This window comes from Anastrepha obliqua, chromosome 5 (genome assembly GCF_027943255.1).
Source record: "Anastrepha obliqua isolate idAnaObli1 chromosome 5, idAnaObli1_1.0, whole genome shotgun sequence".
Taxonomy (NCBI): domain Eukaryota; kingdom Metazoa; phylum Arthropoda; class Insecta; order Diptera; family Tephritidae; genus Anastrepha; species Anastrepha obliqua.
Genome location: NC_072896.1, coordinates 36,424,696 through 36,713,053, shown reverse-complemented (window position 1 = coordinate 36,713,053; position 288,358 = coordinate 36,424,696). Strand labels below are relative to the sequence as shown.

General features: G+C 34.2%; 50 protein-coding genes across 50 annotated transcripts; 29 read left to right on the top strand and 21 right to left on the bottom strand.

Annotated features, from left to right (window-relative positions):
• Positions 1-59,187: 59,187 nt before the first annotated feature.
• Positions 59,188-59,562, top strand: LOC129248404 (histone H2A). Its single transcript, XM_054887940.1, has one exon. The coding sequence runs from the start codon at positions 59,188-59,190 to the stop codon at positions 59,560-59,562; it is 375 nt and encodes a 124-aa protein (XP_054743915.1).
• Positions 59,563-65,030: 5,468 nt separating this feature from the next.
• Positions 65,031-65,405, top strand: LOC129247595 (histone H2A). The gene has a single exon (XM_054886774.1). The coding sequence runs from the start codon at positions 65,031-65,033 to the stop codon at positions 65,403-65,405; it is 375 nt and encodes a 124-aa protein (XP_054742749.1).
• Positions 65,406-70,688: 5,283 nt separating this feature from the next.
• LOC129247502 (histone H2A) lies at positions 70,689-71,063 on the top strand. Its single transcript, XM_054886655.1, has one exon. The coding sequence runs from the start codon at positions 70,689-70,691 to the stop codon at positions 71,061-71,063; it is 375 nt and encodes a 124-aa protein (XP_054742630.1).
• A 5,284-nt stretch (positions 71,064-76,347) lies between these two features.
• LOC129247454 (histone H2A) lies at positions 76,348-76,722 on the top strand. The gene has a single exon (XM_054886585.1). The coding sequence runs from the start codon at positions 76,348-76,350 to the stop codon at positions 76,720-76,722; it is 375 nt and encodes a 124-aa protein (XP_054742560.1).
• A 5,257-nt stretch (positions 76,723-81,979) lies between these two features.
• Positions 81,980-82,381, top strand: LOC129247656 (histone H2A-like). Its single transcript, XM_054886881.1, has one exon. It carries the CDS (start codon positions 82,007-82,009, stop codon positions 82,379-82,381), a length of 375 nt encoding a protein of 124 aa, XP_054742856.1. The 5' UTR covers positions 81,980-82,006.
• A 5,257-nt stretch (positions 82,382-87,638) lies between these two features.
• On the top strand, positions 87,639-88,073 carry LOC129247439 (histone H2A). The gene has a single exon (XM_054886569.1). It carries the CDS (start codon positions 87,666-87,668, stop codon positions 88,038-88,040), a length of 375 nt encoding a protein of 124 aa, XP_054742544.1. The 5' UTR covers positions 87,639-87,665; the 3' UTR covers positions 88,041-88,073.
• A 5,214-nt stretch (positions 88,074-93,287) lies between these two features.
• LOC129247438 (histone H2A) lies at positions 93,288-93,722 on the top strand. Its single transcript, XM_054886568.1, has one exon. The coding sequence runs from the start codon at positions 93,315-93,317 to the stop codon at positions 93,687-93,689; it is 375 nt and encodes a 124-aa protein (XP_054742543.1). The 5' UTR covers positions 93,288-93,314; the 3' UTR covers positions 93,690-93,722.
• A 5,223-nt stretch (positions 93,723-98,945) lies between these two features.
• On the top strand, positions 98,946-99,380 carry LOC129247435 (histone H2A). Its single transcript, XM_054886565.1, has one exon. The coding sequence runs from the start codon at positions 98,973-98,975 to the stop codon at positions 99,345-99,347; it is 375 nt and encodes a 124-aa protein (XP_054742540.1). The 5' UTR covers positions 98,946-98,972; the 3' UTR covers positions 99,348-99,380.
• Positions 99,381-103,894: 4,514 nt separating this feature from the next.
• Positions 103,895-104,322, bottom strand: LOC129248244 (histone H2B). The gene has a single exon (XM_054887720.1). The coding sequence runs from the start codon at positions 104,320-104,322 to the stop codon at positions 103,951-103,953; it is 372 nt and encodes a 123-aa protein (XP_054743695.1). The 3' UTR covers positions 103,895-103,950.
• A 327-nt stretch (positions 104,323-104,649) lies between these two features.
• LOC129249368 (histone H2A-like) lies at positions 104,650-105,030 on the top strand (the record flags this gene model as incomplete). The annotated part of the gene is made up of 1 exon (XM_054889158.1): positions 104,650-105,030. A coding segment is annotated over one exon (348 nt), but the record flags the coding sequence as incomplete, so codon positions are not given.
• Positions 105,031-110,246: 5,216 nt separating this feature from the next.
• LOC129247436 (histone H2A) lies at positions 110,247-110,681 on the top strand. The gene has a single exon (XM_054886566.1). It carries the CDS (start codon positions 110,274-110,276, stop codon positions 110,646-110,648), a length of 375 nt encoding a protein of 124 aa, XP_054742541.1. The 5' UTR covers positions 110,247-110,273; the 3' UTR covers positions 110,649-110,681.
• A 4,523-nt stretch (positions 110,682-115,204) lies between these two features.
• On the bottom strand, positions 115,205-115,632 carry LOC129248260 (histone H2B). The gene has a single exon (XM_054887742.1). It carries the CDS (start codon positions 115,630-115,632, stop codon positions 115,261-115,263), a length of 372 nt encoding a protein of 123 aa, XP_054743717.1. The 3' UTR covers positions 115,205-115,260.
• A 282-nt stretch (positions 115,633-115,914) lies between these two features.
• Positions 115,915-116,349, top strand: LOC129247431 (histone H2A). Its single transcript, XM_054886561.1, has one exon. It carries the CDS (start codon positions 115,942-115,944, stop codon positions 116,314-116,316), a length of 375 nt encoding a protein of 124 aa, XP_054742536.1. The 5' UTR covers positions 115,915-115,941; the 3' UTR covers positions 116,317-116,349.
• Positions 116,350-120,858: 4,509 nt separating this feature from the next.
• LOC129248258 (histone H2B) lies at positions 120,859-121,286 on the bottom strand. Its single transcript, XM_054887739.1, has one exon. It carries the CDS (start codon positions 121,284-121,286, stop codon positions 120,915-120,917), a length of 372 nt encoding a protein of 123 aa, XP_054743714.1. The 3' UTR covers positions 120,859-120,914.
• A 282-nt stretch (positions 121,287-121,568) lies between these two features.
• Positions 121,569-122,003, top strand: LOC129247434 (histone H2A). The gene has a single exon (XM_054886563.1). The coding sequence runs from the start codon at positions 121,596-121,598 to the stop codon at positions 121,968-121,970; it is 375 nt and encodes a 124-aa protein (XP_054742538.1). The 5' UTR covers positions 121,569-121,595; the 3' UTR covers positions 121,971-122,003.
• A 4,509-nt stretch (positions 122,004-126,512) lies between these two features.
• Positions 126,513-126,940, bottom strand: LOC129248259 (histone H2B). Its single transcript, XM_054887741.1, has one exon. It carries the CDS (start codon positions 126,938-126,940, stop codon positions 126,569-126,571), a length of 372 nt encoding a protein of 123 aa, XP_054743716.1. The 3' UTR covers positions 126,513-126,568.
• A 282-nt stretch (positions 126,941-127,222) lies between these two features.
• On the top strand, positions 127,223-127,657 carry LOC129247433 (histone H2A). Its single transcript, XM_054886562.1, has one exon. The coding sequence runs from the start codon at positions 127,250-127,252 to the stop codon at positions 127,622-127,624; it is 375 nt and encodes a 124-aa protein (XP_054742537.1). The 5' UTR covers positions 127,223-127,249; the 3' UTR covers positions 127,625-127,657.
• Positions 127,658-132,180: 4,523 nt separating this feature from the next.
• Positions 132,181-132,608, bottom strand: LOC129248264 (histone H2B). The gene has a single exon (XM_054887749.1). The coding sequence runs from the start codon at positions 132,606-132,608 to the stop codon at positions 132,237-132,239; it is 372 nt and encodes a 123-aa protein (XP_054743724.1). The 3' UTR covers positions 132,181-132,236.
• A 282-nt stretch (positions 132,609-132,890) lies between these two features.
• Positions 132,891-133,325, top strand: LOC129247437 (histone H2A). The gene has a single exon (XM_054886567.1). It carries the CDS (start codon positions 132,918-132,920, stop codon positions 133,290-133,292), a length of 375 nt encoding a protein of 124 aa, XP_054742542.1. The 5' UTR covers positions 132,891-132,917; the 3' UTR covers positions 133,293-133,325.
• Positions 133,326-137,839: 4,514 nt separating this feature from the next.
• On the bottom strand, positions 137,840-138,267 carry LOC129248246 (histone H2B). The gene has a single exon (XM_054887723.1). It carries the CDS (start codon positions 138,265-138,267, stop codon positions 137,896-137,898), a length of 372 nt encoding a protein of 123 aa, XP_054743698.1. The 3' UTR covers positions 137,840-137,895.
• Positions 138,268-138,594: 327 nt separating this feature from the next.
• Positions 138,595-138,975, top strand: LOC129249369 (histone H2A-like; the record flags this gene model as incomplete). The annotated part of the gene is made up of 1 exon (XM_054889159.1): positions 138,595-138,975. A coding segment is annotated over one exon (348 nt), but the record flags the coding sequence as incomplete, so codon positions are not given.
• Positions 138,976-143,543: 4,568 nt separating this feature from the next.
• LOC129248285 (histone H2B) lies at positions 143,544-143,915 on the bottom strand. The gene has a single exon (XM_054887772.1). The coding sequence runs from the start codon at positions 143,913-143,915 to the stop codon at positions 143,544-143,546; it is 372 nt and encodes a 123-aa protein (XP_054743747.1).
• Positions 143,916-144,174: 259 nt separating this feature from the next.
• On the top strand, positions 144,175-144,630 carry LOC129247423 (histone H2A). The gene has a single exon (XM_054886550.1). It carries the CDS (start codon positions 144,223-144,225, stop codon positions 144,595-144,597), a length of 375 nt encoding a protein of 124 aa, XP_054742525.1. The 5' UTR covers positions 144,175-144,222; the 3' UTR covers positions 144,598-144,630.
• A 4,566-nt stretch (positions 144,631-149,196) lies between these two features.
• LOC129248282 (histone H2B) lies at positions 149,197-149,568 on the bottom strand. Its single transcript, XM_054887769.1, has one exon. It carries the CDS (start codon positions 149,566-149,568, stop codon positions 149,197-149,199), a length of 372 nt encoding a protein of 123 aa, XP_054743744.1.
• A 259-nt stretch (positions 149,569-149,827) lies between these two features.
• On the top strand, positions 149,828-150,283 carry LOC129247418 (histone H2A). Its single transcript, XM_054886537.1, has one exon. It carries the CDS (start codon positions 149,876-149,878, stop codon positions 150,248-150,250), a length of 375 nt encoding a protein of 124 aa, XP_054742512.1. The 5' UTR covers positions 149,828-149,875; the 3' UTR covers positions 150,251-150,283.
• Positions 150,284-154,849: 4,566 nt separating this feature from the next.
• On the bottom strand, positions 154,850-155,221 carry LOC129248087 (histone H2B). Its single transcript, XM_054887522.1, has one exon. The coding sequence runs from the start codon at positions 155,219-155,221 to the stop codon at positions 154,850-154,852; it is 372 nt and encodes a 123-aa protein (XP_054743497.1).
• A 259-nt stretch (positions 155,222-155,480) lies between these two features.
• LOC129247417 (histone H2A) lies at positions 155,481-155,936 on the top strand. The gene has a single exon (XM_054886536.1). The coding sequence runs from the start codon at positions 155,529-155,531 to the stop codon at positions 155,901-155,903; it is 375 nt and encodes a 124-aa protein (XP_054742511.1). The 5' UTR covers positions 155,481-155,528; the 3' UTR covers positions 155,904-155,936.
• Positions 155,937-160,502: 4,566 nt separating this feature from the next.
• LOC129248286 (histone H2B) lies at positions 160,503-160,874 on the bottom strand. The gene has a single exon (XM_054887773.1). It carries the CDS (start codon positions 160,872-160,874, stop codon positions 160,503-160,505), a length of 372 nt encoding a protein of 123 aa, XP_054743748.1.
• A 259-nt stretch (positions 160,875-161,133) lies between these two features.
• LOC129247421 (histone H2A) lies at positions 161,134-161,589 on the top strand. The gene has a single exon (XM_054886548.1). The coding sequence runs from the start codon at positions 161,182-161,184 to the stop codon at positions 161,554-161,556; it is 375 nt and encodes a 124-aa protein (XP_054742523.1). The 5' UTR covers positions 161,134-161,181; the 3' UTR covers positions 161,557-161,589.
• Positions 161,590-166,155: 4,566 nt separating this feature from the next.
• LOC129248274 (histone H2B) lies at positions 166,156-166,527 on the bottom strand. Its single transcript, XM_054887760.1, has one exon. It carries the CDS (start codon positions 166,525-166,527, stop codon positions 166,156-166,158), a length of 372 nt encoding a protein of 123 aa, XP_054743735.1.
• A 259-nt stretch (positions 166,528-166,786) lies between these two features.
• Positions 166,787-167,242, top strand: LOC129247424 (histone H2A). The gene has a single exon (XM_054886551.1). It carries the CDS (start codon positions 166,835-166,837, stop codon positions 167,207-167,209), a length of 375 nt encoding a protein of 124 aa, XP_054742526.1. The 5' UTR covers positions 166,787-166,834; the 3' UTR covers positions 167,210-167,242.
• A 4,566-nt stretch (positions 167,243-171,808) lies between these two features.
• On the bottom strand, positions 171,809-172,180 carry LOC129248279 (histone H2B). The gene has a single exon (XM_054887765.1). The coding sequence runs from the start codon at positions 172,178-172,180 to the stop codon at positions 171,809-171,811; it is 372 nt and encodes a 123-aa protein (XP_054743740.1).
• A 255-nt stretch (positions 172,181-172,435) lies between these two features.
• On the top strand, positions 172,436-172,895 carry LOC129247407 (histone H2A). The gene has a single exon (XM_054886527.1). It carries the CDS (start codon positions 172,488-172,490, stop codon positions 172,860-172,862), a length of 375 nt encoding a protein of 124 aa, XP_054742502.1. The 5' UTR covers positions 172,436-172,487; the 3' UTR covers positions 172,863-172,895.
• Positions 172,896-177,463: 4,568 nt separating this feature from the next.
• LOC129248309 (histone H2B) lies at positions 177,464-177,835 on the bottom strand. The gene has a single exon (XM_054887807.1). The coding sequence runs from the start codon at positions 177,833-177,835 to the stop codon at positions 177,464-177,466; it is 372 nt and encodes a 123-aa protein (XP_054743782.1).
• Positions 177,836-178,104: 269 nt separating this feature from the next.
• Positions 178,105-178,549, top strand: LOC129247415 (histone H2A). Its single transcript, XM_054886533.1, has one exon. The coding sequence runs from the start codon at positions 178,142-178,144 to the stop codon at positions 178,514-178,516; it is 375 nt and encodes a 124-aa protein (XP_054742508.1). The 5' UTR covers positions 178,105-178,141; the 3' UTR covers positions 178,517-178,549.
• Positions 178,550-183,109: 4,560 nt separating this feature from the next.
• On the bottom strand, positions 183,110-183,481 carry LOC129248278 (histone H2B). The gene has a single exon (XM_054887764.1). The coding sequence runs from the start codon at positions 183,479-183,481 to the stop codon at positions 183,110-183,112; it is 372 nt and encodes a 123-aa protein (XP_054743739.1).
• Positions 183,482-183,740: 259 nt separating this feature from the next.
• Positions 183,741-184,196, top strand: LOC129247422 (histone H2A). The gene has a single exon (XM_054886549.1). It carries the CDS (start codon positions 183,789-183,791, stop codon positions 184,161-184,163), a length of 375 nt encoding a protein of 124 aa, XP_054742524.1. The 5' UTR covers positions 183,741-183,788; the 3' UTR covers positions 184,164-184,196.
• A 4,565-nt stretch (positions 184,197-188,761) lies between these two features.
• LOC129248283 (histone H2B) lies at positions 188,762-189,133 on the bottom strand. Its single transcript, XM_054887770.1, has one exon. The coding sequence runs from the start codon at positions 189,131-189,133 to the stop codon at positions 188,762-188,764; it is 372 nt and encodes a 123-aa protein (XP_054743745.1).
• A 255-nt stretch (positions 189,134-189,388) lies between these two features.
• On the top strand, positions 189,389-189,848 carry LOC129247406 (histone H2A). Its single transcript, XM_054886526.1, has one exon. The coding sequence runs from the start codon at positions 189,441-189,443 to the stop codon at positions 189,813-189,815; it is 375 nt and encodes a 124-aa protein (XP_054742501.1). The 5' UTR covers positions 189,389-189,440; the 3' UTR covers positions 189,816-189,848.
• Positions 189,849-194,416: 4,568 nt separating this feature from the next.
• Positions 194,417-194,788, bottom strand: LOC129248310 (histone H2B). Its single transcript, XM_054887808.1, has one exon. The coding sequence runs from the start codon at positions 194,786-194,788 to the stop codon at positions 194,417-194,419; it is 372 nt and encodes a 123-aa protein (XP_054743783.1).
• A 269-nt stretch (positions 194,789-195,057) lies between these two features.
• On the top strand, positions 195,058-195,502 carry LOC129247413 (histone H2A). Its single transcript, XM_054886531.1, has one exon. It carries the CDS (start codon positions 195,095-195,097, stop codon positions 195,467-195,469), a length of 375 nt encoding a protein of 124 aa, XP_054742506.1. The 5' UTR covers positions 195,058-195,094; the 3' UTR covers positions 195,470-195,502.
• A 4,563-nt stretch (positions 195,503-200,065) lies between these two features.
• On the bottom strand, positions 200,066-200,437 carry LOC129248311 (histone H2B). The gene has a single exon (XM_054887809.1). The coding sequence runs from the start codon at positions 200,435-200,437 to the stop codon at positions 200,066-200,068; it is 372 nt and encodes a 123-aa protein (XP_054743784.1).
• A 270-nt stretch (positions 200,438-200,707) lies between these two features.
• LOC129247427 (histone H2A) lies at positions 200,708-201,151 on the top strand. Its single transcript, XM_054886556.1, has one exon. It carries the CDS (start codon positions 200,744-200,746, stop codon positions 201,116-201,118), a length of 375 nt encoding a protein of 124 aa, XP_054742531.1. The 5' UTR covers positions 200,708-200,743; the 3' UTR covers positions 201,119-201,151.
• Positions 201,152-205,683: 4,532 nt separating this feature from the next.
• Positions 205,684-206,055, bottom strand: LOC129248280 (histone H2B). The gene has a single exon (XM_054887766.1). It carries the CDS (start codon positions 206,053-206,055, stop codon positions 205,684-205,686), a length of 372 nt encoding a protein of 123 aa, XP_054743741.1.
• Positions 206,056-206,314: 259 nt separating this feature from the next.
• LOC129249051 (histone H2A) lies at positions 206,315-206,798 on the top strand. Its single transcript, XM_054888675.1, has one exon. The coding sequence runs from the start codon at positions 206,363-206,365 to the stop codon at positions 206,735-206,737; it is 375 nt and encodes a 124-aa protein (XP_054744650.1). The 5' UTR covers positions 206,315-206,362; the 3' UTR covers positions 206,738-206,798.
• A 4,892-nt stretch (positions 206,799-211,690) lies between these two features.
• On the bottom strand, positions 211,691-212,062 carry LOC129248093 (histone H2B). The gene has a single exon (XM_054887527.1). It carries the CDS (start codon positions 212,060-212,062, stop codon positions 211,691-211,693), a length of 372 nt encoding a protein of 123 aa, XP_054743502.1.
• A 259-nt stretch (positions 212,063-212,321) lies between these two features.
• LOC129249052 (histone H2A) lies at positions 212,322-212,805 on the top strand. The gene has a single exon (XM_054888676.1). It carries the CDS (start codon positions 212,370-212,372, stop codon positions 212,742-212,744), a length of 375 nt encoding a protein of 124 aa, XP_054744651.1. The 5' UTR covers positions 212,322-212,369; the 3' UTR covers positions 212,745-212,805.
• A 4,730-nt stretch (positions 212,806-217,535) lies between these two features.
• On the bottom strand, positions 217,536-217,963 carry LOC129248190 (histone H2B). The gene has a single exon (XM_054887652.1). It carries the CDS (start codon positions 217,961-217,963, stop codon positions 217,592-217,594), a length of 372 nt encoding a protein of 123 aa, XP_054743627.1. The 3' UTR covers positions 217,536-217,591.
• Positions 217,964-224,963: 7,000 nt separating this feature from the next.
• On the top strand, positions 224,964-228,249 carry LOC129248318 (histone H2A-like). Its single transcript, XM_054887816.1, has 2 exons — positions 224,964-225,302; positions 228,135-228,249. The coding sequence occupies exon 1, from the start codon at positions 225,076-225,078 to the stop codon at positions 225,286-225,288; it is 213 nt and encodes a 70-aa protein (XP_054743791.1). The 5' UTR covers positions 224,964-225,075; the 3' UTR covers positions 225,289-225,302; positions 228,135-228,249.
• Positions 225,709-227,957, bottom strand: LOC129248698 (E3 SUMO-protein ligase ZBED1-like). Its single transcript, XM_054888326.1, has 3 exons — positions 227,631-227,957; positions 226,498-227,551; positions 225,709-225,719 (listed from the first exon to the last, which is right to left on the bottom strand). Exons 1-3 carry the CDS (start codon positions 227,805-227,807, stop codon positions 225,709-225,711), a joined length of 1,242 nt encoding a protein of 413 aa, XP_054744301.1. The 5' UTR covers positions 227,808-227,957.
• Positions 228,250-288,358: the final 60,109 nt, after the last annotated feature.

Genomic DNA, 288,358 nt, shown 5'->3' with positions numbered 1-288,358 from the left:
GTGTGTAGAAAACATTAAAAAAATAAAAACCAAGTAGTTCAACAAAATCATATTTAATAGACTAATGAAACCATATGAATATATTCTTCAATATTAAGGAATTTTTAAATTAATTTCAATGTGCATACATATGTACATATGTAGAGATATTAATCAACAATTTTTTATCCTCTTTGTTAATTTATATTTTATGGCCCTGAAAAGGGCCTTGTTTTGTTAATATATTTATATACCATTAGTTCAGTTGGAAAAATTATTTGGAACTGGTATATTTGGTAACAGCTTTGGTACCTTCACTGACGGCATGTTTGGCCAATTCACCGGGCAAGAGTAAACGTACAGCAGTTTGAATTTCGCGACTGGTGATGGTTGAACGTTTGTTATAGTGAGCTAAACGCGACGCTTCCGCAGCAATGCGCTCAAAGATGTCATTCACAAAACTATTCATAATGCTCATGGCCTTGGATGAAATACCGGTATCAGGATGTACTTGTTTCAACACTTTATAGATGTAGATGGCATAACTTTCCTTCCTCTTACGCTTCTTTTTCTTATCATTTTTAGTAATATTCTTTTGAGCCTTACCGGCTTTCTTCGCTGCTTTTCCACTAGTTTTTGGCGGCATTTTAATTTCTTCACAACTTTGACGATTTTATGATTTTATTTTCACTCGCACTGTCACTTATTATACCTACCATTTGTCGTGTGCATGCTTAAGTGTATATTTGCCGACCAACTCTTCGGCGAGATAATACGAAGTAGTAGTATACGCACGATGCTCAACAGCACAGTACAGGGGTTGGTGCTCAGCATAGCGAAAAAGTATATAAGCAGCGCACATTTTGTGTATCAGTGATTAGTGTGCTTATACATTGAGTATAATACATTACATTGCTTTTTAGTGTAGTGAAGTGAACAATCTATAGCAGTGAAAATGTCAGGCCGTGGTAAAGGTGGTAAAGTTAAGGGAAAGGCAAAGTCCCGTTCAAATCGTGCTGGTCTTCAATTTCCAGTTGGTCGTATTCATCGTTTGTTGCGCAAAGGCAATTATGCTGAGCGTGTTGGTGCCGGTGCTCCAGTTTATCTAGCTGCAGTTATGGAATATTTAGCAGCTGAAGTTCTTGAATTGGCTGGTAATGCTGCTCGTGATAACAAAAAGACAAGAATCATCCCACGTCATTTACAATTGGCCATCCGCAACGATGAAGAATTGAATAAATTGTTGTCTGGTGTAACTATTGCTCAAGGTGGTGTTTTGCCTAATATTCAAGCTGTACTTTTGCCAAAGAAGACCGAAAAGAAAGCATAAAGTGAAAAATATAGGCGAATTATAATTATAAATACCGACGCAAACAAACCGTCCTTTTCAGGACGACAAAATACATTTACAAAGAGATTTAAATAATTTTCCTAATAAATGTGTTATTTTTTCATACACTTAGACGCATGTATATTTGCGCCAAAACTGCGGCATATAAACTGGTTATGTATACATATTCATTCATACATGTGTATACATGCCTACAGGCTGTACTAAAAAACGCTCGTGTATAAATGATGTGGAGTAGACAAAGAAATGTATATGTATGTTTGTATGTGTGTACTACGTACATTAACGAAAACACAAAAATATCTACACATATATGTATACGCATAAATATTCCAATAACATTGTTGATCTTTTTCGTTTAACAAATTGTGGTCCTGAAAAGGACCATTTTTTAAAATATATTAGTTTTCTTATTCATTTAATATTCTTAATAAAGAACGTGGCATCCCATTATGTGTATTATATTTTTGTACATATTACCGAATTGCGCCAAAATTGCTGCTTTGCTGCTTATTAACTGGTTATGTGCGCATATACATACGTACATAAACGTGTATACATGCATGCCGACTATACTTAAAAGCACACGAGTATAAACGATGTGGAGTAGATAAAGAACTGTACATGTACTACATACATTTACGAAAACACAAAAATACCTACACATATAGGTATGTATATGCATAAATATTTCAATAAAATTTTTGATCTTTTTTGTTTAACAAATTGTGGTCCTGAAAAGGACCGTTTTTTTATATGTTTTCTTATTGATTTAAGCACGTTCACCACGAATACGTCTAGCCAATTGAATATCTTTTGGCATAATTGTAACACGCTTAGCATGGATGGCACACAAATTGGTATCTTCAAAAAGACCAACCAAGTATGCTTCACTTGCTTCTTGTAGAGCCATAACAGCAGAACTTTGGAAACGTAGATCTGTTTTGAAATCTTGCGCTATTTCACGAACCAAGCGCTGGAATGGCAATTTGCGTATCAATAATTCGGTACTCTTTTGATAGCGACGAATTTCACGCAACGCCACTGTACCTGGACGATAACGATGTGGCTTTTTAACTCCACCAGTTGCTGGTGCACTTTTGCGTGCTGCTTTTGTCGCCAATTGTTTACGTGGTGCCTTTCCACCAGTCGATTTTCGGGCTGTTTGCTTTGTACGAGCCATTTTTCACTACTCACTTTTTTTATTATTTGTCACACTGATTTGAACACTATAGAACACTATACACTGTACACTGTACCTATAACAAATTGTATAACGTTCACAACCTAAGTAGCAATTCCAACTAATATGTTTCACAAGTCCATGTATTATGAGGTATGTGTTGAAGCGAGATAGATGTATGGCGTACCTTTTGTCTTGTGTATAGCAGTTGTGAGATTTTGGTATAAATAGATGTGCTCTCGCTTCTGTTATTTCATTGGTGGTGAAGTGTCACAGTGTTAAAGTGTTAAATTCTTACTTGTGCAAATAGTAAATACTACAATAAAAAATGACTGGTCGCGGCAAAGGTGGTAAAGGTTTGGGAAAAGGTGGCGCCAAACGTCATCGCAAAGTTTTACGTGATAATATCCAAGGTATCACTAAACCAGCTATTCGACGTTTAGCTCGTCGTGGTGGTGTAAAACGTATATCTGGTTTGATATATGAAGAAACTCGTGGTGTTTTAAAAGTATTTTTGGAGAATGTTATCCGTGATGCAGTTACCTATACTGAACATGCCAAAAGGAAAACAGTTACAGCTATGGATGTTGTGTACGCTTTAAAGAGACAAGGCCGTACTTTATACGGTTTCGGCGGTTAAATAATTTCTTGGGTACATATTTGAAAAACAAAAAACGGTCCTTTTCAGGACCACAATATTCTTTTAACAAAGATTCAAAATTTTGTTCAATTAAAATTTTAAACGAACGCACAATTCTGTTGTGATTCTATATTGCATGAGCACGAGTACATACATATGTACATACTCATTATACAATTAACACGTTCGCGGACGTGAATGCTATAGCATTTATTTTTATAGTGATGCAAAATGACGTGATGCTACAGCATTCAAATTTTAAAGCCAAGTTTTGTTCATTTAAATTTCATGTAACTTTAAGTTTTTGTAATTAATATACATTTTAAAGTAATGACCACTTGATTCATTAAGTACTTTCATATAACAGTTAAAATACGATGTTCTGACTACACTTATAATATATGTGTAATCAGATTTAGGATTTTGCAACTAGTTTCAAAAATAATTGCCTGTCTATTTTTGCAGCTTCCAGAAATTTTTAGTGTCCGCGATCGTGTTAAATAGATTATGACTGTATTTTAACACCCAGGCCTCTAACCTGATATATTTAATTTTTAAATAATTTTTTTCGCTACATACATAAATACAACTTTTTAAAAATATATTTGTAGTTAAAATTATATTTTTATATTTATATTTATTTCTTTAACGTTGGAATACAATCATACTCTTACTACCTTTGCCTTTTGCCTTCGTCAAGCATACAAGTAGTATACTTGTATGTAAACACTAAAGTGGTGCACAAATGACTTGCTTATTACAAAGCAACAAGTCACACATTGCATGTGACACTGTTTGTGAAGACAAAAAGCAATGTAGGCACACAACTTGAACAGCAACGAAGAAAAACTGTCTTCAACAAGCAATACTACTTCGGCTCTATCGACAGTGCACGAATTGCACGACGCTGCTTATATGCTTGTATGGCAATGGTAGAAAAACATTCTCATACAAGCTTTGCCGAAAGACATCAAGTACAATGTGTGAATTGGTGTCATATGTATGTATGTACGTAGTGTATATTAGCAGGCAAAGCGTAAGTTACATTCAAATATTAATCAGAATTTAATTTTTATTCTACAAAACCATCATACCAAACATTAACTGCCTATTTGATTTTAAAATATCAGGAATTCATGTAAGTAAATAATCCACATTTGACACAATTCACTTGTTTGAATTGAATTGTTTTTCATTGCCTTTCAGTGTCATTGCTTTTCTTGCTATCTTGCCGAAATATGTGTGTTGTGATAATGCTGAGAGAGAAACAAGTCATACAAAAGCATGATTTGGTTTTCTCTCTAGCTGCTATTGCCTGTTACTGTTAGTTGAGAACAAAACACTGCATTGTTGTGTGAATTTAGCAAATGACTTGAAAGCACATATATATCGACTTGTGCACCACTTTAGTAAACACGTATGTACATATGGGAATTTTGTATCTTGCTTTGACATATATTGCAAATTTTTAAAGAAAAAGTTACATTTTTTTATTAATAACAATAATATTTAATTAATTAAATAAAAAATTTTGTATGCACACATATGTATATATATAATATATATATATATTTATTGATCAGTGAATATTTGAATTAATATCAAAAAATTAAGTAATATATTAAAATAAAATTTACATAATCCACATTAGTCAAATTTAATTATTTCATTACCATCATTCATTTCAACCAAAATTAAAGTTTTCAATATTCATCAAAATACTGGATTATTTCATGCATCCAACTAACGCCACTGAGAATTGCTCTGGTGATACCATTGAGATATTTAATTTTATTTTTTCAAACATATTATTTTAAGTAATATATAAAATAACCTGTTTAGATGATTGATAATTTGATATATTTTATATTTTCAATAGTTATAATTGATTTATATTAAGGAGTTTTAAGAAAATCTACTAAAACTAGCGAAAATTTAATATTTTGAGTACAAAGTTTCGACTAAAACACTCGTTACAAGAAAAATATTGATTTTATTCCAATTTAAGTATATTGATATGAAAGTGACTCATGCATACTATCGTTTTACATATAAATTTGTTGAATTAGTAAATTCAATGAATTTTAGTGAATTAAATAAATCTTAAAGTTTGTCATATAGAAGCACTAAATAGCACTGGAACGTGAAAATTTGATTATCATCTTTTCGCTCTGCTTCTCAAATTTTGAAGGGAGTTAAACTACATATTGGATTCCAGAAATTCTCTTAATTTACCAGTGCTCTATTAGTGTAGTGCATAAAGTGAGTGAAGTGTATAAAGTGTATAATACATACGTGGAATTTGAATTGAGGTTTTAATCTACAATATATAAATAAAGATGTCTGATTCAGTTGCTGTTGTGAATGTAAGCTCCCCAGTAGCTACTGCTGCTACTATTGCTGAAAAGAAAGTTGTTGCCAAAAAGGTTAAGGCAGCTAAACCCAAAAAGCCGTCGGTTGCCCCTACCCATCCACCAACACAACAAATGGTCGACGCATCAATTAAGAATTTAAAGGAACGTGGCGGTTCATCACTCTTGGCGATTAAGAAATATATTAGTGCGACATACAAATGTGATGTCCAAAAATTGGCACCATTCATTAAACGTTATTTGAAATCGGCTGTTACAAGTGGAAAACTAATTCAAACCAAAGGAAAAGGTGCGTCCGGTTCATTCAAACTATCAGTTGCAGCCAGTAAATCAAGCGAGGGAAAATTGAAATCAAAAGCCGTAAAATCAGCAGAGAAGGTTAAGGCTAAAAAGAAGGCAGCAGATAGTGGTGCATCAAAGAAAAAATCGTTGAGTAAAGTCAAAAAGGCGGCAAGTGGTGAGAAAAAGGTAAAAAAAGCTGTTGCCAGTAAGAAAACAGCTGAAAAGAAGAAAACTGAAAAGGCTAAGGCGAAAGATGCAAAAAAGGGTGGCGCATTAAAAGTGAAACCAACTAAAGCCAAATCTGCAACTGCTAAACCAAAAGCAGCTAAAGCAAAAGCAACTGCTGCTAAATCCAAGAAGTCTGCATCGAATAAAAAGCCAGCCGCAAAAAAACCTACAGCAGCAGGTAAAAAGTAAATAATTTACGGTGTTTGTAAGTGAGTTATAAACGGAACCTTCATGGTAAATTAATAATAAGCCCTTTTCAGGGCTACAAAATCTCTTAACAAAAAGATCAAAAGTGAATTTATTCCTTACAGTGTGTAGAAAACATTAAAAAAATAAAAACCAAGTAGTTCAACAAAATCATATTTAATAGACTAATGAAACCATATGAATATATTCTTCAATATTAAGGAATTTTTAAATTAATTTCAATGTGCATACATATGTACATATGTAGAGATATTAATCAACAATTTTTTATCCTCTTTGTTAATTTATATTTTATGGCCCTGAAAAGGGCCTTGTTTTGTTAATATATTTATATACCATTAGTTCAGTTGGAAAAATTATTTGGAACTGGTATATTTGGTAACAGCTTTGGTACCTTCACTGACGGCATGTTTGGCCAATTCACCGGGCAAGAGTAAACGTACAGCAGTTTGAATTTCGCGACTGGTGATGGTTGAACGTTTGTTATAGTGAGCTAAACGCGACGCTTCCGCAGCAATGCGCTCAAAGATGTCATTCACAAAACTATTCATAATGCTCATGGCCTTGGATGAAATACCGGTATCAGGATGTACTTGTTTCAACACTTTATAGATGTAGATGGCATAACTTTCCTTCCTCTTACGCTTCTTTTTCTTATCATTTTTAGTAATATTCTTTTGAGCCTTACCGGCTTTCTTCGCTGCTTTTCCACTAGTTTTTGGCGGCATTTTAATTTCTTCACAACTTTGACGATTTTATGATTTTATTTTCACTCGCACTGTCACTTATTATACCTACCATTTGTCGTGTGCATGCTTAAGTGTATATTTGCCGACCAACTCTTCGGCGAGATAATACGAAGTAGTAGTATACGCACGATGCTCAACAGCACAGTACAGGGGTTGGTGCTCAGCATAGCGAAAAAGTATATAAGCAGCGCACATTTTGTGTATCAGTGATTAGTGTGCTTATACATTGAGTATAATACATTACATTGCTTTTTAGTGTAGTGAAGTGAACAATCTATAGCAGTGAAAATGTCAGGCCGTGGTAAAGGTGGTAAAGTTAAGGGAAAGGCAAAGTCCCGTTCAAATCGTGCTGGTCTTCAATTTCCAGTTGGTCGTATTCATCGTTTGTTGCGCAAAGGCAATTATGCTGAGCGTGTTGGTGCCGGTGCTCCAGTTTATCTAGCTGCAGTTATGGAATATTTAGCAGCTGAAGTTCTTGAATTGGCTGGTAATGCTGCTCGTGATAACAAAAAGACAAGAATCATCCCACGTCATTTACAATTGGCCATCCGCAACGATGAAGAATTGAATAAATTGTTGTCTGGTGTAACTATTGCTCAAGGTGGTGTTTTGCCTAATATTCAAGCTGTACTTTTGCCAAAGAAGACCGAAAAGAAAGCATAAAGTGAAAAATATAGGCGAATTATAATTATAAATACCGACGCAAACAAACCGTCCTTTTCAGGACGACAAAATACATTTACAAAGAGATTTAAATAATTTTCCTAATAAATGTGTTATTTTTTCATACACTTAGACGCATGTATATTTGCGCCAAAACTGCGGCATATAAACTGGTTATGTATACATATTCATTCATACATGTGTATACATGCCTACAGGCTGTACTAAAAAACGCTCGTGTATAAATGATGTGGAGTAGACAAAGAAATGTATATGTATGTTTGTATGTGTGTACTACGTACATTAACGAAAACACAAAAATATCTACACATATATGTATACGCATAAATATTCCAATAACATTGTTGATCTTTTTCGTTTAACAAATTGTGGTCCTGAAAAGGACCATTTTTTAAAATATATTAGTTTTCTTATTCATTTAATATTCTTAATAAAGAACGTGGCATCCCATTATGTGTATTATATTTTTGTACATATTACCGAATTGCGCCAAAATTGCTGCTTTGCTGCTTATTAACTGGTTATGTGCGCATATACATACGTACATAAACGTGTATACATGCATGCCGACTATACTTAAAAGCACACGAGTATAAACGATGTGGAGTAGATAAAGAACTGTACATGTACTACATACATTTACGAAAACACAAAAATACCTACACATATAGGTATGTATATGCATAAATATTTCAATAAAATTTTTGATCTTTTTTGTTTAACAAATTGTGGTCCTGAAAAGGACCGTTTTTTTATATGTTTTCTTATTGATTTAAGCACGTTCACCACGAATACGTCTAGCCAATTGAATATCTTTTGGCATAATTGTAACACGCTTAGCATGGATGGCACACAAATTGGTATCTTCAAAAAGACCAACCAAGTATGCTTCACTTGCTTCTTGTAGAGCCATAACAGCAGAACTTTGGAAACGTAGATCTGTTTTGAAATCTTGCGCTATTTCACGAACCAAGCGCTGGAATGGCAATTTGCGTATCAATAATTCGGTACTCTTTTGATAGCGACGAATTTCACGCAACGCCACTGTACCTGGACGATAACGATGTGGCTTTTTAACTCCACCAGTTGCTGGTGCACTTTTGCGTGCTGCTTTTGTCGCCAATTGTTTACGTGGTGCCTTTCCACCAGTCGATTTTCGGGCTGTTTGCTTTGTACGAGCCATTTTTCACTACTCACTTTTTTTATTATTTGTCACACTGATTTGAACACTATAGAACACTATACACTGTACACTGTACCTATAACAAATTGTATAACGTTCACAACCTAAGTAGCAATTCCAACTAATATGTTTCACAAGTCCATGTATTATGAGGTATGTGTTGAAGCGAGATAGATGTATGGCGTACCTTTTGTCTTGTGTATAGCAGTTGTGAGATTTTGGTATAAATAGATGTGCTCTCGCTTCTGTTATTTCATTGGTGGTGAAGTGTCACAGTGTTAAAGTGTTAAATTCTTACTTGTGCAAATAGTAAATACTACAATAAAAAATGACTGGTCGCGGCAAAGGTGGTAAAGGTTTGGGAAAAGGTGGCGCCAAACGTCATCGCAAAGTTTTACGTGATAACATCCAAGGTATCACTAAACCAGCTATTCGACGTTTAGCTCGTCGTGGTGGTGTAAAACGTATATCTGGTTTGATATATGAAGAAACTCGTGGTGTTTTAAAAGTATTTTTGGAGAATGTTATCCGTGATGCAGTTACCTATACTGAACATGCCAAAAGGAAAACAGTTACAGCTATGGATGTTGTGTACGCTTTAAAGAGACAAGGCCGTACTTTATACGGTTTCGGCGGTTAAATAATTTCTTGGGTACATATTTGAAAAACATAAAAAACGGTCCTTTTCAGGACCACAATATTCTTTTAACAAAGATTCAAAATTTTGTTCAATTAAAATTTTAAACGAACGCACAATTCTGTTGTGATTCTATATTGCATGAGCACGAGTACATACATATGTACATACTCATTATACAATTAACACGTTCGCGGACGTGAATGCTATAGCATTTATTTTTATAGTGATGCAAAATGACGTGATGCTACAGCATTCAAATTTTAAAGCCAAGTTTTGTTCATTTAAATTTCATGTAACTTTAAGTTTTTGTAATTAATATACATTTTAAAGTAATGACCACTTGATTCATTAAGTACTTTCATATAACAGTTAAAATACGATGTTCTGACTACACTTATAATATATGTGTAATCAGATTTAGGATTTTGCAACTAGTTTCAAAAATAATTGCCTGTCTATTTTTGCAGCTTCCAGAAATTTTTAGTGTCCGCGATCGTGTTAAATAGATTATGACTGTATTTTAACACCCAGGCCTCTAACCTGATATATTTAATTTTTAAATAATTTTTTTCGCTACATACATAAATACAACTTTTTAAAAATATATTTGTAGTTAAAATTATATTTTTATATTTATATTTATTTCTTTAACGTTGGAATACAATCATACTCTTACTACCTTTGCCTTTTGCCTTCGTCAAGCATACAAGTAGTATACTTGTATGTAAACACGTATGTACATATGGGAATTTTGTATCTTGCTTTGACATATATTGCAAATTTTTAAAGAAAAAGTTACATTTTTTTATTAATAACAATAATATTTAATTAATTAAATAAAAAATTTTGTATGCACACATATGTATATATATAATATATATATATATTTATTGATCAGTGAATATTTGAATTAATATCAAAAAATTAAGTAATATATTAAAATAAAATTTACATAATCCACATTAGTCAAATTTAATTATTTCATTACCATCATTCATTTCAACCAAAATTAAAGTTTTCAATATTCATCAAAATACTGGATTATTTCATGCATCCAACTAACGCCACTGAGAATTGCTCTGGTGATACCATTGAGATATTTAATTTTATTTTTTCAAACATATTATTTTAAGTAATATATAAAATAACCTGTTTAGATGATTGATAATTTGATATATTTTATATTTTCAATAGTTATAATTGATTTATATTAAGGAGTTTTAAGAAAATCTACTAAAACTAGCGAAAATTTAATATTTTGAGTACAAAGTTTCGACTAAAACACTCGTTACAAGAAAAATATTGATTTTATTCCAATTTAAGTATATTGATATGAAAGTGACTCATGCATACTATCGTTTTACATATAAATTTGTTGAATTAGTAAATTCAATGAATTTTAGTGAATTAAATAAATCTTAAAGTTTGTCATATAGAAGCACTAAATAGCACTGGAACGTGAAAATTTGATTATCATCTTTTCGCTCTGCTTCTCAAATTTTGAAGGGAGTTAAACTACATATTGGATTCCAGAAATTCTCTTAATTTACCAGTGCTCTATTAGTGTAGTGCATAAAGTGAGTGAAGTGTATAAAGTGTATAATACATACGTGGAATTTGAATTGAGGTTTTAATCTACAATATATAAATAAAGATGTCTGATTCAGTTGCTGTTGTGAATGTAAGCTCCCCAGTAGCTACTGCTGCTACTATTGCTGAAAAGAAAGTTGTTGCCAAAAAGGTTAAGGCAGCTAAACCCAAAAAGCCGTCGGTTGCCCCTACCCATCCACCAACACAACAAATGGTCGACGCATCAATTAAGAATTTAAAGGAACGTGGCGGTTCATCACTCTTGGCGATTAAGAAATATATTAGTGCGACATACAAATGTGATGTCCAAAAATTGGCACCATTCATTAAACGTTATTTGAAATCGGCTGTTACAAGTGGAAAACTAATTCAAACCAAAGGAAAAGGTGCGTCCGGTTCATTCAAACTATCAGTTGCAGCCAGTAAATCAAGCGAGGGAAAATTGAAATCAAAAGCCGTAAAATCAGCAGAGAAGGTTAAGGCTAAAAAGAAGGCAGCAGATAGTGGTGCATCAAAGAAAAAATCGTTGAGTAAAGTCAAAAAGGCGGCAAGTGGTGAGAAAAAGGTAAAAAAAGCTGTTGCCAGTAAGAAAACAGCTGAAAAGAAGAAAACTGAAAAGGCTAAGGCGAAAGATGCAAAAAAGGGTGGCGCATTAAAAGTGAAACCAACTAAAGCCAAATCTGCAACTGCTAAACCAAAAGCAGCTAAAGCAAAAGCAACTGCTGCTAAATCCAAGAAGTCTGCATCGAATAAAAAGCCAGCCGCAAAAAAACCTACAGCAGCAGGTAAAAAGTAAATAATTTACGGTGTTTGTAAGTGAGTTATAAACGGAACCTTCATGGTAAATTAATAATAAGCCCTTTTCAGGGCTACAAAATCTCTTAACAAAAAGATCAAAAGTGAATTTATTCCTTACAGTGTGTAGAAAACATTAAAAAAATAAAAACCAAGTAGTTCAACAAAATCATATTTAATAGACTAATGAAACCATATGAATATATTCTTCAATATTAAGGAATTTTTAAATTAATTTCAATGTGCATACATATGTACATATGTAGAGATATTAATCAACAATTTTTTATCCTCTTTGTTAATTTATATTTTATGGCCCTGAAAAGGGCCTTGTTTTGTTAATATATTTATATACCATTAGTTCAGTTGGAAAAATTATTTGGAACTGGTATATTTGGTAACAGCTTTGGTACCTTCACTGACGGCATGTTTGGCCAATTCACCGGGCAAGAGTAAACGTACAGCAGTTTGAATTTCGCGACTGGTGATGGTTGAACGTTTGTTATAGTGAGCTAAACGCGACGCTTCCGCAGCAATGCGCTCAAAGATGTCATTCACAAAACTATTCATAATGCTCATGGCCTTGGATGAAATACCGGTATCAGGATGTACTTGTTTCAACACTTTATAGATGTAGATGGCATAACTTTCCTTCCTCTTACGCTTCTTTTTCTTATCATTTTTAGTAATATTCTTTTGAGCCTTACCGGCTTTCTTTGCTGCTTTTCCACTAGTTTTTGGCGGCATTTTAATTTCTTCACAACGTTGATGATATTTTATTTTCACTCGCACTATTTGTCACTTATTATACATACCATGTGTCTGGTGCAAGCTTAAGTGTACATTTGCCGACCAACTCTTCGGTGAGACAATACGAAGTAGTAGTATACGCACGATGCTCAACAGCACAGTACAGGGGTTGGTGCTCAGCATAGCGAAAAAGTATATAAGCAGCGCACATTTTGTGTATCAGTGATTAGTGTGCTTATACATTGAGTATAATACATTACATTGCTTTTTAGTGTAGTGAAGTGAACAATCTATAGCAGTGAAAATGTCAGGCCGTGGTAAAGGTGGTAAAGTTAAGGGAAAGGCAAAGTCCCGTTCAAATCGTGCTGGTCTTCAATTTCCAGTTGGTCGTATTCATCGTTTGTTGCGCAAAGGCAATTATGCTGAGCGTGTTGGTGCCGGTGCTCCAGTTTATCTAGCTGCAGTTATGGAATATTTAGCAGCTGAAGTTCTTGAATTGGCTGGTAATGCTGCTCGTGATAACAAAAAGACAAGAATCATCCCACGTCATTTACAATTGGCCATCCGCAACGATGAAGAATTGAATAAATTGTTGTCTGGTGTAACTATTGCTCAAGGTGGTGTTTTGCCTAATATTCAAGCTGTACTTTTGCCAAAGAAGACCGAAAAGAAAGCATAAAGTGAAAAATATAGGCGAATTATAATTATAAATACCGACGCAAACAAACCGTCCTTTTCAGGACGACAAAATACATTTACAAAGAGATTTAAATAATTTTCCTAATAAATGTGTTATTTTTTCATACACTTAGACGCATGTATATTTGCGCCAAAACTGCGGCATATAAACTGGTTATGTATACATATTCATTCATACATGTGTATACATGCCTACAGGCTGTACTAAAAAACGCTCGTGTATAAATGATGTGGAGTAGACAAAGAAATGTATATGTATGTTTGTATGTGTGTACTACGTACATTAACGAAAACACAAAAATATCTACACATATATGTATACGCATAAATATTCCAATAACATTGTTGATCTTTTTCGTTTAACAAATTGTGGTCCTGAAAAGGACCATTTTTTAAAATATATTAGTTTTCTTATTCATTTAATATTCTTAATAAAGAACGTGGCATTATGTGTATTATATTTTTGTACATATTACCGAATTGCGCCAAAATTGCTGCTTTGCTGCTTATTAACTGGTTATGTGCGCATATACATACGTACATAAACGTGTATACATGCATGCCGACTATACTTAAAAGCACACGAGTATAAACGATGTGGAGTAGATAAAGAACTGTACATGTACTCATACATTTACGAAAACACAAAAATACCTACACATATAGGTATGTATATGCATAAATATTTCAATAAAATTTTTGATCTTTTTTGTTTAACAAATTGTGGTCCTGAAAAGGACCGTTTTTTTATATGTTTTCTTATTGATTTAAGCACGTTCACCACGAATACGTCTAGCCAATTGAATATCTTTTGGCATAATTGTAACACGCTTAGCATGGATGGCACACAAATTGGTATCTTCAAAAAGACCAACCAAGTATGCTTCACTTGCTTCTTGTAGAGCCATAACAGCAGAACTTTGGAAACGTAGATCTGTTTTGAAATCTTGCGCTATTTCACGAACCAAGCGCTGGAATGGCAATTTGCGTATCAATAATTCGGTACTCTTTTGATAGCGACGAATTTCACGCAACGCCACTGTACCTGGACGATAACGATGTGGCTTTTTAACTCCACCAGTTGCTGGTGCACTTTTGCGTGCTGCTTTTGTCGCCAATTGTTTACGTGGTGCCTTTCCACCAGTCGATTTTCGGGCTGTTTGCTTTGTACGAGCCATTTTTCACTACTCACTTTTTTTATTATTTGTCACACTGATTTGAACACTATAGAACACTATACACTGTACACTGTACCTATAACAAATTGTATAACGTTCACAACCTAAGTAGCAATTCCAACTAATATGTTTCACAAGTCCATGTATTATGAGGTATGTGTTGAAGCGAGATAGATGTATGGCGTACCTTTTGTCTTGTGTATAGCAGTTGTGAGATTTTGGTATAAATAGATGTGCTCTCGCTTCTGTTATTTCATTGGTGGTGAAGTGTCACAGTGTTAAAGTGTTAAATTCTTACTTGTGCAAATAGTAAATACTACAATAAAAAATGACTGGTCGCGGCAAAGGTGGTAAAGGTTTGGGAAAAGGTGGCGCCAAACGTCATCGCAAAGTTTTACGTGATAACATCCAAGGTATCACTAAACCAGCTATTCGACGTTTAGCTCGTCGTGGTGGTGTAAAACGTATATCTGGTTTGATATATGAAGAAACTCGTGGTGTTTTAAAAGTATTTTTGGAGAATGTTATCCGTGATGCAGTTACCTATACTGAACATGCCAAAAGGAAAACAGTTACAGCTATGGATGTTGTGTACGCTTTAAAGAGACAAGGCCGTACTTTATACGGTTTCGGCGGTTAAATAATTTCTTGGGTACATATTTGAAAAACATAAAAAACGGTCCTTTTCAGGACCACAATATTCTTTTAACAAAGATTCAAAATTTTGTTCAATTAAAATTTTAAACGAACGCACAATTCTGTTGTGATTCTATATTGCATGAGCACGAGTACATACATATGTACATACTCATTATACAATTAACACGTTCGCGGACGTGAATGCTATAGCATTTATTTTTATAGTGATGCAAAATGACGTGATGCTACAGCATTCAAATTTTAAAGCCAAGTTTTGTTCATTTAAATTTCATGTAACTTTAAGTTTTTGTAATTAATATACATTTTAAAGTAATGACCACTTGATTCATTAAGTACTTTCATATAACAGTTAAAATACGATGTTCTGACTACACTTATAATATATGTGTAATCAGATTTAGGATTTTGCAACTAGTTTCAAAAATAATTGCCTGTCTATTTTTGCAGCTTCCAGAAATTTTTAGTGTCCGCGATCGTGTTAAATAGATTATGACTGTATTTTAACACCCAGGCCTCTAACCTGATATATTTAATTTTTAAATAATTTTTTTCGCTACATACATAAATACAACTTTTTAAAAATATATTTGTAGTTAAAATTATATTTTTATATTTATATTTATTTCTTTAACGTTGGAATACAATCATACTCTTACTACCTTTGCCTTTTGCCTTCGTCAAGCATACAAGTAGTATACTTGTATGTAAACACGTATGTACATATGGGAATTTTGTATCTTGCTTTGACATATATTGCAAATTTTTAAAGAAAAAGTTACATTTTTTTATTAATAACAATAATATTTAATTAATTAAATAAAAAATTTTGTATGCACACATATGTATATATATAATATATATATATATTTATTGATCAGTGAATATTTGAATTAATATCAAAAAATTAAGTAATATATTAAAATAAAATTTACATAATCCACATTAGTCAAATTTAATTATTTCATTACCATCATTCATTTCAACCAAAATTAAAGTTTTCAATATTCATCAAAATACTGGATTATTTCATGCATCCAACTAACGCCACTGAGAATTGCTCTGGTGATACCATTGAGATATTTAATTTTATTTTTTCAAACATATTATTTTAAGTAATATATAAAATAACCTGTTTAGATGATTGATAATTTGATATATTTTATATTTTCAATAGTTATAATTGATTTATATTAAGGAGTTTTAAGAAAATCTACTAAAACTAGCGAAAATTTAATATTTTGAGTACAAAGTTTCGACTAAAACACTCGTTACAAGAAAAATATTGATTTTATTCCAATTTAAGTATATTGATATGAAAGTGACTCATGCATACTATCGTTTTACATATAAATTTGTTGAATTAGTAAATTCAATGAATTTTAGTGAATTAAATAAATCTTAAAGTTTGTCATATAGAAGCACTAAATAGCACTGGAACGTGAAAATTTGATTATCATCTTTTCGCTCTGCTTCTCAAATTTTGAAGGGAGTTAAACTACATATTGGATTCCAGAAATTCTCTTAATTTACCAGTGCTCTATTAGTGTAGTGCATAAAGTGAGTGAAGTGTATAAAGTGTATAATACATACGTGGAATTTGAATTGAGGTTTTAATCTACAATATATAAATAAAGATGTCTGATTCAGTTGCTGTTGTGAATGTAAGCTCCCCAGTAGCTACTGCTGCTACTATTGCTGAAAAGAAAGTTGTTGCCAAAAAGGTTAAGGCAGCTAAACCCAAAAAGCCGTCGGTTGCCCCTACCCATCCACCAACACAACAAATGGTCGACGCATCAATTAAGAATTTAAAGGAACGTGGCGGTTCATCACTCTTGGCGATTAAGAAATATATTAGTGCGACATACAAATGTGATGTCCAAAAATTGGCACCATTCATTAAACGTTATTTGAAATCGGCTGTTACAAGTGGAAAACTAATTCAAACCAAAGGAAAAGGTGCGTCCGGTTCATTCAAACTATCAGTTGCAGCCAGTAAATCAAGCGAGGGAAAATTGAAATCAAAAGCCGTAAAATCAGCAGAGAAGGTTAAGGCTAAAAAGAAGGCAGCAGATAGTGGTGCATCAAAGAAAAAATCGTTGAGTAAAGTCAAAAAGGCGGCAAGTGGTGAGAAAAAGGTAAAAAAAGCTGTTGCCAGTAAGAAAACAGCTGAAAAGAAGAAAACTGAAAAGGCTAAGGCGAAAGATGCAAAAAAGGGTGGCGCATTAAAAGTGAAACCAACTAAAGCCAAATCTGCAACTGCTAAACCAAAAGCAGCTAAAGCAAAAGCAACTGCTGCTAAATCCAAGAAGTCTGCATCGAATAAAAAGCCAGCCGCAAAAAAACCTACAGCAGCAGGTAAAAAGTAAATAATTTACGGTGTTTGTAAGTGAGTTATAAACGGAACCTTCATGGTAAATTAATAATAAGCCCTTTTCAGGGCTACAAAATCTCTTAACAAAAAGATCAAAAGTGAATTTATTCCTTACAGTGTGTAGAAAACATTAAAAAAATAAAAACCAAGTAGTTCAACAAAATCATATTTAATAGACTAATGAAACCATATGAATATATTCTTCAATATTAAGGAATTTTTAAATTAATTTCAATGTGCATACATATGTACATATGTAGAGATATTAATCAACAATTTTTTATCCTCTTTGTTAATTTATATTTTATGGCCCTGAAAAGGGCCTTGTTTTGTTAATATATTTATATACCATTAGTTCAGTTGGAAAAATTATTTGGAACTGGTATATTTGGTAACAGCTTTGGTACCTTCACTGACGGCATGTTTGGCCAATTCACCGGGCAAGAGTAAACGTACAGCAGTTTGAATTTCGCGACTGGTGATGGTTGAACGTTTGTTATAGTGAGCTAAACGCGACGCTTCCGCAGCAATGCGCTCAAAGATGTCATTCACAAAACTATTCATAATGCTCATGGCCTTGGATGAAATACCGGTATCAGGATGTACTTGTTTCAACACTTTATAGATGTAGATGGCATAACTTTCCTTCCTCTTACGCTTCTTTTTCTTATCATTTTTAGTAATATTCTTTTGAGCCTTACCGGCTTTCTTCGCTGCTTTTCCACTAGTTTTTGGCGGCATTTTAATTTCTTCACAACTTTGACGATTTTATGATTTTATTTTCACTCGCACTGTCACTTATTATACCTACCATTTGTCGTGTGCATGCTTAAGTGTATATTTGCCGACCAACTCTTCGGCGAGATAATACGAAGTAGTAGTATACGCACGATGCTCAACAGCACAGTACAGGGGTTGGTGCTCAGCATAGCGAAAAAGTATATAAGCAGCGCACATTTTGTGTATCAGTGATTAGTGTGCTTATACATTGAGTATAATACATTACATTGCTTTTTAGTGTAGTGAAGTGAACAATCTATAGCAGTGAAAATGTCAGGCCGTGGTAAAGGTGGTAAAGTTAAGGGAAAGGCAAAGTCCCGTTCAAATCGTGCTGGTCTTCAATTTCCAGTTGGTCGTATTCATCGTTTGTTGCGCAAAGGCAATTATGCTGAGCGTGTTGGTGCCGGTGCTCCAGTTTATCTAGCTGCAGTTATGGAATATTTAGCAGCTGAAGTTCTTGAATTGGCTGGTAATGCTGCTCGTGATAACAAAAAGACAAGAATCATCCCACGTCATTTACAATTGGCCATCCGCAACGATGAAGAATTGAATAAATTGTTGTCTGGTGTAACTATTGCTCAAGGTGGTGTTTTGCCTAATATTCAAGCTGTACTTTTGCCAAAGAAGACCGAAAAGAAAGCATAAAGTGAAAAATATAGGCGAATTATAATTATAAATACCGACGCAAACAAACCGTCCTTTTCAGGACGACAAAATACATTTACAAAGAGATTTAAATAATTTTCCTAATAAATGTGTTATTTTTTCATACACTTAGACGCATGTATATTTGCGCCAAAACTGCGGCATATAAACTGGTTATGTATACATATTCATTCATACATGTGTATACATGCCTACAGGCTGTACTAAAAAACGCTCGTGTATAAATGATGTGGAGTAGACAAAGAAATGTATATGTATGTTTGTATGTGTGTACTACGTACATTAACGAAAACACAAAAATATCTACACATATATGTATACGCATAAATATTCCAATAACATTGTTGATCTTTTTCGTTTAACAAATTGTGGTCCTGAAAAGGACCATTTTTTAAAATATATTAGTTTTCTTATTCATTTAATATTCTTAATAAAGAACGTGGCATTATGTGTATTATATTTTTGTACATATTACCGAATTGCGCCAAAATTGCTGCTTTGCTGCTTATTAACTGGTTATGTGCGCATATACATACGTACATAAACGTGTATACATGCATGCCGACTATACTTAAAAGCACACGAGTATAAACGATGTGGAGTAGATAAAGAACTGTACATGTACTCATACATTTACGAAAACACAAAAATACCTACACATATAGGTATGTATATGCATAAATATTTCAATAAAATTTTTGATCTTTTTTGTTTAACAAATTGTGGTCCTGAAAAGGACCGTTTTTTTATATGTTTTCTTATTGATTTAAGCACGTTCACCACGAATACGTCTAGCCAATTGAATATCTTTTGGCATAATTGTAACACGCTTAGCATGGATGGCACACAAATTGGTATCTTCAAAAAGACCAACCAAGTATGCTTCACTTGCTTCTTGTAGAGCCATAACAGCAGAACTTTGGAAACGTAGATCTGTTTTGAAATCTTGCGCTATTTCACGAACCAAGCGCTGGAATGGCAATTTGCGTATCAATAATTCGGTACTCTTTTGATAGCGACGAATTTCACGCAACGCCACTGTACCTGGACGATAACGATGTGGCTTTTTAACTCCACCAGTTGCTGGTGCACTTTTGCGTGCTGCTTTTGTCGCCAATTGTTTACGTGGTGCCTTTCCACCAGTCGATTTTCGGGCTGTTTGCTTTGTACGAGCCATTTTTCACTACTCACTTTTTTTATTATTTGTCACACTGATTTGAACACTATAGAACACTATACACTGTACACTGTACCTATAACAAATTGTATAACGTTCACAACCTAAGTAGCAATTCCAACTAATATGTTTCACAAGTCCATGTATTATGAGGTATGTGTTGAAGCGAGATAGATGTATGGCGTACCTTTTGTCTTGTGTATAGCAGTTGTGAGATTTTGGTATAAATAGATGTGCTCTCGCTTCTGTTATTTCATTGGTGGTGAAGTGTCACAGTGTTAAAGTGTTAAATTCTTACTTGTGCAAATAGTAAATACTACAATAAAAAATGACTGGTCGCGGCAAAGGTGGTAAAGGTTTGGGAAAAGGTGGCGCCAAACGTCATCGCAAAGTTTTACGTGATAACATCCAAGGTATCACTAAACCAGCTATTCGACGTTTAGCTCGTCGTGGTGGTGTAAAACGTATATCTGGTTTGATATATGAAGAAACTCGTGGTGTTTTAAAAGTATTTTTGGAGAATGTTATCCGTGATGCAGTTACCTATACTGAACATGCCAAAAGGAAAACAGTTACAGCTATGGATGTTGTGTACGCTTTAAAGAGACAAGGCCGTACTTTATACGGTTTCGGCGGTTAAATAATTTCTTGGGTACATATTTGAAAAACATAAAAAACGGTCCTTTTCAGGACCACAATATTCTTTTAACAAAGATTCAAAATTTTGTTCAATTAAAATTTTAAACGAACGCACAATTCTGTTGTGATTCTATATTGCATGAGCACGAGTACATACATATGTACATACTCATTATACAATTAACACGTTCGCGGACGTGAATGCTATAGCATTTATTTTTATAGTGATGCAAAATGACGTGATGCTACAGCATTCAAATTTTAAAGCCAAGTTTTGTTCATTTAATTTCATGTAACTTTAAGTTTTTGTAATTAATATACATTTTAAAGTAATGACCACTTGATTCATTAAGTACTTTCATATAACAGTTAAAATACGATGTTCTGACTACACTTATAATATATGTGTAATCAGATTTAGGATTTTGCAACTAGTTTCAAAAATAATTGCCTGTCTATTTTTGCAGCTTCCAGAAATTTTTAGTGTCCGCGATCGTGTTAAATAGATTATGACTGTATTTTAACACCCAGGCCTCTAACCTGATATATTTAATTTTTAAATAATTTTTCTCGCTACATACATAAATACAACTTTTTAAAAATATATTTGTAGTTAAAATTATATTTTTATATTTATATTTATTTCTTTAACGTTGGAATACAATCATACTCTTACTACCTTTGCCTTTTGCCTTCGTCAAGCATACAAGTAGTATACTTGTATGTAAACACGTATGTACATATGGGAATTTTGTATCTTGCTTTGACATATATTGCAAATTTTTAAAGAAAAAGTTACATTTTTTTATTAATAACAATAATATTTAATTAATTAAATAAAAAATTTTGTATGCACACATATGTATATATATAATATATATATATATTTATTGATCAGTGAATATTTGAATTAATATCAAAAAATTAAGTAATATATTAAAATAAAATTTACATAATCCACATTAGTCAAATTTAATTATTTCATTACCATCATTCATTTCAACCAAAATTAAAGTTTTCAATATTCATCAAAATACTGGATTATTTCATGCATCCAACTAACGCCACTGAGAATTGCTCTGGTGATACCATTGAGATATTTAATTTTATTTTTTCAAACATATTATTTTAAGTAATATATAAAATAACCTGTTTAGATGATTGATAATTTGATATATTTTATATTTTCAATAGTTATAATTGATTTATATTAAGGAGTTTTAAGAAAATCTACTAAAACTAGCGAAAATTTAATATTTTGAGTACAAAGTTTCGACTAAAACACTCGTTACAAGAAAAATATTGATTTTATTCCAATTTAAGTATATTGATATGAAAGTGACTCATGCATACTATCGTTTTACATATAAATTTGTTGAATTAGTAAATTCAATGAATTTTAGTGAATTAAATAAATCTTAAAGTTTGTCATATAGAAGCACTAAATAGCACTGGAACGTGAAAATTTGATTATCATCTTTTCGCTCTGCTTCTCAAATTTTGAAGGGAGTTAAACTACATATTGGACTCCAGAAATTCTCTTAATTTACCAGTGCTCTATTAGTGTAGTGCATAAAGTGAGTGAAGTGTATAAAGTGTATAATACATACGTGGAATTTGAATTGAGGTTTTAATCTACAATATATAAATAAAGATGTCTGATTCAGTTGCTGTTGTGAATGTAAGCTCCCCAGTAGCTACTGCTGCTACTATTGCTGAAAAGAAAGTTGTTGCCAAAAAGGTTAAGGCAGCTAAACCCAAAAAGCCGTCGGTTGCCCCTACCCATCCACCAACACAACAAATGGTCGACGCATCAATTAAGAATTTAAAGGAACGTGGCGGTTCATCACTTTTGGCGATTAAGAAATATATTAGTGCGACATACAAATGTGATGTCCAAAAATTGGCACCATTCATTAAACGTTATTTGAAATCGGCTGTTACAAGTGGAAAACTAATTCAAACCAAAGGAAAAGGTGCGTCCGGTTCATTCAAACTATCAGTTGCAGCCAGTAAATCAAGCGAGGGAAAATTGAAATCAAAAGCCGTAAAATCAGCAGAGAAGGTTAAGGCTAAAAAGAAGGCAGCAGATAGTGGTGCATCAAAGAAAAAATCGTTGAGTAAAGTCAAAAAGGCGGCAAGTGGTGAGAAAAAGGTAAAAAAAGCTGTTGCCAGTAAGAAAACAGCTGAAAAGAAGAAAACTGAAAAGGCTAAGGCGAAAGATGCAAAAAAGGGTGGCGCATTAAAAGTGAAACCAACTAAAGCCAAATCTGCAACTGCTAAACCAAAAGCAGCTAAAGCAAAAGCAACTGCTGCTAAATCCAAGAAGTCTGCATCGAATAAAAAGCCAGCCGCAAAAAACCTACAGCAGCAGGTAAAAAGTAAATAATTTACGGTGTTTGTAAGTGAGTTATAAACGGAACCTTCATGGTAAATTAATAATAAGCCCTTTTCAGGGCTACAAAATCTCTTAACAAAAAGATCAAAAGTGAATTTATTCCTTACAGTGTGTAGAAAACATTAAAAAAATAAAAACCAAGTAGTTCAACAAAATCATATTTAATAGACTAATGAAACCATATGAATATATTCTTCAATATTAAGGAATTTTTAAATTAATTTCAATGTGCATACATATGTACATATGTAGAGATATTAATCAACAATTTTTTATCCTCTTTGTTAATTTATATTTTATGGCCCTGAAAAGGGCCTTGTTTTGTTAATATATTTATATACCATTAGTTCAGTTGGAAAAATTATTTGGAACTGGTATATTTGGTAACAGCTTTGGTACCTTCACTGACGGCATGTTTGGCCAATTCACCGGGCAAGAGTAAACGTACAGCAGTTTGAATTTCGCGACTGGTGATGGTTGAACGTTTGTTATAGTGAGCTAAACGCGACGCTTCCGCAGCAATGCGCTCAAAGATGTCATTCACAAAACTATTCATAATGCTCATGGCCTTGGATGAAATACCGGTATCAGGATGTACTTGTTTCAACACTTTATAGATGTAGATGGCATAACTTTCCTTCCTCTTACGCTTCTTTTTCTTATCATTTTTAGTAATATTCTTTTGAGCCTTACCGGCTTTCTTCGCTGCTTTTCCACTAGTTTTTGGCGGCATTTTAATTTCTTCACAACTTTGACGATTTTATGATTTTATTTTCACTCGCACTGTCACTTATTATACCTACCATTTGTCGTGTGCATGCTTAAGTGTATATTTGCCGACCAACTCTTCGGCGAGATAATACGAAGTAGTAGTATACGCACGATGCTCAACAGCACAGTACAGGGGTTGGTGCTCAGCATAGCGAAAAAGTATATAAGCAGCGCACATTTTGTGTATCAGTGATTAGTGTGCTTATACATTGAGTATAATACATTACATTGCTTTTTAGTGTAGTGAAGTGAACAATCTATAGCAGTGAAAATGTCAGGCCGTGGTAAAGGTGGTAAAGTTAAGGGAAAGGCAAAGTCCCGTTCAAATCGTGCTGGTCTTCAATTTCCAGTTGGTCGTATTCATCGTTTGTTGCGCAAAGGCAATTATGCTGAGCGTGTTGGTGCCGGTGCTCCAGTTTATCTAGCTGCAGTTATGGAATATTTAGCAGCTGAAGTTCTTGAATTGGCTGGTAATGCTGCTCGTGATAACAAAAAGACAAGAATCATCCCACGTCATTTACAATTGGCCATCCGCAACGATGAAGAATTGAATAAATTGTTGTCTGGTATAACTATTGCTCAAGGTGGTGTTTTGCCTAATATTCAAGCTGTACTTTTGCCAAAGAAGACCGAAAAGAAAGCATAAAGTGAAAAATATAGGCGAATTATAATTATAAATACCGACGCAAACAAACCGTCCTTTTCAGGACGACAAAATACATTTACAAAGAGATTTAAATAATTTTCCTAATAAATGTGTTATTTTTTCATACACTTAGACGCATGTATATTTGCGCCAAAACTGCGGCATATAAACTGGTTATGTATACATATTCATTCATACATGTGTATACATGCCTACAGGCTGTACTAAAAAACGCTCGTGTATAAATGATGTGGAGTAGACAAAGAAATGTATATGTATGTTTGTATGTGTGTACTACGTACATTAACGAAAACACAAAAATATCTACACATATATGTAAATTAATTAATTTTAATGTTGAGAGGCGAACTGAGCCTCTTAAAAAGAAACAAATTATTTTAACGGCCAAGTGCCGGAGTGGATGTTTATTTAGGCGACTTATCGAAGGTGCGCTGTATATCCCAACTGATTTCTTAAAACATAGAATATTTTACTTAACCTAAGCCAAAACTCGCATCACGCCACAATGTCATAGTATCAAGCCGACCCAGCGAAATGTTTGGCGATAGCGGAAACTCTTGCAGCAAAACAAAAGTGTCCGGTTACTGTCGCTGACCCTTGCAGCTATAGCGCGCTGAAAATGTTTGGCGATAGCGGAAACTCTTGCAGCAAAACAAAAGTGTCCGGTTACTGTCGCTGACCCTTGCAGCTATAGCGCGCTGATACAACTTATGTTATATCGCAATTGCGAGGGCTGTTTCTTAACTTATGAAGCTATAAACTTATGAAACTTACAAATGTCTCTTACAAGTAAAATATCCTATATTAGGTGTCATTTGTTAACTACTCCCCCTTCAAGTATAAGGCCGTCCTCGGCCGACCCAATCCCGGCGACGACTTCTCGTAACTGCTTTGCACCGATGATTCGACAAAGAGTGAGGCCAATGCAGATTAAAGCACAGCATATGGCTCCAATGATGAATGCCACACGATAAGCTTGATCAGTTCCGGCGTTTTTCTTGAATTGCTGTATCACCTCCAGATTACGTTCATTCAAACGATGAAGGTAAGGGAGGCTGAGGACATCTTGGGTGGCAGTGATGTTCAGCAAGGGAGAATTGGCAATACCCGGGACTCTATTGCGTACGTTGTTGTGATTGTAAAAAAGAGTCCCGTTAATTGCGACTCGGTCTCCGAACGTGATGAGATGCGTGCCTTGTACCTGGATCTCAGTGCCGTTGTCCACCTGAATCCTTGCGGACCCGTCGTTGAGGATGATGATTCCGTCATCTACATGGGTGATTATTTCCAGGTTGCTCGGCTGGATCTCGCAGTGTGCCGTGCCACCTGCATGGAGCTCTTTGGCACATGAACTTTCCAAAGCCAGACGACAAAATGTGGCTCCAGGTGAAGCGGCGCAACTCTGCAGTGTGTGGGTTTCTCCATCGCATTCGGCTATGACGTTGTCAAGCAATCGCACTATCGTGATCTTTCTGCAAGCTCTTTTAATCTTGGGGAATTTAATTAACACTAAAACTTATGAGCTAATCGTATTTCTCAAACGTAGTTGTTGGTTGGCTTAAAAGTTAAGTGATTTTGTTTCTTGCTTACGTAAATTTTATAAAGTGTATGGTGTTATTGGGTTGAAGAACTTTTACGGACATTACAAACTAGCATTTACATAATTATGCTTCACTTTACTGATTAATACAATTCTGTTTTTATCTTATAACATAATTTTTTTTTTTAAATTAAAGACCTAAAAGTAAAGTATGTAAAAGATCTTGACTTTAAGTCACTTATTGTACAAAGTAAGAATTCTAAGTTGAATAGTTACCGAAGGCAACGTTTAACTAAAGCCGCAATTTCTGTCACAACTCAGTGTGCTTAAAACTTTTCGACGGATAAACATAAGATCTCCTATGGGAGTGTTGGTGGGTTCCTCTAGCCAAATTGATTTCAAATCTGAGTGGTCCAAAATGTTTGGGCTAACAATGTTAACCTTTGCAAGAGTAATAGCAAGCATTAAATTTTGCAACTCCATCATTAGCATTCTGTTTCTAGACAGTAGTGTTTCAAATAAATGGCTAGTGTCAACTTGTGAGTTTTTGGCTATCTTGAGAATTCTGTTGACAGTGATTGTTAACTGGTTAAGCTGGTCCTGAACTCTAGTGTTTATTTCTATTCGTCTATTATTGGCATTTATTAATTGCATTTCAGTAAACCTAGTAAAAACTATGCCAAGTGGCTAAAAGTAAGTTGAACAACTATATCTAACTTATACGAGTTTGCCTAGTGGCTTAAAAAAAAAGGTGTACAAAAAAACAAGGGAGTCACCTTAGGTTGTCCTTGTGGACCACCCTCCCTTTAATGAGGACCTCGGTCCCCAGGTCTGCTTCCACGGCCTTCTCATCACATAAGGGTGTGAGTTTGTTTCCGAGTCGTCGGTTGGACTTGACCAAAACTTTGTCATCAACGTCGAAGATCCTATTTTGCCGATTTGCGTTCTCCCTAGCTCTGAGCATCGTCTGAGCGTTTCTGATCTTTTCTTGTATTTTTTCATGTGGCTCATCTGGGTGCGCCTGAACCACATCAACTGGTCTCTGGTCGATGACCGAATGGATCGACTTATTGTACTCAGTTGTAGCCAGTAAAATGACTTCTACGGTGTCATTTATGCCTTTATCGATCTTTAGGCATCTGGCTAGCTCTAACAGAGTGCTGTGAAAGCGCTCAACCTGTCCATTCGAGATGCTATGCAATGGTGGTGCATTTGAAATGCTGACCCCATAGTTGTTTGCGAGCATAGTCACTATGGTCTCTGAATTCAATGACGGTTCATTGTCACAGTAAATGGATTCGGCTTTAGGAAAAAAATTCATTAGTTGCATTAAAGCTGGCTTCAGATCCACAATGGTTCTTGAGGGGATCGGTTGGACAATAGCAAACTTAGAGAACTTGTCGATGCAAGTTAGAAAGTATTTCCTGTCAGTGGAGAAAATGTCTATGTGTAACATCTCACCTACATGTGAGGGGATCGGTGTATCCCCAAGCTCTTGTTTTTTAGGGTGTCTATCATATTTAGCCCTGGCACATGTTTTGCAATTTTGTACTATTTCATTGGCCATTCTTGCCATCTTTGGAAAGTAGTACTCCGAGAGTACTTGCTTGATATTTTCCTGTGCAGACCTATGGGCCCTATTATGCTCGGCTGTGAGGATTTCCCTTCTATCTCCCACCGCAAATACGTCCACTACGCGATTTTTGCAATGCCAGAACTTTGTGGCCGGGTATCTACGAACCAATGAATCTTGTATCATTGCAAGCGTGTGTAAATCACAGTGGAGAGCATTTACGCATTTGGGTGAAACTACATCTTCGAGCTCGTCTAGCAGCGATTCGATGCAAGTATAGCTGATCAAGTAGCGTTTCTTATTTCCAAAGAGAATAAAACTTCGTTTTAAGGGTAAACGCGCCTCTTCTAGCACTATTTGGTTTTGAAAACAATTCAAGGGTTTGTCTGTTGTCTCAATGGTGTTGGTGAGAGATACCTCACTGTGGATCGTTGCAGCGCAGGACTCAATTTCTTGTTCATTCACAGCGTTGAGCTGCTGTCTTGACAAGGCATCCGCAACCAGATTGTCCTTGCCGGGTTTATAGAAGATACGTGCATTAGACTCGTCAATGCGCGCTTTCCACCTTTTGATCTTCGCATTTGGATTGGATTCCGAAACTGCGAAGGTCAAGGGTTGATGGTCAGTGAAGATATTAATGTCTTTCACCCCATACAAATAGTGCCTTAACTTGGCAAGTGACCATACGATTGCCAATAACTCTCTCTCATTTGTTGCATAATTTACCTCGCTGTCCTTCAATGTTCTTGAAATCATTGTTATAGGACGACCCTCTTGAGACAAAACTGCACCTATGCCGTGAGCCGAAGCATCGGTCGTTAGATCGAATGGCTTCTTAAAATCGGGGTACCGGAGCATTACATTCTCAGATGACAAAATGTCGCGCAACTTCTGAAACGCCCTTTGCTGCACTTCAGAGAATTGAACCTTTATATTTCTGGACCTATGCTTACTGACTGTTCCATTTTCACCCTTCAAAATATTGGAGATGGGTCTTGCTATTGCGGCGAAGTCCCTAATGAAACATCTGTAATAACTTGCGAGACCTAGAAATGATCTGACCTCGAACAGTGTTTTAGGTTCTGGATACTCCTGTATTGCCTTAACCTTTTCAGGATCCGTCGTGGCGCCAGTGCTGGTGACTATGAAACCAAGAAAGTTCACGCTTTTCTTAAAAAATCGTGACTTTTCGACGGAGACCCTCATGTTTGCTTCGTGTAAGCTTTTTAGGACCCAATCCACGTGTTTAATGTGGGAGTCCTCATCTTCTGAAAAGATGATTACGTCATCGACATAAACATAGCAAAATTTGCCAATCTGCTCTCGCAGTATGTCGTCAATGGTTCTTTGGAAGATGCTTGCTGCATTCTTCAATCCAAAGGGGAGCCTTTTGAACTCGTATTTCCCCCCGTTTACAGAGAAAGAGGTTTTTTCACGGTCGCGTTCTGCGAGTATGATCTGGTGATAACCAGACTTGAGGTCTAATGTTGAGAAGAATTTGGCTCTCCCCAAATTCCCCAATATCATTGATATATTTGGCATAGGGTATTTGTCAGGCACGGTTCTTTCGTTAAGTTTACGAAAGTCCATTACCAACCTCATTTTCTTATTGCCCGCTTCATCAGTGCCCTTCTTGTCTACTACCCATATTGGGTTATTGTAGGGAGAGACTGACTTTTGAATTATATCATTTTTTAGCAGGTCTTTGATTTCTTTATTAACGAAATCAGCTGCTCCCATTGGATATGGGTAAAGCTTGGCATAGATCGGTTGCTCATCTGTGGTCCTAATGGTAGCTACGACTGATGTGTTATACGGCAACGCCTCGTCTGGGTCTGCAAAGGCCTTTTGTCTGGTCTTTAGCATTTTCAAAAAGGAACTTCTAGCTAATGGGGATGCCTCTGCACAGTCTACATTTGTGAAATTTACATTTTTGCACGTGTGGAAGGTGATTTGTTCGACCTCCGTGCCCCATTTAAGCTGTCCTGAAGCTAGACAAAGCGAAGCAGCTGCCTGCTTTAGCAGGTCAAGGCCTACAATCCCATCAAAAGTTGACAAGTCCGGCAGAATAAAAAAGGTTGCCTTTAACCCAAACATTGTAACAAAGCATTTGTGTGTAATTTGTGTCTCGCCGTGAATGGAATGAATTTTGAAGGAGGACTCTACAGGGTGTACGCCTTTTAACCCTTCATGTGGCCGAATGAAATTCTTGGCCGCGCCCGTGTCTATGAGGAATCGCATGTGAGTCCCTGCTATTCTTCGTCTGATGACGGGTAGCAGGGATTTACTCCTAAAAAATTGAGGGCATCAGAGTCATAACTAGCATCGTCATTGATTTGTGCCGCTGCGCTAGAGGCGGCATCAGCGTACGCCTCTGCTCCCTGTCCCGCGTCTTGCGTGACGTGATTCAATCTTTGCTGATTTCTCTGACCGCCTGTGCGGTCGGATGTGGGGTGCTTCCTATTCGCGTAAACAGGGGCCTGAGTGGGCTGCAAAACCCTTGAAAAGGAAGGATCGACCTCCATGGGCACCGGTGCGCCATTATTATTGTGCTGCCTACTGCTTCGTTGGTCAGTCTGCACTGGGGCCTTGCTTTGCTTGCTAAAGTGTGGATTCTTTGTACCGCTAGCTTGTGTTTCGGCTTGTTGCGAATGCCTCTCCTGTTGGTGACCCTGCGCTTTGGCATGCGGCTTGCGCTCTTTGTCCTCTAGGCTTCTTGCGAAATTAGCCGCGAATGTGTACCTTTCATGATTTGACTCAACTTCTTGCGCGAGAGCTAGCGCTGAAGGCAAGTCTCTGGGCTTTGCTGCAAAGAGCACATCTGTAAGACTGCGTTTGAGACCCGATATGAATACACGCAACGCATCGTCGCGGAATTTTTCACATAGGCCCTTTGCTAAAGCCGGCTCATATGACATGTTAACTTTGTTAGTGAGAAGAGTGAGTTTCTTCTCTACCTCATCGTAATATTGAAGCAGGGACAGGCCACCTTGCCTCAAGGTACCTAATTCCTGTTCAATGACGTGAATTGGTCTCTTGTCGCTGTATGTGAAATCTAGGCGATTTATTATCGCATCAAAATTCAATACAGTACCAAATGAGGCCAGCACCGCGTCTGCGGGGCCCCTGATCTTGCTTCTTATAATGATAACAGCCTGGTAATGACGAGAACTGCCATTATGTGGTCTGAAGATCTCGTAAGCGGCTAATGCTGCCTGCCTCCAAGATACATAAGCTTCCTGTGCTCCTGCAAACTCAGGTAAACATTTGACGGCATCTAGTGGCTCGTCACAGCGAATGTCGTTTCTAATTCCTATAGCAGCATATGCTACTACTTGTGGGGCGGCAACGTTTGCTGCTGCTATTTGTTGAGCCAACTCATTAATTCTTTGAGTCAATGCTCGCTCCCTCTGCTCGTTTACAGCAGCCTGTTCAGCTAAAGCATTGCTGACAGCCGACCTTATTATTTCCCTAAGCTGATCTGGATCCATTTTACCTAATGGTGGGGGAACTGTAGGGAGAAGTTTTGTAGCCGGGACTCTGATGCGAATGTCACAGTCGGAATCTGAGTCGCTAGACTGCTTGCGAGGTTTTCTATATTGGCTGAACTGTGACATGCGCAGGCCAGTGGCCGCGAAAAGTAAAACGGGCCGTCAAAAGAGAACTGTATGTATTGTTATAGCACAATTTTAGACACATAGAAAGTAGCACGAAGTAATTTAATTAACGATCTGGATGCTAAATTGTTTCAACTAAAATTCTCAACGCAGTCACTCTCACGTGTTTCAGAAACCTGGTTCTGATTATTGTTATTAAGTATGATCTGTTGCAATATAAAATACTCACAAGTACTAACTAATTTTTGTAAAAATTAAACTTTTGTATTTGAAGAAAAATTTTGGCTAGAGTATCCACTTACATGATTCAACTAACACAAGAACAAAATTTCTTTATAAAGTGTGTCACTCGCAGTTCCCGCGCTGCTGTCTTAATTGCTTGGTTGTTGCAGCTCCTGTGCTGCTGTTTTATGCTGCTGCTGTTATTGGTCACTCGCAGTTCCCGTGCTGCTGTCTTAATTGCTTGGTTGTTGCAGCTCCTGTGCTGCTGTTTTATGCTGCTGCTGTTATTGGTCACTCGCAGTTCCCGCGCTGCTGTCTTAATTGCTTGGTTGTTGCAGCTCCTGTGCTGCTGTTTTATGCTGCTGCTGTTATTGGTTGTGGAGTCTGACCACTAGTTGGGCGCCAATTAATTAATTTTAATGTTGAGAGGCGAACTGAGCCTCTTAAAAAGAAACAAATTATTTTAACGGCCAAGTGCCGGAGTGGATGTTTATTTAGGCGACTTATCGAAGGTGCGCTGTATATCCCAACTGATTTCTTAAAACATAGAATATTTTACTTAACCTAAGCCAAAACTCGCATCACGCCACAATGTCATAGTATCAAGCCGACCCAGCGAAATGTTTGGCGATAGCGGAAACTCTTGCAGCAAAACAAAAGTGTCCGGTTACTGTCGCTGACCCTTGCAGCTATAGCGCGCTGAAAATGTTTGGCGATAGCGGAAACTCTTGCAGCAAAACAAAAGTGTCCGGTTACTGTCGCTGACCCTTGCAGCTATAGCGCGCTGATACAACTTATGTTATATCGCAATTGCGAGGGCTGTTTCTTAACTTATGAAGCTATAAACTTATGAAACTTACAAATGTCTCTTACAAGTAAAATATCCTATATTAGGTGTCATTTGTTAACTTGTATACGCATAAATATTCCAATAACATTGTTGATCTTTTTCGTTTAACAAATTGTGGTCCTGAAAAGGACCATTTTTTAAAATATATTAGTTTTCTTATTCATTTAATATTCTTAATAAAGAACGTGGCATCCCATTATGTGTATTATATTTTTGTACATATTACCGAATTGCGCCAAAATTGCTGCTTTGCTGCTTATTAACTGGTTATGTGCGCATATACATACGTACATAAACGTGTATACATGCATGCCGACTATACTTAAAAGCACACGAGTATAAACGATGTGGAGTAGATAAAGAACTGTACATGTACTACATACATTTACGAAAACACAAAAATACCTACACATATAGGTATGTATATGCATAAATATTTCAATAAAATTTTTGATCTTTTTTGTTTAACAAATTGTGGTCCTGAAAAGGACCGTTTTTTTATATGTTTTCTTATTGATTTAAGCACGTTCACCACGAATACGTCTAGCCAATTGAATATCTTTTGGCATAATTGTAACACGCTTAGCATGGATGGCACACAAATTGGTATCTTCAAAAAGACCAACCAAGTATGCTTCACTTGCTTCTTGTAGAGCCATAACAGCAGAACTTTGGAAACGTAGATCTGTTTTGAAATCTTGCGCTATTTCACGAACCAAGCGCTGGAATGGCAATTTGCGTATCAATAATTCGGTACTCTTTTGATAGCGACGAATTTCACGCAACGCCACTGTACCTGGACGATAACGATGTGGCTTTTTAACTCCACCAGTTGCTGGTGCACTTTTGCGTGCTGCTTTTGTCGCCAATTGTTTACGTGGTGCCTTTCCACCAGTCGATTTTCGGGCTGTTTGCTTTGTACGAGCCATTTTTCACTACTCACTTTTTTTATTATTTGTCACACTGATTTGAACACTATAGAACACTATACACTGTACACTGTACCTATAACAAATTGTATAACGTTCACAACCTAAGTAGCAATTCCAACTAATATGTTTCACAAGTCCATGTATTATGAGGTATGTGTTGAAGCGAGATAGATGTATGGCGTACCTTTTGTCTTGTGTATAGCAGTTGTGAGATTTTGGTATAAATAGATGTGCTCTCGCTTCTGTTATTTCATTGGTGGTGAAGTGTCACAGTGTTAAAGTGTTAAATTCTTACTTGTGCAAATAGTAAATACTACAATAAAAAATGACTGGTCGCGGCAAAGGTGGTAAAGGTTTGGGAAAAGGTGGCGCCAAACGTCATCGCAAAGTTTTACGTGATAACATCCAAGGTATCACTAAACCAGCTATTCGACGTTTAGCTCGTCGTGGTGGTGTAAAACGTATATCTGGTTTGATATATGAAGAAACTCGTGGTGTTTTAAAAGTATTTTTGGAGAATGTTATCCGTGATGCAGTTACCTATACTGAACATGCCAAAAGGAAAACAGTTACAGCTATGGATGTTGTGTACGCTTTAAAGAGACAAGGCCGTACTTTATACGGTTTCGGCGGTTAAATAATTTCTTGGGTACATATTTGAAAAACAAAAAACGGTCCTTTTCAGGACCACAATATTCTTTTAACAAAGATTCAAAATTTTGTTCAATTAAAATTTTAAACGAACGCACAATTCTGTTGTGATTCTATATTGCATGAGCACGAGTACATACATATGTACATACTCATTATACAATTAACACGTTCGCGGACGTGAATGCTATAGCATTTATTTTTATAGTGATGCAAAATGACGTGATGCTACAGCATTCAAATTTTAAAGCCAAGTTTTGTTCATTTAATTTCATGTAACTTTAAGTTTTTGTAATTAATATACATTTTAAAGTAATGACCACTTGATTCATTAAGTACTTTCATATAACAGTTAAAATACGATGTTCTGACTACACTTATAATATATGTGTAATCAGATTTAGGATTTTGCAACTAGTTTCAAAAATAATTGCCTGTCTATTTTTGCAGCTTCCAGAAATTTTTAGTGTCCGCGATCGTGTTAAATAGATTATGACTGTATTTTAACACCCAGGCCTCTAACCTGATATATTTAATTTTTAAATAATTTTTTTCGCTACATACATAAATACAACTTTTTAAAAATATATTTGTAGTTAAAATTATATTTTTATATTTATATTTATTTCTTTAACGTTGGAATACAATCATACTCTTACTACCTTTGCCTTTTGCCTTCGTCAAGCATACAAGTAGTATACTTGTATGTAAACACGTATGTACATATGGGAATTTTGTATCTTGCTTTGACATATATTGCAAATTTTTAAAGAAAAAGTTACATTTTTTTATTAATAACAATAATATTTAATTAATTAAATAAAAAATTTTGTATGCACACATATGTATATATATAATATATATATATATTTATTGATCAGTGAATATTTGAATTAATATCAAAAAATTAAGTAATATATTAAAATAAAATTTACATAATCCACATTAGTCAAATTTAATTATTTCATTACCATCATTCATTTCAACCAAAATTAAAGTTTTCAATATTCATCAAAATACTGGATTATTTCATGCATCCAACTAACGCCACTGAGAATTGCTCTGGTGATACCATTGAGATATTTAATTTTATTTTTTCAAACATATTATTTTAAGTAATATATAAAATAACCTGTTTAGATGATTGATAATTTGATATATTTTATATTTTCAATAGTTATAATTGATTTATATTAAGGAGTTTTAAGAAAATCTACTAAAACTAGCGAAAATTTAATATTTTGAGTACAAAGTTTCGACTAAAACACTCGTTACAAGAAAAATATTGATTTTATTCCAATTTAAGTATATTGATATGAAAGTGACTCATGCATACTATCGTTTTACATATAAATTTGTTGAATTAGTAAATTCAATGAATTTTAGTGAATTAAATAAATCTTAAAGTTTGTCATATAGAAGCACTAAATAGCACTGGAACGTGAAAATTTGATTATCATCTTTTCGCTCTGCTTCTCAAATTTTGAAGGGAGTTAAACTACATATTGGATTCCAGAAATTCTCTTAATTTACCAGTGCTCTATTAGTGTAGTGCATAAAGTGAGTGAAGTGTATAAAGTGTATAATACATACGTGGAATTTGAATTGAGGTTTTAATCTACAATATATAAATAAAGATGTCTGATTCAGTTGCTGTTGTGAATGTAAGCTCCCCAGTAGCTACTGCTGCTACTATTGCTGAAAAGAAAGTTGTTGCCAAAAAGGTTAAGGCAGCTAAACCCAAAAAGCCGTCGGTTGCCCCTACCCATCCACCAACACAACAAATGGTCGACGCATCAATTAAGAATTTAAAGGAACGTGGCGGTTCATCACTCTTGGCGATTAAGAAATATATTAGTGCGACATACAAATGTGATGTCCAAAAATTGGCACCATTCATTAAACGTTATTTGAAATCGGCTGTTACAAGTGGAAAACTAATTCAAACCAAAGGAAAAGGTGCGTCCGGTTCATTCAAACTATCAGTTGCAGCCAGTAAATCAAGCGAGGGAAAATTGAAATCAAAAGCCGTAAAATCAGCAGAGAAGGTTAAGGCTAAAAAGAAGGCAGCAGATAGTGGTGCATCAAAGAAAAAATCGTTGAGTAAAGTCAAAAAGGCGGCAAGTGGTGAGAAAAAGGTAAAAAAAGCTGTTGCCAGTAAGAAAACAGCTGAAAAGAAGAAAACTGAAAAGGCTAAGGCGAAAGATGCAAAAAAGGGTGGCGCATTAAAAGTGAAACCAACTAAAGCCAAATCTGCAACTGCTAAACCAAAAGCAGCTAAAGCAAAAGCAACTGCTGCTAAATCCAAGAAGTCTGCATCGAATAAAAAGCCAGCCGCAAAAAAACCTACAGCAGCAGGTAAAAAGTAAATAATTTACGGTGTTTGTAAGTGAGTTATAAACGGAACCTTCATGGTAAATTAATAATAAGCCCTTTTCAGGGCTACAAAATCTCTTAACAAAAAGATCAAAAGTGAATTTATTCCTTACAGTGTGTAGAAAACATTAAAAAAATAAAAACCAAGTAGTTCAACAAAATCATATTTAATAGACTAATGAAACCATATGAATATATTCTTCAATATTAAGGAATTTTTAAATTAATTTCAATGTGCATACATATGTACATATGTAGAGATATTAATCAACAATTTTTTATCCTCTTTGTTAATTTATATTTTATGGCCCTGAAAAGGGCCTTGTTTTGTTAATATATTTATATACCATTAGTTCAGTTGGAAAAATTATTTGGAACTGGTATATTTGGTAACAGCTTTGGTACCTTCACTGACGGCATGTTTGGCCAATTCACCGGGCAAGAGTAAACGTACAGCAGTTTGAATTTCGCGACTGGTGATGGTTGAACGTTTGTTATAGTGAGCTAAACGCGACGCTTCCGCAGCAATGCGCTCAAAGATGTCATTCACAAAACTATTCATAATGCTCATGGCCTTGGATGAAATACCGGTATCAGGATGTACTTGTTTCAACACTTTATAGATGTAGATGACATAACTTTCCTTCCTCTTACGCTTCTTTTTCTTATCATTTTTAGTAATATTCTTTTGAGCCTTACCGGCTTTCTTTGCTGCTTTTCCACTAGTTTTTGGCGGCATTTTAATTTCTTCACAACGTTGATGATATTTTATTTTCACTCGCACTATTTGTCACTTATTATACATACCATGTGTCTGGTGCAAGCTTAAGTGTACATTTGCCGACCAACTCTTCGGTGAGACAATACGAAGTAGTAGTATACGCACGATGCTCAACAGCACAGTACAGGGGTTGGTGCTCAGCATAGCGAAAAAGTATATAAGCAGCGCACATTTTGTGTATCAGTGATTAGTGTGCTTATACATTGAGTATAATACATTACATTGCTTTTTAGTGTAGTGAAGTGAACAATCTATAGCAGTGAAAATGTCAGGCCGTGGTAAAGGTGGTAAAGTTAAGGGAAAGGCAAAGTCCCGTTCAAATCGTGCTGGTCTTCAATTTCCAGTTGGTCGTATTCATCGTTTGTTGCGCAAAGGCAATTATGCTGAGCGTGTTGGTGCCGGTGCTCCAGTTTATCTAGCTGCAGTTATGGAATATTTAGCAGCTGAAGTTCTTGAATTGGCTGGTAATGCTGCTCGTGATAACAAAAAGACAAGAATCATCCCACGTCATTTACAATTGGCCATCCGCAACGATGAAGAATTGAATAAATTGTTGTCTGGTGTAACTATTGCTCAAGGTGGTGTTTTGCCTAATATTCAAGCTGTACTTTTGCCAAAGAAGACCGAAAAGAAAGCATAAAGTGAAAAATATAGGCGAATTATAATTATAAATACCGACGCAAACAAACCGTCCTTTTCAGGACGACAAAATACATTTACAAAGAGATTTAAATAATTTTCCTAATAAATGTGTTATTTTTTCATACACTTAGACGCATGTATATTTGCGCCAAAACTGCGGCATATAAACTGGTTATGTATACATATTCATTCATACATGTGTATACATGCCTACAGGCTGTACTAAAAAACGCTCGTGTATAAATGATGTGGAGTAGACAAAGAAATGTATATGTATGTTTGTATGTGTGTACTACGTACATTAACGAAAACACAAAAATATCTACACATATATGTATACGCATAAATATTCCAATAACATTGTTGATCTTTTTCGTTTAACAAATTGTGGTCCTGAAAAGGACCATTTTTTAAAATATATTAGTTTTCTTATTCATTTAATATTCTTAATAAAGAACGTGGCATCCCATTATGTGTATTATATTTTTGTACATATCGTCCCCTTAGTATAACAATAGCCTATGTGCTCATAGGCTATTATTTTTTTTTTGCATTTTTGGATTCTCCATCGTCGATTTTATATGTGGTCAAAATTTTGTCAAATTCTAGTTCCACAAAGTTGGTCAAAACGTCAGTCAAAAAATAATAAATATTTACAGACATAACGAGATTTGAGTGAGAGCTACTTTCGACAAAAAGTTTGAAATTCATTTTCTCAAAACATCAAAAAATTTATAGGCTATTTTAATACTAAAGGGACGATATTACCGAATTGCGCCAAAATTGCTGCTTTGCTGCTTATTAACTGGTTATGTGCGCATATACATACGTACATAAACGTGTATACATGCATGCCGACTATACTTAAAAGCACACGAGTATAAACGATGTGGAGTAGATAAAGAACTGTACATGTACTACATACATTTACGAAAACACAAAAATACCTACACATATAGGTATGTATATGCATAAATATTTCAATAAAATTTTTGATCTTTTTTGTTTAACAAATTGTGGTCCTGAAAAGGACCGTTTTTTTATATGTTTTCTTATTGATTTAAGCACGTTCACCACGAATACGTCTAGCCAATTGAATATCTTTTGGCATAATTGTAACACGCTTAGCATGGATGGCACACAAATTGGTATCTTCAAAAAGACCAACCAAGTATGCTTCACTTGCTTCTTGTAGAGCCATAACAGCAGAACTTTGGAAACGTAGATCTGTTTTGAAATCTTGCGCTATTTCACGAACCAAGCGCTGGAATGGCAATTTGCGTATCAATAATTCGGTACTCTTTTGATAGCGACGAATTTCACGCAACGCCACTGTACCTGGACGATAACGATGTGGCTTTTTAACTCCACCAGTTGCTGGTGCACTTTTGCGTGCTGCTTTTGTCGCCAATTGTTTACGTGGTGCCTTTCCACCAGTCGATTTTCGGGCTGTTTGCTTTGTACGAGCCATTTTTCACTACTCACTTTTTTTATTATTTGTCACACTGATTTGAACACTATAGAACACTATACACTGTACACTGTACCTATAACAAATTGTATAACGTTCACAACCTAAGTAGCAATTCCAACTAATATGTTTCACAAGTCCATGTATTATGAGGTATGTGTTGAAGCGAGATAGATGTATGGCGTACCTTTTGTCTTGTGTATAGCAGTTGTGAGATTTTGGTATAAATAGATGTGCTCTCGCTTCTGTTATTTCATTGGTGGTGAAGTGTCACAGTGTTAAAGTGTTAAATTCTTACTTGTGCAAATAGTAAATACTACAATAAAAAATGACTGGTCGCGGCAAAGGTGGTAAAGGTTTGGGAAAAGGTGGCGCCAAACGTCATCGCAAAGTTTTACGTGATAACATCCAAGGTATCACTAAACCAGCTATTCGACGTTTAGCTCGTCGTGGTGGTGTAAAACGTATATCTGGTTTGATATATGAAGAAACTCGTGGTGTTTTAAAAGTATTTTTGGAGAATGTTATCCGTGATGCAGTTACCTATACTGAACATGCCAAAAGGAAAACAGTTACAGCTATGGATGTTGTGTACGCTTTAAAGAGACAAGGCCGTACTTTATACGGTTTCGGCGGTTAAATAATTTCTTGGGTACATATTTGAAAAACATAAAAAACGGTCCTTTTCAGGACCACAATATTCTTTTAACAAAGATTCAAAATTTTGTTCAATTAAAATTTTAAACGAACGCACAATTCTGTTGTGATTCTATATTGCATGAGCACGAGTACATACATATGTACATACTCATTATACAATTAACACGTTCGCGGACGTGAATGCTATAGCATTTATTTTTATAGTGATGCAAAATGACGTGATGCTACAGCATTCAAATTTTAAAGCCAAGTTTTGTTCATTTAAATTTCATGTAACTTTAAGTTTTTGTAATTAATATACATTTTAAAGTAATGACCACTTGATTCATTAAGTACTTTCATATAACAGTTAAAATACGATGTTCTGACTACACTTATAATATATGTGTAATCAGATTTAGGATTTTGCAACTAGTTTCAAAAATAATTGCCTGTCTATTTTTGCAGCTTCCAGAAATTTTTAGTGTCCGCGATCGTGTTAAATAGATTATGACTGTATTTTAACACCCAGGCCTCTAACCTGATATATTTAATTTTTAAATAATTTTTTTCGCTACATACATAAATACAACTTTTTAAAAATATATTTGTAGTTAAAATTATATTTTTATATTTATATTTATTTCTTTAACGTTGGAATACAATCATACTCTTACTACCTTTGCCTTTTGCCTTCGTCAAGCATACAAGTAGTATACTTGTATGTAAACACGTATGTACATATGGGAATTTTGTATCTTGCTTTGACATATATTGCAAATTTTTAAAGAAAAAGTTACATTTTTTTATTAATAACAATAATATTTAATTAATTAAATAAAAAATTTTGTATGCACACATATGTATATATATAATATATATATATATTTATTGATCAGTGAATATTTGAATTAATATCAAAAAATTAAGTAATATATTAAAATAAAATTTACATAATCCACATTAGTCAAATTTAATTATTTCATTACCATCATTCATTTCAACCAAAATTAAAGTTTTCAATATTCATCAAAATACTGGATTATTTCATGCATCCAACTAACGCCACTGAGAATTGCTCTGGTGATACCATTGAGATATTTAATTTTATTTTTTCAAACATATTATTTTAAGTAATATATAAAATAACCTGTTTAGATGATTGATAATTTGATATATTTTATATTTTCAATAGTTATAATTGATTTATATTAAGGAGTTTTAAGAAAATCTACTAAAACTAGCGAAAATTTAATATTTTGAGTACAAAGTTTCGACTAAAACACTCGTTACAAGAAAAATATTGATTTTATTCCAATTTAAGTATATTGATATGAAAGTGACTCATGCATACTATCGTTTTACATATAAATTTGTTGAATTAGTAAATTCAATGAATTTTAGTGAATTAAATAAATCTTAAAGTTTGTCATATAGAAGCACTAAATAGCACTGGAACGTGAAAATTTGATTATCATCTTTTCGCTCTGCTTCTCAAATTTTGAAGGGAGTTAAACTACATATTGGACTCCAGAAATTCTCTTAATTTACCAGTGCTCTATTAGTGTAGTGCATAAAGTGAGTGAAGTGTATAAAGTGTATAATACATACGTGGAATTTGAATTGAGGTTTTAATCTACAATATATAAATAAAGATGTCTGATTCAGTTGCTGTTGTGAATGTAAGCTCCCCAGTAGCTACTGCTGCTACTATTGCTGAAAAGAAAGTTGTTGCCAAAAAGGTTAAGGCAGCTAAACCCAAAAAGCCGTCGGTTGCCCCTACCCATCCACCAACACAACAAATGGTCGACGCATCAATTAAGAATTTAAAGGAACGTGGCGGTTCATCACTTTTGGCGATTAAGAAATATATTAGTGCGACATACAAATGTGATGTCCAAAAATTGGCACCATTCATTAAACGTTATTTGAAATCGGCTGTTACAAGTGGAAAACTAATTCAAACCAAAGGAAAAGGTGCGTCCGGTTCATTCAAACTATCAGTTGCAGCCAGTAAATCAAGCGAGGGAAAATTGAAATCAAAAGCCGTAAAATCAGCAGAGAAGGTTAAGGCTAAAAAGAAGGCAGCAGATAGTGGTGCATCAAAGAAAAAATCGTTGAGTAAAGTCAAAAAGGCGGCAAGTGGTGAGAAAAAGGTAAAAAAAGCTGTTGCCAGTAAGAAAACAGCTGAAAAGAAGAAAACTGAAAAGGCTAAGGCGAAAGATGCAAAAAAGGGTGGCGCATTAAAAGTGAAACCAACTAAAGCCAAATCTGCAACTGCTAAACCAAAAGCAGCTAAAGCAAAAGCAACTGCTGCTAAATCCAAGAAGTCTGCATCGAATAAAAAGCCAGCCGCAAAAAACCTACAGCAGCAGGTAAAAAGTAAATAATTTACGGTGTTTGTAAGTGAGTTATAAACGGAACCTTCATGGTAAATTAATAATAAGCCCTTTTCAGGGCTACAAAATCTCTTAACAAAAAGATCAAAAGTGAATTTATTCCTTACAGTGTGTAGAAAACATTAAAAAAATAAAAACCAAGTAGTTCAACAAAATCATATTTAATAGACTAATGAAACCATATGAATATATTCTTCAATATTAAGGAATTTTTAAATTAATTTCAATGTGCATACATATGTACATATGTAGAGATATTAATCAACAATTTTTTATCCTCTTTGTTAATTTATATTTTATGGCCCTGAAAAGGGCCTTGTTTTGTTAATATATTTATATACCATTAGTTCAGTTGGAAAAATTATTTGGAACTGGTATATTTGGTAACAGCTTTGGTACCTTCACTGACGGCATGTTTGGCCAATTCACCGGGCAAGAGTAAACGTACAGCAGTTTGAATTTCGCGACTGGTGATGGTTGAACGTTTGTTATAGTGAGCTAAACGCGACGCTTCCGCAGCAATGCGCTCAAAGATGTCATTCACAAAACTATTCATAATGCTCATGGCCTTGGATGAAATACCGGTATCAGGATGTACTTGTTTCAACACTTTATAGATGTAGATGGCATAACTTTCCTTCCTCTTACGCTTCTTTTTCTTATCATTTTTAGTAATATTCTTTTGAGCCTTACCGGCTTTCTTCGCTGCTTTTCCACTAGTTTTTGGCGGCATTTTAATTTCTTCACAACTTTGACGATTTTATGATTTTATTTTCACTCGCACTGTCACTTATTATACCTACCATTTGTCGTGTGCATGCTTAAGTGTATATTTGCCGACCAACTCTTCGGCGAGATAATACGAAGTAGTAGTATACGCACGATGCTCAACAGCACAGTACAGGGGTTGGTGCTCAGCATAGCGAAAAAGTATATAAGCAGCGCACATTTTGTGTATCAGTGATTAGTGTGCTTATACATTGAGTATAATACATTACATTGCTTTTTAGTGTAGTGAAGTGAACAATCTATAGCAGTGAAAATGTCAGGCCGTGGTAAAGGTGGTAAAGTTAAGGGAAAGGCAAAGTCCCGTTCAAATCGTGCTGGTCTTCAATTTCCAGTTGGTCGTATTCATCGTTTGTTGCGCAAAGGCAATTATGCTGAGCGTGTTGGTGCCGGTGCTCCAGTTTATCTAGCTGCAGTTATGGAATATTTAGCAGCTGAAGTTCTTGAATTGGCTGGTAATGCTGCTCGTGATAACAAAAAGACAAGAATCATCCCACGTCATTTACAATTGGCCATCCGCAACGATGAAGAATTGAATAAATTGTTGTCTGGTGTAACTATTGCTCAAGGTGGTGTTTTGCCTAATATTCAAGCTGTACTTTTGCCAAAGAAGACCGAAAAGAAAGCATAAAGTGAAAAATATAGGCGAATTATAATTATAAATACCGACGCAAACAAACCGTCCTTTTCAGGACGACAAAATACATTTACAAAGAGATTTAAATAATTTTCCTAATAAATGTGTTATTTTTTCATACACTTAGACGCATGTATATTTGCGCCAAAACTGCGGCATATAAACTGGTTATGTATACATATTCATTCATACATGTGTATACATGCCTACAGGCTGTACTAAAAAACGCTCGTGTATAAATGATGTGGAGTAGACAAAGAAATGTATATGTATGTTTGTATGTGTGTACTACGTACATTAACGAAAACACAAAAATATCTACACATATATGTATACGCATAAATATTCCAATAACATTGTTGATCTTTTTCGTTTAACAAATTGTGGTCCTGAAAAGGACCATTTTTTAAAATATATTAGTTTTCTTATTCATTTAATATTCTTAATAAAGAACGTGGCATCCCATTATGTGTATTATATTTTTGTACATATTACCGAATTGCGCCAAAATTGCTGCTTTGCTGCTTATTAACTGGTTATGTGCGCATATACATACGTACATAAACGTGTATACATGCATGCCGACTATACTTAAAAGCACACGAGTATAAACGATGTGGAGTAGATAAAGAACTGTACATGTACTACATACATTTACGAAAACACAAAAATACCTACACATATAGGTATGTATATGCATAAATATTTCAATAAAATTTTTGATCTTTTTTGTTTAACAAATTGTGGTCCTGAAAAGGACCGTTTTTTCACAAGTTTTCTTATTGATTTAAGCACGTTCACCACGAATACGTCTAGCCAATTGAATATCTTTTGGCATAATTGTAACACGCTTAGCATGGATGGCACACAAATTGGTATCTTCAAAAAGACCAACCAAGTATGCTTCACTTGCTTCTTGTAGAGCCATAACAGCAGAACTTTGGAAACGTAGATCTGTTTTGAAATCTTGCGCTATTTCACGAACCAAGCGCTGGAATGGCAATTTGCGTATCAATAATTCGGTACTCTTTTGATAGCGACGAATTTCACGCAACGCCACTGTACCTGGACGATAACGATGTGGCTTTTTAACTCCACCAGTTGCTGGTGCACTTTTGCGTGCTGCTTTTGTCGCCAATTGTTTACGTGGTGCCTTTCCACCAGTCGATTTTCGGGCTGTTTGCTTTGTACGAGCCATTTTTCACTACTCACTTTTTTTATTATTTGTCACACTGATTTGAACACTATAGAACACTATACACTGTACACTGTACCTATAACAAATTGTATAACGTTCACAACCTAAGTAGCAATTCCAACTAATATGTTTCACAAGTCCATGTATTATGAGGTATGTGTTGAAGCGAGATAGATGTATGGCGTACCTTTTGTCTTGTGTATAGCAGTTGTGAGATTTTGGTATAAATAGATGTGCTCTCGCTTCTGTTATTTCATTGGTGGTGAAGTGTCACAGTGTTAAAGTGTTAAATTCTTACTTGTGCAAATAGTAAATACTACAATAAAAAATGACTGGTCGCGGCAAAGGTGGTAAAGGTTTGGGAAAAGGTGGCGCCAAACGTCATCGCAAAGTTTTACGTGATAACATCCAAGGTATCACTAAACCAGCTATTCGACGTTTAGCTCGTCGTGGTGGTGTAAAACGTATATCTGGTTTGATATATGAAGAAACTCGTGGTGTTTTAAAAGTATTTTTGGAGAATGTTATCCGTGATGCAGTTACCTATACTGAACATGCCAAAAGGAAAACAGTTACAGCTATGGATGTTGTGTACGCTTTAAAGAGACAAGGCCGTACTTTATACGGTTTCGGCGGTTAAATAATTTCTTGGGTACATATTTGAAAAACATAAAAAACGGTCCTTTTCAGGACCACAATATTCTTTTAACAAAGATTCAAAAATTTGTTCAATTAAAGTTTTAAACGAACGCACAATTCTGTTGTGATTCTATATTGCATGAGCACGAGTACATACATATGTACATACTCATTATACAATTAACACGTTCGCGGACGTGAATGCTATAGCATTTATTTTTATAGTGATGCAAAATGACGTGATGCTACAGCATTCAAATTTTAAAGCCAAGTTTTGTTCATTTAAATTTCATGTAACTTTAAGTTTTTGTAATTAATATACATTTTAAAGTAATGACCACTTGATTCATTAAGTACTTTCATATAACAGTTAAAATACGATGTTCTGACTACACTTATAATATATGTGTAATCAGATTTAGGATTTTGCAACTAGTTTCAAAAATAATTGCCTGTCTATTTTTGCAGCTTCCAGAAATTTTTAGTGTCCGCGATCGTGTTAAATAGATTATGACTGTATTTTAACACCCAGGCCTCTAACCTGATATATTTAATTTTTAAATAATTTTTTTCGCTACATACATAAATACAACTTTTTAAAAATATATTTGTAGTTAAAATTATATTTTTATATTTATATTTATTTCTTTAACGTTGGAATACAATCATACTCTTACTACCTTTGCCTTTTGCCTTCGTCAAGCATACAAGTAGTATACTTGTATGTAAACACGTATGTACATATGGGAATTTTGTATCTTGCTTTGACATATATTGCAAATTTTTAAAGAAAAAGTTACATTTTTTTATTAATAACAATAATATTTAATTAATTAAATAAAAAATTTTGTATGCACACATATGTATATATATAATATATATATATATTTATTGATCAGTGAATATTTGAATTAATATCAAAAAATTAAGTAATATATTAAAATAAAATTTACATAATCCACATTAGTCAAATTTAATTATTTCATTACCATCATTCATTTCAACCAAAATTAAAGTTTTCAATATTCATCAAAATACTGGATTATTTCATGCATCCAACTAACGCCACTGAGAATTGCTCTGGTGATACCATTGAGATATTTAATTTTATTTTTTCAAACATATTATTTTAAGTAATATATAAAATAACCTGTTTAGATGATTGATAATTTGATATATTTTATATTTTCAATAGTTATAATTGATTTATATTAAGGAGTTTTAAGAAAATCTACTAAAACTAGCGAAAATTTAATATTTTGAGTACAAAGTTTCGACTAAAACACTCGTTACAAGAAAAATATTGATTTTATTCCAATTTAAGTATATTGATATGAAAGTGACTCATGCATACTATCGTTTTACATATAAATTTGTTGAATTAGTAAATTCAATGAATTTTAGTGAATTAAATAAATCTTAAAGTTTGTCATATAGAAGCACTAAATAGCACTGGAACGTGAAAATTTGATTATCATCTTTTCGCTCTGCTTCTCAAATTTTGAAGGGAGTTAAACTACATATTGGATTCCAGAAATTCTCTTAATTTACCAGTGCTCTATTAGTGTAGTGCATAAAGTGAGTGAAGTGTATAAAGTGTATAATACATACGTGGAATTTGAATTGAGGTTTTAATCTACAATATATAAATAAAGATGTCTGATTCAGTTGCTGTTGTGAATGTAAGCTCCCCAGTAGCTACTGCTGCTACTATTGCTGAAAAGAAAGTTGTTGCCAAAAAGGTTAAGGCAGCTAAACCCAAAAAGCCGTCGGTTGCCCCTACCCATCCACCAACACAACAAATGGTCGACGCATCAATTAAGAATTTAAAGGAACGTGGCGGTTCATCACTCTTGGCGATTAAGAAATATATTAGTGCGACATACAAATGTGATGTCCAAAAATTGGCACCATTCATTAAACGTTATTTGAAATCGGCTGTTACAAGTGGAAAACTAATTCAAACCAAAGGAAAAGGTGCGTCCGGTTCATTCAAACTATCAGTTGCAGCCAGTAAATCAAGCGAGGGAAAATTGAAATCAAAAGCCGTAAAATCAGCAGAGAAGGTTAAGGCTAAAAAGAAGGCAGCAGATAGTGGTGCATCAAAGAAAAAATCGTTGAGTAAAGTCAAAAAGGCGGCAAGTGGTGAGAAAAAGGTAAAAAAAGCTGTTGCCAGTAAGAAAACAGCTGAAAAGAAGAAAACTGAAAAGGCTAAGGCGAAAGATGCAAAAAAGGGTGGCGCATTAAAAGTGAAACCAACTAAAGCCAAATCTGCAACTGCTAAACCAAAAGCAGCTAAAGCAAAAGCAACTGCTGCTAAATCCAAGAAGTCTGCATCGAATAAAAAGCCAGCCGCAAAAAAACCTACAGCAGCAGGTAAAAAGTAAATAATTTACGGTGTTTGTAAGTGAGTTATAAACGGAACCTTCATGGTAAATTAATAATAAGCCCTTTTCAGGGCTACAAAATCTCTTAACAAAAAGATCAAAAGTGAATTTATTCCTTACAGTGTGTAGAAAACATTAAAAAAATAAAAACCAAGTAGTTCAACAAAATCATATTTAATAGACTAATGAAACCGGTGTTTGTAAGTGAGTTATAAACGGAACCTTCATGGTAAATTAATAATAAGCCCTTTTCAGGGCTACAAAATCTCTTAACAAAAAGATCAAAAGTGAATTTATTCCTTACAGTGTGTAGAAAACATTAAAAAAATAAAAACCAAGTAGTTCAACAAAATCATATTTAATAGACTAATGAAACCATATGAATATATTCTTCAATATTAAGGAATTTTTAAATTAATTTCAATGTGCATACATATGTACATATGTAGAGATATTAATCAACAATTTTTTATCCTCTTTGTTAATTTATATTTTATGGCCCTGAAAAGGGCCTTGTTTTGTTAATATATTTATATACCATTAGTTCAGTTGGAAAAATTATTTGGAACTGGTATATTTGGTAACAGCTTTGGTACCTTCACTGACGGCATGTTTGGCCAATTCACCGGGCAAGAGTAAACGTACAGCAGTTTGAATTTCGCGACTGGTGATGGTTGAACGTTTGTTATAGTGAGCTAAACGCGACGCTTCCGCAGCAATGCGCTCAAAGATGTCATTCACAAAACTATTCATAATGCTCATGGCCTTGGATGAAATACCGGTATCAGGATGTACTTGTTTCAACACTTTATAGATGTAGATGGCATAACTTTCCTTCCTCTTACGCTTCTTTTTCTTATCATTTTTAGTAATATTCTTTTGAGCCTTACCGGCTTTCTTCGCTGCTTTTCCACTAGTTTTTGGCGGCATTTTAATTTCTTCACAACTTTGACGATTTTATGATTTTATTTTCACTCGCACTGTCACTTATTATACCTACCATTTGTCGTGTGCATGCTTAAGTGTATATTTGCCGACCAACTCTTCGGCGAGATAATACGAAGTAGTAGTATACGCACGATGCTCAACAGCACAGTACAGGGGTTGGTGCTCAGCATAGCGAAAAAGTATATAAGCAGCGCACATTTTGTGTATCAGTGATTAGTGTGCTTATACATTGAGTATAATACATTACATTGCTTTTTAGTGTAGTGAAGTGAACAATCTATAGCAGTGAAAATGTCAGGCCGTGGTAAAGGTGGTAAAGTTAAGGGAAAGGCAAAGTCCCGTTCAAATCGTGCTGGTCTTCAATTTCCAGTTGGTCGTATTCATCGTTTGTTGCGCAAAGGCAATTATGCTGAGCGTGTTGGTGCCGGTGCTCCAGTTTATCTAGCTGCAGTTATGGAATATTTAGCAGCTGAAGTTCTTGAATTGGCTGGTAATGCTGCTCGTGATAACAAAAAGACAAGAATCATCCCACGTCATTTACAATTGGCCATCCGCAACGATGAAGAATTGAATAAATTGTTGTCTGGTGTAACTATTGCTCAAGGTGGTGTTTTGCCTAATATTCAAGCTGTACTTTTGCCAAAGAAGACCGAAAAGAAAGCATAAAGTGAAAAATATAGGCGAATTATAATTATAAATACCGACGCAAACAAACCGTCCTTTTCAGGACGACAAAATACATTTACAAAGAGATTTAAATAATTTTCCTAATAAATGTGTTATTTTTTCATACACTTAGACGCATGTATATTTGCGCCAAAACTGCGGCATATAAACTGGTTATGTATACATATTCATTCATACATGTGTATACATGCCTACAGGCTGTACTAAAAAACGCTCGTGTATAAATGATGTGGAGTAGACAAAGAAATGTATATGTATGTTTGTATGTGTGTACTACGTACATTAACGAAAACACAAAAATATCTACACATATATGTATACGCATAAATATTCCAATAACATTGTTGATCTTTTTCGTTTAACAAATTGTGGTCCTGAAAAGGACCATTTTTTAAAATATATTAGTTTTCTTATTCATTTAATATTCTTAATAAAGAACGTGGCATCCCATTATGTGTATTATATTTTTGTACATATTACCGAATTGCGCCAAAATTGCTGCTTTGCTGCTTATTAACTGGTTATGTGCGCATATACATACGTACATAAACGTGTATACATGCATGCCGACTATACTTAAAAGCACACGAGTATAAACGATGTGGAGTAGATAAAGAACTGTACATGTACTACATACATTTACGAAAACACAAAAATACCTACACATATAGGTATGTATATGCATAAATATTTCAATAAAATTTTTGATCTTTTTTGTTTAACAAATTGTGGTCCTGAAAAGGACCGTTTTTTTATATGTTTTCTTATTGATTTAAGCACGTTCACCACGAATACGTCTAGCCAATTGAATATCTTTTGGCATAATTGTAACACGCTTAGCATGGATGGCACACAAATTGGTATCTTCAAAAAGACCAACCAAGTATGCTTCACTTGCTTCTTGTAGAGCCATAACAGCAGAACTTTGGAAACGTAGATCTGTTTTGAAATCTTGCGCTATTTCACGAACCAAGCGCTGGAATGGCAATTTGCGTATCAATAATTCGGTACTCTTTTGATAGCGACGAATTTCACGCAACGCCACTGTACCTGGACGATAACGATGTGGCTTTTTAACTCCACCAGTTGCTGGTGCACTTTTGCGTGCTGCTTTTGTCGCCAATTGTTTACGTGGTGCCTTTCCACCAGTCGATTTTCGGGCTGTTTGCTTTGTACGAGCCATTTTTCACTACTCACTTTTTTTATTATTTGTCACACTGATTTGAACACTATAGAACACTATACACTGTACACTGTACCTATAACAAATTGTATAACGTTCACAACCTAAGTAGCAATTCCAACTAATATGTTTCACAAGTCCATGTATTATGAGGTATGTGTTGAAGCGAGATAGATGTATGGCGTACCTTTTGTCTTGTGTATAGCAGTTGTGAGATTTTGGTATAAATAGATGTGCTCTCGCTTCTGTTATTTCATTGGTGGTGAAGTGTCACAGTGTTAAAGTGTTAAATTCTTACTTGTGCAAATAGTAAATACTACAATAAAAAATGACTGGTCGCGGCAAAGGTGGTAAAGGTTTGGGAAAAGGTGGCGCCAAACGTCATCGCAAAGTTTTACGTGATAACATCCAAGGTATCACTAAACCAGCTATTCGACGTTTAGCTCGTCGTGGTGGTGTAAAACGTATATCTGGTTTGATATATGAAGAAACTCGTGGTGTTTTAAAAGTATTTTTGGAGAATGTTATCCGTGATGCAGTTACCTATACTGAACATGCCAAAAGGAAAACAGTTACAGCTATGGATGTTGTGTACGCTTTAAAGAGACAAGGCCGTACTTTATACGGTTTCGGCGGTTAAATAATTTCTTGGGTACATATTTGAAAAACATAAAAAACGGTCCTTTTCAGGACCACAATATTCTTTTAACAAAGATTCAAAATTTTGTTCAATTAAAATTTTAAACGAACGCACAATTCTGTTGTGATTCTATATTGCATGAGCACGAGTACATACATATGTACATACTCATTATACAATTAACACGTTCGCGGACGTGAATGCTATAGCATTTATTTTTATAGTGATGCAAAATGACGTGATGCTACAGCATTCAAATTTTAAAGCCAAGTTTTGTTCATTTAATTTCATGTAACTTTAAGTTTTTGTAATTAATATACATTTTAAAGTAATGACCACTTGATTCATTAAGTACTTTCATATAACAGTTAAAATACGATGTTCTGACTACACTTATAATATATGTGTAATCAGATTTAGGATTTTGCAACTAGTTTCAAAAATAATTGCCTGTCTATTTTTGCAGCTTCCAGAAATTTTTAGTGTCCGCGATCGTGTTAAATAGATTATGACTGTATTTTAACACCCAGGCTGATAAATTAAATTGAGTTTTCCGCAGACGAATAAAAAACACGATGTGTGATACTCAAACGTTTAATTTCGAATAATAAAAATAGTGATTACATATTTACCAGAGATGTCATTAACTGACATACGCATTGTTACATTTGTAGGGTTGATATTCAAAGTATCATATTTCAACAGCCCTTCTCAATGCGAATGTCATTATTCTAAACTTAACAATTTCATTAAATCTGTATGCTTCTTTTTTGACAAATTTTTTGTTAAAATATCGGCTATCATACTATCTGTTGATACATACTCTAACTTTATGTCACCCTTTTGAACAATCTCTCTGACAAAATGATATCTTATATCTATGTGCTTCGTCCTTGCATGATGCACAGGGTTCTTTGCCAAATTTTGTGCACTTATATTGTCTCCGTACAATATCGTTGGAGTTCGGCCATCACCACACCCAATTTCAATTATAACTCGCCTTAGATGTAATGCTTCTTTTGTTGCCGATGACATTGCCATGTATTCAGCCTCTGTGCTGCTTAACGCTACACAATTTTGTTTTTCTGACTTCCACGAAATTGCCCCTCCTGCCAAGAAGAATACATAGCCCGTGTATGAACGTCTGTCAATTCTGTTACCGCCCCAATCTGCATCGGCGTAACCTATTAATGCTTGACCACTTGCCTTATATCGAAGCTTTGTGTTTATGGTCGATGCGAGGTACCTTAATATATGCTTAATTCCTGCCGAATGTTCGTGGTGTGGGTCCTTGTTTCGTTGTGCTAGCTTTGCTACCGAATGAAATATGTCAGGTCTTGTTGATATCGCTAACCACATCAAGGCACCAATCGTAGATTGATAAGAGATCTGATCAACTTTCTCGCATTGTTCGTTATTGCATGCCACCTGAAAACCTGCATCCAATGGTGTTGATGCTGGTCTACATGCCTCAATACCATGTTGTGTCAACAATTCTTTAATATATTGTGATTGCCCAAGGGTAATATCGCCTAGTTCACCTTCGCGATCGATTTGCATGCCCAGAAATAAACGCAGAGGACCCTTGTCAATACACTCAAATGTCTTACATATTTGTTCTTTAACCTTAGTCATGACGCTCTTTGACTGGCATGCTAAAAGTAGATCATCAACATAAACAAGGATTAAAAATAGGTTACCTTCTACATCCTGTTTATACAAACAAGGTTCACTCTCACACTGAGTAAAACCTAGACCTTTTAGCGCTTCGTCTAGCTTAAAATTCCAAGCTCTTCCAGACTGCTTCAATCCGTATATGGCCTTGTTCAACCTTAAAACTTTTGTGGGTTTATCATTTTCAGTGAAACCTTGTGGCTGTTTCATGTACACTACTTCTTTAAGTTCGCTGTTTAAATATGCTGTGCATACATCCATTTGATGTAAATGTAATTTTAATTCTGCTGCTAATGCCAGTATCAGCCGTATAGTTTCGAATCGACACACTGGCGAAAAAGTGTCTAAATAGTTAACGCCATATTTCTGTGAACAACCCTTGGCCACCAAACGTGCCTTGTACCGCTCTATTTCGCCGCGTTCATTGCGCTTCAACGTATATACCCACTTGCAGCCAATTACCGATTGACCTTTCGGTAAATCGACCACAGACCACGTATTGTTTGTGACTAAAGAGTCAAACTCGTGTTTCATAGCTGCTTTCCATAAATCTGCTTCATTGCTATCAATTGCGTCTTCGTATGTTTGAGGCACATACACATCTTTTGTACTCATAGCACTTAAAACATTAAATATTTTTCGTGGCCGCCCTCTTTGGCCATTTCGCAAAAGCTTAGGCCTACCACGTCCAATGCGATCAACATCTTCTTCAGCACTTACATACTCATCGCTTACATTACCATCGCCATCGCAATTAATGATATCGTCATCTACACGGCCAGCTGTATCAGTGCTAACTTGAATTGAATTCGTATCTACCAGATCAAATGTAATTTGTTCATCATTACACATTCCAACGCTATTGGATTCATCAAATAACACATCTCGCTTTTCGACTACTTGCCGCATTTCTGCATCATATAGCCTATATGCTTTTGACACCAGAGAATATCCAACCATTACATACTGCTTACCTTTTTGTTGGAATTTCTTATGATGCGTTTTGTCCAATGCCACTGCCACAGAACCAAATACTTTTAAATGCTGCACTGATGGTTTCTTGCCATACCACGCCTCATAAGGCGTTTCATTGCTGAGCGCTCTGGTTGGCGCACGATTGCGCAAATACGCTGCCGTCGCTACCGCTTCTGCCCACAACGAATCGGGCATACCCGAATGCACCAGCAAACTTCTGGACATTTCAACCAACGTGCGGTTGGCCCTTTCCGCTACCCCGTTTTGCTGCGGAGTGTAGGGAACTGACAACTGACGTATAATGCGTCGACTCTCGAAAAAATCATTCAACTGTTTATTTATATATTCACCGCCGTTGTCGCTTCTTACCGCTTTAATACGATTTCCTGTTTGTCGCTCAACCATAGTACAAAATGCGACAAATTTGTTGAACACCTCAGCTTTTGATTTTATGAAATAGACAAATATCCTTCTTGACATATCGTCTATGAATGTCAGAAAATATTTTGATCCACCTAGCGACGGTGTATCAAAAGGCCCACATACATCCGTATGCACCAAATCTAGCAAATTCTTTGATCTATGCTCATTTGTATTTGGAAACGGTTGTGTATGAATTTTGCATAACATACATGTCCTACATACTGGCTTTTCCGAGAAACTTATTTTTTCCATCCCATGAACTAAAGATTTGTGTGCCAGTTCGTTCAAGCTGGTATAATTTAAGTGCCCATACCTATTATGCCATATGATTGCTGGCTTTTGCATGGCACCAAAACAACTGCTACGCTTATCTTCAAACATGAACAAGTTGTTGCTTTGTTTGAGTCGTAAGATATCATCACCGTTCTTTTTCACCGTTGCATATTTTTTGTTGAAGCTTACTGCGCAACCCATTTCGACGGCACGGCCAACTGATATAAAATTGCCTCTCATACCCGGTACGTATAAAACATCTTTCAATGTCAAATCACACATGCCAGTTTGTATTTTAACATCGCCTTTACCCTCGGCACGAATACTGTTGTCCCCTGCTAATGCGATCGATTCTGTATGATGCACGAAGTTCGAAAACAACGTACGGTCACAACACATATGCGCAGTCGCACCACTGTCTAAGCACCATTTTCCTCTGCCGAACGTGTCGAAGTCTGTTGCACCTAAAGCAGTGAACGAACATTGTTGTTGACGCTTCTTCGCTGAATCTTCTTTCGTTGAATTCACGAACTTGTTCGTTTTCGGACAATTGCTTTTTATGTGACCCTTCTGCCCACAGCGATAGCATGTAACATTTTTGAAATTACCGTTTTTCTTTTCTCTGTCGCTACCCTGCGTCGACTTCGCTGCAAACGCTTGCTGTATGTTAATTTCGTTTGATGCATGCTCATTCACGTTACCACGACGCTCGCCTTCTTCTAGAACTTTCAATTTTAACACGTCAACCGCTGGAAGATTGTCCCTAGTCTCCATCGCTATCACGAAATTCTCGTATTCTTTTGGAAGACTAGACAATAATATGATGGCAACTAACTCTTGATTTAGCTCTAAGCCCACCTCAGCTAATTTGTCCATTATTGTCGTAAACACATTTAAGTACGTCGCAACGTTTTCGCCCTCTGTCATTCTTAGGCTCAACAACTTTTTGTAAAGCGAAACTTTTCTTACCGGACCACTTGGTTGATAAACTTCCTTCAGTTTTTTCCACGCTTCCGTCGATGTTTTGCAATGCCGCAAGTAATTCAGTTGCGTTGGCCTTACACTCAAGTTAATCACGGCCAAAGCCTTCTCATCGCGAGCAATCCACTGCGCCACTTCGCCTTCATCTGCTATATCCTCTCTCTTGCATTCCCCAGACGTATATTTCCATAATTCCGAATGCACCAACACGCTACGCATCTGAACGCTCCAAGAATCATAATTCTTTTCGTCCAGCTTCTCGATTTGGTACATGGAACTCATGCCGAAATAAATCTTCAACTTCACTTTAAATTGAACACGCGTAATCTGGGCCCATAACCTGATAAATTAAATTGAGTTTTCCGCAGACGAATAAAAAACACGATGTGTGATACTCAAACGTTTAATTTCGAATAATAAAAATAGTGATTACATATTTACCAGAGATGTCATTAACTGACATACGCATTGTTACATTTGTAGGGTTGATATTCAAAGTATCATATTTCAACACAGGCCTCTAACCTGATATATTTAATTTTTAAATAATTTTTTTCGCTACATACATAAATACAACTTTTTAAAAATATATTTGTAGTTAAAATTATATTTTCATATTTATATTTATTTCTTTAACGTTGGAATACAATCATACTCTTACTACCTTTGCCTTTTGCCTTCGTCAAGCATACAAGTAGTATACTTGTATGTAAACACGTATGTACATATGGGAATTTTGTATCTTGCTTTGACATATATTGCAAATTTTTAAAGAAAAAGTTACATTTTTTTATTAATAACAATAATATTTAATTAATTAAATAAAAAATTTTGTATGCACACATATGTATATATATAATATATATATATATTTATTGATCAGTGAATATTTGAATTAATATCAAAAAATTAAGTAATATATTAAAATAAAATTTACATAATCCACATTAGTCAAATTTAATTATTTCATTACCATCATTCATTTCAACCAAAATTAAAGTTTTCAATATTCATCAAAATACTGGATTATTTCATGCATCCAACTAACGCCACTGAGAATTGCTCTGGTGATACCATTGAGATATTTAATTTTATTTTTTCAAACATATTATTTTAAGTAATATATAAAATAACCTGTTTAGATGATTGATAATTTGATATATTTTATATTTTCAATAGTTATAATTGATTTATATTAAGGAGTTTTAAGAAAATCTACTAAAACTAGCGAAAATTTAATATTTTGAGTACAAAGTTTCGACTAAAACACTCGTTACAAGAAAAATATTGATTTTGTTCCAATTTAAGTATATTGATATGAAAGTGACTCATGCATACTATCGTTTTACATATAAATTTGTTGAATTAGTAAATTCAATGAATTTTAGTGAATTAAATAAATCTTAAAGTTTGTCATATAGAAGCACTAAATAGCACTGGAACGTGAAAATTTGATTATCATCTTTTCGCTCTGCTTCTCAAATTTTGAAGGGAGTTAAACTACATATTGGATTCCAGAAATTCTCTTAATTTACCAGTGCTCTATTAGTGTAGTGCATAAAGTGAGTGAAGTGTATAAAGTGTATAATACATACGTGGAATTTGAATTGAGGTTTTAATCTACAATATATAAATAAAGATGTCTGATTCAGTTGCTGTTGTGAATGTAAGCTCCCCAGTAGCTACTGCTGCTACTATTGCTGAAAAGAAAGTTGTTGCCAAAAAGGTTAAGGCAGCTAAACCCAAAAAGCCGTCGGTTGCCCCTACCCATCCACCAACACAACAAATGGTCGACGCATCAATTAAGAATTTAAAGGAACGTGGCGGTTCATCACTCTTGGCGATTAAGAAATATATTAGTGCGACATACAAATGTGATGTCCAAAAATTGGCACCATTCATTAAACGTTATTTGAAATCGGCTGTTACAAGTGGAAAACTAATTCAAACCAAAGGAAAAGGTGCGTCCGGTTCATTCAAACTATCAGTTGCAGCCAGTAAATCAAGCGAGGGAAAATTGAAATCAAAAGCCGTAAAATCAGCAGAGAAGGTTAAGGCTAAAAAGAAGGCAGCAGATAGTGGTGCATCAAAGAAAAAATCGTTGAGTAAAGTCAAAAAGGCGGCAAGTGGTGAGAAAAAGGTAAAAAAAGCTGTTGCCAGTAAGAAAACAGCTGAAAAGAAGAAAACTGAAAAGGCTAAGGCGAAAGATGCAAAAAAGGGTGGCGCATTAAAAGTGAAACCAACTAAAGCCAAATCTGCAACTGCTAAACCAAAAGCAGCTAAAGCAAAAGCAACTGCTGCTAAATCCAAGAAGTCTGCATCGAATAAAAACCCAGCCGCAAAAAAACCTACAGCAGCAGGTAAAAAGTAAATAATTTACGGTGTTTGTAAGTGAGTTATAAACGGAACCTTCATGGTAAATTAATAATAAGCCCTTTTCAGGGCTACAAAATCTCTTAACAAAAAGATCAAAAGTGAATTTATTCCTTACAGTGTGTAGAAAACATTAAAAAAATAAAAACCAAGTAGTTCAACAAAATCATATTTAATAGACTAATGAAACCATATGAATATATTCTTCAATATTAAGGAATTTTTAAATTAATTTCAATGTGCATACATATGTACATATGTAGAGATATTAATCAACAATTTTTTATCCTCTTTGTTAATTTATATTTTATGGCCCTGAAAAGGGCCTTGTTTTGTTAATATATTTATATACCATTAGTTCAGTTGGAAAAATTATTTGGAACTGGTATATTTGGTAACAGCTTTGGTACCTTCACTGACGGCATGTTTGGCCAATTCACCGGGCAAGAGTAAACGTACAGCAGTTTGAATTTCGCGACTGGTGATGGTTGAACGTTTGTTATAGTGAGCTAAACGCGACGCTTCCGCAGCAATGCGCTCAAAGATGTCATTCACAAAACTATTCATAATGCTCATGGCCTTGGATGAAATACCGGTATCAGGATGTACTTGTTTCAACACTTTATAGATGTAGATGGCATAACTTTCCTTCCTCTTACGCTTCTTTTTCTTATCATTTTTAGTAATATTCTTTTGAGCCTTACCGGCTTTCTTTGCTGCTTTTCCACTAGTTTTTGGCGGCATTTTAATTTCTTCACAACGTTGATGATATTTTATTTTCACTCGCACTATTTGTCACTTATTATACATACCATGTGTCTGGTGCAAGCTTAAGTGTACATTTGCCGACCAACTCTTCGGTGAGACAATACGAAGTAGTAGTATACGCACGATGCTCAACAGCACAGTACAGGGGTTGGTGCTCAGCATAGCGAAAAAGTATATAAGCAGCGCACATTTTGTGTATCAGTGATTAGTGTGCTTATACATTGAGTATAATACATTACATTGCTTTTTAGTGTAGTGAAGTGAACAATCTATAGCAGTGAAAATGTCAGGCCGTGGTAAAGGTGGTAAAGTTAAGGGAAAGGCAAAGTCCCGTTCAAATCGTGCTGGTCTTCAATTTCCAGTTGGTCGTATTCATCGTTTGTTGCGCAAAGGCAATTATGCTGAGCGTGTTGGTGCCGGTGCTCCAGTTTATCTAGCTGCAGTTATGGAATATTTAGCAGCTGAAGTTCTTGAATTGGCTGGTAATGCTGCTCGTGATAACAAAAAGACAAGAATCATCCCACGTCATTTACAATTGGCCATCCGCAACGATGAAGAATTGAATAAATTGTTGTCTGGTGTAACTATTGCTCAAGGTGGTGTTTTGCCTAATATTCAAGCTGTACTTTTGCCAAAGAAGACCGAAAAGAAAGCATAAAGTGAAAAATATAGGCGAATTATAATTATAAATACCGACGCAAACAAACCGTCCTTTTCAGGACGACAAAATACATTTACAAAGAGATTTAAATAATTTTCCTAATAAATGTGTTATTTTTTCATACACTTAGACGCATGTATATTTGCGCCAAAACTGCGGCATATAAACTGGTTATGTATACATATTCATTCATACATGTGTATACATGCCTACAGGCTGTACTAAAAAACGCTCGTGTATAAATGATGTGGAGTAGACAAAGAAATGTATATGTATGTTTGTATGTGTGTACTACGTACATTAACGAAAACACAAAAATATCTACACATATATGTATACGCATAAATATTCCAATAACATTGTTGATCTTTTTCGTTTAACAAATTGTGGTCCTGAAAAGGACCATTTTTTAAAATATATTAGTTTTCTTATTCATTTAATATTCTTAATAAAGAACGTGGCATCCCATTATGTGTATTATATTTTTGTACATATTACCGAATTGCGCCAAAATTGCTGCTTTGCTGCTTATTAACTGGTTATGTGCGCATATACATACGTACATAAACGTGTATACATGCATGCCGACTATACTTAAAAGCACACGAGTATAAACGATGTGGAGTAGATAAAGAACTGTACATGTACTACATACATTTACGAAAACACAAAAATACCTACACATATAGGTATGTATATGCATAAATATTTCAATAAAATTTTTGATCTTTTTTGTTTAACAAATTGTGGTCCTGAAAAGGACCGTTTTTTTATATGTTTTCTTATTGATTTAAGCACGTTCACCACGAATACGTCTAGCCAATTGAATATCTTTTGGCATAATTGTAACACGCTTAGCATGGATGGCACACAAATTGGTATCTTCAAAAAGACCAACCAAGTATGCTTCACTTGCTTCTTGTAGAGCCATAACAGCAGAACTTTGGAAACGTAGATCTGTTTTGAAATCTTGCGCTATTTCACGAACCAAGCGCTGGAATGGCAATTTGCGTATCAATAATTCGGTACTCTTTTGATAGCGACGAATTTCACGCAACGCCACTGTACCTGGACGATAACGATGTGGCTTTTTAACTCCACCAGTTGCTGGTGCACTTTTGCGTGCTGCTTTTGTCGCCAATTGTTTACGTGGTGCCTTTCCACCAGTCGATTTTCGGGCTGTTTGCTTTGTACGAGCCATTTTTCACTACTCACTTTTTTTATTATTTGTCACACTGATTTGAACACTATAGAACACTATACACTGTACACTGTACCTATAACAAATTGTATAACGTTCACAACCTAAGTAGCAATTCCAACTAATATGTTTCACAAGTCCATGTATTATGAGGTATGTGTTGAAGCGAGATAGATGTATGGCGTACCTTTTGTCTTGTGTATAGCAGTTGTGAGATTTTGGTATAAATAGATGTGCTCTCGCTTCTGTTATTTCATTGGTGGTGAAGTGTCACAGTGTTAAAGTGTTAAATTCTTACTTGTGCAAATAGTAAATACTACAATAAAAAATGACTGGTCGCGGCAAAGGTGGTAAAGGTTTGGGAAAAGGTGGCGCCAAACGTCATCGCAAAGTTTTACGTGATAACATCCAAGGTATCACTAAACCAGCTATTCGACGTTTAGCTCGTCGTGGTGGTGTAAAACGTATATCTGGTTTGATATATGAAGAAACTCGTGGTGTTTTAAAAGTATTTTTGGAGAATGTTATCCGTGATGCAGTTACCTATACTGAACATGCCAAAAGGAAAACAGTTACAGCTATGGATGTTGTGTACGCTTTAAAGAGACAAGGCCGTACTTTATACGGTTTCGGCGGTTAAATAATTTCTTGGGTACATATTTGAAAAACATAAAAAACGGTCCTTTTCAGGACCACAATATTCTTTTAACAAAGATTCAAAATTTTGTTCAATTAAAATTTTAAACGAACGCACAATTCTGTTGTGATTCTATATTGCATGAGCACGAGTACATACATATGTACATACTCATTATACAATTAACACGTTCGCGGACGTGAATGCTATAGCATTTATTTTTATAGTGATGCAAAATGACGTGATGCTACAGCATTCAAATTTTAAAGCCAAGTTTTGTTCATTTAATTTCATGTAACTTTAAGTTTTTGTAATTAATATACATTTTAAAGTAATGACCACTTGATTCATTAAGTACTTTCATATAACAGTTAAAATACGATGTTCTGACTACACTTATAATATATGTGTAATCAGATTTAGGATTTTGCAACTAGTTTCAAAAATAATTGCCTGTCTATTTTTGCAGCTTCCAGAAATTTTTAGTGTCCGCGATCGTGTTAAATAGATTATGACTGTATTTTAACACCCAGGCCTCTAACCTGATATATTTAATTTTTAAATAATTTTTTTCGCTACATACATAAATACAACTTTTTAAAAATATATTTGTAGTTAAAATTATATTTTTATATTTATATTTATTTCTTTAACGTTGGAATACAATCATACTCTTACTACCTTTGCCTTTTGCCTTCGTCAAGCATACAAGTAGTATACTTGTATGTAAACACGTATGTACATATGGGAATTTTGTATCTTGCTTTGACATATATTGCAAATTTTTAAAGAAAAAGTTACATTTTTTTATTAATAACAATAATATTTAATTAATTAAATAAAAAATTTTGTATGCACACATATGTATATATATAATATATATATATATTTATTGATCAGTGAATATTTGAATTAATATCAAAAAATTAAGTAATATATTAAAATAAAATTTACATAATCCACATTAGTCAAATTTAATTATTTCATTACCATCATTCATTTCAACCAAAATTAAAGTTTTCAATATTCATCAAAATACTGGATTATTTCATGCATCCAACTAACGCCACTGAGAATTGCTCTGGTGATACCATTGAGATATTTAATTTTATTTTTTCAAACATATTATTTTAAGTAATATATAAAATAACCTGTTTAGATGATTGATAATTTGATATATTTTATATTTTCAATAGTTATAATTGATTTATATTAAGGAGTTTTAAGAAAATCTACTAAAACTAGCGAAAATTTAATATTTTGAGTACAAAGTTTCGACTAAAACACTCGTTACAAGAAAAATATTGATTTTATTCCAATTTAAGTATATTGATATGAAAGTGACTCATGCATACTATCGTTTTACATATAAATTTGTTGAATTAGTAAATTCAATGAATTTTAGTGAATTAAATAAATCTTAAAGTTTGTCATATAGAAGCACTAAATAGCACTGGAACGTGAAAATTTGATTATCATCTTTTCGCTCTGCTTCTCAAATTTTGAAGGGAGTTAAACTACATATTGGATTCCAGAAATTCTCTTAATTTACCAGTGCTCTATTAGTGTAGTGCATAAAGTGAGTGAAGTGTATAAAGTGTATAATACATACGTGGAATTTGAATTGAGGTTTTAATCTACAATATATAAATAAAGATGTCTGATTCAGTTGCTGTTGTGAATGTAAGCTCCCCAGTAGCTACTGCTGCTACTATTGCTGAAAAGAAAGTTGTTGCCAAAAAGGTTAAGGCAGCTAAACCCAAAAAGCCGTCGGTTGCCCCTACCCATCCACCAACACAACAAATGGTCGACGCATCAATTAAGAATTTAAAGGAACGTGGCGGTTCATCACTCTTGGCGATTAAGAAATATATTAGTGCGACATACAAATGTGATGTCCAAAAATTGGCACCATTCATTAAACGTTATTTGAAATCGGCTGTTACAAGTGGAAAACTAATTCAAACCAAAGGAAAAGGTGCGTCCGGTTCATTCAAACTATCAGTTGCAGCCAGTAAATCAAGCGAGGGAAAATTGAAATCAAAAGCCGTAAAATCAGCAGAGAAGGTTAAGGCTAAAAAGAAGGCAGCAGATAGTGGTGCATCAAAGAAAAAATCGTTGAGTAAAGTCAAAAAGGCGGCAAGTGGTGAGAAAAAGGTAAAAAAAGCTGTTGCCAGTAAGAAAACAGCTGAAAAGAAGAAAACTGAAAAGGCTAAGGCGAAAGATGCAAAAAAGGGTGGCGCATTAAAAGTGAAACCAACTAAAGCCAAATCTGCAACTGCTAAACCAAAAGCAGCTAAAGCAAAAGCAACTGCTGCTAAATCCAAGAAGTCTGCATCGAATAAAAAGCCAGCCGCAAAAAAACCTACAGCAGCAGGTAAAAAGTAAATAATTTACGGTGTTTGTAAGTGAGTTATAAACGGAACCTTCATGGTAAATTAATAATAAGCCCTTTTCAGGGCTACAAAATCTCTTAACAAAAAGATCAAAAGTGAATTTATTCCTTACAGTGTGTAGAAAACATTAAAAAAATAAAAACCAAGTAGTTCAACAAAATCATATTTAATAGACTAATGAAACCGGTGTTTGTAAGTGAGTTATAAACGGAACCTTCATGGTAAATTAATAATAAGCCCTTTTCAGGGCTACAAAATCTCTTAACAAAAAGATCAAAAGTGAATTTATTCCTTACAGTGTGTAGAAAACATTAAAAAAATAAAAACCAAGTAGTTCAACAAAATCATATTTAATAGACTAATGAAACCATATGAATATATTCTTCAATATTAAGGAATTTTTAAATTAATTTCAATGTGCATACATATGTACATATGTAGAGATATTAATCAACAATTTTTTATCCTCTTTGTTAATTTATATTTTATGGCCCTGAAAAGGGCCTTGTTTTGTTAATATATTTATATACCATTAGTTCAGTTGGAAAAATTATTTGGAACTGGTATATTTGGTAACAGCTTTGGTACCTTCACTGACGGCATGTTTGGCCAATTCACCGGGCAAGAGTAAACGTACAGCAGTTTGAATTTCGCGACTGGTGATGGTTGAACGTTTGTTATAGTGAGCTAAACGCGACGCTTCCGCAGCAATGCGCTCAAAGATGTCATTCACAAAACTATTCATAATGCTCATGGCCTTGGATGAAATACCGGTATCAGGATGTACTTGTTTCAACACTTTATAGATGTAGATGGCATAACTTTCCTTCCTCTTACGCTTCTTTTTCTTATCATTTTTAGTAATATTCTTTTGAGCCTTACCGGCTTTCTTCGCTGCTTTTCCACTAGTTTTTGGCGGCATTTTAATTTCTTCACAACTTTGACGATTTTATGATTTTATTTTCACTCGCACTGTCACTTATTATACCTACCATTTGTCGTGTGCATGCTTAAGTGTATATTTGCCGACCAACTCTTCGGCGAGATAATACGAAGTAGTAGTATACGCACGATGCTCAACAGCACAGTACAGGGGTTGGTGCTCAGCATAGCGAAAAAGTATATAAGCAGCGCACATTTTGTGTATCAGTGATTAGTGTGCTTATACATTGAGTATAATACATTACATTGCTTTTTAGTGTAGTGAAGTGAACAATCTATAGCAGTGAAAATGTCAGGCCGTGGTAAAGGTGGTAAAGTTAAGGGAAAGGCAAAGTCCCGTTCAAATCGTGCTGGTCTTCAATTTCCAGTTGGTCGTATTCATCGTTTGTTGCGCAAAGGCAATTATGCTGAGCGTGTTGGTGCCGGTGCTCCAGTTTATCTAGCTGCAGTTATGGAATATTTAGCAGCTGAAGTTCTTGAATTGGCTGGTAATGCTGCTCGTGATAACAAAAAGACAAGAATCATCCCACGTCATTTACAATTGGCCATCCGCAACGATGAAGAATTGAATAAATTGTTGTCTGGTGTAACTATTGCTCAAGGTGGTGTTTTGCCTAATATTCAAGCTGTACTTTTGCCAAAGAAGACCGAAAAGAAAGCATAAAGTGAAAAATATAGGCGAATTATAATTATAAATACCGACGCAAACAAACCGTCCTTTTCAGGACGACAAAATACATTTACAAAGAGATTTAAATAATTTTCCTAATAAATGTGTTATTTTTTCATACACTTAGACGCATGTATATTTGCGCCAAAACTGAGCATATAAACTAGTTATGTATACATATTCATTCATACATGTGTATACATGCCTACAGGCTGTACTAAAAAACGCTCGTGTATAAATGATGTGGAGTAGACAAAGAAATGTATATGTATGTTTGTATGTGTGTACTACGTACATTAACGAAAACACAAAAATATCTACACATATATGTATACGCATAAATATTCCAATAACATTGTTGATCTTTTTCGTTTAACAAATTGTGGTCCTGAAAAGGACCATTTTTTAAAATATATTAGTTTTCTTATTCATTTAATATTCTTAATAAAGAACGTGGCATCCCATTATGTGTATTATATTTTTGTACATATTACCGAATTGCGCCAAAATTGCTGCTTTGCTGCTTATTAACTGGTTATGTGCGCATATACATACGTACATAAACGTGTATACATGCATGCCGACTATACTTAAAAGCACACGAGTATAAACGATGTGGAGTAGATAAAGAACTGTACATGTACTACATACATTTACGAAAACACAAAAATACCTACACATATAGGTATGTATATGCATAAATATTTCAATAAAATTTTTGATCTTTTTTGTTTAACAAATTGTGGTCCTGAAAAGGACCGTTTTTTTATATGTTTTCTTATTGATTTAAGCACGTTCACCACGAATACGTCTAGCCAATTGAATATCTTTTGGCATAATTGTAACACGCTTAGCATGGATGGCACACAAATTGGTATCTTCAAAAAGACCAACCAAGTATGCTTCACTTGCTTCTTGTAGAGCCATAACAGCAGAACTTTGGAAACGTAGATCTGTTTTGAAATCTTGCGCTATTTCACGAACCAAGCGCTGGAATGGCAATTTGCGTATCAATAATTCGGTACTCTTTTGATAGCGACGAATTTCACGCAACGCCACTGTACCTGGACGATAACGATGTGGCTTTTTAACTCCACCAGTTGCTGGTGCACTTTTGCGTGCTGCTTTTGTCGCCAATTGTTTACGTGGTGCCTTTCCACCAGTCGATTTTCGGGCTGTTTGCTTTGTACGAGCCATTTTTCACTACTCACTTTTTTTATTATTTGTCACACTGATTTGAACACTATAGAACACTATACACTGTACACTGTACCTATAACAAATTGTATAACGTTCACAACCTAAGTAGCAATTCCAACTAATATGTTTCACAAGTCCATGTATTATGAGGTATGTGTTGAAGCGAGATAGATGTATGGCGTACCTTTTGTCTTGTGTATAGCAGTTGTGAGATTTTGGTATAAATAGATGTGCTCTCGCTTCTGTTATTTCATTGGTGGTGAAGTGTCACAGTGTTAAAGTGTTAAATTCTTACTTGTGCAAATAGTAAATACTACAATAAAAAATGACTGGTCGCGGCAAAGGTGGTAAAGGTTTGGGAAAAGGTGGCGCCAAACGTCATCGCAAAGTTTTACGTGATAACATCCAAGGTATCACTAAACCAGCTATTCGACGTTTAGCTCGTCGTGGTGGTGTAAAACGTATATCTGGTTTGATATATGAAGAAACTCGTGGTGTTTTAAAAGTATTTTTGGAGAATGTTATCCGTGATGCAGTTACCTATACTGAACATGCCAAAAGGAAAACAGTTACAGCTATGGATGTTGTGTACGCTTTAAAGAGACAAGGCCGTACTTTATACGGTTTCGGCGGTTAAATAATTTCTTGGGTACATATTTGAAAAACATAAAAAACGGTCCTTTTCAGGACCACAATATTCTTTTAACAAAGATTCAAAATTTTGTTCAATTAAAATTTTAAACGAACGCACAATTCTGTTGTGATTCTATATTGCATGAGCACGAGTACATACATATGTACATACTCATTATACAATTAACACGTTCGCGGACGTGAATGCTATAGCATTTATTTTTATAGTGATGCAAAATGACGTGATGCTACAGCATTCAAATTTTAAAGCCAAGTTTTGTTCATTTAATTTCATGTAACTTTAAGTTTTTGTAATTAATATACATTTTAAAGTAATGACCACTTGATTCATTAAGTACTTTCATATAACAGTTAAAATACGATGTTCTGACTACACTTATAATATATGTGTAATCAGATTTAGGATTTTGCAACTAGTTTCAAAAATAATTGCCTGTCTATTTTTGCAGCTTCCAGAAATTTTTAGTGTCCGCGATCGTGTTAAATAGATTATGACTGTATTTTAACACCCAGGCCTCTAACCTGATATATTTAATTTTTAAATAATTTTTTTCGCTACATACATAAATACAACTTTTTAAAAATATATTTGTAGTTAAAATTATATTTTTATATTTATATTTATTTCTTTAACGTTGGAATACAATCATACTCTTACTACCTTTGCCTTTTGCCTTCGTCAAGCATACAAGTAGTATACTTGTATGTAAACACGTATGTACATATGGGAATTTTGTATCTTGCTTTGACATATATTGCAAATTTTTAAAGAAAAAGTTACATTTTTTTATTAATAACAATAATATTTAATTAATTAAATAAAAAATTTTGTATGCACACATATGTATATATATAATATATATATATATTTATTGATCAGTGAATATTTGAATTAATATCAAAAAATTAAGTAATATATTAAAATAAAATTTACATAATCCACATTAGTCAAATTTAATTATTTCATTACCATCATTCATTTCAACCAAAATTAAAGTTTTCAATATTCATCAAAATACTGGATTATTTCATGCATCCAACTAACGCCACTGAGAATTGCTCTGGTGATACCATTGAGATATTTAATTTTATTTTTTCAAACATATTATTTTAAGTAATATATAAAATAACCTGTTTAGATGATTGATAATTTGATATATTTTATATTTTCAATAGTTATAATTGATTTATATTAAGGAGTTTTAAGAAAATCTACTAAAACTAGCGAAAATTTAATATTTTGAGTACAAAGTTTCGACTAAAACACTCGTTACAAGAAAAATATTGATTTTATTCCAATTTAAGTATATTGATATGAAAGTGACTCATGCATACTATCGTTTTACATATAAATTTGTTGAATTAGTAAATTCAATGAATTTTAGTGAATTAAATAAATCTTAAAGTTTGTCATATAGAAGCACTAAATAGCACTGGAACGTGAAAATTTGATTATCATCTTTTCGCTCTGCTTCTCAAATTTTGAAGGGAGTTAAACTACATATTGGATTCCAGAAATTCTCTTAATTTACCAGTGCTCTATTAGTGTAGTGCATAAAGTGAGTGAAGTGTATAAAGTGTATAATACATACGTGGAATTTGAATTGAGGTTTTAATCTACAATATATAAATAAAGATGTCTGATTCAGTTGCTGTTGTGAATGTAAGCTCCCCAGTAGCTACTGCTGCTACTATTGCTGAAAAGAAAGTTGTTGCCAAAAAGGTTAAGGCAGCTAAACCCAAAAAGCCGTCGGTTGCCCCTACCCATCCACCAACACAACAAATGGTCGACGCATCAATTAAGAATTTAAAGGAACGTGGCGGTTCATCACTCTTGGCGATTAAGAAATATATTAGTGCGACATACAAATGTGATGTCCAAAAATTGGCACCATTCATTAAACGTTATTTGAAATCGGCTGTTACAAGTGGAAAACTAATTCAAACCAAAGGAAAAGGTGCGTCCGGTTCATTCAAACTATCAGTTGCAGCCAGTAAATCAAGCGAGGGAAAATTGAAATCAAAAGCCGTAAAATCAGCAGAGAAGGTTAAGGCTAAAAAGAAGGCAGCAGATAGTGGTGCATCAAAGAAAAAATCGTTGAGTAAAGTCAAAAAGGCGGCAAGTGGTGAGAAAAAGGTAAAAAAAGCTGTTGCCAGTAAGAAAACAGCTGAAAAGAAGAAAACTGAAAAGGCTAAGGCGAAAGATGCAAAAAAGGGTGGCGCATTAAAAGTGAAACCAACTAAAGCCAAATCTGCAACTGCTAAACCAAAAGCAGCTAAAGCAAAAGCAACTGCTGCTAAATCCAAGAAGTCTGCATCGAATAAAAAGCCAGCCGCAAAAAAACCTACAGCAGCAGGTAAAAAGTAAATAATTTACGGTGTTTGTAAGTGAGTTATAAACGGAACCTTCATGGTAAATTAATAATAAGCCCTTTTCAGGGCTACAAAATCTCTTAACAAAAAGATCAAAAGTGAATTTATTCCTTACAGTGTGTAGAAAACATTAAAAAAATAAAAACCAAGTAGTTCAACAAAATCATATTTAATAGACTAATGAAACCATATGAATATATTCTTCAATATTAAGGAATTTTTAAATTAATTTCAATGTGCATACATATGTACATATGTAGAGATATTAATCAACAATTTTTTATCCTCTTTGTTAATTTATATTTTATGGCCCTGAAAAGGGCCTTGTTTTGTTAATATATTTATATACCATTAGTTCAGTTGGAAAAATTATTTGGAACTGGTATATTTGGTAACAGCTTTGGTACCTTCACTGACGGCATGTTTGGCCAATTCACCGGGCAAGAGTAAACGTACAGCAGTTTGAATTTCGCGACTGGTGATGGTTGAACGTTTGTTATAGTGAGCTAAACGCGACGCTTCCGCAGCAATGCGCTCAAAGATGTCATTCACAAAACTATTCATAATGCTCATGGCCTTGGATGAAATACCGGTATCAGGATGTACTTGTTTCAACACTTTATAGATGTAGATGGCATAACTTTCCTTCCTCTTACGCTTCTTTTTCTTATCATTTTTAGTAATATTCTTTTGAGCCTTACCGGCTTTCTTCGCTGCTTTTCCACTAGTTTTTGGCGGCATTTTAATTTCTTCACAACTTTGACGATTTTATGATTTTATTTTCACTCGCACTGTCACTTATTATACCTACCATTTGTCGTGTGCATGCTTAAGTGTATATTTGCCGACCAACTCTTCGACGAGATAATACGAAGTAGTAGTATACGCACGATGCTCAACAGCACAGTACAGGGGTTGGTGCTCAGCATAGCGAAAAAGTATATAAGCAGCGCACATTTTGTGTATCAGTGATTAGTGTGCTTATACATTGAGTATAATACATTACATTGCTTTTTAGTGTAGTGAAGTGAACAATCTATAGCAGTGAAAATGTCAGGCCGTGGTAAAGGTGGTAAAGTTAAGGGAAAGGCAAAGTCCCGTTCAAATCGTGCTGGTCTTCAATTTCCAGTTGGTCGTATTCATCGTTTGTTGCGCAAAGGCAATTATGCTGAGCGTGTTGGTGCCGGTGCTCCAGTTTATCTAGCTGCAGTTATGGAATATTTAGCAGCTGAAGTTCTTGAATTGGCTGGTAATGCTGCTCGTGATAACAAAAAGACAAGAATCATCCCACGTCATTTACAATTGGCCATCCGCAACGATGAAGAATTGAATAAATTGTTGTCTGGTGTAACTATTGCTCAAGGTGGTGTTTTGCCTAATATTCAAGCTGTACTTTTGCCAAAGAAGACCGAAAAGAAAGCATAAAGTGAAAAATATAGGCGAATTATAATTATAAATACCGACGCAAACAAACCGTCCTTTTCAGGACGACAAAATACATTTACAAAGAGATTTAAATAATTTTCCTAATAAATGTGTTATTTTTTCATACACTTAGACGCATGTATATTTGCGCCAAAACTGCGGCATATAAACTGGTTATGTATACATATTCATTCATACATGTGTATACATGCCTACAGGCTGTACTAAAAAACGCTCGTGTATAAATGATGTGGAGTAGACAAAGAAATGTATATGTATGTTTGTATGTGTGTACTACGTACATTAACGAAAACACAAAAATATCTACACATATATGTATACGCATAAATATTCCAATAACATTGTTGATCTTTTTCGTTTAACAAATTGTGGTCCTGAAAAGGACCATTTTTTAAAATATATTAGTTTTCTTATTCATTTAATATTCTTAATAAAGAACGTGGCATCCCATTATGTGTATTATATTTTTGTACATATTACCGAATTGCGCCAAAATTGCTGCTTTGCTGCTTATTAACTGGTTATGTGCGCATATACATACGTACATAAACGTGTATACATGCATGCCGACTATACTTAAAAGCACACGAGTATAAACGATGTGGAGTAGATAAAGAACTGTACATGTACTACATACATTTACGAAAACACAAAAATACCTACACATATAGGTATGTATATGCATAAATATTTCAATAAAATTTTTGATCTTTTTTGTTTAACAAATTGTGGTCCTGAAAAGGACCGTTTTTTTATATGTTTTCTTATTGATTTAAGCACGTTCACCACGAATACGTCTAGCCAATTGAATATCTTTTGGCATAATTGTAACACGCTTAGCATGGATGGCACACAAATTGGTATCTTCAAAAAGACCAACCAAGTATGCTTCACTTGCTTCTTGTAGAGCCATAACAGCAGAACTTTGGAAACGTAGATCTGTTTTGAAATCTTGCGCTATTTCACGAACCAAGCGCTGGAATGGCAATTTGCGTATCAATAATTCGGTACTCTTTTGATAGCGACGAATTTCACGCAACGCCACTGTACCTGGACGATAACGATGTGGCTTTTTAACTCCACCAGTTGCTGGTGCACTTTTGCGTGCTGCTTTTGTCGCCAATTGTTTACGTGGTGCCTTTCCACCAGTCGATTTTCGGGCTGTTTGCTTTGTACGAGCCATTTTTCACTACTCACTTTTTTTATTATTTGTCACACTGATTTGAACACTATAGAACACTATACACTGTACACTGTACCTATAACAAATTGTATAACGTTCACAACCTAAGTAGCAATTCCAACTAATATGTTTCACAAGTCCATGTATTATGAGGTATGTGTTGAAGCGAGATAGATGTATGGCGTACCTTTTGTCTTGTGTATAGCAGTTGTGAGATTTTGGTATAAATAGATGTGCTCTCGCTTCTGTTATTTCATTGGTGGTGAAGTGTCACAGTGTTAAAGTGTTAAATTCTTACTTGTGCAAATAGTAAATACTACAATAAAAAATGACTGGTCGCGGCAAAGGTGGTAAAGGTTTGGGAAAAGGTGGCGCCAAACGTCATCGCAAAGTTTTACGTGATAACATCCAAGGTATCACTAAACCAGCTATTCGACGTTTAGCTCGTCGTGGTGGTGTAAAACGTATATCTGGTTTGATATATGAAGAAACTCGTGGTGTTTTAAAAGTATTTTTGGAGAATGTTATCCGTGATGCAGTTACCTATACTGAACATGCCAAAAGGAAAACAGTTACAGCTATGGATGTTGTGTACGCTTTAAAGAGACAAGGCCGTACTTTATACGGTTTCGGCGGTTAAATAATTTCTTGGGTACATATTTGAAAAACATAAAAAACGGTCCTTTTCAGGACCACAATATTCTTTTAACAAAGATTCAAAATTTTGTTCAATTAAAATTTTAAACGAACGCACAATTCTGTTGTGATTCTATATTGCATGAGCACGAGTACATACATATGTACATACTCATTATACAATTAACACGTTCGCGGACGTGAATGCTATAGCATTTATTTTTATAGTGATGCAAAATGACGTGATGCTACAGCATTCAAATTTTAAAGCCAAGTTTTGTTCATTTAATTTCATGTAACTTTAAGTTTTTGTAATTAATATACATTTTAAAGTAATGACCACTTGATTCATTAAGTACTTTCATATAACAGTTAAAATACGATGTTCTGACTACACTTATAATATATGTGTAATCAGATTTAGGATTTTGCAACTAGTTTCAAAAATAATTGCCTGTCTATTTTTGCAGCTTCCAGAAATTTTTAGTGTCCGCGATCGTGTTAAATAGATTATGACTGTATTTTAACACCCAGGCCTCTAACCTGATATATTTAATTTTTAAATAATTTTTTTCGCTACATACATAAATACAACTTTTTAAAAATATATTTGTAGTTAAAATTATATTTTTATATTTATATTTATTTCTTTAACGTTGGAATACAATCATACTCTTACTACCTTTGCCTTTTGCCTTCGTCAAGCATACAAGTAGTATACTTGTATGTAAACACGTATGTACATATGGGAATTTTGTATCTTGCTTTGACATATATTGCAAATTTTTAAAGAAAAAGTTACATTTTTTTATTAATAACAATAATATTTAATTAATTAAATAAAAAATTTTGTATGCACACATATGTATATATATAATATATATATATATTTATTGATCAGTGAATATTTGAATTAATATCAAAAAATTAAGTAATATATTAAAATAAAATTTACATAATCCACATTAGTCAAATTTAATTATTTCATTACCATCATTCATTTCAACCAAAATTAAAGTTTTCAATATTCATCAAAATACTGGATTATTTCATGCATCCAACTAACGCCACTGAGAATTGCTCTGGTGATACCATTGAGATATTTAATTTTATTTTTTCAAACATATTATTTTAAGTAATATATAAAATAACCTGTTTAGATGATTGATAATTTGATATATTTTATATTTTCAATAGTTATAATTGATTTATATTAAGGAGTTTTAAGAAAATCTACTAAAACTAGCGAAAATTTAATATTTTGAGTACAAAGTTTCGACTAAAACACTCGTTACAAGAAAAATATTGATTTTATTCCAATTTAAGTATATTGATATGAAAGTGACTCATGCATACTATCGTTTTACATATAAATTTGTTGAATTAGTAAATTCAATGAATTTTAGTGAATTAAATAAATCTTAAAGTTTGTCATATAGAAGCACTAAATAGCACTGGAACGTGAAAATTTGATTATCATCTTTTCGCTCTGCTTCTCAAATTTTGAAGGGAGTTAAACTACATATTGGATTCCAGAAATTCTCTTAATTTACCAGTGCTCTATTAGTGTAGTGCATAAAGTGAGTGAAGTGTATAAAGTGTATAATACATACGTGGAATTTGAATTGAGGTTTTAATCTACAATATATAAATAAAGATGTCTGATTCAGTTGCTGTTGTGAATGTAAGCTCCCCAGTAGCTACTGCTGCTACTATTGCTGAAAAGAAAGTTGTTGCCAAAAAGGTTAAGGCAGCTAAACCCAAAAAGCCGTCGGTTGCCCCTACCCATCCACCAACACAACAAATGGTCGACGCATCAATTAAGAATTTAAAGGAACGTGGCGGTTCATCACTCTTGGCGATTAAGAAATATATTAGTGCGACATACAAATGTGATGTCCAAAAATTGGCACCATTCATTAAACGTTATTTGAAATCGGCTGTTACAAGTGGAAAACTAATTCAAACCAAAGGAAAAGGTGCGTCCGGTTCATTCAAACTATCAGTTGCAGCCAGTAAATCAAGCGAGGGAAAATTGAAATCAAAAGCCGTAAAATCAGCAGAGAAGGTTAAGGCTAAAAAGAAGGCAGCAGATAGTGGTGCATCAAAGAAAAAATCGTTGAGTAAAGTCAAAAAGGCGGCAAGTGGTGAGAAAAAGGTAAAAAAAGCTGTTGCCAGTAAGAAAACAGCTGAAAAGAAGAAAACTGAAAAGGCTAAGGCGAAAGATGCAAAAAAGGGTGGCGCATTAAAAGTGAAACCAACTAAAGCCAAATCTGCAACTGCTAAACCAAAAGCAGCTAAAGCAAAAGCAACTGCTGCTAAATCCAAGAAGTCTGCATCGAATAAAAAGCCAGCCGCAAAAAAACCTACAGCAGCAGGTAAAAAGTAAATAATTTACGGTGTTTGTAAGTGAGTTATAAACGGAACCTTCATGGTAAATTAATAATAAGCCCTTTTCAGGGCTACAAAATCTCTTAACAAAAAGATCAAAAGTGAATTTATTCCTTACAGTGTGTAGAAAACATTAAAAAAATAAAAACCAAGTAGTTCAACAAAATCATATTTAATAGACTAATGAAACCATATGAATATATTCTTCAATAGTAAGGAATTTTTAAATTAATTTCAATGTGCATACATATGTACATATGTAGAGATATTAATCAACAATTTTTTATCCTCTTTGTTAATTTATATTTTATGGCCCTGAAAAGGGCCTTGTTTTGTTAATATATTTATATACCATTAGTTCAGTTGGAAAAATTATTTGGAACTGGTATATTTGGTAACAGCTTTGGTACCTTCACTGACGGCATGTTTGGCCAATTCACCGGGCAAGAGTAAACGTACAGCAGTTTGAATTTCGCGACTGGTGATGGTTGAACGTTTGTTATAGTGAGCTAAACGCGACGCTTCCGCAGCAATGCGCTCAAAGATGTCATTCACAAAACTATTCATAATGCTCATGGCCTTGGATGAAATACCGGTATCAGGATGTACTTGTTTCAACACTTTATAGATGTAGATGGCATAACTTTCCTTCCTCTTACGCTTCTTTTTCTTATCATTTTTAGTAATATTCTTTTGAGCCTTACCGGCTTTCTTCGCTGCTTTTCCACTAGTTTTTGGCGGCATTTTAATTTCTTCACAACTTTGACGATTTTATGATTTTATTTTCACTCGCACTGTCACTTATTATACCTACCATTTGTCGTGTGCATGCTTAAGTGTATATTTGCCGACCAACTCTTCGGCGAGATAATACGAAGTAGTAGTATACGCACGATGCTCAACAGCACAGTACAGGGGTTGGTGCTCAGCATAGCGAAAAAGTATATAAGCAGCGCACATTTTGTGTATCAGTGATTAGTGTGCTTATACATTGAGTATAATACATTACATTGCTTTTTAGTGTAGTGAAGTGAACAATCTATAGCAGTGAAAATGTCAGGCCGTGGTAAAGGTGGTAAAGTTAAGGGAAAGGCAAAGTCCCGTTCAAATCGTGCTGGTCTTCAATTTCCAGTTGGTCGTATTCATCGTTTGTTGCGCAAAGGCAATTATGCTGAGCGTGTTGGTGCCGGTGCTCCAGTTTATCTAGCTGCAGTTATGGAATATTTAGCAGCTGAAGTTCTTGAATTGGCTGGTAATGCTGCTCGTGATAACAAAAAGACAAGAATCATCCCACGTCATTTACAATTGGCCATCCGCAACGATGAAGAATTGAATAAATTGTTGTCTGGTGTAACTATTGCTCAAGGTGGTGTTTTGCCTAATATTCAAGCTGTACTTTTGCCAAAGAAGACCGAAAAGAAAGCATAAAGTGAAAAATATAGGCGAATTATAATTATAAATACCGACGCAAACAAACCGTCCTTTTCAGGACGACAAAATACATTTACAAAGAGATTTAAATAATTTTCCTAATAAATGTGTTATTTTTTCATACACTTAGACGCATGTATATTTGCGCCAAAACTGCGGCATATAAACTGGTTATGTATACATATTCATTCATACATGTGTATACATGCCTACAGGCTGTACTAAAAAACGCTCGTGTATAAATGATGTGGAGTAGACAAAGAAATGTATATGTATGTTTGTATGTGTGTACTACGTACATTAACGAAAACACAAAAATATCTACACATATATGTATACGCATAAATATTCCAATAACATTGTTGATCTTTTTCGTTTAACAAATTGTGGTCCTGAAAAGGACCATTTTTTAAAATATATTAGTTTTCTTATTCATTTAATATTCTTAATAAAGAACGTGGCATCCCATTATGTGTATTATATTTTTGTACATATTACCGAATTGCGCCAAAATTGCTGCTTTGCTGCTTATTAACTGGTTATGTGCGCATATACATACGTACATAAACGTGTATACATGCATGCCGACTATACTTAAAAGCACACGAGTATAAACGATGTGGAGTAGATAAAGAACTGTACATGTACTACATACATTTACGAAAACACAAAAATACCTACACATATAGGTATGTATATGCATAAATATTTCAATAAAATTTTTGATCTTTTTTGTTTAACAAATTGTGGTCCTGAAAAGGACCGTTTTTTTATATGTTTTCTTATTGATTTAAGCACGTTCACCACGAATACGTCTAGCCAATTGAATATCTTTTGGCATAATTGTAACACGCTTAGCATGGATGGCACACAAATTGGTATCTTCAAAAAGACCAACCAAGTATGCTTCACTTGCTTCTTGTAGAGCCATAACAGCAGAACTTTGGAAACGTAGATCTGTTTTGAAATCTTGCGCTATTTCACGAACCAAGCGCTGGAATGGCAATTTGCGTATCAATAATTCGGTACTCTTTTGATAGCGACGAATTTCACGCAACGCCACTGTACCTGGACGATAACGATGTGGCTTTTTAACTCCACCAGTTGCTGGTGCACTTTTGCGTGCTGCTTTTGTCGCCAATTGTTTACGTGGTGCCTTTCCACCAGTCGATTTTCGGGCTGTTTGCTTTGTACGAGCCATTTTTCACTACTCACTTTTTTTATTATTTGTCACACTGATTTGAACACTATAGAACACTATACACTGTACACTGTACCTATAACAAATTGTATAACGTTCACAACCTAAGTAGCAATTCCAACTAATATGTTTCACAAGTCCATGTATTATGAGGTATGTGTTGAAGCGAGATAGATGTATGGCGTACCTTTTGTCTTGTGTATAGCAGTTGTGAGATTTTGGTATAAATAGATGTGCTCTCGCTTCTGTTATTTCATTGGTGGTGAAGTGTCACAGTGTTAAAGTGTTAAATTCTTACTTGTGCAAATAGTAAATACTACAATAAAAAATGACTGGTCGCGGCAAAGGTGGTAAAGGTTTGGGAAAAGGTGGCGCCAAACGTCATCGCAAAGTTTTACGTGATAACATCCAAGGTATCACTAAACCAGCTATTCGACGTTTAGCTCGTCGTGGTGGTGTAAAACGTATATCTGGTTTGATATATGAAGAAACTCGTGGTGTTTTAAAAGTATTTTTGGAGAATGTTATCCGTGATGCAGTTACCTATACTGAACATGCCAAAAGGAAAACAGTTACAGCTATGGATGTTGTGTACGCTTTAAAGAGACAAGGCCGTACTTTATACGGTTTCGGCGGTTAAATAATTTCTTGGGTACATATTTGAAAAACATAAAAAACGGTCCTTTTCAGGACCACAATATTCTTTTAACAAAGATTCAAAATTTTGTTCAATTAAAATTTTAAACGAACGCACAATTCTGTTGTGATTCTATATTGCATGAGCACGAGTACATACATATGTACATACTCATTATACAATTAACACGTTCGCGGACGTGAATGCTATAGCATTTATTTTTATAGTGATGCAAAATGACGTGATGCTACAGCATTCAAATTTTAAAGCCAAGTTTTGTTCATTTAATTTCATGTAACTTTAAGTTTTTGTAATTAATATACATTTTAAAGTAATGACCACTTGATTCATTAAGTACTTTCATATAACAGTTAAAATACGATGTTCTGACTACACTTATAATATATGTGTAATCAGATTTAGGATTTTGCAACTAGTTTCAAAAATAATTGCCTGTCTATTTTTGCAGCTTCCAGAAATTTTTAGTGTCCGCGATCGTGTTAAATAGATTATGACTGTATTTTAACACCCAGGCCTCTAACCTGATATATTTAATTTTTAAATAATTTTTTTCGCTACATACATAAATACAACTTTTTAAAAATATATTTGTAGTTAAAATTATATTTTTATATTTATATTTATTTCTTTAACGTTGGAATACAATCATACTCTTACTACCTTTGCCTTTTGCCTTCGTCAAGCATACAAGTAGTATACTTGTATGTAAACACGTATGTACATATGGGAATTTTGTATCTTGCTTTGACATATATTGCAAATTTTTAAAGAAAAAGTTACATTTTTTTATTAATAACAATAATATTTAATTAATTAAATAAAAAATTTTGTATGCACACATATGTATATATATAATATATATATATATTTATTGATCAGTGAATATTTGAATTAATATCAAAAAATTAAGTAATATATTAAAATAAAATTTACATAATCCACATTAGTCAAATTTAATTATTTCATTACCATCATTCATTTCAACCAAAATTAAAGTTTTCAATATTCATCAAAATACTGGATTATTTCATGCATCCAACTAACGCCACTGAGAATTGCTCTGGTGATACCATTGAGATATTTAATTTTATTTTTTCAAACATATTATTTTAAGTAATATATAAAATAACCTGTTTAGATGATTGATAATTTGATATATTTTATATTTTCAATAGTTATAATTGATTTATATTAAGGAGTTTTAAGAAAATCTACTAAAACTAGCGAAAATTTAATATTTTGAGTACAAAGTTTCGACTAAAACACTCGTTACAAGAAAAATATTGATTTTATTCCAATTTAAGTATATTGATATGAAAGTGACTCATGCATACTATCGTTTTACATATAAATTTGTTGAATTAGTAAATTCAATGAATTTTAGTGAATTAAATAAATCTTAAAGTTTGTCATATAGAAGCACTAAATAGCACTGGAACGTGAAAATTTGATTATCATCTTTTCGCTCTGCTTCTCAAATTTTGAAGGGAGTTAAACTACATATTGGATTCCAGAAATTCTCTTAATTTACCAGTGCTCTATTAGTGTAGTGCATAAAGTGAGTGAAGTGTATAAAGTGTATAATACATACGTGGAATTTGAATTGAGGTTTTAATCTACAATATATAAATAAAGATGTCTGATTCAGTTGCTGTTGTGAATGTAAGCTCCCCAGTAGCTACTGCTGCTACTATTGCTGAAAAGAAAGTTGTTGCCAAAAAGGTTAAGGCAGCTAAACCCAAAAAGCCGTCGGTTGCCCCTACCCATCCACCAACACAACAAATGGTCGACGCATCAATTAAGAATTTAAAGGAACGTGGCGGTTCATCACTCTTGGCGATTAAGAAATATATTAGTGCGACATACAAATGTGATGTCCAAAAATTGGCACCATTCATTAAACGTTATTTGAAATCGGCTGTTACAAGTGGAAAACTAATTCAAACCAAAGGAAAAGGTGCGTCCGGTTCATTCAAACTATCAGTTGCAGCCAGTAAATCAAGCGAGGGAAAATTGAAATCAAAAGCCGTAAAATCAGCAGAGAAGGTTAAGGCTAAAAAGAAGGCAGCAGATAGTGGTGCATCAAAGAAAAAATCGTTGAGTAAAGTCAAAAAGGCGGCAAGTGGTGAGAAAAAGGTAAAAAAAGCTGTTGCCAGTAAGAAAACAGCTGAAAAGAAGAAAACTGAAAAGGCTAAGGCGAAAGATGCAAAAAAGGGTGGCGCATTAAAAGTGAAACCAACTAAAGCCAAATCTGCAACTGCTAAACCAAAAGCAGCTAAAGCAAAAGCAACTGCTGCTAAATCCAAGAAGTCTGCATCGAATAAAAAGCCAGCCGCAAAAAAACCTACAGCAGCAGGTAAAAAGTAAATAATTTACGGTGTTTGTAAGTGAGTTATAAACGGAACCTTCATGGTAAATTAATAATAAGCCCTTTTCAGGGCTACAAAATCTCTTAACAAAAAGATCAAAAGTGAATTTATTCCTTACAGTGTGTAGAAAACATTAAAAAAATAAAAACCAAGTAGTTCAACAAAATCATATTTAATAGACTAATGAAACCATATGAATATATTCTTCAATATTAAGGAATTTTTAAATTAATTTCAATGTGCATACATATGTACATATGTAGAGATATTAATCAACAATTTTTTATCCTCTTTGTTAATTTATATTTTATGGCCCTGAAAAGGGCCTTGTTTTGTTAATATATTTATATACCATTAGTTCAGTTGGAAAAATTATTTGGAACTGGTATATTTGGTAACAGCTTTGGTACCTTCACTGACGGCATGTTTGGCCAATTCACCGGGCAAGAGTAAACGTACAGCAGTTTGAATTTCGCGACTGGTGATGGTTGAACGTTTGTTATAGTGAGCTAAACGCGACGCTTCCGCAGCAATGCGCTCAAAGATGTCATTCACAAAACTATTCATAATGCTCATGGCCTTGGATGAAATACCGGTATCAGGATGTACTTGTTTCAACACTTTATAGATGTAGATGGCATAACTTTCCTTCCTCTTACGCTTCTTTTTCTTATCATTTTTAGTAATATTCTTTTGAGCCTTACCGGCTTTCTTCGCTGCTTTTCCACTAGTTTTTGGCGGCATTTTAATTTCTTCACAACTTTGACGATTTTATGATTTTATTTTCACTCGCACTGTCACTTATTATACCTACCATTTGTCGTGTGCATGCTTAAGTGTATATTTGCCGACCAACTCTTCGACGAGATAATACGAAGTAGTAGTATACGCACGATGCTCAACAGCACAGTACAGGGGTTGGTGCTCAGCATAGCGAAAAAGTATATAAGCAGCGCACATTTTGTGTATCAGTGATTAGTGTGCTTATACATTGAGTATAATACATTACATTGCTTTTTAGTGTAGTGAAGTGAACAATCTATAGCAGTGAAAATGTCAGGCCGTGGTAAAGGTGGTAAAGTTAAGGGAAAGGCAAAGTCCCGTTCAAATCGTGCTGGTCTTCAATTTCCAGTTGGTCGTATTCATCGTTTGTTGCGCAAAGGCAATTATGCTGAGCGTGTTGGTGCCGGTGCTCCAGTTTATCTAGCTGCAGTTATGGAATATTTAGCAGCTGAAGTTCTTGAATTGGCTGGTAATGCTGCTCGTGATAACAAAAAGACAAGAATCATCCCACGTCATTTACAATTGGCCATCCGCAACGATGAAGAATTGAATAAATTGTTGTCTGGTGTAACTATTGCTCAAGGTGGTGTTTTGCCTAATATTCAAGCTGTACTTTTGCCAAAGAAGACCGAAAAGAAACCATAAAGTGAAAAATATAGGCGAATTATAATTATAAATACCGACGCAAACAAACCGTCCTTTTCAGGACGACAAAATACATTTACAAAGAGATTTAAATAATTTTCCTAATAAATGTGTTATTTTTTCATACACTTAGACGCATGTATATTTGCGCCAAAACTGCGGCATATAAACTGGTTATGTATACATATTCATTCATACATGTGTATACATGCCTACAGGCTGTACTAAAAAACGCTCGTGTATAAATGATGTGGAGTAGACAAAGAAATGTATATGTATGTTTGTATGTGTGTACTACGTACATTAACGAAAACACAAAAATATCTACACATATATGTATACGCATAAATATTCCAATAACATTGTTGATCTTTTTCGTTTAACAAATTGTGGTCCTGAAAAGGACCATTTTTTAAAATATATTAGTTTTCTTATTCATTTAATATTCTTAATAAAGAACGTGGCATCCCATTATGTGTATTATATTTTTGTACATATTACCGAATTGCGCCAAAATTGCTGCTTTGCTGCTTATTAACTGGTTATGTGCGCATATACATACGTACATAAACGTGTATACATGCATGCCGACTATACTTAAAAGCACACGAGTATAAACGATGTGGAGTAGATAAAGAACTGTACATGTACTACATACATTTACGAAAACACAAAAATACCTACACATATAGGTATGTATATGCATAAATATTTCAATAAAATTTTTGATCTTTTTTGTTTAACAAATTGTGGTCCTGAAAAGGACCGTTTTTTTATATGTTTTCTTATTGATTTAAGCACGTTCACCACGAATACGTCTAGCCAATTGAATATCTTTTGGCATAATTGTAACACGCTTAGCATGGATGGCACACAAATTGGTATCTTCAAAAAGACCAACCAAGTATGCTTCACTTGCTTCTTGTAGAGCCATAACAGCAGAACTTTGGAAACGTAGATCTGTTTTGAAATCTTGCGCTATTTCACGAACCAAGCGCTGGAATGGCAATTTGCGTATCAATAATTCGGTACTCTTTTGATAGCGACGAATTTCACGCAACGCCACTGTACCTGGACGATAACGATGTGGCTTTTTAACTCCACCAGTTGCTGGTGCACTTTTGCGTGCTGCTTTTGTCGCCAATTGTTTACGTGGTGCCTTTCCACCAGTCGATTTTCGGGCTGTTTGCTTTGTACGAGCCATTTTTCACTACTCACTTTTTTTATTATTTGTCACACTGATTTGAACACTATAGAACACTATACACTGTACACTGTACCTATAACAAATTGTATAACGTTCACAACCTAAGTAGCAATTCCAACTAATATGTTTCACAAGTCCATGTATTATGAGGTATGTGTTGAAGCGAGATAGATGTATGGCGTACCTTTTGTCTTGTGTATAGCAGTTGTGAGATTTTGGTATAAATAGATGTGCTCTCGCTTCTGTTATTTCATTGGTGGTGAAGTGTCACAGTGTTAAAGTGTTAAATTCTTACTTGTGCAAATAGTAAATACTACAATAAAAAATGACTGGTCGCGGCAAAGGTGGTAAAGGTTTGGGAAAAGGTGGCGCCAAACGTCATCGCAAAGTTTTACGTGATAACATCCAAGGTATCACTAAACCAGCTATTCGACGTTTAGCTCGTCGTGGTGGTGTAAAACGTATATCTGGTTTGATATATGAAGAAACTCGTGGTGTTTTAAAAGTATTTTTGGAGAATGTTATCCGTGATGCAGTTACCTATACTGAACATGCCAAAAGGAAAACAGTTACAGCTATGGATGTTGTGTACGCTTTAAAGAGACAAGGCCGTACTTTATACGGTTTCGGCGGTTAAATAATTTCTTGGGTACATATTTGAAAAACATAAAAAACGGTCCTTTTCAGGACCACAATATTCTTTTAACAAAGATTCAAAATTTTGTTCAATTAAAATTTTAAACGAACGCACAATTCTGTTGTGATTCTATATTGCATGAGCACGAGTACATACATATGTACATACTCATTATACAATTAACACGTTCGCGGACGTGAATGCTATAGCATTTATTTTTATAGTGATGCAAAATGACGTGATGCTACAGCATTCAAATTTTAAAGCCAAGTTTTGTTCATTTAATTTCATGTAACTTTAAGTTTTTGTAATTAATATACATTTTAAAGTAATGACCACTTGATTCATTAAGTACTTTCATATAACAGTTAAAATACGATGTTCTGACTACACTTATAATATATGTGTAATCAGATTTAGGATTTTGCAACTAGTTTCAAAAATAATTGCCTGTCTATTTTTGCAGCTTCCAGAAATTTTTAGTGTCCGCGATCGTGTTAAATAGATTATGACTGTATTTTAACACCCAGGCCTCTAACCTGATATATTTAATTTTTAAATAATTTTTTTCGCTACATACATAAATACAACTTTTTAAAAATATATTTGTAGTTAAAATTATATTTTTATATTTATATTTATTTCTTTAACGTTGGAATACAATCATACTCTTACTACCTTTGCCTTTTGCCTTCGTCAAGCATACAAGTAGTATACTTGTATGTAAACACGTATGTACATATGGGAATTTTGTATCTTGCTTTGACATATATTGCAAATTTTTAAAGAAAAAGTTACATTTTTTTATTAATAACAATAATATTTAATTAATTAAATAAAAAATTTTGTATGCACACATATGTATATATATAATATATATATATATTTATTGATCAGTGAATATTTGAATTAATATCAAAAAATTAAGTAATATATTAAAATAAAATTTACATAATCCACATTAGTCAAATTTAATTATTTCATTACCATCATTCATTTCAACCAAAATTAAAGTTTTCAATATTCATCAAAATACTGGATTATTTCATGCATCCAACTAACGCCACTGAGAATTGCTCTGGTGATACCATTGAGATATTTAATTTTATTTTTTCAAACATATTATTTTAAGTAATATATAAAATAACCTGTTTAGATGATTGATAATTTGATATATTTTATATTTTCAATAGTTATAATTGATTTATATTAAGGAGTTTTAAGAAAATCTACTAAAACTAGCGAAAATTTAATATTTTGAGTACAAAGTTTCGACTAAAACACTCGTTACAAGAAAAATATTGATTTTATTCCAATTTAAGTATATTGATATGAAAGTGACTCATGCATACTATCGTTTTACATATAAATTTGTTGAATTAGTAAATTCAATGAATTTTAGTGAATTAAATAAATCTTAAAGTTTGTCATATAGAAGCACTAAATAGCACTGGAACGTGAAAATTTGATTATCATCTTTTCGCTCTGCTTCTCAAATTTTGAAGGGAGTTAAACTACATATTGGATTCCAGAAATTCTCTTAATTTACCAGTGCTCTATTAGTGTAGTGCATAAAGTGAGTGAAGTGTATAAAGTGTATAATACATACGTGGAATTTGAATTGAGGTTTTAATCTACAATATATAAATAAAGATGTCTGATTCAGTTGCTGTTGTGAATGTAAGCTCCCCAGTAGCTACTGCTGCTACTATTGCTGAAAAGAAAGTTATTGCCAAAAAGGTTAAGGCAGCTAAACCCAAAAAGCCGTCGGTTGCCCCTACCCATCCACCAACACAACAAATGGTCGACGCATCAATTAAGAATTTAAAGGAACGTGGCGGTTCATCACTCTTGGCGATTAAGAAATATATTAGTGCGATATACAAATGTGATGTCCAAAAATTGGCACCATTCATTAAACGTTATTTGAAATCGGCTGTTACAAGTGGAAAACTAATTCAAACCAAAGGAAAAGGTGCGTCCGGTTCATTCAAACTATCAGTTGCAGCCAGTAAATCAAGCGAGGGAAAATTGAAATCAAAAGCCGTAAAATCAGCAGAGAAGGTTAAGGCTAAAAAGAAGGCAGCAGATAGTGGTGCATCAAAGAAAAAATCGTTGAGTAAAGTCAAAAAGGCGGCAAGTGGTGAGAAAAAGGTAAAAAAAGCTGTTGCCAGTAAGAAAACAGCTGAAAAGAAGAAAACTGAAAAGGCTAAGGCGAAAGATGCAAAAAAGGGTGGCGCATTAAAAGTGAAACCAACTAAAGCCAAATCTGCAACTGCTAAACCAAAAGCAGCTAAAGCAAAAGCAACTGCTGCTAAATCCAAGAAGTCTGCATCGAATAAAAAGCCAGCCGCAAAAAAACCTACAGCAGCAGGTAAAAAGTAAATAATTTACGGTGTTTGTAAGTGAGTTATAAACGGAACCTTCATGGTAAATTAATAATAAGCCCTTTTCAGGGCTACAAAATCTCTTAACAAAAAGATCAAAAGTGAATTTATTCCTTACAGTGTGTAGAAAACATTAAAAAAATAAAAACCAAGTAGTTCAACAAAATCATATTTAATAGACTAATGAAACCATATGAATATATTCTTCAATATTAAGGAATTTTTAAATTAATTTCAATGTGCATACATATGTACATATGTAGAGATATTAATCAACAATTTTTTATCCTCTTTGTTAATTTATATTTTATGGCCCTGAAAAGGGCCTTGTTTTGTTAATATATTTATATACCATTAGTTCAGTTGGAAAAATTATTTGGAACTGGTATATTTGGTAACAGCTTTGGTACCTTCACTGACGGCATGTTTGGCCAATTCACCGGGCAAGAGTAAACGTACAGCAGTTTGAATTTCGCGACTGGTGATGGTTGAACGTTTGTTATAGTGAGCTAAACGCGACGCTTCCGCAGCAATGCGCTCAAAGATGTCATTCACAAAACTATTCATAATGCTCATGGCCTTGGATGAAATACCGGTATCAGGATGTACTTGTTTCAACACTTTATAGATGTAGATGGCATAACTTTCCTTCCTCTTACGCTTCTTTTTCTTATCATTTTTAGTAATATTCTTTTGAGCCTTACCGGCTTTCTTCGCTGCTTTTCCACTAGTTTTTGGCGGCATTTTAATTTCTTCACAACTTTGACGATTTTATGATTTTATTTTCACTCGCACTGTCACTTATTATACCTACCATTTGTCGTGTGCATGCTTAAGTGTATATTTGCCGACCAACTCTTCGGCGAGATAATACGAAGTAGTAGTATACGCACGATGCTCAACAGCACAGTACAGGGGTTGGTGCTCAGCATAGCGAAAAAGTATATAAGCAGCGCACATTTTGTGTATCAGTGATTAGTGTGCTTATACATTGAGTATAATACATTACATTGCTTTTTAGTGTAGTGAAGTGAACAATCTATAGCAGTGAAAATGTCAGGCCGTGGTAAAGGTGGTAAAGTTAAGGGAAAGGCAAAGTCCCGTTCAAATCGTGCTGGTCTTCAATTTCCAGTTGGTCGTATTCATCGTTTGTTGCGCAAAGGCAATTATGCTGAGCGTGTTGGTGCCGGTGCTCCAGTTTATCTAGCTGCAGTTATGGAATATTTAGCAGCTGAAGTTCTTGAATTGGCTGGTAATGCTGCTCGTGATAACAAAAAGACAAGAATCATCCCACGTCATTTACAATTGGCCATCCGCAACGATGAAGAATTGAATAAATTGTTGTCTGGTGTAACTATTGCTCAAGGTGGTGTTTTGCCTAATATTCAAGCTGTACTTTTGCCAAAGAAGACCGAAAAGAAAGCATAAAGTGAAAAATATAGGCGAATTATAATTATAAATACCGACGCAAACAAACCGTCCTTTTCAGGACGACAAAATACATTTACAAAGAGATTTAAATAATTTTCCTAATAAATGTGTTATTTTTTCATACACTTAGACGCATGTATATTTGCGCCAAAACTGCGGCATATAAACTGGTTATGTATACATATTCATTCATACATGCCTACAGGCTGTACTAAAAAACGCTCGTGTATAAATGATGTGGAGTAGACAAAGAAATGTATATGTATGTTTGTATGTGTGTACTACGTACATTAACGAAAACACAAAAATATCTACACATATATGTATACGCATAAATATTCCAATAACATTGTTGATCTTTTTCGTTTAACAAATTGTGGTCCTGAAAAGGACCATTTTTTAAAATATATTAGTTTTCTTATTCATTTAATATTCTTAATAAAGAACGTGGCATCCCATTATGTGTATTATATTTTTGTACATATTACCGAATTGCGCCAAAATTGCTGCTTTGCTGCTTATTAACTGGTTATGTGCGCATATACATACGTACATAAACGTGTATACATGCATGCCGACTATACTTAAAAGCACACGAGTATAAACGATGTGGAGTAGATAAAGAACTGTACATGTACTACATACATTTACGAAAACACAAAAATACCTACACATATAGGTATGTATATGCATAAATATTTCAATAAAATTTTTGATCTTTTTTGTTTAACAAATTGTGGTCCTGAAAAGGACCGTTTTTTTATATGTTTTCTTATTGATTTAAGCACGTTCACCACGAATACGTCTAGCCAATTGAATATCTTTTGGCATAATTGTAACACGCTTAGCATGGATGGCACACAAATTGGTATCTTCAAAAAGACCAACCAAGTATGCTTCACTTGCTTCTTGTAGAGCCATAACAGCAGAACTTTGGAAACGTAGATCTGTTTTGAAATCTTGCGCTATTTCACGAACCAAGCGCTGGAATGGCAATTTGCGTATCAATAATTCGGTACTCTTTTGATAGCGACGAATTTCACGCAACGCCACTGTACCTGGACGATAACGATGTGGCTTTTTAACTCCACCAGTTGCTGGTGCACTTTTGCGTGCTGCTTTTGTCGCCAATTGTTTACGTGGTGCCTTTCCACCAGTCGATTTTCGGGCTGTTTGCTTTGTACGAGCCATTTTTCACTACTCACTTTTTTTATTATTTGTCACACTGATTTGAACACTATAGAACACTATACACTGTACACTGTACCTATAACAAATTGTATAACGTTCACAACCTAAGTAGCAATTCCAACTAATATGTTTCACAAGTCCATGTATTATGAGGTATGTGTTGAAGCGAGATAGATGTATGGCGTACCTTTTGTCTTGTGTATAGCAGTTGTGAGATTTTGGTATAAATAGATGTGCTCTCGCTTCTGTTATTTCATTGGTGGTGAAGTGTCACAGTGTTAAAGTGTTAAATTCTTACTTGTGCAAATAGTAAATACTACAATAAAAAATGACTGGTCGCGGCAAAGGTGGTAAAGGTTTGGGAAAAGGTGGCGCCAAACGTCATCGCAAAGTTTTACGTGATAACATCCAAGGTATCACTAAACCAGCTATTCGACGTTTAGCTCGTCGTGGTGGTGTAAAACGTATATCTGGTTTGATATATGAAGAAACTCGTGGTGTTTTAAAAGTATTTTTGGAGAATGTTATCCGTGATGCAGTTACCTATACTGAACATGCCAAAAGGAAAACAGTTACAGCTATGGATGTTGTGTACGCTTTAAAGAGACAAGGCCGTACTTTATACGGTTTCGGCGGTTAAATAATTTCTTGGGTACATATTTGAAAAACATAAAAAACGGTCCTTTTCAGGACCACAATATTCTTTTAACAAAGATTCAAAATTTTGTTCAATTAAAATTTTAAACGAACGCACAATTCTGTTGTGATTCTATATTGCATGAGCACGAGTACATACATATGTACATACTCATTATACAATTAACACGTTCGCGGACGTGAATGCTATAGCATTTATTTTTATAGTGATGCAAAATGACGTGATGCTACAGCATTCAAATTTTAAAGCCAAGTTTTGTTCATTTAATTTCATGTAACTTTAAGTTTTTGTAATTAATATACATTTTAAAGTAATGACCACTTGATTCATTAAGTACTTTCATATAACAGTTAAAATACGATGTTCTGACTACACTTATAATATATGTGTAATCAGATTTAGGATTTTGCAACTAGTTTCAAAAATAATTGCCTGTCTATTTTTGCAGCTTCCAGAAATTTTTAGTGTCCGCGATCGTGTTAAATAGATTATGACTGTATTTTAACACCCAGGCCTCTAACCTGATATATTTAATTTTTAAATAATTTTTTTCGCTACATACATAAATACAACTTTTTAAAAATATATTTGTAGTTAAAATTATATTTTTATATTTATATTTATTTCTTTAACGTTGGAATACAATCATACTCTTACTACCTTTGCCTTTTGCCTTCGTCAAGCATACAAGTAGTATACTTGTATGTAAACACGTATGTACATATGGGAATTTTGTATCTTGCTTTGACATATATTGCAAATTTTTAAAGAAAAAGTTACATTTTTTTATTAATAACAATAATATTTAATTAATTAAATAAAAAATTTTGTATGCACACATATGTATATATATAATATATATATATATTTATTGATCAGTGAATATTTGAATTAATATCAAAAAATTAAGTAATATATTAAAATAAAATTTACATAATCCACATTAGTCAAATTTAATTATTTCATTACCATCATTCATTTCAACCAAAATTAAAGTTTTCAATATTCATCAAAATACTGGATTATTTCATGCATCCAACTAACGCCACTGAGAATTGCTCTGGTGATACCATTGAGATATTTAATTTTATTTTTTCAAACATATTATTTTAAGTAATATATAAAATAACCTGTTTAGATGATTGATAATTTGATATATTTTATATTTTCAATAGTTATAATTGATTTATATTAAGGAGTTTTAAGAAAATCTACTAAAACTAGCGAAAATTTAATATTTTGAGTACAAAGTTTCGACTAAAACACTCGTTACAAGAAAAATATTGATTTTATTCCAATTTAAGTATATTGATATGAAAGTGACTCATGCATACTATCGTTTTACATATAAATTTGTTGAATTAGTAAATTCAATGAATTTTAGTGAATTAAATAAATCTTAAAGTTTGTCATATAGAAGCACTAAATAGCACTGGAACGTGAAAATTTGATTATCATCTTTTCGCTCTGCTTCTCAAATTTTGAAGGGAGTTAAACTACATATTGGATTCCAGAAATTCTCTTAATTTACCAGTGCTCTATTAGTGTAGTGCATAAAGTGAGTGAAGTGTATAAAGTGTATAATACATACGTGGAATTTGAATTGAGGTTTTAATCTACAATATATAAATAAAGATGTCTGATTCAGTTGCTGTTGTGAATGTAAGCTCCCCAGTAGCTACTGCTGCTACTATTGCTGAAAAGAAAGTTATTGCCAAAAAGGTTAAGGCAGCTAAACCCAAAAAGCCGTCGGTTGCCCCTACCCATCCACCAACACAACAAATGGTCGACGCATCAATTAAGAATTTAAAGGAACGTGGCGGTTCATCACTCTTGGCGATTAAGAAATATATTAGTGCGATATACAAATGTGATGTCCAAAAATTGGCACCATTCATTAAACGTTATTTGAAATCGGCTGTTACAAGTGGAAAACTAATTCAAACCAAAGGAAAAGGTGCGTCCGGTTCATTCAAACTATCAGTTGCAGCCAGTAAATCAAGCGAGGGAAAATTGAAATCAAAAGCCGTAAAATCAGCAGAGAAGGTTAAGGCTAAAAAGAAGGCAGCAGATAGTGGTGCATCAAAGAAAAAATCGTTGAGTAAAGTCAAAAAGGCGGCAAGTGGTGAGAAAAAGGTAAAAAAAGCTGTTGCCAGTAAGAAAACAGCTGAAAAGAAGAAAACTGAAAAGGCTAAGGCGAAAGATGCAAAAAAGGGTGGCGCATTAAAAGTGAAACCAACTAAAGCCAAATCTGCAACTGCTAAACCAAAAGCAGCTAAAGCAAAAGCAACTGCTGCTAAATCCAAGAAGTCTGCATCGAATAAAAAGCCAGCCGCAAAAAAACCTACAGCAGCAGGTAAAAAGTAAATAATTTACGGTGTTTGTAAGTGAGTTATAAACGGAACCTTCATGGTAAATTAATAATAAGCCCTTTTCAGGGCTACAAAATCTCTTAACAAAAAGATCAAAAGTGAATTTATTCCTTACAGTGTGTAGAAAACATTAAAAAAATAAAAACCAAGTAGTTCAACAAAATCATATTTAATAGACTAATGAAACCATATGAATATATTCTTCAATATTAAGGAATTTTTAAATTAATTTCAATGTGCATACATATGTACATATGTAGAGATATTAATCAACAATTTTTTATCCTCTTTGTTAATTTATATTTTATGGCCCTGAAAAGGGCCTTGTTTTGTTAATATATTTATATACCATTAGTTCAGTTGGAAAAATTATTTGGAACTGGTATATTTGGTAACAGCTTTGGTACCTTCACTGACGGCATGTTTGGCCAATTCACCGGGCAAGAGTAAACGTACAGCAGTTTGAATTTCGCGACTGGTGATGGTTGAACGTTTGTTATAGTGAGCTAAACGCGACGCTTCCGCAGCAATGCGCTCAAAGATGTCATTCACAAAACTATTCATAATGCTCATGGCCTTGGATGAAATACCGGTATCAGGATGTACTTGTTTCAACACTTTATAGATGTAGATGGCATAACTTTCCTTCCTCTTACGCTTCTTTTTCTTATCATTTTTAGTAATATTCTTTTGAGCCTTACCGGCTTTCTTCGCTGCTTTTCCACTAGTTTTTGGCGGCATTTTAATTTCTTCACAACTTTGACGATTTTATGATTTTATTTTCACTCGCACTGTCACTTATTATACCTACCATTTGTCGTGTGCATGCTTAAGTGTATATTTGCCGACCAACTCTTCGGCGAGATAATACGAAGTAGTAGTATACGCACGATGCTCAACAGCACAGTACAGGGGTTGGTGCTCAGCATAGCGAAAAAGTATATAAGCAGCGCACATTTTGTGTATCAGTGATTAGTGTGCTTATACATTGAGTATAATACATTACATTGCTTTTTAGTGTAGTGAAGTGAACAATCTATAGCAGTGAAAATGTCAGGCCGTGGTAAAGGTGGTAAAGTTAAGGGAAAGGCAAAGTCCCGTTCAAATCGTGCTGGTCTTCAATTTCCAGTTGGTCGTATTCATCGTTTGTTGCGCAAAGGCAATTATGCTGAGCGTGTTGGTGCCGGTGCTCCAGTTTATCTAGCTGCAGTTATGGAATATTTAGCAGCTGAAGTTCTTGAATTGGCTGGTAATGCTGCTCGTGATAACAAAAAGACAAGAATCATCCCACGTCATTTACAATTGGCCATCCGCAACGATGAAGAATTGAATAAATTGTTGTCTGGTGTAACTATTGCTCAAGGTGGTGTTTTGCCTAATATTCAAGCTGTACTTTTGCCAAAGAAGACCGAAAAGAAAGCATAAAGTGAAAAATATAGGCGAATTATAATTATAAATACCGACGCAAACAAACCGTCCTTTTCAGGACGACAAAATACATTTACAAAGAGATTTAAATAATTTTCCTAATAAATGTGTTATTTTTTCATACACTTAGACGCATGTATATTTGCGCCAAAACTGCGGCATATAAACTGGTTATGTATACATATTCATTCATACATGCCTACAGGCTGTACTAAAAAACGCTCGTGTATAAATGATGTGGAGTAGACAAAGAAATGTATATGTATGTTTGTATGTGTGTACTACGTACATTAACGAAAACACAAAAATATCTACACATATATGTATACGCATAAATATTCCAATAACATTGTTGATCTTTTTCGTTTAACAAATTGTGGTCCTGAAAAGGACCATTTTTTAAAATATATTAGTTTTCTTATTCATTTAATATTCTTAATAAAGAACGTGGCATCCCATTATGTGTATTATATTTTTGTACATATTACCGAATTGCGCCAAAATTGCTGCTTTGCTGCTTATTAACTGGTTATGTGCGCATATACATACGTACATAAACGTGTATACATGCATGCCGACTATACTTAAAAGCACACGAGTATAAACGATGTGGAGTAGATAAAGAACTGTACATGTACTACATACATTTACGAAAACACAAAAATACCTACACATATAGGTATGTATATGCATAAATATTTCAATAAAATTTTTGATCTTTTTTGTTTAACAAATTGTGGTCCTGAAAAGGACCGTTTTTTTATATGTTTTCTTATTGATTTAAGCACGTTCACCACGAATACGTCTAGCCAATTGAATATCTTTTGGCATAATTGTAACACGCTTAGCATGGATGGCACACAAATTGGTATCTTCAAAAAGACCAACCAAGTATGCTTCACTTGCTTCTTGTAGAGCCATAACAGCAGAACTTTGGAAACGTAGATCTGTTTTGAAATCTTGCGCTATTTCACGAACCAAGCGCTGGAATGGCAATTTGCGTATCAATAATTCGGTACTCTTTTGATAGCGACGAATTTCACGCAACGCCACTGTACCTGGACGATAACGATGTGGCTTTTTAACTCCACCAGTTGCTGGTGCACTTTTGCGTGCTGCTTTTGTCGCCAATTGTTTACGTGGTGCCTTTCCACCAGTCGATTTTCGGGCTGTTTGCTTTGTACGAGCCATTTTTCACTACTCACTTTTTTTATTATTTGTCACACTGATTTGAACACTATAGAACACTATACACTGTACACTGTACCTATAACAAATTGTATAACGTTCACAACCTAAGTAGCAATTCCAACTAATATGTTTCACAAGTCCATGTATTATGAGGTATGTGTTGAAGCGAGATAGATGTATGGCGTACCTTTTGTCTTGTGTATAGCAGTTGTGAGATTTTGGTATAAATAGATGTGCTCTCGCTTCTGTTATTTCATTGGTGGTGAAGTGTCACAGTGTTAAAGTGTTAAATTCTTACTTGTGCAAATAGTAAATACTACAATAAAAAATGACTGGTCGCGGCAAAGGTGGTAAAGGTTTGGGAAAAGGTGGCGCCAAACGTCATCGCAAAGTTTTACGTGATAACATCCAAGGTATCACTAAACCAGCTATTCGACGTTTAGCTCGTCGTGGTGGTGTAAAACGTATATCTGGTTTGATATATGAAGAAACTCGTGGTGTTTTAAAAGTATTTTTGGAGAATGTTATCCGTGATGCAGTTACCTATACTGAACATGCCAAAAGGAAAACAGTTACAGCTATGGATGTTGTGTACGCTTTAAAGAGACAAGGCCGTACTTTATACGGTTTCGGCGGTTAAATAATTTCTTGGGTACATATTTGAAAAACATAAAAAACGGTCCTTTTCAGGACCACAATATTCTTTTAACAAAGATTCAAAATTTTGTTCAATTAAAATTTTAAACGAACGCACAATTCTGTTGTGATTCTATATTGCATGAGCACGAGTACATACATATGTACATACTCATTATACAATTAACACGTTCGCGGACGTGAATGCTATAGCATTTATTTTTATAGTGATGCAAAATGACGTGATGCTACAGCATTCAAATTTTAAAGCCAAGTTTTGTTCATTTAATTTCATGTAACTTTAAGTTTTTGTAATTAATATACATTTTAAAGTAATGACCACTTGATTCATTAAGTACTTTCATATAACAGTTAAAATACGATGTTCTGACTACACTTATAATATATGTGTAATCAGATTTAGGATTTTGCAACTAGTTTCAAAAATAATTGCCTGTCTATTTTTGCAGCTTCCAGAAATTTTTAGTGTCCGCGATCGTGTTAAATAGATTATGACTGTATTTTAACACCCAGGCCTCTAACCTGATATATTTAATTTTTAAATAATTTTTTTCGCTACATACATAAATACAACTTTTTAAAAATATATTTGTAGTTAAAATTATATTTTTATATTTATATTTATTTCTTTAACGTTGGAATACAATCATACTCTTACTACCTTTGCCTTTTGCCTTCGTCAAGCATACAAGTAGTATACTTGTATGTAAACACGTATGTACATATGGGAATTTTGTATCTTGCTTTGACATATATTGCAAATTTTTAAAGAAAAAGTTACATTTTTTTATTAATAACAATAATATTTAATTAATTAAATAAAAAATTTTGTATGCACACATATGTATATATATAATATATATATATATTTATTGATCAGTGAATATTTGAATTAATATCAAAAAATTAAGTAATATATTAAAATAAAATTTACATAATCCACATTAGTCAAATTTAATTATTTCATTACCATCATTCATTTCAACCAAAATTAAAGTTTTCAATATTCATCAAAATACTGGATTATTTCATGCATCCAACTAACGCCACTGAGAATTGCTCTGGTGATACCATTGAGATATTTAATTTTATTTTTTCAAACATATTATTTTAAGTAATATATAAAATAACCTGTTTAGATGATTGATAATTTGATATATTTTATATTTTCAATAGTTATAATTGATTTATATTAAGGAGTTTTAAGAAAATCTACTAAAACTAGCGAAAATTTAATATTTTGAGTACAAAGTTTCGACTAAAACACTCGTTACAAGAAAAATATTGATTTTATTCCAATTTAAGTATATTGATATGAAAGTGACTCATGCATACTATCGTTTTACATATAAATTTGTTGAATTAGTAAATTCAATGAATTTTAGTGAATTAAATAAATCTTAAAGTTTGTCATATAGAAGCACTAAATAGCACTGGAACGTGAAAATTTGATTATCATCTTTTCGCTCTGCTTCTCAAATTTTGAAGGGAGTTAAACTACATATTGGATTCCAGAAATTCTCTTAATTTACCAGTGCTCTATTAGTGTAGTGCATACAGTGCATAAAGTGAGTGAAGTGTATAAAGTGTATAATACATACGTGGAATTTGAATTGAGGTTTTAATCTACAATATATAAATAAAGATGTCTGATTCAGTTGCTGTTGTGAATGTAAGCTCCCCAGTAGCTACTGCTGCTACTATTGCTGAAAAGAAAGTTGTTGCCAAAAAGGTTAAGGCAGCTAAACCCAAAAAGCCGTCGGTTGCCCCTACCCATCCACCAACACAACAAATGGTCGACGCATCAATTAAGAATTTAAAGGAACGTGGCGGTTCATCACTCTTGGCGATTAAGAAATATATTAGTGCGACATACAAATGTGATGCCCAAAAATTGGCACCATTCATTAAACGTTATTTGAAATCGGCTGTTACAAGTGGAAAACTAATTCAAACCAAAGGAAAAGGTGCGTCCGGTTCATTCAAACTATCAGTTGCAGCCAGTAAATCAAGCGAGGGAAAATTGAAATCAAAAGCCGTAAAATCAGCAGAGAAGGTTAAGGCTAAAAAGAAGGCAGCAGATAGTGGTGCATCAAAGAAAAAATCGTTGAGTAAAGTCAAAAAGGCGGCAAGTGGTGAGAAAAAGGTAAAAAAAGCTGTTGCCAGTAAGAAAACAGCTGAAAAGAAGAAAACTGAAAAGGCTAAGGCGAAAGATGCAAAAAAGGGTGGCGCATTAAAAGTGAAACCAACTAAAGCCAAATCTGCAACTGCTAAACCAAAAGCAGCTAAAGCAAAAGCAACTGCTGCTAAATCCAAGAAGTCTGCATCGAATAAAAAGCCAGCCGCAAAAAAACCTACAGCAGCAGGTAAAAAGTAAATAATTTACGGTGTTTGTAAGTGAGTTATAAACGGAACCTTCATGGTAAATTAATAATAAGCCCTTTTCAGGGCTACAAAATCTCTTAACAAAAAGATCAAAAGTGAATTTATTCCTTACAGTGTGTAGAAAACATTAAAAAAATAAAAACCAAGTAGTTCAACAAAATCATATTTAATAGACTAATGAAACCATATGAATATATTCTTCAATATTAAGGAATTTTTAAATTAATTTCAATGTGCATACATATGTACATATGTAGAGATATTAATCAACAATTTTTTATCCTCTTTGTTAATTTATATTTTATGGCCCTGAAAAGGGCCTTGTTTTGTTAATATATTTATATACCATTAGTTCAGTTGGAAAAATTATTTGGAACTGGTATATTTGGTAACAGCTTTGGTACCTTCACTGACGGCATGTTTGGCCAATTCACCGGGCAAGAGTAAACGTACAGCAGTTTGAATTTCGCGACTGGTGATGGTTGAACGTTTGTTATAGTGAGCTAAACGCGACGCTTCCGCAGCAATGCGCTCAAAGATGTCATTCACAAAACTATTCATAATGCTCATGGCCTTGGATGAAATACCGGTATCAGGATGTACTTGTTTCAACACTTTATAGATGTAGATGGCATAACTTTCCTTCCTCTTACGCTTCTTTTTCTTATCATTTTTAGTAATATTCTTTTGAGCCTTACCGGCTTTCTTCGCTGCTTTTCCACTAGTTTTTGGCGGCATTTTAATTTCTTCACAACTTTGACGATTTTATGATTTTATTTTCACTCGCACTGTCACTTATTATACCTACCATTTGTCGTGTGCATGCTTAAGTGTATATTTGCCGACCAACTCTTCGGCGAGATAATACGAAGTAGTAGTATACGCACGATGCTCAACAGCACAGTACAGGGGTTGGTGCTCAGCATAGCGAAAAAGTATATAAGCAGCGCACATTTTGTGTATCAGTGATTAGTGTGCTTATACATTGAGTATAATACATTACATTGCTTTTTAGTGTAGTGAAGTGAACAATCTATAGCAGTGAAAATGTCAGGCCGTGGTAAAGGTGGTAAAGTTAAGGGAAAGGCAAAGTCCCGTTCAAATCGTGCTGGTCTTCAATTTCCAGTTGGTCGTATTCATCGTTTGTTGCGCAAAGGCAATTATGCTGAGCGTGTTGGTGCCGGTGCTCCAGTTTATCTAGCTGCAGTTATGGAATATTTAGCAGCTGAAGTTCTTGAATTGGCTGGTAATGCTGCTCGTGATAACAAAAAGACAAGAATCATCCCACGTCATTTACAATTGGCCATCCGCAACGATGAAGAATTGAATAAATTGTTGTCTGGTGTAACTATTGCTCAAGGTGGTGTTTTGCCTAATATTCAAGCTGTACTTTTGCCAAAGAAGACCGAAAAGAAAGCATAAAGTGAAAAATATAGGCGAATTATAATTATAAATACCGACGCAAACAAACCGTCCTTTTCAGGACGACAAAATACATTTACAAAGAGATTTAAATAATTTTCCTAATAAATGTGTTATTTTTTCATACACTTAGACGCATGTATATTTGCGCCAAAACTGCGGCATATAAACTGGTTATGTATACATATTCATTCATACATGTGTATACATGCCTACAGGCTGTACTAAAAAACGCTCGTGTATAAATGATGTGGAGTAGACAAAGAAATGTATATGTATGTTTGTATGTGTGTACTACGTACATTAACGAAAACACAAAAATATCTACACATATATGTATACGCATAAATATTCCAATAACATTGTTGATCTTTTTCGTTTAACAAATTGTGGTCCTGAAAAGGACCATTTTTTAAAATATATTAGTTTTCTTATTCATTTAATATTCTTAATAAAGAACGTGGCATCCCATTATGTGTATTATATTTTTGTACATATTACCGAATTGCGCCAAAATTGCTGCTTTGCTGCTTATTAACTGGTTATGTGCGCATATACATACGTACATAAACGTGTATACATGCATGCCGACTATACTTAAAAGCACACGAGTATAAACGATGTGGAGTAGATAAAGAACTGTACATGTACTACATACATTTACGAAAACACAAAAATACCTACACATATAGGTATGTATATGCATAAATATTTCAATAAAATTTTTGATCTTTTTTGTTTAACAAATTGTGGTCCTGAAAAGGACCGTTTTTTTATATGTTTTCTTATTGATTTAAGCACGTTCACCACGAATACGTCTAGCCAATTGAATATCTTTTGGCATAATTGTAACACGCTTAGCATGGATGGCACACAAATTGGTATCTTCAAAAAGACCAACCAAGTATGCTTCACTTGCTTCTTGTAGAGCCATAACAGCAGAACTTTGGAAACGTAGATCTGTTTTGAAATCTTGCGCTATTTCACGAACCAAGCGCTGGAATGGCAATTTGCGTATCAATAATTCGGTACTCTTTTGATAGCGACGAATTTCACGCAACGCCACTGTACCTGGACGATAACGATGTGGCTTTTTAACTCCACCAGTTGCTGGTGCACTTTTGCGTGCTGCTTTTGTCGCCAATTGTTTACGTGGTGCCTTTCCACCAGTCGATTTTCGGGCTGTTTGCTTTGTACGAGCCATTTTTCACTACTCACTTTTTTTATTATTTGTCACACTGATTTGAACACTATAGAACACTATACACTGTACACTGTACCTATAACAAATTGTATAACGTTCACAACCTAAGTAGCAATTCCAACTAATATGTTTCACAAGTCCATGTATTATGAGGTATGTGTTGAAGCGAGATAGATGTATGGCGTACCTTTTGTCTTGTGTATAGCAGTTGTGAGATTTTGGTATAAATAGATGTGCTCTCGCTTCTGTTATTTCATTGGTGGTGAAGTGTCACAGTGTTAAAGTGTTAAATTCTTACTTGTGCAAATAGTAAATACTACAATAAAAAATGACTGGTCGCGGCAAAGGTGGTAAAGGTTTGGGAAAAGGTGGCGCCAAACGTCATCGCAAAGTTTTACGTGATAACATCCAAGGTATCACTAAACCAGCTATTCGACGTTTAGCTCGTCGTGGTGGTGTAAAACGTATATCTGGTTTGATATATGAAGAAACTCGTGGTGTTTTAAAAGTATTTTTGGAGAATGTTATCCGTGATGCAGTTACCTATACTGAACATGCCAAAAGGAAAACAGTTACAGCTATGGATGTTGTGTACGCTTTAAAGAGACAAGGCCGTACTTTATACGGTTTCGGCGGTTAAATAATTTCTTGGGTACATATTTGAAAAACATAAAAAACGGTCCTTTTCAGGACCACAATATTCTTTTAACAAAGATTCAAAATTTTGTTCAATTAAAATTTTAAACGAACGCACAATTCTGTTGTGATTCTATATTGCATGAGCACGAGTACATACATATGTACATACTCATTATACAATTAACACGTTCGCGGACGTGAATGCTATAGCATTTATTTTTATAGTGATGCAAAATGACGTGATGCTACAGCATTCAAATTTTAAAGCCAAGTTTTGTTCATTTAATTTCATGTAACTTTAAGTTTTTGTAATTAATATACATTTTAAAGTAATGACCACTTGATTCATTAAGTACTTTCATATAACAGTTAAAATACGATGTTCTGACTACACTTATAATATATGTGTAATCAGATTTAGGATTTTGCAACTAGTTTCAAAAATAATTGCCTGTCTATTTTTGCAGCTTCCAGAAATTTTTAGTGTCCGCGATCGTGTTAAATAGATTATGACTGTATTTTAACACCCAGGCCTCTAACCTGATATATTTAATTTTTAAATAATTTTTTTCGCTACATACATAAATACAACTTTTTAAAAATATATTTGTAGTTAAAATTATATTTTTATATTTATATTTATTTCTTTAACGTTGGAATACAATCATACTCTTACTACCTTTGCCTTTTGCCTTCGTCAAGCATACAAGTAGTATACTTGTATGTAAACACGTATGTACATATGGGAATTTTGTATCTTGCTTTGACATATATTGCAAATTTTTAAAGAAAAAGTTACATTTTTTTATTAATAACAATAATATTTAATTAATTAAATAAAAAATTTTGTATGCACACATATGTATATATATAATATATATATATATTTATTGATCAGTGAATATTTGAATTAATATCAAAAAATTAAGTAATATATTAAAATAAAATTTACATAATCCACATTAGTCAAATTTAATTATTTCATTACCATCATTCATTTCAACCAAAATTAAAGTTTTCAATATTCATCAAAATACTGGATTATTTCATGCATCCAACTAACGCCACTGAGAATTGCTCTGGTGATACCATTGAGATATTTAATTTTATTTTTTCAAACATATTATTTTAAGTAATATATAAAATAACCTGTTTAGATGATTGATAATTTGATATATTTTATATTTTCAATAGTTATAATTGATTTATATTAAGGAGTTTTAAGAAAATCTACTAAAACTAGCGAAAATTTAATATTTTGAGTACAAAGTTTCGACTAAAACACTCGTTACAAGAAAAATATTGATTTTATTCCAATTTAAGTATATTGATATGAAAGTGACTCATGCATACTATCGTTTTACATATAAATTTGTTGAATTAGTAAATTCAATGAATTTTAGTGAATTAAATAAATCTTAAAGTTTGTCATATAGAAGCACTAAATAGCACTGGAACGTGAAAATTTGATTATCATCTTTTCGCTCTGCTTCTCAAATTTTGAAGGGAGTTAAACTACATATTGGATTCCAGAAATTCTCTTAATTTACCAGTGCTCTATTAGTGTAGTGCATAAAGTGAGTGAAGTGTATAAAGTGTATAATACATACGTGGAATTTGAATTGAGGTTTTAATCTACAATATATAAATAAAGATGTCTGATTCAGTTGCTGTTGTGAATGTAAGCTCCCCAGTAGCTACTGCTGCTACTATTGCTGAAAAGAAAGTTGTTGCCAAAAAGGTTAAGGCAGCTAAACCCAAAAAGCCGTCGGTTGCCCCTACCCATCCACCAACACAACAAATGGTCGACGCATCAATTAAGAATTTAAAGGAACGTGGCGGTTCATCACTCTTGGCGATTAAGAAATATATTAGTGCGACATACAAATGTGATGTCCAAAAATTGGCACCATTCATTAAACGTTATTTGAAATCGGCTGTTACAAGTGGAAAACTAATTCAAACCAAAGGAAAAGGTGCGTCCGGTTCATTCAAACTATCAGTTGCAGCCAGTAAATCAAGCGAGGGAAAATTGAAATCAAAAGTCGTAAAATCAGCAGAGAAGGTTAAGGCTAAAAAGAAGGCAGCAGATAGTGGTGCATCAAAGAAAAAATCGTTGAGTAAAGTCAAAAAGGCGGCAAGTGGTGAGAAAAAGGTAAAAAAAGCTGTTGCCAGTAAGAAAACAGCTGAAAAGAAGAAAACTGAAAAGGCTAAGGCGAAAGATGCAAAAAAGGGTGGCGCATTAAAAGTGAAACCAACTAAAGCCAAATCTGCAACTGCTAAACCAAAAGCAGCTAAAGCAAAAGCAACTGCTGCTAAATCCAAGAAGTCTGCATCGAATAAAAAGCCAGCCGCAAAAAAACCTACAGCAGCAGGTAAAAAGTAAATAATTTACGGTGTTTGTAAGTGAGTTATAAACGGAACCTTCATGGTAAATTAATAATAAGCCCTTTTCAGGGCTACAAAATCTCTTAACAAAAAGATCAAAAGTGAATTTATTCCTTACAGTGTGTAGAAAACATTAAAAAAATAAAAACCAAGTAGTTCAACAAAATCATATTTAATAGACTAATGAAACCATATGAATATATTCTTCAATATTAAGGAATTTTTAAATTAATTTCAATGTGCATACATATGTACATATGTAGAGATATTAATCAACAATTTTTTATCCTCTTTGTTAATTTATATTTTATGGCCCTGAAAAGGGCCTTGTTTTGTTAATATATTTATATACCATTAGTTCAGTTGGAAAAATTATTTGGAACTGGTATATTTGGTAACAGCTTTGGTACCTTCACTGACGGCATGTTTGGCCAATTCACCGGGCAAGAGTAAACGTACAGCAGTTTGAATTTCGCGACTGGTGATGGTTGAACGTTTGTTATAGTGAGCTAAACGCGACGCTTCCGCAGCAATGCGCTCAAAGATGTCATTCACAAAACTATTCATAATGCTCATGGCCTTGGATGAAATACCGGTATCAGGATGTACTTGTTTCAACACTTTATAGATGTAGATGGCATAACTTTCCTTCCTCTTACGCTTCTTTTTCTTATCATTTTTAGTAATATTCTTTTGAGCCTTACCGGCTTTCTTCGCTGCTTTTCCACTAGTTTTTGGCGGCATTTTAATTTCTTCACAACTTTGACGATTTTATGATTTTATTTTCACTCGCACTGTCACTTATTATACCTACCATTTGTCGTGTGCATGCTTAAGTGTATATTTGCCGACCAACTCTTCGGCGAGATAATACGAAGTAGTAGTATACGCACGATGCTCAACAGCACAGTACAGGGGTTGGTGCTCAGCATAGCGAAAAAGTATATAAGCAGCGCACATTTTGTGTATCAGTGATTAGTGTGCTTATACATTGAGTATAATACATTACATTGCTTTTTAGTGTAGTGAAGTGAACAATCTATAGCAGTGAAAATGTCAGGCCGTGGTAAAGTTAAGGGAAAGGCAAAGTCCCGTTCAAATCGTGCTGGTCTTCAATTTCCAGTTGGTCGTATTCATCGTTTGTTGCGCAAAGGCAATTATGCTGAGCGTGTTGGTGCCGGTGCTCCAGTTTATCTAGCTGCAGTTATGGAATATTTAGCAGCTGAAGTTCTTGAATTGGCTGGTAATGCTGCTCGTGATAACAAAAAGACAAGAATCATCCCACGTCATTTACAATTGGCCATCCGCAACGATGAAGAATTGAATAAATTGTTGTCTGGTGTAACTATTGCTCAAGGTGGTGTTTTGCCTAATATTCAAGCTGTACTTTTGCCAAAGAAGACCGAAAAGAAAGCATAAAGTGAAAAATATAGGCGAATTATAATTATAAATACCGACGCAAACAAACCGTCCTTTTCAGGACGACAAAATACATTTACAAAGAGATTTAAATAATTTTCCTAATAAATGTGTTATTTTTTCATACACTTAGACGCATGTATATTTGCGCCAAAACTGCGGCATATAAACTGGTTATGTATACATATTCATTCATACATGTGTATACATGCCTACAGGCTGTACTAAAAAACGCTCGTGTATAAATGATGTGGAGTAGACAAAGAAATGTATATGTATGTTTGTATGTGTGTACTACGTACATTAACGAAAACACAAAAATATCTACACATATATGTATACGCATAAATATTCCAATAACATTGTTGATCTTTTTCGTTTAACAAATTGTGGTCCTGAAAAGGACCATTTTTTAAAATATATTAGTTTTCTTATTCATTTAATATTCTTAATAAAGAACGTGGCATCCCATTATGTGTATTATATTTTTGTACATATTACCGAATTGCGCCAAAATTGCTGCTTTGCTGCTTATTAACTGGTTATGTGCGCATATACATACGTACATAAACGTGTATACATGCATGCCGACTATACTTAAAAGCACACGAGTATAAACGATGTGGAGCAGATAAAGAACTGTACATGTACTACATACATTTACGAAAACACAAAAATACCTACACATATAGGTATGTATATGCATAAATATTTCAATAAAATTTTTGATCTTTTTTGTTTAACAAATTGTGGTCCTGAAAAGGACCGTTTTTTTATATGTTTTCTTATTGATTTAAGCACGTTCACCACGAATACGTCTAGCCAATTGAATATCTTTTGGCATAATTGTAACACGCTTAGCATGGATGGCACACAAATTGGTATCTTCAAAAAGACCAACCAAGTATGCTTCACTTGCTTCTTGTAGAGCCATAACAGCAGAACTTTGGAAACGTAGATCTGTTTTGAAATCTTGCGCTATTTCACGAACCAAGCGCTGGAATGGCAATTTGCGTATCAATAATTCGGTACTCTTTTGATAGCGACGAATTTCACGCAACGCCACTGTACCTGGACGATAACGATGTGGCTTTTTAACTCCACCAGTTGCTGGTGCACTTTTGCGTGCTGCTTTTGTCGCCAATTGTTTACGTGGTGCCTTTCCACCAGTCGATTTTCGGGCTGTTTGCTTTGTACGAGCCATTTTTCACTACTCACTTTTTTTATTATTTGTCACACTGATTTGAACACTATAGAACACTATACACTGTACACTGTACCTATAACAAATTGTATAACGTTCACAACCTAAGTAGCAATTCCAACTAATATGTTTCACAAGTCCATGTATTATGAGGTATGTGTTGAAGCGAGATAGATGTATGGCGTACCTTTTGTCTTGTGTATAGCAGTTGTGAGATTTTGGTATAAATAGATGTGCTCTCGCTTCTGTTATTTCATTGGTGGTGAAGTGTCACAGTGTTAAAGTGTTAAATTCTTACTTGTGCAAATAGTAAATACTACAATAAAAAATGACTGGTCGCGGCAAAGGTGGTAAAGGTTTGGGAAAAGGTGGCGCCAAACGTCATCGCAAAGTTTTACGTGATAACATCCAAGGTATCACTAAACCAGCTATTCGACGTTTAGCTCGTCGTGGTGGTGTAAAACGTATATCTGGTTTGATATATGAAGAAACTCGTGGTGTTTTAAAAGTATTTTTGGAGAATGTTATCCGTGATGCAGTTACCTATACTGAACATGCCAAAAGGAAAACAGTTACAGCTATGGATGTTGTGTACGCTTTAAAGAGACAAGGCCGTACTTTATACGGTTTCGGCGGTTAAATAATTTCTTGGGTACATATTTGAAAAACATAAAAAACGGTCCTTTTCAGGACCACAATATTCTTTTAACAAAGATTCAAAATTTTGTTCAATTAAAATTTTAAACGAACGCACAATTCTGTTGTGATTCTATATTGCATGAGCACGAGTACATACATATGTACATACTCATTATACAATTAACACGTTCGCGGACGTGAATGCTATAGCATTTATTTTTATAGTGATGCAAAATGACGTGATGCTACAGCATTCAAATTTTAAAGCCAAGTTTTGTTCATTTAATTTCATGTAACTTTAAGTTTTTGTAATTAATATACATTTTAAAGTAATGACCACTTGATTCATTAAGTACTTTCATATAACAGTTAAAATACGATGTTCTGACTACACTTATAATATATGTGTAATCAGATTTAGGATTTTGCAACTAGTTTCAAAAATAATTGCCTGTCTATTTTTGCAGCTTCCAGAAATTTTTAGTGTCCGCGATCGTGTTAAATAGATTATGACTGTATTTTAACACCCAGGCCTCTAACCTGATATATTTAATTTTTAAATAATTTTTTTCGCTACATACATAAATACAACTTTTTAAAAATATATTTGTAGTTAAAATTATATTTTTATATTTATATTTATTTCTTTAACGTTGGAATACAATCATACTCTTACTACCTTTGCCTTTTGCCTTCGTCAAGCATACAAGTAGTATACTTGTATGTAAACACGTATGTACATATGGGAATTTTGTATCTTGCTTTGACATATATTGCAAATTTTTAAAGAAAAAGTTACATTTTTTTATTAATAACAATAATATTTAATTAATTAAATAAAAAATTTTGTATGCACACATATGTATATATATAATATATATATATATTTATTGATCAGTGAATATTTGAATTAATATCAAAAAATTAAGTAATATATTAAAATAAAATTTACATAATCCACATTAGTCAAATTTAATTATTTCATTACCATCATTCATTTCAACCAAAATTAAAGTTTTCAATATTCATCAAAATACTGGATTATTTCATGCATCCAACTAACGCCACTGAGAATTGCTCTGGTGATACCATTGAGATATTTAATTTTATTTTTTCAAACATATTATTTTAAGTAATATATAAAATAACCTGTTTAGATGATTGATAATTTGATATATTTTATATTTTCAATAGTTATAATTGATTTATATTAAGGAGTTTTAAGAAAATCTACTAAAACTAGCGAAAATTTAATATTTTGAGTACAAAGTTTCGACTAAAACACTCGTTACAAGAAAAATATTGATTTTATTCCAATTTAAGTATATTGATATGAAAGTGACTCATGCATACTATCGTTTTACATATAAATTTGTTGAATTAGTAAATTCAATGAATTTTAGTGAATTAAATAAATCTTAAAGTTTGTCATATAGAAGCACTAAATAGCACTGGAACGTGAAAATTTGATTATCATCTTTTCGCTCTGCTTCTCAAATTTTGAAGGGAGTTAAACTACATATTGGATTCCAGAAATTCTCTTAATTTACCAGTGCTCTATTAGTGTAGTGCATAAAGTGAGTGAAGTGTATAAAGTGTATAATACATACGTGGAATTTGAATTGAGGTTTTAATCTACAATATATAAATAAAGATGTCTGATTCAGTTGCTGTTGTGAATGTAAGCTCCCCAGTAGCTACTGCTGCTACTATTGCTGAAAAGAAAGTTGTTGCCAAAAAGGTTAAGGCAGCTAAACCCAAAAAGCCGTCGGTTGCCCCTACCCATCCACCAACACAACAAATGGTCGACGCATCAATTAAGAATTTAAAGGAACGTGGCGGTTCATCACTCTTGGCGATTAAGAAATATATTAGTGCGACATACAAATGTGATGTCCAAAAATTGGCACCATTCATTAAACGTTATTTGAAATCGGCTGTTACAAGTGGAAAACTAATTCAAACCAAAGGAAAAGGTGCGTCCGGTTCATTCAAACTATCAGTTGCAGCCAGTAAATCAAGCGAGGGAAAATTGAAATCAAAAGTCGTAAAATCAGCAGAGAAGGTTAAGGCTAAAAAGAAGGCAGCAGATAGTGGTGCATCAAAGAAAAAATCGTTGAGTAAAGTCAAAAAGGCGGCAAGTGGTGAGAAAAAGGTAAAAAAAGCTGTTGCCAGTAAGAAAACAGCTGAAAAGAAGAAAACTGAAAAGGCTAAGGCGAAAGATGCAAAAAAGGGTGGCGCATTAAAAGTGAAACCAACTAAAGCCAAATCTGCAACTGCTAAACCAAAAGCAGCTAAAGCAAAAGCAACTGCTGCTAAATCCAAGAAGTCTGCATCGAATAAAAAGCCAGCCGCAAAAAAACCTACAGCAGCAGGTAAAAAGTAAATAATTTACGGTGTTTGTAAGTGAGTTATAAACGGAACCTTCATGGTAAATTAATAATAAGCCCTTTTCAGGGCTACAAAATCTCTTAACAAAAAGATCAAAAGTGAATTTATTCCTTACAGTGTGTAGAAAACATTAAAAAAATAAAAACCAAGTAGTTCAACAAAATCATATTTAATAGACTAATGAAACCATATGAATATATTCTTCAATATTAAGGAATTTTTAAATTAATTTCAATGTGCATACATATGTAGAGATATTAATCAACAATTTTTTATCCTCTTTGTTAATTTATATTTTATGGCCCTGAAAAGGGCCTTGTTTTGTTAATATATTTATATACCATTAGTTCAGTTGGAAAAATTATTTGGAACTGGTATATTTGGTAACAGCTTTGGTACCTTCACTGACGGCATGTTTGGCCAATTCACCGGGCAAGAGTAAACGTACAGCAGTTTGAATTTCGCGACTGGTGATGGTTGAACGTTTGTTATAGTGAGCTAAACGCGACGCTTCCGCAGCAATGCGCTCAAAGATGTCATTCACAAAACTATTCATAATGCTCATGGCCTTGGATGAAATACCGGTATCAGGATGTACTTGTTTCAACACTTTATAGATGTAGATGGCATAACTTTCCTTCCTCTTACGCTTCTTTTTCTTATCATTTTTAGTAATATTCTTTTGAGCCTTACCGGCTTTCTTCGCTGCTTTTCCACTAGTTTTTGGCGGCATTTTAATTTCTTCACAACTTTGACGATTTTATGATTTTATTTTCACTCGCACTGTCACTTATTATACCTACCATTTGTCGTGTGCATGCTTAAGTGTATATTTGCCGACCAACTCTTCGGCGAGATAATACGAAGTAGTAGTATACGCACGATGCTCAACAGCACAGTACAGGGGTTGGTGCTCAGCATAGCGAAAAAGTATATAAGCAGCGCACATTTTGTGTATCAGTGATTAGTGTGCTTATACATTGAGTATAATACATTACATTGCTTTTTAGTGTAGTGAAGTGAACAATCTATAGCAGTGAAAATGTCAGGCCGTGGTAAAGGTGGTAAAGTTAAGGGAAAGGCAAAGTCCCGTTCAAATCGTGCTGGTCTTCAATTTCCAGTTGGTCGTATTCATCGTTTGTTGCGCAAAGGCAATTATGCTGAGCGTGTTGGTGCCGGTGCTCCAGTTTATCTAGCTGCAGTTATGGAATATTTAGCAGCTGAAGTTCTTGAATTGGCTGGTAATGCTGCTCGTGATAACAAAAAGACAAGAATCATCCCACGTCATTTACAATTGGCCATCCGCAACGATGAAGAATTGAATAAATTGTTGTCTGGTGTAACTATTGCTCAAGGTGGTGTTTTGCCTAATATTCAAGCTGTACTTTTGCCAAAGAAGACCGAAAAGAAAGCATAAAGTGAAAAATATAGGCGAATTATAATTATAAATACCGACGCAAACAAACCGTCCTTTTCAGGACGACAAAATACATTTACAAAGAGATTTAAATAATTTTCCTAATAAATGTGTTATTTTTTCATACACTTAGACGCATGTATATTTGCGCCAAAACTGCGGCATATAAACTGGTTATGTATACATATTCATTCATACATGTGTATACATGCCTACAGGCTGTACTAAAAAACGCTCGTGTATAAATGATGTGGAGTAGACAAAGAAATGTATATGTATGTTTGTATGTGTGTACTACGTACATTAACGAAAACACAAAAATATCTACACATATATGTATACGCATAAATATTCCAATAACATTGTTGATCTTTTTCGTTTAACAAATTGTGGTCCTGAAAAGGACCATTTTTTAAAATATATTAGTTTTCTTATTCATTTAATATTCTTAATAAAGAACGTGGCATCCCATTATGTGTATTATATTTTTGTACATATTACCGAATTGCGCCAAAATTGCTGCTTTGCTGCTTATTAACTGGTTATGTGCGCATATACATACGTACATAAACGTGTATACATGCATGCCGACTATACTTAAAAGCACACGAGTATAAACGATGTGGAGTAGATAAAGAACTGTACATGTACTACATACATTTACGAAAACACAAAAATACCTACACATATAGGTATGTATATGCATAAATATTTCAATAAAATTTTTGATCTTTTTTGTTTAACAAATTGTGGTCCTGAAAAGGACCGTTTTTTTATATGTTTTCTTATTGATTTAAGCACGTTCACCACGAATACGTCTAGCCAATTGAATATCTTTTGGCATAATTGTAACACGCTTAGCATGGATGGCACACAAATTGGTATCTTCAAAAAGACCAACCAAGTATGCTTCACTTGCTTCTTGTAGAGCCATAACAGCAGAACTTTGGAAACGTAGATCTGTTTTGAAATCTTGCGCTATTTCACGAACCAAGCGCTGGAATGGCAATTTGCGTATCAATAATTCGGTACTCTTTTGATAGCGACGAATTTCACGCAACGCCACTGTACCTGGACGATAACGATGTGGCTTTTTAACTCCACCAGTTGCTGGTGCACTTTTGCGTGCTGCTTTTGTCGCCAATTGTTTACGTGGTGCCTTTCCACCAGTCGATTTTCGGGCTGTTTGCTTTGTACGAGCCATTTTTCACTACTCACTTTTTTTATTATTTGTCACACTGATTTGAACACTATAGAACACTATACACTGTACACTGTACCTATAACAAATTGTATAACGTTCACAACCTAAGTAGCAATTCCAACTAATATGTTTCACAAGTCCATGTATTATGAGGTATGTGTTGAAGCGAGATAGATGTATGGCGTACCTTTTGTCTTGTGTATTGCAGTTGTGAGATTTTGGTATAAATAGATGTGCTCTCGCTTCTGTTATTTCATTGGTGGTGAAGTGTCACAGTGTTAAAGTGTTAAATTCTTACTTGTGCAAATAGTAAATACTACAATAAAAAATGACTGGTCGCGGCAAAGGTGGTAAAGGTTTGGGAAAAGGTGGCGCCAAACGTCATCGCAAAGTTTTACGTGATAACATCCAAGGTATCACTAAACCAGCTATTCGACGTTTAGCTCGTCGTGGTGGTGTAAAACGTATATCTGGTTTGATATATGAAGAAACTCGTGGTGTTTTAAAAGTATTTTTGGAGAATGTTATCCGTGATGCAGTTACCTATACTGAACATGCCAAAAGGAAAACAGTTACAGCTATGGATGTTGTGTACGCTTTAAAGAGACAAGGCCGTACTTTATACGGTTTCGGCGGTTAAATAATTTCTTGGGTACATATTTGAAAAACATAAAAAACGGTCCTTTTCAGGACCACAATATTCTTTTAACAAAGATTCAAAATTTTGTTCAATTAAAATTTTAAACGAACGCACAATTCTGTTGTGATTCTATATTGCATGAGCACGAGTACATACATATGTACATACTCATTATACAATTAACACGTTCGCGGACGTGAATGCTATAGCATTTATTTTTATAGTGATGCAAAATGACGTGATGCTACAGCATTCAAATTTTAAAGCCAAGTTTTGTTCATTTAATTTCATGTAACTTTAAGTTTTTGTAATTAATATACATTTTAAAGTAATGACCACTTGATTCATTAAGTACTTTCATATAACAGTTAAAATACGATGTTCTGACTACACTTATAATATATGTGTAATCAGATTTAGGATTTTGCAACTAGTTTCAAAAATAATTGCCTGTCTATTTTTGCAGCTTCCAGAAATTTTTAGTGTCCGCGATCGTGTTAAATAGATTATGACTGTATTTTAACACCCAGGCCTCTAACCTGATATATTTAATTTTTAAATAATTTTTTTCGCTACATACATAAATACAACTTTTTAAAAATATATTTGTAGTTAAAATTATATTTTTATATTTATATTTATTTCTTTAACGTTGGAATACAATCATACTCTTACTACCTTTGCCTTTTGCCTTCGTCAAGCATACAAGTAGTATACTTGTATGTAAACACGTATGTACATATGGGAATTTTGTATCTTGCTTTGACATATATTGCAAATTTTTAAAGAAAAAGTTACATTTTTTTATTAATAACAATAATATTTAATTAATTAAATAAAAAATTTTGTATGCACACATATGTATATATATAATATATATATATATTTATTGATCAGTGAATATTTGAATTAATATCAAAAAATTAAGTAATATATTAAAATAAAATTTACATAATCCACATTAGTCAAATTTAATTATTTCATTACCATCATTCATTTCAACCAAAATTAAAGTTTTCAATATTCATCAAAATACTGGATTATTTCATGCATCCAACTAACGCCACTGAGAATTGCTCTGGTGATACCATTGAGATATTTAATTTTATTTTTTCAAACATATTATTTTAAGTAATATATAAAATAACCTGTTTAGATGATTGATAATTTGATATATTTTATATTTTCAATAGTTATAATTGATTTATATTAAGGAGTTTTAAGAAAATCTACTAAAACTAGCGAAAATTTAATATTTTGAGTACAAAGTTTCGACTAAAACACTCGTTACAAGAAAAATATTGATTTTATTCCAATTTAAGTATATTGATATGAAAGTGACTCATGCATACTATCGTTTTACATATAAATTTGTTGAATTAGTAAATTCAATGAATTTTAGTGAATTAAATAAATCTTAAAGTTTGTCATATAGAAGCACTAAATAGCACTGGAACGTGAAAATTTGATTATCATCTTTTCGCTCTGCTTCTCAAATTTTGAAGGGAGTTAAACTACATATTGGATTCCAGAAATTCTCTTAATTTACCAGTGCTCTATTAGTGTAGTGCATACAGTGCATAAAGTGAGTGAAGTGTATAAAGTGTATAATACATACGTGGAATTTGAATTGAGGTTTTAATCTACAATATATAAATAAAGATGTCTGATTCAGTTGCTGTTGTGAATGTAAGCTCCCCAGTAGCTACTGCTGCTACTATTGCTGAAAAGAAAGTTGTTGCCAAAAAGGTTAAGGCAGCTAAACCCAAAAAGCCGTCGGTTGCCCCTACCCATCCACCAACACAACAAATGGTCGACGCATCAATTAAGAATTTAAAGGAACGTGGCGGTTCATCACTCTTGGCGATTAAGAAATATATTAGTGCGACATACAAATGTGATGCCCAAAAATTGGCACCATTCATTAAACGTTATTTGAAATCGGCTGTTACAAGTGGAAAACTAATTCAAACCAAAGGAAAAGGTGCGTCCGGTTCATTCAAACTATCAGTTGCAGCCAGTAAATCAAGCGAGGGAAAATTGAAATCAAAAGCCGTAAAATCAGCAGAGAAGGTTAAGGCTAAAAAGAAGGCAGCAGATAGTGGTGCATCAAAGAAAAAATCGTTGAGTAAAGTCAAAAAGGCGGCAAGTGGTGAGAAAAAGGTAAAAAAAGCTGTTGCCAGTAAGAAAACAGCTGAAAAGAAGAAAACTGAAAAGGCTAAGGCGAAAGATGCAAAAAAGGGTGGCGCATTAAAAGTGAAACCAACTAAAGCCAAATCTGCAACTGCTAAACCAAAAGCAGCTAAAGCAAAAGCAACTGCTGCTAAATCCAAGAAGTCTGCATCGAATAAAAAGCCAGCCGCAAAAAAACCTACAGCAGCAGGTAAAAAGTAAATAATTTACGGTGTTTGTAAGTGAGTTATAAACGGAACCTTCATGGTAAATTAATAATAAGCCCTTTTCAGGGCTACAAAATCTCTTAACAAAAAGATCAAAAGTGAATTTATTCCTTACAGTGTGTAGAAAACATTAAAAAAATAAAAACCAAGTAGTTCAACAAAATCATATTTAATAGACTAATGAAACCATATGAATATATTCTTCAATATTAAGGAATTTTTAAATTAATTTCAATGTGCATACATATGTACATATGTAGAGATATTAATCAACAATTTTTTATCCTCTTTGTTAATTTATATTTTATGGCCCTGAAAAGGGCCTTGTTTTGTTAATATATTTATATACCATTAGTTCAGTTGGAAAAATTATTTGGAACTGGTATATTTGGTAACAGCTTTGGTACCTTCACTGACGGCATGTTTGGCCAATTCACCGGGCAAGAGTAAACGTACAGCAGTTTGAATTTCGCGACTGGTGATGGTTGAACGTTTGTTATAGTGAGCTAAACGCGACGCTTCCGCAGCAATGCGCTCAAAGATGTCATTCACAAAACTATTCATAATGCTCATGGCCTTGGATGAAATACCGGTATCAGGATGTACTTGTTTCAACACTTTATAGATGTAGATGGCATAACTTTCCTTCCTCTTACGCTTCTTTTTCTTATCATTTTTAGTAATATTCTTTTGAGCCTTACCGGCTTTCTTCGCTGCTTTTCCACTAGTTTTTGGCGGCATTTTAATTTCTTCACAACTTTGACGATTTTATGATTTTATTTTCACTCGCACTGTCACTTATTATACCTACCATTTGTCGTGTGCATGCTTAAGTGTATATTTGCCGACCAACTCTTCGGCGAGATAATACGAAGTAGTAGTATACGCACGATGCTCAACAGCACAGTACAGGGGTTGGTGCTCAGCATAGCGAAAAAGTATATAAGCAGCGCACATTTTGTGTATCAGTGATTAGTGTGCTTATACATTGAGTATAATACATTACATTGCTTTTTAGTGTAGTGAAGTGAACAATCTATAGCAGTGAAAATGTCAGGCCGTGGTAAAGGTGGTAAAGTTAAGGGAAAGGCAAAGTCCCGTTCAAATCGTGCTGGTCTTCAATTTCCAGTTGGTCGTATTCATCGTTTGTTGCGCAAAGGCAATTATGCTGAGCGTGTTGGTGCCGGTGCTCCAGTTTATCTAGCTGCAGTTATGGAATATTTAGCAGCTGAAGTTCTTGAATTGGCTGGTAATGCTGCTCGTGATAACAAAAAGACAAGAATCATCCCACGTCATTTACAATTGGCCATCCGCAACGATGAAGAATTGAATAAATTGTTGTCTGGTGTAACTATTGCTCAAGGTGGTGTTTTGCCTAATATTCAAGCTGTACTTTTGCCAAAGAAGACCGAAAAGAAAGCATAAAGTGAAAAATATAGGCGAATTATAATTATAAATACCGACGCAAACAAACCGTCCTTTTCAGGACGACAAAATACATTTACAAAGAGATTTAAATAATTTTCCTAATAAATGTGTTATTTTTTCATACATTTAGACGCATGTATATTTGCGCCAAAACTGCGGCATATAAACTGGTTATGTATACATATTCACTCATACATGTGTATACATGCCAACAGACTGTACTAAAAAACGCTCGTGTATAAATGATGTGGAGTAGACAAAGAAATGTATATGTATGTTTGTATGTGTGTACTACGTACATTAACGAAAACACAAAAATATCTACACATATATGTATACGCATAAATATTCCAATAACACTGTTGATCTTTTTCGTTTAACAAATTGTGGTCCTGAAAAGGACCATTTTTTAAAATAGTTTTCTTATTCATTTAATATTCTTAATAAAGAACGTGGCATCCCATTATGTGTATTATATTTTTATACATATTACCGAATGCGCCAAAATTGCTGCTTATTAACTGGTTATGTGCGCTTATACGTACATAAACGTGTATACATGCATGCCGACTATACTTAAAAGCACACGAGTATAAACGATGTGGAGTAGATAAAGAACTGTACATGTACTACATACATTTACGAAAACACAAAACTACCTACACATATAGGTACATATGTATATGCATAAATATTTCAATTAAATTTTTGATCTTTTTCGTTTAACAAATTGTGGTCCTGAAAAGGACCGTTTTTTCACAAGTTTTCTTATTGATTTAAGCACGTTCACCACGAATACGTCTAGCCAATTGAATATCTTTTGGCATAATTGTAACACGCTTAGCATGGATGGCACACAAGTTGGTATCTTCAAAAAGACCAACCAAGTATGCTTCACTTGCTTCTTGTAGAGCCATAACAGCAGAACTTTGGAAACGTAGATCTGTTTTGAAATCTTGCGCTATTTCACGAACCAAGCGCTGGAATGGCAATTTGCGTATCAATAATTCGGTACTCTTTTGATAGCGACGAATTTCACGCAACGCCACTGTACCTGGACGATAACGATGTGGCTTTTTAACTCCACCAGTTGCTGGTGCACTTTTGCGTGCTGCTTTTGTCGCCAATTGTTTACGTGGTGCCTTTCCACCAGTCGATTTTCGGGCTGTTTGCTTTGTACGAGCCATTTTTCACTACTCACTTTTTTTATTATTTGTCACACTGATTTGAACACTATAGAACACTATACACTGTACACTGTACCTATAACAAATTGTATAACGTTCACAACCTAAGTAGCAATTCCAACTAATATGTTTCACAAGTCCATGTATTATGAGGTATGTGTTGAAGCGAGATAGATGTATGGCGTACCTTTTGTCTTGTGTATTGCAGTTGTGAGATTTTGGTATAAATAGATGTGCTCTCGCTTCTGTTATTTCATTGGTGGTGAAGTGTCACAGTGTTAAAGTGTTAAATTCTTACTTGTGCAAATAGTAAATACTACAATAAAAAATGACTGGTCGCGGCAAAGGTGGTAAAGGTTTGGGAAAAGGTGGAGCCAAACGTCATCGCAAAGTTTTACGTGATAACATCCAAGGTATCACTAAACCAGCTATTCGACGTTTAGCTCGTCGTGGTGGTGTAAAACGTATATCTGGTTTGATATATGAAGAAACTCGTGGTGTTTTAAAAGTATTTTTGGAGAATGTTATCCGTGATGCAGTTACCTATACTGAACATGCCAAAAGGAAAACAGTTACAGCTATGGATGTTGTGTACGCTTTAAAGAGACAAGGCCGTACTTTATACGGTTTCGGCGGTTAAATAATTTCTTGGGTACATATTTGAAAAACATAAAAAACGGTCCTTTTCAGGACCACAATATTCTTTTAACAAAGATTCAAAATTTTGTTCAATTAAAATTTTAAACGAACGCACAATTCTGTTGTGATTCTATATTGCATGAGCACGAGTACATACATATGTACATACTCATTATACAATTAACACGTTCGCGGACGTGAATGCTATAGCATTTATTTTTATAGTGATGCAAAATGACGTGATGCTACAGCATTCAAATTTTAAAGCCAAGTTTTGTTCATTTAATTTCATGTAACTTTAAGTTTTTGTAATTAATATACATTTTAAAGTAATGACCACTTGATTCATTAAGTACTTTCATATAACAGTTAAAATACGATGTTCTGACTACACTTATAATATATGTGTAATCAGATTTAGGATTTTGCAACTAGTTTCAAAAATAATTGCCTGTCTATTTTTGCAGCTTCCAGAAATTTTTAGTGTCCGCGATCGTGTTAAATAGATTATGACTGTATTTTAACACCCAGGCCTCTAACCTGATATATTTAATTTTTAAATAATTTTTTTCGCTACATACATAAATACAACTTTTTAAAAATATATTTGTAGTTAAAATTATATTTTTATATTTATATTTATTTCTTTAACGTTGGAATACAATCATACTCTTACTACCTTTGCCTTTTGCCTTCGTCAAGCATACAAGTAGTATACTTGTATGTAAACACGTATGTACATATGGGAATTTTGTATCTTGCTTTGACATATATTGCAAATTTTTAAAGAAAAAGTTACATTTTTTTATTAATAACAATAATATTTAATTAATTAAATAAAAAATTTTGTATGCACACATATGTATATATATAATATATATATATATTTATTGATCAGTGAATATTTGAATTAATATCAAAAAATTAAGTAATATATTAAAATAAAATTTACATAATCCACATTAGTCAAATTTAATTATTTCATTACCATCATTCATTTCAACCAAAATTAAAGTTTTCAATATTCATCAAAATACTGGATTATTTCATGCATCCAACTAACGCCACTGAGAATTGCTCTGGTGATACCATTGAGATATTTAATTTTATTTTTTCAAACATATTATTTTAAGTAATATATAAAATAACCTGTTTAGATGATTGATAATTTGATATATTTTATATTTTCAATAGTTATAATTGATTTATATTAAGGAGTTTTAAGAAAATCTACTAAAACTAGCGAAAATTTAATATTTTGAGTACAAAGTTTCGACTAAAACACTCGTTACAAGAAAAATATTGATTTTATTCCAATTTAAGTATATTGATATGAAAGTGACTCATGCATACTATCGTTTTACATATAAATTTGTTGAATTAGTAAATTCAATGAATTTTAGTGAATTAAATAAATCTTAAAGTTTGTCATATAGAAGCACTAAATAGCACTGGAACGTGAAAATTTGATTATCATCTTTTCGCTCTGCTTCTCAAATTTTGAAGGGAGTTAAACTACATATTGGATTCCAGAAATTCTCTTAATTTACCAGTGCTCTATTAGTGTAGTGCATACAGTGCATAAAGTGAGTGAAGTGTATAAAGTGTATAATACATACGTGGAATTTGAATTGAGGTTTTAATCTACAATATATAAATAAAGATGTCTGATTCAGTTGCTGTTGTGAATGTAAGCTCCCCAGTAGCTACTGCTGCTACTATTGCTGAAAAGAAAGTTGTTGCCAAAAAGGTTAAGGCAGCTAAACCCAAAAAGCCGTCGGTTGCCCCTACCCATCCACCAACACAACAAATGGTCGACGCATCAATTAAGAATTTAAAGGAACGTGGCGGTTCATCACTCTTGGCGATTAAGAAATATATTAGTGCGACATACAAATGTGATGTCCAAAAATTGGCACCATTCATTAAACGTTATTTGAAATCGGCTGTTACAAGTGGAAAACTAATTCAAACCAAAGGAAAAGGTGCGTCCGGTTCATTCAAACTATCAGTTGCAGCCAGTAAATCAAGCGAGGGAAAATTGAAATCAAAAGCCGTAAAATCAGCAGAGAAGGTTAAGGCTAAAAAGAAGGCAGCAGATAGTGGTGCATCAAAGAAAAAATCGTTGAGTAAAGTCAAAAAGGCGGCAAGTGGTGAGAAAAAGGTAAAAAAAGCTGTTGCCAGTAAGAAAACAGCTGAAAAGAAGAAAACTGAAAAGGCTAAGGCGAAAGATGCAAAAAAGGGTGGCGCATTAAAAGTGAAACCAACTAAAGCCAAATCTGCAACTGCTAAACCAAAAGCAGCTAAAGCAAAAGCAACTGCTGCTAAATCCAAGAAGTCTGCATCGAATAAAAAGCCAGCCGCAAAAAAACCTACAGCAGCAGGTAAAAAGTAAATAATTTACGGTGTTTGTAAGTGAGTTATAAACGGAACCTTCATGGTAAATTAATAATAAGCCCTTTTCAGGGCTACAAAATCTCTTAACAAAAAGATCAAAAGTGAATTTATTCCTTACAGTGTGTAGAAAACATTAAAAAAATAAAAACCAAGTAGTTCAACAAAATCATATTTAATAGACTAATGAAACCATATGAATATATTCTTCAATATTAAGGAATTTTTAAATTAATTTCAATGTGCATACATATGTACATATGTAGAGATATTAATCAACAATTTTTTATCCTCTTTGTTAATTTATATTTTATGGCCCTGAAAAGGGCCTTGTTTTGTTAATATATTTATATACCATTAGTTCAGTTGGAAAAATTATTTGGAACTGGTATATTTGGTAACAGCTTTGGTACCTTCACTGACGGCATGTTTGGCCAATTCACCGGGCAAGAGTAAACGTACAGCAGTTTGAATTTCGCGACTGGTGATGGTTGAACGTTTGTTATAGTGAGCTAAACGCGACGCTTCCGCAGCAATGCGCTCAAAGATGTCATTCACAAAACTATTCATAATGCTCATGGCCTTGGATGAAATACCGGTATCAGGATGTACTTGTTTCAACACTTTATAGATGTAGATGGCATAACTTTCCTTCCTCTTACGCTTCTTTTTCTTATCATTTTTAGTAATATTCTTTTGAGCCTTACCGGCTTTCTTCGCTGCTTTTCCACTAGTTTTTGGCGGCATTTTAATTTCTTCACAACTTTGACGATTTTATGATTTTATTTTCACTCGCACTGTCACTTATTATACCTACCATTTGTCGTGTGCATGCTTAAGTGTATATTTGCCGACCAACTCTTCGGCGAGATAATACGAAGTAGTAGTATACGCACGATGCTCAACAGCACAGTACAGGGGTTGGTGCTCAGCATAGCGAAAAAGTATATAAGCAGCGCACATTTTGTGTATCAGTGATTAGTGTGCTTATACATTGAGTATAATACATTACATTGCTTTTTAGTGTAGTGAAGTGAACAATCTATAGCAGTGAAAATGTCAGGCCGTGGTAAAGGTGGTAAAGTTAAGGGAAAGGCAAAGTCCCGTTCAAATCGTGCTGGTCTTCAATTTCCAGTTGGTCGTATTCATCGTTTGTTGCGCAAAGGCAATTATGCTGAGCGTGTTGGTGCCGGTGCTCCAGTTTATCTAGCTGCAGTTATGGAATATTTAGCAGCTGAAGTTCTTGAATTGGCTGGTAATGCTGCTCGTGATAACAAAAAGACAAGAATCATCCCACGTCATTTACAATTGGCCATCCGCAACGATGAAGAATTGAATAAATTGTTGTCTGGTGTAACTATTGCTCAAGGTGGTGTTTTGCCTAATATTCAAGCTGTACTTTTGCCAAAGAAGACCGAAAAGAAAGCATAAAGTGAAAAATATAGGCGAATTATAATTATAAATACCGACGCAAACAAACCGTCCTTTTCAGGACGACAAAATACATTTACAAAGAGATTTAAATAATTTTCCTAATAAATGTGTTATTTTTTCATACATTTAGACGCATGTATATTTGCGCCAAAACTGCGGCATATAAACTGGTTATGTATACATATTCACTCATACATGTGTATACATGCCAACAGACTGTACTAAAAAACGCTCGTGTATAAATGATGTGGAGTAGACAAAGAAATGTATATGTATGTTTGTATGTGTGTACTACGTACATTAACGAAAACACAAAAATATCTACACATATATGTATACGCATAAATATTCCAATAACACTGTTGATCTTTTTCGTTTAACAAATTGTGGTCCTGAAAAGGACCATTTTTTAAAATAGTTTTCTTATTCATTTAATATTCTTAATAAAGAACGTGGCATCCCATTATGTGTATTATATTTTTATACATATTACCGAATGCGCCAAAATTGCTGCTTATTAACTGGTTATGTGCGCTTATACGTACATAAACGTGTATACATGCATGCCGACTATACTTAAAAGCACACGAGTATAAACGATGTGGAGTAGATAAAGAACTGTACATGTACTACATACATTTACGAAAACACAAAACTACCTACACATATAGGTACATATGTATATGCATAAATATTTCAATTAAATTTTTGATCTTTTTCGTTTAACAAATTGTGGTCCTGAAAAGGACCGTTTTTTCACAAGTTTTCTTATTGATTTAAGCACGTTCACCACGAATACGTCTAGCCAATTGAATATCTTTTGGCATAATTGTAACACGCTTAGCATGGATGGCACACAAGTTGGTATCTTCAAAAAGACCAACCAAGTATGCTTCACTTGCTTCTTGTAGAGCCATAACAGCAGAACTTTGGAAACGTAGATCTGTTTTGAAATCTTGCGCTATTTCACGAACCAAGCGCTGGAATGGCAATTTGCGTATCAATAATTCGGTACTCTTTTGATAGCGACGAATTTCACGCAACGCCACTGTACCTGGACGATAACGATGTGGCTTTTTAACTCCACCAGTTGCTGGTGCACTTTTGCGTGCTGCTTTTGTCGCCAATTGTTTACGTGGTGCCTTTCCACCAGTCGATTTTCGGGCTGTTTGCTTTGTACGAGCCATTTTTCACTACTCACTTTTTTTATTATTTGTCACACTGATTTGAACACTATAGAACACTATACACTGTACACTGTACCTATAACAAATTGTATAACGTTCACAACCTAAGTAGCAATTCCAACTAATATGTTTCACAAGTCCATGTATTATGAGGTATGTGTTGAAGCGAGATAGATGTATGGCGTACCTTTTGTCTTGTGTATTGCAGTTGTGAGATTTTGGTATAAATAGATGTGCTCTCGCTTCTGTTATTTCATTGGTGGTGAAGTGTCACAGTGTTAAAGTGTTAAATTCTTACTTGTGCAAATAGTAAATACTACAATAAAAAATGACTGGTCGCGGCAAAGGTGGTAAAGGTTTGGGAAAAGGTGGAGCCAAACGTCATCGCAAAGTTTTACGTGATAACATCCAAGGTATCACTAAACCAGCTATTCGACGTTTAGCTCGTCGTGGTGGTGTAAAACGTATATCTGGTTTGATATATGAAGAAACTCGTGGTGTTTTAAAAGTATTTTTGGAGAATGTTATCCGTGATGCAGTTACCTATACTGAACATGCCAAAAGGAAAACAGTTACAGCTATGGATGTTGTGTACGCTTTAAAGAGACAAGGCCGTACTTTATACGGTTTCGGCGGTTAAATAATTTCTTGGGTACATATTTGAAAAACATAAAAAACGGTCCTTTTCAGGACCACAATATTCTTTTAACAAAGATTCAAAATTTTGTTCAATTAAAATTTTAAACGAACGCACAATTCTGTTGTGATTCTATATTGCATGAGCACGAGTACATACATATGTACATACTCATTATACAATTAACACGTTCGCGGACGTGAATGCTATAGCATTTATTTTTATAGTGATGCAAAATGACGTGATGCTACAGCATTCAAATTTTAAAGCCAAGTTTTGTTCATTTAATTTCATGTAACTTTAAGTTTTTGTAATTAATATACATTTTAAAGTAATGACCACTTGATTCATTAAGTACTTTCATATAACAGTTAAAATACGATGTTCTGACTACACTTATAATATATGTGTAATCAGATTTAGGATTTTGCAACTAGTTTCAAAAATAATTGCCTGTCTATTTTTGCAGCTTCCAGAAATTTTTAGTGTCCGCGATCGTGTTAAATAGATTATGACTGTATTTTAACACCCAGGCCTCTAACCTGATATATTTAATTTTTAAATAATTTTTTTCGCTACATACATAAATACAACTTTTTAAAAATATATTTGTAGTTAAAATTATATTTTTATATTTATATTTATTTCTTTAACGTTGGAATACAATCATACTCTTACTACCTTTGCCTTTTGCCTTCGTCAAGCATACAAGTAGTATACTTGTATGTAAACACGTATGTACATATGGGAATTTTGTATCTTGCTTTGACATATATTGCAAATTTTTAAAGAAAAAGTTACATTTTTTTATTAATAACAATAATATTTAATTAATTAAATAAAAAATTTTGTATGCACACATATGTATATATATAATATATATATATATTTATTGATCAGTGAATATTTGAATTAATATCAAAAAATTAAGTAATATATTAAAATAAAATTTACATAATCCACATTAGTCAAATTTAATTATTTCATTACCATCATTCATTTCAACCAAAATTAAAGTTTTCAATATTCATCAAAATACTGGATTATTTCATGCATCCAACTAACGCCACTGAGAATTGCTCTGGTGATACCATTGAGATATTTAATTTTATTTTTTCAAACATATTATTTTAAGTAATATATAAAATAACCTGTTTAGATGATTGATAATTTGATATATTTTATATTTTCAATAGTTATAATTGATTTATATTAAGGAGTTTTAAGAAAATCTACTAAAACTAGCGAAAATTTAATATTTTGAGTACAAAGTTTCGACTAAAACACTCGTTACAAGAAAAATATTGATTTTATTCCAATTTAAGTATATTGATATGAAAGTGACTCATGCATACTATCGTTTTACATATAAATTTGTTGAATTAGTAAATTCAATGAATTTTAGTGAATTAAATAAATCTTAAAGTTTGTCATATAGAAGCACTAAATAGCACTGGAACGTGAAAATTTGATTATCATCTTTTCGCTCTGCTTCTCAAATTTTGAAGGGAGTTAAACTACATATTGGATTCCAGAAATTCTCTTAATTTACCAGTGCTCTATTAGTGTAGTGCATACAGTGCATAAAGTGAGTGAAGTGTATAAAGTGTATAATACATACGTGGAATTTGAATTGAGGTTTTAATCTACAATATATAAATAAAGATGTCTGATTCAGTTGCTGTTGTGAATGTAAGCTCCCCAGTAGCTACTGCTGCTACTATTGCTGAAAAGAAAGTTGTTGCCAAAAAGGTTAAGGCAGCTAAACCCAAAAAGCCGTCGGTTGCCCCTACCCATCCACCAACACAACAAATGGTCGACGCATCAATTAAGAATTTAAAGGAACGTGGCGGTTCATCACTCTTGGCGATTAAGAAATATATTAGTGCGACATACAAATGTGATGCCCAAAAATTGGCACCATTCATTAAACGTTATTTGAAATCGGCTGTTACAAGTGGAAAACTAATTCAAACCAAAGGAAAAGGTGCGTCCGGTTCATTCAAACTATCAGTTGCAGCCAGTAAATCAAGCGAGGGAAAATTGAAATCAAAAGCCGTAAAATCAGCAGAGAAGGTTAAGGCTAAAAAGAAGGCAGCAGATAGTGGTGCATCAAAGAAAAAATCGTTGAGTAAAGTCAAAAAGGCGGCAAGTGGTGAGAAAAAGGTAAAAAAAGCTGTTGCCAGTAAGAAAACAGCTGAAAAGAAGAAAACTGAAAAGGCTAAGGCGAAAGATGCAAAAAAGGGTGGCGCATTAAAAGTGAAACCAACTAAAGCCAAATCTGCAACTGCTAAACCAAAAGCAGCTAAAGCAAAAGCAACTGCTGCTAAATCCAAGAAGTCTGCATCGAATAAAAAGCCAGCCGCAAAAAAACCTACAGCAGCAGGTAAAAAGTAAATAATTTACGGTGTTTGTAAGTGAGTTATAAACGGAACCTTCATGGTAAATTAATAATAAGCCCTTTTCAGGGCTACAAAATCTCTTAACAAAAAGATCAAAAGTGAATTTATTCCTTACAGTGTGTAGAAAACATTAAAAAAATAAAAACCAAGTAGTTCAACAAAATCATATTTAATAGACTAATGAAACCATATGAATATATTCTTCAATATTAAGGAATTTTTAAATTAATTTCAATGTGCATACATATGTACATATGTAGAGATATTAATCAACAATTTTTTATCCTCTTTGTTAATTTATATTTTATGGCCCTGAAAAGGGCCTTGTTTTGTTAATATATTTATATACCATTAGTTCAGTTGGAAAAATTATTTGGAACTGGTATATTTGGTAACAGCTTTGGTACCTTCACTGACGGCATGTTTGGCCAATTCACCGGGCAAGAGTAAACGTACAGCAGTTTGAATTTCGCGACTGGTGATGGTTGAACGTTTGTTATAGTGAGCTAAACGCGACGCTTCCGCAGCAATGCGCTCAAAGATGTCATTCACAAAACTATTCATAATGCTCATGGCCTTGGATGAAATACCGGTATCAGGATGTACTTGTTTCAACACTTTATAGATGTAGATGGCATAACTTTCCTTCCTCTTACGCTTCTTTTTCTTATCATTTTTAGTAATATTCTTTTGAGCCTTACCGGCTTTCTTCGCTGCTTTTCCACTAGTTTTTGGCGGCATTTTAATTTCTTCACAACTTTGACGATTTTATGATTTTATTTTCACTCGCACTGTCACTTATTATACCTACCATTTGTCGTGTGCATGCTTAAGTGTATATTTGCCGACCAACTCTTCGGCGAGATAATACGAAGTAGTAGTATACGCACGATGCTCAACAGCACAGTACAGGGGTTGGTGCTCAGCATAGCGAAAAAGTATATAAGCAGCGCACATTTTGTGTATCAGTGATTAGTGTGCTTATACATTGAGTATAATACATTACATTGCTTTTTAGTGTAGTGAAGTGAACAATCTATAGCAGTGAAAATGTCAGGCCGTGGTAAAGGTGGTAAAGTTAAGGGAAAGGCAAAGTCCCGTTCAAATCGTGCTGGTCTTCAATTTCCAGTTGGTCGTATTCATCGTTTGTTGCGCAAAGGCAATTATGCTGAGCGTGTTGGTGCCGGTGCTCCAGTTTATCTAGCTGCAGTTATGGAATATTTAGCAGCTGAAGTTCTTGAATTGGCTGGTAATGCTGCTCGTGATAACAAAAAGACAAGAATCATCCCACGTCATTTACAATTGGCCATCCGCAACGATGAAGAATTGAATAAATTGTTGTCTGGTGTAACTATTGCTCAAGGTGGTGTTTTGCCTAATATTCAAGCTGTACTTTTGCCAAAGAAGACCGAAAAGAAAGCATAAAGTGAAAAATATAGGCGAATTATAATTATAAATACCGACGCAAACAAACCGTCCTTTTCAGGACGACAAAATACATTTACAAAGAGATTTAAATAATTTTCCTAATAAATGTGTTATTTTTTCATACACTTAGACGCATGTATATTTGCGCCAAAACTGCGGCATATAAACTGGTTATGTATACATATTCATTCATACATGTGTATACATGCCTACAGGCTGTACTAAAAAACGCTCGTGTATAAATGATGTGGAGTAGACAAAGAAATGTATATGTATGTTTGTATGTGTGTACTACGTACATTAACGAAAACACAAAAATATCTACACATATATGTATACGCATAAATATTCCAATAACATTGTTGATCTTTTTCGTTTAACAAATTGTGGTCCTGAAAAGGACCATTTTTTAAAATATATTAGTTTTCTTATTCATTTAATATTCTTAATAAAGAACGTGGCATCCCATTATGTGTATTATATTTTTGTACATATTACCGAATTGCGCCAAAATTGCTGCTTTGCTGCTTATTAACTGGTTATGTGCGCATATACATACGTACATAAACGTGTATACATGCATGCCGACTATACTTAAAAGCACACGAGTATAAACGATGTGGAGTAGATAAAGAACTGTACATGTACTACATACATTTACGAAAACACAAAAATACCTACACATATAGGTATGTATATGCATAAATATTTCAATAAAATTTTTGATCTTTTTTGTTTAACAAATTGTGGTCCTGAAAAGGACCGTTTTTTTATATGTTTTCTTATTGATTTAAGCACGTTCACCACGAATACGTCTAGCCAATTGAATATCTTTTGGCATAATTGTAACACGCTTAGCATGGATGGCACACAAATTGGTATCTTCAAAAAGACCAACCAAGTATGCTTCACTTGCTTCTTGTAGAGCCATAACAGCAGAACTTTGGAAACGTAGATCTGTTTTGAAATCTTGCGCTATTTCACGAACCAAGCGCTGGAATGGCAATTTGCGTATCAATAATTCGGTACTCTTTTGATAGCGACGAATTTCACGCAACGCCACTGTACCTGGACGATAACGATGTGGCTTTTTAACTCCACCAGTTGCTGGTGCACTTTTGCGTGCTGCTTTTGTCGCCAATTGTTTACGTGGTGCCTTTCCACCAGTCGATTTTCGGGCTGTTTGCTTTGTACGAGCCATTTTTCACTACTCACTTTTTTTATTATTTGTCACACTGATTTGAACACTATAGAACACTATACACTGTACACTGTACCTATAACAAATTGTATAACGTTCACAACCTAAGTAGCAATTCCAACTAATATGTTTCACAAGTCCATGTATTATGAGGTATGTGTTGAAGCGAGATAGATGTATGGCGTACCTTTTGTCTTGGGTATTGCAGTTGTGAGATTTTGGTATAAATAGATGTGCTCTCGCTTCTGTTATTTCATTGGTGGTGAAGTGTCACAGTGTTAAAGTGTTAAATTCTTACTTGTGCAAATAGTAAATACTACAATAAAAAATGACTGGTCGCGGCAAAGGTGGTAAAGGTTTGGGAAAAGGTGGAGCCAAACGTCATCGCAAAGTTTTACGTGATAACATCCAAGGTATCACTAAACCAGCTATTCGACGTTTAGCTCGTCGTGGTGGTGTAAAACGTATATCTGGTTTGATATATGAAGAAACTCGTGGTGTTTTAAAAGTATTTTTGGAGAATGTTATCCGTGATGCAGTTACCTATACTGAACATGCCAAAAGGAAAACAGTTACAGCTATGGATGTTGTGTACGCTTTAAAGAGACAAGGCCGTACTTTATACGGTTTCGGCGGTTAAATAATTTCTTGGGTACATATTTGAAAAACATAAAAAACGGTCCTTTTCAGGACCACAATATTCTTTTAACAAAGATTCAAAATTTTGTTCAATTAAAATTTTAAACGAACGCACAATTCTGTTGTGATTCTATATTGCATGAGCACGAGTACATACATATGTACATACTCATTATACAATTAACACGTTCGCGGACGTGAATGCTATAGCATTTATTTTTATAGTGATGCAAAATGACGTGATGCTACAGCATTCAAATTTTAAAGCCAAGTTTTGTTCATTTAATTTCATGTAACTTTAAGTTTTTGTAATTAATATACATTTTAAAGTAATGACCACTTGATTCATTAAGTACTTTCATATAACAGTTAAAATACGATGTTCTGACTACACTTATAATATATGTGTAATCAGATTTAGGATTTTGCAACTAGTTTCAAAAATAATTGCCTGTCTATTTTTGCAGCTTCCAGAAATTTTTAGTGTCCGCGATCGTGTTAAATAGATTATGACTGTATTTTAACACCCAGGCCTCTAACCTGATATATTTAATTTTTAAATAATTTTTTTCGCTACATACATAAATACAACTTTTTAAAAATATATTTGTAGTTAAAATTATATTTTTATATTTATATTTATTTCTTTAACGTTGGAATACAATCATACTCTTACTACCTTTGCCTTTTGCCTTCGTCAAGCATACAAGTAGTATACTTGTATGTAAACACGTATGTACATATGGGAATTTTGTATCTTGCTTTGACATATATTGCAAATTTTTAAAGAAAAAGTTACATTTTTTTATTAATAACAATAATATTTAATTAATTAAATAAAAAATTTTGTATGCACACATATGTATATATATAATATATATATATATTTATTGATCAGTGAATATTTGAATTAATATCAAAAAATTAAGTAATATATTAAAATAAAATTTACATAATCCACATTAGTCAAATTTAATTATTTCATTACCATCATTCATTTCAACCAAAATTAAAGTTTTCAATATTCATCAAAATACTGGATTATTTCATGCATCCAACTAACGCCACTGAGAATTGCTCTGGTGATACCATTGAGATATTTAATTTTATTTTTTCAAACATATTATTTTAAGTAATATATAAAATAACCTGTTTAGATGATTGATAATTTGATATATTTTATATTTTCAATAGTTATAATTGATTTATATTAAGGAGTTTTAAGAAAATCTACTAAAACTAGCGAAAATTTAATATTTTGAGTACAAAGTTTCGACTAAAACACTCGTTACAAGAAAAATATTGATTTTATTCCAATTTAAGTATATTGATATGAAAGTGACTCATGCATACTATCGTTTTACATATAAATTTGTTGAATTAGTAAATTCAATGAATTTTAGTGAATTAAATAAATCTTAAAGTTTGTCATATAGAAGCACTAAATAGCACTGGAACGTGAAAATTTGATTATCATCTTTTCGCTCTGCTTCTCAAATTTTGAAGGGAGTTAAACTACATATTGGATTCCAGAAATTCTCTTAATTTACCAGTGCTCTATTAGTGTAGTGCATACAGTGCATAAAGTGAGTGAAGTGTATAAAGTGTATAATACATACGTGGAATTTGAATTGAGGTTTTAATCTACAATATATAAATAAAGATGTCTGATTCAGTTGCTGTTGTGAATGTAAGCTCCCCAGTAGCTACTGCTGCTACTATTGCTGAAAAGAAAGTTGTTGCCAAAAAGGTTAAGGCAGCTAAACCCAAAAAGCCGTCGGTTGCCCCTACCCATCCACCAACACAACAAATGGTCGACGCATCAATTAAGAATTTAAAGGAACGTGGCGGTTCATCACTCTTGGCGATTAAGAAATATATTAGTGCGACATACAAATGTGATGCCCAAAAATTGGCACCATTCATTAAACGTTATTTGAAATCGGCTGTTACAAGTGGAAAACTAATTCAAACCAAAGGAAAAGGTGCGTCCGGTTCATTCAAACTATCAGTTGCAGCCAGTAAATCAAGCGAGGGAAAATTGAAATCAAAAGCCGTAAAATCAGCAGAGAAGGTTAAGGCTAAAAAGAAGGCAGCAGATAGTGGTGCATCAAAGAAAAAATCGTTGAGTAAAGTCAAAAAGGCGGCAAGTGGTGAGAAAAAGGTAAAAAAAGCTGTTGCCAGTAAGAAAACAGCTGAAAAGAAGAAAACTGAAAAGGCTAAGGCGAAAGATGCAAAAAAGGGTGGCGCATTAAAAGTGAAACCAACTAAAGCCAAATCTGCAACTGCTAAACCAAAAGCAGCTAAAGCAAAAGCAACTGCTGCTAAATCCAAGAAGTCTGCATCGAATAAAAAGCCAGCCGCAAAAAAACCTACAGCAGCAGGTAAAAAGTAAATAATTTACGGTGTTTGTAAGTGAGTTATAAACGGAACCTTCATGGTAAATTAATAATAAGCCCTTTTCAGGGCTACAAAATCTCTTAACAAAAAGATCAAAAGTGAATTTATTCCTTACAGTGTGTAGAAAACATTAAAAAAATAAAAACCAAGTAGTTCAACAAAATCATATTTAATAGACTAATGAAACCATATGAATATATTCTTCAATATTAAGGAATTTTTAAATTAATTTCAATGTGCATACATATGTACATATGTAGAGATATTAATCAACAATTTTTTATCCTCTTTGTTAATTTATATTTTATGGCCCTGAAAAGGGCCTTGTTTTGTTAATATATTTATATACCATTAGTTCAGTTGGAAAAATTATTTGGAACTGGTATATTTGGTAACAGCTTTGGTACCTTCACTGACGGCATGTTTGGCCAATTCACCGGGCAAGAGTAAACGTACAGCAGTTTGAATTTCGCGACTGGTGATGGTTGAACGTTTGTTATAGTGAGCTAAACGCGACGCTTCCGCAGCAATGCGCTCAAAGATGTCATTCACAAAACTATTCATAATGCTCATGGCCTTGGATGAAATACCGGTATCAGGATGTACTTGTTTCAACACTTTATAGATGTAGATGGCATAACTTTCCTTCCTCTTACGCTTCTTTTTCTTATCATTTTTAGTAATATTCTTTTGAGCCTTACCGGCTTTCTTCGCTGCTTTTCCACTAGTTTTTGGCGGCATTTTAATTTCTTCACAACTTTGACGATTTTATGATTTTATTTTCACTCGCACTGTCACTTATTATACCTACCATTTGTCGTGTGCATGCTTAAGTGTATATTTGCCGACCAACTCTTCGGCGAGATAATACGAAGTAGTAGTATACGCACGATGCTCAACAGCACAGTACAGGGGTTGGTGCTCAGCATAGCGAAAAAGTATATAAGCAGCGCACATTTTGTGTATCAGTGATTAGTGTGCTTATACATTGAGTATAATACATTACATTGCTTTTTAGTGTAGTGAAGTGAACAATCTATAGCAGTGAAAATGTCAGGCCGTGGTAAAGGTGGTAAAGTTAAGGGAAAGGCAAAGTCCCGTTCAAATCGTGCTGGTCTTCAATTTCCAGTTGGTCGTATTCATCGTTTGTTGCGCAAAGGCAATTATGCTGAGCGTGTTGGTGCCGGTGCTCCAGTTTATCTAGCTGCAGTTATGGAATATTTAGCAGCTGAAGTTCTTGAATTGGCTGGTAATGCTGCTCGTGATAACAAAAAGACAAGAATCATCCCACGTCATTTACAATTGGCCATCCGCAACGATGAAGAATTGAATAAATTGTTGTCTGGTGTAACTATTGCTCAAGGTGGTGTTTTGCCTAATATTCAAGCTGTACTTTTGCCAAAGAAGACCGAAAAGAAAGCATAAAGTGAAAAATATAGGCGAATTATAATTATAAATACCGACGCAAACAAACCGTCCTTTTCAGGACGACAAAATACATTTACAAAGAGATTTAAATAATTTTCCTAATAAATGTGTTATTTTTTCATACACTTAGACGCATGTATATTTGCGCCAAAACTGCGGCATATAAACTGGTTATGTATACATATTCATTCATACATGTGTATACATGCCTACAGGCTGTACTAAAAAACGCTCGTGTATAAATGATGTGGAGTAGACAAAGAAATGTATATGTATGTTTGTATGTGTGTACTACGTACATTAACGAAAACACAAAAATATCTACACATATATGTATACGCATAAATATTCCAATAACATTGTTGATCTTTTTCGTTTAACAAATTGTGGTCCTGAAAAGGACCATTTTTTAAAATATATTAGTTTTCTTATTCATTTAATATTCTTAATAAAGAACGTGGCATCCCATTATGTGTATTATATTTTTGTACATATTACCGAATTGCGCCAAAATTGCTGCTTTGCTGCTTATTAACTGGTTATGTGCGCATATACATACGTACATAAACGTGTATACATGCATGCCGACTATACTTAAAAGCACACGAGTATAAACGATGTGGAGTAGATAAAGAACTGTACATGTACTACATACATTTACGAAAACACAAAAATACCTACACATATAGGTATGTATATGCATAAATATTTCAATAAAATTTTTGATCTTTTTTGTTTAACAAATTGTGGTCCTGAAAAGGACCGTTTTTTTATATGTTTTCTTATTGATTTAAGCACGTTCACCACGAATACGTCTAGCCAATTGAATATCTTTTGGCATAATTGTAACACGCTTAGCATGGATGGCACACAAATTGGTATCTTCAAAAAGACCAACCAAGTATGCTTCACTTGCTTCTTGTAGAGCCATAACAGCAGAACTTTGGAAACGTAGATCTGTTTTGAAATCTTGCGCTATTTCACGAACCAAGCGCTGGAATGGCAATTTGCGTATCAATAATTCGGTACTCTTTTGATAGCGACGAATTTCACGCAACGCCACTGTACCTGGACGATAACGATGTGGCTTTTTAACTCCACCAGTTGCTGGTGCACTTTTGCGTGCTGCTTTTGTCGCCAATTGTTTACGTGGTGCCTTTCCACCAGTCGATTTTCGGGCTGTTTGCTTTGTACGAGCCATTTTTCACTACTCACTTTTTTTATTATTTGTCACACTGATTTGAACACTATAGAACACTATACACTGTACACTGTACCTATAACAAATTGTATAACGTTCACAACCTAAGTAGCAATTCCAACTAATATGTTTCACAAGTCCATGTATTATGAGGTATGTGTTGAAGCGAGATAGATGTATGGCGTACCTTTTGTCTTGGGTATTGCAGTTGTGAGATTTTGGTATAAATAGATGTGCTCTCGCTTCTGTTATTTCATTGGTGGTGAAGTGTCACAGTGTTAAAGTGTTAAATTCTTACTTGTGCAAATAGTAAATACTACAATAAAAAATGACTGGTCGCGGCAAAGGTGGTAAAGGTTTGGGAAAAGGTGGAGCCAAACGTCATCGCAAAGTTTTACGTGATAACATCCAAGGTATCACTAAACCAGCTATTCGACGTTTAGCTCGTCGTGGTGGTGTAAAACGTATATCTGGTTTGATATATGAAGAAACTCGTGGTGTTTTAAAAGTATTTTTGGAGAATGTTATCCGTGATGCAGTTACCTATACTGAACATGCCAAAAGGAAAACAGTTACAGCTATGGATGTTGTGTACGCTTTAAAGAGACAAGGCCGTACTTTATACGGTTTCGGCGGTTAAATAATTTCTTGGGTACATATTTGAAAAACATAAAAAACGGTCCTTTTCAGGACCACAATATTCTTTTAACAAAGATTCAAAATTTTGTTCAATTAAAATTTTAAACGAACGCACAATTCTGTTGTGATTCTATATTGCATGAGCACGAGTACATACATATGTACATACTCATTATACAATTAACACGTTCGCGGACGTGAATGCTATAGCATTTATTTTTATAGTGATGCAAAATGACGTGATGCTACAGCATTCAAATTTTAAAGCCAAGTTTTGTTCATTTAATTTCATGTAACTTTAAGTTTTTGTAATTAATATACATTTTAAAGTAATGACCACTTGATTCATTAAGTACTTTCATATAACAGTTAAAATACGATGTTCTGACTACACTTATAATATATGTGTAATCAGATTTAGGATTTTGCAACTAGTTTCAAAAATAATTGCCTGTCTATTTTTGCAGCTTCCAGAAATTTTTAGTGTCCGCGATCGTGTTAAATAGATTATGACTGTATTTTAACACCCAGGCCTCTAACCTGATATATTTAATTTTTAAATAATTTTTTTCGCTACATACATAAATACAACTTTTTAAAAATATATTTGTAGTTAAAATTATATTTTTATATTTATATTTATTTCTTTAACGTTGGAATACAATCATACTCTTACTACCTTTGCCTTTTGCCTTCGTCAAGCATACAAGTAGTATACTTGTATGTAAACACGTATGTACATATGGGAATTTTGTATCTTGCTTTGACATATATTGCAAATTTTTAAAGAAAAAGTTACATTTTTTTATTAATAACAATAATATTTAATTAATTAAATAAAAAATTTTGTATGCACACATATGTATATATATAATATATATATATATTTATTGATCAGTGAATATTTGAATTAATATCAAAAAATTAAGTAATATATTAAAATAAAATTTACATAATCCACATTAGTCAAATTTAATTATTTCATTACCATCATTCATTTCAACCAAAATTAAAGTTTTCAATATTCATCAAAATACTGGATTATTTCATGCATCCAACTAACGCCACTGAGAATTGCTCTGGTGATACCATTGAGATATTTAATTTTATTTTTTCAAACATATTATTTTAAGTAATATATAAAATAACCTGTTTAGATGATTGATAATTTGATATATTTTATATTTTCAATAGTTATAATTGATTTATATTAAGGAGTTTTAAGAAAATCTACTAAAACTAGCGAAAATTTAATATTTTGAGTACAAAGTTTCGACTAAAACACTCGTTACAAGAAAAATATTGATTTTATTCCAATTTAAGTATATTGATATGAAAGTGACTCATGCATACTATCGTTTTACATATAAATTTGTTGAATTAGTAAATTCAATGAATTTTAGTGAATTAAATAAATCTTAAAGTTTGTCATATAGAAGCACTAAATAGCACTGGAACGTGAAAATTTGATTATCATCTTTTCGCTCTGCTTCTCAAATTTTGAAGGGAGTTAAACTACATATTGGATTCCAGAAATTCTCTTAATTTACCAGTGCTCTATTAGTGTAGTGCATAAAGTGAGTGAAGTGTATAAAGTGTATAATACATACGTGGAATTTGAATTGAGGTTTTAATCTACAATATATAAATAAAGATGTCTGATTCAGTTGCTGTTGTGAATGTAAGCTCCCCAGTAGCTACTGCTGCTACTATTGCTGAAAAGAAAGTTGTTGCCAAAAAGGTTAAGGCAGCTAAACCCAAAAAGCCGTCGGTTGCCCCTACCCATCCACCAACACAACAAATGGTCGACGCATCAATTAAGAATTTAAAGGAACGTGGCGGTTCATCACTCTTGGCGATTAAGAAATATATTAGTGCGACATACAAATGTGATGCCCAAAAATTGGCACCATTCATTAAACGTTATTTGAAATCGGCTGTTACAAGTGGAAAACTAATTCAAACCAAAGGAAAAGGTGCGTCCGGTTCATTCAAACTATCAGTTGCAGCCAGTAAATCAAGCGAGGGAAAATTGAAATCAAAAGCCGTAAAATCAGCAGAGAAGGTTAAGGCTAAAAAGAAGGCAGCAGATAGTGGTGCATCAAAGAAAAAATCGTTGAGTAAAGTCAAAAAGGCGGCAAGTGGTGAGAAAAAGGTAAAAAAAGCTGTTGCCAGTAAGAAAACAGCTGAAAAGAAGAAAACTGAAAAGGCTAAGGCGAAAGATGCAAAAAAGGGTGGCGCATTAAAAGTGAAACCAACTAAAGCCAAATCTGCAACTGCTAAACCAAAAGCAGCTAAAGCAAAAGCAACTGCTGCTAAATCCAAGAAGTCTGCATCGAATAAAAAGCCAGCCGCAAAAAAACCTACAGCAGCAGGTAAAAAGTAAATAATTTACGGTGTTTGTAAGTGAGTTATAAACGGAACCTTCATGGTAAATTAATAATAAGCCCTTTTCAGGGCTACAAAATCTCTTAACAAAAAGATCAAAAGTGAATTTATTCCTTACAGTGTGTAGAAAACATTAAAAAAATAAAAACCAAGTAGTTCAACAAAATCATATTTAATAGACTAATGAAACCATATGAATATATTCTTCAATATTAAGGAATTTTTAAATTAATTTCAATGTGCATACATATGTACATATGTAGAGATATTAATCAACAATTTTTTATCCTCTTTGTTAATTTATATTTTATGGCCCTGAAAAGGGCCTTGTTTTGTTAATATATTTATATACCATTAGTTCAGTTGGAAAAATTATTTGGAACTGGTATATTTGGTAACAGCTTTGGTACCTTCACTGACGGCATGTTTGGCCAATTCACCGGGCAAGAGTAAACGTACAGCAGTTTGAATTTCGCGACTGGTGATGGTTGAACGTTTGTTATAGTGAGCTAAACGCGACGCTTCCGCAGCAATGCGCTCAAAGATGTCATTCACAAAACTATTCATAATGCTCATGGCCTTGGATGAAATACCGGTATCAGGATGTACTTGTTTCAACACTTTATAGATGTAGATGGCATAACTTTCCTTCCTCTTACGCTTCTTTTTCTTATCATTTTTAGTAATATTCTTTTGAGCCTTACCGGCTTTCTTCGCTGCTTTTCCACTAGTTTTTGGCGGCATTTTAATTTCTTCACAACTTTGACGATTTTATGATTTTATTTTCACTCGCACTGTCACTTATTATACCTACCATTTGTCGTGTGCATGCTTAAGTGTATATTTGCCGACCAACTCTTCGGCGAGATAATACGAAGTAGTAGTATACGCACGATGCTCAACAGCACAGTACAGGGGTTGGTGCTCAGCATAGCGAAAAAGTATATAAGCAGCGCACATTTTGTGTATCAGTGATTAGTGTGCTTATACATTGAGTATAATACATTACATTGCTTTTTAGTGTAGTGAAGTGAACAATCTATAGCAGTGAAAATGTCAGGCCGTGGTAAAGTTAAGGGAAAGGCAAAGTCCCGTTCAAATCGTGCTGGTCTTCAATTTCCAGTTGGTCGTATTCATCGTTTGTTGCGCAAAGGCAATTATGCTGAGCGTGTTGGTGCCGGTGCTCCAGTTTATCTAGCTGCAGTTATGGAATATTTAGCAGCTGAAGTTCTTGAATTGGCTGGTAATGCTGCTCGTGATAACAAAAAGACAAGAATCATCCCACGTCATTTACAATTGGCCATCCGCAACGATGAAGAATTGAATAAATTGTTGTCTGGTGTAACTATTGCTCAAGGTGGTGTTTTGCCTAATATTCAAGCTGTACTTTTGCCAAAGAAGACCGAAAAGAAAGCATAAAGTGAAAAATATAGGCGAATTATAATTATAAATACCGACGCAAACAAACCGTCCTTTTCAGGACGACAAAATACATTTACAAAGAGATTTAAATAATTTTCCTAATAAATGTGTTATTTTTTCATACACTTAGACGCATGTATATTTGCGCCAAAACTGCGGCATATAAACTGGTTATGTATACATATTCATTCATACATGTGTATACATGCCTACAGGCTGTACTAAAAAACGCTCGTGTATAAATGATGTGGAGTAGACAAAGAAATGTATATGTATGTTTGTATGTGTGTACTACGTACATTAACGAAAACACAAAAATATCTACACATATATGTATACGCATAAATATTCCAATAACATTGTTGATCTTTTTCGTTTAACAAATTGTGGTCCTGAAAAGGACCATTTTTTAAAATATATTAGTTTTCTTATTCATTTAATATTCTTAATAAAGAACGTGGCATCCCATTATGTGTATTATATTTTTGTACATATTACCGAATTGCGCCAAAATTGCTGCTTTGCTGCTTATTAACTGGTTATGTGCGCATATACATACGTACATAAACGTGTATACATGCATGCCGACTATACTTAAAAGCACACGAGTATAAACGATGTGGAGTAGATAAAGAACTGTACATGTACTACATACATTTACGAAAACACAAAAATACCTACACATATAGGTATGTATATGCATAAATATTTCAATAAAATTTTTGATCTTTTTTGTTTAACAAATTGTGGTCCTGAAAAGGACCGTTTTTTTATATGTTTTCTTATTGATTTAAGCACGTTCACCACGAATACGTCTAGCCAATTGAATATCTTTTGGCATAATTGTAACACGCTTAGCATGGATGGCACACAAATTGGTATCTTCAAAAAGACCAACCAAGTATGCTTCACTTGCTTCTTGTAGAGCCATAACAGCAGAACTTTGGAAACGTAGATCTGTTTTGAAATCTTGCGCTATTTCACGAACCAAGCGCTGGAATGGCAATTTGCGTATCAATAATTCGGTACTCTTTTGATAGCGACGAATTTCACGCAACGCCACTGTACCTGGACGATAACGATGTGGCTTTTTAACTCCACCAGTTGCTGGTGCACTTTTGCGTGCTGCTTTTGTCGCCAATTGTTTACGTGGTGCCTTTCCACCAGTCGATTTTCGGGCTGTTTGCTTTGTACGAGCCATTTTTCACTACTCACTTTTTTTATTATTTGTCACACTGATTTGAACACTATAGAACACTATACACTGTACACTGTACCTATAACAAATTGTATAACGTTCACAACCTAAGTAGCAATTCCAACTAATATGTTTCACAAGTCCATGTATTATGAGGTATGTGTTGAAGCGAGATAGATGTATGGCGTACCTTTTGTCTTGGGTATTGCAGTTGTGAGATTTTGGTATAAATAGATGTGCTCTCGCTTCTGTTATTTCATTGGTGGTGAAGTGTCACAGTGTTAAAGTGTTAAATTCTTACTTGTGCAAATAGTAAATACTACAATAAAAAATGACTGGTCGCGGCAAAGGTGGTAAAGGTTTGGGAAAAGGTGGAGCCAAACGTCATCGCAAAGTTTTACGTGATAACATCCAAGGTATCACTAAACCAGCTATTCGACGTTTAGCTCGTCGTGGTGGTGTAAAACGTATATCTGGTTTGATATATGAAGAAACTCGTGGTGTTTTAAAAGTATTTTTGGAGAATGTTATCCGTGATGCAGTTACCTATACTGAACATGCCAAAAGGAAAACAGTTACAGCTATGGATGTTGTGTACGCTTTAAAGAGACAAGGCCGTACTTTATACGGTTTCGGCGGTTAAATAATTTCTTGGGTACATATTTGAAAAACATAAAAAACGGTCCTTTTCAGGACCACAATATTCTTTTAACAAAGATTCAAAATTTTGTTCAATTAAAATTTTAAACGAACGCACAATTCTGTTGTGATTCTATATTGCATGAGCACGAGTACATACATATGTACATACTCATTATACAATTAACACGTTCGCGGACGTGAATGCTATAGCATTTATTTTTATAGTGATGCAAAATGACGTGATGCTACAGCATTCAAATTTTAAAGCCAAGTTTTGTTCATTTAATTTCATGTAACTTTAAGTTTTTGTAATTAATATACATTTTAAAGTAATGACCACTTGATTCATTAAGTACTTTCATATAACAGTTAAAATACGATGTTCTGACTACACTTATAATATATGTGTAATCAGATTTAGGATTTTGCAACTAGTTTCAAAAATAATTGCCTGTCTATTTTTGCAGCTTCCAGAAATTTTTAGTGTCCGCGATCGTGTTAAATAGATTATGACTGTATTTTAACACCCAGGCCTCTAACCTGATATATTTAATTTTTAAATAATTTTTTTCGCTACATACATAAATACAACTTTTTAAAAATATATTTGTAGTTAAAATTATATTTTTATATTTATATTTATTTCTTTAACGTTGGAATACAATCATACTCTTACTACCTTTGCCTTTTGCCTTCGTCAAGCATACAAGTAGTATACTTGTATGTAAACACGTATGTACATATGGGAATTTTGTATCTTGCTTTGACATATATTGCAAATTTTTAAAGAAAAAGTTACATTTTTTTATTAATAACAATAATATTTAATTAATTAAATAAAAAATTTTGTATGCACACATATGTATATATATAATATATATATATTGATTGATCAGTGAATATTTGAATTAATATCAAAAAATTAAGTAATATATTAAAATAAAATTTACATAATCCACATTAGTCAAATTTAATTATTTCATTACCATCATTCATTTCAACCAAAATTAAAGTTTTCAATATTCATCAAAATACTGGATTATTTCATGCATCCAACTAACGCCACTGAGAATTGCTCTGGTGATACCATTGAGATATTTAATTTTATTTTTTCAAACATATTATTTTAAGTAATATATAAAATAACCTGTTTAGATGATTGATAATTTGATATATTTTATATTTTCAATAGTTATAATTGATTTATATTAAGGAGTTTTAAGAAAATCTACTAAAACTAGCGAAAATTTAATATTTTGAGTACAAAGTTTCGACTAAAACACTCGTTACAAGAAAAATATTGATTTTATTCCAATTTAAGTATATTGATATGAAAGTGACTCATGCATACTATCGTTTTACATATAAATTTGTTGAATTAGTAAATTCAATGAATTTTAGTGAATTAAATAAATCTTAAAGTTTGTCATATAGAAGCACTAAATAGCACTGGAACGTGAAAATTTGATTATCATCTTTTCGCTCTGCTTCTCAAATTTTGAAGGGAGTTAAACTACATATTGGATTCCAGAAATTCTCTTAATTTACCAGTGCTCTATTAGTGTAGTGCATAAAGTGAGTGAAGTGTATAAAGTGTATAATACATACGTGGAATTTGAATTGAGGTTTTAATCTACAATATATAAATAAAGATGTCTGATTCAGTTGCTGTTGTGAATGTAAGCTCCCCAGTAGCTACTGCTGCTACTATTGCTGAAAAGAAAGTTGTTGCCAAAAAGGTTAAGGCAGCTAAACCCAAAAAGCCGTCGGTTGCCCCTACCCATCCACCAACACAACAAATGGTCGACGCATCAATTAAGAATTTAAAGGAACGTGGCGGTTCATCACTCTTGGCGATTAAGAAATATATTAGTGCGACATACAAATGTGATGTCCAAAAATTGGCACCATTCATTAAACGTTATTTGAAATCGGCTGTTACAAGTGGAAAACTAATTCAAACCAAAGGAAAAGGTGCGTCCGGTTCATTCAAACTATCAGTTGCAGCCAGTAAATCAAGCGAGGGAAAATTGAAATCAAAAGCCGTAAAATCAGCAGAGAAGGTTAAGGCTAAAAAGAAGGCAGCAGATAGTGGTGCATCAAAGAAAAAATCGTTGAGTAAAGTCAAAAAGGCGGCAAGTGGTGAGAAAAAGGTAAAAAAAGCTGTTGCCAGTAAGAAAACAGCTGAAAAGAAGAAAACTGAAAAGGCTAAGGCGAAAGATGCAAAAAAGGGTGGCGCATTAAAAGTGAAACCAACTAAAGCCAAATCTGCAACTGCTAAACCAAAAGCAGCTAAAGCAAAAGCAACTGCTGCTAAATCCAAGAAGTCTGCATCGAATAAAAAGCCAGCCGCAAAAAAACCTACAGCAGCAGGTAAAAAGTAAATAATTTACGGTGTTTGTAAGTGAGTTATAAACGGAACCTTCATGGTAAATTAATAATAAGCCCTTTTCAGGGCTACAAAATCTCTTAACAAAAAGATCAAAAGTGAATTTATTCCTTACAGTGTGTAGAAAACATTAAAAAAATAAAAACCAAGTAGTTCAACAAAATCATATTTAATAGACTAATGAAACCATATGAATATATTCTTCAATATTAAGGAATTTTTAAATTAATTTCAATGTGCATACATATGTACATATGTAGAGATATTAATCAACAATTTTTTATCCTCTTTGTTAATTTATATTTTATGGCCCTGAAAAGGGCCTTGTTTTGTTAATATATTTATATACCATTAGTTCAGTTGGAAAAATTATTTGGAACTGGTATATTTGGTAACAGCTTTGGTACCTTCACTGACGGCATGTTTGGCCAATTCACCGGGCAAAAGTAAACGTACAGCAGTTTGAATTTCGCGACTGGTGATGGTTGAACGTTTGTTATAGTGAGCTAAACGCGACGCTTCCGCAGCAATGCGCTCAAAGATGTCATTCACAAAACTATTCATAATGCTCATGGCCTTGGATGAAATACCGGTATCAGGATGTACTTGTTTCAACACTTTATAGATGTAGATGGCATAACTTTCCTTCCTCTTACGCTTCTTTTTCTTATCATTTTTAGTAATATTCTTTTGAGCCTTACCGGCTTTCTTTGCTGCTTTTCCACTAGTTTTTGGCGGCATTTTAATTTCTTCACAACGTTGATGATATTTTATTTTCACTCGCACTATTTGTCACTTATTATACATACCATGTGTCTGGTGCAAGCTTAAGTGTACATTTGCCGACCAACTCTTCGGTGAGACAATACGAAGTAGTAGTATACGCACGATGCTCAACAGCACAGTACAGGGGTTGGTGCTCAGCATAGCGAAAAAGTATATAAGCAGCGCACATTTTGTGTATCAGTGATTAGTGTGCTTATACATTGAGTATAATACAGTAGAGTGCTTTGTCGTGTAGTGAAGTGAACAATCTATAGCAGTTAAAATGTCAGGCCGTGGTAAAGGTGGTAAAGTTAAGGGAAAGGCAAAGTCCCGTTCAAATCGTGCTGGTCTTCAATTTCCAGTTGGTCGTATTCATCGTTTGTTGCGCAAAGGCAATTATGCTGAGCGTGTTGGTGCCGGTGCTCCAGTTTATCTAGCTGCAGTTATGGAATATTTAGCAGCTGAAGTTCTTGAATTGGCTGGTAATGCTGCTCGTGATAACAAAAAGACAAGAATCATCCCACGTCATTTACAATTGGCCATCCGCAACGATGAAGAATTGAATAAATTGTTGTCTGGTGTAACTATTGCTCAAGGTGGTGTTTTGCCTAATATTCAAGCTGTACTTTTGCCAAAGAAGACCGAAAAGAAAGCATAAAGTGAAAAATATAGGCGAATTATAATTATAAATACCGACGCAAACAAACCGTCCTTTTCAGGACGACAAAATACATTTACAAAGAGATTTAAATAATTTTCCTAATAAATGTGTTATTTTTTCATACACTTAGACGCATGTATATTTGCGCCAAAACTGCGGCATATAAACTGGTTATGTATACATATTCATTCATACATGTGTATACATGCCTACAGGCTGTACTAAAAAACGCTCGTGTATAAATGATGTGGAGTAGACAAAGAAATGTATATGTATGTTTGTATGTGTGTACTACGTACATTAACGAAAACACAAAAATATCTACACATATATGTATACGCATAAATATTCCAATAACATTGTTGATCTTTTTCGTTTAACAAATTGTGGTCCTGAAAAGGACCATTTTTTAAAATAGTTTTCTTATTCATTTAATATTCTTAATAAAGAACGTGGCATCCCATTATGTGTATTATATTTTTATACATATTACCGAATTGCGCCAAAATTGCTGCTTTGCTGCTTATTAACTGGTTATGTGCGCATATACATACATAAACGTGTATACATGCATGCCGACTATACTTAAAAGCACACGAGTATAAACGATGTGGAGTAGATAAAGAACTGTACATGTACTACATACATTTACGAAAACACAAAAATATCTACACATATAGGTATGTATGTATATGCATAAATATTTCAATAAAATTTTTGATCTTTTTCGTTTAACAAATTGTGGTCCTGAAAAGGACCGTTTTTTCACAAGTTTTCCTATTGATTTAAGCACGTTCACCACGAATACGTCTGGCCAATTGAATATCTTTTGGCATAATTGTAACACGCTTAGCATGGATGGCACACAAATTGGTATCTTCAAAAAGACCAACCAAGTATGCTTCACTTGCTTCTTGTAGAGCCATAACAGCAGAACTTTGGAAACGTAGATCTGTTTTGAAATCTTGCGCTATTTCACGAACCAAGCGCTGGAATGGCAATTTGCGTATCAATAATTCGGTACTCTTTTGATAGCGACGAATTTCACGCAACGCCACTGTACCTGGACGATAACGATGTGGCTTTTTAACTCCACCAGTTGCTGGTGCACTTTTGCGTGCTGCTTTTGTCGCCAATTGTTTACGTGGTGCTTTTCCACCAGTCGATTTTCGGGCTGTTTGCTTTGTACGAGCCATTTTTCACTACTCACTTTTTTTTATTATTTGTCACACTGATTTGAACACTATAGAACACTGTACACTGTACACTGTACCTATAACAAATTGTATGACGTTCACAACCTAAGTAGCAATTCCAACTAATATGTTTCACAAGTCCATGTATTATGTAGGTATGTGTGTTGAAGCGAGATAGATGTATGGCGTACCTTTTGTCTTGTGTATAGCAGTTGTGAGATTTTGGTATAAATAGATGTGCTCTCGCTTCTGTTATTTCATTGGTGGTGAAGTGTTACAGTGTTAAAGTGTTAAATTCTTACTTGTGCAAATAGTAAATACTAAAAAATGACTGGTCGCGGCAAAGGTGGTAAAGGTTTGGGAAAAGGTGGCGCCAAACGTCATCGCAAAGTTTTACGTGATAACATCCAAGGTATCACTAAACCAGCTATTCGACGTTTAGCTCGTCGTGGTGGTGTAAAACGTATATCTGGTTTGATATATGAAGAAACTCGTGGTGTTTTAAAAGTATTTTTGGAGAATGTTATCCGTGATGCAGTTACCTATACTGAACATGCCAAAAGGAAAACAGTTACAGCTATGGATGTTGTGTACGCTTTAAAGAGACAAGGCCGTACTTTATACGGTTTCGGCGGTTAAATAATTTCTTGGGTACATATTTGAAAAACATAAACGGTCCTTTTCAGGACCACAATATTCTTTTAACAAAGATTCAAAATTTTGTACAATTAAAATTTTAAACAAACGCACAATTCTGATGTGATTCTATATTTGATGTGCACGAGTACATATGTACATACATACTCATTATACAATTAACACGTTCGCGGACGTGAATGCTATAGCAGTCATTTTTATAGTGATGCAAAATGACGTGAATGCTACAGCATTCAAATTTTAAAGCCAAGTTTTTTTCATTTAATTTCATGTAACTTTAAGTTTTTGTAATTAATATACATTTTAAAGTAATGACCACTTGATTCATTAAGTACTTTCATATACTTTCATCATTAAAATACGATGTTCTGACTACACTTATAATATATGTGTAATCAGATTTAGGATATTGCAACTAGTTTCAAAAATAATTGCCTGTCTATTTTTGCAGCTTCCAGAAATTTTTAGTGTCCGCGATCGTGTTAAATAGATTATGACTGTATTTTAACACCCAGGCCTCTAACCTGATATATTTAATTTTTAAATAATTTTTTTTCGCTACATACATAAATACAACTTTTTAAAAATATATATGTAGTTAAAATTATATTTTTATATTTATATTTATTTCTTTAACGTTGGAATACAATCATACTCTTACTACCTTTGCCTTTTGCCTTCGCCAAGCATACAAGTAGTATACTTGTATGTAAACACGTATGTACATATGGGAATTTTGTACCTTGCTTTGACATATATTGCAAATTTTTAAAGAAAAAGTTACATTTTTTTATTAATAACAATAATATTTAATTAATTAAATAAAAAATTTTGTATGCAGACATATGTATATATATAATATATATATATTGATTGATCAGTGAATATTTGAATTAATATCAAAAAATTAAGTATTATATTAAAATAAAATTTACATAATTCACATTAGTCAAATTTAATTATTTCATTACCATCATTCATTTCAACCAAAATTAAAGTTTTCAATATTCATCAAAATACTGGATTATTTCATGCATCCAACTAACGCCACTGAGAATTGCTCTGGTGATACCATTGAGATATTTAATTTTATTTTTTCAAACATATTATTTTAAGTAATATATAAAATAACCTGTTTAGATGATTGATAATTTGATATATTTTATATTTTCAATAGTTATAATTGATTTATATTAAGGAGTTTTAAGAAAATCGACTAAAACTAGCGAAAATTTAATATTTTGAGTACAAAGTTTCGACTAAAACACTCGTTACAAGAAAAATATTGATTTTATTCCAATTTAAGTATATTGATATGAAAGTGACTCATGCATACTATCGTTTTATATATAAATTTGTTGAATTAGTAAATTCAATGAATTTTAGTGAATTAAATAAATCTTAAAGTTTGTCATATAGAAGCACTAAATAGCACTGGAACGTGAAAATTTGATTATCATCTTTTCACTCTGCTTCTCAAATTTTGAAGGGAGTTAAACTACATATTGGATTCCAGAAATTCTCTTAATTTACCAGTGCTCTATTAGTGTAGTGCATACAGTGCATAAAGTGAGTGAAGTGTATAAAGTGTATAATACATACGTGGAATTTGAATTGAGGTTTTAATCTACAATATATAAATAAAGATGTCTGATTCAGTTGTTGTTGTGAATGTAAGCTCCCCAGTAGCTACTGCTGCTACTATTGCTGAAAAGAAAGTTGTTGCCAAAAAGGTTAAGGCAGCTAAACCCAAAAAGCCGTCGGTTGCCCCTACCCATCCACCAACACAACAAATGGTCGACGCATCAATTAAGAATTTAAAGGAACGTGGCGGTTCATCACTCTTGGCGATTAAGAAATATATTAGTGCGACATACAAATGTGATGCCCAAAAATTGGCACCATTCATTAAACGTTATTTGAAATCGGCTGTTACAAGTGGAAAACTAATTCAAACCAAAGGAAAAGGTGCGTCCGGTTCATTCAAACTATCAGTTGCAGCCAGTAAATCAAGCGAGGGAAAATTGAAATCAAAAGCCGTAAAATCAGCAGAGAAGAAGGCTAAAAAGAAGGCAGCAGATAGTGGTGCATCAAAGAAAAAATCATTGAGTAAAGTCAAAAAGGCGGCAAGTGGTGAGAAAAAGGTAAAAAAAGCTGTTGCCAGTAAGAAAACAGCTGAAAAGAAGAAAACTGAAAAGGCTACGGCGAAAGATGCAAAAAAGGGTGGTGCATTAAAAGTGAAACCAACTAAAGCCAAATCTGCAACTGCTAAGCCAAAAGCAGCTAAAGCAAAAGCAACTGCTGCTAAATCCAAGAAGTCTGCATCGAATAAAAAGCCAGCCGCAAAAAAACCTACAGCAGCAGGTAAAAAGTAAATAATTTACGGTGTTTGTAAGTGAGTTATAAACGGAACCTTCATGGTAAATTAATAATAAGCCCTTTTCAGGGCTACAAAATCTCTTAACAAAAAGATCAAAAGTGAATTTATTCCCTACAGTGTGTAGAAAACATTAAAAAAATAAAAACCAAGTAGTTCAACAAAATCATATTTAATTAATAGACTAATGAAACCATATGAATATATTCTTCAATATTAAGGAATTTTTAAATTAATTTCAATGTGCCAATATGCAGAGATATTAATCAACAGTTTTTTATCCTCTTTGTTAATTTATATTTTATGGCCCTGAAAAGGGCCTTGTTTTGTTAATATATTTATATACCATTAGTTCAGTTGGAAAAATTATTTGGAACTGGTATATTTGGTAACAGCTTTGGTACCTTCACTGACGGCATGTTTGGCCAATTCACCGGGCAAAAGTAAACGTACAGCAGTTTGAATTTCGCGACTGGTGATGGTTGAACGTTTGTTATAGTGAGCTAAACGCGACGCTTCCGCAGCAATGCGCTCAAAGATGTCATTCACAAAACTATTCATAATGCTCATGGCCTTGGATGAAATACCGGTATCAGGATGTACTTGTTTCAACACTTTATAGATGTAGATGGCATAACTTTCCTTCCTCTTACGCTTCTTTTTCTTATCATTTTTAGTAATATTCTTTTGAGCCTTACCGGCTTTCTTTGCTGCTTTTCCACTAGTTTTTGGCGGCATTTTAATTTCTTCACAACGTTGATGATATTTTATTTTCACTCGCACTATTTGTCACTTATTATACATACCATGTGTCTGGTGCAAGCTTAAGTGTACATTTGCCGACCAACTCTTCGGTGAGACAATACGAAGTAGTAGTATACGCACGATGCTCAACAGCACAGTACAGGGGTTGGTGCTCAGCATAGCGAAAAAGTATATAAGCAGCGCACATTTTGTGTATCAGTGAATAGTGTGCTTATACATTGAGTATAATACAGTAGAGTGCTTTGTCGTGTAGTGAAGTGAACAATCTATAGCAGTTAAAATGTCAGGCCGTGGTAAAGGTGGTAAAGTTAAGGGAAAGGCAAAGTCCCGTTCAAATCGTGCTGGTCTTCAATTTCCAGTTGGTCGTATTCATCGTTTGTTGCGCAAAGGCAATTATGCTGAGCGTGTTGGTGCCGGTGCTCCAGTTTATCTAGCTGCAGTTATGGAATATTTAGCAGCTGAAGTTCTTGAATTGGCTGGTAATGCTGCTCGTGATAACAAAAAGACAAGAATCATCCCACGTCATTTACAATTGGCCATCCGCAACGATGAAGAATTGAATAAATTGTTGTCTGGTGTAACTATTGCTCAAGGTGGTGTTTTGCCTAATATTCAAGCTGTACTTTTGCCAAAGAAGACCGAAAAGAAAGCATAAAGTGAAAAATATAGGCGAATTATAATTATAAATACCGACGCAAACAAACCGTCCTTTTCAGGACGACAAAATACATTTACAAAGAGATTTAAATAATTTTCCTAATAAATGTGTTATTTTTTCATACACTTAGACGCATGTATATTTGCGCCAAAACTGCGGCATATAAACTGGTTATGTATACATATTCATTCATACATGTGTATACATGCCTACAGGCTGTACTAAAAAACGCTCGTGTATAAATGATGTGGAGTAGACAAAGAAATGTATATGTATGTTTGTATGTGTGTACTACGTACATTAACGAAAACACAAAAATATCTACACATATATGTATACGCATAAATATTCCAATAACATTGTTGATCTTTTTCGTTTAACAAATTGTGGTCCTGAAAAGGACCATTTTTTAAAATAGTTTTCTTATTCATTTAATATTCTTAATAAAGAACGTGGCATCCCATTATGTGTATTATATTTTTATACATATTACCGAATTGCGCCAAAATTGCTGCTTTGCTGCTTATTAACTGGTTATGTGCGCATATACATACATAAACGTGTATACATGCATGCCGACTATACTTAAAAGCACACGAGTATAAACGATGTGGAGTAGATAAAGAACTGTACATGTACTACATACATTTACGAAAACACAAAAATATCTACACATATAGGTATGTATGTATATGCATAAATATTTCAATAAAATTTTTGATCTTTTTCGTTTAACAAATTGTGGTCCTGAAAAGGACCGTTTTTTCACAAGTTTTCCTATTGATTTAAGCACGTTCACCACGAATACGTCTGGCCAATTGAATATCTTTTGGCATAATTGTAACACGCTTAGCATGGATGGCACACAAATTGGTATCTTCAAAAAGACCAACCAAGTATGCTTCACTTGCTTCTTGTAGAGCCATAACAGCAGAACTTTGGAAACGTAGATCTGTTTTGAAATCTTGCGCTATTTCACGAACCAAGCGCTGGAATGGCAATTTGCGTATCAATAATTCGGTACTCTTTTGATAGCGACGAATTTCACGCAACGCCACTGTACCTGGACGATAACGATGTGGCTTTTTAACTCCACCAGTTGCTGGTGCACTTTTGCGTGCTGCTTTTGTCGCCAATTGTTTACGTGGTGCTTTTCCACCAGTCGATTTTCGGGCTGTTTGCTTTGTACGAGCCATTTTTCACTACTCACTTTTTTTTATTATTTGTCACACTGATTTGAACACTATAGAACACTGTACACTGTACACTGTACCTATAACAAATTGTATGACGTTCACAACCTAAGTAGCAATTCCAACTAATATGTTTCACAAGTCCATGTATTATGTAGGTATGTGTGTTGAAGCGAGATAGATGTATGGCGTACCTTTTGTCTTGTGTATAGCAGTTGTGAGATTTTGGTATAAATAGATGTGCTCTCGCTTCTGTTATTTCATTGGTGGTGAAGTGTTACAGTGTTAAAGTGTTAAATTCTTACTTGTGCAAATAGTAAATACTAAAAAATGACTGGTCGCGGCAAAGGTGGTAAAGGTTTGGGAAAAGGTGGCGCCAAACGTCATCGCAAAGTTTTACGTGATAACATCCAAGGTATCACTAAACCAGCTATTCGACGTTTAGCTCGTCGTGGTGGTGTAAAACGTATATCTGGTTTGATATATGAAGAAACTCGTGGTGTTTTAAAAGTATTTTTGGAGAATGTTATCCGTGATGCAGTTACCTATACTGAACATGCCAAAAGGAAAACAGTTACAGCTATGGATGTTGTGTACGCTTTAAAGAGACAAGGCCGTACTTTATACGGTTTCGGCGGTTAAATAATTTCTTGGGTACATATTTGAAAAACATAAACGGTCCTTTTCAGGACCACAATATTCTTTTAACAAAGATTCAAAATTTTGTACAATTAAAATTTTAAACAAACGCACAATTCTGATGTGATTCTATATTTGATGTGCACGAGTACATATGTACATACATACTCATTATACAATTAACACGTTCGCGGACGTGAATGCTATAGCAGTCATTTTTATAGTAATGCAAAATGACGTGAATGCTACAGCATTCAAATTTTAAAGCCAAGTTTTTTTCATTTAATTTCATGTAACTTTAAGTTTTTGTAATTAATATACATTTTAAAGTAATGACCACTTGATTCATTAAGTACTTTCATATACTTTCATCATTAAAATACGATGTTCTGACTACACTTATAATATATGTGTAATCAGATTTAGGATATTGCAACTAGTTTCAAAAATAATTGCCTGTCTATTTTTGCAGCTTCCAGAAATTTTTAGTGTCCGCGATCGTGTTAAATAGATTATGACTGTATTTTAACACCCAGGCCTCTAACCTGATATATTTAATTTTTAAATAATTTTTTTTCGCTACATACATAAATACAACTTTTTAAAAATATATATGTAGTTAAAATTATATTTTTATATTTATATTTATTTCTTTAACGTTGGAATACAATCATGCTCTTACTACCTTTGCCTTTTGCCTTCGCCAAGCATACAAGTAGTATACTTGTATGTAAACACGTATGTACATATGGGAATTTTGTACCTTGCTTTGACATATATTGCAAATTTTTAAAGAAAAAGTTACATTTTTTTATTAATAACAATAATATTTAATTAATTAAATAAAAAATTTTGTATGCAGACATATGTATATATATAATATATATATATTGATTGATCAGTGAATATTTGAATTAATATCAAAAAATTAAGTATTATATTAAAATAAAATTTACATAATTCACATTAGTCAAATTTAATTATTTCATTACCATCATTCATTTCAACCAAAATTAAAGTTTTCAATATTCATCAAAATACTGGATTATTTCATGCATCCAACTAACGCCACTGAGAATTGCTCTGGTGATACCATTGAGATATTTAATTTTATTTTTTCAAACATATTATTTTAAGTAATATATAAAATAACCTGTTTAGATGATTGATAATTTGATATATTTTATATTTTCAATAGTTATAATTGATTTATATTAAGGAGTTTTAAGAAAATCGACTAAAACTAGCGAAAATTTAATATTTTGAGTACAAAGTTTCGACTAAAACACTCGTTACAAGAAAAATATTGATTTTATTCCAATTTAAGTATATTGATATGAAAGTGACTCATGCATACTATCGTTTTATATATAAATTTGTTGAATTAGTAAATTCAATGAATTTTAGTGAATTAAATAAATCTTAAAGTTTGTCATATAGAAGCACTAAATAGCACTGGAACGTGAAAATTTGATTATCATCTTTTCACTCTGCTTCTCAAATTTTGAAGGGAGTTAAACTACATATTGGATTCCAGAAATTATCTTAATTTACCAGTGCTCTATTAATGTAGTGCATACAGTGCATAAAGTGAGTGAAGTGTATAAAGTGTATAATACATACGTGGAATTTGAATTGAGGTTTTAATCTACAATATATAAATAAAGATGTCTGATTCAGTTGTTGTTGTGAATGTAAGCTCCCCAGTAGCTACTGCTGCTACTATTGCTGAAAAGAAAGTTGTTGCCAAAAAGGTTAAGGCAGCTAAACCCAAAAAGCCGTCGGTTGCCCCTACCCATCCACCAACACAACAAATGGTCGACGCATCAATTAAGAATTTAAAGGAACGTGGCGGTTCATCACTCTTGGCGATTAAGAAATATATTAGTGCGACATACAAATGTGATGCCCAAAAATTGGCACCATTCATTAAACGTTATTTGAAATCGGCTGTTACAAGTGGAAAACTAATTCAAACCAAAGGAAAAGGTGCGTCCGGTTCATTCAAACTATCAGTTGCAGCCAGTAAATCAAGCGAGGGAAAATTGAAATCAAAAGCCGTAAAATCAGCAGAGAAGAAGGCTAAAAAGAAGGCAGCAGATAGTGGTGCATCAAAGAAAAAATCATTGAGTAAAGTCAAAAAGGCGGCAAGTGGTGAGAAAAAGGTAAAAAAAGCTGTTGCCAGTAAGAAAACAGCTGAAAAGAAGAAAACTGAAAAGGCTACGGCGAAAGATGCAAAAAAGGGTGGTGCATTAAAAGTGAAACCAACTAAAGCCAAATCTGCAACTGCTAAGCCAAAAGCAGCTAAAGCAAAAGCAACTGCTGCTAAATCCAAGAAGTCTGCATCGAATAAAAAGCCAGCCGCAAAAAAACCTACAGCAGCAGGTAAAAAGTAAATAATTTACGGTGTTTGTAAGTGAGTTATAAACGGAACCTTCATGGTAAATTAATAATAAGCCCTTTTCAGGGCTACAAAATCTCTTAACAAAAAGATCAAAAGTGAATTTATTCCCTACAGTGTGTAGAAAACATTAAAAAAATAAAAACCAAGTAGTTCAACAAAATCATATTTAATTAATAGACTAATGAAACCATATGAATATATTCTTCAATATTAAGGAATTTTTAAATTAATTTCAATGTGCCAATATGCAGAGATATTAATCAACAGTTTTTTATCCTCTTTGTTAATTTATATTTTATGGCCCTGAAAAGGGCCTTGTTTTGTTAATATATTTATATACCATTAGTTCAGTTGGAAAAATTATTTGGAACTGGTATATTTGGTAACAGCTTTGGTACCTTCACTGACGGCATGTTTGGCCAATTCACCGGGCAAAAGTAAACGTACAGCAGTTTGAATTTCGCGACTGGTGATGGTTGAACGTTTGTTATAGTGAGCTAAACGCGACGCTTCCGCAGCAATGCGCTCAAAGATGTCATTCACAAAACTATTCATAATGCTCATGGCCTTGGATGAAATACCGGTATCAGGATGTACTTGTTTCAACACTTTATAGATGTAGATGGCATAACTTTCCTTCCTCTTACGCTTCTTTTTCTTATCATTTTTAGTAATATTCTTTTGAGCCTTACCGGCTTTCTTTGCTGCTTTTCCACTAGTTTTTGGCGGCATTTTAATTTCTTCACAACGTTGATGATATTTTATTTTCACTCGCACTATTTGTCACTTATTATACATACCATGTGTCTGGTGCAAGCTTAAGTGTACATTTGCCGACCAACTCTTCGGTGAGACAATACGAAGTAGTAGTATACGCACGATGCTCAACAGCACAGTACAGGGGTTGGTGCTCAGCATAGCGAAAAAGTATATAAGCAGCGCACATTTTGTGTATCAGTGAATAGTGTGCTTATACATTGAGTATAATACAGTAGAGTGCTTTGTCGTGTAGTGAAGTGAACAATCTATAGCAGTTAAAATGTCAGGCCGTGGTAAAGGTGGTAAAGTTAAGGGAAAGGCAAAGTCCCGTTCAAATCGTGCTGGTCTTCAATTTCCAGTTGGTCGTATTCATCGTTTGTTGCGCAAAGGCAATTATGCTGAGCGTGTTGGTGCCGGTGCTCCAGTTTATCTAGCTGCAGTTATGGAATATTTAGCAGCTGAAGTTCTTGAATTGGCTGGTAATGCTGCTCGTGATAACAAAAAGACAAGAATCATCCCACGTCATTTACAATTGGCCATCCGCAACGATGAAGAATTGAATAAATTGTTGTCTGGTGTAACTATTGCTCAAGGTGGTGTTTTGCCTAATATTCAAGCTGTACTTTTGCCAAAGAAGACCGAAAAGAAAGCATAAAGTGAAAAATATAGGCGAATTATAATTATAAATACCGACGCAAACAAACCGTCCTTTTCAGGACGACAAAATACATTTACAAAGAGATTTAAATAATTTTCCTAATAAATGTGTTATTTTTTCATACACTTAGACGCATGTATATTTGCGCCAAAACTGCGGCATATAAACTGGTTATGTATACATATTCATTCATACATGTGTATACATGCCTACAGGCTGTACTAAAAAACGCTCGTGTATAAATGATGTGGAGTAGACAAAGAAATGTATATGTATGTTTGTATGTGTGTACTACGTACATTAACGAAAACACAAAAATATCTACACATATATGTATACGCATAAATATTCCAATAACATTGTTGATCTTTTTCGTTTAACAAATTGTGGTCCTGAAAAGGACCATTTTTTAAAATAGTTTTCTTATTCATTTAATATTCTTAATAAAGAACGTGGCATCCCATTATGTGTATTATATTTTTATACATATTACCGAATTGCGCCAAAATTGCTGCTTTGCTGCTTATTAACTGGTTATGTGCGCATATACATACATAAACGTGTATACATGCATGCCGACTATACTTAAAAGCACACGAGTATAAACGATGTGGAGTAGATAAAGAACTGTACATGTACTACATACATTTACGAAAACACAAAAATATCTACACATATAGGTATGTATGTATATGCATAAATATTTCAATAAAATTTTTGATCTTTTTCGTTTAACAAATTGTGGTCCTGAAAAGGACCGTTTTTTCACAAGTTTTCCTATTGATTTAAGCACGTTCACCACGAATACGTCTGGCCAATTGAATATCTTTTGGCATAATTGTAACACGCTTAGCATGGATGGCACACAAATTGGTATCTTCAAAAAGACCAACCAAGTATGCTTCACTTGCTTCTTGTAGAGCCATAACAGCAGAACTTTGGAAACGTAGATCTGTTTTGAAATCTTGCGCTATTTCACGAACCAAGCGCTGGAATGGCAATTTGCGTATCAATAATTCGGTACTCTTTTGATAGCGACGAATTTCACGCAACGCCACTGTACCTGGACGATAACGATGTGGCTTTTTAACTCCACCAGTTGCTGGTGCACTTTTGCGTGCTGCTTTTGTCGCCAATTGTTTACGTGGTGCTTTTCCACCAGTCGATTTTCGGGCTGTTTGCTTTGTACGAGCCATTTTTCACTACTCACTTTTTTTTATTATTTGTCACACTGATTTGAACACTATAGAACACTGTACACTGTACACTGTACCTATAACAAATTGTATGACGTTCACAACCTAAGTAGCAATTCCAACTAATATGTTTCACAAGTCCATGTATTATGTAGGTATGTGTGTTGAAGCGAGATAGATGTATGGCGTACCTTTTGTCTTGTGTATAGCAGTTGTGAGATTTTGGTATAAATAGATGTGCTCTCGCTTCTGTTATTTCATTGGTGGTGAAGTGTTACAGTGTTAAAGTGTTAAATTCTTACTTGTGCAAATAGTAAATACTAAAAAATGACTGGTCGCGGCAAAGGTGGTAAAGGTTTGGGAAAAGGTGGCGCCAAACGTCATCGCAAAGTTTTACGTGATAACATCCAAGGTATCACTAAACCAGCTATTCGACGTTTAGCTCGTCGTGGTGGTGTAAAACGTATATCTGGTTTGATATATGAAGAAACTCGTGGTGTTTTAAAAGTATTTTTGGAGAATGTTATCCGTGATGCAGTTACCTATACTGAACATGCCAAAAGGAAAACAGTTACAGCTATGGATGTTGTGTACGCTTTAAAGAGACAAGGCCGTACTTTATACGGTTTCGGCGGTTAAATAATTTCTTGGGTACATATTTGAAAAACATAAACGGTCCTTTTCAGGACCACAATATTCTTTTAACAAAGATTCAAAATTTTGTACAATTAAAATTTTAAACAAACGCACAATTCTGATGTGATTCTATATTTGATGTGCACGAGTACATATGTACATACATACTCATTATACAATTAACACGTTCGCGGACGTGAATGCTATAGCAGTCATTTTTATAGTGATGCAAAATGACGTGAATGCTACAGCATTCAAATTTTAAAGCCAAGTTTTTTTCATTTAATTTCATGTAACTTTAAGTTTTTGTAATTAATATACATTTTAAAGTAATGACCACTTGATTCATTAAGTACTTTCATATACTTTCATCATTAAAATACGATGTTCTGACTACACTTATAATATATGTGTAATCAGATTTAGGATATTGCAACTAGTTTCAAAAATAATTGCCTGTCTATTTTTGCAGCTTCCAGAAATTTTTAGTGTCCGCGATCGTGTTAAATAGATTATGACTGTATTTTAACACCCAGGCCTCTAACCTGATATATTTAATTTTTAAATAATTTTTTTTCGCTACATACATAAATACAACTTTTTAAAAATATATATGTAGTTAAAATTATATTTTTATATTTATATTTATTTCTTTAACGTTGGAATACAATCATACTCTTACTACCTTTGCCTTTTGCCTTCGCCAAGCATACAAGTAGTATACTTGTATGTAAACACGTATGTACATATGGGAATTTTGTACCTTGCTTTGACATATATTGCAAATTTTTAAAGAAAAAGTTACATTTTTTTATTAATAACAATAATATTTAATTAATTAAATAAAAAATTTTGTATGCAGACATATGTATATATATAATATATATATATTGATTGATCAGTGAATATTTGAATTAATATCAAAAAATTAAGTATTATATTAAAATAAAATTTACATAATTCACATTAGTCAAATTTAATTATTTCATTACCATCATTCATTTCAACCAAAATTAAAGTTTTCAATATTCATCAAAATACTGGATTATTTCATGCATCCAACTAACGCCACTGAGAATTGCTCTGGTGATACCATTGAGATATTTAATTTTATTTTTTCAAACATATTATTTTAAGTAATATATAAAATAACCTGTTTAGATGATTGATAATTTGATATATTTTATATTTTCAATAGTTATAATTGATTTATATTAAGGAGTTTTAAGAAAATCGACTAAAACTAGCGAAAATTTAATATTTTGAGTACAAAGTTTCGACTAAAACACTCGTTACAAGAAAAATATTGATTTTATTCCAATTTAAGTATATTGATATGAAAGTGACTCATGCATACTATCGTTTTATATATAAATTTGTTGAATTAGTAAATTCAATGAATTTTAGTGAATTAAATAAATCTTAAAGTTTGTCATATAGAAGCACTAAATAGCACTGGAACGTGAAAATTTGATTATCATCTTTTCGCTCTGCTTCTCAAATTTTGAAGGGAGTTAAACTACATATTGGATTCCAGAAATTATCTTAATTTACCAGTGCTCTATTAATGTAGTGCATACAGTGCATAAAGTGAGTGAAGTGTATAAAGTGTATAATACATACGTGGAATTTGAATTGAGGTTTTAATCTACAATATATAAATAAAGATGTCTGATTCAGTTGTTGTTGTGAATGTAAGCTCCCCAGTAGCTACTGCTGCTACTATTGCTGAAAAGAAAGTTGTTGCCAAAAAGGTTAAGGCAGCTAAACCCAAAAAGCCGTCGGTTGCCCCTACCCATCCACCAACACAACAAATGGTCGACGCATCAATTAAGAATTTAAAGGAACGTGGCGGTTCATCACTCTTGGCGATTAAGAAATATATTAGTGCGACATACAAATGTGATGCCCAAAAATTGGCACCATTCATTAAACGTTATTTGAAATCGGCTGTTACAAGTGGAAAACTAATTCAAACCAAAGGAAAAGGTGCGTCCGGTTCATTCAAACTATCAGTTGCAGCCAGTAAATCAAGCGAGGGAAAATTGAAATCAAAAGCCGTAAAATCAGCAGAGAAGAAGGCTAAAAAGAAGGCAGCAGATAGTGGTGCATCAAAGAAAAAATCATTGAGTAAAGTCAAAAAGGCGGCAAGTGGTGAGAAAAAGGTAAAAAAAGCTGTTGCCAGTAAGAAAACAGCTGAAAAGAAGAAAACTGAAAAGGCTACGGCGAAAGATGCAAAAAAGGGTGGTGCATTAAAAGTGAAACCAACTAAAGCCAAATCTGCAACTGCTAAGCCAAAAGCAGCTAAAGCAAAAGCAACTGCTGCTAAATCCAAGAAGTCTGCATCGAATAAAAAGCCAGCCGCAAAAAAACCTACAGCAGCAGGTAAAAAGTAAATAATTTACGGTGTTTGTAAGTGAGTTATAAACGGAACCTTCATGGTAAATTAATAATAAGCCCTTTTCAGGGCTACAAAATCTCTTAACAAAAAGATCAAAAGTGAATTTATTCCCTACAGTGTGTAGAAAACATTAAAAAAATAAAAACCAAGTAGTTCAACAAAATCATATTTAATTAATAGACTAATGAAACCATATGAATATATTCTTCAATATTAAGGAATTTTTAAATTAATTTCAATGTGCCAATATGCAGAGATATTAATCAACAGTTTTTTATCCTCTTTGTTAATTTATATTTTATGGCCCTGAAAAGGGCCTTGTTTTGTTAATATATTTATATACCATTAGTTCAGTTGGAAAAATTATTTGGAACTGGTATATTTGGTAACAGCTTTGGTACCTTCACTGACGGCATGTTTGGCCAATTCACCGGGCAAAAGTAAACGTACAGCAGTTTGAATTTCGCGACTGGTGATGGTTGAACGTTTGTTATAGTGAGCTAAACGCGACGCTTCCGCAGCAATGCGCTCAAAGATGTCATTCACAAAACTATTCATAATGCTCATGGCCTTGGATGAAATACCAGTATCGGGATGTACTTGTTTCAACACTTTATAAATGTAGATGGCATAACTTTCCTTCCTCTTACGCTTCTTTTTCTTATCATTTTTAGTAATATTCTTTTGAGCCTTACCGGCTTTCTTTGCTGCTTTTCCACTAGTTTTTGGCGGCATTTTAATTTCTTCACAACGTTGATGATATTTTATTTTCACTCGCACTATTTGTCACTTATTATACATACCATGTGTCTGGTGCAAGCTTAAGTGTACATTTGCCGACCAACTCTTCGGTGAGACAATACGAAGTAGTAGTATACGCACGATGCTCAACAGCACAGTACAGGGGTTGGTGCTCAGCATAGCGAAAAAGTATATAAGCAGCGCACATTTTGTGTATCAGTGAATAGTGTGCTTATACATTGAGTATAATACAGTAGAGTGCTTTGTCGTGTAGTGAAGTGAACAATCTATAGCAGTTAAAATGTCAGGCCGTGGTAAAGGTGGTAAAGTTAAGGGAAAGGCAAAGTCCCGTTCAAATCGTGCTGGTCTTCAATTTCCAGTTGGTCGTATTCATCGTTTGTTGCGCAAAGGCAATTATGCTGAGCGTGTTGGTGCCGGTGCTCCAGTTTATCTAGCTGCAGTTATGGAATATTTAGCAGCTGAAGTTCTTGAATTGGCTGGTAATGCTGCTCGTGATAACAAAAAGACAAGAATCATCCCACGTCATTTACAATTGGCCATCCGCAACGATGAAGAATTGAATAAATTGTTGTCTGGTGTAACTATTGCTCAAGGTGGTGTTTTGCCTAATATTCAAGCTGTACTTTTGCCAAAGAAGACCGAAAAGAAAGCATAAAGTGAAAAATATAGGCGAATTATAATTATAAATACCGACGCAAACAAACCGTCCTTTTCAGGACGACAAAATACATTTACAAAGAGATTTAAATAATTTTCCTAATAAATGTGTTATTTTTTCATACACTTAGACGCATGTATATTTGCGCCAAAACTGCGGCATATAAACTGGTTATGTATACATATTCATTCATACATGTGTATACATGCCTACAGGCTGTACTAAAAAACGCTCGTGTATAAATGATGTGGAGTAGACAAAGAAATGTATATGTATGTTTGTATGTGTGTACTACGTACATTAACGAAAACACAAAAATATCTACACATATATGTATACGCATAAATATTCCAATAACATTGTTGATCTTTTTCGTTTAACAAATTGTGGTCCTGAAAAGGACCATTTTTTAAAATAGTTTTCTTATTCATTTAATATTCTTAATAAAGAACGTGGCATCCCATTATGTGTATTATATTTTTATACATATTACCGAATTGCGCCAAAATTGCTGCTTTGCTGCTTATTAACTGGTTATGTGCGCATATACATACATAAACGTGTATACATGCATGCCGACTATACTTAAAAGCACACGAGTATAAACGATGTGGAGTAGATAAAGAACTGTACATGTACTACATACATTTACGAAAACACAAAAATATCTACACATATAGGTATGTATGTATATGCATAAATATTTCAATAAAATTTTTGATCTTTTTCGTTTAACAAATTGTGGTCCTGAAAAGGACCGTTTTTTCACAAGTTTTCCTATTGATTTAAGCACGTTCACCACGAATACGTCTGGCCAATTGAATATCTTTTGGCATAATTGTAACACGCTTAGCATGGATGGCACACAAATTGGTATCTTCAAAAAGACCAACCAAGTATGCTTCACTTGCTTCTTGTAGAGCCATAACAGCAGAACTTTGGAAACGTAGATCTGTTTTGAAATCTTGCGCTATTTCACGAACCAAGCGCTGGAATGGCAATTTGCGTATCAATAATTCGGTACTCTTTTGATAGCGACGAATTTCACGCAACGCCACTGTACCTGGACGATAACGATGTGGCTTTTTAACTCCACCAGTTGCTGGTGCACTTTTGCGTGCTGCTTTTGTCGCCAATTGTTTACGTGGTGCTTTTCCACCAGTCGATTTTCGGGCTGTTTGCTTTGTACGAGCCATTTTTCACTACTCACTTTTTTTTATTATTTGTCACACTGATTTGAACACTATAGAACACTGTACACTGTACACTGTACCTATAACAAATTGTATGACGTTCACAACCTAAGTAGCAATTCCAACTAATATGTTTCACAAGTCCATGTATTATGTAGGTATGTGTGTTGAAGCGAGATAGATGTATGGCGTACCTTTTGTCTTGTGTATAGCAGTTGTGAGATTTTGGTATAAATAGATGTGCTCTCGCTTCTGTTATTTCATTGGTGGTGAAGTGTTACAGTGTTAAAGTGTTAAATTCTTACTTGTGCAAATAGTAAATACTAAAAAATGACTGGTCGCGGCAAAGGTGGTAAAGGTTTGGGAAAAGGTGGCGCCAAACGTCATCGCAAAGTTTTACGTGATAACATCCAAGGTATCACTAAACCAGCTATTCGACGTTTAGCTCGTCGTGGTGGTGTAAAACGTATATCTGGTTTGATATATGAAGAAACTCGTGGTGTTTTAAAAGTATTTTTGGAGAATGTTATCCGTGATGCAGTTACCTATACTGAACATGCCAAAAGGAAAACAGTTACAGCTATGGATGTTGTGTACGCTTTAAAGAGACAAGGCCGTACTTTATACGGTTTCGGCGGTTAAATAATTTCTTGGGTACATATTTGAAAAACATAAACGGTCCTTTTCAGGACCACAATATTCTTTTAACAAAGATTCAAAATTTTGTACAATTAAAATTTTAAACAAACGCACAATTCTGATGTGATTCTATATTTGATGTGCACGAGTACATATGTACATACATACTCATTATACAATTAACACGTTCGCGGACGTGAATGCTATAGCAGTCATTTTTATAGTGATGCAAAATGACGTGAATGCTACAGCATTCAAATTTTAAAGCCAAGTTTTTTTCATTTAATTTCATGTAACTTTAAGTTTTTGTAATTAATATACATTTTAAAGTAATGACCACTTGATTCATTAAGTACTTTCATATACTTTCATCATTAAAATACGATGTTCTGACTACACTTATAATATATGTGTAATCAGATTTAGGATATTGCAACTAGTTTCAAAAATAATTGCCTGTCTATTTTTGCAGCTTCCAGAAATTTTTAGTGTCCGCGATCGTGTTAAATAGATTATGACTGTATTTTAACACCCAGGCCTCTAACCTGATATATTTAATTTTTAAATAATTTTTTTTCGCTACATACATAAATACAACTTTTTAAAAATATATATGTAGTTAAAATTATATTTTTATATTTATATTTATTTCTTTAACGTTGGAATACAATCATACTCTTACTACCTTTGCCTTTTGCCTTCGCCAAGCATACAAGTAGTATACTTGTATGTAAACACGTATGTACATATGGGAATTTTGTACCTTGCTTTGACATATATTGCAAATTTTTAAAGAAAAAGTTACATTTTTTTATTAATAACAATAATATTTAATTAATTAAATAAAAAATTTTGTATGCAGACATATGTATATATATAATATATATATATTGATTGATCAGTGAATATTTGAATTAATATCAAAAAATTAAGTATTATATTAAAATAAAATTTACATAATTCACATTAGTCAAATTTAATTATTTCATTACCATCATTCATTTCAACCAAAATTAAAGTTTTCAATATTCATCAAAATACTGGATTATTTCATGCATCCAACTAACGCCACTGAGAATTGCTCTGGTGATACCATTGAGATATTTAATTTTATTTTTTCAAACATATTATTTTAAGTAATATATAAAATAACCTGTTTAGATGATTGATAATTTGATATATTTTATATTTTCAATAGTTATAATTGATTTATATTAAGGAGTTTTAAGAAAATCGACTAAAACTAGCGAAAATTTAATATTTTGAGTACAAAGTTTCGACTAAAACACTCGTTACAAGAAAAATATTGATTTTATTCCAATTTAAGTATATTGATATGAAAGTGACTCATGCATACTATCGTTTTATATATAAATTTGTTGAATTAGTAAATTCAATGAATTTTAGTGAATTAAATAAATCTTAAAGTTTGTCATATAGAAGCACTAAATAGCACTGGAACGTGAAAATTTGATTATCATCTTTTCACTCTGCTTCTCAAATTTTGAAGGGAGTTAAACTACATATTGGATTCCAGAAATTATCTTAATTTACCAGTGCTCTATTAATGTAGTGCATACAGTGCATAAAGTGAGTGAAGTGTATAAAGTGTATAATACATACGTGGAATTTGAATTGAGGTTTTAATCTACAATATATAAATAAAGATGTCTGATTCAGTTGTTGTTGTGAATGTAAGCTCCCCAGTAGCTACTGCTGCTACTATTGCTGAAAAGAAAGTTGTTGCCAAAAAGGTTAAGGCAGCTAAACCCAAAAAGCCGTCGGTTGCCCCTACCCATCCACCAACACAACAAATGGTCGACGCATCAATTAAGAATTTAAAGGAACGTGGCGGTTCATCACTCTTGGCGATTAAGAAATATATTAGTGCGACATACAAATGTGATGCCCAAAAATTGGCACCATTCATTAAACGTTATTTGAAATCGGCTGTTACAAGTGGAAAACTAATTCAAACCAAAGGAAAAGGTGCGTCCGGTTCATTCAAACTATCAGTTGCAGCCAGTAAATCAAGCGAGGGAAAATTGAAATCAAAAGCCGTAAAATCAGCAGAGAAGAAGGCTAAAAAGAAGGCAGCAGATAGTGGTGCATCAAAGAAAAAATCATTGAGTAAAGTCAAAAAGGCGGCAAGTGGTGAGAAAAAGGTAAAAAAATCTGTTGCCAGTAAGAAAACAGCTGAAAAGAAGAAAACTGAAAAGGCTACGGCGAAAGATGCAAAAAAGGGTGGTGCATTAAAAGTGAAACCAACTAAAGCCAAATCTGCAACTGCTAAGCCAAAAGCAGCTAAAGCAAAAGCAACTGCTGCTAAATCCAAGAAGTCTGCATCGAATAAAAAGCCAGCCGCAAAAAAACCTACAGCAGCAGGTAAAAAGTAAATAATTTACGGTGTTTGTAAGTGAGTTATAAACGGAACCTTCATGGTAAATTAATAATAAGCCCTTTTCAGGGCTACAAAATCTCTTAACAAAAAGATCAAAAGTGAATTTATTCCCTACAGTGTGTAGAAAACATTAAAAAAATAAAAACCAAGTAGTTCAACAAAATCATATTTAATTAATAGACTAATGAAACCATATGAATATATTCTTCAATATTAAGGAATTTTTAAATTAATTTCAATGTGCCAATATGCAGAGATATTAATCAACAGTTTTTTATCCTCTTTGTTAATTTATATTTTATGGCCCTGAAAAGGGCCTTGTTTTGTTAATATATTTATATACCATTAGTTCAGTTGGAAAAATTATTTGGAACTGGTATATTTGGTAACAGCTTTGGTACCTTCACTGACGGCATGTTTGGCCAATTCACCGGGCAAAAGTAAACGTACAGCAGTTTGAATTTCGCGACTGGTGATGGTTGAACGTTTGTTATAGTGAGCTAAACGCGACGCTTCCGCAGCAATGCGCTCAAAGATGTCATTCACAAAACTATTCATAATGCTCATGGCCTTGGATGAAATACCGGTATCAGGATGTACTTGTTTCAACACTTTATAGATGTAGATGGCATAACTTTCCTTCCTCTTACGCTTCTTTTTCTTATCATTTTTAGTAATATTCTTTTGAGCCTTACCGGCTTTCTTTGCTGCTTTTCCACTAGTTTTTGGCGGCATTTTAATTTCTTCACAACGTTGATGATATTTTATTTTCACTCGCACTATTTGTCACTTATTATACATACCATGTGTCTGGTGCAAGCTTAAGTGTACATTTGCCGACCAACTCTTCGGTGAGACAATACGAAGTAGTAGTATACGCACGATGCTCAACAGCACAGTACAGGGGTTGGTGCTCAGCATAGCGAAAAAGTATATAAGCAGCGCACATTTTGTGTATCAGTGAATAGTGTGCTTATACATTGAGTATAATACAGTAGAGTGCTTTGTCGTGTAGTGAAGTGAACAATCTATAGCAGTTAAAATGTCAGGCCGTGGTAAAGGTGGTAAAGTTAAGGGAAAGGCAAAGTCCCGTTCAAATCGTGCTGGTCTTCAATTTCCAGTTGGTCGTATTCATCGTTTGTTGCGCAAAGGCAATTATGCTGAGCGTGTTGGTGCCGGTGCTCCAGTTTATCTAGCTGCAGTTATGGAATATTTAGCAGCTGAAGTTCTTGAATTGGCTGGTAATGCTGCTCGTGATAACAAAAAGACAAGAATCATCCCACGTCATTTACAATTGGCCATCCGCAACGATGAAGAATTGAATAAATTGTTGTCTGGTGTAACTATTGCTCAAGGTGGTGTTTTGCCTAATATTCAAGCTGTACTTTTGCCAAAGAAGACCGAAAAGAAAGCATAAAGTGAAAAATATAGGCGAATTATAATTATAAATACCGACGCAAACAAACCGTCCTTTTCAGGACGACAAAATACATTTACAAAGAGATTTAAATAATTTTCCTAATAAATGTGTTATTTTTTCATACACTTAGACGCATGTATATTTGCGCCAAAACTGCGGCATATAAACTGGTTATGTATACATATTCATTCATACATGTGTATACATGCCTACAGGCTGTACTAAAAAACGCTCGTGTATAAATGATGTGGAGTAGACAAAGAAATGTATATGTATGTTTGTATGTGTGTACTACGTACATTAACGAAAACACAAAAATATCTACACATATATGTATACGCATAAATATTCCAATAACATTGTTGATCTTTTTCGTTTAACAAATTGTGGTCCTGAAAAGGACCATTTTTTAAAATAGTTTTCTTATTCATTTAATATTCTTAATAAAGAACGTGGCATCCCATTATGTGTATTATATTTTTATACATATTACCGAATTGCGCCAAAATTGCTGCTTTGCTGCTTATTAACTGGTTATGTGCGCATATACATACATAAACGTGTATACATGCATGCCGACTATACTTAAAAGCACACGAGTATAAACGATGTGGAGTAGATAAAGAACTGTACATGTACTACATACATTTACGAAAACACAAAAATATCTACACATATAGGTATGTATGTATATGCATAAATATTTCAATAAAATTTTTGATCTTTTTCGTTTAACAAATTGTGGTCCTGAAAAGGACCGTTTTTTCACAAGTTTTCCTATTGATTTAAGCACGTTCACCACGAATACGTCTGGCCAATTGAATATCTTTTGGCATAATTGTAACACGCTTAGCATGGATGGCACACAAATTGGTATCTTCAAAAAGACCAACCAAGTATGCTTCACTTGCTTCTTGTAGAGCCATAACAGCAGAACTTTGGAAACGTAGATCTGTTTTGAAATCTTGCGCTATTTCACGAACCAAGCGCTGGAATGGCAATTTGCGTATCAATAATTCGGTACTCTTTTGATAGCGACGAATTTCACGCAACGCCACTGTACCTGGACGATAACGATGTGGCTTTTTAACTCCACCAGTTGCTGGTGCACTTTTGCGTGCTGCTTTTGTCGCCAATTGTTTACGTGGTGCTTTTCCACCAGTCGATTTTCGGGCTGTTTGCTTTGTACGAGCCATTTTTCACTACTCACTTTTTTTTATTATTTGTCACACTGATTTGAACACTATAGAACACTGTACACTGTACACTGTACCTATAACAAATTGTATGACGTTCACAACCTAAGTAGCAATTCCAACTAATATGTTTCACAAGTCCATGTATTATGTAGGTATGTGTGTTGAAGCGAGATAGATGTATGGCGTACCTTTTGTCTTGTGTATAGCAGTTGTGAGATTTTGGTATAAATAGATGTGCTCTCGCTTCTGTTATTTCATTGGTGGTGAAGTGTTACAGTGTTAAAGTGTTAAATTCTTACTTGTGCAAATAGTAAATACTAAAAAATGACTGGTCGCGGCAAAGGTGGTAAAGGTTTGGGAAAAGGTGGCGCCAAACGTCATCGCAAAGTTTTACGTGATAACATCCAAGGTATCACTAAACCAGCTATTCGACGTTTAGCTCGTCGTGGTGGTGTAAAACGTATATCTGGTTTGATATATGAAGAAACTCGTGGTGTTTTAAAAGTATTTTTGGAGAATGTTATCCGTGATGCAGTTACCTATACTGAACATGCCAAAAGGAAAACAGTTACAGCTATGGATGTTGTGTACGCTTTAAAGAGACAAGGCCGTACTTTATACGGTTTCGGCGGTTAAATAATTTCTTGGGTACATATTTGAAAAACATAAACGGTCCTTTTCAGGACCACAATATTCTTTTAACAAAGATTCAAAATTTTGTACAATTAAAATTTTAAACAAACGCACAATTCTGATGTGATTCTATATTTGATGTGCACGAGTACATATGTACATACATACTCATTATACAATTAACACGTTCGCGGACGTGAATGCTATAGCAGTCATTTTTATAGTGATGCAAAATGACGTGAATGCTACAGCATTCAAATTTTAAAGCCAAGTTTTTTTCATTTAATTTCATGTAACTTTAAGTTTTTGTAATTAATATACATTTTAAAGTAATGACCACTTGATTCATTAAGTACTTTCATATACTTTCATCATTAAAATACGATGTTCTGACTACACTTATAATATATGTGTAATCAGATTTAGGATATTGCAACTAGTTTCAAAAATAATTGCCTGTCTATTTTTGCAGCTTCCAGAAATTTTTAGTGTCCGCGATCGTGTTAAATAGATTATGACTGTATTTTAACACCCAGGCCTCTAACCTGATATATTTAATTTTTAAATAATTTTTTTTCGCTACATACATAAATACAACTTTTTAAAAATATATATGTAGTTAAAATTATATTTTTATATTTATATTTATTTCTTTAACGTTGGAATACAATCATACTCTTACTACCTTTGCCTTTTGCCTTCGCCAAGCATACAAGTAGTATACTTGTATGTAAACACGTATGTACATATGGGAATTTTGTACCTTGCTTTGACATATATTGCAAATTTTTAAAGAAAAAGTTACATTTTTTTATTAATAACAATAATATTTAATTAATTAAATAAAAAATTTTGTATGCAGACATATGTATATATATAATATATATATATTGATTGATCAGTGAATATTTGAATTAATATCAAAAAATTAAGTATTATATTAAAATAAAATTTACATAATTCACATTAGTCAAATTTAATTATTTCATTACCATCATTCATTTCAACCAAAATTAAAGTTTTCAATATTCATCAAAATACTGGATTATTTCATGCATCCAACTAACGCCACTGAGAATTGCTCTGGTGATACCATTGAGATATTTAATTTTATTTTTTCAAACATATTATTTTAAGTAATATATAAAATAACCTGTTTAGATGATTGATAATTTGATATATTTTATATTTTCAATAGTTATAATTGATTTATATTAAGGAGTTTTAAGAAAATCGACTAAAACTAGCGAAAATTTAATATTTTGAGTACAAAGTTTCGACTAAAACACTCGTTACAAGAAAAATATTGATTTTATTCCAATTTAAGTATATTGATATGAAAGTGACTCATGCATACTATCGTTTTATATATAAATTTGTTGAATTAGTAAATTCAATGAATTTTAGTGAATTAAATAAATCTTAAAGTTTGTCATATAGAAGCACTAAATAGCACTGGAACGTGAAAATTTGATTATCATCTTTTCACTCTGCTTCTCAAATTTTGAAGGGAGTTAAACTACATATTGGATTCCAGAAATTATCTTAATTTACCAGTGCTCTATTAATGTAGTGCATACAGTGCATAAAGTGAGTGAAGTGTATAAAGTGTATAATACATACGTGGAATTTGAATTGAGGTTTTAATCTACAATATATAAATAAAGATGTCTGATTCAGTTGTTGTTGTGAATGTAAGCTCCCCAGTAGCTACTGCTGCTACTATTGCTGAAAAGAAAGTTGTTGCCAAAAAGGTTAAGGCAGCTAAACCCAAAAAGCCGTCGGTTGCCCCTACCCATCCACCAACACAACAAATGGTCGACGCATCAATTAAGAATTTAAAGGAACGTGGCGGTTCATCACTCTTGGCGATTAAGAAATATATTAGTGCGACATACAAATGTGATGCCCAAAAATTGGCACCATTCATTAAACGTTATTTGAAATCGGCTGTTACAAGTGGAAAACTAATTCAAACCAAAGGAAAAGGTGCGTCCGGTTCATTCAAACTATCAGTTGCAGCCAGTAAATCAAGCGAGGGAAAATTGAAATCAAAAGCCGTAAAATCAGCAGAGAAGAAGGCTAAAAAGAAGGCAGCAGATAGTGGTGCATCAAAGAAAAAATCATTGAGTAAAGTCAAAAAGGCGGCAAGTGGTGAGAAAAAGGTAAAAAAATCTGTTGCCAGTAAGAAAACAGCTGAAAAGAAGAAAACTGAAAAGGCTACGGCGAAAGATGCAAAAAAGGGTGGTGCATTAAAAGTGAAACCAACTAAAGCCAAATCTGCAACTGCTAAGCCAAAAGCAGCTAAAGCAAAAGCAACTGCTGCTAAATCCAAGAAGTCTGCATCGAATAAAAAGCCAGCCGCAAAAAAACCTACAGCAGCAGGTAAAAAGTAAATAATTTACGGTGTTTGTAAGTGAGTTATAAACGGAACCTTCATGGTAAATTAATAATAAGCCCTTTTCAGGGCTACAAAATCTCTTAACAAAAAGATCAAAAGTGAATTTATTCCCTACAGTGTGTAGAAAACATTAAAAAAATAAAAACCAAGTAGTTCAACAAAATCATATTTAATTAATAGACTAATGAAACCATATGAATATATTCTTCAATATTAAGGAATTTTTAAATTAATTTCAATGTGCCAATATGCAGAGATATTAATCAACAGTTTTTTATCCTCTTTGTTAATTTATATTTTATGGCCCTGAAAAGGGCCTTGTTTTGTTAATATATTTATATACCATTAGTTCAGTTGGAAAAATTATTTGGAACTGGTATATTTGGTAACAGCTTTGGTACCTTCACTGACGGCATGTTTGGCCAATTCACCGGGCAAAAGTAAACGTACAGCAGTTTGAATTTCGCGACTGGTGATGGTTGAACGTTTGTTATAGTGAGCTAAACGCGACGCTTCCGCAGCAATGCGCTCAAAGATGTCATTCACAAAACTATTCATAATGCTCATGGCCTTGGATGAAATACCGGTATCAGGATGTACTTGTTTCAACACTTTATAGATGTAGATGGCATAACTTTCCTTCCTCTTACGCTTCTTTTTCTTATCATTTTTAGTAATATTCTTTTGAGCCTTACCGGCTTTCTTTGCTGCTTTTCCACTAGTTTTTGGCGGCATTTTAATTTCTTCACAACGTTGATGATATTTTATTTTCACTCGCACTATTTGTCACTTATTATACATACCATGTGTCTGGTGCAAGCTTAAGTGTACATTTGCCGACCAACTCTTCGGTGAGACAATACGAAGTAGTAGTATACGCACGATGCTCAACAGCACAGTACAGGGGTTGGTGCTCAGCATAGCGAAAAAGTATATAAGCAGCGCACATTTTGTGTATCAGTGAATAGTGTGCTTATACATTGAGTATAATACAGTAGAGTGCTTTGTCGTGTAGTGAAGTGAACAATCTATAGCAGTTAAAATGTCAGGCCGTGGTAAAGGTGGTAAAGTTAAGGGAAAGGCAAAGTCCCGTTCAAATCGTGCTGGTCTTCAATTTCCAGTTGGTCGTATTCATCGTTTGTTGCGCAAAGGCAATTATGCTGAGCGTGTTGGTGCCGGTGCTCCAGTTTATCTAGCTGCAGTTATGGAATATTTAGCAGCTGAAGTTCTTGAATTGGCTGGTAATGCTGCTCGTGATAACAAAAAGACAAGAATCATCCCACGTCATTTACAATTGGCCATCCGCAACGATGAAGAATTGAATAAATTGTTGTCTGGTGTAACTATTGCTCAAGGTGGTGTTTTGCCTAATATTCAAGCTGTACTTTTGCCAAAGAAGACCGAAAAGAAAGCATAAAGTGAAAAATATAGGCGAATTATAATTATAAATACCGACGCAAACAAACCGTCCTTTTCAGGACGACAAAATACATTTACAAAGAGATTTAAATAATTTTCCTAATAAATGTGTTATTTTTTCATACACTTAGACGCATGTATATTTGCGCCAAAACTGCGGCATATAAACTGGTTATGTATACATATTCATTCATACATGTGTATACATGCCTACAGGCTGTACTAAAAAACGCTCGTGTATAAATGATGTGGAGTAGACAAAGAAATGTATATGTATGTTTGTATGTGTGTACTACGTACATTAACGAAAACACAAAAATATCTACACATATATGTATACGCATAAATATTCCAATAACATTGTTGATCTTTTTCGTTTAACAAATTGTGGTCCTGAAAAGGACCATTTTTTAAAATAGTTTTCTTATTCATTTAATATTCTTAATAAAGAACGTGGCATCCCATTATGTGTATTATATTTTTATACATATTACCGAATTGCGCCAAAATTGCTGCTTTGCTGCTTATTAACTGGTTATGTGCGCATATACATACATAAACGTGTATACATGCATGCCGACTATACTTAAAAGCACACGAGTATAAACGATGTGGAGTAGATAAAGAACTGTACATGTACTACATACATTTACGAAAACACAAAAATATCTACACATATAGGTATGTATGTATATGCATAAATATTTCAATAAAATTTTTGATCTTTTTCGTTTAACAAATTGTGGTCCTGAAAAGGACCGTTTTTTCACAAGTTTTCCTATTGATTTAAGCACGTTCACCACGAATACGTCTGGCCAATTGAATATCTTTTGGCATAATTGTAACACGCTTAGCATGGATGGCACACAAATTGGTATCTTCAAAAAGACCAACCAAGTATGCTTCACTTGCTTCTTGTAGAGCCATAACAGCAGAACTTTGGAAACGTAGATCTGTTTTGAAATCTTGCGCTATTTCACGAACCAAGCGCTGGAATGGCAATTTGCGTATCAATAATTCGGTACTCTTTTGATAGCGACGAATTTCACGCAACGCCACTGTACCTGGACGATAACGATGTGGCTTTTTAACTCCACCAGTTGCTGGTGCACTTTTGCGTGCTGCTTTTGTCGCCAATTGTTTACGTGGTGCTTTTCCACCAGTCGATTTTCGGGCTGTTTGCTTTGTACGAGCCATTTTTCACTACTCACTTTTTTTTATTATTTGTCACAATGATTTGAACACTATAGAACACTGTACACTGTACACTGTACCTATAACAAATTGTATGACGTTCACAACCTAAGTAGCAATTCCAACTAATATGTTTCACAAGTCCATGTATTATGAGGTATGTGTGTTGAAGCGAGATAGATGTATGGCGTACCTTTTGTCTTGTGTATAGCAGTTGTGAGATTTTGGTATAAATAGATGTGCTCTCGCTACTGTTATTTCATTGGTGGTGAAGTGTTACAGTGTTAAAGTGTTAAATTCTTACTTGTGCAAATAGTAAATACTAAAAAATGACTGGTCGCGGCAAAGGTGGTAAAGGTTTGGGAAAAGGTGGCGCCAAACGTCATCGCAAAGTTTTACGTGATAACATCCAAGGTATCACTAAACCAGCTATTCGACGTTTAGCTCGTCGTGGTGGTGTAAAACGTATATCTGGTTTGATATATGAAGAAACTCGTGGTGTTTTAAAAGTATTTTTGGAGAATGTTATCCGTGATGCAGTTACCTATACTGAACATGCCAAAAGGAAAACAGTTACAGCTATGGATGTTGTGTACGCTTTAAAGAGACAAGGCCGTACTTTATACGGTTTCGGCGGTTAAATAATTTCTTGGGTACATATTTGAAAAACATAAACGGTCCTTTTCAGGACCACAATATTCTTTTAACAAAGATTCAAAATTTTGTACAATTAAAATTTTAAACAAACGCACAATTCTGATGTGATTCTATATTTGATGTGCACGAGTACATATGTACATACATACTCATTATACAATTAACACGTTCGCGGACGTGAATGCTATAGCAGTCATTTTTATAGTGATGCAAAATGACGTGAATGCTACAGCATTCAAATTTTAAAGCCAAGTTTTTTTCATTTAATTTCATGTAACTTTAAGTTTTTGTAATTAATATACATTTTAAAGTAATGACCACTTGATTCATTAAGTACTTTCATATACTTTCATCATTAAAATACGATGTTCTGACTACACTTATAATATATGTGTAATCAGATTTAGGATATTGCAACTAGTTTCAAAAATAATTGCCTGTCTATTTTTGCAGCTTCCAGAAATTTTTAGTGTCCGCGATCGTGTTAAATAGATTATGACTGTATTTTAACACCCAGGCCTCTAACCTGATATATTTAATTTTTAAATAATTTTTTTTCGCTACATACATAAATACAACTTTTTAAAAATATATATGTAGTTAAAATTATATTTTTATATTTATATTTATTTCTTTAACGTTGGAATACAATCATACTCTTACTACCTTTGCCTTTTGCCTTCGCCAAGCATACAAGTAGTATACTTGTATGTAAACACGTATGTACATATGGGAATTTTGTACCTTGCTTTGACATATATTGCAAATTTTTAAAGAAAAAGTTACATTTTTTTATTAATAACAATAATATTTAATTAATTAAATAAAAAATTTTGTATGCAGACATATGTATATATATAATATATATATATTGATTGATCAGTGAATATTTGAATTAATATCAAAAAATTAAGTATTATATTAAAATAAAATTTACATAATTCACATTAGTCAAATTTAATTATTTCATTACCATCATTCATTTCAACCAAAATTAAAGTTTTCAATATTCATCAAAATACTGGATTATTTCATGCATCCAACTAACGCCACTGAGAATTGCTCTGGTGATACCATTGAGATATTTAATTTTATTTTTTCAAAGATATTATTTTAAGTAATATATAAAATAAGCTGTTTAGATGATTGATAATTTGATATATTTTATATTTTCAATAGTTATAATTGATTTATATTAAGGAGTTTTAAGAAAATCGACTAAAACTAGCGAAAATTTAATATTTTGAGTACAAAGTTTCGACTAAAACACTCGTTACAAGAAAAATATTGATTTTATTCCAATTTAAGTATATTGATATGAAAGTGACTCATGCATACTATCGTTTTATATATAAATTTGTTGAATTAGTAAATTCAATGAATTTTAGTGAATTAAATAAATCTTAAAGTTTGTCATATAGAAGCACTAAATAGCACTGGAACGTGAAAATTTGATTATCATCTTTTCACTCTGCTTCTCAAATTTTGAAGGGAGTTAAACTACATATTGGATTCCAGAAATTATCTTAATTTACCAGTGCTCTATTAATGTAGTGCATACAGTGCATAAAGTGAGTGAAGTGTATAAAGTGTATAATACATACGTGGAATTTGAATTGAGGTTTTAATCTACAATATATAAATAAAGATGTCTGATTCAGTTGTTGTTGTGAATGTAAGCTCCCCAGTAGCTACTGCTGCTACTATTGCTGAAAAGAAAGTTGTTGCCAAAAAGGTTAAGGCAGCTAAACCCAAAAAGCCGTCGGTTGCCCCTACCCATCCACCAACACAACAAATGGTCGACGCATCAATTAAGAATTTAAAGGAACGTGGCGGTTCATCACTCTTGGCGATTAAGAAATATATTAGTGCGACATACAAATGTGATGCCCAAAAATTGGCACCATTCATTAAACGTTATTTGAAATCGGCTGTTACAAGTGGAAAACTAATTCAAACCAAAGGAAAAGGTGCGTCCGGTTCATTCAAACTATCAGTTGCAGCCAGTAAATCAAGCGAGGGAAAATTGAAATCAAAAGCCGTAAAATCAGCAGAGAAGGTTAAGGCTAAAAAGAAGGCAGCAGATAGTGGTGCATCAAAGAAAAAATCATTGAGTAAAGTCAAAAAGGCGGCAAGTGGTGAGAAAAAGGTAAAAAAAGCTGTTGCCAGTAAGAAAACAGCTGAAAAGAAGAAAACTGAAAAGGCTACGGCGAAAGATGCAAAAAAGGGTGGTGCATTAAAAGTGAAACCAACTAAAGCCAAATCTGCAACTGCTAAGCCAAAAGCAGCTAAAGCAAAAGCAACTGCTGCTAAATCCAAGAAGTCTGCATCGAATAAAAAGCCAGCCGCAAAAAAACCTACAGCAGCAGGTAAAAAGTAAATAATTTACGGTGTTTGTAAGTGAGTTATAAACGGAACCTTCATGGTAAATTAATAATAAGCCCTTTTCAGGGCTACAAAATCTCTTAACAAAAAGATCAAAAGTGAATTTATTCCCTACAGTGTGTAGAAAACATTAAAAAAATAAAAACCAAGTAGTTCAACAAAATCATATTTAATTAATAGACTAATGAAACCATATGAATATATTCTTCAATATTAAGGAATTTTTAAATTAATTTCAATGTGCCAATATGCAGAGATATTAATCAACAGTTTTTTATCCTCTTTGTTAATTTATATTTTATGGCCCTGAAAAGGGCCTTGTTTTGTTAATATATTTATATACCATTAGTTCAGTTGGAAAAATTATTTGGAACTGGTATATTTGGTAACAGCTTTGGTACCTTCACTGACGGCATGTTTGGCCAATTCACCGGGCAAAAGTAAACGTACAGCAGTTTGAATTTCGCGACTGGTGATGGTTGAACGTTTGTTATAGTGAGCTAAACGCGACGCTTCCGCAGCAATGCGCTCAAAGATGTCATTCACAAAACTATTCATAATGCTCATGGCCTTGGATGAAATACCGGTATCAGGATGTACTTGTTTCAACACTTTATAAATGTAGATGGCATAACTTTCCTTCCTCTTACGCTTCTTTTTCTTATCATTTTTAGTAATATTCTTTTGAGCCTTACCGGCTTTCTTTGCTGCTTTTCCACTAGTTTTTGGTGGCATTTTAATTTCACAACTTTGATGATTTTATGATTTTATTTTCACTCGCACTGTCACTTATTATACCTACCATTTGTCGTGTGCATGCTTAAGTGTATATTTGCCGACCAACTCTTCGGCGAGATAATACGAAGTAGTAGTATACGCACGATGCTCAACAGCACAGTACAGGGGTTGGTGCTCAGCATAGCGAAAAAGTATATAAGCAGCGCACATTTTGTGTATCAGTGATTAGTGTGCTTATACATTGAGTATAATACATTACAGTGCTTTTTAGTGTAGTGAAGTGAACAATCTATAGCAGTGAAAATGTCAGGCCGTGGTAAAGGTGGTAAAGTTAAGGGAAAGGCAAAGTCCCGTTCAAATCGTGCTGGTCTTCAATTTCCAGTTGGTCGTATTCATCGTTTGTTGCGCAAAGGCAATTATGCTGAGCGTGTTGGTGCCGGTGCTCCAGTTTATCTAGCTGCAGTTATGGAATATTTAGCAGCTGAAGTTCTTGAATTGGCTGGTAATGCTGCTCGTGATAACAAAAAGACAAGAATCATCCCACGTCATTTACAATTGGCCATCCGCAACGATGAAGAATTGAATAAATTGTTGTCTGGTGTAACTATTGCTCAAGGTGGTGTTTTGCCTAATATTCAAGCTGTACTTTTGCCAAAGAAGACCGAAAAGAAAGCATAAAGTGAAAAATATAGGCGAATTATAATTATAAATACCGACGCAAACAAACCGTCCTTTTCAGGACGACAAAATACATTTACAAAGAGATTTAAATAATTTTCCTAATAAATGTGTTATTTTTTCATACACTTAGACGCATGTATATTTGCGCCAAAACTGCGGCATATAAACTGGTTATGTATACATATTCATTCATACATGTGTATACATGCCTACAGGCTGTACTAAAAAACGCTCGTGTATAAATGATGTGGAGTAGACAAAGAAATGTATATGTATGTTTGTATGTGTGTACTACGTACATTAACGAAAACACAAAAATATCTACACATATATGTATACGCATAAATATTCCAATAACATTGTTGATCTTTTTCGTTTAACAAATTGTGGTCCTGAAAAGGACCATTTTTTAAAATAGTTTTCTTATTCATTTAATATTCTTAATAAAGAACGTGGCATCCCATTATGTGTATTATATTTTTATACATATTACCGAATTGCGCCAAAATTGCTGCTTTGCTGCTTATTAACTGGTTATGTGCGCATATACATACATAAACGTGTATACATGCATGCCGACTATACTTAAAAGCACACGAGTATAAACGATGTGGAGTAGATAAAGAACTGTACATGTACTACATACATTTACGAAAACACAAAAATATCTACACATATAGGTATGTATGTATATGCATAAATATTTCAATAAAATTTTTGATCTTTTTCGTTTAACAAATTGTGGTCCTGAAAAGGACCGTTTTTTCACAAGTTTTCCTATTGATTTAAGCACGTTCACCACGAATACGTCTGGCCAATTGAATATCTTTTGGCATAATTGTAACACGCTTAGCATGGATGGCACACAAATTGGTATCTTCAAAAAGACCAACCAAGTATGCTTCACTTGCTTCTTGTAGAGCCATAACAGCAGAACTTTGGAAACGTAGATCTGTTTTGAAATCTTGCGCTATTTCACGAACCAAGCGCTGGAATGGCAATTTGCGTATCAATAATTCGGTACTCTTTTGATAGCGACGAATTTCACGCAACGCCACTGTACCTGGACGATAACGATGTGGCTTTTTAACTCCACCAGTTGCTGGTGCACTTTTGCGTGCTGCTTTTGTCGCCAATTGTTTACGTGGTGCTTTTCCACCAGTCGATTTTCGGGCTGTTTGCTTTGTACGAGCCATTTTTCACTACTCACTTTTTTTTATTATTTGTCACACTGATTTGAACACTATAGAACACTGTACACTGTACACTGTACCTATAACAAATTGTATGACGTTCACAACCTAAGTAGCAATTCCAACTAATATGTTTCACAAGTCCATGTATTATGAGGTATGTGTGTTGAAGCGAGATAGATGTATGGCGTACCTTTTGTCTTGTGTATAGCAGTTGTGAGATTTTGGTATAAATAGATGTGCTCTCGCTACTGTTATTTCATTGGTGGTGAAGTGTTACAGTGTTAAAGTGTTAAATTCTTACTTGTGCAAATAGTAAATACTAAAAAATGACTGGTCGCGGCAAAGGTGGTAAAGGTTTGGGAAAAGGTGGCGCCAAACGTCATCGCAAAGTTTTACGTGATAACATCCAAGGTATCACTAAACCAGCTATTCGACGTTTAGCTCGTCGTGGTGGTGTAAAACGTATATCTGGTTTGATATATGAAGAAACTCGTGGTGTTTTAAAAGTATTTTTGGAGAATGTTATCCGTGATGCAGTTACCTATACTGAACATGCCAAAAGGAAAACAGTTACAGCTATGGATGTTGTGTACGCTTTAAAGAGACAAGGCCGTACTTTATACGGTTTCGGCGGTTAAATAATTTCTTGGGTATATATTTGAAAAACATAAACGGTCCTTTTCAGGACCACAATATTCTTTTAACAAAGATTCAAAATTTTGTACAATTAAAATTTTAAACAAACGCACAATTCTGATGTGATTCTATATTTGATGTGCACGAGTACATATGTACATACATACTCATTATACAATTAACACGTTCGCGGACGTGAATGCTATAGCAGTCATTTTTATAGTGATGCAAAATGACGTGAATGCTACAGCATTCAAATTTTAAAGCCAAGTTTTTTTCATTTAATTTCATGTAACTTTAAGTTTTTGTAATTAATATACATTTTAAAGTAATGACCACTTGATTCATTAAGTACTTTCATATAACAGTTAAAATACGATGTTCTGACTACACTTATAATATATGTGTAATCAGATTTAGGATATTGCAACTAGTTTCAAAAATAATTGCCTGTCTATTTTTGCAGCTTCCAGAAATTTTTAGTGTCCGCGATCGTGTTAAATAGATTATGACTGTATTTTAACACCCAGGCCTCTAACCTGATATATTTAATTTTTAAATAATTTTTTTTCGCTACATACATAAATACAACTTTTTAAAAATATATATGTAGTTAAAATTATATTTTTATATTTATATTTATTTCTTTAACGTTGGAATACAATCATACTCTTACTACCTTTGCCTTTTGCCTTCGCCAAGCATACAAGTAGTATACTTGTATGTAAACACGTATGTACATATGGGAATTTTGTACCTTGCTTTGACATATATTGCAAATTTTTAAAGAAAAAGTTACATTTTTTTATTAATAACAATAATATTTAATTAATTAAATAAAAAATTTTGTATGCAGACATATGTATATATATAATATATATATATTGATTGATCAGTGAATATTTGAATTAATATCAAAAAATTAAGTATTATATTAAAATAAAATTTACATAATTCACATTAGTCAAATTTAATTATTTCATTACCATCATTCATTTCAACCAAAATTAAAGTTTTCAATATTCATCAAAATACTGGATTATTTCATGCATCCAACTAACGCCACTGAGAATTGCTCTGGTGATACCATTGAGATATTTAATTTTATTTTTTCAAACATATTATTTTAAGTAATATATAAAATAACCTGTTTAGATGATTGATAATTTGATATATTTTATATTTTCAATAGTTATAATTGATTTATATTAAGGAGTTTTAAGAAAATCGACTAAAACTAGCGAAAATTTAATATTTTGAGTACAAAGTTTCGACTAAAACACTCGTTACAAGAAAAATATTGATTTTATTCCAATTTAAGTATATTGATATGAAAGTGACTCATGCATACTATCGTTTTATATATAAATTTGTTGAATTAGTAAATTCAATGAATTTTAGTGAATTAAATAAATCTTAAAGTTTGTCATATAGAAGCACTAAATAGCACTGGAACGTGAAAATTTGATTATCATCTTTTCACTCTGCTTCTCAAATTTTGAAGGGAGTTAAACTACATATTGGATTCCAGAAATTATCTTAATTTACCAGTGCTCTATTAATGTAGTGCATACAGTGCATAAAGTGAGTGAAGTGTATAAAGTGTATAATACATACGTGGAATTTGAATTGAGGTTTTAATCTACAATATATAAATAAAGATGTCTGATTCAGTTGTTGTTGTGAATGTAAGCTCCCCAGTAGCTACTGCTGCTACTATTGCTGAAAAGAAAGTTGTTGCCAAAAAGGTTAAGGCAGCTAAACCCAAAAAGCCGTCGGTTGCCCCTACCCATCCACCAACACAACAAATGGTCGACGCATCAATTAAGAATTTAAAGGAACGTGGCGGTTCATCACTCTTGGCGATTAAGAAATATATTAGTGCGACATACAAATGTGATGCCCAAAAATTGGCACCATTCATTAAACGTTATTTGAAATCGGCTGTTACAAGTGGAAAACTAATTCAAACCAAAGGAAAAGGTGCGTCCGGTTCATTCAAACTATCAGTTGCAGCCAGTAAATCAAGCGAGGGAAAATTGAAATCAAAAGCCGTAAAATCAGCAGAGAAGAAGGCTAAAAAGAAGGCAGCAGATAGTGGTGCATCAAAGAAAAAATCATTGAGTAAAGTCAAAAAGGCGGCAAGTGGTGAGAAAAAGGTAAAAAAATCTGTTGCCAGTAAGAAAACAGCTGAAAAGAAGAAAACTGAAAAGGCTACGGCGAAAGATGCAAAAAAGGGTGGTGCATTAAAAGTGAAACCAACTAAAGCCAAATCTGCAACTGCTAAGCCAAAAGCAGCTAAAGCAAAAGCAACTGCTGCTAAATCCAAGAAGTCTGCATCGAATAAAAAGCCAGCCGCAAAAAAACCTACAGCAGCAGGTAAAAAGTAAATAATTTACGGTGTTTGTAAGTGAGTTATAAACGGAACCTTCATGGTAAATTAATAATAAGCCCTTTTCAGGGCTACAAAATCTCTTAACAAAAAGATCAAAAGTGAATTTATTCCCTACAGTGTGTAGAAAACATTAAAAAAATAAAAACCAAGTAGTTCAACAAAATCATATTTAATTAATAGACTAATGAAACCATATGAATATATTCTTCAATATTAAGGAATTTTTAAATTAATTTCAATGTGCCAATATGCAGAGATATTAATCAACAGTTTTTTATCCTCTTTGTTAATTTATATTTTATGGCCCTGAAAAGGGCCTTGTTTTGTTAATATATTTATATACCATTAGTTCAGTTGGAAAAATTATTTGGAACTGGTATATTTGGTAACAGCTTTGGTACCTTCACTGACGGCATGTTTGGCCAATTCACCGGGCAAAAGTAAACGTACAGCAGTTTGAATTTCGCGACTGGTGATGGTTGAACGTTTGTTATAGTGAGCTAAACGCGACGCTTCCGCAGCAATGCGCTCAAAGATGTCATTCACAAAACTATTCATAATGCTCATGGCCTTGGATGAAATACCGGTATCAGGATGTACTTGTTTCAACACTTTATAGATGTAGATGGCATAACTTTCCTTCCTCTTACGCTTCTTTTTCTTATCATTTTTAGTAATATTCTTTTGAGCCTTACCGGCTTTCTTTGCTGCTTTTCCACTAGTTTTTGGCGGCATTTTAATTTCTTCACAACGTTGATGATATTTTATTTTCACTCGCACTATTTGTCACTTATTATACATACCATGTGTCTGGTGCAAGCTTAAGTGTACATTTGCCGACCAACTCTTCGGTGAGACAATACGAAGTAGTAGTATACGCACGATGCTCAACAGCACAGTACAGGGGTTGGTGCTCAGCATAGCGAAAAAGTATATAAGCAGCGCACATTTTGTGTATCAGTGAATAGTGTGCTTATACATTGAGTATAATACAGTAGAGTGCTTTGTCGTGTAGTGAAGTGAACAATCTATAGCAGTTAAAATGTCAGGCCGTGGTAAAGGTGGTAAAGTTAAGGGAAAGGCAAAGTCCCGTTCAAATCGTGCTGGTCTTCAATTTCCAGTTGGTCGTATTCATCGTTTGTTGCGCAAAGGCAATTATGCTGAGCGTGTTGGTGCCGGTGCTCCAGTTTATCTAGCTGCAGTTATGGAATATTTAGCAGCTGAAGTTCTTGAATTGGCTGGTAATGCTGCTCGTGATAACAAAAAGACAAGAATCATCCCACGTCATTTACAATTGGCCATCCGCAACGATGAAGAATTGAATAAATTGTTGTCTGGTGTAACTATTGCTCAAGGTGGTGTTTTGCCTAATATTCAAGCTGTACTTTTGCCAAAGAAGACCGAAAAGAAAGCATAAAGTGAAAAATATAGGCGAATTATAATTATAAATACCGACGCAAACAAACCGTCCTTTTCAGGACGACAAAATACATTTACAAAGAGATTTAAATAATTTTCCTAATAAATGTGTTATTTTTTCATACACTTAGACGCATGTATATTTGCGCCAAAACTGCGGCATATAAACTGGTTATGTATACATATTCATTCATACATGTGTATACATGCCTACAGGCTGTACTAAAAAACGCTCGTGTATAAATGATGTGGAGTAGACAAAGAAATGTATATGTATGTTTGTATGTGTGTACTACGTACATTAACGAAAACACAAAAATATCTACACATATATGTATACGCATAAATATTCCAATAACATTGTTGATCTTTTTCGTTTAACAAATTGTGGTCCTGAAAAGGACCATTTTTTAAAATAGTTTTCTTATTCATTTAATATTCTTAATAAAGAACGTGGCATCCCATTATGTGTATTATATTTTTATACATATTACCGAATTGCGCCAAAATTGCTGCTTTGCTGCTTATTAACTGGTTATGTGCGCATATACATACATAAACGTGTATACATGCATGCCGACTATACTTAAAAGCACACGAGTATAAACGATGTGGAGTAGATAAAGAACTGTACATGTACTACATACATTTACGAAAACACAAAAATATCTACACATATAGGTATGTATGTATATGCATAAATATTTCAATAAAATTTTTGATCTTTTTCGTTTAACAAATTGTGGTCCTGAAAAGGACCGTTTTTTCACAAGTTTTCCTATTGATTTAAGCACGTTCACCACGAATACGTCTGGCCAATTGAATATCTTTTGGCATAATTGTAACACGCTTAGCATGGATGGCACACAAATTGGTATCTTCAAAAAGACCAACCAAGTATGCTTCACTTGCTTCTTGTAGAGCCATAACAGCAGAACTTTGGAAACGTAGATCTGTTTTGAAATCTTGCGCTATTTCACGAACCAAGCGCTGGAATGGCAATTTGCGTATCAATAATTCGGTACTCTTTTGATAGCGACGAATTTCACGCAACGCCACTGTACCTGGACGATAACGATGTGGCTTTTTAACTCCACCAGTTGCTGGTGCACTTTTGCGTGCTGCTTTTGTCGCCAATTGTTTACGTGGTGCTTTTCCACCAGTCGATTTTCGGGCTGTTTGCTTTGTACGAGCCATTTTTCACTACTCACTTTTTTTTATTATTTGTCACAATGATTTGAACACTATAGAACACTGTACACTGTACACTGTACCTATAACAAATTGTATGACGTTCACAACCTAAGTAGCAATTCCAACTAATATGTTTCACAAGTCCATGTATTATGAGGTATGTGTGTTGAAGCGAGATAGATGTATGGCGTACCTTTTGTCTTGTGTATAGCAGTTGTGAGATTTTGGTATAAATAGATGTGCTCTCGCTACTGTTATTTCATTGGTGGTGAAGTGTTACAGTGTTAAAGTGTTAAATTCTTACTTGTGCAAATAGTAAATACTAAAAAATGACTGGTCGCGGCAAAGGTGGTAAAGGTTTGGGAAAAGGTGGCGCCAAACGTCATCGCAAAGTTTTACGTGATAACATCCAAGGTATCACTAAACCAGCTATTCGACGTTTAGCTCGTCGTGGTGGTGTAAAACGTATATCTGGTTTGATATATGAAGAAACTCGTGGTGTTTTAAAAGTATTTTTGGAGAATGTTATCCGTGATGCAGTTACCTATACTGAACATGCCAAAAGGAAAACAGTTACAGCTATGGATGTTGTGTACGCTTTAAAGAGACAAGGCCGTACTTTATACGGTTTCGGCGGTTAAATAATTTCTTGGGTACATATTTGAAAAACATAAACGGTCCTTTTCAGGACCACAATATTCTTTTAACAAAGATTCAAAATTTTGTACAATTAAAATTTTAAACAAACGCACAATTCTGATGTGATTCTATATTTGATGTGCACGAGTACATATGTACATACATACTCATTATACAATTAACACGTTCGCGGACGTGAATGCTATAGCAGTCATTTTTATAGTGATGCAAAATGACGTGAATGCTACAGCATTCAAATTTTAAAGCCAAGTTTTTTTCATTTAATTTCATGTAACTTTAAGTTTTTGTAATTAATATACATTTTAAAGTAATGACCACTTGATTCATTAAGTACTTTCATATACTTTCATCATTAAAATACGATGTTCTGACTACACTTATAATATATGTGTAATCAGATTTAGGATATTGCAACTAGTTTCAAAAATAATTGCCTGTCTATTTTTGCAGCTTCCAGAAATTTTTAGTGTCCGCGATCGTGTTAAATAGATTATGACTGTATTTTAACACCCAGGCCTCTAACCTGATATATTTAATTTTTAAATAATTTTTTTTCGCTACATACATAAATACAACTTTTTAAAAATATATATGTAGTTAAAATTATATTTTTATATTTATATTTATTTCTTTAACGTTGGAATACAATCATACTCTTACTACCTTTGCCTTTTGCCTTCGCCAAGCATACAAGTAGTATACTTGTATGTAAACACGTATGTACATATGGGAATTTTGTACCTTGCTTTGACATATATTGCAAATTTTTAAAGAAAAAGTTACATTTTTTTATTAATAACAATAATATTTAATTAATTAAATAAAAAATTTTGTATGCAGACATATGTATATATATAATATATATATATTGATTGATCAGTGAATATTTGAATTAATATCAAAAAATTAAGTATTATATTAAAATAAAATTTACATAATTCACATTAGTCAAATTTAATTATTTCATTACCATCATTCATTTCAACCAAAATTAAAGTTTTCAATATTCATCAAAATACTGGATTATTTCATGCATCCAACTAACGCCACTGAGAATTGCTCTGGTGATACCATTGAGATATTTAATTTTATTTTTTCAAACATATTATTTTAAGTAATATATAAAATAACCTGTTTAGATGATTGATAATTTGATATATTTTATATTTTCAATAGTTATAATTGATTTATATTAAGGAGTTTTAAGAAAATCGACTAAAACTAGCGAAAATTTAATATTTTGAGTACAAAGTTTCGACTAAAACACTCGTTACAAGAAAAATATTGATTTTATTCCAATTTAAGTATATTGATATGAAAGTGACTCATGCATACTATCGTTTTATATATAAATTTGTTGAATTAGTAAATTCAATGAATTTTAGTGAATTAAATAAATCTTAAAGTTTGTCATATAGAAGCACTAAATAGCACTGGAACGTGAAAATTTGATTATCATCTTTTCACTCTGCTTCTCAAATTTTGAAGGGAGTTAAACTACATATTGGATTCCAGAAATTATCTTAATTTACCAGTGCTCTATTAATGTAGTGCATACAGTGCATAAAGTGAGTGAAGTGTATAAAGTGTATAATACATACGTGGAATTTGAATTGAGGTTTTAATCTACAATATATAAATAAAGATGTCTGATTCAGTTGTTGTTGTGAATGTAAGCTCCCCAGTAGCTACTGCTGCTACTATTGCTGAAAAGAAAGTTGTTGCCAAAAAGGTTAAGGCAGCTAAACCCAAAAAGCCGTCGGTTGCCCCTACCCATCCACCAACACAACAAATGGTCGACGCATCAATTAAGAATTTAAAGGAACGTGGCGGTTCATCACTCTTGGCGATTAAGAAATATATTAGTGCGACATACAAATGTGATGCCCAAAAATTGGCACCATTCATTAAACGTTATTTGAAATCGGCTGTTACAAGTGGAAAACTAATTCAAACCAAAGGAAAAGGTGCGTCCGGTTCATTCAAACTATCAGTTGCAGCCAGTAAATCAAGCGAGGGAAAATTGAAATCAAAAGCCGTAAAATCAGCAGAGAAGAAGGCTAAAAAGAAGGCAGCAGATAGTGGTGCATCAAAGAAAAAATCATTGAGTAAAGTCAAAAAGGCGGCAAGTGGTGAGAAAAAGGTAAAAAAAGCTGTTGCCAGTAAGAAAACAGCTGAAAAGAAGAAAACTGAAAAGGCTACGGCGAAAGATGCAAAAAAGGGTGGTGCATTAAAAGTGAAACCAACTAAAGCCAAATCTGCAACTGCTAAGCCAAAAGCAGCTAAAGCAAAAGCAACTGCTGCTAAATCCAAGAAGTCTGCATCGAATAAAAAGCCAGCCGCAAAAAAACCTACAGCAGCAGGTAAAAAGTAAATAATTTACGGTGTTTGTAAGTGAGTTATAAACGGAACCTTCATGGTAAATTAATAATAAGCCCTTTTCAGGGCTACAAAATCTCTTAACAAAAAGATCAAAAGTGAATTTATTCCCTACAGTGTGTAGAAAACATTAAAAAAATAAAAACCAAGTAGTTCAACAAAATCATATTTAATTAATAGACTAATGAAACCATATGAATATATTCTTCAATATTAAGGAATTTTTAAATTAATTTCAATGTGCCAATATGCAGAGATATTAATCAACAGTTTTTTATCCTCTTTGTTAATTTATATTTTATGGCCCTGAAAAGGGCCTTGTTTTGTTAATATATTTATATACCATTAGTTCAGTTGGAAAAATTATTTGGAACTGGTATATTTGGTAACAGCTTTGGTACCTTCACTGACGGCATGTTTGGCCAATTCACCGGGCAAAAGTAAACGTACAGCAGTTTGAATTTCGCGACTGGTGATGGTTGAACGTTTGTTATAGTGAGCTAAACGCGACGCTTCCGCAGCAATGCGCTCAAAGATGTCATTCACAAAACTATTCATAATGCTCATGGCCTTGGATGAAATACCGGTATCAGGATGTACTTGTTTCAACACTTTATAGATGTAGATGGCATAACTTTCCTTCCTCTTACGCTTCTTTTTCTTATCATTTTTAGTAATATTCTTTTGAGCCTTACCGGCTTTCTTTGCTGCTTTTCCACTAGTTTTTGGCGGCATTTTAATTTCTTCACAACGTTGATGATATTTTATTTTCACTCGCACTATTTGTCACTTATTATACATACCATGTGTCTGGTGCAAGCTTAAGTGTACATTTGCCGACCAACTCTTCGGTGAGACAATACGAAGTAGTAGTATACGCACGATGCTCAACAGCACAGTACAGGGGTTGGTGCTCAGCATAGCGAAAAAGTATATAAGCAGCGCACATTTTGTGTATCAGTGAATAGTGTGCTTATACATTGAGTATAATACAGTAGAGTGCTTTGTCGTGTAGTGAAGTGAACAATCTATAGCAGTTAAAATGTCAGGCCGTGGTAAAGGTGGTAAAGTTAAGGGAAAGGCAAAGTCCCGTTCAAATCGTGCTGGTCTTCAATTTCCAGTTGGTCGTATTCATCGTTTGTTGCGCAAAGGCAATTATGCTGAGCGTGTTGGTGCCGGTGCTCCAGTTTATCTAGCTGCAGTTATGGAATATTTAGCAGCTGAAGTTCTTGAATTGGCTGGTAATGCTGCTCGTGATAACAAAAAGACAAGAATCATCCCACGTCATTTACAATTGGCCATCCGCAACGATGAAGAATTGAATAAATTGTTGTCTGGTGTAACTATTGCTCAAGGTGGTGTTTTGCCTAATATTCAAGCTGTACTTTTGCCAAAGAAGACCGAAAAGAAAGCATAAAGTGAAAAATATAGGCGAATTATAATTATAAATACCGACGCAAACAAACCGTCCTTTTCAGGACGACAAAATACATTTACAAAGAGATTTAAATAATTTTCCTAATAAATGTGTTATTTTTTCATACACTTAGACGCATGTATATTTGCGCCAAAACTGCGGCATATAAACTGGTTATGTATACATATTCATTCATACATGTGTATACATGCCTACAGGCTGTACTAAAAAACGCTCGTGTATAAATGATGTGGAGTAGACAAAGAAATGTATATGTATGTTTGTATGTGTGTACTACGTACATTAACGAAAACACAAAAATATCTACACATATATGTATACGCATAAATATTCCAATAACATTGTTGATCTTTTTCGTTTAACAAATTGTGGTCCTGAAAAGGACCATTTTTTAAAATAGTTTTCTTATTCATTTAATATTCTTAATAAAGAACGTGGCATCCCATTATGTGTATTATATTTTTATACATATTACCGAATTGCGCCAAAATTGCTGCTTTGCTGCTTATTAACTGGTTATGTGCGCATATACATACATAAACGTGTATACATGCATGCCGACTATACTTAAAAGCACACGAGTATAAACGATGTGGAGTAGATAAAGAACTGTACATGTACTACATACATTTACGAAAACACAAAAATATCTACACATATAGGTATGTATGTATATGCATAAATATTTCAATAAAATTTTTGATCTTTTTCGTTTAACAAATTGTGGTCCTGAAAAGGACCGTTTTTTCACAAGTTTTCCTATTGATTTAAGCACGTTCACCACGAATACGTCTGGCCAATTGAATATCTTTTGGCATAATTGTAACACGCTTAGCATGGATGGCACACAAATTGGTATCTTCAAAAAGACCAACCAAGTATGCTTCACTTGCTTCTTGTAGAGCCATAACAGCAGAACTTTGGAAACGTAGATCTGTTTTGAAATCTTGCGCTATTTCACGAACCAAGCGCTGGAATGGCAATTTGCGTATCAATAATTCGGTACTCTTTTGATAGCGACGAATTTCACGCAACGCCACTGTACCTGGACGATAACGATGTGGCTTTTTAACTCCACCAGTTGCTGGTGCACTTTTGCGTGCTGCTTTTGTCGCCAATTGTTTACGTGGTGCTTTTCCACCAGTCGATTTTCGGGCTGTTTGCTTTGTACGAGCCATTTTTCACTACTCACTTTTTTTTATTATTTGTCACAATGATTTGAACACTATAGAACACTGTACACTGTACACTGTACCTATAACAAATTGTATGACGTTCACAACCTAAGTAGCAATTCCAACTAATATGTTTCACAAGTCCATGTATTATGAGGTATGTGTGTTGAAGCGAGATAGATGTATGGCGTACCTTTTGTCTTGTGTATAGCAGTTGTGAGATTTTGGTATAAATAGATGTGCTCTCGCTACTGTTATTTCATTGGTGGTGAAGTGTTACAGTGTTAAAGTGTTAAATTCTTACTTGTGCAAATAGTAAATACTAAAAAATGACTGGTCGCGGCAAAGGTGGTAAAGGTTTGGGAAAAGGTGGCGCCAAACGTCATCGCAAAGTTTTACGTGATAACATCCAAGGTATCACTAAACCAGCTATTCGACGTTTAGCTCGTCGTGGTGGTGTAAAACGTATATCTGGTTTGATATATGAAGAAACTCGTGGTGTTTTAAAAGTATTTTTGGAGAATGTTATCCGTGATGCAGTTACCTATACTGAACATGCCAAAAGGAAAACAGTTACAGCTATGGATGTTGTGTACGCTTTAAAGAGACAAGGCCGTACTTTATACGGTTTCGGCGGTTAAATAATTTCTTGGGTACATATTTGAAAAACATAAACGGTCCTTTTCAGGACCACAATATTCTTTTAACAAAGATTCAAAATTTTGTACAATTAAAATTTTAAACAAACGCACAATTCTGATGTGATTCTATATTTGATGTGCACGAGTACATATGTACATACATACTCATTATACAATTAACACGTTCGCGGACGTGAATGCTATAGCAGTCATTTTTATAGTGATGCAAAATGACGTGAATGCTACAGCATTCAAATTTTAAAGCCAAGTTTTTTTCATTTAATTTCATGTAACTTTAAGTTTTTGTAATTAATATACATTTTAAAGTAATGACCACTTGATTCATTAAGTACTTTCATATACTTTCATCATTAAAATACGATGTTCTGACTACACTTATAATATATGTGTAATCAGATTTAGGATATTGCAACTAGTTTCAAAAATAATTGCCTGTCTATTTTTGCAGCTTCCAGAAATTTTTAGTGTCCGCGATCGTGTTAAATAGATTATGACTGTATTTTAACACCCAGGCCTCTAACCTGATATATTTAATTTTTAAATAATTTTTTTTCGCTACATACATAAATACAACTTTTTAAAAATATATATGTAGTTAAAATTATATTTTTATATTTATATTTATTTCTTTAACGTTGGAATACAATCATACTCTTACTACCTTTGCCTTTTGCCTTCGCCAAGCATACAAGTAGTATACTTGTATGTAAACACGTATGTACATATGGGAATTTTGTACCTTGCTTTGACATATATTGCAAATTTTTAAAGAAAAAGTTACATTTTTTTATTAATAACAATAATATTTAATTAATTAAATAAAAAATTTTGTATGCAGACATATGTATATATATAATATATATATATTGATTGATCAGTGAATATTTGAATTAATATCAAAAAATTAAGTATTATATTAAAATAAAATTTACATAATTCACATTAGTCAAATTTAATTATTTCATTACCATCATTCATTTCAACCAAAATTAAAGTTTTCAATATTCATCAAAATACTGGATTATTTCATGCATCCAACTAACGCCACTGAGAATTGCTCTGGTGATACCATTGAGATATTTAATTTTATTTTTTCAAAGATATTATTTTAAGTAATATATAAAATAAGCTGTTTAGATGATTGATAATTTGATATATTTTATATTTTCAATAGTTATAATTGATTTATATTAAGGAGTTTTAAGAAAATCGACTAAAACTAGCGAAAATTTAATATTTTGAGTACAAAGTTTCGACTAAAACACTCGTTACAAGAAAAATATTGATTTTATTCCAATTTAAGTATATTGATATGAAAGTGACTCATGCATACTATCGTTTTATATATAAATTTGTTGAATTAGTAAATTCAATGAATTTTAGTGAATTAAATAAATCTTAAAGTTTGTCATATAGAAGCACTAAATAGCACTGGAACGTGAAAATTTGATTATCATCTTTTCACTCTGCTTCTCAAATTTTGAAGGGAGTTAAACTACATATTGGATTCCAGAAATTATCTTAATTTACCAGTGCTCTATTAATGTAGTGCATACAGTGCATAAAGTGAGTGAAGTGTATAAAGTGTATAATACATACGTGGAATTTGAATTGAGGTTTTAATCTACAATATATAAATAAAGATGTCTGATTCAGTTGTTGTTGTGAATGTAAGCTCCCCAGTAGCTACTGCTGCTACTATTGCTGAAAAGAAAGTTGTTGCCAAAAAGGTTAAGGCAGCTAAACCCAAAAAGCCGTCGGTTGCCCCTACCCATCCACCAACACAACAAATGGTCGACGCATCAATTAAGAATTTAAAGGAACGTGGCGGTTCATCACTCTTGGCGATTAAGAAATATATTAGTGCGACATACAAATGTGATGCCCAAAAATTGGCACCATTCATTAAACGTTATTTGAAATCGGCTGTTACAAGTGGAAAACTAATTCAAACCAAAGGAAAAGGTGCGTCCGGTTCATTCAAACTATCAGTTGCAGCCAGTAAATCAAGCGAGGGAAAATTGAAATCAAAAGCCGTAAAATCAGCAGAGAAGGTTAAGGCTAAAAAGAAGGCAGCAGATAGTGGTGCATCAAAGAAAAAATCATTGAGTAAAGTCAAAAAGGCGGCAAGTGGTGAGAAAAAGGTAAAAAAAGCTGTTGCCAGTAAGAAAACAGCTGAAAAGAAGAAAACTGAAAAGGCTACGGCGAAAGATGCAAAAAAGGGTGGTGCATTAAAAGTGAAACCAACTAAAGCCAAATCTGCAACTGCTAAGCCAAAAGCAGCTAAAGCAAAAGCAACTGCTGCTAAATCCAAGAAGTCTGCATCGAATAAAAAGCCAGCCGCAAAAAAACCTACAGCAGCAGGTAAAAAGTAAATAATTTACGGTGTTTGTAAGTGAGTTATAAACGGAACCTTCATGGTAAATTAATAATAAGCCCTTTTCAGGGCTACAAAATCTCTTAACAAAAAGATCAAAAGTGAATTTATTCCCTACAGTGTGTAGAAAACATTAAAAAAATAAAAACCAAGTAGTTCAACAAAATCATATTTAATTAATAGACTAATGAAACCATATGAATATATTCTTCAATATTAAGGAATTTTTAAATTAATTTCAATGTGCCAATATGCAGAGATATTAATCAACAGTTTTTTATCCTCTTTGTTAATTTATATTTTATGGCCCTGAAAAGGGCCTTGTTTTGTTAATATATTTATATACCATTAGTTCAGTTGGAAAAATTATTTGGAACTGGTATATTTGGTAACAGCTTTGGTACCTTCACTGACGGCATGTTTGGCCAATTCACCGGGCAAAAGTAAACGTACAGCAGTTTGAATTTCGCGACTGGTGATGGTTGAACGTTTGTTATAGTGAGCTAAACGCGACGCTTCCGCAGCAATGCGCTCAAAGATGTCATTCACAAAACTATTCATAATGCTCATGGCCTTGGATGAAATACCGGTATCAGGATGTACTTGTTTCAACACTTTATAAATGTAGATGGCATAACTTTCCTTCCTCTTACGCTTCTTTTTCTTATCATTTTTAGTAATATTCTTTTGAGCCTTACCGGCTTTCTTTGCTGCTTTTCCACTAGTTTTTGGTGGCATTTTAATTTCACAACTTTGATGATTTTATGATTTTATTTTCACTCGCACTGTCACTTATTATACCTACCATTTGTCGTGTGCATGCTTAAGTGTATATTTGCCGACCAACTCTTCGGCGAGATAATACGAAGTAGTAGTATACGCACGATGCTCAACAGCACAGTACAGGGGTTGGTGCTCAGCATAGCGAAAAAGTATATAAGCAGCGCACATTTTGTGTATCAGTGATTAGTGTGCTTATACATTGAGTATAATACATTACAGTGCTTTTTAGTGTAGTGAAGTGAACAATCTATAGCAGTGAAAATGTCAGGCCGTGGTAAAGGTGGTAAAGTTAAGGGAAAGGCAAAGTCCCGTTCAAATCGTGCTGGTCTTCAATTTCCAGTTGGTCGTATTCATCGTTTGTTGCGCAAAGGCAATTATGCTGAGCGTGTTGGTGCCGGTGCTCCAGTTTATCTAGCTGCAGTTATGGAATATTTAGCAGCTGAAGTTCTTGAATTGGCTGGTAATGCTGCTCGTGATAACAAAAAGACAAGAATCATCCCACGTCATTTACAATTGGCCATCCGCAACGATGAAGAATTGAATAAATTGTTGTCTGGTGTAACTATTGCTCAAGGTGGTGTTTTGCCTAATATTCAAGCTGTACTTTTGCCAAAGAAGACCGAAAAGAAAGCATAAAGTGAAAAATATAGGCGAATTATAATTATAAATACCGACGCAAACAAACCGTCCTTTTCAGGACGACAAAATACATTTACAAAGAGATTTAAATAATTTTCCTAATAAATGTGTTATTTTTTCATACACTTAGACGCATGTATATTTGCGCCAAAACTGCGGCATATAAACTGGTTATGTATACATATTCATTCATACATGTGTATACATGCCTACAGGCTGTACTAAAAAACGCTCGTGTATAAATGATGTGGAGTAGACAAAGAAATGTATATGTATGTTTGTATGTGTGTACTACGTACATTAACGAAAACACAAAAATATCTACACATATATGTATACGCATAAATATTCCAATAACATTGTTGATCTTTTTCGTTTAACAAATTGTGGTCCTGAAAAGGACCATTTTTTAAAATAGTTTTCTTATTCATTTAATATTCTTAATAAAGAACGTGGCATCCCATTATGTGTATTATATTTTTATACATATTACCGAATTGCGCCAAAATTGCTGCTTTGCTGCTTATTAACTGGTTATGTGCGCATATACATACATAAACGTGTATACATGCATGCCGACTATACTTAAAAGCACACGAGTATAAACGATGTGGAGTAGATAAAGAACTGTACATGTACTACATACATTTACGAAAACACAAAAATATCTACACATATAGGTATGTATGTATATGCATAAATATTTCAATAAAATTTTTGATCTTTTTCGTTTAACAAATTGTGGTCCTGAAAAGGACCGTTTTTTCACAAGTTTTCCTATTGATTTAAGCACGTTCACCACGAATACGTCTGGCCAATTGAATATCTTTTGGCATAATTGTAACACGCTTAGCATGGATGGCACACAAATTGGTATCTTCAAAAAGACCAACCAAGTATGCTTCACTTGCTTCTTGTAGAGCCATAACAGCAGAACTTTGGAAACGTAGATCTGTTTTGAAATCTTGCGCTATTTCACGAACCAAGCGCTGGAATGGCAATTTGCGTATCAATAATTCGGTACTCTTTTGATAGCGACGAATTTCACGCAACGCCACTGTACCTGGACGATAACGATGTGGCTTTTTAACTCCACCAGTTGCTGGTGCACTTTTGCGTGCTGCTTTTGTCGCCAATTGTTTACGTGGTGCTTTTCCACCAGTCGATTTTCGGGCTGTTTGCTTTGTACGAGCCATTTTTCACTACTCACTTTTTTTTATTATTTGTCACACTGATTTGAACACTATAGAACACTGTACACTGTACACTGTACCTATAACAAATTGTATGACGTTCACAACCTAAGTAGCAATTCCAACTAATATGTTTCACAAGTCCATGTATTATGAGGTATGTGTGTTGAAGCGAGATAGATGTATGGCGTACCTTTTGTCTTGTGTATAGCAGTTGTGAGATTTTGGTATAAATAGATGTGCTCTCGCTACTGTTATTTCATTGGTGGTGAAGTGTTACAGTGTTAAAGTGTTAAATTCTTACTTGTGCAAATAGTAAATACTAAAAAATGACTGGTCGCGGCAAAGGTGGTAAAGGTTTGGGAAAAGGTGGCGCCAAACGTCATCGCAAAGTTTTACGTGATAACATCCAAGGTATCACTAAACCAGCTATTCGACGTTTAGCTCGTCGTGGTGGTGTAAAACGTATATCTGGTTTGATATATGAAGAAACTCGTGGTGTTTTAAAAGTATTTTTGGAGAATGTTATCCGTGATGCAGTTACCTATACTGAACATGCCAAAAGGAAAACAGTTACAGCTATGGATGTTGTGTACGCTTTAAAGAGACAAGGCCGTACTTTATACGGTTTCGGCGGTTAAATAATTTCTTGGGTATATATTTGAAAAACATAAACGGTCCTTTTCAGGACCACAATATTCTTTTAACAAAGATTCAAAATTTTGTACAATTAAAATTTTAAACAAACGCACAATTCTGATGTGATTCTATATTTGATGTGCACGAGTACATATGTACATACATACTCATTATACAATTAACACGTTCGCGGACGTGAATGCTATAGCAGTCATTTTTATAGTGATGCAAAATGACGTGAATGCTACAGCATTCAAATTTTAAAGCCAAGTTTTTTTCATTTAATTTCATGTAACTTTAAGTTTTTGTAATTAATATACATTTTAAAGTAATGACCACTTGATTCATTAAGTACTTTCATATAACAGTTAAAATACGATGTTCTGACTACACTTATAATATATGTGTAATCAGATTTAGGATATTGCAACTAGTTTCAAAAATAATTGCCTGTCTATTTTTGCAGCTTCCAGAAATTTTTAGTGTCCGCGATCGTGTTAAATAGATTATGACTGTATTTTAACACCCAGGCCTCTAACCTGATATATTTAATTTTTAAATAATTTTTTTTCGCTACATACATAAATACAACTTTTTAAAAATATATATGTAGTTAAAATTATATTTTTATATTTATATTTATTTCTTTAACGTTGGAATACAATCATACTCTTACTACCTTTGCCTTTTGCCTTCGCCAAGCATACAAGTAGTATACTTGTATGTAAACACGTATGTACATATGGGAATTTTGTACCTTGCTTTGACATATATTGCAAATTTTTAAAGAAAAAGTTACATTTTTTTATTAATAACAATAATATTTAATTAATTAAATAAAAAATTTTGTATGCAGACATATGTATATATATAATATATATATATTGATTGATCAGTGAATATTTGAATTAATATCAAAAAATTAAGTATTATATTAAAATAAAATTTACATAATTCACATTAGTCAAATTTAATTATTTCATTACCATCATTCATTTCAACCAAAATTAAAGTTTTCAATATTCATCAAAATACTGGATTATTTCATGCATCCAACTAACGCCACTGAGAATTGCTCTGGTGATACCATTGAGATATTTAATTTTATTTTTTCAAAGATATTATTTTAAGTAATATATAAAATAAGCTGTTTAGATGATTGATAATTTGATATATTTTATATTTTCAATAGTTATAATTGATTTATATTAAGGAGTTTTAAGAAAATCGACTAAAACTAGCGAAAATTTAATATTTTGAGTACAAAGTTTCGACTAAAACACTCGTTACAAGAAAAATATTGATTTTATTCCAATTTAAGTATATTGATATGAAAGTGACTCATGCATACTATCGTTTTATATATAAATTTGTTGAATTAGTAAATTCAATGAATTTTAGTGAATTAAATAAATCTTAAAGTTTGTCATATAGAAGCACTAAATAGCACTGGAACGTGAAAATTTGATTATCATCTTTTCACTCTGCTTCTCAAATTTTGAAGGGAGTTAAACTACATATTGGATTCCAGAAATTATCTTAATTTACCAGTGCTCTATTAATGTAGTGCATACAGTGCATAAAGTGAGTGAAGTGTATAAAGTGTATAATACATACGTGGAATTTGAATTGAGGTTTTAATCTACAATATATAAATAAAGATGTCTGATTCAGTTGTTGTTGTGAATGTAAGCTCCCCAGTAGCTACTGCTGCTACTATTGCTGAAAAGAAAGTTGTTGCCAAAAAGGTTAAGGCAGCTAAACCCAAAAAGCCGTCGGTTGCCCCTACCCATCCACCAACACAACAAATGGTCGACGCATCAATTAAGAATTTAAAGGAACGTGGCGGTTCATCACTCTTGGCGATTAAGAAATATATTAGTGCGACATACAAATGTGATGCCCAAAAATTGGCACCATTCATTAAACGTTATTTGAAATCGGCTGTTACAAGTGGAAAACTAATTCAAACCAAAGGAAAAGGTGCGTCCGGTTCATTCAAACTATCAGTTGCAGCCAGTAAATCAAGCGAGGGAAAATTGAAATCAAAAGCCGTAAAATCAGCAGAGAAGGTTAAGGCTAAAAAGAAGGCAGCAGATAGTGGTGCATCAAAGAAAAAATCATTGAGTAAAGTCAAAAAGGCGGCAAGTGGTGAGAAAAAGGTAAAAAAAGCTGTTGCCAGTAAGAAAACAGCTGAAAAGAAGAAAACTGAAAAGGCTACGGCGAAAGATGCAAAAAAGGGTGGTGCATTAAAAGTGAAACCAACTAAAGCCAAATCTGCAACTGCTAAGCCAAAAGCAGCTAAAGCAAAAGCAACTGCTGCTAAATCCAAGAAGTCTGCATCGAATAAAAAGCCAGCCGCAAAAAAACCTACAGCAGCAGGTAAAAAGTAAATAATTTACGGTGTTTGTAAGTGAGTTATAAACGGAACCTTCATGGTAAATTAATAATAAGCCCTTTTCAGGGCTACAAAATCTCTTAACAAAAAGATCAAAAGTGAATTTATTCCCTACAGTGTGTAGAAAACATTAAAAAAATAAAAACCAAGTAGTTCAACAAAATCATATTTAATTAATAGACTAATGAAACCATATGAATATATTCTTCAATATTAAGGAATTTTTAAATTAATTTCAATGTGCCAATATGCAGAGATATTAATCAACAGTTTTTTATCCTCTTTGTTAATTTATATTTTATGGCCCTGAAAAGGGCCTTGTTTTGTTAATATATTTATATACCATTAGTTCAGTTGGAAAAATTATTTGGAACTGGTATATTTGGTAACAGCTTTGGTACCTTCACTGACGGCATGTTTGGCCAATTCACCGGGCAAAAGTAAACGTACAGCAGTTTGAATTTCGCGACTGGTGATGGTTGAACGTTTGTTATAGTGAGCTAAACGCGACGCTTCCGCAGCAATGCGCTCAAAGATGTCATTCACAAAACTATTCATAATGCTCATGGCCTTGGATGAAATACCGGTATCAGGATGTACTTGTTTCAACACTTTATAAATGTAGATGGCATAACTTTCCTTCCTCTTACGCTTCTTTTTCTTATCATTTTTAGTAATATTCTTTTGAGCCTTACCGGCTTTCTTTGCTGCTTTTCCACTAGTTTTTGGTGGCATTTTAATTTCACAACTTTGATGATTTTATGATTTTATTTTCACTCGCACTGTCACTTATTATACCTACCATTTGTCGTGTGCATGCTTAAGTGTATATTTGCCGACCAACTCTTCGGCGAGATAATACGAAGTAGTAGTATACGCACGATGCTCAACAGCACAGTACAGGGGTTGGTGCTCAGCATAGCGAAAAAGTATATAAGCAGCGCACATTTTGTGTATCAGTGATTAGTGTGCTTATACATTGAGTATAATACATTACAGTGCTTTTTAGTGTAGTGAAGTGAACAATCTATAGCAGTGAAAATGTCAGGCCGTGGTAAAGGTGGTAAAGTTAAGGGAAAGGCAAAGTCCCGTTCAAATCGTGCTGGTCTTCAATTTCCAGTTGGTCGTATTCATCGTTTGTTGCGCAAAGGCAATTATGCTGAGCGTGTTGGTGCCGGTGCTCCAGTTTATCTAGCTGCAGTTATGGAATATTTAGCAGCTGAAGTTCTTGAATTGGCTGGTAATGCTGCTCGTGATAACAAAAAGACAAGAATCATCCCACGTCATTTACAATTGGCCATCCGCAACGATGAAGAATTGAATAAATTGTTGTCTGGTGTAACTATTGCTCAAGGTGGTGTTTTGCCTAATATTCAAGCTGTACTTTTGCCAAAGAAGACCGAAAAGAAAGCATAAAGTGAAAAATATAGGCGAATTATAATTATAAATACCGACGCAAACAAACCGTCCTTTTCAGGACGACAAAATACATTTACAAAGAGATTTAAATAATTTTCCTAATAAATGTGTTATTTTTTCATACACTTAGACGCATGTATATTTGCGCCAAAACTGCGGCATATAAACTGGTTATGTATACATATTCATTCATACATGTGTATACATGCCTACAGGCTGTACTAAAAAACGCTCGTGTATAAATGATGTGGAGTAGACAAAGAAATGTATATGTATGTTTGTATGTGTGTACTACGTACATTAACGAAAACACAAAAATATCTACACATATATGTATACGCATAAATATTCCAATAACATTGTTGATCTTTTTCGTTTAACAAATTGTGGTCCTGAAAAGGACCATTTTTTAAAATATATTAGTTTTCTTATTCATTTAATATTCTTAATAAAGAACGTGGCATCCCATTATGTGTATTATATTTTTATACATATTACCGAATTGCGCCAAAATTGCTGCTTTGCTGCTTATTAACTGGTTATGTGCGCATATACATACGTACATAAATGTGTATACATGCATGCCGACTATACTTAAAAGCACACGAGTATAAACGATGTGGAGTAGATAAAGAACTGTACATGTACTACATACATTTACGAAAACACAAAAATACCTACACATATAGGTATGTATATGCATAAATATTTCAATAAAATTTTTGATCTTTTTTGTTTAACAAATTGTGGTCCTGAAAAGGACCGTTTTTTTATATGTTTTCTTATTGATTTAAGCACGTTCACCACGAATACGTCTAGCCAATTGAATATCTTTTGGCATAATTGTAACACGCTTAGCATGGATGGCACACAAATTGGTATCTTCAAAAAGACCAACCAAGTATGCTTCACTTGCTTCTTGTAGAGCCATAACAGCAGAACTTTGGAAACGTAGATCTGTTTTGAAATCTTGCGCTATTTCACGAACCAAGCGCTGGAATGGCAATTTGCGTATCAATAATTCGGTACTCTTTTGATAGCGACGAATTTCACGCAACGCCACTGTACCTGGACGATAACGATGTGGCTTTTTAACTCCACCAGTTGCTGGTGCACTTTTGCGTGCTGCTTTTGTCGCCAATTGTTTACGTGGTGCCTTTCCACCAGTCGATTTTCGGGCTGTTTGCTTTGTACGAGCCATTTTTCACTACTCACTTTTTTTATTATTTGTCACAATGATTTGAACACTATTGAACACTGTACACTGTACACTGTACCTATAACAAATTGTATGACGTTCACAACCTAAGTAGCAATTCCAACTAATATGTTTCACAAGTCCATGTATTATGAGGTATGTGTTGAAGCGAGATAGATGTATGGCGTACCTTTTGTCTTGTGTATAGCAGTTGTGAGATTTTGGTATAAATAGATGTGCTCTCGCTTCTGTTATTTCATTGGTGGTGAAGTGTCACAGTGTTAAAGTGTTAAATTCTTACTTGTGCAAATAGTAAATACTAAAAAATGACTGGTCGCGGCAAAGGTGGTAAAGGTTTGGGAAAAGGTGGCGCCAAACGTCATCGCAAAGTTTTACGTGATAACATCCAAGGTATCACTAAACCAGCTATTCGACGTTTAGCTCGTCGTGGTGGTGTAAAACGTATATCTGGTTTGATATATGAAGAAACTCGTGGTGTTTTAAAAGTATTTTTGGAGAATGTTATCCGTGATGCAGTTACCTATACTGAACATGCCAAAAGGAAAACAGTTACAGCTATGGATGTTGTGTACGCTTTAAAGAGACAAGGCCGTACTTTATACGGTTTCGGCGGTTAAATAATTTCTTGGGTACATATTTGAAAAACATAAACGGTCCTTTTCAGGACCACAATATTCTTTTAACAAAGATTCAAAATTTTGTTCAATTAAAATTTTAAACAAACGCACAATTCTGTTGTGATTCTATATTGCATGAGCACGAGTACATACATATGTACATACTCATACAATTAACACGTTCGCGGACGTGAATGCTATAGCATTTATTTTTATAGTGATGCAAAATGACGTGATGCTACAGCATTCAAATTTTAAAGCCAAGTTTTGTTCATTTAATTTCATGTAACTTTAAGTTTTTGTAATTAATATACATTTTAAAGTAATGACCACTTGATTCATTAAGTACTTTCATATAACAGTTAAAATACGATGTTCTGACTACACTTATAATATATGTGTAATCAGATTTAGGATATTGCAACTAGTTTCAAAAATAATTGCCTGTCTATTTTTGCAGCTTCCAGAAATTTTTAGTGTCCGCGATCGTGTTAAATAGATTATGACTGTATTTTAACACCCAGGCCTCTAACCTGATATATTTAATTTTTAAATAATTTTTTTCGCTACATACATAAATACAACTTTTTAAAAATATATTTGTAGTTAAAATTATATTTTTATATTTATATTTATTTCTTTAACGTTGGAATACAATCATACTCTTACTACCTTTGCCTTTTGCCTTCGCCAAGCATACAAGTAGTATACTTGTATGTAAACACGTATGTACCTATGGGAATTTTGTATCTTGCTTTGACATATATTGCAAATTTTTTAAGAAAAAGTTACATTTTTTTATTAATAACAATAATATTTAATTAATTAAATAAAAAATTTTGTATGCACACATATGTATATATATAATATATATATATATTTATTGATCAGTGAATATTTGAATTAATATCAAAAAATTAAGTAATATATTAAAATAAAATTTACATAATCCACATTAGTCAAATTTAATTATTTCATTACCATCATTCATTTCAACCAAAATTAAAGTTTTCAATATTCATCAAAATACTGGATTATTTCATGCATCCAACTAACGCCACTGAGAATTGCTCTGGTGATACCATTGAGATATTTAATTTTATTTTTTCAAACATATTATTTTAAGTAATATATAAAATAACCTGTTTAGATGATTGATAATTTGATATATTTTATATTTTCAATAGTTATAATTGATTTATATTAAGGAGTTTTAAGAAAATCGACTAAAACTAGCGAAAATTTAATATTTTGAGTACAAAGTTTCGACTAAAACACTCGTTACAAGAAAAATATTGATTTTATTCCAATTTAAGTATATTGATATGAAAGTGACTCATGCATACTATCGTTTTATATATAAATTTGTTGAATTAGTAAATTCAATGAATTTTAGTGAATTAAATAAATCTTAAAGTTTGTCATATAGAAGCACTAAATAGCACTGGAACGTGAAAATTTGATTATCATCTTTTCGCTCTGCTTCTCAAATTTTGAAGGGAGTTAAACTACATATTGGATTCCAGAAATTATCTTAATTTACCAGTGCTCTATTAATGTAGTGCATACAGTGCATAAAGTGAGTGAAGTGTATAAAGTGTATAATACATACGTGGAATTTGAATTGAGGTTTTAATCTACAATATATAAAGATGTCTGATTCAGTTGCTGTTGTGAATGTAAGCTCCCCAGTAGCTACTGCTGCTACTATTGCTGAAAAGAAAGTTGTTGCCAAAAAGGTTAAGGCAGCTAAACCCAAAAAGCCGTCGGTTGCCCCTACCCATCCACCAACACAACAAATGGTCGACGCATCAATTAAGAATTTAAAGGAACGTGGCGGTTCATCACTCTTGGCGATTAAGAAATATATTAGTGCGACATACAAATGTGATGCCCAAAAATTGGCACCATTCATTAAACGTTATTTGAAATCGGCTGTTACAAGTGGAAAACTAATTCAAACCAAAGGAAAAGGTGCGTCCGGTTCATTCAAACTATCAGTTGCAGCCAGTAAATCAAGCGAGGGAAAATTGAAATCAAAAGCCGTAAAATCAGCAGAGAAGGTTAAGGCTAAAAAGAAGGCAGCAGATAGTGGTGCATCAAAGAAAAAATCATTGAGTAAAGTCAAAAAGGCGGCAAGTGGTGAGAAAAAGGTAAAAAAATCTGTTGCCAGTAAGAAAACAGCTGAAAAGAAGAAAACTGAAAAGGCTAAGGCGAAAGATGCAAAAAAGGGTGGAACTGCTAAACCAAAAGCAGCTAAAGCAAAAGCAACTGCTGCTAAATCCAAGAAGTCTGCATCGAATAAAAAGCCAGCCGCAAAAAAACCTACAGCAGCAGGTAAAAAGTAAATAATTTACGGTGTTTGTAAGTGAGTTATAAACGGAACCTTCATGGTAAATTAATAATAAGCCCTTTTCAGGGCTACAAAATCTCTTAACAAAAAGATCAAAAGTGAATTTATTCCTTACGGTGTGTAGAAAACATTAAAAAAATAAAAACCAAGTAGTTTAACAAAATCATATTTAATAGACTAATGAAACCATATGAATATATTCTTCAATATTAAGGAATTTTTAAATTAATTTCAATGTGCATACATATGTACATATGTATGTAGAGATACTAATCAACAATTTTTTATCCTCTTTGTTAATTTATATTTTATGGCCCTGAAAAGGGCCTTGTTTTGTTAATATATTTATATACCATTAGTTCAGTTGGAAAAATTATTTGGAACTGGTATATTTGGTAACAGCTTTGGTACCTTCACTGACGGCATGTTTGGCCAATTCACCGGGCAAAAGTAAACGTACAGCAGTTTGAATTTCGCGACTGGTGATGGTTGAACGTTTGTTATAGTGAGCTAAACGCGACGCTTCCGCAGCAATGCGCTCAAAGATGTCATTCACAAAACTATTCATAATGCTCATGGCCTTGGATGAAATACCGGTATCAGGATGTACTTGTTTCAACACTTTATAGATGTAGATGGCATAACTTTCCTTCCTCTTACGCTTCTTTTTCTTATCATTTTTAGTAATATTCTTTTGAGCCTTACCGGCTTTCTTTGCTGCTTTTCCACTAGTTTTTGGCGGCATTTTAATTTCTTCACAACGTTGATGATATTTTATTTTCACTCGCACTATTTGTCACTTATTATACATACCATGTGTCTGGTGCAAGCTTAAGTGTACATTTGCCGACCAACTCTTCGGTGAGACAATACGAAGTAGTAGTATACGCACGATGCTCAACAGCACAGTACAGGGGTTGGTGCTCAGCATAGCGAAAAAGTATATAAGCAGCGCACATTTTGTGTATCAGTGAATAGTGTGCTTATACATTGAGTATAATACAGTAGAGTGCTTTGTCGTGTAGTGAAGTGAACAATCTATAGCAGTTAAAATGTCAGGCCGTGGTAAAGGTGGTAAAGTTAAGGGAAAGGCAAAGTCCCGTTCAAATCGTGCTGGTCTTCAATTTCCAGTTGGTCGTATTCATCGTTTGTTGCGCAAAGGCAATTATGCTGAGCGTGTTGGTGCCGGTGCTCCAGTTTATCTAGCTGCAGTTATGGAATATTTAGCAGCTGAAGTTCTTGAATTGGCTGGTAATGCTGCTCGTGATAACAAAAAGACAAGAATCATCCCACGTCATTTACAATTGGCCATCCGCAACGATGAAGAATTGAATAAATTGTTGTCCGGTGTAACTATTGCTCAAGGTGGTGTTTTGCCTAATATTCAAGCTGTACTTTTGCCAAAGAAGACCGAAAAGAAAGCATAAAGTGAAAAATATAGGCGAATTATAATTATAAATACCGACGCAAACAAACCGTCCTTTTCAGGACGACAAAATACATTTACAAAGAGATTTAAATAATTTTCCTAATAAATGTGTTATTTTTTCATACACTTAGACGCATGTATATTTGCGCCAAAACTGCGGCATATAAACTGGTTATGTATACATATTCATTCATACATGTGTATACATGCCTACAGGCTGTACTAAAAAACGCTCGTGTATAAATGATGTGGAGTAGACAAAGAAATGTATATGTATGTTTGTATGTGTGTACTACGTACATTAACGAAAACACAAAAATATCTACACATATATGTATACGCATAAATATTCCAATAACATTGTTGATCTTTTTCGTTTAACAAATTGTGGTCCTGAAAAGGACCATTTTTTAAAATATATTAGTTTTCTTATTCATTTAATATTCTTAATAAAGAACGTGGCATCCCATTATGTGTATTATATTTTTATACATATTACCGAATTGCGCCAAAATTGCTGCTTATTAACTGGTTATGTGCGCATATACATACGTACATAAATGTGTATACATGCATGCCGACTATACTTAAAAGCACACGAGTATAAACGATGTGGAGTAGATAAAGAACTGTACATGTACTACATACATTTACGAAAACACAAAAATACCTACACATATAGGTATGTATATGCATAAATATTTCAATAAATTTTTTGATCTTTTTTGTTTAACAAATTGTGGTCCTGAAAAGGACCATTTTTTAAAATAGTTTTCTTATTCATTTAATATTCTTAATAAAGAACGTGGCATCCCATTATGTGTATTATATTTTTATACATATTACCGAATTGCGCCAAAATTGCTGCTTTGCTGCTTATTAACTGGTTATGTGCGCATATACATACATAAACGTGTATACATGCATGCCGACTATACTTAAAAGCACACGAGTATAAACGATGTGGAGTAGATAAAGAACTGTACATGTACTACATACATTTACGAAAACACAAAAATACCTACACATATAGGTATGTATGTATATGCATAAATATTTCAATAAAATTTTTGATCTTTTTCGTTTAACAAATTGTGGTCCTGAAAAGGACCGTTTTTTCACAAGTTTTCCTATTGATTTAAGCACGTTCACCACGAATACGTCTGGCCAATTGAATATCTTTTGGCATAATTGTAACACGCTTAGCATGGATGGCACACAAATTGGTATCTTCAAAAAGACCAACCAAGTATGCTTCACTTGCTTCTTGTAGAGCCATAACAGCAGAACTTTGGAAACGTAGATCTGTTTTGAAATCTTGCGCTATTTCACGAACCAAGCGCTGGAATGGCAATTTGCGTATCAATAATTCGGTACTCTTTTGATAGCGACGAATTTCACGCAACGCCACTGTACCTGGACGATAACGATGTGGCTTTTTAACTCCACCAGTTGCTGGTGCACTTTTGCGTGCTGCTTTTGTCGCCAATTGTTTACGTGGTGCTTTTCCACCAGTCGATTTTCGGGCTGTTTGCTTTGTACGAGCCATTTTTCACTACTCACTTTTTTTTTATTATTTGTCACAATGATTTGAACACTATAGAACACTGTACACTGTACACTGTACCTATAACAAATTGTATGACGTTCACAACCTAAGTAGCAATTCCAACTAATATGTTTCACAAGTCCATGTATTATGAGGTATGTGTTGAAGCGAGATAGATGTATGGCGTACCTTTTGTCTTGTGTATAGCAGTTGTGAGATTTTGGTATAAATAGATGTGCTCTCGCTTCTGTTATTTCATTGGTGGTGAAGTGTCACAGTGTTAAAGTGTTAAATTCTTACTTGTGCAAATAGTAAATAGTACAATAAAAAATGACTGGTCGCGGCAAAGGTGGTAAAGGTTTGGGAAAAGGTGGCGCCAAACGTCATCGCAAAGTTTTACGTGATAACATCCAAGGTATCACTAAACCAGCTATTCGACGTTTAGCTCGTCGTGGTGGTGTAAAACGTATATCTGGTTTGATATATGAAGAAACTCGTGGTGTTTTAAAAGTATTTTTGGAGAATGTTATCCGTGATGCAGTTACCTATACTGAACATGCCAAAAGGAAAACAGTTACAGCTATGGATGTTGTGTACGCTTTAAAGAGACAAGGCCGTACTTTATACGGTTTCGGCGGTTAAATAATTTCTTGGGTACATATTTGAAAAACATAAACGGTCCTTTTCAGGACCACAATATTCTTTTAACAAAGATTCAAAATTTTGTACAATTAAAATTTTAAACAAACGCACAATTCTGATGTGATTCTATATTTGATGTGCACGAGTACATATGTACATACATACTCATTATACAATTAACACGTTCGCGGACGTGAATGCTATAGCAGTCATTTTTATAGTGATGCAAAATGACGTGAATGCTACAGCATTCAAATTTTAAAGCCAAGTTTTTTTCATTTAATTTCATGTAACTTTAAGTTTTTGTAATTAATATACATTTTAAAGTAATGACCACTTGATTCATTAAGTACTTTCATCATTAAAATACGATGTTCTGACTACACTTATAATATATGTGTAATCAGATTTAGGATATTGCAACTAGTTTCAAAAATAATTGCCTGTCTATTTTTGCAGCTTCCAGAAATTTTTAGTGTCCGCGATCGTGTTAAATAGATTATGACTGTATTTTAACACCCAGGCCTCTAACCTGATATATTTAATTTTTAAATAATTTTTTTTCGCTACATACATAAATACAACTTTTTAAAAATATATATGTAGTTAAAATTATATTTTTATATTTATATTTATTTCTTTAACGTTGGAATACAATCATACTCTTACTACCTTTGCCTTTTGCCTTCGCCAAGCATACAAGTAGTATACTTGTATGTAAACACGTATGTACATATGGGAATTTTGTACCTTGCTTTGACATATATTGCAAATTTTTAAAGAAAAAGTTACATTTTTTTATTAATAACAATAATATTTAATTAATTAAATAAAAAATTTTGTATGCAGACATATGTATATATATAATATATATATATTGATTGATCAGTGAATATTTGAATTAATATCAAAAAATTAAGTATTATATTAAAATAAAATTTACATAATTCACATTAGTCAAATTTAATTATTTCATTACCATCATTCATTTCAACCAAAATTAAAGTTTTCAATATTCATCAAAATACTGGATTATTTCATGCATCCAACTAACGCCACTGAGAATTGCTCTGGTGATACCATTGAGATATTTAATTTTATTTTTTCAAACATATTATTTTAAGTAATATATAAAATAAGCTGTTTAGATGATTGATAATTTGATATATTTTATATTTTCAATAGTTATAATTGATTTATATTAAGGAGTTTTAAGAAAATCGACTAAAACTAGCGAAAATTTAATATTTTGAGTACAAAGTTTCGACTAAAACACTCGTTACAAGAAAAATATTGATTTTATTCCAATTTAAGTATATTGATATGAAAGTGACTCATGCATACTATCGTTTTATATATAAATTTGTTGAATTAGTAAATTCAATGAATTTTAGTGAATTAAATAAATCTTAAAGTTTGTCATATAGAAGCACTAAATAGCACTGGAACGTGAAAATTTGATTATCATCTTTTCGCTCTGCTTCTCAAATTTTGAAGGGAGTTAAACTACATATTGGATTCCAGAAATTATCTTAATTTACCAGTGCTCTATTAATGTAGTGCATACAGTGCATAAAGTGAGTGAAGTGTATAAAGTGTATAATACATACGTGGAATTTGAATTGAGGTTTTAATCTACAATATATAAAGATGTCTGATTCAGTTGCTGTTGTGAATGTAAGCTCCCCAGTAGCTACTGCTGCTACTATTGCTGAAAAGAAAGTTGTTGCCAAAAAGGTTAAGGCAGCTAAACCCAAAAAGCCGTCGGTTGCCCCTACCCATCCACCAACACAACAAATGGTCGACGCATCAATTAAGAATTTAAAGGAACGTGGCGGTTCATCACTCTTGGCGATTAAGAAATATATTAGTGCGACATACAAATGTGATGCCCAAAAATTGGCACCATTCATTAAACGTTATTTGAAATCGGCTGTTACAAGTGGAAAACTAATTCAAACCAAAGGAAAAGGTGCGTCCGGTTCATTCAAACTATCAGTTGCAGCCAGTAAATCAAGCGAGGGAAAATTGAAATCAAAAGCCGTAAAATCAGCAGAGAAGGTTAAGGCTAAAAAGAAGGCAGCAGATAGTGGTGCATCAAAGAAAAAATCATTGAGTAAAGTCAAAAAGGCGGCAAGTGGTGAGAAAAAGGTAAAAAAAGCTGTTGCCAGTAAGAAAACAGCTGAAAAGAAGAAAACTGAAAAGGCTAAGGCGAAAGGTGCAAAAAAGGGTGGTGCATTAAAAGTGAAACCAACTAAAGCCAAATCTGCAACTGCTAAGCCAAAAGCAGCTAAAGCAAAAGCAACTGCTGCTAAATCCAAGAAGTCTGCATCGAATAAAAAGCCAGCCGCAAAAAAACCTACAGCAGCAGGTAAAAAGTAAATAATTTACGGTGTTTGTAAGTGAGTTATAAACGGAACCTTCATGGTAAATTAATAATAAGCCCTTTTCAGGGCTACAAAATCTCTTAACAAAAAGATCAAAAGTGAATTTATTCCTTACGGTGTGTAGAAAACATTAAAAAAATAAAAACCAAGTAGTTTAACAAAATCATATTTAATAGACTAATGAAACCATATGAATATATTCTTCAATATTAAGGAATTTTTAAATTAATTTCAATGTGCATACATATGTACATATGTATGTAGAGATACTAATCAACAATTTTTTATCCTCTTTGTTAATTTATATTTTATGGCCCTGAAAAGGGCCTTGTTTTGTTAATATATTTATATACCATTAGTTCAGTTGGAAAAATTATTTGGAACTGGTATATTTGGTAACAGCTTTGGTACCTTCACTGACGGCATGTTTGGCCAATTCACCGGGCAAAAGTAAACGTACAGCAGTTTGAATTTCGCGACTGGTGATGGTTGAACGTTTGTTATAGTGAGCTAAACGCGACGCTTCCGCAGCAATGCGCTCAAAGATGTCATTCACAAAACTATTCATAATGCTCATGGCCTTGGATGAAATACCGGTATCAGGATGTACTTGTTTCAACACTTTATAGATGTAGATGGCATAACTTTCCTTCCTCTTACGCTTCTTTTTCTTATCATTTTTAGTAATATTCTTTTGAGCCTTACCGGCTTTCTTTGCTGCTTTTCCACTAGTTTTTGGCGGCATTTTAATTTCTTCACAACGTTGATGATATTTTATTTTCACTCGCACTATTTGTCACTTATTATACATACCATGTGTCTGGTGCAAGCTTAAGTGTACATTTGCCGACCAACTCTTCGGTGAGACAATACGAAGTAGTAGTATACGCACGATGCTCAACAGCACAGTACAGGGGTTGGTGCTCAGCATAGCGAAAAAGTATATAAGCAGCGCACATTTTGTGTATCAGTGAATAGTGTGCTTATACATTGAGTATAATACAGTAGAGTGCTTTGTCGTGTAGTGAAGTGAACAATCTATAGCAGTTAAAATGTCAGGCCGTGGTAAAGGTGGTAAAGTTAAGGGAAAGGCAAAGTCCCGTTCAAATCGTGCTGGTCTTCAATTTCCAGTTGGTCGTATTCATCGTTTGTTGCGCAAAGGCAATTATGCTGAGCGTGTTGGTGCCGGTGCTCCAGTTTATCTAGCTGCAGTTATGGAATATTTAGCAGCTGAAGTTCTTGAATTGGCTGGTAATGCTGCTCGTGATAACAAAAAGACAAGAATCATCCCACGTCATTTACAATTGGCCATCCGCAACGATGAAGAATTGAATAAATTGTTGTCCGGTGTAACTATTGCTCAAGGTGGTGTTTTGCCTAATATTCAAGCTGTACTTTTGCCAAAGAAGACCGAAAAGAAAGCATAAAGTGAAAAATATAGGCGAATTATAATTATAAATACCGACGCAAACAAACCGTCCTTTTCAGGACGACAAAATACATTTACAAAGAGATTTAAATAATTTTCCTAATAAATGTGTTATTTTTTCATACACTTAGACGCATGTATATTTGCGCCAAAACTGCGGCATATAAACTGGTTATGTATACATATTCATTCATACATGTGTATACATGCCTACAGGCTGTACTAAAAAACGCTCGTGTATAAATGATGTGGAGTAGACAAAGAAATGTATATGTATGTTTGTATGTGTGTACTACGTACATTAACGAAAACACAAAAATATCTACACATATATGTATACGCATAAATATTCCAATAACATTGTTGATCTTTTTCGTTTAACAAATTGTGGTCCTGAAAAGGACCATTTTTTAAAATATATTAGTTTTCTTATTCATTTAATATTCTTAATAAAGAACGTGGCATCCCATTATGTGTATTATATTTTTATACATATTACCGAATTGCGCCAAAATTGCTGCTTATTAACTGGTTATGTGCGCATATACATACGTACATAAATGTGTATACATGCATGCCGACTATACTTAAAAGCACACGAGTATAAACGATGTGGAGTAGATAAAGAACTGTACATGTACTACATACATTTACGAAAACACAAAAATACCTACACATATAGGTATGTATATGCATAAATATTTCAATAAATTTTTTGATCTTTTTTGTTTAACAAATTGTGGTCCTGAAAAGGACCATTTTTTAAAATAGTTTTCTTATTCATTTAATATTCTTAATAAAGAACGTGGCATCCCATTATGTGTATTATATTTTTATACATATTACCGAATTGCGCCAAAATTGCTGCTTTGCTGCTTATTAACTGGTTATGTGCGCATATACATACATAAACGTGTATACATGCATGCCGACTATACTTAAAAGCACACGAGTATAAACGATATGGAGTAGATAAAGAACTGTATAGGTATGTCTACATACATTTACGAAAACACAAAAATATCTACACATAGAGGCTATTCGTAAATTCATCACTGCGCTGCATAATATGATTATTCTGCACTGCCACTGTTAATCAGCACACATCTGTTGCATCAGCCATTTTTATGATTTGTGTTTTGCTGCTATTTGCGCACAATATACTGCATTGTTGCATTTTCGACCACTTATGAGTTGCAGTGTTGCCAATTTTTGCATTTACGAACCGGCCCATATATATGCATAAATATTTCAACAAAATTTTTCATCTATTTCGATTAACAAATTGTGGTCCTGAAAAGGACCGTTTTTTCACAAGTTTTCCTATTGATTTAAGCACGTTCACCACGAATACGTCTGGCCAATTGAATATCTTTTGGCATAATTGTAACACGCTTAGCATGGATGGCACACAAATTGGTATCTTCAAAAAGACCAACCAAGTATGCTTCACTTGCTTCTTATAGAGCCATAACAGCAGAACTTTGGAAACGTAGATCTGTTTTGAAATCTTGCGCTATTTCACGAACCAAGCGCTGGAATGGCAATTTGCGTATCAATAATTCGGTACTCTTTTGATAGCGACGAATTTCACGCAACGCCACTGTACCTGGACGATAACGATGTGGCTTTTTAACTCCACCAGTTGCTGGTGCACTTTTGCGTGCAGCTTTTGTCGCCAATTGTTTACGTGGTGCCTTTCCACCAGTCGATTTTCGGGCTGTTTGCTTTGTACGAGCCATTTTTCACTACTCACTACTCACTTTATTATTTTCTCACACTTGAACACTATAGAACACTATACACTGTACCTATAACAAATTGTATGACGTTCACATCTTAAGTAGCAATTTCAACAACAACGTTTCACAAGTCCATGTATTATGTAGGCATGTGTTGAAGCGAGATAGATGTATGGTGTACCTTTTGGCTTGGGTATTGTAGTTGTGAGATTTTGGTATAAATAGATGTGCTCTCGCTTCTGTTATTTCATTGGTGGTGAAGTGTCACAGTGTTAAAGTGTTAAATTCTTACTTGTGCAAATAGTAAATAGTACAATAAAAAATGACTGGTCGCGGCAAAGGTGGTAAAGGTTTGGGAAAAGGTGGCGCCAAACGTCATCGCAAAGTTTTACGTGATAACATCCAAGGTATCACTAAACCAGCTATTCGACGTTTAGCTCGTCGTGGTGGTGTAAAACGTATATCTGGTTTGATATATGAAGAAACTCGTGGTGTTTTAAAAGTATTTTTGGAGAATGTTATCCGTGATGCAGTTACCTATACTGAACATGCCAAAAGGAAAACAGTTACAGCTATGGATGTTGTGTACGCTTTAAAGAGACAAGGCCGTACTTTATACGGTTTCGGCGATTAAATAATTTCTTGCGTACATATTTAAAAAACATAAAAACGGTCCTTTTCAGGACCACAATATTATTTTAACAAAGATTCAAAATTTTGTACAATTAAAATTTTAAACAATCGCACAATTCTGTTGTGATTCTAAATTTCATGTGCACAAGTTCATATGTACATACTCATTGAACAATTAAATAGATTATGACTGTATTTTAACACCCAGGCCTCTAGCCTGATATATTTAATTGTTAAATAATTTTTTTCGCTACATAAATAAAACTTTTTAAAAATATATATGTAGTTAAAATTATATTTTTATATTTATTTCTTTAACTTTGGAATACAATCATACTCTTACTACCTTTGCCTTTTGCCTTCGCCAAGCATACAAGTTGTATACGTGTAGTAAGCACGTATGTATGTACATATGGGAATTTTGTACCTTGCTTTGACATATATTGCAAATTTTTTAAAGAAAAAGTTAAATTTTTTTATTAATTAAAATAATATTTAATTAATTAAATAAAAAATTTTGTATGCATATATACATATATATATATACATATTTAAAAACGCGATTGATTAGTGAATATTTGCTTCAATATCAAAAAATTAAGTATTATATTAAAATAAAATTTACTTAATTCACATTAGTGAAATTTATTTATTTCATTACCATCATTCTTTTCAACCAAAATTAAAGTCTTCAATATTCATCAAAATATTGGATTATTTCATGCATCCAACTAACGCCACTGAGAATTGCTCTGGTGATACCATGGAGATATTTAATTTTATTTTTTCCAACATATTATTTTAAGTAATATATAAAATAAAATGTTTAGATGATTGATAATTTGATATATTTTATATTTTCAATAGTAATAATTGATTTATATTAAAGAGTTTTAAGAAAATCGACTAAAACTAGCGAAAATTTTATATTTTGAGTACAAAGTTTTGACTAAAACACTCGTTACAAGAAAAATATTGATTTTATTCCAATTTAAGTATGTTGATATGAAAGTGACACATGCATACTATCGTTTTACATATTCATTTGTTGAATTAGTAAGTTCAGTGAATTTTAGTGAATTAAATAAATTTTAAAGTTTGTCATATAGCAGCACTAAATAGCACTGGAACGTGAAAATTTGATTATCATCTTTTCGCTCTGCTTCTCAAATTTTAAACAGAGTTAAACAACATATTGAATTCCAGAAATTATCTTTATTTACCAGTGCTCTATTGGTGTAGTGCGTACAGTGCATAAAGTGAGTGAAGTGTTTAAAGTGTATAATACATACGTGGAATTTGAATTGAGGTTTTAATCTACAATATATAAATAAAAATGTCTGATTCAGTTGCTGTTGTGAATGTAAGCTCCCCAGTAGCTACTGCTGCTACTATTGCTGAAAAGAAAGTTGTTGCCAAAAAGGTTAAGGCAGCTACACCCAAAAAGCCGTCGGTTGCCCCTACCCATCCACCAACACAACAAATGGTCGACGCATCAATTAAGAATTTAAAGGAACGTGGCGGTTCATCACTTTTGGCGATTAAGAAATATATTAGTGCGACATACAAATGTGATGCCCAAAAATTGGCACCATTCATTAAACGCTATTTGAAATCGGCTGTTACAAGTGGCAAATTAATTCAAACCAAAGGAAAAGGTGCGTCCGGTTCATTCAAACTATCAGTTGCAGCCAGTAAATCAAGCGAGGGAAAATCGAAATCAAAAGCCGTAAAATCAGCAGAGAAGGTTAAGGCTAAAAAGAAGGCAGCAGATAGTGGTGCATCAAAGAAAAAATCATTGAGTAAAGTCAAAAAGGCGGCAAGTGGTGAGAAAAAGGTAAAAAAAGCTGTTGCCAGTAAGAAAACAGCTGAAAAGAAGAAAACTGAAAAGGCTACGGCGAAAGATGCAAAAAAGGGTGGTGCATTAAAAGTGAAACCAACTAAAGCCAAATCTGCAACTGCTAAGCCAAAAGCAGCTAAAGCAAAAGCAACTGCTGCTAAATCCAAGAAGTCTGCATCGAATAAAAAGCCAGCCGCAAAAAAACCTACAGCAGCAGGTAAAAAGTAAATAATTTACGGTGTTTGTAAGTGAGTTATAAACGGAACCTTCATGGTAAATTAATAATAAGCCCTCTTCAGGGCTACAAAATCTCTTAACAAAAAGGTCAAAAGTGAATTTATTCCTTACAGTGTGTAGAAAACATTAAAAAAAATAAAAACCAAGTAGTTCAACAAACTCAACAAAAAAATCATATTTAATAGACTAATGAAACCATATGAACATAATTAGCTCTGGTATTCTTCAATATTAAAGAATTTTAAAATTAATTTCAATGTGCATACATATGTATGTATGTAGAGATATTAATGAAGACATTTTTTCATTCTCTTTGTTAATTTATATTTTATGGCCCTGAAAAGGGCCTTGTTTTGTTAATATATTTATATACCATTAGGTCAGTTGGAAAAATTATTTGGAACTGGTATATTTGGTAACAGCTTTGGTACCTTCACTGACGGCATGTTTGGCCAATTCACCGGGCAAGAGTAAACGTACAGCAGTTTGAATTTCGCGACTGGTGATGGTTGAACGCTTGTTATAGTGAGCTAAACGCGACGCTTCCGCAGCAATGCGCTCAAAGATGTCATTCACAAAACTATTCATAATGCTCATGGCCTTGGATGAAATACCAGTATCGGGATGTACTTGTTTCAACACTTTATAAATGTAGATGGCATAACTTTCCTTCCTCTTACGCTTCTTTTTCTTATCATTTTTAGTAATATTCTTTTGAGCCTTACCGGCTTTCTTTGCTGCTTTTCCACTAGTTTTTGGTGGCATTTTAATTTCTTCACAACGTTGATGATATTTTATTTTCACTCGCGCTATTTGTCACTTATTATACATACCATGTGTCTTGTGCATGCTTAAGTGTATATTTGCCGACCAACTCTTCGGTGAGACAATACGAAGTAGTAGTACACACATGATGCTCAACAGCACAGTATAAGGGTTGGTGCTCAGCATAGCGAAAAAGTATTTAAGCAGCTCACATTTTGTGTATCAGTGAATAGTGTGCTTATACATTGAGTATAATACATTACAGTGCTTTGTAGTGTAGTGAAGTGAACAATCTATAATAGTGAAAATGTCAGGCCGTGGTAAAGGTGGTGTAAAGAAAGAATATTTATTTGAGTTAAATATATTTATTTATTTGTCGTTCCAAGCTAGGCATCCAGCTTGGCGAACGACAAATAAATAAATATATTTAACTCAAATAAATATTCTTTCTTTACATGGCGATCCTGCCAGCTTGAGCACTAATTTTGCTAAGCTAAAATGCAAGTTTCTTGCACAAACAAGATCCTGCCAGCTTGGTGCTAAGATTTTTTTGCACAAGTGGCGGAAAGCTCAAATGCTTATTCCAAAGTCCAGCTTGGTGCTAAGATTTTTTGCACAAGTGGCGGAAAGCATATAATATAATATACTAATAATAATAACAAAGTCCTGGTATTGATCAGCCAATAAGATCTACCAGTTGCGTGAAGTTCCTGGTCTGGCCAATAGACCAGAAGATAGATGACCACAGAAGGGCCGAAAGCTATCTCCATTGAGGAGTATAGGAGAAGAAGTCAACACTCAGCCGCCACCACCACCTTGGAACAAGGCTTGGAATTTGGGAACGCATCACAAACTGGAATTCCTGCTCCAGCAGAGGAAAGAATTTAAGTAAAAACTGTGCATGATTGAATGCAGACAGTTAGAGTCTGTAAGCGTTAACCGCTCGAGACAAAAATAATTTTCTTTTTCTTAAAGTTAAACAACTTTGGCTTCTGTTTGCCTTATATAAAAAAAAAAAAAAATTTTTTGACTGTAAAAATTACTCACAAGGTCATTTTATGAATATGTTGAATATGTTAAAGGTCATTTTATGAATATGTTAAATATAATATACTTTCTAATATGCTTACTCAATAAATGAATTAACTTGAAAAACAAAAAAAATTTTAAATCCAATGTAAAAAAAAAAACAAAAAAAATGTATACATACATTATATACATATATACATTATACATTATTACATTGCATAAATTATTTGATTTACGGTATAAGGTCCCCAATAGATAATCTTTCGGAAATGGGAAAAACCTTATCAAAAGTTGATAAACCCAATGCCAATGTAGTAAACGAAGTAGTCGTTAACACTGGCTTCAATTTAGTAGAAATTTGCTTAATTATAATCACAGTCGTAACCTTATTGATATTAGCATTAAAATTATATGCTATGCATAATAAAAAACTAAAGAAAAAGTATATGAGTAGATCTAATGAGTTAGACAAAATATGAACAAATGGTCCGAAATTCATAAAACTTTACTGATAGAAAAGGAAAATTTCAAAAAATCGTTTAAATGTATCAATAAAAATATACAAATAAAACAGGAAACAGTTAAAAAACATTTAGAAAATTTAGTATTAGCATTAGAATCAATTAGAAATTTAACTTATATAAATTTCGAGCGACTCACAAAGGATCATCAAAAAGAAGCTCTTGACATATTTTGGCAACTACGAGATCAATTAGTAAAAGTTTTAGCCAAATACAACATCCAACAGGAAGTATCTCATTCAATTAATGAGAAAATTTCAATAAATATTATTGAAAACCCACCAGCCAATCTATTAACAAAGCTTGAAGCAGTTTCCTCAGAAACAGATTGTCCAATTACTAATTCAGAAATAGAGTCAGAAGAAGAAGGCGAAATGGCACAAACAGTTGTGGAGTTTCTCAGCACGGCTGCAAAGCTAGTGACTGAATTCGATGGTAAACCAGAAAATCTACGGTCATTCCTAGATTCCTTAGAATTAGTTGAAGTGATCAAGGGTGAGCACGAAACTGTTGCTGTTTCACTCATAAAAACAAAATTAAAAGGGAATGCCAGAAATCTCATAGACACAGAAACAACAATCTCTGAAATAATCACAAAACTTAACAGGTCAGTTAAAGGAGAATCGGTAGAAGTATCAGCTGCAAAAATAATGAGTATCAGACAGAACAACAAACCAGCTAATAGTTATTGTAATGAGATAGAAGCTCTTACAAAAAACTTAGAAAATGCCTATATCACAGATGGGTTGTCGGCAGAACTCGCAAGCAAATACTCGACACAAACTGTAGTAAAAGCATTGACCAAAAACTGCAGCATTGAAAAAGTCAAATTAATAATGGAAGCTGGCCATTTTAACAATATGAACGATGCGATAAGCAAATTCATTGGTAGCTGTACTGAAGCTACAGGACAACAAAACACAATACTACATTTTGGTCAACGACCATTCAATAGACGATTTGCCAGAAATGGAAGGTTTCAAAGAAGAAACAACTTCCCTAGAAATCAAAATCGTTCAAATTTTGATAATTTAGGAAATAATAATCAAATTAGAAATCGTTACGGACAAGGCAGACCAAATTTCAACCGGAACATGACACACAATGTACGAGTTGCCCAATCGGACGAAAACAACTCGGAAAACTAATCTATTCCTCTAAGATACATACGCTTAACCTTAACTTTAGCATTTTTGTACAACTTAAAATAGCAGATTTAAATACAAACATTACACTACTTGTAGATACTGGCGCAGATATATCACTTTTAAAATTCAATAAATCCAGTTTTCAAAAAATAAACTCAAAACACATTACAGCATTAAGCGGTATAGGGCAAGGCAAAATCAGTTCTATTGGTACAATATTTTTTGATTTAAAATTTACGAAATTTTTAATTCCACATAAATTTCACGTTATCCCGGATAACTTTCCAATTCCATGTGATGGTATAATAGGCATGGATTTCATGAAAAAATTCAATTGTGTATTAGACTTTACTCAAAATTACGATGCTCTAATTCTGAGACCAGACAATTTAACACAAATTATAGAAATACCAATAACAACAACATGTAACGACGAAATAATCATTCCCGCAAGGTCAGAAGTTATACGAAAAATAAACTTACCTAATACCTTGGAGGAAGCACTGATTCCAAATCAAGAACCACACCCTGGAATATTTATAGCCAATACCTTGGTAAACCCTGACAACGCCTATATCCGCATTTTAAATACAAATTATAATACAGTATCTTTAAAGCAAAGCAACATTTTAACTGAAAATGTTTCTGATTACGACATAATAAACAATAACACGGGAAATGCACAAAGAAAAACGGACATTCTCGACAAATTGAGAAAAAATTTTCCTAAAACATATGAAAAACAATTGACAAACCTATGTTCCGAATACAGTGACATATTTGGGTTAGAAACAGAAACAATAACAACAAATAATTTTTATAAGCAAAAGTTAATGGCTAAAGACAAACAGCCGGTATACATAAAGAACTACCGTATATCCCACACACATAAGGATGAAATTGAGAGACAAGTAAACAAACTTACAGAAGACAAAATAGTCGAACCATCATTTTCAGAATACAATAGTCCAATACTATTGGTACCAAAAAAGTCTCTACCGAACACAGTAGAAAAAAGATGGAGATTAGTAATCGACTACAGACAAATCAAAAAAAAATTAATTGCAGATAAATTCCCGTTGCCGAGAATAGATGACATTTTAGACCAACTCGGAAGGGCAAAGTATTTTTCATGTCTCGATCTAATGACTGGATTTCATCAAATAGAACTTGATAAAAATTCAAGAAATTTCACATCCTTTTCAACCAACAACGGTTCATACAGATTTACTAGACTACCATATGGCTTAAAGGTAGCACCTAATTCATTCCAAAGAATGATGACAATTGCTTTCAGTGGTTTAAAACCAGAGCAAGCTTTCTTATATATGGATGACTTAGTAGTCCTTGGTTGCTCTGAAAAACATATGCTTTCAAACTTGAAAAATGTTTTCGATTTATGTAGAACACATAATCTAAAATTACATCCTGAAAAATGTTCATTTTTTATGCATGAAGTAACCTACCTCGGGCATAAATGTACAAACAAGGGGATACTTCCAGACGACAATAAGTACTCGGTAATAAGAAATTATCCTACACCCACAGACGGAGATAGTGCAAAAAGGTTCGTCGCCTTTTGCAACTACTACGGCAGGTTTATTAAAAACTTCGCTGAATATTCAAGACACCTAACAAGGTTATCTAAAAAGGGAGTTGCTTTCGAATGGACAAAAGAATGCAATGATGCATTTGTGTACCTCAAAAGAGCATTAATGAGTCCTACATTGTTACAATATCCCGACTTTAAGAAACCATTTTGCTTAACAACAGACGCAAGCAAATACGCGTGTGGTGCAGTACTTACTCAGGAATATGAAGGAAAACATCTACCAGTAGCATATGCCTCCAAAAGTTTCACAAAAGGAGAAAGCAACAAGTCGACAATTGAACAAGAGTTAGCTGCCATACACTGGGCAATAACCCATTTCAGACCTTATATCTATGGTACAAAGTTTTTAGTTAGAACCGATCACAGACCCCTGTCTTACCTGTTCTCAATGAAGAATCCAAGTTCAAAACTAACACGAATGAGACTTGATTTAGAAGAGTATGATTTCGTAGTAGAATATCTTAGAGGAAAAGATAATCACGTCGCGGACGCTTTGTCTCGCATTACAATAAATGACTTAAAAGATAATCACGTCGCGGACGCTTTGTCTCGCATTACAATAAATGACTTAAAAGATAATCACGTCGCGGACACTTTGTCTCGCATTACAATCAATGACTTAAAGGAGATAAATGAAAAGAATCAAAATTTATACAAAATAGTGACTAGATCAATGTCGAAAAATAACAGCAGTCCAACTACACAGCAGCACATTAAAACATATGATAAGCCCAAAATATATGTCCCAATTAATAACACTGACGTCAGGAAATACAATAAATTAAAGATTACACCCACGCGATGTTACATCAAACGAGGAAAATCTATAATGGCATATATAAAAATTGATGACTTATTTGTTAATGGGAAAATTGACTTAGGACAATTGTTCTCTAGGCTCGACGAAGTGGCCGACAAATGTGACATTAATAATTTACAAGTGGCACCTAGCGAGAAAATTTTCGAATTTGTCTCGATAAATGATTTTAAAAATAAGGGCAATATGATATTAAATAAAGTAAAAGTAGCGCTACTGAATGAGGTGACCCAAATTAATGATGCTAAAACTGTAATGGACATTCTAAAAAGATACCACGATGACCCTATAGAAGGCGGTCATTGCGGAATTTTCAGAACACTTATGAAAATTAAAAGACATTACTTCTGGAACAAAATGTCAAAAGATGTTGCTAAGTATGTAAAAACTTGCGAAAAATGCCAAAAAACCAAAATAACAAAGCATTTAAAAAGCCCAATGACTATAACACCAACACCTACAGGTACATTTGATACAGTTATGGTAGACACAATAGGCCCACTACCTACAACAATTAATGGCAATACTTATGCAGTCACAATAATATGCGACATGACAAAATATTTAGTCACGATACCCATCCAAGACAAAAACGCCAAGACAGTGGCGAAAGCAATATTTGAAAAGTTTATTCTTACCTACGGTCCAATGAAGACGTTCATTTCGGACATGGGTACAGAATACAAAAATTCAATACTAACAGAGCTATGTGAATTGCTAAAAATAGAGAAAATTAATTCAACTGCTTACCACCACCAAACACTAGGAGTAATAGAAAGATCACATAAAACTTTCAATCAATACGTAAGATCTTACATATCGATTGACAAAAACGACTGGGATGAGTGGCTACAATACTTCACATACTGTTTTAACACCACTCCTTCTACAGTACATGACTATTGTCCGTATGAATTAGTTTTTGGAAAAACACCAAACATGTTTCAGCAGTTCAAAAATGTAGACCAAATTACTCCATTATATAATATAGATAACTACGCTAGAGAAGTAAGATTTAGGCTAGAAGTAGCACATAAAAGAGCTCGCAATATGATAGACATAGCTAAAATTAAGCAAAAAAAACATTTTATGATAAAAATAGTTTAGATCACAATTTTAGCATAGGCAATTTAGTTTTACTTAGAAATGAAGTGGCCCATAAACTGGAACCCCAATATTGTGGGCCTTATACCATTAAAGCAATAGATGATAAAAATAATGTTACTATAGTCGATAACTTATCTTTAAAAGAGAAAATAGTTCACAAAAATAGGCTTAAGATTTATCAACAATAAGTAGTTTTAAAGACCGGTCTAAACTTAGAAAATTAATACAATATATACATATAAATAAAATTAAGATTACTCTTATGTACATATTTTATTTTAACAATTCAATGTAAAAGAATGTTCATACAAAAAAAAAAGTTGTATGAGCATTCTTCCGAAGTAGGGAGGTGTAGTATGATTATAAGTCGGATATGCCTTAACATTAATATTCATAAACATTTTGTTTTGGCTTTTATTTTATTGTCCACTTATGCATTCACTGTGCTGTGCCGTTTAAATAAAGTATCATATTTCTTAAAAGGTTCATTACACTTGAAAGTAAACGCAAACATAGCTAACGTAATTATTATATGCGCGGCGCGTGAATGCTAGAATCATATTACACAAGTAAACACCGAAAAATTGTTGTTGGCTTGCATTGATAAAAGTTACTATAAAAACGCTTGTAATTAGTATGTAAGACACAAGAAAGAAAATAATCGTTCGCCAAGCTGGATGCCTAGCTTGGAACGACAAATAAATAAATATATTTAACAACTCAAATAATAAACTTTCTTTACAGTTAAGGGAAAGGCAAAGTCCCGTTCAAATCGTGCTGGTCTTCAATTTCCAGTTGGTCGTATTCATCGTTTGTTGCGCAAAGGCAATTATGCTGAGCGTGTTGGTGCCGGTGCTCCAGTTTATCTAGCTGCAGTTATGGAATATTTAGCAGCTGAAGTTCTTGAATTGGCTGGTAATGCCGCTCGTGATAACAAAAAGACAAGAATCATCCCACGTCATTTACAATTGGCCATCCGCAACGATGAAGAATTGAATAAATTGTTGTCCGGTGTAACTATTGCTCAAGGTGGTGTTTTGCCTAATATTCAAGCTGTACTTTTGCCAAAGAAGACCGAAAAGAAAGCATAAAGTGAAAAATATAGGTGGGGATGTGACCTCGAGTCGAAAAAATCGATCATTTAATAATCGATTTTTTTCGTTTCAAGATAAATCGATTTATAAAAAATCGATTTTTGAGGGAATAATCGATTTTTGTGGATATTTCGATTTTTTAATACGAAAAATGCATATTTGATATATAAGTATGAAAAAATATCTAAAAGGACGACTTTAAGATTATAAATACATATTCAAATTAATGATACATATATACATTTTTTAGTACTCTTAAATATTTTATTGCAGTAAAAATAATACAAAACTATAAGAGTACAAAATATAGCAATATAACAAACAAAACTAAGAAAATAAAAGAAAGCTATCTTCAAGCTTTTAGTTTAAGTAATAAAAAAATTCAATTAAATAATTGCCACAAATGTTTTGTATCAATTAACATTCGACTAGAATCAAAATAAAATTAAACGATTAATTTAAGTATTAAATATAACGAGAATTGTTGGGTATGAACATTAAAAAAGAAAAGGAAGCTTCCTCCAAACCTCAAATCAAAATTTATCAGAAACTTAAAAAATTATTGCCATAAATCTTCAGTCAAAGAGTTTAAAAATAATAGTTTTGGTAGTCGCTTTCCTAAAATACGGTTTCGAGTTTTTCTGACAATATTCCCAGCCTTCGAAAATAATCTTTCAGCTGGTGCAGAAGTGGCCATCACTGAGAGGTGTTTCAAAGCTAAGTCTGTTAATTTTGGAAAAGTTCCCTCAGAACTTCTCCATACATCGAGAGGGTCTACTTTAAGATTTGATAATGGCGCTGCGATATATAAATCTATCTCTGTATTTTTTGTCATTGACGTATTAGCAGCCATTATTTTGTTATGGTGTACCTGCCATATATCTTGATCGTCGCTGGCAACTTGTGATGAAACAGATGATTCAAAATCGGTCACCAGTATAGTATCATCATTCCTAGTATTTAAACTTAGGCATCGGTTGGTATAATTAATTGTTTTTGACAAAGATAATGGCTCATCTAAATGAATTTTTTTGAATCTAGGATCCAAAAACGTTGCGACTGAGAAAAGGTGAACTTTCTGTATGTTTTCAAATCTTTTTTTTAGTTCTGTTTGCAATGAATATTTGAATTGATTGGCCAAATCACTGGTTATCGGTATAGCGTCTAACAAAGTTCTCAAGCACTTGATAATAGGTATAGCTTTACTAGCTGTCACATATTTTTCAGCGCTCATTTCTTCGGTAACATTGTGAAAAGGCTTTAAAACTTTTCCAATTTCTTTGAGCACAACGATTTCGTTTGCTTGAAGCATTTGGGGTGCATTCGGCTGGTTTATTAAAATAGATCCAATTGTGCTGCTCATTAACACAAAACGTTCAATCATAAATAATTGTGAGTTCCATCTTGTAGACACATCTCCGACCAAATGCTTCAATTTTCCTTCAACAACGCTTTCCTGCATTTGCATCTGTCGCAATTCTTCAGCGCCTACACCACTTTGGTGGAACCAAGTTACGATTTTTCGTACTTTATCCAAAAAAAGTTTAACATCAGAGGAACTCACAGAATTTTCAACTACTAGATTCAACGTATGTGCTAGGCATCGAATATGTTTTGCTCTGCCGAAAGTAATCTTAATAGCTTTAACCATGTTAGCGCCATTGTCTGTAGTAACACTCACAATTTTGTCATGCGACAAACCCCAATCTTCACAAACATTAAGAACCATCTCCGATAAATATTCGCCTGTATGATTGTCATGAAGCGGTTCACATGCGATATTCACCGATTTCATTTCAAAATTTTCTATAAAGTGAACAGTCACGCCTAAAAAACTTCTTAACTGCATATCCTTCCATTCATCTATTGTAAGATAGACGTTTTTAACAGACCGTAATTTTTGTTTAATAAGGGTCTTTTTTTCGTCATATTTAGTATCAATGAGATCTGTGATAGTTTTACGACATGGAACCTTGTACAAAGGAACGATAGTTTTCATTAGCTTTTTGAATCCTGTTCCTTCCACCATATTGTAAGGAAGACTGTCCCGGCATATCATTTCTGCGATGCTGTTTGTTATTTGTTTATTTTTTTCTCCATCTGAGGCATATGCTGAAATTCTTGAAAAAGCCGCTCCGATAGTTGATCTAGCCCGTTTTGGAGTTAACGACGAAGCCTCAGTGTCTGTCAATGGTGAATGCACCAATGAATCATTATGCCTCAAATTGGTAGTATCCTGGACATCAACTTCATGTGAATTCTGCGGTGATAAAAATAAAAACAAAATATAATTTAAAATATTTTAAATAATAACTATTACATCAAATAATGAGTTTTACCTCGTCAGCTTGTAAGACATCAGAATGTTTTCTTTCCATGTGCTGTTTCAAGTTTGTAGTGTTATTGCATGTTTTTAACTCTTTTGGGCAGTATTTACATTTTGCGGTTGCATTTTCCTTCCTTATTGTAAAATACTTGCGCCAGCAGCTTCTGGGTGTTTTAGCAGCGGAAGACATTTTTATGGTTAAACCAATATTTATTTCGACACTTCAAAGCTTCCAAGAAATAAATAAAGGCAGGATCACAATTCATTACATATTTGTACGTAAAGATGGCACTGATTTTTATCGACTTGTTCACATTAGTTAGCTTACTTATCCATTTTATCATCCGTCGCACAGATGGCACTATTTACAAAAATCGATTTAAAATGTGTAATTCATATAATCGATTTATTAAAAATCGATTTTCGCCTTTAATAAAATCGACTACAAAAAATCGATAATAAGAAAAAAAATCGATTAAAGCAAAAATCGATTATTTTTTAACATCCCTAAATATAGGCGAATTATAATTATAAATACCGACGCAAACAAACCGTCCTTTTCAGGACGACAAAATACATTTACAAAGAGATTTAAATAATTTCTCACTAAATGTGTTATTTTTTCATACATATTATCGAATGTGAATAGACGCATGTATATTTGCTCCAAAACTGCGGCACTTAAACTGGTTATTTATACATATTCATTCATACATGTGTATACATGCCTACAGACTGTACTAAAAAACGCTCGTGTATAAATGATGTGGAGTAGATAAAGAAATGCATATGTATGTTTGTATGTATGTACTACGTAAATTAACGAAAACACAAAAATATCATATATGTATGTTTACGCATAAATATTCCAATCAAATGTTTGATCTTTTTCGTTAAACAAATTGTGGTCCCGAAAAGGACCGTTTTCTTATTCATTTAATATTCTTAATAAAGAACGTGGCATCCCATTAGGTGTATTATATTTTTATACATATTACCGAATTGCGCCAAAATTGCTGCTTATAAACTGGTTATGTGTGCATATACCTACATAAACGTGTATACATGCATGCCGACTATACTTAAAAGCACACGAGTATAAACGATATGGAGTAGATAAAGAACTGTATAGGTATGTCTACATACATTTACGAAAACACAAAAATATCTACACATAGAGGCTATTCGTAAATTCATCACTGCGCTGCATAATATGATTATTCTGCACTGCCACTGTTAATCAGCACACATCTGTTGCATCAGCCATTTTTATGATTTGTGTTTTGCTGCTATTTGCGCACAATATACTGCATTGTTGCATTTTCGACCACTTATGAGTTGCAGTGTTGCCAATTTTTGCATTTACGAACCGGCCCATATATATGCATAAATATTTCAACAAAATTTTTCATCTATTTCGATTAACAAATTGTGGTCCTGAAAAGGACCGTTTTTTCACAAGTTTTCCTATTGATTTAAGCACGTTCACCACGAATACGTCTGGCCAATTGAATATCTTTTGGCATAATTGTAACACGCTTAGCATGGATGGCACACAAATTGGTATCTTCAAAAAGACCAACCAAGTATGCTTCACTTGCTTCTTGTAGAGCCATAACAGCAGAACTTTGGAAACGTAGATCTGTTTTGAAATCTTGCGCTATTTCACGAACCAAGCGCTGGAATGGCAATTTGCGTATCAATAATTCGGTACTCTTTTGATAGCGACGAATTTCACGCAACGCCACTGTACCTGGACGATAACGATGTGGCTTTTTAACTCCACCAGTTGCTGGTGCACTTTTGCGTGCAGCTTTTGTCGCCAATTGTTTACGTGGTGCCTTTCCACCAGTCGATTTTCGGGCTGTTTGCTTTGTACGAGCCATTTTTCACTACTCACTTTATTATTTCCCCAAACTTGAACACTATAGAACACTAAACACTGTACTAATAACAAATTGTATGGCGTTCACAACTTAAGTAGCAATTTCAACTAATACGTTTCATAAGTCCATGTATTATGTAGGTATGTGTTGAAGCGAGATAGATGTATGGTGTACCTTTTGTCTTGTGTATAGCAGTTGTGAGATTTTGGTATAAATAGATGTGCTCTCGCTTCTGTTATTTCATTGGTGGTGAAGTGTCACAGTGTTAAAGTGTTAAATTCTTACTTGTGCAAATAGTAAATACTACAATAAAAAATGACTGGTCGCGGCAAAGGTGGTAAAGGTTTGGGAAAAGGTGGCGCCAAACGTCATCGCAAAGTTTTACGTGATAACATCCAAGGTATCACTAAACCAGCTATTCGACGTTTAGCTCGTCGTGGTGGTGTAAAACGTATATCTGGTTTGATATATGAAGAAACTCGTGGTGTTTTAAAAGTATTTTTGGAGAATGTTATCCGTGATGCAGTTACCTATACTGAACATGCCAAAAGGAAAACAGTTACAGCTATGGATGTTGTGTACGCTTTAAAGAGACAAGGCCGTACTTTATACGGTTTCGGCGGTTAAATAATTTCTTGCGTACATATTTAAAAGACAAAAACGGTACTTTTCAGGACCACAATATTCTTTTAACAAAGACTCGAAATTTTGTACAATTAAGATTTTAAACAAACTCACAATTCTGTGATTCTAATATTCGATGTGCACGAGTACATATGTACATTCTCATTATACAACTAAATAGATTATGACTGTATTTTAACACCCAGGCCTCTAACCTGATATATAATATTTAATTTTTAAATAACTTTTTTTCGCTAAATAAATACAACTTTTTAAAAATATATGTGTAGTTAAAATTATATTTTTATATTTATATTTATTTCTTTAACTTTGGAATACAATCATACTCTTACTACCTTTGCCTTTTGCCTTCGCCAAGCATACAAGTTGTATACGTGTATGTAAGCACGTATGTATGTACATACGGGAATTTTGTACCTTGTTTTGACATATTATATATTATATTATATTGCAAATTTTTTAGAGAAAAAGTAAAATTTTTTTATTAATTAAAATAATATTTAATCAATTAAAAAAAATTTTGTATGCACATATATATATATATATACATATTTTAAAACGCGATTGATTAGTGAATATTTGCATTAAGATAAGATAAGATAAGAGTTTATTAAGTAGAAAACGTTACAAAATTTATGTTATCGCACAATTTACAGAATATGATATAAATCTTAATTCTACATCATTATATTTGTATATTTATCACAGGTTTGGTTTTTTAACCGATTTTTTCTTTTTTTCGAAGGAAAAAACTACTATGAAAAACCTCCGCTATACATCTTACAAGCTAGGGTTAATCTGTACGCATTTAAGTACCAGGGCCTAATTGAACATTAAGAAAGTTCAGTTATTAGTAGATTGTCCGAAAAACTGGAACGAATTTTGAATCTTTTAGTCAAATTTTGTATTTGATCTGACAAAATCTTAGTTTTTGATTCATCATGAAGCTTTCTGGTGGAGAAATGCCATGGGAGTCGTAGCATCATTTTGAGTACCTTATTTTGGCAGATTTGCAGTTTCTTAACATGTGACTTTGCGATATTACTCCAGGCTGGACAGGCATATAATATTATTGGCTGAAATATAGACTTATAAATTATTAGCTTATTTTCATCACTTAAGCCTGAGCGTCTATTTATTAGGGGATATAACATTTTAATCGCCAAATTTACTTTCTCCTGTATGTACTTTACATGATCGCAAAAATATACTTTTTTATCAAAAATCACCCCCAGATATCGTACGGTATTGGCCCACGGGATATCATAACTACCTAATTTCAAACCTGTACTTGGTATGAAACAATGACTTCTTTTTCTAGTGAAAAAGATAGCTTGCGTCTTACCAATGTTTAATTTTATTTTCCAAGTACACAAGTAGTCTGCCATGTTTTGTAGTGCATCTTGAAGTTTGGTTACGATTTGGTTACCAAACGCATGCGAATAAAATATGCCAATGTCGTCTGCGTACTTGGCATATGAACAGTTGGCTAATTTGGGAAAATCAGAGCAATAAATAATGTACAGTAAAGGACCAAGTACCGATCCCTGGGGAACTCCAGCGGGTAATTCGATCATGTCAGAGTATTCGTCATTCAGAGACACGCAAAAGTAACGATTTTTTAAAAAGCAATTTATGATTTTTACTAGTGGTAACGGAAAAATATTTGCATTAATATCAAAAAATTAAGTATTATATTAAAATAAAATTTACATAATTCACATTAGTGAGATTTATTTATTTCATTACCATCATTCATTTCAACCAAAATTAAAGTTTTCAATATTCATCAAAATATTGGATTATTTCATGCATCCAACTAACGCCACTGAGAATTGCTCTGGTGATACCATGGAGATATTTAATTTTATTTTTTCAAACATATTATTTTAAGTAATATATAAAATAAAATGTTTAGATGATTGATAATTTGAAATTATTTGAAATTATTTTATATTTTCAATAGTAATAATTGATTTATATTAAGGAGTTTTAAGAAAATCGACTAAAACTAGCGAAAATTTAATATTTTGAGTAAAAAGTTTCGACTAAAACACTCGTTACAAGAAAAATATTGATTTTATTCCAATTTAAGTATATTGATATGAAAGTGACACATGCATACTATCGTTTTACATATAAATTTGTTGAATTAGTAAATTCAGTGAATTTTAGTGAATTAAATAAATCTTAAAGTTTGTCATATAGAAGCACTAAATAGCACTGGAACGTGAAAATTTGATTATCATCTTTTCGCTCTGCTTCTCAAATTTTAAAGAGAGTTAAACAACATATTGGATTCCAGAAATTATCTATTGGTCTAATGCGTACAGTGCGTACAGTGCATAAAGTGAGTGAAGTGTTTAAAGTGTATAATACATACGTGGAATTTGAATTGAGGTTTTAATCTACAATATATAAGGCGTTTTTCAATAGGTCCGCTTCAACTTTTTTCCGATAGGGAGGGTGAACGACGCAATATTTTTTATTTTTCGCTTGTCATTTGTTAACTTCATTAGTATACATTTCATCATGGAACGCTACACACTTGAGCAACGATTGCAAATCGTGCAAATTTTTTATGAAAATAATCGTTCTGTTGCTGCTACTTTAAGAGCATTACGGCCATTTTACGGTCCATTTAACCAGCCATCCCGTTCGACAATCGACCGTATAGTGAAAAAATTGGAATCTACGTTTTCGCTACATAATGTTCCGGTGCCAGTGAGAGCAAGAAGTGCACTAAGTGTTGAAAATGATTCTGATTCAGTTGATGTTGTGAATGTAAGCTCCCCAGTAGCTACTGCTGCTACTATTGCTGAAAAAAAAGTGGATGCCAAAAAGGTTAAGGCAGCTAAACCCAAAAAACCGTCGGTAGCCCCTACCCATCCACCAACACAACAAATGGTCGACGAATCAATTAAGAATTTAAAGGAACGTGGCGGTTCATCACTTTTGGCGATAGAGAAATATATTAGTGCGACATACAAATGTGATGCCCAAAAATTGGCACCATTCATTAAACGCTATTTGAAATCGGCTGTTACAAGTGGCAAATTAATTCAAACCAAAGGAAAGGGTGCGTCCGGTTCATTCAAACTATCAGTTGCAGCCAGTAAATCAAGCGAGGGAAAATCGAAATCAAAAGCCGTAAAATCAGCAGAGAAGGTTAAGGCTAAAAAGAAGGCAGCAGATAGTGGTGCATCAAAGAAAAAATCATTGAGTAAAGTCAAAAAGGCGGCAAGTGGTGAGAAAAAGGTAAAAAAAGCTGTTGCCAGTAAGAAAACAGCTGAAAAGAAGAAAACTGAAAAGACTAAGGCGAAAGATGCAAAAAAGGGTGGTGCATTAAAAGTGAAACCAACTAAAGCCAAATCTGCAACTGCTAAGCCAAAAGCAGCTAAAGCAAAAGCAACTACTGCTAAATGGATTTGGAAGAAGCCTGCATCGAATAAAAAGCCAGCCGCAAAAAAACCTACAGCAGCAGGTAAAAAGTAAATAATTTACGGTGTTTGTAAGTGAGTTATAAACGGAACCTTCATGGTAAATTAATAATAAGCCCTTTTCAGGGCTACAAAATCTCTTAACAAAAAGATCAAAAGTGAATTTATTCCTTACAGTGTGTAGAAAACATTAAAAAAATAAAAACCAAGTAGTTCAACAAACTCAACAACAAAATCATATTTAATAGACTAATGAAACCATATGAACATATTCTTCAATATTAAGGAATTTTAAAATTAATTTCAATGTGCATACATACATACATATGCTATGTATGTATGTAGAGATATTAATGAAGACATTTTTTCATTCTCTTTGTTAATTTATATTTGATGGCCCTGAAAAGGGCCTTGTTTTGTTAATATATTTATATACCATTAGTTCAGTAGGAAAAATTATTTGGAACTGGTATATTTGGTAACAGCTTTTTCATTTATGGGCAATGTGTATAGAAGAGATAGAACATGCGGGCGTATTTGCTCAGCTGCTTTCGGGCTAAAACTGAGAGAAAAGGGGAAATTTATTTAATATTTTAGATACTAGTTAGTTATAGTCTTTTAATGGTATATTTCCTAAAACGGTTTAGGTATCGGGGTGAATAATTAAAAAAAAATTAATTAAAATTACCGCACATAGGTAAGAAGAAATATAGCACATGGACTGAACAGTTCCGGGCCCAACACATAGAAAGCACTAGAGATTGTATTGGTGATATATGAAAAATAAAAATCAACATAGCCTTTCTTCATGTTACTCCGCCTCAATGACGACTGATTGGAAGAGTGTGTGAATACGTGTCAAATGAGAGGCAAGAATTCGGCTGTACACGATGACGTGGCAGCAGTTTGGTCAAAATTGGTAATCTATCATCCTTATAAAATGCCGTGAGTTAAGGTCAGGTTAGTTGAGGTGAATTCTGGTGAGTATAAGTCAGGTGCAAGGATGATAGATACCAGGTTTGCTCGTTAGGTATGGTGAAAAAAATCAAATTTTTGAGGGGAACTTTGGATTCTACGTCATTCGTTTGGTGTTTCACAAAATTTTGCTTTAGCTTAGTGAAACACAAAACGCATGACGTTGGCATATCTGAAAATTTCGCTCAGAGTCGAATAACGGTCTGCTAGGTAGTACACATTTAAAAATCTTTTCACCATGGCTAGGGCAGGTGTGGAGTGTTGAGTACTTCGATCTGCCAAATAAATATAGCTCAAAAAATAAGTTTCATTTCTAAAATAAAAAATATCGCTGGAGAAATGAGTTATATTTTCGATAAACTCGAAAAATAATCATTATTTTTTATAAAAAAATAGTCATAATTTTTTGTCAACAAATGCTACTTTGGACTAAGTAGGCAACTGAGCAGTAAAGTCCTCTCTCGACGAACAAAACTAACACTCTACAAGGCTCTCATCATGCCCGTCCTAACGTATGGCGCAGAAGCTTGGACGATGACAACATCCGATTAAGCGACGCTTAGAGTGTTTGAGAGAAAGATTCTGCGCAAGATTTTTGGACCTTTGCACGTTAGCAGCGGCGAATATCGCAGGCGATGGAACGAAAAGCTGTATGAGCTTTACGACGTCATAGAGATAGCGCAGCGAATAAAGATCCAGTGGATACGCTGGCTGGGTCATGTCGTTCGAATGGATACAAACGCTTAGGCTCTGAAAGTATTCGATGCGGTACCAGCTGGTGGTAGCAGAGAAAGAGGAAGGCCTCCTCTGCGTTGGAAAGATCAGGTGGAGAAGGACTTGGCTTCACTTGGAGTGTCCAACTGGCGCCGTTTAGCACGAAAAAGAAACGACTGGCGCGCTTTGTTAAATTCGGCCAAAATTGCGTAAGCGGTTATAACGCCAATTAAGAAAAAGAAGAAGAAAAGATGCCCAAAGAGTATTAAAGATCGTTTGAAAAGTCCGTGCAAAGTCGAAGAGATGGCACCACCGGCGCGTATCGAGTTTATGTTTAGTTAGTAGCATCTCTTGGAAGAACACACATCCAGTTTCAGCGAGAACGATCAATATCTGGGTGTTAGACATTCTTTTAAGTCGAGGAAGTCGAGTGATTTTCCTTTTCCATGATGACAACGTACCAGCTCAGCAGTTATGGGCGCAAAATTATTGAAAATAGGATTTCAACTCGTTTTACATTCATTCTTTTCTTCAGACTTGGCTCTCTGGGATACCTCGCACGACTATTTGTGCCCGAATTTGAAGCAATGACTGGCGGAAAAAAGATTTTATTTAAACGAGGAAGTGATTGCAGAAACGAGCGGCTATTTGTCAGACTTGGACAAATCCTATTATTCGGATGGGATCACTAAACTAGAACAGCTTTGGACGAAGTATATAAGCCTTAGAGGAGACTATGTCGAAAAATAAAAAAAGTTCGCCCCAACTAATTATGTAGTCTTTATTGTTGCACATGCTTTTCAAACAACCCTCGTATGTATATTCGAAACTGTTCTGCAATATTTGAAAAATTTTGATTATTTTTTTATTGAAAAAATTGAAATTTAAAATTAATTATTATTTTCCGTTCCGGTTTTTAATATTTTTTTTATTTCATCCTTTTGCATCATTCGACGGAATAATCCGAGAACAAAAACTCTCTCTTATCCAGGAACGGTATAATAATAAATTAACAAATAACAAGGAAAATATATATTTCGAACTGCTATTTATATACAAATCAGCTTCAACATTGCTCATCGACTCGTCGTCTCCTTCGCATCTCATACTCACACTCTCTTTAGCAGCTCATTAAGATTCTTCTGCGAAATGCGATTAAAATTACATAGCGCAACAGATGGGAAGGACGAACCGCAAACGGTAGCTGTCGTAGTTTCCACATATAAAATAGTTGGCGTTCAAATTTATTGACTCCAACAGAAGCGTTATAGACATTACAATCATAATGCACAAAATGAAATACCAAAAAATACGTTGCCATGTTGAGGCGCCCAAGAAGTTGCTAAAACAGTGTAAACTTGTCACCTCACAGTAGATTTCGAAATCAGTCTTTGGCCTACAATTGTCTGTATGCCAATAATTGACAACTTTATTCGTCACTTTACTCGTAAGGGACTTAGTACTTCTTGTTTTTTGCTGAGCTTCCGTTGCACTTGCTTTTACACTATTGACTGGTTTCACTTTCAATACTCGTCTCATTGTTTGTTTCTCCTTCAGAAGACGCCATCGTTCACGTATACTTGACTTAAAGTTGACATTCTGTGCATGCACTCCATCAAATTGTGAGAATTCTTTAGTTTTTTTCGGTTTCAAATAATCATCAAAAATTATATAATGTATGGGATCAGTTTTATTTTGCGGTTGCGCTGCTGCTGATTTCTTAGCTAACATTTTGAGTACCGAATGCGACAGTCAATGAAACCTATCTGGTTAGTTTTTATGCTTTAATACCATACGAATATTCGGCGTCGATTGTTAGAAATTTAAGGAACCGCCTTTTTGCTGTTGGTAGCGTTATGTTATCACTAGTACAACTTCCACACAAAAAGGTGTACTGTACAACATTTAGCGCCTAAAAGTAGGCTTTCAGAACAGCGACATTAATGAGCGAACATATGCGTGCACTGTGAAAAAAAATGTAAAGATTTAAAATTACACTTGCGTTTGATAACACAAAATATTGTAATGGTTCTTTCTAATTTATTAAGTAGGCGTTCGATAGTGTCAGCAAAAATTATGCCTCACATGAAAATTTTGTGAACAAAGTTATAGTTTGATGCAAGAGAGACGGTCATTTTGTGCTGGATAACTTTTGGTCAGCAAAAATGAACGATCACGACAACTTATGACCTGCAAACATTTGACTGAAACAAACTCACTCGGTTTTTGTGGAATAAGGGGCTTGTTCGAGGTATGTAACAAAAGCGGTAATACTGGTGCACCGATGACAGTTTGCAACACTGTTGCAATTGCTCAACTGATTCTTTTCTTGATGCCGATTTATTTGTATCCGCGCGCAACATTTGCCGAATTTTTGACACTTCAAACGTGATGCTTTTGACAATGTTGCAAGAATTTTACATCGAACGTGACACTTTCACAAATCATGCAACACTGCGGTTGTGATTGAAGCTCGAACAAGCCCAAGATCTTTTATGCGCTTCTGCTTGCTGTCTGACTTGCATCGATTTGGTGATTGCAGTTTACAATGAAAAACGATTAGGTGCAAATATAACAAAAAAAAAAGAGGTTGCCTGTAAAGTGGGTTTACTGAAGATAGTTTAACGTGACAACGTCATAAGAAAATATTGATGGAATGGTTGCAATTTTCAAAACAAAATTTTAATTTTATTTGTTTGATAGATATTTTGTATGGATATAGAGGAGGAGGTAAATGAAATTGCAATGGAATAGGTCAAGTTACATTTACACAAACGTGAAAAATGACGAAACATTTATCAAATTCATGAAAGATATCTTCAATTTCGATTGTGCATCAGACGTTAATAAGTCAACAACACTAGGAGGCACCACCATCGATTTGCCTTTTTCAAGACACTTTACACTCGAAACACTCCCTTTCATTTCCTACTTTTTCTATCATCGTCCTATTCTCAACAGAGAAATGGTTCATTACCATGCACACTGGAAGAAGGCATATGCAAATACAAATATGTGAATTTATATACAAATGCGCATATACATACATATACATACATATATATGCTCACTCAAGTAGGAGAGCGTTGCCGAACGCTGGGGCCGATTGTGCTCTTTGTCGTTCGTTCCGCGCTCTCGCTTGCAGTTCAAGCACATTAGCTTACATTTGCTTGCGTACGGAATAGATTCGTATATTTGATATGTCCATATGACTTGTATGCATCTTTACATATAGATTTGTTCTTTTTGAAAATTGCGCGAAATTGTATATGTATATGCATGTTTATATACATATATTAGTATACAACATATCTTATAAGGTATATGGTAAATATTACCATACATTTTTCCTTCATATATAATAAAAAAATTAATAATAATATTGGAGGTTGAATTAGTTTTAAAGGTTTTTTTTCGAAGATTTGGGGCTTTATTGGGAAAAAAACGGTACAAAATATTTTATTCGAAGCATTGGCCATCTCTAGCTACAACTTTCGCCTATCTTTCGGGCAATTTCCAGATGCCGTTTCTCCTGGCCGCTGCTTGGCTATCCATGACTCAACCCATATTTTGGTAGCCTCGTACGAGGAGAACCGCTGGTCCGCCAAATCGAGACTCATATGCCGGAACAAATGATAATCGGAGGGAGCTATGTCTGTACTATACGGCGGGTGGGGTAACACTTCCCAGCCAAGCGTTCCAAGGTATTTTTTGACAGGTTGAGCAACATGCGGCCGAGCGTTGTCATGTTGCAAAATAACCTTGTCGTGCCTTTTTACCGTTTCCGGCCGTTTTTCTTTCAATGCCCGGCTTAAACGCATCAATTGCAGTCGGTAACGATCCCCCGTGATTGTTTCGCCCGGTTGGAGCAGCTCAAAATATACGACGCCGACCTGATCCCACCAAATGCAGAGCATGATTTTCTTGCCGTGAATATTCTGCTTGGCCGTCGACGTTGATGCGTGGCCGGGCAAACCCCATGATTTTTTGCGTTTTGGGTTATCGTAGTGGATCTATTTTTCGTCGCCAGTCACCACCCGATGCAAAAAACCCTTCCGATTTTGTCGCTCGATCAGCAATTCGCACGTAAAAAATCGCCGTTCGACGTCGCGCAGCTTCAACTCGTACGGGACCCAATGTCCTTGCTTTTGGATCATTCCTATCGCTTTTAGACGCTTGCAAACGGTTGATTTATCAACGCCCAATGATTCAGCAAGCTCTTCTTGGGTTTGGCACGAGTCCTCGTTTACCAATTCCCCCAATTCCGCGTCCTCGAACTTTTTGGGCTGGCCAAGACGCTCCTTGTCTTCGGTGTGAAAATCACCACTTTTGAATCGTCGAAACCAGTACCCACATGTTGAAATCGACGGAGTATGGTCTGGGTAGGCCTCCTGCAGCAATTCACGGGCTTGGGCTGTATTTTTTTTCAAATTGAAGCAGAAAAGCAAAGCTTCCCGCAAATTGCGTTTCGACGGCACGAAAGTTGACATACTCGGAGCACGAAAACACTGCGTTGTTTATACTTCAGCGAAATGACAGATACTGATAAACAAAGCCTAGGGATGAGGCTTTGTCATGAATATATATTCAGTATTGCCAACGCGATAAAGTGATAAATAGCGCCATCTGTGTGTCACCTTTAAAACTAATTCAACCTCCTAATAACATTAAAACTACAGGTATTATTAACAAACTTGGTTTTATTTTAAATTCTTCAAGTAAATCAAATTAATAATAATCAATAAGAAGGCATATGCAAATACAAATACGTGAATTTATATATGTACATATGCGCATATACATACACATATACGTTCACTTAAGTAGGAGAGAGCAAGATGTCGAACGTTGCCGTTCGTTTGCTTTGTTTGCTTTGTCGTTCGTTCTGCGCTTTCGCTTGCAGTTCATTCAAGGTAACGACAATGTGCAAGGTAACGACAAATGAGCAAGGTAACGACAAATGAGCAAGGTAACACTAATGAGCAAGGTAACGACACATTTTTTCGTGCGTGCAGTCGGCTAAATCGAATTATAAGACGTTATCACGTCAAAAAATGTGTAATTCAAGCCAATGTACTTATAATATAAATAAAAAATAGTTAAATAAAAACTAAAAAACACGCTTTTATTGCTAATCGAACTAAAAAGTAGAAAATAAATTTTAATGACAAAGAGACCTATAATGAAGTAATAGCAAATCGAACGATTAGTCATAGTCAACTACCTCAGAACAGAATTATAACAAAAATTAAGATACAAATAGAACAATTCAAATTAGAGTTAAAAGCGTGGGATGCTTGATATAGTAAATATTACAATCATTCTATTGGCAACTACCTATGTAAAGAGGGTTGTGAAAGTGAAGCAAAATGCATCTACTTGTAGAATCTACGTAAGGACTATACAAAGTGAGAATGCAACTACCCTGAAAACGTTTTAGCCTTCTATTCGTACTGCAGTGCCGCGTACCCGAGCAAGTTCGAATTCGAAAGAGTAAGTTGTAGACTCCCGAAATCAGTAAGAGTAACTCGAAGAGTGCAGGCATGCGCAGACCGTGCGTTAGATCTGTCTTTCTTACAATTCTACAGAAGATCTAAACAAGAAAATATTAATCCTGGCAATCCTAATAAGGATAATGGAAAACTTTTATCAAATTATTGCATTGTCATCGGTCCTTCATAGGTGTGCAAAATTCCAAGTCGATCAGATTTTTAGAAGCCAGTGAAAATTATGCTCAAAGATTCCGTTACATTCATTCATACATACATACATACAACCCGAGCTAATAAAAGCGTGTTAAAAATAACTTTTTTTTTGTTCGTTCCATTCAGTTCAAAAAGAAAACTCGGTACATTTTACAGTTTTTGTTTGATAAAGGTGAAAAAGCAAATGTTAGGTCGCTGAAATTGTGAATCGTGTTTGGTGCCGTTGTTGTAACAGCTAATTACGTGCAATTTTGGTTTCATCGATTCCGTTCAGTCGTTTTTTTCTCGTGCTAACCGGCGCCAGTTGGACACACCAAATGAAGCCAAGTCCTTCTCCACTTGATCTTTCCAACGCAGAGGAGGCCTTCCTCTTCCTCTGTTATTACCAGCTGGTACTGCATCAACGAATACTTTGAGAACAGAAGCTTTTGTATCCATTCAGTCGATATGACTACGACAGCGGAACCGCTGCACAATGTATTATCAGCTCTTTGATTAACATTTCGGTTAACGCATTAAACGAGAACACAAGAGTTAATACAGGGCCATATAGCGTTTCCTTTTTGAACCATCTATTTTTTTGAGAATGGTAACACAAATGACATGCCAAATGTGTTCATACTTTACTTAAGGGGTTAGGGGTAGTCAGAGGCTCGAAAAAATGATGATTTTCACGAATTTTTTTTGCTACTTAATTAATTTATTTAACAAGAATAAAAACATAGCATAAAAACATCATGTTTTAACTTGACTTCACCAAAATTAAAAAAAAAAAAATTAATAATTGCAAAAGTTATCGCTGTTTGTGTGAAGCCCGTTTCTCCAGAAGTCCCTTGCGGTGAACATCACAAGTCCTTGCAGATTCATCTAAAACCAATCGGACAAGAAAAATTAGTTTTATTAATAGATAATCTTGTGCCTGATCGAAGCTTTTTTTTTTTTTCAAAATGAACAAAATGGCGGCCTCAGAAAATTTTTTTCCAGATTTTCGGGAAAAAACCAACAGTTAATTGTTAAAAAAAAATCGAAATTTTTGAAAAAAAAAAAATCCTTCGATCAGGCACAAGTTTTTTATGTTTTTCAAAAGCTGTATAAATTTTATTGAAATCTACGTAGCGGTTTTTAAGTTACAGTGTTCACCAGTTTGAAAAACATAGTTTTGAGAAAAACGCATTTAAAGTTTTGCTATCGGCTCCGGAGCGGCCGAGCGCCCTTTGTTAATTGTTGAATAACTTGAAAAGTATTTGTCGGATTCACTTCAAATTTTTACACAATATTTTTAAAACATTATACTTTAAGAAAATGCAAAAAAAAAATAAATCGATTTTTTGAAAATTCTGACTACCCCTAACCCCTTAAAGGTTGGACATTTACGAAATGGGACGCTATACGCTTGAACAAAATTGGGAAATATTGAAAATCTATTTCCAAAGTGGTGAGTCTTTTTCTTCTTTTCTGATTTTCACATCGGTGGCTAGGTCAAAAAGCAAAATTGTCGGATTTGGGGCTCAGAAAATCCACACGTTACTGTAGAGAAGCAAATGCATCCACATGGTGCGGTTTTTGGTCTGGCGGCATCATCGGGCCATTTTTTTTCGAAAATGAGCGAGGAGCCGCGGTTACAGTAAATGGCGAGCATCACTGTGACATGCTCAACGAGTTTTTGTTTCCAAAAATTGAAGAGGATGACGTGGACGACATCTGGTTTCAACAGGACGGTGCAACTTGTCGCATTGCCAAAGTTACACTCGAACTTTTGGCTACCGTTTTTGAAAACCGAATAATCAGCCGAAATTCTGATATAAATTGGCCGCCTCGGAGCTGTGATTTAAGCCCGTTGGACTATTTTTTGTGGGGAGCCGTTAAGAACAAATGCTATGCGAACCATCCAGAGACGATTGATGCTTTAAAACACGAAATCGAAGTTGCCATTCATGAAATTGGAGCCCAAACAATCGAAAATGTGCTTAAAAATTGGGTTGATCGAAGCCAGTCGTGGCAGTCATTTGCACGATATTAATATATTTTTCATTCATAAATGACAATATTCAATTTTCAAAATAAAAAAAAGAGTTTGAAAAAATATTGATTAGTTTTTTTTTATAGTCGATTCAAAAAGCAAATTTTACATGGCCCACCCTATAGTTTGAAATAAAACTTTGAAATTGAACAAAAACTTATTAAAAAACCGCGAATATGTCTTTTGAGTATGTATTGGTTTATGACTTATCGCGTGGAGTTGAGGTAGGAGCCCTTAAACAGTGGATTGATGTTTGCTTCGGGATGTGGACAACGCATTCATTTAACTCCAGATAACTCAAGACTTTACCGAGTGACTAATTTCTCAGGTTGATAGTCATCTCAGAGGCTCCAGAATAATACCGATTTCGACTGAAAAACTGATGATATCTTTATTTCAAATAAACAATTATTTTATCTTGCTTCCTTTGTGCAAATATAATCGAACAAATACTCCAAATACTTAACTTGGCTAGAATGACCTCTTCTTATTCTTCTTTGCGATATTCGCTAATTTTGACATTTAATTTGACAAAGATGCCTAGAGAGTGCCAGTTTGAATAAAAAGAAGAAGTCAGCTGTTGAGTGTTAGCAGCAAAAATTTGTGAATAGCGTTCGAGCAAACGGCAAATACTCTAGACAAAAATAACAATTGTCGAATCGTTAGTGAATCGCACTACAGAAGTCTATGAAAGGGAAATATACTGTATTCAAATTACATCTTTAAAATTGCATGTAGGGAGTTAAGGGACTAAAAATCCGAAAAATTTTTTTATGGGATATTCTAAAAGTACATCATCTTAAAAATATAAATTCAAAAAGAGCGGAGCTCTAGAACGAAAGTTACAGACCGCGCAAGCGCTCGACCTTATCCATAAATGAAGTGCACGCAAAACTTTAGACGCGATTATCTCGAAGTCGTGTTTTTTGAAAATTACCGTCGCGGTGATCATTATTTATCAAAAACTATTTGACCGATTTGCATAATCAAAATCTACTCCACAAAGAGTTTTGTATCCTAACATCAAGATAGCTAAATAATTGAAAAGAAATCTTAATTATTATGCCATCTCACTTTAATTAAATACTAAAATGCGCAGTAACTCTTCTCCTCCAAACATCTACCACAGTAAGATATTGAAGGGTTAGCAGACTGGCGTCTTTAGCGACAGTTGGGCTGCCGCGAAGGCCCTTGAGAACACAAAGAAAACCTCAAAGACTGTGCAAGAATGTAAGAAGAAGCTTAATTCTGTTGTAAGACGAAATAAGCTTGTACTTATACGGGTTCCAGGACACCGCGTTGTTCAAGGAAATGAAATTGCCGATGAATTAGCCAACTGTGGATCAGTGTTTACCCCACTGGCACCAGAGCCAATAATCGGAATTAGTTCTACAGGAATCATGAATTGGATCGGCGATTATGTATGAAATTTAGATAAAGAAGGATGGTCCGGTCTAGAACCCTGCAGAATTGCAAAGTGTTTTGTGACAAGTCGGAACTTTCTTCTAAAACTTGATAGCAAAGACGGAGCATAACCCATGGCGTCAGCATATGACCCCCATTGGAATCATTGAGTACCCGATTCGCCTGTCTTGCTTAGAGGGCGCGGATGGCACTGAACATTTTCTCTGTGAGTGTCCTACCTGTGTTAGAGCAATGTAATGTAAACTAGTGAAATTCGTTCTCTTAAATTGGAGAATATATTCAGAAACGTACAGGACTAGCTACTTCTATGTCTGTATTCTATGATATCTTCTTTTCTTTCTGTTACTGCTCTCCTTTCCTTCTTGACTATCTGCACTTTCACTTTCCAGAGCTTTGAATACAATGGACTTTTCAGCCTGAGTGATTTAGGAGTTACCATTCTCTCGCTGCTTCACGGCTCGTATTTTTCAAAGTTTAATTTCAATTTCAAGTTATTGAAGAAATATTGAGTTTGAGGCATGTTTCGTTAGCGGATAGTGCTCGATAATCGAATAGTGTCTCTCCAGACGGCTTCATTATCTATCTAGTTCTTAAGAATAAAAAATATCACAAAATAGTGCAATCAAAAATATCGTTTACGAAATAATTGTAAATAAAGATAATTAATATTTATCGGTCGCTGTAGCTGAGTGATTTTTGAGTGACTATCGAACGATTGGTTCTGGGCTCAAAAGCTCAAAACTGTGTAAAAAGTTCTCTTAATAGTTGTCGCCCTTCAGTAGGCAATGCCAAACCTTTGAGTGTATTTCTGCATTAAGAAGCAGTGACATAAAATTGTAAGTTCTTGCATTAAAAAAAACATATATAAGGAACTTTTTTATGCCCCTCTTTCAGATGATTTTTGTTATTTAACAAAATTTCTTACCAGTATTTTGCGGTTCTGACTCAAGTAGCGACTCGAGTGAGATAAAACATGTGCCTTGAATTTATGATTTGTTTATTTACTTTCTTATTTACTCAAAGCCATTGAAAGCAAACTTTTCTTTAATTAAACACTAAAATGCGCAATACTTCTTCTTTGTTTTTTTTTTCAATACAAATTTGAAGGCTTTTTGGATAATAACAAAAAAATAAATAACAATATGTGCACGCAGAAGAATTACAATAACAACTCGTTTCTTGAGAATTAGTGTCTGACCGAATACTTACTTTGGTTACAGTTTCGATTGGCAGTTCATTCGAGCAAATGTTTCCTATTTCAATGGTTAAACAACAATATATGTAAATGAATCAAAATCGATTTTTGTGTTAATTAAAAAATGAGCTAATACTTAAAAAATGGAATATTTAAAAAAAAATAATGTGGGAAAATTGTGTAAATACTGCTTTTGATTTTTGGAGCTGCCCGTCTTAGTCCGATGCATACCGAAGCGAAAACTTAAAACGCCTTTTTCTCAAAACTTTTTTTTTCAAGTACATAAGCCGCATTCATAACCCGAATAAATCTTGACCGATTGACTTGAAATTTTTTCAACAGTAACAGTAATTTTCAGAAATGTTAAAAAAAAAACAACAAACAAGCATTTTTTACAAATATTTTGTCTTAAGAAATACAATTTTTGTTTTCAAAACAAAAAATTAGGATGTATACTAGGGCGGGTCGATTTAAAAATCGCTCATTGCTCTGTGAAAATCGTATTCTAGGGATCAAAATAAGAAACTTTGCCGAAGGAACCATACCTCTAAAACGAATTCTGATGTCCCCCAATTTGGGTCGAACTTTTTAGTTTCTTTTCTCTTGTAAAGGCCAAAAATGGTGATATTTTGAAATGATTGTATGGGGAACCCTCCAGGGGAGTTCCAGGGGGTGTGCCACTGGCATGGGTGGATCGGCCGTCCAAAGTTAGTGGGGGTCGGTCACACATTTGGACTCGATTGGAGCACTCTAAATGGGTCAAAGTGGGATTTTTCGTTCGACCCAAATTGGGGGACATCAGAATTCGTTTTACAGGTATGGTTCCTTCGGCAAAGTTTCTTATTTTGATCCCTAGAATATGATTTTCACAGAGCAATGGGCGATTTTTTGCCTCCCCACAAATCGACCCGGCGTAATGTATACTCTTCCAAAATTAAAAAAATATTAAAATTGTAAAAACTCTGTACCAAAATTTTCAACGCTGAATAAATCACAAAGTTATTAGTTGTGTTTTAAATTTTTTTCATTTTACAACAATTGTTAATGAAAAAATAAAATTTGTGTTTTCAATAACATAAAAGAAAAAAAAATAAAAAAAATAGAAAAAAATTAAAAAAAGGAAAAGAATTGTTTTGCAAAAAAACAAAGCCAAAGAGAAAGAACATTTTTTTTTTTTCAAAAACAAAAAAGAAAAAAAATTGTAAATTAAAAATTAAAGAAATGTTTAAAAGTGTAATTCTCAACCCTGAATAAATTTTTACAAAAATTTGGAATAAAGAAATAAAATTTGTGTTTCCAAAAAAAAAAAGAAAAAAATATTTTTTCCAAAAAAAAAAACCAAAACAAAATTAAACAAAATAACAAAGTAAAAGGGAAAGGAATCGTTAAAAAAAAAACAAAGAAGAAAATTTTTTTTTTAATTTTTAATTGTTAAAAGTGTAAAAAACTCTATACCAAAATTTTGAACACTGAATAAATCTCAAAGTTATTAATTGTTTTCTAAATTTTTCCGTGTACAAAAATTAGGAATGAAGAATTGTTTGTGTTTTCAAAAAAATTAAAACAACATTTTTTTTTCAAAAAAAAAAACATTACAAAAAAAAAAAAATAGAAAAAAAAATAAAAAAAGGAAAAGAACTGTTTTTCGAAAAAAAACTAAAGAGAAAGCAATTAAAAAAATTGTTACAAGTGTAAAAAACTCTGGGCGGCCGCTGTAGCCGAATTGGTTGGTGCGTGATTCCCATTCGGACCTCACAGATAGAACGTTGGTTCGAATCTCGGTGAAACCAAATTAATAAAAACATTTTTCTAATAGCGGTCACCCCTCAGCAGGCAATGGCAAACCTCCGAGTGTATTTCTACCATGAAAAAACTCCTCATAAAAATATTTGCCGTTCGGAGTCGGCTTGAAACTGTAGGTCCCTCCATTTGTGGAAAAACATCAAGACGCACACCACAAATAGGAGGGGGAGCTTGGCCAAGCACCCAAAAAGGGTGTACGCGCCAATTATATATATATACATATATATATATATGGGGCATTCTTCGCCAACCGGACACCCCCATCTGCCCAGAACAGTTTTTATAAAAAAAATTTTTCCCTATGCCGAAATAAAAGCTTATGTCATGTACTTTAATTTGTCATGTGGCACTTTTTAAATATTCAAGATGGACGACGAATATTGACAAATATGTTGGAAAACACCAAAAAAAATGAAGTAGTTTGTTAAGAAAAGTAGAGAGAGAGATTCTGGTGCAACGTTCGACTGTTTCATTAACAGCACTAGTTCTTGATGTATTTCACATGTCAAACGGTACAGAAATAATTTGAACAAATTATAGAAAAGTCTAAACGAATAAACTAATATATTAAAAATAAATCTGTCAAACAGTTCTTTTTAGAACTATTATCGCCTAAAAAATGTCGGGAAAATCGAGAAGAGATCGATGCATTAATCCCTTTAGAAAAGTAGGTCCATCTTGAATATTTAAAAAGTGCCACATGACAAATTAAAGTACATGACATAAGCTTTTATTTCGGCATAGGGAAACATTTTTTTTATAAAAACTGTTCTGGGCAGATGAGGTTGTCCGGTTGGCGAAGAATGCCCCATATATATATAAAACTCTATACCAAAATTTTCAACTCTGAATAAATCGCAAAGCTTTAAATTTTTTCAGTTTACAAAAATTGTTAATGAAAAAATAAAATTTCTGGTTTCAAAAAAAATAAAAGAAAAAAATATTTTTTTTCAAACAAAAGAAATAAATATTAAAACAAATTGGAAGAAAAAGGAAACGAATTGTTGTTTTTTTAAAAAACAAAATCAAAGAGAAAGAACTTTGTTTTTTAAAAAATAAAAAATAACAAGAAAATTTTTTAATTAAAATTAAAAAAATTGTTAAAAGTGTAAAAAACTCTATACCACTGAATAAATCTCAAAGTTATTAATTGTATTCTAAATTTTTCGGCTTACAAAAATTTGGAATGAAGAAATAAAATTTGTGTTTTCAAAAAAATAAAAGAAAAAAATATAAAAAAAGAAAGTAAAGAAAAATAGAAAGCGTTTTTTTTAAAGAGAATGGAAAAAAATTGTTTTTCAAAAAAACAAAAGCAAAGAGAAAGAAACAAACAAAAACAAATTTTTTTTAACACGTATATTCTGGAAAAATTAAGAAGTTTGTTAAAAGCAACCCAAGATATTCTATTGTGCATAAAAATCTCTATACATACCAATATATTTGCAGCACTGAATAAATTTCAAAGTTATTATTTTTTGCATGAAGAAATAAAATGTTTGTTTTCAAAAAAAAAAAAAAACAAAAAAAGGTTGTTAAAGCATAGTTTGAAAAATTAAGAATAAAAAAAAATGTTTAATAACAGCCAAAGATATTTCACTGTAAAAATATCTATACCAAATTTTTTTAGTTTGTTACAAATAATTTTCAGAAAAATATTGAGATCACTTGGCATTGCATCGCTCTACTGCCTTACGCTGCCTTTGAACGACTGCTGACTTTCATGAAAAGGTACATGAACGTGGCGAATTTTACTGCATGTTTAATACTTAATTTTTTTTAATCAATTTTTATTATTGCTTACACACACATATTAGGTACCCTTATGGCTTAAGAATTTAAAGAAATAGTTTAAAACCAAAATTTTGACGAATTTTAATATGCTCGAGTTTGATAAAACAAAAAAAGTGTCATAGGGGGAGAAACTCTGGATAACTGAGCCAATTGTATGAAAACCACTTCAGAGCACAAAAGGGCATTAGAATGAAATGTAGAATTGCTTAATGGTGGAATAATCACACATTGCTTTTTAAGATCGGATGCTAAATAATCAAGTAATAATAAAAAAAAATGTTGAAGGTAAAAACTAAATGTTTTCCTGGCGCATTTTTTTTTCGTCTGACGACCGACCTTGTCTAATATACAAGGTGGCGCAAAATCAATCATGCAATTCTGTTTATGAATAACTTTCTTACTAAATAACAAAAGATTATTTTGAGCTATGGAAATCTTTATTTTGATCTTTACGCGCTCCGTTGCTTCTCTGTTTGCTTACTGCAGCTTTTTCGTTCACAAGTGTCAAATATCACTGACGTACGACACCATTTCCAAAAATGATACATCTTCCGAAAGGATGATTAATTCAACTGTCATTTCAAAAAATTTGAAAAATCTCTATGGCCTTGCGTCGTTCAGTCAAAATCTGCACCAAGCCAGGTCAGTCATTGTGAATGCATTTTCAAGCTGTCAAGTTAAAAAAATTGAAATCCTAAATTTGTAACGGTACACAAAAATCTGTAACTTCCCAATTTGAGTTCAAATGAAATTGTGACCAAGAAGAAAACGGCGAACTATAAAAAAGGTAAAAATGAAAATAGGGGGCACGAAATTCGATATGTAGCAAAATTCTTATGTGAATAATTATGCCATCGGTTTCAGCTGTGTTTCATAGAATAGATGCAAATACTATGAAGTTAAATCTACAAATATTTAGTTCAGAACTACCTTACTACCAATTTGCTCTGTAGCCGAATTTGTTCGCCTTCTATTTTCTTCAATGCTAGCAACTGGTATTGTTATTTTTAATTTTAGTTATTAATTAATTAGTTTTAATTTGGGTTATTAATTAAATATTGTATTTTTAAATTTAATTATTAATCCCTAATCAATTTATTTTTTTTGTTACAAAATGCTTCTGAGAGCAACTGGGCTGTATGTACGATGACAGGCCTACCAACATTTTTCCCCATTGTTATGCGTAATTGCCAATGCCATTGAGGCGCCAACAATATACGATTATGAGCAAAAATTACAACGCAAACAGCAATATCATAAAATACTGTTAGATAAATAAACAATTGGAATCTATGTAGTAAGTTGATTATTATTATTATTGTTTTTGAGTTTGCGAATATGCATATACATATGTACTTGCAATGCATGCAAATTAGCTAAGTAAGCAAATGAGAGCAAATAAATAACAACAAACAAGCGTGTAAACCAACAAACATACATATAGAACATACGAGTACTAACACAGCTGGGTAGGAAATGCAAACAAGAGCACACGATTGGTCCAATTCGTTCGGTCCAAGGCACGAACAGTTTAGATGAGTGAGAAGAGCCAAGTTCATCGGTTTTATTACGAAAATAAACAAATTTGCCTATAAAAACATACAAAAATATTGCATGCTACAAAAAGAAAAATTGTAATGACTCAACGTGTTGGATGTTTATGTGGGAATGCAACAAATTATCGTTTGTTTATTTTCAAATTGAACTGCGAAAATAAGTAGGATACTGAGAAAATATGATTGCCAGAAAGTGGGTGTGCGGATACTCTTAAAAAAATATTCCTACACACATATACATATATTTGTAAGTATGTAGCTACAACAACACGCAAACACAACGAATGTTTTCTGCAACAATGCACAAAAATTGCATCGCAAACGGATGAACGGTATAGGAGTGTTTTCGGGATAAACAAACAGACGAAAAACCAAGTCAGGAGTAAATAGCGAAAATGGCTCGCCCCCATTAAATACAATGTTTAAAATTCTATCATACATCACAGAGGGAATGTTTCATGCGAGAGATTTTCAGGTTGATGAGTGTAAGAAATGGAATCGCGAACGGAAGTAAAAATCAAACAAAGTTGCTTATGAAAAGGTTAGTTAGTAACTTTTATTATGAAACAGAGAAAATATATAATGAAAATGCAATAGAACCAACTATAAATAAGAGGACGTAAAGTCGTTTTTATCGAATATTAGCCTTCTCAATAACTAAAAAACTTAAGTTGTTCTAAAAACAAACAAAAAAATCACTTCAATTGAATTCAAAACATTTAAAAAACTCACTAAAAATACAATCTTATAACACAACCGATATCTACGAAATTTTTACGGTAGGTTCAGGAGTCATTTAGGGTCAATAAATAACTTTGGCAAAGTGGGCAGTACTGCGCTGCCAGGGAGGACAAAATTTGAATTCGTCATATCTCCTCAACTATTTCTTATAGATTAACCATCTGTTGGACACCTTTTTTAAAACCTTCGGTTGAGCACCCGGGTCTGTCATTTTTTTCGCTCTGTTTAAGAATGCTTTTTAAAAGCTTATATCCATAAACCAATAGAAAATTAAATTTTACGGAGCTTCCTGGAAGCTCAAGTCGTTAACTATAATAGAAATATATTAAATTCACGTCCAAAGTCGAAAAAGCCAGTCTAGCCAGATTCGGGTGCCCAAATGCCCTAAAAACCAACAAAGATTTGCATATCGCCGATGAGTTTTTCAACAAATGCATTCAAAGTGCTGCGTGGACGGTTACGCCGGAAATAGAGTGCAACTATTTATTTTTCTCTACTCACATTGATGATCGTATTAGGACTTTAATACATGGAAAACAAAAGCGCATATGGCAAAAAAACCGAAAACAAAAATGACAGGCTCAGTTTAATAGGCTCGCAAAACAATTAAAAAACCGCATTAAAAGATGCAAAGAATGCAGAATTTCAAGAGTACTTATCCAACCTCTCGTCAACGAAAACTACGGAATATTCACTGTTTAAGGCAACGAAAACAGTGTTACAGCCAATATCTCACATTGTACCGATAAAAATGTCCAACGGAATCTGGGAAAAAACTGACAAGGGAAAAACGATCGAGTTTGCGAAACACCTTTCAGAGGTTTCTGTACCATTTTCGAGGCAAAATGCGGAATTAGACCATAAAATTGAATTTTTTTTCTCAGTGCCGTATAAAATTGATACCCCTATTTCACGATTTACTTTCAAAGAGGTGCAAACACACAAGAAGCAAAAAAGGCAACCGGATACGACCTCATAACGAGTAAGGTTTTAAAGGAGTTACCCATATGTGGCTATAAATACATCACTTCCATATTTAATGCGATGATCAAAAACGAATACTTTACTAGAAAGATGATGGGCCACATATCATCATTATTGTTCAACTGACGAAAAACCTCAACACGATAAATGCCCGGACGGAGCAGACTCATAGTGTAGTTGGCAGAGGGCTGCTAGCTGCTAATCAATTATCCACTTTCGAACATGATTATGATTATGATTATCAACTGCTTTGGAAAATCTCTCCATCCTCTCTGGCGGAGGATGTACAGGCTTTGATTGAAAAGTAATGAGCCTTCCCGCGCGGAGCGTCTGCCAAGCGATCAACCGAATCGGCTGGTGGGTGAAAATTATCGTTGGACCTTCCCCTTCCACTAGAAACCGGACCCAATTCTCTGGCAACAGCGCTGCAGTCAACATCGCTCCGCGCGTGAAAGCCTTTTTTAAAAAGTGTGTTAGGATTTTGCAGTGGCGAAAATGCAGCGATCGTTGGAGCAAAGTTACTCGATCAAATTTTGCGTAAAGCTAAACAAAACGAGTACCGAAACCATTGGTCTACTCAAGGAGGCTTACGGGGACCAATCTCTGTCCAGTGCCCAGGTAAAACGGTGGCACAAGTCGTTCAAGGAAGGACGGGAGGATGTCGAAAGCGAACAGCGATCTGGAAGGCCTTCGACGACGTAAACAGACGAAGATGAGAACCGGGTTCGTGAATTTTTGAACATTGACCGTCGTGCTAGTCTACGTGAGATCAGTGAAGAGTTAAATTTAACTTATTACAATGTGCGGGAAATCGTGACCGGAAAACTTGAAATGCGCAAAGTGTGTGCCAAATTGGTTCCAAAGGTTTTGACTGATGAACAAAAGCAATTGCGTGTGGAAAAGAGTCGTGAAGTATTGGAAAGTGACGAACAGGATAATACTTTAGACAATTGTATCACAAGAGATAAAACCTGGTGCTTTGAGTACGATCCTGAGGGCAAGAGAGAGAGTGCGGAGTGGCACACGAGCCAGTCGCCACGACCCCAAAAAACTGGGACAGCCGAATTGAACGCGACTCCGACGGATGAGTTTAAAAAATGTTTCCTGCATTGACACTCAAGGGTCCTATTTTGAAGAATATTAGTTGTATAAGCCAAAAGGTTTTATAAAAATGCTTTAAAAAAATAAGGCTTATTACTTTTCAATCAAGTTCTGTATTATATGGTCCTGGAATAGACAACTCCATATAAGTTAAAAAAAAATATCCTATGTAAAGTGCTTTTCAAACTTTAAACGCGTTTTTCTGAAAATGGTGTTTTCAAAGTCGGTGGCCAATATTTCTCGAAAACGGCTAAATTTCAACACGAGCTTCTTAAATTTATTTTTTAATAATTAATCGAAAAGATAAACTTAATATGAGTACAAATTTTTAGATCAATAAAAGTTTTCTCAGCAAAGATTCTGCAAAATTGGCTTTTTCAGCCTTCTAACTGTATATAACCCCTTAACAAAGAACACATATACATTCACTTATACCTATGATACGGTTATATTGTCCAAAAGTAGCCATGCCTGAATTGCTTCTTCTATTTACAAAAAAACATCAACAGTGTTAGTTTCTGGTTAAAAACCTGGCGTATAAAAGCTAACGAAACCTAATATTATATATGTAGGTATGCAGGTTACTTTCACGCTTCGCTACGGCTCTTTCCTGACTCACTCAGTCAGCGAAGAATTAGTGTCATGCTGTGGATTTTTTTCTTACATATCAGCATATTCTTATTAATAAATATTATATGCATGCACTGTTCCACGTCAACAGCAACTTTTCAAACAGCAGAACTAATTAATTTTTAACATCATGATTCATGACTTAATTTCCCCCTCCTATTTAATAATCGCAACGTACCTCTGATTCTATGCTTCGAAGTGCTACAGCACTTTTTTAAAATAATTTCTTTATGGACACACCCCTAAAATGAATTTTAATATTTAGCATGAAAAGATTATAAATATACCTAAAAACAAAAAACACATGTGCAAACACATACATACATATATACATATGCCTACACATATGCACTGTGACCCTGCAGGGAAAAGCACTGGCACCGAACCAAGATGCTTCTGGCGAATTTCGAACTATGAGCCGTTTACGTTGCTTCTCTTTTCCATATAAGCCATGGTGAACAAAATGCAAAGGGTGTAGCCAATTAACCGGCTCTCAGTGAATTTGCAGAATCAGCGGATGGGCTGATGAAACAGGGGATGTGTTTACAAAAAACTGAGATTGTGTTGGTGATATAAGAAAAAAAACCAACACGGCTTTGAACAACGACTGATTAGGGAAGTGTGTGAATACGTGTGAAATGAGCGGGAAGAGTACTGCCGAGCGTGGTGAAAACATTTAACGCCTCTCAGCGAAATTCAAGGAATCAGCTGATTGGCTGTCGCAACGGGGGTCATGGCAGCGGTTTTTTTACGAAAAATCTGATAATGTGTTGGTGATATATCAAAAAAAAAAAAAAAAATCGACACAGTCTCCCCTCATATTACTTCGCTGCCATCTGAACAACGATTGATTGGACGAATGTGTGAATACGTGTGATGGTGAAAAGATTTTTAGAGGTGTACTACCTAGCAGACCGTTCGGCTCTGAACGAATTTGACAGATATGCCGACGCCATTCATAGAATCAAAAATTTTTTTCACCATACCTAACAAGCAAACTTGATATCTATCATTCTTGAATACGTGTAAAATGAGCGGTTAAAATTCTGCTGCAGAGTACCTGGTGACGTGACAGTCGAAGTTACTCGCTCAATTTCATTTTTCACCATAGCTAAAGGCTAAACGTGGCGTTGAAAGCGATTAAGCCCATCCCTGCAAGATTTTTTTGATAGTTCAGAATAAAGAACGTATAAAGACAAGAAGCTGCCTTTCTGGTTCATTCCTCTAATAAAACTACGAAACATACAAACTCGCCATACCAGAAATTAGTTCGTTGATTAAAATTGATTGTAATTGGTTCTAAGGGATTTTTGAGTGATTAAAATTCCTACCAATATTTTATTAGAGAAACATGCAGGATAATGCAGCTTTTTGCCAGGAACATACAAATGCAAGAAGCTCTACCCGATTTTTTTTTCACTTTTATTTATATGTCGTGATGAAAATCCACAAAACGCCAGGGTATTCCACCGCCTGTGAGATCAAACTGCATTTTGACGAGAAACTGTACTCATCTGTACCGTTATTACAGCAGCCTCTTGTTTTTTATAATTTCTATTGCATAGTTTCGGTTCGAATCTCGGTGAAAACACCAAAATTAAGAAACAAAATTTTCTAATAGCGGTCGCCCCTCGGCAGGCAATGGCAAACCTCCGAGTGTATTTCTGCCATTAAAAAAGCTCCTCATAAAAATATCTGCCGTTCGGAGACGGCTTATAACTGTAGGTCCCTCCATTTGTGGAACAACATCAAGACGCACGCCACAAATAGGAGGAGGAGCTGGGCCAAACACAAAAAAGGGTGTACGCGCCAATTATATATATATATATATATATATATTGTATAATTTTTTAAATTGTGTTGAACCATTTTTCTTTTGAATCGATGGTTTTATATTTCTTTTAGTGTATTTCGTTTTCATTTGTTAATTAAATTTCGTTTGATTTTATATTAATTTCAGAGGAATTTTTTCGCCAATTTATTTTCTTAAATTCCGTGCAGTTTCTTTAGATAGAGTAGCTTGTATGTATACCAAGGCGAATCTATTATATTAAAGATGGTGTTGGTAAATCAGCTGAGTTGTTTTTTTTTCTTTCGCTGTGGCCATGTGGCTGCCAGCTCAGAATGAAACAAGGCGAATTCTTTATTTGTCTTCTACATAGTTTCTAAATACTTTGCCTCGACAATCAAACGTACAGAACTGTGTTGTTGGTCTAGTGCCACCACCTTAAATGAATGCGCCTTGATGTATATGTATGAAGGTCCGAATGGTCTACGCGGCCTTCTAATTGAGTAGCCATTTTGTGATTGTGCCCGCATTTTAATTAGAGAAACTAGCAGGAATTTCAACTTTAGGTAGTGGAATGTGACGTGGCTTCTGTTTTTTATACATTCTCCGATTTGAATTCAGCGAGTTATATATAGGGGAAAAAGCTGAAGCTACTTCAGCTAACAAAACGATGAATAAAAGATTGCGCAGATTGAATGGGAAGAACGTAAATTTATTGCGACGTAATTGTAGATGAAGTGTGTTAAAGACCAAGAAGAGAGTGGCAAATGAATTACTTTTCTGAATAAAAATGAAAAATTAGAAAGTTAGAAAGAATACCATATACAAGAAAAATATATAAGAAAAATAATATGTAATAAAATGGAAAGGAAAAAGTTGTTTATGAACAAAAAAAATGTCAACTACGTCCGCTCAACAGCTGATTCTATCAATTTCACTCTGAGCCGAGTAGCGGTAAGACAATGTGCGAAAGTGTAACTTTAGGCCTCTTCTTTTCGCCAGTCGTTAGAAAGTGGCGAATAGATGAGGCAACTGGTATAAAAGAACACATCTTGGCAACGCTGGAATAGAGCTGCCTAAAATAAATGAAAATGTAAAATAGTGAGTTATACCAATTTAATGAGGTGTCCCCATACTCGCTAGCGACAAAGCTTGCTCGATAACTTTGTTATTGCTCTCGAGTGCAAATTTTTGGCCAAGTTAGTCGAACAGAGAGATAGCGAGCAGAGAAGCGGCCAATAGAAGAGGCTTATTATTGCAACATTTTAAAGCTGAGTATCAGCAACTAAGCAAAAAAAACAGCCTGACAGTGTTGCGGTAATCATTACACACCCATTTTTAGCCTGTCGACTGACTTGGATTACTCACTTGCTTGTAGATAGTTGCTGATGAACTTCAAAAGCTTATACAGATGGTAATGTGGATTTTCAAAGATTTTGCTCGTGCCACGTTCAAGTGTTGATATTTGAAAGTTTATTGGACATTTTAGTTTAGTATTAATGGAAAATTTATCATGCTTACTTGTCGAAAACAATCAAGTAATTTTGTGAATCCACCGCCTTCCACACCTTTTGAAAATCTATCTAACTACATATCGATGTTCAATTAGTAATGTAGTTACCTAAGTTTAGGTAAAGTAGTGCTCGCTGATCTGTAAAAAGATTTCACTTAGACCTCTAGGGTCCATTGTGTTGCCAGTGCTATGTATCTGGAGTCGAAAATATCATTCTATAGGGTTTTCCAAACAGAGGTGTTATTCTGATATTCAAAGAAAAATTCTATTTTTTTATATAAATAATCGGATGTTTATTTCATTATAAAGAGGAAGGTATGCTGTTAATAGTGGAAAATAACCGATTGCGAGTGCCTGCCCTATGCCCTCGATAGCCTCACGAATTCCATCTTTAATGTCTTGAATCGACACTGGGCTTTTGGCGTAGAGCTTCTCTTTCACGTGGCTCCAAAGAAAAAAGTCACAAAGTGTTAAATCACAAGATCTCGATGGCCAATTGTGATCACCTCTTCGAGAGATAACACAGTCCGGAAACTTTTCCCGTAATAGATCAATGGTTTCGTTGCTTATGTGGCACGTAGTGCCGTCTTGTTGAAAATAAACTTTGTCCAGATCAATACCATCCAATTCCGGCATTTAACAAGCTGTTCCGCCCTTTGTCAGCAATATCTTTCAAGGATGGAATATATGTTGATCCTAGACACATTTTTCGAGTCCTACAGAGAGCAGGACAGTGGCAAAGTAGGTGTTCCAAAGCACCCCAGCACTCACTTCGTTACACACATCGCTCTGCACTAATCCCATTTTGGCTGCGTGATGTGGGGTGAGACAGTGTCACATCAGTACTCCAACCAATACTTGCAGTCTTTCCTAGACAGTGATAAAATACAGCTTGCAGTTTTGGTGTTCCAAATCCTTAGCATAATTTTGGCAATTTTGTACGAGGTTGAGTTAGTTCCTTATATAGTTCAGTTTTCAGAAAGGGTATATTCTGACGTGCTCAAGCTTGGCAAACAAATACCTGCCTTAACGAGCTCATCAGCTCTCGCAGCTTCTTCTATTCCCTTGTGTCCTGGTATCCAGTAAATAGTGACCTGCCCGTTTCCGCAGAGTTCATCTAATTTGGATCTGCATTGTTGATTACCTAAACTCGACTGAAATGGTGGGATGATACCTTGCGTATACCCAGTCGCGTAGAACAAATATTCCAGCTGACTATTTGAAAAGTAAATCTGCAGCGGCCCACAAACACGTAACAAATATTGTTATTGTAGCAGCATAAACATTTCCCATACATGTACGGGGAATGCTGCTGGAGTTACAGTCCTTGCCCGGATATAAATTCGTGCCATCCCGGTAACGTAGAACGGACTGTAGGGAGAACGCAACAAATCATAACAATCGGTTGAAATTTCAACAGAACGACCAGTGTCTGGCGTGGTTTGCAACAGATTGAAAGTTTACAAAAATTGTATGTTTTTGCGCGAAGCTTTGCATTTCGACATGTAAATTCATTAATTTACATTTTATTAAAATTCAAATGTGATACAATAAACTTACCTTTATGGAATGCGAACCGCATCATCTTCTAGTCGAACTGCGTCACAAGCCGCTGTCATCACACCATGCCAAGGTCGTAAAGTGCGGCAAGGCTGATTGTTTGCGTTTACTTTTCGACTTTTACACTGCCAGGCCACTCGCCCAAGACAAATACCGCAACTCGCAGCACGAGCAGTGGCGTGGCTCGTAAACGAAAATAGTGCTGGCAGGTACTAGTTCTGAATCGAAAATTTGTTTCATTACTACAGGTTTTCCCTGCAGGTCGGTTTTATTTGCTTATTAGCATTAGACGTTAGTGTTGTATTTGTGCGATTGTGGTTGGTACATACAAACATAAATTGACTAAAATTTTTTTCTGCGGTAGCGATGCTCGAAAGCAAATTGACGTCAATGGTGATTGAGATGATGAGTGTGCGTACGACGAGTTGCTGTCTCATCGAATTGCTTGCCGAAGTGAGGCTTATCCATTTGTTAACTTTCAAGTTGTGTATATTTTGTTTACAAAATCAAATTGCGAGTTGAGTGCATATGTATGTATGTGTGTGTGCACATTGGTTTTAGATAACAAATACGTTGATAGCCGTGACCGCGATTTCAAAATTTCAAGCTAGTAAAAATAGATGGAAGTAAATCATTTACGGTTATATTGATTTCTTTGAAATACCAGTAATGTTTATATTAATTACAAAAAATAAATACAAAATTGGCGCGTATACGTCTGGTAGGTGTTTCTCCGAGCTCCTTCTCCTTTTGTGGCCTGCGTCTTGATGTTTTTTCACAAATGGAGGGACCTAAAGCTTTAACCCAACACCGACCGGCAAATAGCTTTTTATGAGGAGCTTTTTCATGGCAAAAGTACACTCAGAGATTTGCTATTTCCTGCCGAGGGGCGACTGATATTAGAAAAACTTCTTCTATCATTTTGATGTTTCATGCACGGAGAGTTGAAATAACGCACTTCCTAATGATATTTTTGTTTTTTTGCGGGTGAGGTAGGGTTAAAAACACTTTCGCACTTACAGCGACCGTCGTCTACTGCGTCGAGTGGTGGGGCCACTAAAGCAATTCTTCCTCTCCTTCTGGGGAGACACCCTTCCCGGGACTACTTTCTGTATTACTTCGGGGTCAATAAAGAACCAATTCTATTCACCCACGTCTGGGTCCAACATATTCTTGTGTGTCTATCTTTGCTTTGGCCGCGCTTTGTTGCACTGTGTCGAGGTCTATCTTTTTTCGTAGTACATTCTCGATGCATCTCTTTACCGCGTTCTAACTGTTCTCGCATTCCAACATTTTGCTGATTATGTTGCTCGGCGCAATGTCGCCAATCTGCTCCCTCAGAGCATTTCTTTCCGCGAGCCATCTGTCACAACTAAAAAACGTGTGCTCAGCATCATCGCTCGGTGCTTCGCAGTACATGCATTTGGAATCACTTACCTTGGCCATGGCGTATAGGTATCGCCGTAAGAATCCGTGGCCCGAGAGGAACTGAGTTAAGAAGTAGTTCACTCCCCGAAATTCCTTTGGACCCATTTGCCTATTGATGGAATGAGTTTCGCCGCCCCTCTGTTACTCGGTTCAGTGTCCCAACGGTTCAGTGTCCCACCGTAGCATGGTTTGGCATCTCGGTTCCGCGACGCTACAGATGCCGAGTTTCTTCTTGGAGTCCCACGCATCCAGTCGTTCACGGGCCATGAGGTCGATGGGTCGTTCCCTGGTGATCACAAAGACTGCACCGCCAGAGACAGTGTGGTAGGCAGAGGCAACGCTGAGGGTCGCCGTGAACTTTGCTGCTTTGTTGGCTTCATAGTATCTGGGCCCAGGAAGTAAGCTTGCAGTTAAGTGGAACGCCTGAACCATATTTCACTACTTTTTGGGTCACTAAGGACGTTCCGCCTATTTGCATTCTGACCTCGAGTAGCACGTGACCTCGTGTCATAAGGAAGGCACCTCCTTCCTCCTAGCGTCCTCAGTGCCCCGCGCTGGTATGACCGCCGCTATATCATCTCCCGAATGTCAGCCACGCACTACATTACACTTATACTATTTCGCGCTAAAACTGTGAAGAAATTCGGAGTACTTACAGATCCTTAATTCAATATACTTAGTCCTGCCATAAGTTCCGTTACAAGATAGGTCCATATCAAATTATAATGTTTTTTAGAATGAAGTTAGTTTTATTTAATCATTTGATTTCCATTCGAAATAGTCATCGTTTGCTTTTAGACAAGCTTTCAAACGATTACGCCTTTCACCTATTGCAGCACGCATGGTTTCCATGGATATTGGCGTCGCTGCTCGAAACCAAGATTGTTTGAGACTCCCCAAATTTCTGTAAAGTCTTCGACAGGTCATGTTTTCCAATTCTGACCACAAATTGTAGTCCAATGGATTCAGATCAGGATTTCCAGATGGTCAATCTTCTGTGACTATGAACCCAGGAATATTGTTTTTTAGCCACTGCTGGGCTACTTTTGATTTTTGGGCTGGAACGGAATATTGCTGGAAGGTCCAACGCTCTCCAATGAAGAGAGTACTGCTCGCCTGCTTTACCAAAATTGGCGCGTATACGTCTGGTAGGTGTTTCTCCGAGCTCCTTCTCCTATTTGTGGCCTGCGTCTTGATGTTTTTTCACAAATGGAGGGACCTAAAGCTTTAACCCAACACCGACCGGCAAATAGCTTTTTATGAGGAGCTTTTTCATGGCAAAAGTACACTCAGAGATTTGCTATTTCCTGCCGAGGGGCGACTGATATTAGAAAAACTTCTTCTATCATTTTGATGTTTCATGCACGGAGAGTTGAAATAACGCACTTCCTAATGATATTTTTGTTTTTTTGCGGGTGAGGTAGGGTTAAAAACACTTTCGCACTTACAGCGACCGTCGTCTACTGCGTCGAGTGGTGGGGCCACTAAAGCAATTCTTCCTCTCCTTCTGGGGAGACACCCTTCCCGGGACTACTTTCTGTATTACTTCGGGGTCAATAAAGAACCAATTCTATTCACCCACGTCTGGGTCCAACATATTCTTGTGTGTCTATCTTTGCTTTGGCCGCGCTTTGTTGCACTGTGTCGAGGTCTATCTTTTTTCGTAGTACATTCTCGATGCATCTCTTTACCGCGTTCTAACTGTTCTCGCATTCCAACATTTTGCTGATTATGTTGCTCGGCGCAATGTCGCCAATCTGCTCCCTCAGAGCATTTCTTTCCGCGAGCCATCTGTCACAACTAAAAAACGTGTGCTCAGCATCATCGCTCGGTGCTTCGCAGTACATGCATTTGGAATCACTTACCTTGGCCATGGCGTATAGGTATCGCCGTAAGAATCCGTGGCCCGAGAGGAACTGAGTTAAGAAGTAGTTCACTCCCCGAAATTCCTTTGGACCCATTTGCCTATTGATGGAATGAGTTTCGCCGCCCCTCTGTTACTCGGTTCAGTGTCCCAACGGTTCAGTGTCCCACCGTAGCATGGTTTGGCATCTCGGTTCCGCGACGCTACAGATGCCGAGTTTCTTCTTGGAGTCCCACGCATCCAGTCGTTCACGGGCCATGAGGTCGATGGGTCGTTCCCTGGTGATCACAAAGACTGCACCGCCAGAGACAGTGTGGTAGGCAGAGGCAACGCTGAGGGTCGCCGTGAACTTTGCTGCTTTGTTGGCTTCATAGTATCTGGGCCCAGGAAGTAAGCTTGCAGTTAAGTGGAACGCCTGAACCATATTTCACTACTTTTTGGGTCACTAAGGACGTTCCGCCTATTTGCATTCTGACCTCGAGTAGCACGTGACCTCGTGTCATAAGGAAGGCACCTCCTTCCTCCTAGCGTCCTCAGTGCCCCGCGCTGGTATGACCGCCGCTATATCATCTCCCGAATGTCAGCCACGCACTACATTACACTTATACTATTTCGCGCTAAAACTGTGAAGAAATTCGGAGTACTTACAGATCCTTAATTCAATATACTTAGTCCTGCCATAAGTTCCGTTACAAGATAGGTCCATATCAAATTATAATGTTTTTTAGAATGAAGTTAGTTTTATTTAATCATTTGATTTCCATTCGAAATAGTCATCGTTTGCTTTTAGACAAGCTTTCAAACGATTACGCCTTTCACCTATTGCAGCACGCATGGTTTCCATGGATATTGGCGTCGCTGCTCGAAACCAAGATTGTTTGAGACTCCCCAAATTTCTGTAAAGTCTTCGACAGGTCATGTTTTCCAATTCTGACCACAAATTGTAGTCCAATGGATTCAGATCAGGATTTCCAGATGGTCAATCTTCTGTGACTATGAACCCAGGAATATTGTTTTTTAGCCACTGCTGGGCTACTTTTGATTTTTGGGCTGGAACGGAATATTGCTGGAAGGTCCAACGCTCTCCAATGAAGAGAGTACTGCTCGCCTGCTTTACCACGTCTTTTAAGACATTCTTCTTGCACAATTTGGCCTCGGTTTTAAGACGTTTTTTCTCAGAAATGAAGAGATGTAATGCCTTTAAAGACGCTCCACACCAAACCATTACGGAGGCTGGATGATGGAACAACACTTTTTGTGTCTGTAGAAATTTTTGCATGGAAGTTGTCGCTTTGCTTCTTTAAAACTTCTTCAACAGTGAACATTTTCTCATCTGTGAAAAGAATACTTTCATGTCCGTTGACCGCGTGCCAACGCAGAAGCTGCTTGCATCTGTCAAGTCTAATTTTGTTCAAGCGCGTTGTCAAAAGATGTTCAGTTGTGCGACGGAAAGCTTTCATGTGGCGATCTTCTCTAGTTAGTCTCGACAGGGATCTGGTCGATGCATTAATTTTCCTGGACATGCTTTTCTGCTTTCTAAGGGGATTTGTGCGAATTCTTTCTCGAACGGCTTTTATGGCTGCACTGGTTCAAACCACGCGAGCGCGACCACTTCGTTTTTTGTTTGTCCCTTCAGACGTTTGAGAAACACGATTGATCGTGCGGCAAACAAACATTTTCGAAATATTAAGCTTTTCAAATCGTAAATCTCAATCTTATGTAATGCAATCACTGCAATGCAATTTTTCTTAGCTCCCCACTCCATTGTTAACAAGTGAAAAATAAAGGCACATTTTTCAGCGAATTGGTTCTCGCCGTATACATTGTAAAAATTGTCACAGAATTTATGGTAAGACTAAGTAAATATTTACTATACATTTCAACAGCAATAAATTCCGCATTTTCAACCTCAAAATCTCAATTTCTATCCCGCAGTATGAATATTTATGATAATATTGGTTTTCGTGAATTCTACCGAATTTAATTAAATCCGTATACAAATATTTCTTCACTTTCGCAAAATAAAGGGTTCACATGAAAAATCAGCGTAAACAGTTAGCTGAAAAATTGGCATAAACAAACGGGTTGATAAAGTTATTATTTAAACAGCGTAGCCAGCGAACACGGCCTCCCGGCCACATACATACATATGTTATGGTATGCGGCCAGCCTTCTTTTTCCAAATACCGGCATCAAGATAAGCAAACTTAAATACGAATTTGTATGTAAGACGCACGTGCATATGCAAATAAAGGCGTATTTTTCACATTAAAAACAAGAATGTGAGAAAAAGCATGTTATGTAAATGTTAGAGAGAGTTTCAAGATACGAGTAGAAGGTAAATTAAATTATAAACAGTAATTCCTAAGGTGGGCCACAAATACGCAACTAAGCACAACAATCGGTTGACATTCATTTCGCCGCACAGTGTGAATCGGTTGATGATTTTCACTTTATATTGATCGCCGCCGAGTAAACATTGTGATTTTTATTATGAATGTTGCCATTTTCCGCTCATATGTACACTTCGAAATCTCAAAAGAAATGGTAAAAATCGTGAACTTCGCCACAAACTCGCAACCGAATGCAAGAAAAAGAAGCATTTTTATCATCCTTCAATCTACAGGATTGCCCATATTCGACGGACCCATGTGCCCTTTGGGCCCATTCCAATCGACGAGGCTTGTCCGCAGGCAACAATATTTGCGTCAATTGAATCTTATACGGGAATAAATGCAAATCAATGCAGATAATTCGTTGTAAAGTGGTCCGAGCAATGCCCAACTGCTGAGAACGGCGATTTTGGGTTGTCCTTGGCGACGTCTCAACACTGGCCCGTACAAGAAAAATATTCTCATTCGATCGCCTTGGTCGGTTTTGATTTGGCCTCTTTGGATTAGAAAGAGCATCACCAGTCGAAAACCTTTCGTACAAATGTTTAATGGTGTTCTTAGAAGGCGCACTTTTCACATTATTTAACGCACGTTAAGTTTTCATAATTGACTTCTTTTGTTGAATGTAAATTTCAACAATTTGGGAGCGCTCGCGTGGCGTGTACTGTTCCATGGTAAAAATCTGCTTGGACTGATACTTCCAACGCGGTATGTCATTAAGCGATCTGACGTCTCTGTCAAAAGATACAGGGTTACCAGATGGGTCCGTCGAATATTAACAACTCTGTATTGCTTTGCACACTCACGCCGATCTGTTGAAATTGCAACCGATTGTTATGATTTTTTGCGTGTTTGTGGCCCGCTTAAGGAATTACTGTACATAATTTAATTTATCTAGTAATAATTGTGCCGGATATCACTTTTCAAATAGACAGCCTGAATACCATATGTGCCTATGTGACTGCGTACGCGTTAAGCATGGCGTCCACCATTTCTGTCGAGCCTAGGTAACCACATTGGTAATTCATCATCAACAGGTGGATCCCTGATGCTGGAAAAGTATGGAAGGCGGTGGATTCACAAAATTACCTGATTATTTTAGGAAAGCCCCTCCATCTATAAATATGCATGATAAAGCTTTCATTAATAATAAACTAAAGAGTTAATAAATTTTAAAATATCAATATTTGGACGTGGCACGAGCAAAATCTTTGAAAATGCACATTACCATCTGTATAAGCTTTTCAAGTTCATCAGCAACTATCTATGTATGTACAAGCAAGTGTAAGTAATCCAAATAGGTCCAAGGGCAAATCATGGATATGCAATAATTAATAATTGCCACGTTGTTTGTTTGCTCTACTGCTGATGCTCAGCTGAGTAACTGAAGTACGAAGAAGTTGCCTGAAATTTATGTACCTATAGCGGCCGCCGTAGCCGAATGGGTTGGTGCGTGATTACCATTCGGAATTCACAGAGAGGTCGTTGGTTCGAATCTCGGTGAAAGCAAAATTAATAAAAAACATTTTTCTAATAGCGGTCGCCCCTCGGCAGGCAATGGCAAACCTCCGAGTGTATTTCTGCCATGAAAAAGCTCCTTATAAAAATATTTGCCGTTCGGAGTCGGCTTGAAACTGTAGGTGCCTCCATTTGTGGAACAACATCAAGACGCACCCCACAAATAGGAGGAGGAGCTCGGCCAAACACCTAACAGAAGTGTACGCGCCAATTATTTATTTTTTTTATTTTTATAGCGACTAATTCTGAAGAAGTCAGATTATTCGTGAAAATAAAATGCTCACAGCAAAGCAAGTACATAAGGGCTGTCAGAATTGCAGATGACACCGTTGTAACAAAAAATCCATAAAATCGTTTTGAATGTTCGAAAAATGAAGTTGCGTGAGTTAGATGACATTGTAAAGATATCAAAAAACTGTTGGTCTTATATTGCACAAAACATTTGACTATGAGAAGGGTCTGCTCAAAGTGGGTGCCACGTTTGCTTACTGTTTTGTTTCATTAAGACAATGCACCGTGTCACAAGTCAATCAAAACAATGCCAAAACTACATGAAGTGAACTTCGAATTGCTCCCGCATCCACAGTATTCGTCAGATTTGGGTCGCAGAGACTACTAGCTGTTCGCAGACCCAAAAAAAATGCTCATCGGTAAGAAATTTCGCTCGAATGAAGAGGTTAACGCTGAAATTGAAGCCTATTTTGAGGCAAAAGAGAAATCGTTTTACAAAAGTGGTATTGAAATATTAGAGAGCCGCTGGAATGATTGCGTTGTTTTTGATGGAAATTACGATGATGCATAAAGCTAATTGTTAACGAATAGAGGAGTTTTCTTCACCAGGCCCGGGACATTTCAGCCTATGTGTTATGTAAGCCCTCAACTTGACTAGTTGGAGAGACATGTAGAACGTCGCGCTCCTGGTGAAGCGTATAGATAGGTATAAATTACTTCGGATGGAGATTAAGAGGGTGGCCAGTTCTCGAGCTTTACACCAAGTGCAGCAAATTTGGAATGTTTCATAGCTGTTTGCATACAACCATTCCACTATTGCAACATCAACATGAAGCGGCTCATTATTTTTCTAATTTTTTTTAGCATGAAAGCTATTTAAAATGTTTTCGGTATTTGGTTTTGCTTTGTTTCTTTTTTTTTTGTACATAAAAAGGCAAACTTTTTTTTAATAAATTGGTAACACAAAAAATACGAAACACTATATCCGTCAGACAGCTAACATAGTGGCTAAGAAGAAGAAATGAAACTACGTTCTAAAAATTAGTGCATCACGGTCCAGCGGAAGCAATAAGGAAAATATAGATGTTTCAAATTATATGTAAATTCTTAAGAAAGTGGCATAACGTCGTGCAACAAACGTTATCTGCAATCTGCGCCATATTTTGCGAAAATATTTGGTAAAAATGCATGAATTTATTTCTAAGATTAATTCAAATTCCAAATTCGCTGGTGTTTAAATCACAATTCTGCGTTGCTTATCATTAATGTTCTCACTACGGCTATTAGACTGCCTATACATTGCCAAGAGATAATAATTCAACACCATAAATTTGGTTTATCAATTGATATGTTGCAGAAAAATACAAGTTTAGAGCCAAATATAATATTAGTGTTCACTGGAGAGGGAAAAGCTTTTTATTCAACTTCATGCTAGCGTTCGCAGCGTTATGCAGCGTTATGCAACCTTCTCCGTCAGTAGCCAAGGTGAAAAGAAATGCAGTAGAATATGCCATAGCGCATCTAACCGCAAAGGCGAATGATGTTTCGCCAAAACAAAGACCATAAGTTGTGGTCCATAAACGATTCACAATTTGTAACTTATAATTAAGACAATCCCACTTTAAGAATTAGCTTATTATTTTTACGATTGCATTAACATACGGACACCTCAGACCCTATGAATTCGCATCTATTTAACAAAATTTCATGACATGTAGTCAGAACGTCAACGAATGTTCTATCTCACTTCTGATTGGCTGAAATATACCCCCAGAAAAATTATATATGTGACATGTGACTTCAACGAAACATGTATTGGTGTGTTTCTAATTACGTTGTACGTGACGTATACGTAACATAATTAACCAAAAATATGAATACTTACTTATGTAAAAATTATACTTATTATTATGTGTAAAATAAATATATAATATGTATAGAGATGCATAGTCCCAATCCAACACAAAAGCCGATGTTGGGGTTTGTCGAATTGGTACCTACAAAGAATGAAAGTCGCATAACTAATTGGAATACGTTGAACTTTTTTTGATATTTTGGAACATCTTAGTATTAATATTTTACAGACGAAGCATTTTTAGCATTTTTTTAGCTGGATTAGAACTATCGGTATCGATAATTATGGTTTGATAGCTCAGAATAGTCTAACACTTGATGTTTTCATGCAAGGAGAGGCCTTGAAGGCTATCTGCAGGCTGAAGCACAATGGGAATTGGTACGACCCCTGTACGGCATTGGACAACAGAGTAGGCATAGACATCAGGGATAGTCGAGTCTTGTAAATCCAGGCTGAACTATGTCGGTAGACATAATAGCTTGAGCCTAGCATGGGTCCCGTGACACGTGGGTATCGCGGGTAACGAGATTTCTGACTCTTTACTCAGAAGGGGTCTAAGGCCAACTTTTTGATCGGCAGCCTATACTGCCACTCCCTTCTGCAGCCATCAAAGCCATGGTTAGCAAACGGGTTACTTTAACCCACAAGCGAGCTTCACAGGCTGAGAGAGGCTGCAGATGGACAAAACTGATGTTACCTGTCATGTCCGACCGACTGTCGCAGTTCCTCCTGTCACTAAACAGAGGGAACTGTAGGCAGCTGGTTGGACGGATGACGGGTCATTTTCTATAGGCAAAGCAGATAAAAAAGATGGGCATCACAGACAGTCCACTCTATCCAGCATGTGGAGAGACGAATGAGACAGCGGACCACTTTCTGTGCGTCTGCTCAGCCTTCGCTCGAATCAGGCTTGAGGTCTTTGACACTGATGTGTTAAGAAGCGACCACCTTGACTCCTTGGCACCACAATATCTACTCAGATTTCTTCGGAGGTCGAGTAGATTTAAAGAAAATTAAAAAGAGAATCCGAGTGCAGTACAATGGATTTAAGGGGGGGGTAGGGTCACAAAATCGAAATTTTTTTTCTTCACTCATCTTATAGTAAATTATTTCAAGAATGTTGTGTCAAAATTTTAAGTGGATCGGAGCAGAACGCTCAAAGTTATAGCCTTTGTAGGCACTCTACCTCGAATGCGGAGCATCGATAATTTCTCAGAGTCATTTTTTCAAACGCGTTTTTCCCGAAACGACTTCTTAAAAGTCGGTGCCAATCACAACTCCGAAACTATTCAACCGATTCTTTTCAAATTTGGCACACGTTTTCTAAATCAAAAATACCTCCCCCCTACACTGTTTTTTTTTTATTTTTTGTTTTTTAAGGTTGTTTTTCACTCACAAATATGGCGAAATTTTTCGCCAAAAATGCTCGTTTTACGTTTTTTTGCCACCAAAACTACAAAAATGAAAAAAAAAAAAATTTATTAATGTAGGGGGGAGCATTACGTCATACTTTAACTGAAAAATTCGACTTTTTTAGTTTCAGATGATTCTACGACGAATGCCGATTGGCACCGCAGAGCACCTCTCGAAAAACATATCTCCAAAAAAACTCTGTCATGGGCTTATTTGTCAATATTTTATTATTAATATTTTTTAAAAACTTATTGAAAAGAAGTACAATAACATATAACTGATTTTATTAAAGTATCTTAAGCCATATTTCTGTAAAAAATTCACAAAAAAAGTGTTTTTTTTTTAGCGCTAAACCCTACCTCCCCCTTAATTGTGCCTGAGTGCTGTACTTGCTAGTACGTCCCGGCAAAAAAAAAAAAGGTTTGACAATTCATGATGAATCGTTTAACGCCAGAACAACTGTGGGAATTTACTATGGAAATTTACTTCGAAACCAAAAAAGTCTGCTCGCGAAGTTGATAAAGCGAAGTGTTGATGGCCTTTGTCCTCCAACATTTTACGTAAGGCTCTCGGCTTATGTGCCTATAAAATACAGCTCGTGCAAGCCGTTTGCGTCGTACTTTTCCTGATTGGGTTCATTTAGATTTATTATTAAATGCCATGAAATTATCTACCAGATTATAGTAAATAAAAAAATTAGCTTCAACCAGGTTGGTTCCAATCTCCGTGCATGAAACCGCAAAATGATAGACGAAGTTTCTTTTACCGCCGCCGACGGCAGGCAATGGCAAATGTCCGAGTGTATTTCTAATATGAAAAGGCTTCTCATAAAAAAACCATTTGACGTTCGGCATCGGCTTAAAACTACAAAACTGTAGCTCCCTTCATGTGTGGAACAACATCAAGACTCACGCCACAAATAGGAGGAGGTGCTCGACCAAACACTTAACTGACGTGTACGCGCAAGTACTGATTTTATTTTTTATTACCCTTTTAAGTTCTGAAGTTTAGAAAAAAACACCAGATCCAAGGTGGTGCAAAATTAATTACCCAATTTGGTTTTTGAATATACATATTTAAATAAAAAAACTAATGATTTTGAGTGATGGAAATCTTTATTTTGACCTTTACGCAGCCGGTTGCTTGTTTGTTTGGGAAATGCGGCTGTCTAGTTCACAAGTACCAAATATGATTGGCGTTTGAGTTATTTGCAAAAATTATACACCTTCTGTTGGGGGGACTCATTTTAAGCTATCTTTTACATATTAAATTATATCTATACTCAATTATTTCAAGCAAACAAAAACATTTGTAAAAAGGTGCAAAAAAAAAAATAGATTCGTTTTGACTATCATTTAATTGTACTGTTTAAAAATAAAAGCACTCTATAAAACGATATTAAAATATTTCTTATTGCTAATTTTCGGATACATTATTTAGCTTCACATTACCATACGAAAGTCGTTTGAAAGCTCCGTACAAAAGTAAAATCTATTTTTTTATTTTTTGACATAGCCTTATTTTTTGGCTTTTACACTTCGTCCAACGCTGTTCTAATTTGTTGATCCCTTCCGTACAATAGGATTTATCCAAGCCTGAAAAATAGCCATTTCTGGAATCTCCTTCTCTTTTGAATAAAATCTTTTTCCCGCCAGCCATTTCATTAAATTGAGGAACAAATAGTGATTTTTTAGCTATTATCTTTTTAAACAGTTGGTTTAAATAGCTGACGGACGTTTCGTGTTTTGTTTCACTGTCAAACATCTTCAGTTTGGTCTATAATTTAACCATGAATCGTCTTACAAACGAACAACGCTTGCAAATCATTGAATTTTATTATAAAAATGCCTGTTCTGTTAAGAAAGTTTATCGCGCGCTTCTTCCATTTTATGATCAGTTTAATCGACCAACTGAAGCGGCTATTCGAGCTATTGTGACTAAATTTAGAACCAAATTTACATTATTGGACATCAAACCACCAACACGCTTACGTAGAGTGCGAACTGAAGAAAATATCGCAGCTGTATCGGCCAGTGTTAATGATGACCATCAATGTTACTCAACAACGTGGAAAATTTTGCGAACGGATTTAGGTGTGAAGCCTTTCAAAATACAGCTGGTGCAAGAATTGAAGCCGAACGACCTACTGCAACGCAGAATTTTCGGTGAATGGGCTCTTGGAAAGTTGGCCGAAGATCCACTTTTTCATCGAAAAATTGTGTTCAGCGACGAAGCTAATTTTTGGATCAATGGGTACGTAAATAAGCAGAATTGTCGATTTTGGAGTGAAGATCAGCCAGAAGAATTGCAAGAGCTACCAATCTATTCAGAAAAGGTCACAGTTTGGTGCGGTTTATGGGCTGGAGCTATCATTGGACCATATTTCTTCAAAGATGCTGCGAATCGTAACGTAACTGTGAATGGTGAGCTCTACCGTGAAAAGATATCCAACTTTTTTTTACCCAAAATGCAAGAGCTTGACTTGCATGACATGTGGTTTCAACAAAACGGTGCCACATGCCACACAGCACGCGTAACAACAGACTTGTTGAGAGGTGAGTTGGGTGAACATTTTATTTTACGTTCGGGACCTGTCAATTGGTCACCCAGATCGTGCGATATAACGCATTTAGATTATTTTTTGTGGGGCTATGTTAAAGCTCATGTCTATTCAGACAAGCCTTCTATTCAATTAACGCATTGGAAGACAACATTAAAGCATTTATATGTGAGATACAGTAGCGGTCAACATTTGCATGAATCTTCAAATATTAAATTATATGAACTGTACTATCGATTTAAATAAAAATTTCATGCATTTTTCTTTTCTGAATTTTACGTGTGTTTTTTTGAAAAACTTTCCTATGGCTCTTAAAAAATCACCCTTTAGTACGAGGGATCCGAGCTAGCTAAATCGGGAAAACAGGGGGGATGTGAAACGAGCTGGAACCCTATTTCCATTAATTTTGCGCCCACAATTGCTCAGGCGTGAGCTGGTGCGTTGTCGTGATGGAAAAAGAAAATTACTCGACTTCCTTGATTCGAACGATTGCTAAACGCCAAGAAATAGACCGATTTGGCTGAAACTTGATGTGCGTTCTTCCAAGAGATGCTACTAACTAAACATAATTTCGATACGCAGCAGTAGAGCCATTTCCCTGACAATGCACGGACTTTTCTAACGAGCCTCGTAGTTGAAATAAATTTTAACCAAAATCTTAAAAAACTAAATACTGCTATAAGTGGTCTACTGTTTAGGCACAGAGAGGTTATATGAGGTAAAAAATAAGTAAACCAGAATCTTATTTCTTCTTTATCTATACTTCTCTTAGACTTAAGTGTTCTCCTATTCTGTTGAAACAAGTAACTCACAGTCTACACACGATATCAACAAGTCTGAACAAACACGAACTCTGTGATTCCAGCCTCAAAAATGGAGCATTTATTGCCTGTGCTGTCAAATATTATATTTAAGCTTTGGGGAAATCCACAGTTAATGTATTATAAATAACATCTATCCAAATTTATTTAACAGTATTAAAATGCCAGGCGTGCTCATATTCCCACTTCACAGTTAGGTGCGCCAAAAGTAGTTCGCAATGCGGTACGTCACAGCTGTGTTACTTAATATTGCAATCAGTTGCCAGTTGCCTTGCGTACGCCACTTATTATTCCAAATTGTTAACATTGATGCTAATACAATATCTACATATTTACATGCCAATGTATTTATTGTTATTGTTGCGATACGCATTTTGCTAACAGTAGTCGAGTTAACTACTTGAATGCTACTCTTGACGTCATTGTTGGCTGAAAGCGGAAAAGATGTTAGACAAATGAAAAATTGCAAGTGTTGAAAGCGAGATTGTGTCGCAACATAACAAATACAAAAACAAAAACCCTACACAAACCAAAACAAAAACCCTACACAAACCAAAACAATTAAAATTAAAATGATAAAAATGTTAAATCAGAAACTCATTTGTCTTGGCGACCACGTCGTCACTTTTGTTTAAAATAACAGTGTCTTTGTTGTTGCTTTTGTTTTAGGCCATTACTTCCACACACTCACACAATATATGCCTACATATGTATGTGTGTGAGTTTATGTTCATTTGTATCTATATTTCACTTACTTAAGTAAAAATTTTTAGATTCAGTCTGTTGTGGGTGTTTATGATTTATTTACGTAAGCAGCTTTTCAGGTTGGCTGATCTTAGATGCTTGCAAAACTTCCGCCTATCGTGCTGCGCATCAGCAGGTAGCATAGTTTTGCTGAAAATACCTTAAAACTACATTCGAGGTGTGTTCAAAGAATAAGGCGAATTTTCATTTTTCTCAAAAAATGTTTATTTATTCATCAATTTCTATTTTATCTCCTTTGAAGTAGTCCCCCTCAGATATATAAGGTGCGCAACTAAGTTCTCGCTGTTTGTCATATACTTTTGGTTTTGTGAAAATGTCTGATTTTGTGCTGAATAATCGTCATTGCAGGAAGTGTTGATTTTCCTCTTTAATTTGAAAAAAAAAAATGGCGGAAACGGCGACTGAAGCGCATCGAGAGCTACACAAAATGTATGGAGATGCTGCTTTAAGTGAAAGTGCAAACGTGCCGAGATTGGTTCCGTCGCTTCAAAGACGGCGATTTTAATGTTGACGACCGTCCGCGTGAAGGAAGGCCAAAAACCTTCGAATACGCTGAATTGGAGGCATTGCTCAATGAGGATCCGTGTCAAACGCAAGAAGAGCTTGCTTCAGTATTAAGAGTTAACCGCCAGTCCCTTTCCAAGCGATTGCATGCTTTGTGAACGATTCAGAAACAGGGGACCTGGGTTCCTTAAGAGTTAAAACCAAGGGATATTGAACGTCGTCTTTTCGCCTGTGAAGAACTGCTCCAGCGGCAAAAAAGGAAGAGTTTTCTTCATCGTTTTGGCCAAATAATATCTCACAAGCAAAGATGAGTGAGCAGTAGCATGATCATGATCCAAAAGCCATGAATTTTTGGTCCACAATTCCGGGCTTTTTTTGTTTGGAATTGCTTCACGCAAACGGCGCATAACTTCAAGGTATGGCTCCTTATTTACCGTACGACCTTGTGGTAAGAACTTCTGATGCACTACATCGAAGAGAACAGTGAGCAAACCATTGTCATTTGATCGAACTTCGCGTGCTTTTCTTGGGCTTGGCTCTCCTGATGATGTGCTGGGTCGTCCAGAGCGAGCGTCGTCATTCACATCTTCTCTACCTTCTGTGAAACTCGAGTTGCCCAATTGTTCGAAGTCCAGTCCATTTTTTTATGTTTCTTAACCAAGACATTTGCTTCCTTCTTATGCCGGGTTTACCATCAATTTTGCCTTGCCCAATGAGTTGTAACAATTCCAGTTTGGGTCCACGCATACTATTCCCTGACATATGCAGTTTTTCGACGCTTTATTTTTATAAGCTCTCTTTTCTTATTAAGTTTACGTAAAACTTCTACGTTGCTAATATTTTATGTCCAACATTCTTCGATAAAACGACATTCCAAACGCCTCCAACTTATTCACAGATGTAACTTTCAGTGTCCAAGAATCAACACCCTACAGCAAAACTGACCAAGCATAGCATTTAAGATACCGTGGGCACAATTTGAAATTTAAGTTCCTGTTACAGAGAACCTTCCTGTAGTTGTAAAAGGCTATTTTTTGCTACTTCTTTCACATTTCAGCGCATTTCTTTATCGCTTTGTGAGCTGTTGATCTTATTTAAATACTAAAAATCCCGGAATTATAAGTATTTGGCAGAAATCCGGGTTTTTTATATGGTTGTTTATATGTAATTTCTTACGAAGCATTTAAAATGGAGACAGAAAAATCCTCTTTGCATTTATGACACTTTTGTGTTAAAAGTCAGCAGACATTTTATGTTCAATGTTCTACTCTTCAAATGACTGAAATATTAATATTCAAATTTAATCAAATAACAGTAAAAGAATATGAGTGAATGGCCATCTACTCAGGTAGGTATAGAAGTTAATAAATAATAAAATTATGTTCTAACATTACCATTTCAAGCTCAAACCAGATTATACTGGTTTTGTGTGGCATAAGAAAATAAATTAATAAATTTTGCATACAAAAGCAGAATCTACAAAAAGACCGCATACATTTTTTAAAACACACAATACTTTTGTAACACGTAGGTATGTAGGTAAGCAGGTAGAAGTGGCAGTCGGTCATTAAACCAACTCACTTAGACCGTTGCCGATCCATGGTGACACCACAGTTGCAGTTTGCCTGCCAATCCTCGTTAACCCATTTTGTTGTGAGTGTAAACCAATTCATCTGGCTGACATTTATATCCTCTCTACGGCCATCAGTATCATTCAAGAACTACGAGCCATAGTATCAAAACCTAGTGGCATGCTACGGAGGACATTGACAAAAAAGGTGTCTGACAGACACATTCTTTCAGTTTCTGTAATAGTCGAAATAAGGTACATTCAAGTTTTGTGTATGTCGACCTGGGGGACAGTAGCCTGTGATAAAAGCAATTTAGCTTAGACAGACTTGAGGCTTTTGTTTGCCGGTCTATGCCACTAAGTCGAAGTCGACTGATGCCCACAAAATCAAGATAATTGGGGTCATTGCTCAAATTCAGCCGGATCTGTGCAGCAGAGTTATTGAAAATAGAAACTCCCGGCTACGTGCCGCGGGACTTTTCAACGACGTCATTATATCTATCCAGTTGCGGTTTTGAAAACCTTTTTTATTAAATAAAGAAAATGATTTTGCGTGAACGATATCTTTCCTTTTACACTCTCCATTGCTTGTCTGTTTGTATACTGGAGCTGTTTAGTTCACGGATGTCAAATATGATTGACGAACGACGGCATTTGCAAAAATTATAAATCTTAGGATGAAGTGATTACTTTTGCGCCACTTTGTATATAATGACATAAATGGGCGTTTAAAATAAAAAAAATTGTTTCGCAAATACCTCACACACAGCTTGTTTTACGAGTATTTCATTTCGCCGCGCGCCTCAGGATTTTTTCTTATTCTTACATTCGTATTGAAGTTCGCTGGGTTGTCATGTTAAAGCTTTTGTAACTTGCTAATTAATCGACCGAGACATTATCCACACATCTTTCGAATAACGATTTTCTCCGTGAATCGTCTGATGTCATTATTTTCATTTCATATCATTTCAACTTTTATTCAGTCTATGATATACAAATCTTACAGACTAGATTACAAATTGATAACAAACTTGATAACTTAAACAGGAATAAAATGATGTACCTAAAAACGAATCGTGAAGATGAAACCTCAATATGAACTCTTTTTGGTATGAATGAAATTCTGAAAGCATTCTAATCCTTGGAGCTAATAAATAATAATTAACTCTAACTCAATCAAGATAAATCGCTCGTTTAAAAAGTAATATTTTGTGAGGAATATTGAAAACTATTTGCACGAGTAGTTCAGGAAAACCAATGTATCCACAAAAAATGTTGAAGATGATCATCAGAAACTGAATAGTTCTGCTTCCTTCTAATGAATATATACAAGTATTATTCGACAGCGAGTAGTGGTAGTAGTAAGACGAAAGCGGCTCGGAAAAATAAAGAAGCTGAAGTAATTTGTTTTTGGCCCGTTCGATGCTCGAAGCAGGTTCTTGTAAATTGGGTTTCGAAGGATAGACGCATAGTGAAATTTTGAATGTGCCAGCGTGCTGCGCTGGCTTGGCGCCCCACGAGGACGAACGAAAGTACTCCGGCACGGCAGACCTTCGAGAAGGAACCTACTGGTGGACGACGAGGAATACCTAATCTTCGTTGGGAGTTCGGAAGGCATATTTCAGATTCGGCCAAAACCGGCAAACGATTGTAGTGCCACCTAAGTAAGTAAACAACTCGCTACGAGTTAAAAGGAATTTTTCTTCTTCTCCGTACACTTCCATCGTCTACAGTGAAATCAAGCGCCGCCTTCAGAATAAAACAAATGATGCTTAGTGATCGTACTGAAGTCTTTAATAAATTTTAGTTAATTTATTACTTGTTGATGTTTATTATTCATAATTTGTGACTTTATATAGAGCACATGTGGAAGTATACCGATCACCCACTTGACACGCGGTATTGCACTTAAAATGACGTATATAGTTCCACAGCACTTCAGGCGGCGGTAAAGATATCGCAGCAGAAAAAAGGTGTCGTTCGATCGCCCACTGGAAAAAGCCGTGGAACAGATCACCGCATATGGACGCATGAATTAATTAATACCTATCCTTACGATGTGGCTAGAAAGGAGTCATGGGGAACAGACTACCAACGAACCTAATTCTTTTCAGGGAACGAGTATTTCCAAAAAAACATCCAAATATATGGATTTGGCCATGACAATTCTCCAAATCGCTCAATCTGCCCGGAGACGGAAGAAGACGTTTAGCACGCCTTGTTCTAATACCCACGCTAGATCAGGTGAGAACTGAAAGGGAATCTGCGCGCATGTAAAAGATATTCATAATGATTTAGAAAGATTCTGCGGAAGATTTTTGGAACTTTACATGTTAGCAATCGTGAGTATCGCAGGCGATCGAACAATGAGCTTTACGACGACATAGAAATAGCGCAGCAAATAAAGACCCAGCAGCTGTCGTCCGAATGGATACAAACGCTCCGGCTTTGAAAGTATTCGATGCGGTACTAGCTGCTGGTAGCAGACGAAGAGGAAGGCCTCCTCTGCGTTAGAAAGATCAGGTGGAAAAGGACTTGACTTCACTTCGTATGTCCAACTGGGGCCGGTTAGCAGGAGAAGAATACGAATAATTTAAGGTGCCGGGAACTTAGTAAACGTGAAATATAACTAGCAGCCTATGAGCCTACCAGCCTCCTTGAAGTAATACATTTTTGGCAGTTCCGCAGGGAGAATGGCAGATAGTGAAGAGGTGTTTAGTACTTAGGTGTAGCTGTGAGGTTGCAAGTTGCTTTGCCGGCAATAGCAGTACTTAAAAGAGTTTTCTCCTCACGGACGCCATCCGAAACAAAAAAAAGAAAACACTTTAGTCGGTAGTTAGACAGAAAATGGGTTAAAAGGCCAATCGGTTTTCAACTGTGTTTACCGTTTAATGACTGTTAATCATATTGAAATAAACAAATACGTAATCGAAATATTTATATACACAATTTCTACTATATACTTTCTCTGCCTGAAGTCTGCTCGCACTTACTATACCAAATATAAAAACTTACAAATGAAAGAAAAGTTAAAAATAAAAATAAATCTTTCTTAATAATCATAAATTAGCGTAATGGAGTTATTGCCATTTGCCACTTGACACCTGATGTTTTTATCGCAATCAGTAGATGCTTAATCTGCATACGCACATGCACGCATGCATACACTGGCATAGAAATATTCACGCTTCAATTGATTGGCGTCATTAGTCAGTGGTCGCGTGCGTTTAACAGTATTAGCGATAGTCTCATTTTTGCTTCGCCTCTGACGCATTGCGCGAATGTGTTAACGATGTGTGTATGTATGTAGGATAATTAGTAGCTTACCCTGCAGTAAATTGGGGTGGCATGAAACTTCCCTTTTTTGGGCAGCCTCAGCGGCTGTCAGTAAATCTTTTTGACCGTCACCTTTTACTTGGCGATGTCAGATTTAGTTGAAACTAGTGCACTCTGTATCTGATTTGGAATAGTTTTAAGGATATTCTTGTTAAATACGCATAAATATAAGTTATGATAAAAATCAAGCTCAAAACTTAGGACACTGCTGAATAATAAAAATATAATTTTGTATTTTTATCGCACACTTTAATATTATTTTATCTTATACATACTTTTCTTAAACCCAATACACATACACAAATATTTTATTTCACAAACAGTGATGCACTCGCGTGATGAGAGGATTTATAGAGTTGTTGCCAAGTTCAGACTGTTAACCGGCTATCAGCGAATGTAAAAGAATCAGCTGATTGGATGACGTCACTTGGGACATGATAGCGGTTTGTTCATGAAAAAACTGCGGTTGTGTTGGTGATATACGATAAAAGACAACACAGCCTCCGCTCAAGATGATAGAATACAAGATTGCGCCTTACAAATTCGCAGCGACGTCATGTCCCGAGTATACACAAAGCAAACTTAAGGGAAACTGCTTATTTGTGAAGGCGAAGAGTACGCGAAAGTTATAGAAACTACCAAACACAAGAAATTATAACTTAGTCCTGCCATTAATTCCGTTACAAGTTAAGTCCGTTATGGATATGAAATTATAATACTGTTTTTAATGAAGTTGGCTTTATGTAATCATGTAAATATTAAAAAAATTAAAATTTTCATTCAAAAAGTTCACTAATTGCTTTTACACAAGCCTTCAAACGATTAGGCCATTCACCTATTGCAACACGCACGCTTTCCATGGATATTGGCGCCGCTGCTCGAACCAAAGAATGTTTCAGATTCTCCAAATTTGTGTGAGGTCTTCGACAGGTCATGTTCTGCAATTCTGACCACAAATTGTAGTCTAATGGATTCAGATCTGGACTTCCAGACGGCCAATCTTCTGTGACTATGAACCCAGGAATATTGTTTTTTAACCACTGCTGGGTGGTTTTTGCCATAGGCTGGGGCGGAATCTTGCTGGAGGATCCAACGTTTTCCATTGAAGAGAGTACTGCTCAACTGCTTCACCACGTCTTCTAAGACATCCTCCTGGTACACTTTTGCCCCGGTCTTAACCCCTTTTTCGCAGAAATGAAGAGATGTAAAGCTGTTACAAGACACTTCTTGAAATAACATTTTTTGTGTATGTAGAAATTTTTGCATGGAAGTTGTCGCTTTGCTTATTAAAAACTTCTTCAACAGTGAACATTTTCTCATCTGTGAAAAGAATACTTTCATGTCCGTTGACCACGTGCCAACTAAGAAGCTGCTTGCATCTGTCGAGTTGAATTTTCATCAAGCGCGTTGTGAAAAGATGACCAGTTGAGCGCCGGAAAGCTTTCAGGTGCAGATCCTCTCTAATTAGTTTTGACAGGGATCTGATCGATGAAAAAGGGATCTGGAAATGAATTCCTTCGACATGATTTTCTACTTTTTAAGGGGATTTGTGCGAATTCTTTCTCGAACGGCTTTTATGGTTGCACTGGTTCGAACCACGCGAGGGCAAAGACTTCGTTTCCTGTCTGTCACTTCAGACGTTTGGGAAGAACGATTGATCGTGCAGTTAACAAACATTATGGAAATGTTAAGTTTTTTCAGCAATTCGTAAATCTCACTTGCACTTTTACCACACTTTTGTAATGCGATCACTGCAATGAGTTTTTCCTTAGCGCTCCACTCCATTATTAACAAGTAAAATTTGTCGCGAAACTGAGTATAATTTATGGAGAGAATGCATGCGGAGAAAAGCAAAAATAACGGAACTTGTTTTGCGAATTTTTCTCGCTGTATGCATTTTAAAATTTGTTTCAAAATTTATGGCAAGACTGAGTATACACACACACACACACACACTTTCTTGCCACGGCACGGGTAAAAATGCATTCGTTTGTTTAGTTTAAATACCACAAATCACAATATTACCAAGCCACGCTTTCTCCTGTCTGTTTATTTCTTTTGTATTATTATGTACAATAATGTAGCGGTTTTCGAAAGGCGCCACCTTCAGTTTTCAATTCGCCTTGGTCCCGGCTCATGTCACCGGCAGAATGCTGCCCATGTGACGCGACTGCCATAGTTACTCTCACAATTTTGCTTCAGATGGACAAACTTCTTAGACTATCATTCTTGCTGTACTCGCCTTAGCTACTGCCGTCTTGTGAAATAATATAATTTTTTATTCCTTTACATAGGCGTTACCGAAATTAGTGGTTTACATAGAACCAGTATTTTACTAGGCCTGTAATAGCTTTTATTCTAGAATAGGAATAACTTTGCTGCATACTTGTATATGCATGTAAACATTACTTTATGGACCTACATTATATGTACAGGCATACATATCGACATATGTGAAAAAATACTGGCATATTCTGAAATATAGTTCATACTTAGTTCATTAGGAGAATTCTATGGAAAACCGTAAATTACGACGATTAATTTTCCACCTAATTTGTTTGCGTCACTATCACTCGCTTGGGCTCACTGTGGACAGGAAGCATTCAATTACAGAGCAGACTTGTTTTTTTAAAGCATTTGCTCCCGGCGGAAACGAGTTCATTTCTGTAATAAAAAACTTTAACTAAAAGCTATTGGCCCTTTGCGGCTGCTGTAGATATAAAATATAGGTAAAATATGAAACTAATGTTCGAGTAAAACATCGGCAAAACACATAGTAAAGCATAGGAATTATACAAGGTGGCACAAAGCTAATAATTCAATTTCGTTTTTGAATAACGTTTTTACTAAACAAAGGAAAATGATTTTGAGTGATGAAAATCTTTATTTTGATCTTTACGCGCCCCATTGGTTAACTGTTTATATACTGCAATTATATAGCTCACAAATGTTAAATATGATTGGCGCACGTCGTCATTTGCAAAAATTATAAAATTATAAATCTTCCGATAGGGTGATTAATTTTGTGCAATATTCTATCGTGTTTTTTTTTAAGCTGCATGAGGACTATCGAAATCTTTAACTATGGTTCGACATATGAGAATGGCAAACCCTGTGGGCATTTCTGACCCACTAGAAACTTGCATAATTATGATATTCACTTACTAAATCGCCATAGGGCGTTTATGCGTCTAACTGTCCTATACAATTTGCGAAATTCAATTAAAGATATCATATTTTTCCATGACAACTTTGAATAAAAACTCTGAATCCTTTTGACATTCTGTGGCAAAATTTTTGGGACTGAAACAAATAAGAAGTTCTTCATTTAAACGCAACCAATTTGAAAAACTATTTTTTCTGAAAAGAAAAAAAAATGTGAAGATTAAAATCAGTGCTTCCAAAAAAAAAAAAATTTCAAAAAAAGCAACAAAAATGTACACTCGTGGCCACGCAAACCATACCACCTCACTTTTTGCTTTTTTCCACCAATTACTACGGTTTAACTTACTAAATCTATCCAAAAAAAAAAAAAACATCTACATAATTGAAAATAATAATGAAATTTTTTTCAGAAAAATTTACTAATTTTTACATAGGAAGATAATTTTTCTCTATACGCACATGAGAATTTTTATTATGTATTCAAATTTTTACAACATCTGAGTAACATTTGCTTTGTTTTCTGTATAAAAAATTGATAAATATTCCTGAAAGATGGACTCAGATGTTGGGTGTTCATAATTCTATCAACAAAGATTTACTCTTATACTTTACCCCGTATATGCAAAGGATGGATTGGTGCGTGACTTCTATTTGAAAGTGCACAAATTCGAAACTCCGATAACGAAACACTAATCGATGGAAAACGATTTTTTAAATGGCGGTCTCTCGTCGGCAGACAATAGCAAACCTATCTAACTGGAGAAACTATATATTATATTGAAAGAGGTTTAATCACTTGACTGTCCCGAATTTCAACCGATCGAGCGATATTCGGGCAAAGTATTAAGGAAAAAGCTCGAAAAGAAAGAGAGAAATAATTTGTATCAACTTATTTGGGTTTTGCATATATACATAGGTTTTAGAAGATGGCAAATGAAGAGGACTTTCATTTAATAGTAAAAAAATTTCATCGATTTATTGTAAATTATTAGGAGGTTGAATTAGTTTTAAAGGTGACACACAGATGGCGCTATTTATCACTTTATCGCGTTGGCAATACTGAATATATATTCATGACAAAGCCTCATCCCTAGGCTTTGTTTATCAGGACGAGGACTCGTGCCAAACCCAAGAAGAGCTTGCTGAATCATTGGGCGTTGATAAATCAACCGTTTGCAAGCGTCTAAAAGCGATGGGAATGATCCAAAAGCAAGGACATTGGGTCCCGTACGAGTTGAAGCTGCGCGACGTCGAACGGCGATTTTTTACGTGCGAATTGCTGATCGAGCGACAAAATCGGAAGGGTTTTTTGCATCGGGTGGTGACTGGCGACGAAAAATGGATCCACTACGATAACCCAAAACGCAAAAAATCATAGGGTTTGCCCGGCCACGCATCAACGTCGACGGCCAAGCAGAATATTCACGGCAAGAAAATCATGCTCTGCATTTGGTGGGATCAGGTCGGCGTCGTATATTTTGAGCTGCTCCAACCGGGCGAAACAATCACGGGGGATCGTTACCGACTGCAATTGATGCGTTTAAGCCGGGCATTGAAAGAAAAACGGCCGGAAACGGTAAAAAGGCACGACAAGGTTATTTTGCAACATGACAACGCTCGGCCGCATGTTGCTCAACCTGTCAAAAAATACCTTGGAACGCTTGGCTGGGAAGTGTTACCCCACCCGCCGTATAGTCCGATTATCATTTGTTCCGGCATATGAGTCTCGATTTGGCGGACCAGCGGTTCTCCTCGTACGAGGCTACCAAAATATGGGTTGAGTCATGGATAGCCAAGCAGCGGCCAGAATTTTGGAGAAACGGCATCCGGAAATTGCCCGAAAGATGGTCGAAAGTTGTAGCTAGCGATGGCCAATACTTCGAATAAAATATTTTGTACCGTTTTTTCACAATAAAGCCCCAAATCTTCGAAAAAAACCTTTAAAACTAATTCAACCTCCCAATACATCAGTATCTCGTCCCTTTGGAACAGTCCTTAAGAATTATAGCATACTCATAAACAATTTATCATCTACTTATTTCTCATAAATATGGCGAATATTTTAAAAGCAAACATCTGTTTTTTATTCCCCATGATTCAATAATAAAAGGTTTGCTCAGTAAACAGCTTTCTCGTTCCCTCTTGACAAATCGGCTCCGTTAGCAAGCAACTGTGTTGCTTACTCATGAAATTTTGAGTAAAAGTGGGGGAAAAGTAAAATTTGTAGCAAGAACTTGCTTAGGGGTTTGTATCGGTACGTCCAGGACCAGTATGAGATGGATGTCATCAGGATGTTATGGCGAACTTTTTGGCACATTGCGCCCGAAGAATTTCAAATCTACTAGGTTGATTTAAAAATACATAAGTTACCAACCTAGGGACAAATCGTGAAGAATTTGGAAAACTTTCTTTTTGACGATGAAAAAAAATTTATAAATTAATTGAAAACTAAACAAATCAATTCAAATGGGGATATAAGCTGCCTTAAATGACATGTGTTTGGATGACAGTGAGTTATATCAGTCGAATGAGCTATAAGTCGAATCTTGCTTGGTTGTTGTTTTCTCATGCAAATTATTCGTCATTTTAATCGAGCATAGAGATAAAAATGGGTTAAATGGCGAATAGAAGAGGCCTTCTGTCACTTTACGATCTGTTTTCAATTTAAAACTCAATTGATAAAATATAATTATTGGATTAAGTTAAGCCATTTCTTGATTAAAAATCATTCTTGGAAATTTCGGATAATAACTTCTATATATGTATATTTATTAATATCTATAAATATCTTCATATATAAAATAGACTTGCGTTGCCCCTAAAATATGTTATTTACATTCAAATTCCAATTAAGATTTATTTTAAGCCGTTCCCACTTTGTTTCCAAAAAAAAAAACACTTTTTTGCTATCATTTTTACTAAAAGGAACCCAATTTTTTCCACTTTTTCCACGCTTTTAAAAGCAACCTTTTGTAAGGTTGTGTCAAAAACCGAACTTCACAAGTGAGCAAACCTTTACTAATTGAGTCACGCTTATTCCCTACTTCACCACACAAATTTTATCACTATATTTTTTGTGTTAGACACATTTAGTTTTTTATTTTACTTAACATACATCGTTAATATTTTTACTCACAAACCATGGAATGCCCCGAAATTCTCCTTCTATTTTGTCCATTAACCATTTTCTCATTTTACTTGTATCAAAAGAACTTATCTTCCTTTGCGCGTCGGTAGCCCTTTTGACCTCGACCGCGAATTCAGAGTTTCATCAAAACAAAATGCTTTTTTCACTTCTGTCAAAACAGTTTTTTTTACATCTGAGCGTATTCATAATTTTTTTCTAAAAATAATGTCAAATTAATGTGTTTCGTAAAATTATCAAAACAATTATAAACATTTTAATTTACATCCGCTGATAATACTGCGAGTTGCGTAATTTAATGAGATTAAACGAATGCGTAATTCTTGGGATTCTTTTTTTTACATATGAACTCAAAATTCGTTCAGAGATATATCGATTTAAGAACCACTGGACTATAAGCAACTCGACAAATTGATGGATTAAGAAAATTTGTGAACCACAGAAGCCCAATCTACAATGTTTTGACGTATACTCTTAAGAAAACATGATTTCGCATCACAACTGGATCAACGTAACTTCCCTAACCAACTCAGTAGAATATTTTAAATAAATAATTTGATTATTTCACGCAAATTTAAGTATGATTAAGGTTTATGGTTTTATGATTGGACTTATAGAGTTTTTGTTTTGTCTTATTTAGAACATCCACTTGAACTAAATATACGAATATTTTTAAATACTTTACTACAGCATTGACAAAGCACTTATCTCCTTCGTCATTGCCAACATAGAATCCCCTATCTCCTCACTAGTAGGTATAATTTCAGTTCCGCTGCTAATCGAAATCCAATCCAGCCTTCTGAGTGCGAAGGACGCAATTCAAAGCAATATGAGAAAGGTACCCCCAACTTACCATAAGCCCAATCATTGCTTGATATATGCCATTATAGGCGATACCACCCGTATATTTGGTGCCATATCTTTTCGACACAGCAGCGACTGATACATCAAATACGCGCTTCAAGTCCTTATAATTGGGAGCAAGCATTATTGGTTGCACCAGCTTCATTCCAATGAAAGCCCCAATAACGATTTGGATCTGTAGCAAAACAACCATTGGCGTTTAGCGTACGCATTTTACGCCACATGCGATCGGTGGTATGCGTATACACAAAGCTATCAGGCATGGGGTATGTGGTATAGAAATCAAAACTCTCAAGATTGCCCAATCAATTTGAATTTTGTTTTATTTCAATTTGAAATCCGATACCTGGATGACCCTTTATATGCATTAATAATAATCACTTTTGTCTTTAGATAAATCACAAAGTAGGCACAATGTTGAATTAATGCCCAACTGATGTAAAAGAAGCTGTAAATCAATCGTTCAAAAAGGATAATCTCAATATGAACTCAACTCAAGTGAAGAAGTGCCCTAAAAATATATGTGAACATATGTGTGTGTATACAAACATGCACATGATTTTAAAGTAACAGCAAACAGTTGAAAAGTAAGAATAAACCTATTACAAATAGATTTTTATCAATCTAATTTTTTATTTTTGTAACGCATTCCTATATTTGAATTATTTTAATTGTAATCTAAATTAATCCAATACCACCTTTGGACAAACTTTGAATTCTGTCGATTTATATGTACATATATTCAGGCATACATTTGTATGTTTTTTATTTGTTTTCCTAGTAATCTGTCCATATTTGCGCCTACACACGCCGAACAGTCATAAATCACGTTTCTTCAATCGTGTGAAAAGATTCGGTGATCTCAAAGTGAGTGGGTGAATCATTCATTAAATAGCACAGCTGATGCGCTGTGGGTAAATAGACGGCCAATTAATTAATCATGAATTTATTTGATTTATAAATACAAATAAATTTAAAATTATACAAATTAGAAGAAATAAATTAATAGGAAATGAAAAAAATTCAAGTTCATTCATTTTTTTCTGAAAGGCAAAGGCTGAGAAATAAAATGAATAAGAAATGATAGAAAATGAAATAAAGTTAAATTTAATAAAATTAAAAAGTAGCCTGAGCCTGCTGATGATCATTTGAATGCTATCAGATTCGAATATGCACTGTAAACCAGAAGCTTTAAATAATAGAAAAAAAATCTAAACATTGTGAACATGCGACTGGTAAAGGCACACCTCTGAATGCATTTCACCCTGTCCGCTATTTGGTGGCGACATAAAATTGTAGATTCTGGATTGAAACATAAAGAGAAAAAATTCGAATCCTTTGCAGGAAAATTCGGAGCAGACAAGAAAAAATGTATGCCATTTGAGCAAAAAATACAGTGGTGGTTGAAATGATCCCGTTATGGTAATACGCATATTAAGTTCACCTAAAACCAAAAAAAAAATGTTTGCTACCTCTTAAATTTGTTCTACGGTCTACATCGTCTGTGTGTTAAAAAAATTACTTAACTATTTTTTATTGTTATCCGGAAAACACCCCAAGACTAGAAAAAATTTAAATTAACAGAAAATTGTCGATCAGACACAAGTTTTCATGTTTTCAAAAGCAGTATAAATTTTATTGAAATCTATCAAGCGGTTTTTAAGTTACAGTGATCACCAATTCAAAAAACATAGTTTTGAGAAAAACGCATTTAAAGTCTTGCTATCTTCTCCGGAGCGCCCGAGCGCCCCTTGTTAATGGTTGAATAACTCGAAAAGTATTTGTCGGATTCACTTCAAATTTTCACACAATATTTTTATATTATACTTTGAGAAA

Excerpts from the sequence above, each read along its gene's own strand:
- LOC129248404 (XM_054887940.1), top strand. The coding sequence starts at position 59,188 with ATGTCAGGCCGTGGTAAAGGTGGTAAAGTTAAGGGAAAGGCAAAGTCC.
- LOC129248093 (XM_054887527.1), bottom strand. The coding sequence starts at position 212,062 with ATGCCGCCAAAAACTAGTGGAAAAGCAGCAAAGAAAGCCGGTAAGGCT.
- LOC129247454 (XM_054886585.1), top strand. The coding sequence starts at position 76,348 with ATGTCAGGCCGTGGTAAAGGTGGTAAAGTTAAGGGAAAGGCAAAGTCC.
- LOC129248087 (XM_054887522.1), bottom strand. The coding sequence starts at position 155,221 with ATGCCGCCAAAAACTAGTGGAAAAGCAGCAAAGAAAGCCGGTAAGGCT.
- LOC129247431 (XM_054886561.1), top strand. The coding sequence starts at position 115,942 with ATGTCAGGCCGTGGTAAAGGTGGTAAAGTTAAGGGAAAGGCAAAGTCC.
- LOC129247433 (XM_054886562.1), top strand. The coding sequence starts at position 127,250 with ATGTCAGGCCGTGGTAAAGGTGGTAAAGTTAAGGGAAAGGCAAAGTCC.
- LOC129248286 (XM_054887773.1), bottom strand. The coding sequence starts at position 160,874 with ATGCCGCCAAAAACTAGTGGAAAAGCAGCAAAGAAAGCCGGTAAGGCT.
- LOC129247413 (XM_054886531.1), top strand. The coding sequence starts at position 195,095 with ATGTCAGGCCGTGGTAAAGGTGGTAAAGTTAAGGGAAAGGCAAAGTCC.
- LOC129247418 (XM_054886537.1), top strand. The coding sequence starts at position 149,876 with ATGTCAGGCCGTGGTAAAGGTGGTAAAGTTAAGGGAAAGGCAAAGTCC.
- LOC129247417 (XM_054886536.1), top strand. The coding sequence starts at position 155,529 with ATGTCAGGCCGTGGTAAAGGTGGTAAAGTTAAGGGAAAGGCAAAGTCC.
- LOC129247434 (XM_054886563.1), top strand. The coding sequence starts at position 121,596 with ATGTCAGGCCGTGGTAAAGGTGGTAAAGTTAAGGGAAAGGCAAAGTCC.
- LOC129248318 (XM_054887816.1), top strand. The coding sequence starts at position 225,076 with ATGGAATATTTAGCAGCTGAAGTTCTTGAATTGGCTGGTAATGCCGCT.
- LOC129247406 (XM_054886526.1), top strand. The coding sequence starts at position 189,441 with ATGTCAGGCCGTGGTAAAGGTGGTAAAGTTAAGGGAAAGGCAAAGTCC.
- LOC129248310 (XM_054887808.1), bottom strand. The coding sequence starts at position 194,788 with ATGCCACCAAAAACTAGTGGAAAAGCAGCAAAGAAAGCCGGTAAGGCT.
- LOC129248190 (XM_054887652.1), bottom strand. The coding sequence starts at position 217,963 with ATGCCACCAAAAACTAGTGGAAAAGCAGCAAAGAAAGCCGGTAAGGCT.
- LOC129248278 (XM_054887764.1), bottom strand. The coding sequence starts at position 183,481 with ATGCCGCCAAAAACTAGTGGAAAAGCAGCAAAGAAAGCCGGTAAGGCT.
- LOC129247656 (XM_054886881.1), top strand. The coding sequence starts at position 82,007 with ATGTCAGGCCGTGGTAAAGGTGGTAAAGTTAAGGGAAAGGCAAAGTCC.
- LOC129248285 (XM_054887772.1), bottom strand. The coding sequence starts at position 143,915 with ATGCCGCCAAAAACTAGTGGAAAAGCAGCAAAGAAAGCCGGTAAGGCT.
- LOC129248264 (XM_054887749.1), bottom strand. The coding sequence starts at position 132,608 with ATGCCGCCAAAAACTAGTGGAAAAGCAGCGAAGAAAGCCGGTAAGGCT.
- LOC129247595 (XM_054886774.1), top strand. The coding sequence starts at position 65,031 with ATGTCAGGCCGTGGTAAAGGTGGTAAAGTTAAGGGAAAGGCAAAGTCC.
- LOC129247502 (XM_054886655.1), top strand. The coding sequence starts at position 70,689 with ATGTCAGGCCGTGGTAAAGGTGGTAAAGTTAAGGGAAAGGCAAAGTCC.
- LOC129247439 (XM_054886569.1), top strand. The coding sequence starts at position 87,666 with ATGTCAGGCCGTGGTAAAGGTGGTAAAGTTAAGGGAAAGGCAAAGTCC.
- LOC129249052 (XM_054888676.1), top strand. The coding sequence starts at position 212,370 with ATGTCAGGCCGTGGTAAAGGTGGTAAAGTTAAGGGAAAGGCAAAGTCC.
- LOC129247437 (XM_054886567.1), top strand. The coding sequence starts at position 132,918 with ATGTCAGGCCGTGGTAAAGGTGGTAAAGTTAAGGGAAAGGCAAAGTCC.
- LOC129248280 (XM_054887766.1), bottom strand. The coding sequence starts at position 206,055 with ATGCCGCCAAAAACTAGTGGAAAAGCAGCAAAGAAAGCCGGTAAGGCT.
- LOC129248274 (XM_054887760.1), bottom strand. The coding sequence starts at position 166,527 with ATGCCGCCAAAAACTAGTGGAAAAGCAGCAAAGAAAGCCGGTAAGGCT.
- LOC129248698 (XM_054888326.1), bottom strand. The coding sequence starts at position 227,807 with ATGTCTTCCGCTGCTAAAACACCCAGAAGCTGCTGGCGCAAGTATTTT. Across the intron at positions 227,552-227,630 it reads ATGTCTTACAAGCTGACGAG|AATTCACATGAAGTTGATGT; the intron begins GTAAAACTCATT and ends TTATCACCGCAG.
- LOC129248283 (XM_054887770.1), bottom strand. The coding sequence starts at position 189,133 with ATGCCGCCAAAAACTAGTGGAAAAGCAGCAAAGAAAGCCGGTAAGGCT.
- LOC129247421 (XM_054886548.1), top strand. The coding sequence starts at position 161,182 with ATGTCAGGCCGTGGTAAAGGTGGTAAAGTTAAGGGAAAGGCAAAGTCC.
- LOC129247422 (XM_054886549.1), top strand. The coding sequence starts at position 183,789 with ATGTCAGGCCGTGGTAAAGGTGGTAAAGTTAAGGGAAAGGCAAAGTCC.
- LOC129248279 (XM_054887765.1), bottom strand. The coding sequence starts at position 172,180 with ATGCCGCCAAAAACTAGTGGAAAAGCAGCAAAGAAAGCCGGTAAGGCT.
- LOC129248258 (XM_054887739.1), bottom strand. The coding sequence starts at position 121,286 with ATGCCGCCAAAAACTAGTGGAAAAGCAGCGAAGAAAGCCGGTAAGGCT.
- LOC129247424 (XM_054886551.1), top strand. The coding sequence starts at position 166,835 with ATGTCAGGCCGTGGTAAAGGTGGTAAAGTTAAGGGAAAGGCAAAGTCC.
- LOC129248244 (XM_054887720.1), bottom strand. The coding sequence starts at position 104,322 with ATGCCGCCAAAAACTAGTGGAAAAGCAGCGAAGAAAGCCGGTAAGGCT.
- LOC129247423 (XM_054886550.1), top strand. The coding sequence starts at position 144,223 with ATGTCAGGCCGTGGTAAAGGTGGTAAAGTTAAGGGAAAGGCAAAGTCC.
- LOC129247427 (XM_054886556.1), top strand. The coding sequence starts at position 200,744 with ATGTCAGGCCGTGGTAAAGGTGGTAAAGTTAAGGGAAAGGCAAAGTCC.
- LOC129247436 (XM_054886566.1), top strand. The coding sequence starts at position 110,274 with ATGTCAGGCCGTGGTAAAGGTGGTAAAGTTAAGGGAAAGGCAAAGTCC.
- LOC129247435 (XM_054886565.1), top strand. The coding sequence starts at position 98,973 with ATGTCAGGCCGTGGTAAAGGTGGTAAAGTTAAGGGAAAGGCAAAGTCC.
- LOC129248309 (XM_054887807.1), bottom strand. The coding sequence starts at position 177,835 with ATGCCACCAAAAACTAGTGGAAAAGCAGCAAAGAAAGCCGGTAAGGCT.
- LOC129248282 (XM_054887769.1), bottom strand. The coding sequence starts at position 149,568 with ATGCCGCCAAAAACTAGTGGAAAAGCAGCAAAGAAAGCCGGTAAGGCT.
- LOC129247415 (XM_054886533.1), top strand. The coding sequence starts at position 178,142 with ATGTCAGGCCGTGGTAAAGGTGGTAAAGTTAAGGGAAAGGCAAAGTCC.
- LOC129247407 (XM_054886527.1), top strand. The coding sequence starts at position 172,488 with ATGTCAGGCCGTGGTAAAGGTGGTAAAGTTAAGGGAAAGGCAAAGTCC.
- LOC129248260 (XM_054887742.1), bottom strand. The coding sequence starts at position 115,632 with ATGCCGCCAAAAACTAGTGGAAAAGCAGCGAAGAAAGCCGGTAAGGCT.
- LOC129248246 (XM_054887723.1), bottom strand. The coding sequence starts at position 138,267 with ATGCCGCCAAAAACTAGTGGAAAAGCAGCGAAGAAAGCCGGTAAGGCT.
- LOC129249051 (XM_054888675.1), top strand. The coding sequence starts at position 206,363 with ATGTCAGGCCGTGGTAAAGGTGGTAAAGTTAAGGGAAAGGCAAAGTCC.
- LOC129248259 (XM_054887741.1), bottom strand. The coding sequence starts at position 126,940 with ATGCCGCCAAAAACTAGTGGAAAAGCAGCGAAGAAAGCCGGTAAGGCT.
- LOC129247438 (XM_054886568.1), top strand. The coding sequence starts at position 93,315 with ATGTCAGGCCGTGGTAAAGGTGGTAAAGTTAAGGGAAAGGCAAAGTCC.
- LOC129248311 (XM_054887809.1), bottom strand. The coding sequence starts at position 200,437 with ATGCCACCAAAAACTAGTGGAAAAGCAGCAAAGAAAGCCGGTAAGGCT.